This window comes from Chiloscyllium plagiosum, unplaced genomic scaffold, assembly GCF_037043375.1.
Source record: "Chiloscyllium plagiosum isolate Xiang-an unplaced genomic scaffold, Cpla_swu_hap1 HiC_scaffold_29, whole genome shotgun sequence".
Classification (NCBI taxonomy): Eukaryota; Metazoa; Chordata; class Chondrichthyes; order Orectolobiformes; family Hemiscylliidae; genus Chiloscyllium; species Chiloscyllium plagiosum.
The window spans coordinates 39,281,499-39,569,856 of NW_028270167.1; the positions used below are offsets into that span (position 1 = coordinate 39,281,499).

A 288,358-nucleotide genomic window follows, 5' to 3' on the forward strand; every position below is an offset into this window, starting at 1 on the left:
TTGGCAAGAAAAAACTTTGAAAAAATCCAGCACCTGAGAATGCTCCCTAGATATTTCACATTCAATGGATCACTGTTTAGAAAGTAACCACTAAACTTTACAAAAGAAACTCTCACAAACAGTAATGAAGCAGATCATTTGTTTTTGGTAGGGATACTTGAAGGAGGATTATTGCTCCAAAGAACTCTCCTGGTCTTCTTTGAATTGTAATGTTTGTATGAACAGAGAGAGAGAGAGAGAGAGAGAGAGAAAGGAAAGAGAGAGATGGAACCCTTAACATCACATCCAAAAAAGACATTGCCCCACCCCCAAACTGGATGGCCTGAATTTTCCATGTTTTCAGGGGCTGCCTGGAGTCAAGGTGGATATAGGTGTAAAATTCAGGTGAGCTGATCAGGAATATTGTACGTGTTACTTCTTGCTAACGTTGGCATTTACCATCAAAAAGGGGTAGGGGATGAGTACTCATCTACACAGGCTAATTGAGGCCATGCAATGTTAATTGCCAGTTAAGTGTCTCTTCCCACTGCCATTGATATTTTCCCTGCTATACCTGGGCACTTTGCCACCTGAGGAAGCAATCCAGTGAAACCTGGTGGCCTCCCTCTGGCCTCAGGAAGAAGGCGTTCCTCCAGATCGGGCATTTTGTTGACCACAGAGCTCGCAGCCCGTAGGTACCCATCAACTTCGCGATTAAACGATCACTGCCCCACCGGGCCAAACCCAGTCACCCAGGCGCTGTCATCTGATTGGTCCCAGCCAAAAACAGGCCTGCTCCCCCCTCACTTGCCATCTGTTTGTTCCTCCTTCATCACGACTGATCCAGGGACTGATGTAGTTCTGGACCTGTCCCCCATTCCTGGTGGTGCTGCTGGGACTAAGGAGCTGCTAATCCTCTGATTGACCAGCAGCTCTTAGAGATGGCTATGCATTACGTCATCACTTCTAGGGCTGTGGGAGTTTGGATTGCACCTGGCTTTCCACCTGGTGAACAAGACTTTTGTGTAAAATATTGGCCCTTAATGCAGTTACCAAAGCAATAACCCAGGTTTTATGTCTAAGTTTATGGTGGTATTTGAACCTGCAGCCATGTGACTCCAGTCTCCAAATAAGAACACCACAAATTGAAGCAAAACTGGTTAGTATAGCTATTTTCAAACACAATGACCAACCATTTTTCCACAAACTTCACATCATTCATTGAATCTGAAAGACTGTCCTGCAAAGAGAACCTTCTGTTCCAAAGGATAATGGTGCAAAAAGAAAATAATTATTTATTTTACATTTCGACATTATTATACAAGCTCACAATTCCTACTCCTCGAGAACTGATGTGATAGAGGGACAATCAAGTAAGTCCATGGGGCCAGCATGACTGTATATTTAAGGATCAGGCACCTGTGGTCAAATGATACATGAACTAGGTACGGCTGGAGCACTCTCGATACTTGTTCATAGTTGACTGATCAAGGCACCTTGCTAATAGACCAGAAAGGGTATACCTGTCACTGGTGTGATGATATGTGCCTTTACGAGGTATATGTTTTGTCCTGTTTCTCTTGAAGAGGGCATTGTAAACCTGGTGCTAAGGCATCTGCCCCATGGAAAGCTTTGTTTTTTTCTAAATTAAACAAAAGAAGCAGGAATAGGTAGAGTCATGCTCCTACTGACCTAGGGTTTTAGTTTTTGCTTTCTGTTATTGAAGTTGGGATTTTGAAATTGAAGATACAGTCCTCCCTCTGCTGCATGCTTTCCGATTTTCCTTTCTCCTGAACTGAAGGCAATCGCAAGTGAGGGAATCTGTTTTGGCAAATTTCCTTTGCCAATGATGTGTTTATGGGATCCTGCTGCATTGGAACAGTTGACAAGTAGTCGTTGAAATATATATCATTTTGTTAAGTCCTTTCACAGAGTTAAAGTTATGCCTTTTTTTTTGTTTTTTATTTTAACTCTGGTGTAAATATAAAATGTGTTTTGCCCAAAGACTACTAGTTTGACCAATCAAATCACATCCAGAAGCAACAGCTTCCATTTGCTGCTAAATAAGATAAATGTGAGGGTTGAAGGTACCTTGATATGTTTTGAGGGGGTTTGGTCTGGTCCATAACACTGGGGACTGGCATTTCTTTTACTCAACTCCAGACCAACCCTGAAGGTCAGCTGTTTAATTGATAGGCTGATGTTAGCAGGACAAGCAAAAATCACTGCTCTGTGATGTACAGAGATGAAATGTTCACATTAGCCTTTTCACTTTGATGAATTGATGGACATAATTGCCACAGTGAGTACAAGTGAGTGGGCGGCACGGTGGCACAGTGGTTAGCACTGCTGCCTCACAGCACCAGAGACCCGGGTTCAGTTCCCGCCTCAGGCGACTGACTGTGTGGAGTTTGCACATTCTCCCCGTGTCTGCGTGGGTTTCCTCCGGGTGCTCCGGTTTCCTCCCACAGTCCAAAGATGTGCAGGTCAGGTGAATTGGCCATGCTAAATTGCCCGTAGTGTTAGGTAAGGGGCAAATGTATGGGTGGGTTGCGCTTCGGCGGGTCAGTGTGGACTTGTTGGGCCGAAGGGCCTGTTTCCACACTGTAATGTTATCTAATCTACTGTTGACGAAACTGACTTGGGTCAGAGAATCATAGAGATATACAACATGGAAATAGACCCTTCAATCCATGCCGACCAGATATCCTAAATTAATTTAGTCCTATTTGTCAGCATTTGTCCCATATCCCTCTCAACCCTTCCTATTCTTAAACCCACCTAGATGCCTTTTAAATCTTGTAATTTTACCAGCCTCCACCATTTCCTCTGCTCATTCCAGACACGCACCATCCTTTGCGCGAAAAGAATTACCTCTTAGGTTTAAAAGGAACCTTTCTCCTCTCACCTTAAAGCTATGCCCTCTCATTTTGGACTCCCCTATTCTGGAAAAAATCTCTTGGCTATTCAGCCTACCTGTGCTTCTCATAATTTTACAAACCCTCAGCCTCCAATGCTCCAGAGAACATAGCCCTAGGCTGTTCAGCTCAAATCTTCCAACCCTGGCAACCTTGTAATAAATCTTTTCTGCACCCTTTCAAGTTTTACAATGTCTTTCCTGTAGCAGGGAGACCAGAATTGCATGCAGTATTCCAAAAGTGGCCTAACCAATGTCATGTACAACTGCAACATGACATCCCAAGTCCTATTGGCAAAAGTGAGGACTGCAGATGCTGGAGATCAGAGTCTAGATTAGAGTGGGGTTGAAAAAGCACAGCAGGTCAAGCAGCATCCAAAGAGCAGGAAAATCGATGTTTTGGGCAAAAGCCTTTCATCAGAAATTCCTGATGAAGGGCTTTTGCCTGAAAGGTTGATTTTCCTGCTCCTTGTATGCTGCCTGACCTGCTGTGCTTTTCCAGATCCCAAGTCCTATACTCAATCCAGCGACCAAAAATGGCGAGCATATCAAACACTTTCTTGACTACCCTGTCTACCTGCGAATCTTTCAAACAGACCATATTTCTTTACTAAAACGGTTGTTTTCCAAGAAGTGATCATGTGGAATAGGCCTATTTTCTGTGGAGTTGCAACATCTTAAATCCTTGAACAATTCAAGAGTAGATGATGAGAGGCTAATTCTCCATGGAGGTTGGGGGGTGGGGGGGGGTGGGGGAGTGTGGGGGGGCGGAGGAGTTGTGGAGAATTTTGGTCAAAGTGTTAGGATAAGGAGTTAACTATTTAGTACTGAGATGTGCAGAAATTTCTTCAATCAAATAGTTCTCCATCTATGGAATTCTCTTTCACAAAGGGCTATTGATCAATTAATTGGGTAATTCAAATTTGAGATTGAAACATTTTGGGTGCTAAGGAAAACCAGGATAGAACAGGAAAGTGGAGTTGGTGTAGGCCATATCTATCATCTTATTGAATGGTGAAGCAGACGTGAAATGCCCTATAATCTACTCCGTATCCTAATTTTTTACAGTTGACGGGTTTAAAGTTGATAAGAAGAAGGTTTGTGAAAGGTTTTCTGCACTTCAAGTTGATAAAGTATCAGAACCAAATGAGATGTATCCACGAATACCAAGGGAATTAGAATAGAAACTCCAGATGTAGTGGCCAGAATTTTCCAATCTTCCTTTGACTCAGGGGTAGTGCCAGAGGTGTGGAGAATTGCAACAAAAAGCCCCAAAACTACAAGCTTAACTTCAGTGGTGGGAAGTCATTGCAAACAATAATTCAAGACAGCATTAACAGTGGTATGCTGGTTATTTAAATAATTTCATTGTGGATTTGATCAAATGAAATTGCATTTATCTAAGTTGCTTGTGTCTTTTGATGAGGGCAATGCCTTTGATGTGGCATACACTGACTTCCAAAAGACATTGATAAAGTGCTACTCAACAGAGTTCTGAACAAAGTAAGTGTTCAAGAACTTTTAAAAAATAAACAATTGATGGTAAATTAACTGAGTGACCATTCTATCATTCTATGATCTGCAAGGCACAACTCAGGAATTTGACAGACCTGAGTAGGTGATTCAATCTCACAAACTCAAGTGTATTAAGTGCTGGCCTTACCAGGGAGATCCTCATATCCTATTCTTTCAAGCCTGTCAAAACCCTAATCTTCACCACACCATGATTCCAACCTAGCTAAACTGCTATCAGCAATGGACCAATTCCCCTAACATGCTGATTTTTCACCCTCTTCTTTATTATACAACCACAATTTACAAATCTAAAATAAATTCATTACTTGCCCAGAGCCTAAATGTATTACGTGCTATTCAGGTTGTGAACCCATTACGTTAGCTCTGATCACAGTACTAATGCCACCACCAAATAAGTACCTCCTCTGCTCACATTAACCCAAGAACAACCTACAGTGCAACTTCCTTCCCTCTCACACTAATCCTAATACTTAAATATTATTATCCTACTTGCTCTCATGCCCATTCTAACTCTGGCACTGTTTCTAATTTATCTCAGGTGGATGCTAAACATCACCACTTCAAAGAAGAGCAGGAAATACACCCCAGGTGTCTTGGCAGATATATTTATCCCTCAAAAATATGACCAAAAATAGATCATCTGGTCATGATCACATTACTGTTTGTGGTCATTTGTTGTGCACAGGTTGTCTGCTACGTTTCCTATATTTTATAAGCAATACATTTTCAAAAAGCCATGGATTAAGCATATCTTAAAGAACACTCTTCCATCTCCTCCACTACTGGCACCAACAAAAAGCACAAGGAGCTCAAGGAATTCAAAGATCAAGACCATTCAAATGGCTGCAAGTGCCGTCCCCTCTCTGACATCTACACTCTTGTAATGAAATCTAACATAGTTTATTAATCTAACTATATGCAAGACACCTGAGGCTGGAAGACTACACTGGTCTTCTATTCCCATGACATCATAAATCACAATATAACGTTAAAATGCTTTTCCCAGTTAACAAGAGGGCAATTTAAACACCATACCTTCATCAGTTTTTAAACAAGATCTACCAACTAAGTTTCTTAATAAATACAAAAATATATGTTTGTTTTTGAACCAAAATGTTTTCAAATCAAATGCAATGATTAGTTAAAGATGCAGTGATCAATATGGGAGTAAAAATACTTCCAAATGTCTGCAAAACATGCATACACTCACATGCATACACATACTCGGTTCTTAGGAAAAGTGCAAAACAAAACAGATTTCCTTACAGAGACTGGCTTTTGAAGGAAGAAGCATTTTTGCATTTTTGCCAATGAGAAAGCATCAAATGTTCTTAAGTGTGTTTCTCTGATATTCCAGCTGGTGTGGTCACGTCACTTATCATTCATGGTTATGTCTGAAGACTTGCAGGCACAGCTGGAACAGAGAATAAAAGATTGAGATGTTTCTTGTCTCACTCTTTCAGAAGAGCAAATAATTTTTACCTTGAACTCATGTCACTTTTTTTGAGAAATGAGAGAGTTCAACTAAACAGCCTGTTCTTCACAAGCATTCTTCAAACTCATTCATGGGATGTGGGTGTTGATGGCTCGGTCAGCATTAACGCCGGTGAGAAGATGGCAAGCTGCCCTCATGAATTAGTAGTGTTCTGGATCTACAGTGCTATTAGGAAGGAACTTCCAGAGTTTTAGCCCAGTGCCACTGACAGACTGGTTATATATTTGCAAGTCAACATGATGAGTGACCTTGTGGAGGGCAACCTGCAGTTAGTGGTGTTTCCAAGTATCATCAGCCCTTTGTCTACTTGATGGCAATGGTCTTGATTTTGAAAGATGCTGGTAAAGGAGCCTTCATGGCTTGCTGGTATACACTGCTGTGATTGTGAATCGGTGATGGAGGAAGTGAAAGTTTTTGGATGTGGTGCTAATCAATGGGCTGCTTTGCCATGAATGGTGGCAACTTCTTGAGTGTTGTTGGTGCTTTTGAATTCTTAGAACTTATTCAGGCAAATTATTTATTCACAGGATGAGTGCATCAGTGGCTAGACAAGCATTTAATGCCCATCTCAGAGACCATTTAAGAGTTCACCCCATTACTGTGGATCTTGAATCACATGTAGTCCAGAACAGGTAAGGATGGCAGCTACCCTCCCTAAAGGACATTAGTTTTTCTTTTAACTCCAACAAGTGATAATTAGACTTTTAATTTCAGATTTTTATTGAATTCAAATTCCACTATATGCCGTGGTGGGATTTGAACGCAGCCACCCAGAACATTACATGCATCTCTAGATTAACAACCCAATAATAATAACGCATCGTATTACACAATAATAATGCCATGACACCTCCCTTGAATATTCCCTCGTATTCCTGATATGAACCTTGTTGATGGTGAGCAGGCTTTGGGAAACCAGGAGGTGAATTACTCGCTACAGGATTCCCAGACTTTCACCTGCTGTTGCAGCCATAGTAGATGAATGGCCGAGCCTAGATCTGATTCTGATCAATGGTAACCTATAGCAGGCTTTCCTTCAACTCAGCTTGTTCTTAATAGACTTGCCTCTAAATGAACCAGATAAAACAAGCACCTTTCCAAGTTGGTCGACTAGAAGCGTGCTCCGAGGATTGAACCTGTCTGTTCCACAAGCTATCGCAAAACACGGAAATGCAATCACCAATATGATCAATTTGCCTGACTGACTGTTCCCAAGGATGAAAGTAAACCCAACCTGGTTGCTTGAGTCACAGAAAATGCCTCCATTTATTGTAAGGCACTTAATTTTAACAAGATTGGTAACAGATAGGGATTTCTAATTTATGCAACTTAAGCTGTACTCCTTCAAACGCCCAAACACAAACACTTAACCATGGTTACAACAGGCAAATGATAAACAATTTACCACATGCACTGTGGAAAATGGATACACCTTTCCCTTCTTATCTGCTGATTTGTTTTTTTAATGTGTCCATCCACATACTTGTGAGATCCTCTTAATAGGTTACAAGATCAGTCCCAAAGTGTAGAAGTGCAAAATTGCTCTCACAATGCCATTCAAAAGGTCTGGCAGCCTAGCATAGCAATCAAGTCAAAAGGGATATTTAAAGATGCTTTGGCTCCCTATGCAGAAACTTATAAGAAGTTAAAGAGAAAGATATCACAGCTCCCAGTAAGATTGCTCCTTACAAAAGCAACACAAGCTTCCAGTCACAGAGTCACTGAATTGCTATGACACACAAGTAGGCCATTTGGTCCCTCTTGCCTGCACCGTGCCTGAAGTGAATCACAATCTCTTACCTCTTCCTTGTTGCCATCTTCCTCTCAATCTCCTGTTTCATTGAGTGTGCACTGAATGTATCAAGTTAAAAATTACACAACACCAGGTTATAGTCCAGCAGGTTTATTTGATTTTTAACTTTGTTCCACCCCAGTCCAACACCAACATTTCCGCATCTTGAAGGTATCAGCTCAGGGCTTTGCATGTATCCATGTTATCTGTGTTTTTTCAATATCCATGGGATGTCTTTGCCTCTATCCCTCATGGAGAGTGAGGACTGACAAGTGAACAAAATTCTGAGCTTAAATTCCAAGCCATAAGATAGAAAGTTATTTTTCTCACAGTTCTTTTAATTTTCGCAATGAGGATCCACTGTTGGCTGGAGGGTGACGGTTATGTTTTGATTCAATGCTTGATCAGCCGAACCTAGATCATTTGTTGTATGAACTCTTTCTTTGAAATTTTGTCTTTTCCCCACAAAGAGAGAGAGAGAGAGAGAGAGATGGATACTTTCTGTTTCCAGGTTCTGGATGTTTTTCTCTCTCTGCTGCATTTTAATGTTCTGTATCGAAACCAACCAAAGGTCTGATGCCAGGCAAAATTTCCTTAAATTCAAAGATTCTTGATGCCATTCAATCTCTCATTCTTCCTTCTAATTCTTCAAAAAGCAACATTGTGTGGCACAGTTCAACACTTGATTTCTAAGTTGCAAAACTTTACCTGATATTCTAATGATAGCAATTATACTCCCATTTCAGTTTCCACAAAATATGCAGATTCTTGTACAGCAAAAACTTTGTTCTAACTGGAATCTTATGAACTGGCAACCTCCATAAACCGGCAAAAATTGTATACATGAAATGCCAGAACTTTACTGTATCATCACAACCTCTAGATTGTCCGGGGAGTCAGTTGAGAAGGCTCTCAGTCAGTAAGTTTTATTTAAGATGAAGTTGTATTATTATTTAAGTGATTTATGGTGTAAATAAAGTATAGCAGTGATTTGTATACACCCACATTACATTTCTTTTGTATAGTGTCTGGCTTAACATTGATGATGTGAATCTCTTCATTAACTGGAATATTTGATCAACTGGCGTAGTCCCAGTTCCATTGATGGTTGTTAATAAATGTTTGCTGTAATTCCTGAAATTAAACTTTTATTTCCTCTCTCCATCTCCTCCCCAGGAACTTTTACAGTACCCTTTAAAACTATTAACATTTAATCATGAAAATGTAACTCCTCACCTCCTGTGATTCTATGTTTTAAGCCTCAAGTATTTCTAAATCTTTAGTCAAAAGATCATTGTTATCTCTCAGGCTTACTTCTCTACGAGCATCTAAATTCAGCAATTGACTCACAGTGATCCTGCAGCCCTGGACTTTTCTATAAAAAGAAAAACCGTTTCCTCCATTTGCATTTGTCACTTGCATGAAAACATTGGTTATCTATACACAGGATAATTTGGAAACTTTCTGTAAACTTTTCTTTCCAGATTCTGAGGCCTTATTGCAAGGTCTGACTGCTAACACCTGGGCTAAAAACTGCCCCAATCCTTGTTTGATTTCAATCTGTTTGAAGTCCTTTTGATGCTTGACTTTAAGCTTCATTAAGGTGTGCTGTGTCCATGGAGGCTCTACAATGTGATTCTCTGTCCCTCTGCTAAAAAAAGACTTGAATGTTTCCCAGACTGCTGATGAGGCTCAGTTGCAGACATCAGTTGGCTTTATGCGGATATTTTCGAATCAACCTGTTCAAACATGTTATAGATTTTTAGATTATTTATAGTGTGGAAACAGGCCCTTCGGCCCAACAAGTCCACACCGACCCTCTGAAGAGCAACCCACCCAGACCCATTCCCCTACATTACCCCTTCACCTAACACTACGAGCAATTTAGCATGGCCAATTCACCTAACCTGCACATCTTTGGACTGTGGGAGGAAACCGGAGCACCTGGAGGAAATCTACGCAGACACGGGGAGAGTGTGCAAGCTCCACACAGACAGTTGCCCGAGGCGGGAATTGAACCCGGGTCCCTGGTGCTGTGCAGCAGTGCTAACCACTCACTGTGCCATCGTGCTGGCCAACACACCTCTGGAGCAAGTGGGACTTGAATCCAAGTATCCTAGCTCACAGGTAGGGACACTACCACTGCACCACAAGAATTTTTAAATGCTGAATATTAGCATCATCCCATTTGTTCTGAAGCAAATTTTTTCCCCGGATAGGTTTTCATTAGTTACTTGCCATTCTTCTGAAGTGATCTACTTTGAAACATTATTGTTGTTTCTTGGTGCTTCAATGAACCATTTGAAAATATGAGATCATAGCACCAAGCACTGCGGTGTGTGTAACTTTCCCAGCATAGCATAGACAATTAGCAATAGCAGGACTCAAACTATTTTCCCTTTATGGCTGCTGCTTGCAGCTCTAAGGTTAAAAATGTAGACCCTGACAAACCAAAGGGCTGGTCCCAGGAAAGCTGTCTGTTCCCTTGAATAAAAGATATTTTCTGATTTGAAATCCTGCCTATCTGGTGAACTACATTATTTGTGATAGTGTGTGGTCTTCTTTAGACTGTAAAGGTTCTGATCAGGTTTCATCCTGCACACCCACTACAATGTGGTGTCATTAGAATATTCTTTCAGAGCACCATATGGACAATTTTTCATGAGTCTGTAACAATTTTTTTTTATAAAGAATTGATGGTTTGGCTGGATCTCCTTTTCTCTAATTAGACTTTGCTCAATGTATAACAGGGATTTGTCTTCAACTGAAATAGGAGTTGAAAGCTTTAATACATTATCATGTATTGAGGTGTCTGTAGCTGTGGTTTATATGGTAAGCGTGGCATGGTCACAGCTATTGATCAAATACAACAATGGCCTGTGTCTGGCTTTGCATGAACACCTGAAGGAGTATGCTATCTGCTAAACCATCAATGTTATTATACGCAATATATGGCCTGGTCAAGGCCCCACACACCTTCTAGGTGAGCTAGTTCCTTTTCCATCTTCATTATAATTGCTATGTGTGCTATGGTAACTGGAATGCTGCTGTTGCTTTCCTATGGTTTTCCAATTGCTGTGTGGGCCTTCGGCTTTGTAGTCTATTATGTGGGTCACCTCTCATGTGCAGTTTCCTGTTCTGTTTCTGACATGCCCTACTATTTATTCACTGTTGCTGATGAGGTTTTCCTGTTGCTTTCTAAACACTTTGTTTTGGATTTTCTCCTATGCATTTTCAGCTTTTGCACTTCTCTCCATGGTTCAATGCCAAGGTGGTTATTGAGGGGCAGCATTCACAGGGTCCTGTCATCACTGAGCTTCTCTTCAGCTATTCTCCCCATTGTGTAATCAGAGCACTAGGTTGTGCTTATGTTCCATCCATAGCACCATGTTGTCTTTGGGCTTCACTTCAGATGCTCCTTGACACTTGCCTCCAATTCCAACGTCAACTACCATCATGTGGGTTAAAGTCTCTCCTCTTGTTAGTGAACACGAATGTTTTTTTTAACATAACTATGCACAATGGATATTTATATTAAATGTCTCTATAACATTTATTTATGAATGTGCACAATAAAAGAACTCCTCAGAGGCCATTATTTATCACCAAATCACCTTTACGTACACATAAACAGTTCTTGACTTTAGTACTGCCCCAGTTGGAGTCAGCTACCAGAATGACGACATCTCTGACACTCCCCTTTTTATATGTCAGCCAGGACTCCCTGACTCAATCAGATTAACACCCCAGTCAGGGAACTCACATTCTATGAAGTCCAGCGAGCTGATCTCATTACAATCATTACAACACTTCCCCTCTGAGTTCAAGGACATAGGCTAGTCCTTTTTCTTGGAGAGCCATCTGGGGTATTCTAGCATTGGGTCAGATTTATCCAATGTGGTGTCTGAAACGGGCAGTGTGTAATGCTTAGGAACATAGAACATAGAACATTACAGCACAGTACAGGCCCTTCGGTCCTCAATGTTAACTTGACCTGTAAAACTAATCTGAAGCCCATCTAACCTACACTATTCCATTTTCATTCATAAGTCTATCTAATGACTATTTAAATGTTCTTAAAATTGGCAAGTCTACTACTGTTGCAGGCAGGCCATTCCACCCCTCTACTACTCTGTGAGTAAACAAACCACCTCTGACATCTGTCCTATATCTATCATCCCTCAATTTAAAGCCACGTCCCTTCATGCTAGCCACCACCATCCGAGGAAAAAGGCTCTCACTGTCCAACCCCTCTAATTATCTTATATGTCTCAATTAAGTCACTTCTTAACCTTCTTCTAACGAAAACAGCCTCAAGCCCATCAGCCTTTCCTCGTAAGACCTTCCCTCCATACCAGGCAACATCCTAGTAAATCTCCTCTGAACCCTTTCCAAAGTTTCCACATCCTTCCTATAATATTATAACCAGAATTGAACACAAATATCCAAGTACAGCCGTGCCAGAATTTTGTACAGCTGCAGCATGACCTCATGGCTCTGAAACTTAACCCCTCTACCAATAAAAGCTAACACACTGTATGCCTTCTTAACAACCCTAAGAATCTGGGTGGCAACTTTCAGGGATCTATGTACATGGACACTGAGATCTCTCTGTCCATCTACACTACCAAGAATCTTACCATTAGCCCAGTACTCTTTATTCCTGTTGCTCCTTCCAAAATGAATCACCTCACACTTTTCCACATTTAATTCCATTTGCCATCTCTCTGCCCAGCTCAGCAGTTTATCTGTGTCCCTCTGTAACCCACAACATCCTTCAGCACTATCCACAACTCTACCAACCTGAAATTCATCCCCAGATGTACTAACCCATCCTTCTATGTCCTCAACTAGGTCATTTATAAAATTGACAAACAGCAGTAGCCCCAAAACAGACCCTTGTGGTACACCACTAGTAACTGAACTCCAAGATGAACATTTCCCCTCAACGACCACCCTCTGTCTTCTTTCAGCTAGCCAATTTCTGATCCAAACCACTAAATCACCCTCAATCCCATGTCTTCGGATTTTGTACAATAGCCTACCATGGGAAACCTGATCAAACGTCTTACTGAAATCCACATACATCACATCAACCACTTTACCTTCATCCACCTGTTCAGTCACCTTCTCAAAGAACTCAATAAGGTTGTGAGGTATGACCTACCCTTTACAAAGCCATGTTGACTATCCCTAATCAATTTATTCCTTCCTAGATGATTATAAATCCTATCTTTTATAACTTTTTCCAACACTTTGCCCACAACTGAAGTATGGCTCACTGGTCTATAATTACCAGGATTGTCTCTACTTATCTCTAGGTGCTTATCTTTTGTGCTAGGAATACCTTGGTAAACATTCACTCTCTTATTCCAGAGGCAAAGGCATTGAGACAGTAACATCCATCATGTCCATCATGTCTAATGAAGGGTCATCGGACTCGAACCATTTACTCTGATTTCTCTTCACATGCTGCTAGACCTGTTGAGCTTATCCAGTAACTTCTGTTTTTGATCCAAAATGTCCATCATGTAGACCACGTGCTTGTTCAGGACCGTCGCATCTACCTGAACTTTATACATCACTGGTCATGACTTGGCCCATTTCCATGAATCTTGCACCAAACCTTGTCCTTTGTACCAAACTGTCTCTCTTGATTGGAAGTTTTGTGTCAACATTGGCATCCTTGATGCCATTTTACCCTCCCCCACAGGTCCGGCAAGATCAGACTTAAGCTGGTGCGCAGTCTTCTACCTATTAGCAACTCTGTCAGCTCTATTCCTGTAGTTGCATGTGGGGTGATCCTATAATCAAATATGACAGCTTGGCATCTAATGAGGTCGTAGGCTGTTTCTTCAACCTCACTTTCAGAGTTTGGACTTTTCTTTCTGCCAGGCCATTGGATGATGTGTGATATGGAGCTGTCCTTAAATGTTGAATCCCATTTGACTTTAAGAAATAACCAAATTCTTTGCTGGTAAATGATGGCCTGTTACCTGTGACTAACACTTCCAGACTCCATTTACTGAAAAAGATACATGCTGTATTTCTATCATCATTCCTGTATTTGGCAAATGGATGTTATGCACATCCAGCCTCCTTGGATGGGCATCTACAATGATGAAGAACATTGAGGCGATGAAAGGACCTGTATTGTCCATGTGTAACCAAATCTAAGGTTTAGCCAGCCTTTTCCATGGATGTGGGGGAGTTGCTGGCAGTAATTGTTGTCTTTGTTGGCACTCTGGGCACTACCCCACCAATGTAGCTATGTCTGCATCCAAGCCAAGCCACCAGGCGTAACTCTGACCAATATCTTCATTTTGGAGACCTCTAGATGGCCCAAGTGCAATTCAGCCAGTAGTTGATAGTAATCTACACTCGGGACAATCACTCTGCTCCTTGCAATAATATGCTGTCATCTACTGTGACCAGATCTCTCCAGGTCCAAAAAGGTTTCAATTCTAGTTTTGATGGCTCTTTGCTTTCCCCCATCACCACCAGCTGTTTTAGTTTTGCCAGGACCGGATCTTTATGTATCAAAGTCTGTTATTGTCAGCAGTGACTCAGAGCATGTCCAGAAAGTTTAATATCATTACAGACTCTTCCATTGGGGTACCACCGGTGGTGTAGCTGCTAATGGGAGGCAGCTCAATGCACCTCCATGTGCTTCTTGGCGTTCCGCACGGTGTTCTAACATAATTACAAGCACTTTGTATGACAGCCCACTGAAGCACTGTCTTGTTGTCTTTTAACAGACCAAGTAGGGGGTTTATAGTCTGGGATTATAACAAATTTTCATCCATAAAATTTTCTGACTCCAAATATGACCACCAATCATTAATTTTTTATCTGAATGCACTTACACACTGCATTAGCCAAAGTTCTGGATGCATATGTTATTGAGAGTTACGCCGCATTGGGCCACCTATGACCCAATAACATCTTGATGCCATACAGGGAGGCATCACATGTCAATACCAGATCCTTCTTGGGATCATACTGTACCAACACCTCAGAGGATGAAGCTGTTTCTCTACTGACAACTAGGGCCTATGGTATGGTGGCTATCATTAGTGAGGGGATTGAGTTTAAGAGCCACGAGGTTTTGCTGCAGCTCTATAGAGCCCTGGTTAGACCACACTTGGAATATTGTGTTCAGTTCTGGTCACCTCATTACAGGAAAGATGTGGAAGCTTTAGAGAGGGTGCAGAAGAGATTTAACAGGATGCTGCCTGGAGGGTATGTCTTACGAGGAAAGGTTGAGGGAGCTAGGGCTTTTCTCATTGGAATGAAGGAGGATGAGAGGTGACTTGATAAAGGTGTACAAGATGTTGAGAATCATAGATAGAATAGATTACTTACAGTGTGGAAACAGGCCCTTCGGCCCAACAAGTCCACACCGATCCACCGAAGCGCACCCACCCAGACCCATTCCCCTACATTTACCCCTGCACGTAACACTCTGGGCAATTTAGCATGCCCAATTCACCTGACCTGCATATTTTTGGACTGTGGGAGGAAACCAGAGCACCCGGAGGAAACCCACGCAGACACAGGGAGAATGTGCAAACTCCACACAGTCAGTCGCCTGAGGCGGGAATTGAACCTGGGTCTCTGGCGCTGTGAGGCAGCAGTGCTAACCACTGTGCCACCGTGCCGCCCATGAATAGAGTGAATAGCCAGAGACGTTTTTCCAGGGCAGAAATGGCTATCACAAGGGGGCATAATTCTGAGGAATTGGAGGAAGTTTTAGGGGAGATGTCAGAGATAGGTTCTTTACACAGAGAGTGATGGGTGTGTGGAATGCACTGCCAGTGGTGGTCATCGAGTCAGATACATTAGGGACATTTAAGCGACTCTTGGATCAGAACATGGAAGGTAGTACAATGAAGGGCATGTAAGTTAGTCTGATCTTAGAGTAGGATAAAAGGGTGAACACAACATCAAGAGCAGATTGTCCTGTACAGCGCTGTATTGTTCTATGCTCTCTGTGTTCTATGTTCTGGGGCTTGTCTATGTGACCATTTCCAAGGCTGACCCTTTTTTAGGAGTTGATGCCAAGATGCCAGGATGGATGCCAGGTTATGTATGAACTTTCCAGAATAATTTACCAGTCTAGCTCCAGTATAGCCATGGGAGCTGGAGTTGCTTTGATCACCATCATTTTATTTTCCAACAAGTGTGACCAGTCTTGTTGACACAGTTGCCCAAGTAGGTCACCTGGGGGCCTGGAACACATTTCTTTCCTTCTCAGGTAAATGTCTGCCTTGGAAAAACACTTCAGTATATATCTACATTCGTTATAAGTGTTCTTTATTAGTTTTCCTTGATATTAGGACATCACATAGGTAAATGGCGATCTGAGGTAGTCCCTGCAAAATGGTCTCTATTATCCATTGAAAAATTGAACAAGTTGATGATACTCAAAATGGTTTCTTGTATATTGGCACAAATCCTTAAGGGTATTAATTGTTGCATACTTCTGGGAATCCTCGTCTAAACACAACTGCAAGTATGCACGGCTTATATCCAACTTTGCGAAGGACAACTCCCTGGCTTTTTCTGCAGATAAATCCTCTATGCAAGTAATGGCCATTTATCCACCATCAAAAAGTAGTTTGAAATCCCCCAAAGGTGAACCAACCAGTTCAAAATTGGTATGACCGATACTGCCCATTTCGAAAATTGGACTGATTTGATGATTCCTTCACTTCCAACCTTCTGATTTCTGCCTTTACCTTTGTCAAATCCTGGAATTGCTTTGTGGTCAACATGCAAGATGGCCTTGGCTCCTCTGACTGTCCTGGAAGACTTCTGGGTATCACTCAGGCAACCATTTTCTAATTGAAAAATGTTGAGCCAAACTAGGTAAATCTCTCACAACCAATTTCTCCCCATGAACTTTGGCCCAAGCCTTTTACCGGAATCACTGGTAATTGAAACAGCTGTTTTTCATAAGAGGTGGGCAGTACGGTGGCTCAGTGGTTAGCACTGCTGCCTCACAGTGCCAGGGACCCAGGTTCGATTCCAGCCTCAGTCCACAGTCTGTGTGGAGTTTGCACATTCTCCCCGTGTCTCTGTGGGTTTCCTCTGGGTGCTCTGGTTTCCTCCCACAGTCCAGTGCGGGTTAGGTAGATTGGCCATGCTAAATTGCCCATAGTGTCAGGTGCATTAGTCAGAGGGAAATGCGTTTGGGTGGGCTATTCTTCAGAGGGTTGGTATGGACATCTGAAAGGCCTGTTTCCACACTCTAAGGAATCTAAAGAGAATGGAACCTGAGTTGTACACCTAGTCTGCAAATGTTCCCCAGTATAGCTTCTCTGCCTTGCCAAGGTCTTACACAAAGTTAAGGGCTAGAGGTCTCAGCAAATTTTATTAAAAACTGGTTCTGTGATCACTGATATGACTGTGGCAATACCGAACTCCACTAGAACCGGATGACCATTTAACCAGATGTTTATCTTAATTGGTTCTGCTTTGATGTTGCTAAGCAACTTAAGTGTGCCAAACTTTCCTGGATACCCTCCTACATACTAGCCAATGAGTTATCTTACTCAGTTTAGGTCCAGACTTTTGCTGTCTCAAGTCTGCATTCTAGCAGCAACTACAGTGATTTACCAGCCTAGATCCTGAAGAATGGCCAAGGTTTGGCTTTGTTTTGGGATTTTGTTGTGGGCTGATATAGGATCCCTCTGTTCAGGTTATGTCCTGAATGGGGCTATGACATTATCTGCACTCAAGTGGTGTTCCCCAAGTTCAGTCAAATTGGTGAGGATGTCCACTTCCATTGGAATACTCTGCAACTCATATGCTCCACTTGCTGTATTTTCCAATGATAAAGACAGTTGTAGTGCCTGTTTGAAGTCCAGTTGGGCTTTTTATACACGGTTACATCATTAATTCCACAGACCAGACCGTATATAAGTGCCTCATTAAGGGTTAAAACAAGGTCACAGTTGTCATGAGCTAGACAAAAATCCCAGTTCAGATTCTCCTGGTTCTTGAATTGCTAAATAAAAATGTTAGCATCTCAGAATTAAAGGAGGCTTAGGGTCATAATATTCTTTAACTATGTCCATCAATTCTTGAAAGGTTTTAGTATCTGGAATCTCAGGGAAAGTTAGGCTCGAATAATAAAAAAAGCTGCAACTCCATGGGATGTCAGGAGAATTACTTGCGGCATTTCATCTGTCACAATATCATTGCCGATTCTTTCCACATACTGGGCCCAGTCCTCGCCATTAGTGTTGAATGAGTCAAGCTTCACAAACAAAGGCATGAAGTAGAAATGTTTACCCTAACTCAAATATGACTGTTGTGAGCGAATTACTTCAGTAATGTTCTTTCTTTCCATTGCCATTGAAATAACTCCACAGAGGTTGGAATCCCATCACCAAATCTCCCTCTGTTTACACATGAATATTCCTTGACATTAGTACTGCCTCAATCAGAATCAGTTACCAGAGTGACAGCATCTCTGAAACTCCTGTCCATGACGAGGGAGAAGATAGGACCACTCAAGGACAGAAGTTGTGCTTGGAGACAGAGGATGTGACCGAGATCCTAAATGGTTTACATTGGTATTCACCCAGGAGAAGGATATGGAGGAGAGTGAAATTTGTGTAGAGAACGCTAATATGCTAAGGCACTTTGAGATCAAGAAAGGAGTAGTGTCGGGTCTCATGAAAAGCATTAAGGTGGATAAGTCTCCAGGACCCGATGGTATCTACCTCAAATTAATGAGAGAAGCAAAAGAGAGGACATTGCTGTGGCCTTGACCAAGATCTTTCTCACTAGCCACTGGAGAGGTGCTAGAAGACCGGCAAGCAGCAAATGTTATTCCTCTGTTCAAGAAGGGAAATAGGGATAATCCAGGAAACTATAGACTAGTGAGTCTCACATCAGTGGTCGGGAAGCTATTGAAGGGAATTCTTAGGAATAGGATTTATGCATTTTGGAAAAGCATGGTCCAGTTAGGGGCAGTCAGCATGGCTTTGCATAGGGCAAATAGTGTATTACTAGTTTGATTGAACTTTTCAAGGAGGTGACAAAAATGATTAATGAGAATAGATCAGTGGATGTCGTCTACATGGATTTTAGTCAGGCTTTTGACAAGGTCCCTCATGGTAGTATTATCCAGCTGATTAAGGTGCATGGGAACCACAGTAACTTGGCCACGTGGATTCAGAATTGGCTTGCCCATAGATTACAGAGGGTAGTTGTGGAAGAGTGTTCTTCTGGCTGAAGATCTGTGACTGATGGCGTTATGCTGGGTTCCGTACTGGGTCCTTTGTTGTTTGTGATATACATGAAGAACAAAGAAAATTACCGCACAGGAACAGGCCCTTTGGATCTCCAAGCCTCCACCGATCTAGATCCTCTATCTAAACTTGTCTCCCTATTTTCTCAGGATCTATATCCTTCTGCTCCCTGCCCATTCATATTTCTGTCTAGATACATCTTAAATGATGCTATTGTTCCTGCCTCTACCACTTCACTGGCAACGCGTTCCAGGCACACACACCATCCTTTCCATGCATATTTCCTTTAAACTTTTCCCTTCGCACCTTGAACTTATGACCCCTAGTAATTGAGTCCCCCACGCTTAGAAAAAGCTTCTTACTATCTACCTCTCATGATTTTGTAGACCTCAATCAGGTCCCCCTCAACCTCCACATTTCTAATGAAAGTAATCCTAATCTACTCAACCTCTCTTCATATCTAGCACCCTCCATCCCAGGCAATGTCCTGGTGAAACACCTGTGCACCCTCTCCAAAGCATCTGCAACCTTCTTGTAATGTGGCGACCAGAACTATATGAAGTATTCCAAATGTGACCGAACCAAAGGCTTTTACAACTGTAACGTGAGCTGTCAACTCTTGTACTCAATACCCCGCCCTATGAAGGAAAGCATGCCATATGCCTCCTTGACCATTCTATCAACCTGCATTGTCACCTTCAGGGTATAATAGACCTGAACACCCAGATCTCTCTGTACATCAGTTTTCCCCAGGGCTTTTCCATTTACCACATAGTTCGCTTGAGAAATGGATCTTCCAAATTACATCACCTCACATTTGCCTGGATTGAACTCCATCTGCCTTTTCTTGGCCCAACAAGCCAGTCTATTTGTATTCTGCTACATTCTCTGAGAGTCCCCTTCATTATCTGCTACTTCACCAATCTTAGTGTCATCTGCAAACTTGCTAATCAGATCAGTTATACTTTCCTCCAGATCATTTATGTATATCACAAACAACAGTGGTCCCAGCACAGATCCCTTTGGAACACCACTGGTCACAGTTCTTTGTTTTGAGAAACTTCCTTCCACTTCTACTCTCTGTCTCCTGTTGCCCAGTCATCCACATATCTAGCTAGCATACCTTGGATCCCATGTGACTTCACATTCTCCATCAGCCTACCATGAGGAACCATATCAAACGCCTGACTAAAGTCAATATATATAATATCTACATCCCTTCCCTCATCAATCAGCTTTGTCACTTCTTATTCTATTCTATTAAGTTGACCTTCCCTGCACAACACCATGCTGCCTATCATTGATAAGTCCATTTTCTTCCAAATATAAATAGATCCTATCCCTCAGAAGCTTCTCTTCCACTGATGTCAGGCTCACTGGTCTATAATTATCTGGATTATCCTTGATGACTTGGATGAAAATGTAGATATCTGGGTTAGTAAGTTTGCAGATGGTACAATGATTGATGGAGTTGTAGATAAAGTTCAGAAGGTTGTCAAAGGATATAGCTGGATCTCAATCAGTTGCAGATATGGGTGCAGAAATGACAGATGGAGTTTAATCAGAGTAAGTGTGATGTGCAGCCCTTTAGAAAATCAAATGTCAAGGAAAATGGGAGGGTCCCAAACAGCATTGACGTATAGAGGGATCTTGATATTCAAGTCCATAGTTCCCTCAAAGTGGTCATTCAAGTGGATAGGGTGGTAAAATACAAGTGTCCGATTTCATGTTGTAGCTTTATAAGATTTTGGTTAGGCCACACTGACAGTATTATGAGGAAGGGTCACCAGACCTGAAACATTAACTTTGATTTCTATTCACAGATGCTGCCAGACCTGTTGAGCTTTTCTGGCAACTTATGCTTTTGCTATTGTTTGAGAGTATTGCATTCAATTCTGTTTGGCACATTACAGAAAGGAAGTGGAGGCTTTGGAGAGGGTGCAGAAGAGGTTTACCAGGATGCTGCTTGGATTAGAGGGTATGAGCTATAGGGAGATGCTAGAAAAACTCAAGTTGTTTTCTCTGGAACAGTGGAGGCTGAGGGAAGATTTTGTAGAAGTTTATCAAATTATGAAATGCATGGATAGGATTGATGGTCAGAATCTCTTTCCTAGAATAGGAATATCTCATACTAGGGAGCATGTTTTTTTAAACAGAGAGGGTGATGAGTATGAAAGACACTGCCAGGGGTAATGCTGGAGGCAGATACAATTGGGGTTTTTATGGAACTTTCAGATAAGGACATGAAGATAAAAGGAGTGGATGAATATGGATCAAGGGCAGGCAGAAGGGATTCGTTTAATTTGGAGTCATGTTCGCCACAACATTGTGAGCCGAAGGGCCTGTTCCTGTGCTGGCATCGTTGGGTAGGCCAGAATTTTATTACCCACCCTAACTGCCCAGAGACCTAACTACATTGGTGAGTCTGGGGTCATGTGTAGGTCAGACCAAACCAGATCATGACATTCGTGAACCAGACAGGTTTCATAGTCTTTGTAAAACTCTTAATTTCAGAATTGATACTGAATTCAAATTCTGCCATCCTGCCTGGGTCTCTGGTTTACTAGACTTGCAATAACAACACTAAGCCATCGCCTCCCCTTCCTGGACTGAAGGTTATAATTAATCGTTGGGTTCCACAACTCCGTTCCATTCTTCACTGGGTCAAACATTTCCTCAAATTGGCCCACCCAAACCTTGAAATGGTTCACTGGTTTCCCTTCTATGTCCTGTCTTCCCATGTCCTGTCAAAAAATACCTTGCCCTTGAGACCCACCTTCTGCTCCCTTAACCTTATTCTCATGAGCTTACTTATCAACTTTCCCTCCTGGTTCAGATGCTATTATTATTGGTTCAGTCTCTTTGGGATCGAATTTGCTCTCCTTCAGTTCTGATATCATATCTCTCTCCTCAAAAATAATCTAACTCTTAAATGCAAAGTCTTTGTAAACAAATTATACTTCACAATACTTCCAAAGTTTGTTTTATCTTGAAATATTGACTTTGTTGACTGTTCACCAAAGTTTATTTGTTTAATATAGACTTGAAAAGCATTGGTTGATCTTTCTGCAGTCTGAACTCAGACTATTGTTTAACAATTGTTTCCATCAAAATGCAATTCAATTATTAAGCACTATCTTGTGGCCAAAATTGTATCCATTCTCCCACTTTTTTCTTTTATTCCATGGGCTTTAACTTATTAAAAACATTCTGGAAGTCCATTACACCACATCAACCACATAATCCTGCTCAACACTTTCTGTTACCTCTTTTAAAAAATCTCCATCAAGATTAGTTAAACAAAATTTGCTTTTAACAGATCAATGTTGGCTTTCTCTAATTAAACTACATTTATCTGATTGACTTTTATCCAGAATCACTGCTACAGTTAAACTGTCTCTACTGTAATCATTGAATCCTTTTTGAAGAAAAGTATAATATTTGGAATTCTCCATTTGGCACCATTCTTAAAGGTAAGGAAAATTATTGTCAGTATCTCTACAATTTCCAATCTTATTTCCCTCAGTATCCTGGGAAGCAACTGATACAGCTATGATAACCTAAAAACTTTAAGTCTAACCAGTTTTAATTAATACTTCCTCCTAATTGTTGATGCACCCAGCATCTGACATGCTCCTTTGTAACAATGACATTGGGATTATAGTCAAAGACTTCCTTTTTGACAAAAAAGAATGCCAAATACTCGTTTAACACTTCGCGTCTGTCCTCTTCCTCCATGTGTAAGTTCTTATTTGCTGTACGCCTCCACTTACTAACCTTTTCCTATGTATATACCTAGAGACGAATTTTGGATTCCCTTTAATACCATCACTTGCTATGATTTTTCTTCCATCTCTGCAACTTACTACTGGTCCCCCAAGGATTTATCTTTGACACTTCCTATTTTTCATCAACATGCTGCCCCTTGGTGGTATCATCTGAAAGCACAGCCACATACAATAACCATCAACGAGATACCTATGTCCATCTCTGTAGCATTTTCTGCCTCTGTTCCTGGCTCAGCTCATCTCCATATTCATGCCTTTCTGACCTTTGGATTTGACTATTCCAGTGCACACTTGGCTGACTTCCCAAATTCTATTTTCTGTAAACTTGAGGTCAGCCAAAACCATGCTGTCTGCATCCTTACTTGCCCCAACTCATGTTTACCAACTGTTCATGTCTTGGCTTCCAGTCAAGCCACACACTGATTTAAAAATTCTCATCTCTTTTTGTTCATATTCTTCCAGGACTGGCCCCTTCCTATTTCTATAATCATTTCCAACCCCATAATGTTGTAGAATATTTGCACTCTTCAAATTCTGGCTTCTTGACCAACTCCAACTTTAATTGTTCCACTATTGATGGCCATGAGCTACTTCAGCCTTAAGTTCTGAAATTCATTCCCTAAGTCTCTCTGACTCTCCATTCCTTTAAGATGCTCCTTAAACCCTACTTTTTTGACTTTGCTTCTGACCTTCGTCCCTATTGATGTGCTCATGCGACTTGATTTCTAATTTTGGTTACAACACTCCTGTGAAACTCGTTGATACAGTTCATTGTGTGAACCATGTAAGTTGTTGTTAATTGACTCTAAATTTAGGACATCCTGAGGACCTTAAGGTACTATAAAAACTCAACCTTTCCTTTTATCTATTTCCTTAAATCTAAATTATCTGTTTTCCTTCCTTGTGCACATTCACTGCCAATTTTCTGTAAGCAGCCTTACCGAGAGTTGCAGAACCAGAAGAATTATATTCTGGATCTTTAAAAGGGAGTAGACATTTGTGTTTTCAGGAATACTGACTTCAGGGAGGTGAAGAGGCAGTAATCTTATCACAGTCCGAATAAGGTGAAAGATTGACTCAGCTTTGACAGTTGTTTACAAATGCTAACATATATATTGAAGAATTCTCCAAAAGCACCTGACTATAACGTGGAGATATTAAATGGACTCTGCATTCGGTATACCCTCTCAATGGCAGTTTGCCGATATTATCTCATTGCTATTTGTGGGAACTTGTGAGCAAATTGGCAGCTGAATTTCCTCCATTGCTATAGTAACCACACCTCAACGGCTGTACAGTGCTTTGGAATGTTGTGAAAGGTGCTGTATAAATGTAATTCTTTCTTTTCATCAATGTATCCTGGCTAATAGAGTCATCGAATTATAGAGTTTGACACCACAGAAAAAAGTCCTTCAGTCCATTGATTCTCTGCTGGTTAAATAAAAAGCCACCTAACTGCTCTAGTCTTATTTTCCAATACTTGGTTCAATGCTGTGTATGCCTTGGCATCATGAGTGCAAACCTAAATACTTCCTAAATGTTATGAGGGCTTCTGCCTCTCTTGCCCTCCATCTGGATAAAAACAAATTTCGAACATCTCCTCTAAACCACCTAATTTATCCCCACTAAACCTTAATTCAATGCCCCTGGTCACTGATCCCTCCTTCAAGGAGAAAACTTCTTCCTTTCCACAAAATCGATACCTGTCATAACTTTAACATTGTGTCTCTGATCAATGTCCCTGGTAACTCTTGCTCTGGTCACTGTATTTTGTTTTCCCAAGCATTGTATGATTCTTGTATCCCTGGTCACAGTCTCTCTGGTCACTGACTCTCTGGTTACTGTATCGAGACTCAATGTCTTTCTGGTTGGTGTGATCAGAGTGTCCTTGGCCACTGTTTCCTGGTCATTGTATCTGGATCACTATGTTCTGGTCAGTAGCCCTGGTCATTGTATCCGGATCACTGTGTCCTGGTCAGTATCCCTGGTCATTGTATCCGGATCACTGGGTCCTGGTCAGTATCCCTGGTCATTGAATCAGGATCACTGTATCCTGGTCAGTGCCCCTGGTCATTATCTCCTGGTCATTGTACCAGATCCTGGTCAATTCTCTGGTCATTATCTCATGGTCATTGTATCTGGATCACTGTGTCCTGGTCAGTATCCCTGGTCATTATCTCATGGTCATTGTATCTGGATCACTGTGCCCTGGTCAGTATCTCTGGTCATTATATCTTGGTCATTGTATCCGGATCACTGTATCCTGGTCAGTATCCCTGGTCATTGTATCCGGATCACTGTATCCTGGTCAGTGCTCCTGGTCATTATATCCCGGTCATTGTATCTGGATCACAGTGTCCCTGGTCATTGTATCAGGATCATTGCGTCCTTGTCAGTGCCCCTAGTCTTTATCTCCAGGTCATTGTATATGGATCACTGTGTTCTGGTCAGTGCCCCTGGTCATTATATCCTGGTCATTGTACCCAGATAACTGTGTCCTGGTAATTATCCCTGGTCACTGTGTCTGTGGTCACTGTATCCTGGTCTGTGTCCCTGGTTTCAATCTCCTGGTCATTGTCAATGGTCATTGTGTCATGGTCATTGTGTCCCTGGTCAGGGTCTCTGGTCACTGTATTCTGGTCACTGTTTCACTGGTCAGAGTCTCTGGTCACTGTATCCTGGTCACTATTTCGCTGGTCAGAGTCTCTGGTCAATGATTCCCTGGTCACTGAGTCCTGGTCACTTTGTCTCTGGTCAGAGTCTCTGGTCACTGTATCCTGGTCACTGTATCCTTGTCACTGTGTCTCTGGTCACTGTGTATCTGGTCACTATGTGTCTGGTCACTGTGTCCTGGTCACTGTGTCTCTGGTCAATGATTCCCTGGTCACTTGTCCCTGTTTGCTGTCCCGACACAGAGCCCAGTCGCTGGTGGGTAAGGGGCTCTTGTATGTCCTGAGTATCTCAAAGAGCAACGTTTCGAATTGTCCAAATGAAGGACAGCCATCCCAGTCTCTAAATCTCTCTTGAGCAGTGATTTTTGCGGCTGTGCGAGAATAAATTGTAACCGGACCAGCCCCGTGCGACCTCTCGCAATTCCTGTTTCAGGAAGGTTGGGATCCGGTAGGACGTGATGTAAATTATCCTGGTCTGTTAAATAGGTGGAGTCCACTCGCAGTCCCTGCCACTGCAGCCCTGAGGGATTGAGGATTGGCGTTTCAGTGGAGAGCACGCAGTGCTGGGAAGGTGTGAGAGTTGGACTGGGATCAGGACTCCAATAACCGCCGAGGAGCCGCTTCGCCCCTACACCGAGTTAGTGAGTAACTGTGTCCCGAACTTATCACTGACGGGTTTAACTTTCAAATGTCTGAAATCTCTCTCACTCCAGTTTGAAGGTTGTTGAGGGGGAAAGGTCACGAACCAGAACTCACAAGAATTCGTTTGTGGAAAAAAAAGACTCAGATGTAATCTTTCTTCCCTGAGTTGAGTGCAGAGGAGAATGTGTGGGATTCTGGGGTCTGTCGACTCCGTGTACACATGATTCAAGCAGTATGCTGTTAACATCGATCCCGGACTGGATCAATCAATGTCACAACCCTCAGCCAGCACAGAACACTTCCCAGGGAATGTGCACAGTCCCTCAATTCCCTGCACAACGTTCTTAATGAATCTGTGCCTCTCAATAGCCAGTGAAGTATCAATAACTGTTTTAAGAACGTGTGTCAGTAATCAGATACGAACTATCCAAGTCAATTGGAACAAATATCTCTTAATTTATTGCATCCGTGACTGCTCAACAGAAAATAATCAGTTTTCATTACCGTGCACAACAGCATGAGCCATTGTGTACAAAATTATGTAATATAACAGGGCAATCTGTCAATACTGAAAATGTGTTGCTGGAACAGCGCAGCAGGTCAGGCAGCATCCAGGGAACAGGAGAATCGACGTTTCGGGCATAAGCCCTTCTTCAGGACCTTCACCATTCACTTCACTGGGTCGATCCGTGAATCCACCTCATATTAACCCCTGCTTTTTATTATTGTGGTCACTTTGATGACATTTCTCCCCATTGTTTCACAGTATTCAATATTACTATCAGTAATGTTAGCAAAACTCTTCCAGAAAGCATTGTATAGATGACCTGTCTTACTTTATGTTTAATTTTGATAAAAATGTTCATGATATGTTCAATATTTATGTGTACGTTAATAAAAATCCATGTAAAGCATACAAACCATGGAATGGGAGTGAATGAGGTTGGTGTTTCTCTTCCCAGGGGACTGTCAGATGATCAAACATTTAACAGGCTTTTGTTTCTTGTGGTTCTAGGCAGATCTTGAGGATGAATTATTACCCTGAAGCAATGGCTGGAAGCTGCAGCTCCTACTCTCCACCTTATAGGGGCCTAATGGTAGGTTGTGCGGAAAGCCAAGCATCCTGATCATCGAGCCTTGAATGTGTCAGGAAATTGTAAAATCACACAACCTAGGCAGACGTATAAGAAAAATGCAGCATTATTCACCCTTTAAAAGGCCTGGCATTCCCCACCACCCTCACTCACCCGGTAACTATCCTTCTAATGAGAAGAGCTTAGAATTTGCCAACAAGATTATGAGACTGTGCTGGCAAAAGGGAAACACTGAAAATTAAAACACAGCAGAGAAGGAAACTTGATGTTTTCAGCTGTTATGCTGTGTTAAAGGAGAAAGAAAATGACTTATGTGTTGCCATTTTCAAAATATCTACTGAATTTGATTACTTAATAACCATCAGTATAAGAAAGAAACACAGATTTAGAAATTAAATTATTTTGCTCTTGTTCTACAAATGTTTTATTATTCTGTGACAGAATTGTGCTACTTGTCATATTGGGAAGAATCCCTCTTAAGTATCCAGTATATTCAAGCAGAGATCTAACTGCCTGTTTAAGTTGGTTTTGAATGGTCAGAGCATGTGTGGTCAGTTCTTTTTAGTTCTTTGGCACCCCATTACATTTCTTAAAGTGACTTTGAAGAGTTCCACATGAAATTAATATTTAAAATTTTACTCCCACTTCCTTAACCTCTCATACCATTCTGAACTGACTGACTTTAGTATCCCCTGCAATCATTGGCCTGTTTCTGGGCCACTGTGGACAGAGTCCCTGTCACTACTGGTCCTTCTTATGATACTGAGAAGAACTGTTGATTTATAATCACTCCCTCCTTTGCATCTTTGATCTTTTCCCCAATAAAACGTTTACTGCCTCTCATGCAGAGCAGTTCTGCTACCTCCAACTTCACTTTGGTCGGGTCAAAACGATACAGGTTTTGTGCACCAATGCACAAATGCTTGTCTGTGCATTACTTGAGCTGGATAGATGACATGGAACTATTCAAGGTGACAGTTCCTTCAAAAATATCATAAATTCATCTTGGAGATGAGATAAACCTCTAACCCTGTCTTTTGTTTTTAACAAAACATCTCTCTTCATTACTAAACTTCTTAAACATCTAAGTAAAAGCCGAAAGAACTGTGAATGCTGTAAATCAGAAATGAAAACAGAAATTGTTAGAAAAGCTCAGCAGATCTGGCAGCATCTGGGAAGAGAAATCAGAGTTAATGTTTCAGGTCTGGTGAGGCTTCCTCAGAACCTTTCCGAGAAACATCACTGGACCTGAAATGTTAACTCTGATTACTCTTCGCGGATGCTGCCAGATCTGCTGAGCTTTTTCAGCAATTTCTGTTCTTAAACATCTATCCTCATCAGTTCTACCCTCAACTTTAACAGTAAATATAGGAAGTTCAAAGATTTTTTTTCTTACTAAGATAGAGACTATTCAGTTACCTCTGCTGCTTCCTCCCCTTCACTTTGCAAACCAAATCAAACTTTTCATCCCTGGCGCATCTCTAATTTCCCTTGACATAATCCTATATGTTTGTCTCTGATTTTTCTCATCGCATCAGCTCTGAACCTATTGAGATTTATGCACTTAAGCACCAAAGCATATTTCCTTCACCACTGCTAATGCTTTAGCTCTTTATTCCCCTGAAGGCTGTTGGCATGTTCAGCAATTGACACACGTATAGAGCACTGTGTGTACTGAAGGTAAGGAGTATTCACCAATCTTGGGTGGCGATTTCTTTCAGAGTTCTGCATCAATTTGTGTAGTCAAACACCCCCTAAAGTTCCATTTCGCTTATGTCCGATCTTGGATGAGCCACAATTTCCTCCAGCTGAATATTGAGAAGACCAAAGCCATTGTCTTCAGCCAACTTTGTTCATCAGCTGCTGCATTAGAATTCCATGCTGAATCAGACTGTTCACAACTTTCTACATTAGAGATGTATAAATGCAAGCTCAGGGCTCTTATTGTGCAGTCGTAGTGTCTCCATTTCTGAGCCAGAAGGCCCAGATTCACGTCCTACCTACTCTGCCTGAACAGGTTGATGAAAAAGATCTAGAAAGGAGAATTGTTCCCACCCAGAGCTGTTTAACCTTTTATGGGTCTTGCAGCAAAGTTGTAGTGACCCCGCCTCTGAGCCAAGAAGGCCTTGGTTCAGGTCCCATTTGCTTCAGACATATGGCAAACCAAACATCTACTTCGTTGAAAATCACACAACACCAGGTTATAGTCCAACAGGTTTAATTGGAAGCACACTAGCTTTCGGAGTGACGCTCCTTCATCAGGTGATGCTCCGAAAGCTAGTGTGCTTCCAATTAAACCTGTTGGACTATAACCTGGTGTTGTGTGATTTTTGACTTTGCACACCCCAGTCCAACACCGTCATCTCCAAATCATGTCTGCTTAGTTGAACAGTTTGATTTTTAAAAAAATCTACAAATATGCATTGTTTGTTTCGTTGCACTCTGCGTTGTCTCTGCTGGTCTCAGAATGTCACCTGATAAAGAGTACGAGAAGTACAATTCTTTAGAAGTAAACGTGCGACTGTGTAAAACTATGGGCTGGAAGTTAAGGCTATGCCAAGGCTGGAAATAAAGGGTAATGTGGCTGGAAACATACAAAACTGGTCGAGTGTCCCAGTTCCCCAGCCAGGTGGATAGGCTAATTATATGCCCAGTTAAGAGTAAGTAATGAATGTAGATGAGATTTTCCAGTTGATCTCCAATTCCTCATTATGACAGGGACACTTGAACAATTAGTGGCGAGTCAGGCTGTCTACAGGGCCATATGTCTACAGTGGTGGGGTCTACAGCCAAACACTACTGTTCAGAGAGGCCTCTCCACACCTGCATCCTTCCCCCAACTACACCTAACCACCCACTTCTCAACCTGGATGTTTGCTGTGTTTCTTATTTATATCTTTAAAGTAATGGCTGAAATAGCCTCTTCCTATTGAAGCACCCTCTTAATCACCAACCTGTGGGTGGGGTGTGGAGTGAGGAGTTGGGGTGTCAGTTTGCTCAGTTGGCTGGACTGCTGGCTTGTGATGCAGAGTGACTCCAACAGCCTTCATTCAATTCCAGCACTGGCTGAAGATCCCACCTTCTCAACTTTACACCTTGCCTGGGGGGGTGATGACCTTCACGTTAAAGCACTACTAGTTGTCTTTCTCCAATGAAAGAACAGCCTATGGTCCAGCAGATCTGTGGCAAGTACCCTTTCCTTCAGACTGGTAATCCTCTTATGCAAGGTGAAAATGAGCACTGCAGATGCTGGAGATTAGAGCCAAGAGTGTGGTGCTGGAAAAGCACAGCTGGTCAGGCAGCATCCGTGGAGCAGGAGAATCGATGTTTCGGGCAAACGTTTCCTGAAGAAGGAATTTTGCCAAAATATCGATTTTCCTGCAGCTCAGATGCTGCCTGACCTGCTGTGCTTTTCCAGCACCGCTTTCTTGATCCTCTTATGTTGAAAGGCTCTCCAGCTGTGGGAGCTTTCCCACCATCCTCAACTGGGCAGGGAACCTGTCCCCAAGCCTATTAAGCCCTAATCAAAATTCCAGGTCAGTGTTTGATTCTCCATCAGGAGGAGTCAAAACCCAGAAACAGTCCTAGGTCCTGTTTCACACCCCTGAGGTGAAATTCTGCCTTGTGTATGTGACTGAGTGTATACGTATGTGTGTGCTTACTTGTGTACATGTGGATATTTGAGTGCATGAATATACAACTTAGTGAGCTGCTATTCTGTCCAAGTGTTTTTGTGACTGAGTGTGTGAGTATTAACAACTGTGGGTGAGAGACTACATGTACGCAGTTATATCTGTGACTGTGTACATGTGTGTATGGTTGCATCTGTACATTTGGAAGACTGTATGGACGGATTGGGCTACTGAAGGTGTAGGTTTCAATAAGAGAATTGCAGTACCAGAGTATAGACTTCAATGAGCATTGCAAGCTCCGCAGGCATGAGCTTTTGTACAAAAGATCTGAAGGGATGGTCTTCTACACGGCATTTTGAGTACTATAGGAATGACTTTGATGGGATGAGTAGGATCTGCTAAAGAATCACTTTATGTTTCATTATTTGAATTCCTTGTGTGATTAAAAGAGCACTGTCTGCAAAAAGACTTTTGCCAAACCTTATTTTGTTTGAGGTGGAGGAAACCTGAGAGTGTACTCACCATATTAACAGATTGTGGGCAGTCTTTTTACAGAATTACTGTTCTACACTTCAAACACTTTTGAGAACAAATGTCTCAAAGGCAACTGTAATTTTCCTTTTATTCACTAACAAGATGTGGGCATCACTGGCAATATCAGAATTTATTACATGTTCCCATTGTCATTGAGAAAGGATTGGTGAGCCACCTGCTTAAATACAGTGCAAGGCCATTTTAGAGGGAAAGTCAAAAGTCAGCCATATTGATCTAGATCTGGAGTCACACAAGTTAAGCTTGGGAAATTCCAAAGGCGGATAGGGATGGACAATAACACAAAACTCCCATGAAACAATAAATCTTGAGTGTAATCATGTAAGGATGTAGAAAGTTGCCATGCAGGTACAATACGCAATTCAGAAAGAAAATGGGTGTTGGCCTTTTTTTGCAAGGTGTTTGGGTGGCACGGTGGCACAGTGGTTAGCACTGCTGCCTCACAGCGCCGGAGACCCAGGTTCAATTCCCGCCTCAGGCGACTGACTGTGTGGAGTTTGCACATTCTCCCTATGTCTGCGTGGGTTTCCTCCGGGTGCTCCGGTTTCCTCCCACAGTCCAAAGATGTGCAGGTCAGGTGAATTGGCCATGCTAAATTGCCCGTAGTGTTAGGTGTAGGGGAATGGGTGGGTGGCGGGTCGGTGTGGACTTGTTGGGCCGAAGGGCCTGTTTCCACACTGTAATGTAATCTAATAAAGATGTTTTGCTAAAATTGTACAGAGTTTTGGTGAGTATTTGTGGAGATTTAGAATCACAGAATCATAGAATTTTATGGTACAGGAGCCCATTCAACCCATCGTCTCTGTATAGGCTCCTGAAAGAGCTACCCAACTCATCTCATTCTCCAGCCCTAACTCTCAAGGCCACTAAATTTTTCACTTTCAAACATATATCCAACTCTCTTTGAAAACTCCTATGGAATCTGCCTCCACCACGCTCCCAGGCAGTGCATTCCAAATGCTAACAACTCTCTGAATAAAGAGGTTTCTCCTCACCTCACACTTAGATCTCATGCTGACAATCTTGAAATTGTGACCCCGTTACTAACAGTAACTTGGAAACAGAATATTCTTCTTTACCCTGCCATCGTTTTTCATAATTTTGAACACCTCCATAAGGTCTTTCTTAATCTTCTTTGCTCCAAAGATAATAAGCTCAACTTCTCTAATTCTTCCTTGTGTCTATAATCCCTCACTGCTGGTATCATTCTGGTTAATCTCCTTTGAACTCACTCTAGGGCTTTCACACCCCTTCTTAAATAAGGAGCCCAGAATGGAACACAATACTCCAAATGTGAGCAGTCCAATGTTTTGTAGCGATGCCACGTCACTTCCTTACTTTTATACTCTATGCCGCTATTTATAAATCCAAGGATCCAATGAACTTTCTTAACAACTGTTTGAACTTGGAGAAAGTGAGGGCTGCAGATGCTGAGATCAGAGCTGAAAAATGTGTTGCTGGAAAAGCGCAGCAGGTCAGGCAGCATCCAAGGAACAGGAGAATCGATGTTTCGGGCATAAGCCTGAAGAAGGGCTTATGCCCGAAACGTCGATTCTCCTGCTCCTTGGATGCTGCCTGACTTGCTGCGCTTTTCCAACAACACATTTTTCAACTGTTTGAACTTGCCTGGTCACCTTCAGAGAATTCTGCACATGATCCCCTGAGGTCCCTCTGCTTCTATACTCCTGTCAAATTTGTATCATTAACTCTGTATTGTCTCTCCATGTTTCTTCTACCAGAATGCATTACCTCCCATTTCTCTGCATTGACATTCATCTGCAAGGTCAATCAATGTGGCAAACTTGTCAAGGTCCCTCTGTGTCAGCCTCACAATTCACTATTCTCCCTATCTTAGCATCATCTGCAAATTGCCCTCAACATCCATCTCCAAATTGTTTATATAAATCAGAAGAAGCAGTAGTCCCAACACCAATCCCTCAGGAACACCATTTTCAACTTGTCTAAGAAATGTTCAACTTTCCCTGTCTTCTGTTTCCTATCTTTTAACTAAAAGACAGCATCCAGAATCTTGGACCCTCAGATTTGAAGTCAGCTGTTCTATCAATTGAGTTACCCAGGCATTGGGTTGCATGATGTCTGGTTCTTCACCTCTGTAAAAGGATGTATTTGCATTAGAGGTGGCCCAGTAAAGGTCCAAAACATTGACCCTTGGGATGAGGCATGGCCCATGGTGTGGGACAGATTAAATTGGGTCCTTAGTCACTGATGTTTAAAAAAGAAGAGGAGATCTTACCGAGCTTTGCAAGATTCTAATGGAACGTTTTGGGCAAGATGCTGAGAGATTGTTTATGTTGATTGGGAATCTAAATAATCGGTATACAGTCTTCATTTAGGATTGAAATGAAGAGAAATTACTTCATTCAACATGTTGTAAATCTATGGAATTGCCCACCCCTGAGAATTGTGGATGCAACAATGTTGAATACATTTAGGATTGGATTTAGTCAGATTTTTCATCTCTCAAGGTATCAAAGGGATATGGGGAGCAGATAGAAATGTGACATTTAACCCCAAGATCAGCAGTTATGATGTTGAATGGTAGAGCAGGCTTGGAGAGCGAAATGGTCTACTCCTGATCCTATTTATTGTGCTCTTATACTATTTCATTCAGGCTATCCAATTGACTCTAATGATAGCACTAAGATAAGCAGATTAGAACTTTTGAAGTTGAATTCTAGGTCCCTGGTCAGATTTCGCAGGAGGAGAAGGGGAACTGAAATGAAAGACCTCTTCATCCCATCAATGAAAATATGGTGGATAGGTATTTTCAATAAGAGTTCATTAATTAGAAAATGTCTCTGGCCTTGGATAACTGAAATGATTTATTGATCTTGCTGGCGCACAGCGTTCTTCATTTAACGTCTCTGTGGTTAGAACTGAGATTGGTCAATACCACAGGCAAATAGGAAAGAAAAAAAGCAGATACCAGTCACTCTGTCTGGTGATCAGTGATAAACCTGTCAGTCTTAGGCCATCACTCACTTCTCTGTGCATTGAACAACTTCAGTTCTTCTTATACAATGCCATAACGAAAATTTTGAAATGAACTCGATATGAGGATTTCTTAATAGTTGAGGGCATCATGAATAACAGATACAGTAGGAAGCAATATTGCCAACTATATCTGTAACCCTGTTATAATTCTCTGATTCATGACACTCTCATTATACAATCAGTTTGTGCAGTTTGTTATTCAGTTATTTGACTGCAGTCAAGATTTTCAAATCTGGCTGTGAGGTGATAAATTAATACAAGAATGTAGTAAATGATTATTATCGTTGAAATTTAGTTTGCAGATCCTTAAAAGTATACAATGACTATTACAGAAAATAAAACATTTTATGTGTTTTTCAATATCTCCAAGTGCTTTCTCTGCAGTGAATTCCTTTGAAACATACTGATGCTATTAAGGAAAATGTAGCAAAAATTAGGCAAAGAGTAAGGTTTTGTAAATCAAATGAATGACCAGTTATTATGTGTGTGGAGTTTGATTAAAGGATAAGTGTCGGTTCAAACTCTGATAAATCACAAAGATATATTTGTATACTCAAATAATCAAGAATGGATTTAATGCCTCATTTTTACAGATTACTTCTGGCAAAGGTGATTCAAGATTTGACACAGTAGAAGCATCAGGAAAGATTTTGCAAAAAGGAAGGAAGACAGGAGACCTAATGGAGCTGTTTAAAATTATAGTAGGGCTTGGTAGGGTTTCTACTACAGGGATTCTAAAACTCAGTGCCATATATAGTCACTAATAAATCCAAGAAGGAGTTCAGAGAAACATCTTTTGGAAGAGAATGATTAGAATGTGGAACTCATTACCACATTCAGCAGTTAAGACAAATCGTACAAGCATGCTGAAGAGGAAGCTACCTGAATATTTGAGGGAGAAAAGGATACTAAGATATTCTGATTGAGTGAGTTGAGGTCAGAGGCATCTATGGAATATAAATAATGATATTGAAGAGTTGAGCTGAATTGCCTGTTCCTGTGCTGTAAATTATATGAACTGAATACCTTTAATACAATTTATAAGATGTTAATTTCTGTCCTTTTTCTGTTACATTATTTACATTATTAACACAGACTGAGAGTCATAGAGGCATAGAAACATAGAGGTGTACAGCATGGAAACAGAACCTTTGCTCCAACTTGTCTATGCTGACCAGATAACATAGAACATAGAACATAGAAGAATACAGCGCAGTACAGGCCCTTCGGCCCTCGATGTTGCACCGATCCAAGCCCACCTAACCTACACTAGCCCACTATCCTCCATATGCCTATCCAATGCCCGCTTAAATGCCCATAATGAGGGAGAGCCCACCACTGCTACTGGCATGGCATTCCATGAACTCACGACTCGCTGAGTAAAGAACCTACCCCTAACATCTGTCCTATACCTACTCCCCCTTAATTTAAAGCTATGCCCCCTTGTAATAGCTGACTCCATACGTGGAAAAAGATTCTCACTGTCGACCCTATCTAAACCCCTAATCATCTTGTACACCTCTATCAAGTCACCCCTAAACCTTCTTTTCTCCAATGAAAACAACCCCAAGTGCCTCAGCCTTTCCTCATACGATCTTTCTACCAGGCAACACCCTGGTAAACCTCCTCTGCACCCGTTCCAGTGCCTCCACATCCTTCCTATAGTATGGCGACCAAAACTGCACACAATACTCCAGATGCGGCCGCACCAGAGTCTTATACAACTGCAAAAGTTGAACTCTTTAACTATAGGAAACTACAGGATATGTTTAGATTATTTACAGTGTGGAAAGAGGCCCTTCGGCCCAACAAGTCCACATCGACCCGCCGAAGCGCAACCCACCCAGACCCATTCCCCTACATTTACCCCTGCACCTAACACTCCGGGCAATTTAGCATGGTCAATTCACCTGACCTGCACATTTTTGGACTGTGGGAGGAAACCGGAGCACCCGGAGGAAACCCACGCAGACACGGGGAGAATGTGTGAACTCCACACAGCCTGAGGCAAGAATTGAACCCGGGTCTCTGGCGCTGTGAGGCAGCAGTGCTAACCACTGTGCCACCGTGCCACCCACGGTTTGGTTCAGTGTTGTACAGGAAAATAATTTCTGAAGGCAGATTAGAAGAGTCTTTTGTTAATCGGGTGTGAATTATTGTATGTTAAAAACTAGCTACAGGTTTCATTGATATTATCAAAATAGAAACTTTGAGGAGGATGTTAGATGTCATTGCTTTGAGATCTGGTGCTGTTCTGCCCACAGTCCAAATGACAGTATCAAAGTGGGTGCTACTTGGTAACTCCTCGGTGTTAACCCTTTCAGCACTACAGTCAACAGCCAGAATTAATTGCCATTGAGTAACACAACTGGATTTACCCTGTTCCAGGGTTTACAAATGGGGCTTGCTCACATTTATCTGCCAGAGACTTAAACTCTACCCACTAGGATTGAGATAACCCTGCACTGGACCAATAGCTAGAACTAGATTATTCCAGTGTTAAATGCATAACTCCTTCTGCAACTATCTGCAGCCATGCAAAGCAGAAAAGTGGAAATCATGTTGTAATCATGGAAATACCATCTTGGGCTATGCATCAATTTTCTATTGCATTAAACTGTCTTAATGATGCATGTGTACAAATGTAATCAAAACTAAAAACAGCATATCTCTCCTACCAGCAGGATGTTGTGAAACTTGAAAGGGTTCAGAAAAAATTTATAAGGATGTTACCAGGGTTGGAGGATTTGAACTGTCAGGGGAGATTGTATAGCAGAGGCTCTTTTCCCTGGAGCATCGGAGGCTGAAGGGTGACCTTATAGTGGTTTATAAAATCATGAGAGATATGGATAGGACAAATAGACAAGGTCTTTTCCTTGGGGTGGGGGAGTCCAGAACTAGAGGGCATAAGTTTAGGGTGAGAGGGGAAAGATTTAAAAGGGATCTAAAGGGCAACTTTGTCATGCAGAGGGTGGTGCATGTATGGAATGAGCTGCCAGAGGAAGTGGTGGACGCTGGTACAATTATAACATTTAAAAGGCATTTGGATGTGTATATGAATAGGAAGGGTTTATGCTGGTAAATGGGACTAGATTAATATAGGTTATGTAGCTTTAGGGTGCAGGACCTGGAGTGTAGGGAGGTTAGGAACATGGCATCAATTTCAAAGGAGGGTGCCGGTAAACAGGAAAGTGGTTTGAAGTGTGTATACTTCAATGCAAGAAGTATACGAAATAAGGTAGGTGAACTTGCAGCGTGGGTTGGTACCTGGGACTTCGATGTTGTGGCTATTACGGAGACATGGGTAGAACAGGGACAGGATTGGCTGTTGCAGGTTCCAGGGTTTAAATGTTTTAGTAGGGTCAAAAGAGGGGAAGGTGTGGCATTGCTTGTCAAAGATAGTATTACAGCTGTGGAAAGGATGATTGATGAAGACTCGCCATCTGAGGTAGTTTGGGCTGAGGATAATACTGGCTTTGCCAGATATCCTCACATCCTAACAGCAAATAAAAAAGATGAGGTTAGAGATTAAAAAAACAGCAGAAGTGAGGATGGTGGAAATCAGAAAGAACAGAAGTTGCTGGAAAAGCTCAGCAGGTCTGACAACATCTGTGGAAAGAAATCAGAGTTTGGGGTCCAGTGACTCTTCCACAGAACTTCAGAACTAGGAGAAAGGGTGGGGGGAGGGGTTAAGGAGTAAACAATAGGTATATTCAGAGCCCAAAGAGACAGAACAGCCAGACAGGCAAAGGAGTGGATAATGGTAAGCCTGGGAGAATGAATAGCTACTAATTAGGACTATTAATGGATAACACTGGGTTTATGTAATGGCAGACATTGTGATAACAAGGCCTGATGTGTGAACTGTGGGCTAAGGAGAAGGTGCTTCAAGCCCTAAGATTGTTGGACTCGATATTGAGTCTCGAGTTCCAAAATGGAAAATGAGGTGCTGTTCTTTCAGCTTGTGCTAGGCTTGACTGGAGCAATTCAACTCACCATCTGTTCCCTGACCAATATCTCTGTCTCAGGCTTGCTGCAGTGCCCCAAGCTCAGTGCAAACTGGAAGAACAACACCTCATTTTCCACTTTGGGAACTCTACAACCTTCTGGACTCAATATCAAGCTCAATTTTAGGGTGTGAGGCACCTTCACCCATATCCTTACCCCAACCCCCACTGAACTTTATAGTGAACCTGTACTGTACTTGCTTTGGGAAAGCTTGATGCAGTAATGTAGAGGGGTATAATTTTCTATTCAACCCATGCTGCACCTGCACTTTTATCTGTACATAAGAATGATGGACAGTGTAAACAGGAAATAATCTAGGATCTAATCTACTCTGTACCCACCCTGCAAATGTTTGAAAGGGCAGTTTAGAGGATTCTTTACTCTAAAGTCAACTCATGTTGCACCTGATTTGGAATTTTTTGATGGGACTACATATAGACATTTATTCTGCATCAATCCATGTTGTAGTTGTAGCTGAATTGAAAGTACTGGGTGCCATAATATTGCGTGGACTTGCAGAGCAGGTTCAAAGCTCCCCCTCCTAATTCCCATGTTTGAGGGTTCGTAGTGATCACTGCAACTAATCTTTGTTGTACCTGATCCATGCCACTCCCACATAACAGCATTTTGTAACCTCTCAGAATCCAATCAAAAGCATAATGTCTGCAATAAAAAAAAATCAAGATGCTTTCATGCCTTTGTGTGTGGATCCATGCATTGAGGTGCTGTTTCTGTATTTCAGAGATACATCCCTGTTGACATGTGCGGGGAGCCATCCATGGGAGGATTTCCTGATAACTGCTACCAGCAAAGATTCTACAATGGACATCAAGAAGAGCTTGCAGCTCAGGAGGTACCTACCGGTCTTGAGTATTCCACTCCAGGTAAGAGGGTGCAATGCACTAATAACTTGATCCCTTTCCCATGCCACTTATTAAAAAGAAAACTTCAACCCTGTGGATAAACCTTTATTAGATCTTCAGTGACACAGTCCCTCATTAATAAAAATCTCCTGGCCTTGATTATTATATGTTCTCCTTTATCTTTGTCGGATGATCTCCTCTCTCTGATAAAGATCTCTTCTTTCTTTGATGGCCTCTTTAACAAGAATGTCCTTTCTTTGACGAAGTCTCACTGTGTCTCTAATAGCTATTGGTGAAGATGAAAGAAAGGAACTGAAATAATACCAAAAAAAGCTGAAAATATAGAGTAGGTCAACTGGCATTTTAAGGAGGAGAAATACAATGGCTATGAGGCTTTCATTAAGACTGATGTAAATGAGGTAAAATTAGTTTTCTTTTAACATTTCAATCCTTCCTTTCATAGTGTGAAATCCACAAATGTTACTGCCTGTGGCCCTTTGCGTGCATACATTGCTTCCCACCATGATCGTGACCCCATCAAATCAATTTCTACTTTGCTCTCCTAGATCCTTCTTTCATTATTTCTCTCCTCCCCGTCTTCCCAAATTACTATTGCATTTCTTCAGTTCTCCATATTTATCTGACTTATCTACCTTATCCTAGGCTTGAATCCCTTTTCCATAAGCTTCCAGATTCATTCGAGATCTCTGCTGAGATTCTTCAAAGAGACTTTTTTGGCCTCCTCTCTTGCAGCAATCACAATTTCCCAATCCAGTTCTCTTGTCTACCTTTTTCCCTGCCTAACTTACTCTTCTCAGTGATAGATCTAATAGACTCTGCCAGTAGTCCTGCTATCGTGGCCTCTTCCCATACAGGAGAAAGTGAGGACTGCAGATGCTGGAGATCAGAGTCAAGAGTGGAGTGCTGGAAAAACACAGCAGGTCAAGCAGCATCTGAGGAGCAGGAGAATCGACATTTCAGGCATAACCTGCCTGTCCCACTGTGCTTTTCCAGCGCCACATTCTCGACCCTTTCTATATATTCCTCCATAATGTCTGTTCAATCACAACCAATGAACTTGAAATCTATAAATATATTCTGGATGATTGCATCAAATTCCTTACCTTGGTGGAAATCTGGCTGAGAGGTGACATCCCTGTTCCACTAATTGGCTATTGCTTTCACCATTTAATTGATGCAGACATGTATGTCATGCCAATGTAGCCCTTTGAACCAAATTTCACTTTGACCTGAGCCACTAGTACTTTCCCCTTCTTTGAGCATTCCATCTTGTTCTAACAGTCTTGTCTCATTCAAAACCTTGTTCTGTACCAGCCATCCACATAGCATGACAGTTTCTTAAGTAGATATGCTCACTACTTTCCCCCTTAAGCTTTTACGTGAATAGCTTCCCATTTCAGGGAATTTTGACCTTCATATCAACTCATAATATTCTGTCGCTTTTCCCTGAATTCATCCCCTCCTTTGACCTCACATTTTATGTAAACATCCCAAATATACTCACAGTCACCCACGTGATCTTGCCATCTACTCCAAACCTCCAACTCATTGAGATATTGAGGTCTCTGCTGAGATTCAAATCTGGCCTATTGAAGACATCTAATGCTGCATCATTCTTACATCTTTCCACAAAACCTTTGTATCATGCAGTGGTAGTGCCTCTACCTCTGATCCAGGAGGGTGAGGTTCAAGTTCCACCTGTTCCAGTATTGTGTCATAACATGTTTGAGTTGATTGATTGGAAATAGCTACACCCCTGTACATTATGCATGTTTAACCGAGAGACCAGAAATAAAAAATATTCTCTTAGATAGGGTTCTGTTTGACAGCTGCAAAAAACTGTCAACTTTTCTCGATTGATACCTTTAAATGATTACAATAAATTCTTATTTCTGTGATCTCTTTTAGCAAAGTCTCAATGTTTATTTTCACAAGTTTGAGTGCTGTGAAGTTTTTGATGTCTCTGGTTATTAATGCTTTAACGTTCTGTTTGATTGACACTTTTAAAAGAGTTGCAAGAACTACAGTTTTTTCAAACCATATTTGTGAATCTTTTCTAAGCAGACCCTAATGTGTTATTATTACTATTTAGTTCCTTACATAGTGCATACTATGTAAATAGGCATGGATATGGGAGGGTGGGTCACGGGGTCATCAGTTACCATGGAAGACAACATAGGTAAGATCTTTTAAACATACTTTTCAGACATTTGCTGAATCAAGTCAATGGTTTCTGAATTCTTTGAGGAACTGTGAACCATGAGTCATTCAGAATCTGGCCTGATGACAATTGAAGGGAGCTATGAAAAAGCCTACCCGATGCAATGCAGCCAGCCAGGTCAAGAGCATCATTCACTACTCACATCCTTATCCTGTGTGAATGAAAACTGGGGCACTGGGAATGGGAGCAGGTGGCACCACAATCGGATCCCACTTGCCAACATCAAATGGCTCCAAAGTTCTTCTGACTCCAGGTTCATGTTGATATAATAATAAATCATTTTTCTTCTTGGTGGTAGTTATGAATGAAAGGAGCTGTAAATATGCCAGTGCAGAGTTTCTTCTTGATTTTAGTGGTAGGACCTAGGTATCTATCTGAACGGAGTAATTTCTAACTACTGGATGGAACATACCTTAGCATTTCCATCCTTGTTGCCCTGCCCACTGTTCTCAGCAATACAGCAACATTAAAGGACAATCAAACTGCATTTTCGATGCTGATTGAACTGCAAAGTGCAGACTGAGTCCTGTGAATCTGTCTGTGACTTAAAGTTGACAAGTAGCGAGATTGTGATTGGGCCTACATCTCACAGGTCTTGTGCAACTACATCTGTGGTGAGAAACCATGTGAGTATTTAATAAGGCTCATCCGTTGTTTTTATATGAATAAAGTGTTAACAGTACAGTTGTCACTCTATTTTCCACTAAAAGTTTCACTGACATTTCTGACATGGAAGCAGATGGTCCAGCTTCAATGCTGCTGGTTGGCATCCACTTGGAAAAAAACAGTTACTGTTTGGAAAAAAAATTGTGAAGCGTTTATTCTTGAGAAAAGAATAGTGCACCACAAACCAACACAATAGCAATATATGGTGATCAACAGAGAAGTATAAACAGGAAAGCCAGCCTATGCGCTTAGTGCAGAGTTACCACACATCTAATCTGAGCCTTATCATTGAACCACATTGAGTCATCACCTCTAAAACTGCAGCTCTGTTAGGACTTTTCTTGTGTATCTCTATTCTATCAAGAAGATTAGTGTTGTTTTTCATATTTTTATTCTTGTCACTTCAATAAGTTTGAATTAAATCGCCCTTAACACGCTTCCCTCTCCCTAATTTGACCAAGCTGAGACAAGCTATTTTTGAATGCTACCTTGCTCTAATTCACTCATTCCCAAACTCTCGAAATTTCCATTATGTTACCTCCTTCCTGAAATCCCTGAAAGGTTTTGGTACCTAATTATTATTTTAATCTCATTTTACTTTCCTATTCACGTGGTATGCTATGATGTGGACTTGGCTCTAAACATTTCAGCAAAACAACCTCTGAAAATCAATAATGTGCAGCTAATACAAAGGCCCTCAATCAGTATTGTTGCATTTCCAGAATCAAGCCTAAACTAACTCCGTATTCTGAGTCATTCTCAACTACTTCACTGGGCAGGGAATTCCACAGATTCACAACCCTTTGGGTGAAGAAGTCCTTTCTCAATTTGGTCCTAAATCTGCTCCCCATAATTTTGAAGCTATAGCCTCTTGTCCTAGCTTCACCCTACAGTAGAAACATCCTCTCTACTTCTATCTTATCTATTTCCTTCATAATTATATATGTTTCTATAAGATCCCCGCTCATTCTTCTAAATTCCAATGAATATAATCCCAGTCTACTCAGCCTGTCCTCATAAGCCAACTCCCTCAATTCTGGAATCAACCTAGTGAACCTCCTCTGCACACCCTCTAGTGCCAGTACATCCTTTCTTGAGTAAAGAGACCAAAACTGCACACGACTCCAGGCATGGTCACATCAGCACTTTGTACAGCTGCAACGTTACCTCTCTGTTTTTAAAACCAACCCCTCTCGCAATGAAGGACAACATTCCATTTGTCTTCCTAATTACTTGTTGTACCTGCAGACCATCCCTCTATGATTCCTGCACAAGGACACTCCAGTCCCTCTGGACAGCAACATGCTGCAAATTTTCACCATTCAAATAATAGTCCTTTTCACTCTTACTCCTACCAAAATGAATGGTTTCACATTTATTAACATTGTACTCCTTCTGCCTGACCTTTGCCTACTCACTTAAACTATGTTCCTCTGCAAAATTTCAGTCCTTTGCATACTTTGATCTGCCACGCATCTTAGTATCATCTGCAAACTTTGACAAACTATATGTGGTCTCCCCTACTCCAAATCATCTATGGAAATTGCGAATAATTGCGGTCCCAACACTGACTTCTGAGGCACACCTCTAGTCACTGATTGCCAACCAGAAAAACACTAATTTATCCCTTCTCTTTGCTTCCTGTTAGTTAATCAATCCTCTATCCATGCTAATACATTGCATGTAATGCCATGCATCTTTATCTTATGCAGAAGCCTTTTGTGTGGAGCCTTCACTCGTGTTTCTTCTTGCATTTTCCATCCTTCCCTTTTCTTGATTTGAATACTTTCGTTTCATCCATGAAAACTATTCTAAATCTGCATCTTTTCGTGTTTTTTTTGCTTGGTGAGTATTGTAGAAATGAGGAATTGTGAATTAGCCAGGAAGAAAAACTCTAAAATAAACCAGAGATAAAGCCTTTGAAATAAGGAAGGGGACTGGAAATATAAAATGCACAAGTAAGAAACAGACAGTTCAGATCTTTTTGCATTTTGGTTGGGCATTTCTTGAGAACACCAAGCAATAACTGCCTCACCCAACATCTAGGAATGTGTCCGTCCTTCAAGCTTGCTGGATAGACTTGAGCTACATCTGGTTAAGGGGTGATCTTAGATAGACAATAAGGGTACATGTAGCAATTAACTGAAGTAAGGTATTCAGACTCAGAATCAAGTGGGAAATAAATGGTAACATCTTGAAATATGTCTATATTGTGGAGGAGGAAGTACTGGATGTCTTGAAACACAAAGGTAGATAAATCCTCAGGACCTAATCAGGTGTACTCCCCACTCTGTGGGGAGCTAGGGAAGTGATCTCAACAAACAGCTCGTGAGCAGTCAGTTTAAAGAGGCACCATTACTTTTTCTAAAAATGTGATGAAGTGGCATCAAGTAATTATTTTCTTCCTCTATTTTTATAAAATAAATTTGGCAAATATATTTACGTATGAATACAGGAACAGAGAGAAAAACAGTCTAACAATGCTTACCTTTTGGTATCACATTCCCCATACATTCCCCCCATCTATAATTGTCAATATTGCTAAACTGTGGGTGGAGAGATGGCTAAACTATCTCTTTAACCTGATTGCTCACTTGCTGTTTGTTAAGATCGAAATTAATGTCAAGAAAATTCCATTGAAGCTGGTTTCTTTATCATTCTACTCTAATTTTCTCAGATGATCATCTCATAATCTTAACATCTTTGTCTTCGTAATCTGGATGAGCAGAGGAGACCAAGTATTTGCCATAAGTTGTCCAAATTCACTGCATTGGCTCTTGGATACTGAATAGTGTTTATTTTTAAACATAGGCAAGGTCATTAGTTAATGAGACAACACTCAACAAAAAATAAATAAGATGAATTGACACTTTGTTAAGGTCAAAACACCTGCCACAAACCACAAGTTGCTGTTTAAATGAAGTTAGTGAATATGTAGAACATTAGCTAACCAACACCTGAGCATTCAGTAGGCTTTCATAAAAACATGCTAATTTCTTTTTATTTAACTGATTTTCAAATCAACCTGTTCGGAGATGTTATTACATGCCTCTGGGGCAGGTGGGATTTGAGGCCCAGCCCTTCTTGGACCAGGGGAAGGGGCACTGTCACTCTGCCACAAGAGATTTCATGTCAAGGATTTATGACTTTCAGAAGTTTCAAGTTCCTTCACAGCCAATCCATACTTTTTTGAAGTGCCGTGTTTTAATATAGAAAAACTCAGTAGCTATTAGGACAAGACCCACAGCCACTAAATGAGATAATTGAGCAGTTAACAAATTTCAAATGTGTTGATTGAGGTCAAGAAATTGGGTTAACCTCACTACTCTTTTTTAAAAGAGTGCCTTAGGATGTGACAAGTCCGGTTATAGGCTTTCATTTCATCCAAAAGGCTGCATCTCCAACAGCACAACCGATCCTCAATGCTGCACTGAAACCTTGGTCTAGGGTCTGTAGATACACTTTCTAGACTGATACTTCAATCTATGCCTTTCTACGTTTACCTGATCCAAGGCTTCTATTATTTCCACAAATAACTGAAGTAAAACTGAGAGGGACCCCAAATTATAATAACTCAATTATAATAACTCATTTATGTAATGTCAATAAAACAAGATGATTGCAACTGTACTTAGAAACTGCTTCAAGTTTCTGAAAATAATTTATCGTGACAGGATCGGTTTCAAAACCAACTTGTGAATAAAGCTTCTCACATCCCACTGATAAATACGTGAAACAAGCTTGACTAAATGCTGCCTTAGCTGGCGCATAAATCATTCTCAATCTCTGGATGTACATATATGATAAGACATACCCGTTGACCCTTCAGAGCAGGCATACATTACCAGCATGTGCGTGAAAACCTCAGAAAACCATATTCACTGTTCAATGTGATTCTGCTGTAGGAAATCATTAACTAAATAATCCAGACTGTGCTTATAGTTATAGTAGAAACCAATCTAAGATCATCAGTCATATGCTGATGGTGTGATGCATTTGCATGTGCCAAAGCTACATATATAAGGACCAAGGACCTTGTTTTAAGTTAGCAAAAGGAATTTGGTAGACCCGTTCAAAAGAAAGAGCATGGAGACAGTCAATCTCTGCTGTATTCCCATTGTAATGCCAGGCGATTTAAGATCTACCTGCCTAGTCTGATCATTAAGATTGACAGTTAACCATACCTGCTGCATGTCATGCCATTGATGGCCTAACCATTCAGCACCTCTTCTCATTTTGAATACGTTGGTGCCCCTTTATTCAAGATGTTTCTTTGTGTTCTTGTTAAGATGAGTGCAAGACACAGAGCTTGAATTCTTGTCTCCTCATCAACTTCATTGAGTTTTTTTGAAGATGTAATGAAGAGGATTGGTAAGGGCAGAATGGCGAACATTATCTATATGGACTTCAGTAAGATGTTTGACAAACTTCCTCATGGTAGATTGTTTAGAAAAATCTGATCACATGAAATGTAGGGAGAACCCACCATTTGGGTACAGAACTGGCTCGAAGGTAGAAGACAGAAGGTGGTGGGTGGAGGGTTGCTTTTAAGACTGGAGGTCTGTGACTAGCTGTGTGCCACAAGGATCAGTGCTAGATCCACTACTTTTCATTATTTATATAAATGATTGGGATATGAACATAGAAAGTCTGGTTAGTAAGTTTGCAGATGACAAAAAATTTGGAGTTGTAGTGGACAACGATGAAGGTTACCTCAGAGTACAGAGGAGCTTGATTAGATGGGCCCATGGGCTGAGGAGTGGCAGATGGTACTCAATTTAGATAATTGTGAGGTGCTGCATTTTGGAGAGGCAAATCAGTGCATGACTTATACACTTAATGGTAAGATCCTGGGGAGTGTTGCTGAGGAAAGAGACTTTGGAGTGCAGGTTTATAGTTCTTTGAAATTGGAGATCCATGTAGACAGGGTATTGAAGAAGGCATTTGATATACTTGCCTTTATTGGTCAGTGCAGTGAGTATCATAGTTGGGAGGTCATGTTGCGGCTGAACAGGACATTGATCTGGCTACTTTTGGAATATTGTGTGCAATTTTGCTCTCCCTCCTATAGGAAGGATGTTGTGAAACTTGAAAGGATTCAGTAAAGATTTACAAGGATGTTGCCAGGGTTGGAGGATTTGAGCTATAGGGAGAGGCTGAATAGACTGAGGCTATTTTCCCTGGATTTTGGAAGTTGAGGGGTGACCTTATAGAGATTTATAAAATCATGAGGGAGGATGGATAGGGTGAATAGCCAAGTTTTTTTCCCTGGGGTGGGGAAGTGCAAAGCTAGAGGGCATTGGTTTACGGTGAGAGGGGCAAGATTTAAATGGGACCTAAGGGGTTGCATTCTCACGAAGAGGGTGGTGCCTGTCTGGAATGAGCTGCCAGAGGAAGTGGTGGAGGCTGGTACAATTACAACATTTAAAAGTCATCTGGATGGGTATATGAATAGGAAGGGTTTAGAGGGATATGGGCTGGGTGCTGGCAACTGGGACTAGATTAAGATAGGATATCTGATCAGCATGGATGAGTTGGACCGAAGGGTCTGTTTTGATGCTGTACATCTCTATGATTCTGTACTATCATGGAAATATATCGAAAGATCGATACATTTATAAAATGAATTTGTTCCTCAATGGGCAACCCAAAGAAATTGCCAAAGGTTTAAAGTTTTAAAAATTCTATTGTAGCAAACAAACTAAAAGCACCCAGCACTATTGTTTAGGCAATTTAGATTCAATAGTAAAAAAAACTTCTAAATCCTACAGTGTGACCAAAATTGACATGTTTTTATTTTACTTTGTCTCCAGTGACAGACTATTCTCATGGAACCAGTCTGACGTGATTCCTACTTCAGAAGGCTTGCTTTCCTTCTTTTTCTTTTATAATTATATCATTTCTAACACCCACACTGACTTTTACAGTGCACATTACCATGGCGATTTGTCCTACTAGCCAAAGTTAGGCAAATGTTCCAGTCTTGTTTAATTTCTTGCAATCTCAGTCTGCTTCATCTGAAACTGGGCTGGCATCTGCACTCTTACATGGAAAAGTGTAACCATATGATTTGTTTGTGTCTCAGTACAGTCTCAGATCTGTGAGTTTCAACAAACTGATCCTGCAGTGATTTCCTCTGGACTCCCCCCCACCTCACTCTAAGCCTATTTCCATGCTACTGTAAATCACACAGGCCTTATATCTGTGTGGAAGTGTTATTTAACAACTTTTGAACTCACAATCTCACTCTATATTGAAATTAAATGAACAGTTTAAAGATTCTGTGTAGAGGGTTGTATGGTAAGGTTTTTTAAATCCCTTTTGGAAATTTAGAGCAGAGGGGATGGCGGCTAGGGCAGGTGCATGCTCCTCTTGCAGGATGTGGGAGGTAAGGGTCACCACTAGTGTCCCTGCTGACGTCACCTGTGGGAAGTGCACCCAACTCCAGCTCCTCACAGAGTGCCTTAGGCAACTGGAGCTTGAGCTGGATGAACTTCAGATCATTCAGAAGGCTGAGGGTGGGTGACTAGAGAGGAGTTATGGGGAGGTAGTCACAGCTATGTTACTGGATAAAGATGGGTAACTGTCAGAAGAGGGAAAGGGAATAAGCAGTTAATGCAGGGATCCCTGTGGCCTTTCCCCTTAATAATAAGTGTACTGCTTTGGATACTGTTGGCGGGGTGAATGACCTAGCAGGAGAAAGCCTCAGCGGCCAGGTCTTTGGCACTGACCCTGACTCTATGGCTGAGAAGGGAATGGGGGGAAACAGTGAGTGATAGTGATAGGAGGTTCAATGGTGAGAGGAACAGAGAGGAGATTACGTGGTTGCGAATGAGACTCCCAGATGGTATGTTGCCTGCTGGGTTCCAGGGTCAGGGATGTCTTGGATTGAGTTGACAGGATTCCTAAAGGGAAGGGTGAGCAGCCAGAAGTCATGATACACTTGGTAGGAATGACATAGCTAGGAAAAGGGATGAGGACCTGAAAAGTGAATATAGGGAGTTAGGTTGGAAGCTAAAAGGCAGGACGAGCAGAGTAGTAATCTCAGGATTGCTACCAGTGCCACTGGCTAGTGAAGCGAGGAACAGAGAGCGAGTGAAGCTGAATATGTGGCTGCAGGGCTGGTCTAGCAGGGAGGGCTTCAGATATGTGGATCATTGGGATACCTTCTGGGGAAGGTTGGACCTGTATAAGATGGATGGGCAACACCTGAACTGGAGGGACACCAATATTCTGAGTGGGAGTTTTGCCAGAGCTCTTCAGGAGAGTTTAAACTAGTTGACAGGGGATTGGAACCAGATTTACAGAGCAGAGGATGGGTTGCTGGTGTACAGCATGCAGAGAGTCTGTGAGGAAGGATAGATAGTTGATAGGATAGAAAAATGCATCCAGTGTGGCTAGTTTAATGCAAGAAGAGTCAGGAATAAGGGTGATGAACTTAGAGCTGAAAATGTGTTGCTGGAAAAGCGCAGCAGGTCAGGCAGCATCCAAGGACCAGGAGAATCGACGTTTCGGGCATGAGCCCTTCTTCAGGAATCTCCTGCTCCTTGGATGCTGCCTGACCTGCTGCGCTTTTCCAGCAACACATTTTCAGCTCTGATCTCCAGCATCTGCAGTCCTCACTTTCTCCTCCGTGATGAACTTAGAGCATGGATCAGAACTTGGAGCTATGATGTTATGACCATTACGGAGACTTGGATATCACAGGGGCAGGAATGGATGTTCTGGGGTTGAGATATTTCAAAAGGACTAGGGAAGGAGGTAAAAGAGGTGGGGAGTGACATTGCTAATCAGGTTGTGGGCGGCACGGTGGCACAGTGGTTAGCACTGTTGCCTCACAGCGCTGGAGACCCGGGTTCAATTCCCGCCTCAGGCGACTGACTGTGTGGAGTTTGCACATTTTCCCCGTGTCTGCGTGGGTTTCCTCCGGGTGCTCCGGTTTCCTCCCACAGTCCAAAGATGTGCAGGTCAGGTGAATTGGCCATGCTAAATTGCCCGTAGTGTTAGGTAAGGGGTAAATGTAGGGGTATGGGTGGGTTGCGCTTCGGCGGGTTGGTGTGGACTTGTTGGGCTGAAGGGCCTGTTTCCACATTGTAAAGTAATCTAATCTAATCTAATCATAGTATCACAGCTGCAGAAGGGAGGTCATTGAATAGAGTTTGTCTATTGAGTTACAGTGGGTTGAATTCAGAAACAGGAATGGAACAGTCATATTATTGGGAATTTTGTATAGACACACACACACACACCCTCCACCCCCCCCACCCCCCCGCCTCCAGTAGTAACAGAGACATGGAGGAGCAGATTGGGAGACAGATTTTGGAAAGGTGCAGAGGTAACAGGATTGTTGTTATGGGTGACTTCAACTTCCCTAATATTAATTGGAACTTCCTTAGTGCAAATAGTTTGGATGGAACAGATTTTGACAGGTGTGTCCAGGAAGGATTCCTGACTCAAATGGAGATAGGCCAACTAGAGGGGAGACCATATTGGATTTGGTGCTTGGCAACAAACCAGGTCAGGTGTCAGATCTCTTGGTGGGAGCGCATAGTGATCACAACTCTCTGACCTTTACTATAGTCGTGGAGAAGGATAGGAACAGATGGTATGGGAAGTATTTAATTGGGGGAAGGGGAATTACAATGCTATTAGGCAGGAACTGTAGAGCATAAATTGGAAACAAACATTCTCAGGAAAATGCATGATAGAAATGTGGAGGTTGTTTAGGGAGCACTTGCAGTGAGTGCTCCCATTGAGACATGGAAGGGATGGTAGGGTGAAAGAACCTTGGGTAACAAGAGATGTGGAACATCCAGTCAAGAGGAAGAAGGAAGCTTACTTAACATTGAGGAAGCAAGGATCAGTCAGGGCTCTATAGGGTTACAAAGTAACCAGGAAGGAACTGAAAAATAGACTTAGGAGAGCTGGAAGGGGGCATGAAAAAGCATTGGTGGGTAGGATTAAGGAAAACCCTAAGGCATTCTACACTTATGTATGGAATAAGAGGATGGCCAAAATGAGGGCAGGACCAATAAGGGTAGTGGATAGAGATAGTGGAGGAAACTTGTACCTGGAGTCGGAGGAGGTAGGGAAGGGCTTAATGACTAATTTCCTTCAGTATTCACTACTGAGAGGAACCCTGTTGTTTCTGAGGATTGGTTGATGTTAAGAAGGAGCATGTGCTGAAAACTTTGAAAAACATGAGTATCGATAAGTCCCCTGGGCCAGATAGGATATACACTAGGTTACTACGAGAAGCGAGGGAAGACGTTGCTGAGTCTTGCGATGATCTTTTCATCTTCACTGTCCACTGGAGTAGTGCTAGATGATTGGAGGGTGGTGAATGTTATTTCCCTGTTCGAGAAAGGGAATAGAAATAACCCCAAGAAATACCGTCTTACATGATAGTGGACAAATTATTGGAGAGAATTCTGAGAGACAGAATTTATGATTATTAGGAAAAGTGTAGCTGATTAGAGATAGGGCAGGTCATGCCTCACAGGCCTTAGTGAATTGTTTGAGGATTGTAACAAAACACATTGATGAAGGTAGAACAATGTTTGGAGTGTACATGGATTTTATCAAGGCATCTGACAAGGTCCCACATGGTCAGCTAATTCATTAAGTAAGGAGGCATGGGATACAGGAAAATGTGGCTGTCTGGTTACGTAATTAGCTGGCCCATAGAAGACAAAGGGTGGTAGTAGATGGAAAGTATTCAGCCTGGAGCTCTGTGGTGTTCTGTGGAGACCTGTTCGAGGACCTGTGTTCTTTGTGGTTTTAATGAATGACTTGGATGAGGAAGTGGAAGGGTGGGTAAGCAAGTTTGCTGATGACACAAAGGTTGGTGGAGTTGTGAATAATGTGGAGGGCTGTTGTAATTTGCATCAGGACATTGACAGGGTGCTGGGCTGGGAAGTGACAGATGCAGTTCAACCTGAAAAACTGTGAAGTGATTCATTTTGGAAGGTTGAATTTAAATAAAGAATACGGGGATAAAGGCAGGATTCTTGGCAGTGTGGAGGAACAGATGAATCTTGGGGTCCACATCCATCATTCCCTCAAAGTTGCCACCCAAGTTGATAGGGTTGTTAAGAAGGCATATGGTGTGTTGGCTTTCGATAACAGGGGGATTAAGTTTAAGAGCTGTGAGGTTATGCTGCAGCTCTATAAAATCCTGGTCAGACCACACTTGGAATACTATGTTCAGTTCTAGTCACCACATTATAGGAAGGATGTGGAAGCTTTAGAGAGGGTACAGAGGAGATTTACCAGGATGCTGCCTGGACTGGAGGGCATATCTTATGAAGAACAGTTTAGATTAGATTTAGATTAGATTACATTACAGTGTGGAAACAGGCCCTTCGGCCCAACAAGTCCACACCAACCCGCCGAAGCGTAACCCACCAATACCCCTACATTTACCCCTTACCTAACACTACGGGCAATTTAGCATGGCCAATTCACCTGACCTGCACATCTTTGGACTGTGGGAGGAAACCGGAGCACCCGGAGGAAACCCACGCAGACACGGGGAGAATGTGCAAACTCCACACAGTCAGTTGCCTGAGGTGGGAATTGAACCCGGGTCTCTGGAGCTGTGAGGCAGCAGTGTTAACCACTGTGCCACCGTGGAGGTAGGGCTTTTCTCATTTGAGTGAAGGAGGATGAGCGGTGACTTGATAGAGGTGTACAAGATATTGGGAGGCATAGATAGTGTGGATAGCCAGAGACTTGTTTCCAGGGTGGAAATGGCTATCATGAAGGGTCATAATTTTAAGGTAATTGGAGGAAGGTTTAGGGGAAATGTCAGAGGTGGTGGGTGCATGGAGTGCACTTCCAGCAGTGATAGTAGAATCAGATACACTAAGGACATTTAAGAGACTTTTCAAGAGGCACGTGGATGATAGTAAAATGAAGGGTACATTGGTTAGTATGATCTTAGAGTAGGATAAAAGGTTGACACAACATCGAGGGCTGAAGGGCCTGTACTGTGCTATACTCTTCTGTGTTCTTGTTCTATGTTCTAGAATCATTTTCAATTATTTTCAAAATCTGACATTCTAACTTCCTTCCAAGGCCTTTGAGGACTAAATGCCTACTCATAATCCACACAGATGCTCTGGTAATTGTTCACAGCACCTTTTTCCAAACAAGACAATCTGTCCCTCACCTTTAATGTTTTATATCAAACACTTGACCCCTACATTCCTTCATTTTACCTTAACGTAAAGGCACATGTCTGAAACATAGTGTTCTTATAAACTCTTAGAACTATAACAGACCATAAAGCAATACACAGGACTTGACCTACAGCCAGTAATAAGTTTTCTGGCTCAAGATTTGTTTTTCTACCTCTACTCTTTATGAACCCTATTGATCTGCATACTTAGGGTGATACAAATATGAGATATGTTTTATTTTCTAGTCTGCAGTTGGTACTTGTATAATGCCAATTTATGACTTTTAAATACCTCAATGGGATTAACTCAAAGCTGTTTGTTTCCTGTAGATATTTTTAACCAACCCATTCAGACAAGTTATGACATACGCAAGGCCTGGTAGCATCTGTGAAGAGTGAAACAGAGTTAACGTTTCAGGTCTGGTATGACTTTTCAGAAGAATTGGACTCAAATGTTAACTGTGTTGCTCTCTGCACAGATGTTCCCAAACCTGCTGAGTTTCTCCAACATTTTCCAATTTTATTTCAGATTTCCACCATTTGCTTTTATTTATGTTATGACACATCTCTGGAGCAGATGGCATTTGAACCTGGGCCTTTTGCTTGAGGTGGAAATACTACCAATGTGGCAGAAGAACCTCATTATCCCCTGTGTACTGAAGTCAAGGATTTCTTTGAAGTTATTTTCTCTGAAGCAACTTTGCCAAAAACAAGGCAAAAACCTTGCTGATGTACAAAAATAGGGTTTCCAATGCACTTATGGCAAATTTATTGTGACAGAAAAGAAAAGAAAATCCCCAGCCCTGTTCCTTTATCATACCAGTGTGCCGGGTGCCATTGATTAGCTCAGTGCTGCTTTTTCTTAAAACATGGTTGCACTTGTTTCTCATCTCCATAAGGCCAACATGAAGCTTACTCAGGTTGTTGCACAATATTCATGCTGGAAGATGAATCAGTGTTTCCTATGAATTGATGATCACTGCTCAGGGCTTGTGCTCTCTCTCTCTCTTAATATTCCAATCAATACCTGGGAGATATTTCCCAAATTTTACAATTCTAGACAAGATACCTCAAATTGTTAAGCTCAATAAAAAGTCGATCTGGTTCCCCTTTTTGGGTGTTCACCCACCCAATAGTTGTTTCCCACAGGGTTAGTTTTAAAATAATGTCTTCCCTGTAGATACCTTTCTCACACATCCAAATGAACTTAAGTTTTAAAAGGACCCAATTTGACCAGGCTTTCTTGAATTAACAGAAAAAGTGTATTTATCAGTTATTATTATTTGGAAGAAAAAATGGTCACATGACACATACCTACATTTTAGAAATAAAAGGTGAATTCGAAAAGGTGCAGTTTATTAAAGTGATCAGTCTTTGAATTATCCATAAAGAATATTTTAGCCATCTCAATGGAGGCTACTGGTGATGTTGCAATTGGTAATTGAACAGATGATTTTAAATCTCTTGGTTTTGTAGGTTGATTGAAACTCTTTCATCCAGATTCCTTTCAACCCTGCTAACTGCCAGCACTCAGAGTGACTGTGTCATTCTCCCCTGCACATGCTCCAGTTTCCTGCCACAGTCCAAAGATGTGCAGGTTAGGTAGATTAGCAATGGAAAATACAGTATTGCAAGGGTAGGATATGTGGGGTGAGTCTGGGTGGGATGCTGTTCGGAGGGTCGGTGTGGATTTGATGGGCTGAATGACCTGTTTTCACACCGTAGGAAATCTCTGATTCTGTACGATTCTGTGATTTTACCTTTTCTTTTACCTGCAGTGCAGGACTGTTTAAATGCCTGTCCTCAGAGCCATGAGCCTCATGACCCTAGTCCATACACAATGATGCCAGGACACATTGGCGTTATAGCCAGTTTTAATATCTTTTCAAAAATATTTTTGGAGGGCCAAAACTCTCAAATTGTACAAGAGGTGAATTTCAACTGAGAGGATTTTCTGATTGAAGTAAAATATAAGCATATTTTGCTCACATTATAAGATTAACAAGATTTTCTTTTGATTGAAGTTTCTCTGACTCTCTACAGTTGTGACATTCCCTGCATGCCACACTGGAATTTGCCAGATAATGATTAAATGTACATTTGCAGTCAGTTTTGGATTGAGCTGGATGTTTTTTAAAAAAACTTTTCAGTGCAAATTTAACACTATCCTTGATACTTTGGATCCATTATTACAAGATTATACACCCTAAGATATTGTTTGCTATTTTGTCCACTGCTGTGCATTGTGCCATACATATATTGGGTGACCTGTGTGTTATGCTGTCAGTATATTGTGGTGTCAGTATACTTGTGATGTCTGTATATAGTGCTGTGGTTTAATAAAGTTTTTAGTGGATTTATCCTGTAACTTGTCCTCACTGGCATGAAGCCAAGGCCCTGTCAATGTGGTTAGTCTAAAAGGTTCTGAATTAAGTGTGGATTTGCTTTTGAGAGAAGTCAATTTTGCGCAATTATATATATTTATTTTTAATGCACATCAAACTGGGATTGCTAGTGAAAGGCAGCAAGCAGTGCAGACCAAACCAGGTTTTGCACCGTTTAGCAAGCTTACTCAGTAACCACAGAATGGCTGGTATGGGAAATGGAAAGATATTAAATTAGTGTAGTCAAGAGATAGTCTTCAGAGGTTAGAGCTAAATACACTGTTGAGACAAAGTAGCTTTATCCAAATCTTACTAACGTTTGTATGTTGAGACTTTGGGTGGTTGGATCATTCATTAATTTGGTAATAATGTCAACTTTAACGAGATGATATTTTTCAATGCATTGCTCTTTGCAAAACTAAATAAAACTAATGCGGTAGATTAGCCTGAACTATAACTTCCCATTGCAACACTGTCACTCATTGCATCAGAGCTAAGTTTATTATTGCTAAATTCATATTAGAAACCAATAGAATTGCAAAATGTTTTAATGGCTGATACAAGACTCCAAACACTGAAAAATCTAGACACTGACCACCCTCCATGTGAAAAAAGTTCCCCTTTGGACCTATATATCTCTTCCCTCTCACCTTAAACTGATGACATTTTGTTTTAGATTCTAATATGTTGGGAAAAGCTGTTGATAATCCACCTTATCTGTTATTTGTATATCGAGTCACTCATTAAGTAGCAATGGTTAGTCTTGATGTAAGCTCTACCTGGATTATTGTTTGCTTGGCATGAACGACTGATATATTTCATAAGTCACTCTTACTTTGAGTTTCTCTCTATTAATTACATGATAGCACATTAATGAAAACAGTCAACAGTTATTGAAATCACTGTTCGATGTTAAGAGGATTTATTTCTGATACCTGTAAATCAACTGAATATATTGAAATTAAGTTTAAGTTTAACTACAGATAATGAATATTTATTTCCTTTGCAAAATCATGAGCAGAAATAAATATTATAGTCCAAATGTAGCTGCTGTGCTAAGTCACTGAGTGCAGTTATCTGAACTTCTATCTTCTTAACATTGAGTGGATGAGGGGTATTTTCTTATTAATCTGACAGTCTTGATAACAACTTAACACATCATAGCTTTCTCTCCCACTGAGATTGCAAAAAATGTTTAATAAATTTCATCAGTGCCATAGAGTTTACACATAGTTCTAGATGTGTTAATTCTTTCTCTTATGAATATTTGTAAATATCTGACAAGAGTTAAGCAATTAAAGGAAGTGAATCTTGATGTGATATAAGCATTTCTGATGTCCTGGGGTTATAATCACCATACCTGTAGATTTTAAAACCTTTTTAAAAAGGCTGATCATATAATCCAATTATAATGTCAGGCCTGATAGTGTTTAATGCCAAGTATGAATGCCTGAAACGGAAAATGTTCCACTCCTCCGTATTAACCTTTCCTCGATGGACATAGGAAAGAGGGAATGAACACTTCCAGTGCCATATTCCTTTTAAAGATATATGCTGTGCCCCTCTGGTCTGCTAAACTAGTCAGCTGAGATACAGGCAGGAGGCTGGAAGAACACAGTAAGCCAGGCAGCACCAAGAGGTGAAGAAGTCTATGTTTCAGGCTTGTCCACCTTGGATTCTAGCATCTGTAGTTTTTTTGTCTCTAGCCTAGAAACAGGGGCTTTTCAAAACTAACAATGCATGATGACAACACCTTAATCACAGAAACAATTTCAATTGGTTCTCATTCACATCTTCCAGCAATGGGTTAGAATGATTCTGATGGTGTCTGATAGTTTCCCAGGTGACTACTCTTGGTACCTTGTGGTACTTTCCATCTCTACCAACATATGGTATTGGGTAAGGGTTATTTGAAGTCATTGACTGCTACCAGTTCTCTTTTGTTTTTGCTTTGTCTTGGGTCCTGGCTTTACACCTGGCAATGCTTATATGTCCCTGGCGTATTCTTTCTGATATATCTTCTCAAAGTTTAACTGAGAGAATGGCTCTTCAGTCATATATTATTAAATTGTCTATATTCATGAAGTGTGGTCAGTGCTCAAAGTATAACTGGCTTGATGCTTGGTCTGGCTAACCCTCAAGACAATATTGGTGAATGCAGTAGAATCATATTCTTGGTCAGTCTTTGAATTAGAAACTGGATGAGTGGTGCTGGAAGAGCACAGCAGTTCAGGCAGCATCCAACGAGCAGCAAAATCGACGTTTCGGGCAAAAGCCCTTCATCAGGAATAAAGGCAGAGAGCCTGAAGCATGGAGAGATAAGCTAGAGGAGGGTGGGGGTGGGGAGAAAGTAGCATAGAGTACAATAGGTGAGTGGGGGAGGAGATGAAGGTGATAGGTCAGGGAGGAGAGGGTGGAGTGGATAGGTGGAAAAGGAGCTAGGCAGGTCGGACAAGTCCGGACAGGTCAAGGGGACAGTGCAGGCTGGAAGTTTGAAACTAGGATGAGGTGGGGGAAGGGGAAATGAGGAAGCTGTTGAAGTCCACATTGATGCCCTGGGGTTGAAATGTTCCGAGGCAGAAGATGAGGCGTTCTTCCTCCAGGCGTCTGGTGGTGAGGGAGCGGCGGTGAAGGAGGCCCAGGACCTCCATGTCCTCGGCAGAGTGGGAGGGGGAGTTGAACTGTTGGGCCACGGGGCGGTTTGGTTGATTGGTGCGGGTGTCTCGGAGATGTTCCCTAAAGCGCTCTGCTAGGAGGCGTCCAGTCTCCCCAATGTAGAGGAGACCGCATCGGGAGCAATGGATACAATAAATGATATTAGTGGATGTGTAGGTAAAACTTTGATGGATGTGGAAGGCTCCTTTAGGGCCTTGGATAGAGGTGAGGAAACCTAGTGCATGGAAACAGGCCCTTCGGTCCACACCGACCCTCCGAAAGAGTATCCCAATCATTGCCTTACATTTGCCCCTGACTCAAGCACCTAACCTATACATTTCCTGAACACTATGGGCAATTTGGCACAGCCAGTTCACCTGACCTGCCCATCTTTGAATTGTGGGAGGAAACCGGAGCACCCAGAGGAAACTCACGCAGACACATGGAGAACGCGGAAAATCCACGCAGACAGTCAACTAAGGCTGGAATCAAACCTGGGTCCCTGGTGCTGCGAGGCAGCAATGATAACCGCTGTGCTGCCCCACTTGTTCTTGCTGAATTTGATTGAGCCTCCCTTGGTTGTTCACCACTGTTTCTTCTCACTCATATGTAACATCTATTTTATGTCATTGTAGATAATCTCAATGATTCTTACTTCTCTTGGTCTCCGCCATGAGTCTAGGAACCCCAATGAAACCATCCATTGGTTGTTACTTGACTAGTTGGTTGACAACGATTTGTTTCTGGACCAGTTGTTATTTTGGAACCAGTGGGATGCTTTCTGCCTCCTTACGGATGTCGAGATACAAACATCAATGCTAACTAAACAGTGAGGTGTGTGGACAGTGAAAGATGTAAGCATTTTCTTATGCTCCCTGCATTGCCATGCAACTTATGGCATTGCTATGCTCTTGACCATTATTCCCTCTATGCAACATAATGTCATCCTTGTAGGTTGTATCTTGTTTTTCAGGTAAGGTGTTTGGTCTGATAGGATAATCATCTTGGCAATGGCATTAAGCTTAAATTCAATAGAATGCCCACTGGCTGAAATAATTTCTATGAAGACACAGGGAGAATGTGCAAACTCCACACACACAGTCAACCGAAGCTGGAATCGAACCTCGAAGATGTTTTCACCATATTGAGCTATTTGCATTGTAACATTCTTATTTTATAAATCTTTATAATTCTTCTAATTCTGCACTTGGTGTTTAATTTTGAGGAAATACTGTATCATAAGAGCTGTCATCTCCACAGAATCCAGTTTTGTGTTTTGTACGGAAATATTGTGTGGAAATGTGAATTCTTTTTCAATGTTTTCTTCAACTTTTCCTCGTGGAGCCTATCATTGCTCTCTGAACAGCTTCCTTCACTGTATTTTTGAAATGTAGCTGATTCTTCTCTCTTTCTTCTTAGTCCACGTTTCTCTCTCAGTACTTGTTACCAGCTTCTGAATGAAGTTTTACCTTTGAAGTGCTTGTGTTTGCTGTTTCCATAGCTGTCTTTCTTTATCAAGAATCATGCTGCTGACTGATTGCCTGTGCTTTCTTAATGCAGTGATGCTCTTAAAGTGACAGCCTCATGATTGAATTCTTTTTCTGCCCTTGTGAGTCATCTGATTTTTTTCCCCTCATAGTCAGGAAACCTGCTGTTGCAACCATTTACCGAGCTGACCACTCCTAGCATCTTGTAGAATTTGTCACCTTTATCAGTGTGTGGTACTGAATAAATGTTTGAGGGTGTTCACCACCACCAGTTCTTCTTTTATGTTTGCGTTGTCTCATTGCCTATCTAATGACTGGTGATAGAGGATACATCACCACAGAGTATTTGTAGAAGAGACAATCTTCTTTGATTACAAGGCAGTTTTTGCACGATAGCAATAAGGACAACCATATTTGATTAGCTACAATGAATAGGGTGCTACAGATCTGTTAGAGATTCATCTGTACCATCTGAAACCTAGAATAGACCTCCTTGTTTCCACTCAGAAACTGTAAGGGACATTAACAGATGGGTGAAAAATGATGGAAGATGTTATCAACAATTCTATTATATAGAAACTTACTCAAAACTGTTCCACTAGGTCCACTCAGCTCTTGATTCTTATTACAATCTTGGTCCAAACATGGACAAAACAGCTGAACCTGAGGGGAGTTGAGAGTGCCTGACCTTGATTTCAAGGCAGTATTTGACAGAGCGTGGTATCAAGAAGCCCTAACAAAACTGGATTCAATGAAAATCAAGGAGAAATATCTCTTCTGGTTGGAGTCATATCTTGTACAATTGAAGATTTGTGATTAATGGAGATCAATCAACCCAGCCCCAGGACTTCAGGCATTCCTCAGGATTGTTTCCACGGCCTAACAATCTTACAGGGACTTATCAATGACCTTTCATTCATTATAAGGTCACAAATGGGGATGTTCAATGATGATTGCACAATGCTCAGCACCATCTGCGACTCCTCAGATTCTGAAGTAGTTGATGTCCTATTTTCAGCACAACCTGAGCAGTACCAAAGTTGAAGTTGTCAAGTAACGTTTATGTCTCATAATTCCCAACAATGACCATCTTCATTCACAGTTAAAATAACCATCTATCATTGACATCTAGTGGCATCACCTTTGTTGCTTACCCCAGGATCAGTATCATGGGGGTTACCTTTTACCAGAAACTGAACTGAACAAACTATATAAATACAGTGGCCACTTTCAACATGCTCTCTTTCCAACATTGATACATCGTGTAAGCAGAGTGTACCATCTACAAAATGCAATTCACAAAGGCTCCTTCAGCAGCACCTTCGAATGCCACAACTTTTAGTACTTGGAAGGATATTTTGATCAATGTTTATAAAACAAAATTATTATGTTATATGAATCTGCATTAAGGAATATGTTACTTTCTAATCTGTCAGCTTTAAACACAAATCGGGCTGAGTAGATCTCGTTCTAGTAGGAAATACTTCCCTGGCATTGAAAGCATGGGTTAGATATGGAGTGAATCTCTCAGTAGTGTACCCTATCATGTGTGCCCAACCCTATTTTGCAACTGTCATGTAACAAGTCAGTATGATTCTTTCTTCCATTACTTAGATCATTACCAATTAGTTCTGTTTGGGGTGAAGTTTTTCTCTATGAACCAAGGAGTTGAAAGAAGACGGTGGAAAACTTATTTCACACCAAATTCTCACAGGCAGAAGATGATCTAGAGTTTAATGCCAATAATTTCTTGAACTCTAATCCGAAGATAAGAAGTTCAGCAACAAATGTTCCGCTGCATTGAATCTGCCAGGATTGATTTTGACGACAGGAAACAGTTCTCAGCCAATCATGTCCAGAAGCTAATTTTGTTCTGTGGTCACTGTAATGGAATAAAATCCATGCTTTTGACACTCAATGCTGACTACACTCCCAATGATGAGTATAATACTGAAGAGCCTCAGTTGTCATAAAAATCTAAAATTCTAAAGGTTGAACTCAAAAGTCACTACGGTTAAAATGAGTACCTTCTGTGCAGCCTTGCTCCAGGACTTCAATGTGCAATCTCAACAATCCCTCCCCCCACTCTCATGGAGTCCTGCTTCAGGACTCTGCATCCTCAGGACTACTGTCATTTGGACAAGGTGTTGGAGTAGATTGTAATGAAATTGCGATGAATTCAATGGGCACAACTTAAAGCCGGGTATTGGTGAAGTGGTCAACCAATCTTGCTGGCTCAAGAGGAAATCCAGTGGAAGGATACCATTGATGTTCTGAAGTTCTGGAATGTAAAATTGGATAAATCAGTCATATGAATGCTCATCATCTGACTGCTTCAGCCAGTCAGAGCAGAATTAGACCACACTAACTACAGAATCACAGGGAAGCCATCATTTGACAAAGAGATCTTTCTGTGAAATGATATTCAAATAGTCCAACCATGGTTAAACCTGTGAAAACATTAAAAGTGGTTCAAAGTTTGTGAGAAGATTTGTAGCTCGGGTGCTCGTTGCTGTGGTTCTGTTCGCCGAGCTGGAAGTTTTTATTGCAAACATTTTGTCCCCTATCTAGGTGACATCCTCAGTGCTTGGGAGCCTCCTGTGAAGCTCTTCTGTGGTGTTTCCTCCGGCATTTATAGTGGCCTGTCCCTGCCGCTTCCGGTTGTCAGATTCAGCTGTCCGCTGTAGTGACCGGTATATTGGGTCCAGGTCTATGTGTTTGTTGATGGAGTTTGTGGATGAGTGCCATGCTTCTAGGAATTCCCTGGCTGTTCTTTGTTTCACTTGCCCTATAATGGTAGTGTTGTCCCAGTCAAATTCATGTTGCTTGTTGTCTGCGTGTGTGGCTACTAGGGATAGCTGGTCGTGTCGTTTCGTGGCTAGTTGATGTTCGTGGATGCGGATCGTTAGCTGTCTTCCTGTTTGTCCTATATAGTGTTTTGTGCAGTCCTTGCATGGGATTTTGTACACTACATTAGTTTTGCTCATGCTGGGTATCAGGTCCTTCGTTTTGGTGAGTTGTTGTCTGAGAGTGGCTGTTGGTTTGTGTGCTGTTATGAGTCCTAGTGGTCGCAGTAGTCTGGCTGTCATTTCAGAGGTGTTCTTGACGTATGGTAGTGTGACTAGTCCTTTGGGTTGCTGTATGTCCTCGTTCCGTTGTCTTTCCCTTAGGCATCTGTTGATGAAATTGCGAGGATATCCGTTTTTTGCGAATACCTTGTATAGGTGTTCCTCTTCCTCTTTTCGCAGTTCTGGTGTGCTGCAGTGTGTTGTGGCCCTTTTGAACAGTGTCTTGATGCAACTTCGTTTGTGTTTATTGAGGTGGTTGCTTTCATAGTTCAGGACTTGGTCTGTGTGTGTGGCTTTCCTGTGTACCTTAGTGGTGAATTCTCCGTTTGGTGTTCTCTGTACCCTCACGTCTAGCTTGGCACTCATCCACAAACTCCATCAACAAACACATAGACCTGGACCCAATATACCGGCCACTACAGCGGACAGCTGAAACTGACAACTGGAAGCGGCAGGGACAGGCCACTATAAATGCCGGAGGAAACACCACAGAAGAGCTTCACAGGAGGCTCCCAAGCACTGAGGATGTCACCTAGACAGGGGACGAAACGTTTGCAACAAAAACTTCCAGCTCGGTGAACAGAACCACAGCATTAAAAGTGCTGTTGATTGGAGACATAATAAAGTTATGTTGAGTGGTGCAAAGTGAAAAGTGCAAAAACTGGGAGATTCTGCCATTAAATTTTCTAACCATTCTAAAGTTCAAAGGAACATGTTGGATTAGTTTGGCAATGACTGCCTCCCCCATAATCAAAGGAGCTCTACTTCTGTGGTTCAAGGCAGCATAAGCAGAAAACTTTCTCACCTTCTCTGGTCCAATTCTGTGGGAAAGGGGAGTACTGAATAGAAGGTTATGCCATAAAGATTTCATTTACAGTACACTATGCAGTTAAAGATTGCTGCATCCTTCCAGAGCTAGCACCCAAGTCTTTTTCAAAGCCTTTTATTGTATAAGGTCAGGTCATTCGCACAAATTGAAGAACAAAGACATGATTTGCATATTTACTGCATCAGTGTGTTTTCATTTGTTTTTTTAACATTAAATATGTTTGTAGGCAAATCAGATGACAAAGTGGCCTTATCTGCTTAACTCAAGTTTGTGGGTGGCTCTTGATAGGATTAATTATAATTTTAAGGTTTGAAACTGACATTTCAAATGGCCACTTAATTTTCATTTAAGATGTTTTTCCAAGAAACCTGTTCAGTGATGTTATTATAGACTTGAACTTGAGTCACTTGGCTCAGAGGGAGGGACACTATCACTGACCCATCATCTAAACCTCACTCCTCACCTGAGGTGTGTCGACTTCAGGTTAAACCAGCACCCATTGTCTCTTTCTAATGAGAGATAGAGAGAGAACAGCCCTATGGTCCCCTGGGACAATGTCAAGCTGAAAACCAACTCTTGGAAGCTGAGGATGTGTCTTTTTATTCAGGTAGATATAAAAGATTCCACAGCATTACGCAGAACAGAGCAGGGTTTCTCTTAATGAAGACCACCAAAATTTGATACATCTGCTTTGCGCATTTTTGGCTAATAGCTTCAAAAACAATGATTGCACTTCAAAAGTCAAATAATGTTTGTAATTTTGGACTGTTCTGAGAGCGCAGTTATTTGTATCTAGATCCAACTCCTACTGATTTGGAGATATCAGTGAGCTTCTGCAAGCTTTGTGGTTTGAAATGTATCTGCTTTATTGGCAGTGTCACTATTCTGTACGGTCCACGTAGATTTTTGACCAAGTTGTGGCACCATCTGGCAGCTGATTACTGTCTGCTGCGAGTGTAAATATTGCATTTGGTCTTCCAACGCTTGTTGCCATTTCTGTTTCTGAAATGCATCTATTTCCCAAAATACCTTGAACATTTCTCTTCTAGGAAGTGGTTTATATTATACCAGTGGCTCTATAGAAAAAAAAACTTACAGTTGTATAACACATCACAGAATGATTTAAAGAATTTTATGTAAATGAAGTACTTCAGAAGTACACTCATTGCTGCAATATAGAAACCACGGCAGCCAATTTTCACACTCCCAGACCGAGCAATGTGATGAATATTAAGCCAGTATTTTAAATGCTGTTGGTTGATGGATAAATGTTAAACAGGACACCAAAGTGGAATCACCTCTCCTTCTTCAAACAATGTCTTAGGATTTCCTGCACCCATCTGAAAAGGAAAACAAGCCCTTGGTTGAACATTGAATCCAAGAGCTGCTATTTGGTCTGTCAAACAACTGGTGGGGAGCTTGAACTTGTAAATCTTGTGACTTGCATCAAATTGAAAGATTAGACATACAAAGTGGCAATGACCAGTGGGAAACTAGAAGATTGGAAAAACATTAAAGGTCAACGGAAAGCCACAAAAATAAACTCTAGGGAAAAGTAAGATAGATTATGAGAGTAAACTAGCTCAGAATATGAAGACAGATAGCAAAGGTTTCTACAAATAAATAAAATGAAAAAGACTGGCTAAGGTAAAGATTGGTCCTTTAGAGGATGAGAAGGGGGATTTAACAATGGGAAATGAGGAAATGGCCAAGGCATTGAAAGGGTATTTTGTATCGGTCTCACACTGGAGGACACAAATAACAGGTCAGTAATTGACAAGGAGACTAAGTAGATGAGGGCCTAGAAATGATCATTACCACAAAAGAGGCAGTGTTGGCAAGCTAATGGAGCTAAAGGTAGACAAGTCTCCTGGCCCTGGTGGAATGTGTCCTAGGGTACTAAAAGAGATGGCAGGAGAAACAGCAAATGCGCTTATTGTAATTTTCCAAAATTCGCTGAACTCTGGGGCAGTTTCAGCAGATTGGAAAACAGCAAATGCGATGCTACTGTTTAAAGAAGGAGGTGGACAAAAGATGGGGAATTTCAGGTGGGTTAGCTTAACCTTTGTAGTGGGGAAAATGCTTGAATCTATAATCAAGTGAGAAATAGCAAGACATCTAGATAAAAATTGTCCCATTGGGCAGATACAGTATAGATTCATGAAGGGCAGGTCATGTTTAACTAGAATTCTACGAAAACATTATGAACATGGTGGACAACAGGGACACAGTAGATGTGGTATATCTAGATTTCCAAAAGACATTCGACAAAGTGCCACACAAAAGGCTGCTGCATAAAATAAAGGTGCATGGCATTACGGGCAATGTATTAGCACGGATAGAAGATTGGTTGACTAACAGGAAGCAAACAGTGGGGATAAATAAATGCTTTTCTGTTTAGTGATCAGTGACTAATGGTGTGCCTCAGTGATCAGTGTTGGGAGTGCAATTATTCACAATTTGCATAGATGATTTGGAGTTGGGGACCACGTATAGTGTGTCAAAGTTTGCAGATGACAGTAAGGCGAATGGTAGAGCAAAGTGGACAGAGAACTCTGAAAGTTTATAGCGGGATATACATAATTAAGTGACTGGGCAAAGGTCTGGCAGATGGAGTACAATGTTAATAAATGTGAAGTCATTCATTTTGGTAGGAATAGCAGTAAAAATGATTATTACTTGAGTGTAAAAAATTGCAGCATGCTGCTGTGCAGAGACACCTTGTGTATGAATCACAGAAGATTGGTCAGGAATTGGTACAGGTAATTATAAAGGCAAATGGCATGTTGTCCTTCATTGCTAAAGAGATTGAGTTTAAAAGCAGGGAGATTATGTTACAGCTGTGCAGGGTGGTGGTGAGGCCACACATGGAGTACTGGGTACAGTTTTGATTTCCTTACTTGCGAAAGGATATACTGGCACTGGAGGGGGTACAGAGGAGGTTCACTAGGGTGATTCCAGGATTGAGAGGGTTGCCTTATGAGGAGAGTCTGAGTAGACTGGGATTATATTCATTGGAATTTAGAAAAATGAGGGGGTATCTTATAGAAACATGAAATTATGAAGAGAATTGATAAGGTAGAAGTAGAGAGGATGTTTCCATTGTTGGGTAAGACAAGGAATAGCCTCAAAATTAGGGGGAGCAGATTTAGGACTGAATTGATTGGGAACTTGTTCATCTAAAGGGTTGTGAATCTGTGGAATTCCACTCCCAGTGAAGTAGTTGTGGCTTCCTCATTGAATGTTTTTAAAGCTAAGATGGATAATTTTTTTGAACAGTAAAGGAACTAAGGGTTATGTTGAAAGGGCGGGTAAGTGGAGCTGAGACCACGAAAAGATCAGCCATAATCTTATTGAATGGCAGTGTGGGCTTGAAGGGTCAGATAGCCCACTCCTGCTCCTGGTTCTTATATTCTTATGTTCTTTGTTTGGCAAAGATTGCTACTGTCACTGAGTCATGACTGTCACCTCAACCATCCAATCTAAACCAACAGCACACAGCAAGCATTTTTGGATGTACAAGTGCAAGTTTTTACTCTTTTCCAAAACAATACTGAGAGGCATGATTAGCTATTATTAGTCCTTGTTATATATCTCACAAAGCATATTGTATATATTGTATACAGCATGTTGTGCACATTGGCCAGTTGGTTTTAAACCATATGAAGTGGGAACTTCCCGGATTGAATATTAATCTACCCTGTGCTCGCTGATTCAACTCTAGCTAGTTACTGAGGCGCACTGGGCTAGGAACAGCAAATCACAGGGTGACCTCTCCTGAATGTTCTTTTATGATCTCTGCAGGAATGTCCCTGTGATTGGGCTGTTTTCCTGAGAACGTATTCCCAGTGAGAGAGGCATCCTACAGCGCACAAATGCAAAATGTTCCAAATAAGCTCTGAGCTAACCCCAAACAAACCACAAATCAAATCTAGGACTTCCTGCTCTGTATCACACATTCCCAAAACTAACATGTCCTACCAATTAAAATGAAAAAAAGCAACTTTAATATCGGAAAACATTCCAAGGTACTCTACAGCAGTGAAATTAGACACATATTTGACACCAATCCAAAGGACCCATTGCAATCCAAAAACCTGGCCTGAAGCAGCTACAACAGCTCCTGGACCTCAGTCATCCACAAACAGCTCTAATCAACTGTATATTCTAGTTGCAGCAGTTGCCTGACAGTTGGAGGGTAGTCTAGAAACTGCATGTCAAAGCAATATGCACATGTGAAACTAACCATGAGCAAAGTATTAAAGGTAAATTATTAAGTAAAATAACCAGTTCTCATTCCCCTGGTGAGTTAGTTGGTAAGTCAATGAGCAAAATCTAGAAAATTCTGTTAATACTCAACAGAACTGACAATTCTTTTAGAATCCCCACAGTGTGGAAACAGGCCTTTCAGCCAAACAAATCCACACCAACCCTCAGTAGAGTAACCCACCCAGACTCATTCCCCTACCCTATATATTCATTCCTGACCACTATGGGCAATTTATCTAACCTGCACATCTTTGGATTGTGGGCTGAAACCCACACAAACACAGGGAGAATGTGTAAACTCCACACAGACAGTGTCCTGAGGCTGGAATCAAACCCAGGTCCCTAGCACTGTGAGGCAGCAGTGCTAACCACTGAACCATCGCGTTGTCACATGTGGAAAGAAAAACAAAGATATTATTTCACATTGTGACTCCTCTTTATTACCCTGAAACATTAACTCTGTTTCTCTTTGAACAAATTCTCCCAGACCTGCTTGTGTTTCTCCAGGATTTTCTTTCATTTCAGATTTTCAGCATTTTGCTTGAGGATTAGTTGCAATGGAGTCAACTCATTTCAGATTGACCCTGAATCAAAATATGTGCTGTTGCTGACCGAGCTGGCCTCAAGTCAACCATTACCATTAACACCAATACCACTGGGCGTTTGAGTACGAGGCAAACCACAGCTGCAATTCCTGATAATCCCCAATGAAAAGCTCACAAATTGGGTGCTGAATGAAGATAGCATTTGGACCAGGTGTGATGCCACCTCAAGGCAAATAGTAGGGTAAAGTCAAGTCACCCTAGACTGACCAGATCATAAAGCTTCTCTCTCATTCAAGAGGCAACTGGTGGTGGTTTTAACCTGAGGGTCAGCACACCACAGGGAAACAGAGAGGTTGAGAAGGAACCTCAGCCAGTGCAAGACCTGAACCTACTTTAGTGATATTACTCTGTTTGCAAGCCAGCTGAGCTAAACCATCTCTTAAGGAAAGCAGGATAGTAATGGAACATCTCTTTCTAGGTTCACATAGAATTCACAGCCTTCTGGGCAAAGTCGAAAATGGCACTCAATCCTTGGGAAACCTGGAGCAGTTCCAACCTCTAAGAAATACAGAGACAGAGATGTCATTGTGAGGGCTTCCCCCAACCTCTGGAGGGTTAACTGTCCAGGATAAGGAGATAATCTGGGAACTGATGTCAGAGGGCAAAACCAGAACTGGAAAGAGCTTCCAGTGACTGGAAAACTGGGGTACAGCTGGACTCCTGTTAAGAGCACAGGGTGGACAATCGTGTGAGAATAGCCAGGTTTCCAAAGATAGAGGCTGAAGTGGGAGTAGTGCAGGAATAAGCATGTGTACAGATGTGTGGTGTTTATAGAATACCGATAGCAGAATGGTGAGTTTTCTGTTTAACGTTCTGTTTGTGAGCTGCAGCCTCCCAGCTGTGGGGCTTACAGCTGGGAAGAGGTCCCAGATTGCAGTCTTTTTTTTCAAATATATTTCAATGTAAACACATGAGTCTCAAGGTCTAGGAGGTTGTGGGAAGAGAGGAAGCGGCGATTGTAATCTGTTAAAACGTACACTTCCCCAGAAGAGAGACGGAGAGAGAAAAGAGTAAAAAAAAGAAACAATCTGGCGTCATATCCGCCTGCTGCAGTCCAGAAAGGGGGAGATTTAATTATCAGACAGGGAGTGAAGAGCGTCCTCACTGCATGAGATCCTGACAAGTAAAAAAAAAGTGTAGTGTGTGAGAGCTGGGGGAGGCTGAACTGGCGTGTAACCCACCCCAACAGCAGCAACAAAACAGAGACGCCCTGAATCAGTGAGCAACTGAACGTGGCTCAGTGAGATTTCACTCAGCCCCACACAGATACCAGAGACAGATACCTCCAGAACAAGCAAGACGCCTCAGAGTTTCTGCTCCTCAGTTTTACCCCGTTGTGTTGGACTCTCCACTGCTGCTGTGAGCCGGGGAGACGATGAAGGGAGCTGGCGACCAGCCGACTTTGACCATCATTAAAACCGAGAAAACTGACGGTGAGTTTCAGCACGGATTTCGCCTCCTTCCCCCGGGCACCTTTCTCACCCCCAGCGTGTGTGTGTGTGTGTGTGTGAGAGAGAGAGACAGGATTTGTGAATGGCACACAGCCTGGGAGCTGTCACTCGGTGAGCGCCTCTACCTCTGTTTGGGATATTGGCTTCAGTGTAACTTTTCAAACTGGTGAAGGCAGCCTGGCTTGTCATTTCCAGCTTGTTTGCTTTTCTGTTTGAATATATCAATTCTGTTAACATTCTGCAGCGTGTTTTTGTTTTGTTTGTGAGGGCGGTGAGCTTTGTTGTGTGTGAATTTGCAGTTGGTAATGAGTTGGAAGTTGTCCCGACCTGAACTCTCTTGCCTTCTGGTCCAGGTACCGCGAAGCCTATACTTTATTGAGACTGACAGCGCCTCACTCTCTGAACTGGGGGTGATCGGAGACCGATTCTCCCCCGTTTTCAGCAGGGTTTAGAGTTACAGTTTTCTAACGCTCCGGCTGTTGGTGCTTTCACTGCTATCTGGCTGAACTCCGGCCCTAAGTATTGCATGTTTATTGAACTGTAGCTGTAGATGTAACTCTGGGATACGATATACTTCACTGAACTGAGTGCACACTGCTCTTAATCATTAATCTCATTTTGGCTTTCTCTGATTTGCTCCTGTGTATGTTTGGAGTGGGGGGGGGGGGGGGAATGTGGGGGTGTCGGGTGGGTGTGGAATGGTATCGATTTATCTTGAAGTCAGCAGCACACCGAGAGATTTTGGGTGGGGCTCCTGTAATCTTCCTGACGAGGTGGATCTCATCTTGCCAGCGGTTTCTGTCGGGTCACCATGGACCAACCTCCCGAGTGAATTCCCGGGATTTGATAGTAAAATTCCAGGCTCTCATATAAACTAGGCAAAACCCACAAGGAGCCACGCTGACAGAAATGAGTTGACGCCAAAGGCTGCTTTGATTAATGTGTTCATCCATTTCTTAATTCAGCGATAGCGATACAGCTGCATACTGGGTGATAACGCTTTGCTCAGTCAGGACTTGAACTGAATTAACAAAGTGCATTTATGTAACGCCGAGAACACGCTGTCGAAATGTCTTCTGTTTTTGAGAATTGCGACTTACTGTCGGAACAGGCTTTTTGGACAATGATTCTCAGCTGAGGAACACAGACAGCCAAGTGTCGTGATGTTCCAAGCAGTTTTTTTTTATTATTTGAGAGGGCTGTGGCTTCTATATCAGAACTCAATTCCATTCAGAACTGGCGCAGTTTTCGTGTATGATTTGCGAAACTCTGATTTTATACATTTTAAGAAAAAGCCATCCAATTAACAAGATTTCCAGGAACTCGTTCTCTCCACTCTGGCTGTGTTTTACAGTCTGCCCACCGCTTTGTGGGAGTAGACGTGTTTGTAAAACATGCATAGAGTCTCCTTTCTCTGAATCTGGTGTTTTAGTAAAACACCAACCCCAGGTCACAGCCATCAGCCGAAGTTTGGAGCGGGTTCAGAATTTCTGGGGAGAGTGAGATTAATTTGGACTCCAGTGACAGCTACAGACTTAATTTAAGACAAAAAAAACCAGATAGTTTACATTAACATTTAAGGTCCAGGCACCAAGGCTCTGGCTTTTAGTAAATTTACATATTGCACAGTTCTGCTCTGAAGGGAAGCAGCTGTGTGAGTGAATGCTTTTAGGAACACAGCAAGGCCACAGACTCTGACTGCTTACTAACATTTCTGACTGTTTTATTGCTGACATCACATCCGACCGCTGGCTTTAATACGCTGTCCAAATTCGGCCCAACCTCAGACTCATTAGCATACAATAGCACTGGACTCCATTCCGCCAAGCTGTCTCCACCCGTGAGGAAAACGGTACTGAGCTCTCATTAAAGGCACCTTACTCCAGTCCAAGAAACGCTGTTGCTCCTGCTCCCATCTCGTTTGCGGGTTGGTTGCTGTAGTCCGACGCGAAAACTCAAGTGCGCATACCTCCCAGTTTCACGAGCTCACTGTGAAACAAACCTCAGTCTGGTGTTCACAAGGTTGGTGTGCTCGCCTGGTACCCGCTGCCTGTGGCTTGTCAGTGGGTTCTCAGCCCTGATGTTGAATGGGTGCAGCACTTAACTGGGAGGTCAGACTGCAATACAGGCTACCACAGCAACATCACTGGTCACATATTGATCACAAGTGATTCTTTTTTGTGTTACTTTTAAAACTTTCTTCATGGGGTGTGGGCATCACTGGCAGGTCAGCATTTATTGCCCATCCCGAATTACCCTGGAGAAGGTGGTGGTGAGCTGCTTTCTTAAACTGCTGCAGTCCTCGGGGTATGGTGAAGTCGCTGGTCGGCAGGGAGTTCCAGGATTTTGTTCCAGCAACAATTAAGGAATAGCAATTATATTTCCAAGTCAGGATGATGGGTGCTTTTGGTGGAATTTGTAGTTCAGAGTATTCCCAATTATCTGCTGCCCTGTCCTTCTAGGGGATAGAGATCACAGGTTTGGAAGGTGCTGTCAAAGAACCCTTGGTGAGTTGCTGCAGTGCATTTGTGGATGGTACACACTCGCCACTGGTGTAAAAATGAACATTGAGAGTAGTGCTGCTTTGTCTGAGATGGTATCAGGCTTCTTAAGTATTGTTGGAGCTCAACCCATCCTCAGGCAATACTCCATTCCACTCTTGACTCGTATCTTGTAGGTGATGGACAGGCTTTGGGGAGTCAGGAGGTGACTGCAGGATTCCTATACTCTAATTCCCAGACTCCAATAGGTAGTTACTGACCGTCCCCAGATGGATGCCCATTTCTAGTTGCCCAGACAGTACTATTTAATTTGGGGATTCAGGAAGTGGAGGGAGGGCAGAGCATCATGGTTGACCCCCACCCTATTCTCTTTCACCATTCACAATTACAGAAAGGGGGTCAAGAGTTACAGGACAGGGATCAGGGAATGGGATCCCTACTGGCATATGTCTGTCACTCCTCCTTGTAGGTATATGGGACCAGTTCTAGTTAATGTACAGTGATCCTAGTTCATCGCAGTGAATATTAGACAGATCAGGGATCAAAGCTGACCCATTCCTCATCTGTCATTTATCCAGCACTCATAATATTTCTCAGAAGTGGTACATCAAACAATTGCTTTAATGTTCAGTGACTCTTCTGTCGATGATACAGATCAACATTCCAGAGCAAGATGAGGGGAATGGTCAGTTTCTCAGGGGATTGGTTTTTCTGTGGGTCAGTGCTACATTGAGTGGGTTAACCTTTTCAGTATTTGGCATCTTCTTGAGTTCATGAGGAAGTGGATGTGCTAAGTAAGGTTAATGAAACATACACTCGCAAGGTTTGTGAAGGTTTGTAGCTCAGGTTGAGGTTTAGGGTGTAAGTTTGCTCGCTGAGCTCAAACCTACAGCTCAGCGAGCAACCCTACACCCCGGAACATACACTAGTGTGATGCTTTACACATGAAATTTGATCCTTGAGTTCTTCATTCGTAAATTATAACTCTTCTCTTAGATTCCCAAGATTGGGGCCTCTAATGAGTAAGAGTGCAGGTGCTTTCTTATGCCTTACCCCTTACCAGCAGCTGGATGGATGGGTGTTATTGACTTTGAGGGGGCTGCACTCTAGAACCCCACCGGAATCTTTCACTTTTTAAAAAATGTTTCCAAGATATTACCACCAATAAAACATACCTAATCCATCTCTTCAATGGTTCAGGCCCCTTATCTTCTCTCCCACTTTATGTTCTCTCCTTTCTCTCTCATTTCCTATTCCATAGATGAATCATACTGGACTCCAATAATTAACTATTTTGTCTGTCCACTGATGCTGCCAGAGTTGCTGAGTTTCTCCAACACTTTCTGTTCTTGTTTGTGATCCCCTTGATCTGATGCTGTCCAAATGAACAACATTTGGATGATGAGACTTAGTTTGAGAAAAGCAAAAAAAAACCTTTATGCTCAACAAGCCTTTGAAAGCTTAAGAAAATTCTCTAGAAGATCTTTTATATTTTTCCCAGCTTGCCTACAAGGTAAAGCTCTCTGTACATGATCACAACAAATACTGTCAGGGCAGTGAGAGCACAGATTAGATGCAGGATAATGCTGTCTTTACATGGGTCAGGTATTGCCTTAAGGTATATTCTATGAAATCTTGTCCCCCTGCTCTGTAACCTGAATACTGAGTTATCTACTACACTATTGTGATATCTCTAGCAGCAGTAATAATTCTGATAAGGGAGCCAAGTGAGTGAAGGTTGAACCAAGTGAAAAGCTGGCTTGAGGCTGCCTGTGGTTTTAAGCATAACTCAAATTCAATATAGTTAAGTCACAGTTGTTGAGGGTTACTTCAATAAAAGAGTCCTGAATCTTTGGAACTCTTTTCCTCAGAGAGAGGTGGAAGCAGTGTCATTGAATGTGTTTTAAGATAGTGGAGATAGACCCTTGACTAACAAGGGAGTAAGGTGTTATGGGAGTTGACAGTGACATTGAGGCCAGTTCAAGCAGGATTTTATTGAATGGGAGAACATGCATACCCTGCTTCTAATTCATATATATGTTCTTCTGAAAGGGACCATTCTCAATGCTGTAGTATGGTAAAAGTTTCTGATAGGTTTTTCCCCATCCAATATTCCTTTCAGCAACTTTTCTCAAAGTCCCTGAATCTCATTTGTCAATGTGAGACTGTGTATTTCCTTCTTGAAACTTACTGATGTTTTTTGATCCTGTGCTCACGATCTGCTCCACATATCCTATTAGCACAAAAAAATGCACCTGTATTTTGTCCTTTCTTTCAATGCTTTAGGTTTGTGAATGTAACTCCTTGGGTTTGCATTCTATAAAAGGCTGAAAGTTTCCAATTTGTCCAAACTTTCAAACAGTCAAAAAATACCCCATCATATTTCCTCTCTTTTCAAGAGGAAGCAAACAGAGAATAGTTGATCTTTTCTCATGCATTTTTACCATAAGCTCAAGGTAGTCGTTCCCTATATATCACTGTTTGCATTCTGTATCTGCTGTTCATCATATTCTGGTAGCAAAGCAATTAGCTTGATTTTGTCATAATCTTACTTTGCAGTGTCTCATGGTGTGATCGAGGCTTTTTGGGTTAGATTTTATCCTTTGTTTAGTGGCTGTAGTGTTCTGGAGTGATATTGAATAAATTGACATAGCTTCAGAGGGCAGGGAAACCATATGCCAAGCAGCTTGATGGTATCCAGTAACTAGTTCAAAAAGACACAAGTATGTAGTGTGTTTAGTGACAAAGAATACCAATAATCAATCCACCAATAAAGCAGTGATCATTATGTGAATGATCAGTTTACCGGTATAACACTATTAATTAGTTTTGGGATGAATTCCCAGCTGAGTGTTCTGAGTTCTATTATTTTTCATAAATAATGGTGTAGTGTTTTATTGCAATTGCATTACTTTCTAACTCTAATCGCTTCATTCATTGTCTTAAACTTAATAAAGTTCCATTCAGTGAATGAGAGACTCATGTGATCCTGATTAGTTGACATAGCTGTGCTGGAATGTCACTGGCCATGCAGTCTGCCCAGGCAGATTCCATGAAACCACAAGAACGGCATTACTCATTTCAATCTCCTTTTCTTTAAGCAGAAAGAGAAATGAAATATTTGTACTCATTATCTTTGGGGGCAGTCTTCTCTGTTCACAGTCAGAGGGATTGAGGTCTGAGATCTGAAGCATGCCCTTTGAAGAATGGTGCAGAAGGACAGGCTGTTCACGCGAGGTTGAAGGGTCATCTTCCTAAAGTCTTGCTGCATTATTAGAGATGCAATGTTTCGAATGAGACATTAAACTAAGAGTAAACTGAGAGTAACAAGGGTCCTTATTGATGAGATGTTTTCAATTGAAACTTACAATTGGCACAATGTAATTCATGTTATAATCAATTGGAACTCCTCCCTTGCATGCTGGATGCAAGCAATCCAATGGTATTATTCAAAGCAAGGCAAGGGGTCTCCTTCATGGCATTGTGGCCATTATTTATCTCTAAACCAATATGAGAAAATCACATTCTTACACTGAGGTTAACGATCAATTCAATCCACGCCATCAATGTGAGGGTTTATCCTTGTTTTTTAACCTGACCCTATCAGCATAACATCTATTCATTTGCACGCTCATGTACCTACCTAGTTTTGAAGCTCTCATGAACAAGCATATAGTCTTATCACCTCACCTCGCTGCTGTGGTTATCTACCCGCTTATCACATTGCTGTTTGTGCGACCTTGTTATTTGCAAGTTTGCCATTGCATTTCAGTTCAAATCAAAAGCACTTTAACTGACTGTAAATTGCTTTGGAGAAATGCTGAGGTTGTGAAAAGTCTGATGCAGTGACAATTCCTTCATATTATTGATAAAGCCTTGAAAGCACCCATCTCATTCTGATTGAGGTCAAGGTTATCCGTAAGGTTATAATAGGATTTTCCTCAACAATGTTTACATTGATTGAGTGTACATAAATCTCCAAGCTATATTTGATAGCTGACAGGTTTTGGGAAGGCATTGTCACATTGACTGAAGTTAGCTGATTGGGATTGGGCCTTCCCTTTTCTCAGTTTCAGGACAGCTGCTTTTAAAATGCAGACAGCGCATTATTGTTTCTCTACGTAAACACATTCTCAAGTGGTGCTTGTTGCCTCCTGTTCTTCCTCCCTATCCACATAAGGTGGAACTCTGAGAGCATCACAACTCAACTGGTGCCTCTCAAATGTTCAGAAAGTTTCTTGGTTTATAAGTAGAGCTAGGAGGATGCTTAGTGTCTTCATCCTATTTCAAGGAGTTACTTCTTAATTATTTTTATTTATATCTAAATCTGCAACAGGCTAAATAACTTAAAGGATGAACATTTCAAAATGAGTTGAAATTATGAGCTGTAATTTTGAGTAAATAATGTAGAGAAACTGCAGCCACTGGTTCATAGGAAATGATTAGATTTCAGGTGGTATTTTAGTAAGTGGAATAGGGAGCAATGTTGTGCCACTTGATATGTAATGTATTACATTGCTTCTGAGATGTTCTCCTAAGGCCACAACGTCTAATTGTTGCTCAGTAAACATGTCAATTGGAGTTCAATTGTTAGTTGAGTTGCAGCTGGAAAATATTGTAACAATGTCCATGTCAGAGACATCTCGCATTAAATGACTGGCACTCTTTATTTTGAAGATAATATACACATTTAGTTGCTATCTTTCATGAACTAGGATTTCCCAAAGTGTTTTTGAAGTGTGGTTGCATTTTTAACAGAGGAAATACAACAGCCAATTCTGAACATAGATGGTTTTAAATTCTGATCAGTGCAACCTTCTGATGGGTATTATACAGAACACAGGAGGTGAGATTTTATCACATTCAAAACCCATTCATTTACAGAGTTAAAACCAAACCCAAATGGAAGATTTTGTGGATTGTGACAGTATCTATTTCAGACATTCAATATCCCATCAAATGCCTAGCACATATATATTACACATTAGATAGAGTAAAGCTTTGTTGTATTTTGTTGGGGAGAAAGTGAGGACTGCAGATGCTGGAGATCAGAGCTGAAAATGTGTTGCTGGAAAAGCGCAGCAGGTCAGGCAGCATCCAAGGAGCAGGAGAATCGACGTTTCGGGCATGAGCCCTTCTTCAGGAATTGTATTTCGTTGCCCATCCTACATTCCTGAGCACACATTAATTGTCAAGTAAAATTTCCTCTACATCGTTCCAACAAACATTGTGAGGGCAGATACAAGATGGGTTAGATACAAAGCAATGCTGTCTCAAGTGAGGTACAGCATGAGTCTTGTACATTTTAACATTCTTGTTGCAGTGTCTCATTGGAAGGAAACAATGATAAATCCAAAGTAAAGCTCTTTCTGCATGTAAAGCTGACTAGAAAATGCAAATGTACTAATATGACATTTTCTGTTTAGCAGGCCAGGTCCTGTCCTTCTGGAATGTAGTCACCAGACGAATAGAGTCTGAAAAACAAAATTCTAATATTGTAGTACAAAAGTAAAAATATAGGAAAAAAACAGAAAAAGGATACAGCTCTAAAGGGAGTGCAAGTTTAGTGTAAATGCAGAAAATGCTGACTGTGGCAGGGCAGGTTGAGAAAGTGTGAAATGAACCATGTGAGTTTTATAAGTAGAGGCAAAGTCTACTGATTTCAGAGTTTCAGTTGGAGTATTGTGTCCAGTTCAGGATGCTGCACTTTAGGAAGTGCATGAATCGACTAGTGTGCAGAAAAGACTGATGAGAATGTTTCCAGGGATAAAGGACTTCAGTTGGGTGAAGAGTTTGCGAAGCTGGGGCTATCTTCCTTAGAAAGAACAAGGCTGAGAGAAAGTTTCATAAAGTTACTCAAAATCATGAGGGATCTGCACACAGTGGGTAAGGAAGGACTGCTCCAATTGGTGGAAGAATCAAGGAACAGGACCTGCCAATTTTCAGTGATTAGTTACAGAAACAAAAACAACTTTAAAAACAACTCTGGAATGTGGTTACAATCTGGAATGCAGTGCCTAAGCATATGGTGGTGGCAGAATCATTTGTGGTTTTCAAAAGGTTATTGGATAATTATATGAAGAGAAATTGTAGGGATACAAGGAAAGCACAGGGTAGTGGGAGTAGCTGATTAGGTCTTGCAGAGCACCGGCACAGACATGGGCCAAACAGCTTCTAACCTGTGCTGTAATCATCCTGTGATAGAACATAGAACATAGAACAATACGGCACAGAATAGGCCCTTCGGTCCTCGATGTTGCGCCGACCTCTGAACTATTCTCAGCTCGTCCCCCTACACTATCCCAAAATCATGCATGTGCTTATCTAAGGATTGTTTAAATCCCCCTAATGTGGCTGAGTTAACTACATTAGCAGGTAGGGCATTCCACGCCATTACCACTCTCTGTGTAAAGAACCTACCTCTGACATCTGTCTTAAATCTATCACCCCTCAATTTGTAGTTATGCCCCCTCATACAAGCTGATGTAATGATCCTAGGAAAAAGTCTTTCACTGTCTACCCTACCTAATCCTCTGATCATCTTGTATGTCTCTATCAAATCCCCTCTTAGCCTTCTTCTTTCCGATGAGAACAGACCCAAGTCTCTCAGCCTTTCCTCATAAGTCCTTCCCTCTAGACCAGGCAACATCCTGGTAAATCTCCTCTGCACCTTTTCCAGTGCTTCCACATCCTTCCTGTAATGGGGTGACCAGAACTGTACACAATATTCCAAGTGTGGCCACATCAGCGATTATAAGTGTTATTCTAAGAAAGCTGTCCTCTGATGAGATATTTCATAAATTGGGGCCGTAACCTTTGAAGTTCAAAAGATTAAGAGATGACCCCACAGATATAGGCAAGTTATTGAAAGGACTTGACAAGCTTGATACTGAGGAGCTGTTTCCCCTGGGTGGGCCTGGAACAGGGCAGCATAAGCTCACTGTAATGGGCAATCATTTAGGACTCATATGTGGAGAAATTTCTTTGCTCAGAGAAGTGTGAATCTTTGTATTTGTCTGGCCCCTGAGAGTTATGGGGAAGTGATGATGTAATGGTATTATCATGAGACTATTGATTCTAACGACCCAGGTTCAATAACAATCAGAAATTAAGAGTCTAATAACAGAGTTCATAAATTCCTTATAGGAAAGGGAAATCTTTCATCCTTACCTGGACTGGCCTACGTGTGACTCCAGACCTACAGCAATGTGGTTGACTCTTATCTGACCTCTGAATAATTAGGAATGGGCAATAAAAGCTAGTCTAGCCAATGAATGAATATGTTAAAATTATGATGAGTTGAATTGCTAGGGGCATGCCCACAAATCTGTGCGAAGCAGATGTTTGAGATGTCCCCATTTGCTTACAAACCCATTCTATGTCAAAAAAAAATGTCAACACCGCAAAGCCGTGAAAACTGCCTTTATTTCTCAGCTTTTTGACACCTTACACCACCTGACCTTTTGCAGCACAAATCATTACAAAAAAGCTTTGGGATTAGTTCTGGGAAAGTTTAGTTTTTTTCTGCTAAGCATGCTGTCTTCAGAAAGATCCATCACATTGTCAATGTGGTCAACAAATGTGTTTTTTCATGTTTTCATGCTGCTGTGTAGCATCCCTGAGCAGCTATGTGGCTTTCACTGGGTGAACCAGGTGGGTAATGGGTGGACATTTGTTGGCTTCTTAGGGTCAGCAGGGCGATAGTCTTCCTTTTCTTCCACTGATACATTTTATGCACTTTCCTGATCCTCACCTGAAAATGCTGGAGGTCATCCAGATGGTTTCATTTGTCTCAAACAACATGAGTAATGCCTTGGCCTTCACAAAGCTACATGGTTTCTTTGACTTTCCTGTCCAAGAAGCAGCAGCTTTTCCGTGCTATTCATTTGCCCATAATAGAGACTCATTCCTTGCTCTACTTCAGGACATGGGTGAGAGCACTTTGCAGACATGGTTGCAGATTTGCCAGTGATTTTCACCTTAAGGCAGTCTAATACCATCCCATTTGGAGATATGCTTATATGACATAAGTACATGATTTCAGCCAATTCGGAATTACCAGTCTGGAATTTTGGATTGTCAGCAGTTAGCACTGCTGTCTCACAGCACCATGGACCCAGGTGGTATTCCAGTCTGGGGCGACTGCCTGTGTGGAATCTGCACATTCTCCCTATGTCTGTGTGTGTTTCCTTCAAGTCCTCTGGTTTCCTCCCACGATCCAAAGACGTGTGGGTTAGGTGAATTGGCAATGCTAAAGTGTCCATATTGTCCAGAGATGTCTGGCTTAGGTGCATTAATCAGGAAAAATGTAGAGTAATAGGTGAGGGGAATGGGTCTGGGTGTGTTACTCTTCGGAGGGTTGGTGTGGACCTGTTAGGTGAAATGGCCTGATTTGTCACTGTCAGGATTCTATGATTCTATGATAAGCATCCTTCTATTGCATTTCCCATTCTGCCTCTGGGAACGGCTGACAACATCACCACAACCAGAGTTTGGTTAACCAGTTTAACTCATCACAATTTCACTGTATACAAGGCTGAGCTGGAGAGAGTTTTAGTCTTTTAAAGGATCTCTGGAATGGTTTGGAAAGTGAAGTTAAGGCAGAACATCCACTATGATTGAGCTTAAAGGGCCATATAATCAAATCCTGCTCCTATCTCTTATGTTCTTAAGTTTTTGTCAGCAGTGGATGAGGTTGTGACTAAGGTATGTGGAGGGAGCTTTACTCTGTCTCACAATGTGTCTAACCAAGAAATGTGTGATGATAACAATGGAAACTGCAAGTCAGAATGCTAACATCCCATACCTTAGACATTATATCCACAATTTGTGGAGTGAAGGCAGGAACATTTCCACGCTATAGCAATCACATTAGCCTGGAATCATGATGCAGTCATCCCACACTTACAATTCAATGGGTGAGATTGGTTATGCTGTGTCTTCACACCATTTAATCTGAAGTTTTCCAGTCAGTGGGGGTCTTGGGGATTCTTCTAGATACTCTCTTAAACTAATACAGCATGGATCAGACTCCGCACCTTGCTGAACATATGTGGTAAGTGTACGCCTTGTTGTCTGTAATTGCAGTGTCATTTCTGATTGAAAGGCTACAATTGTGAGGCAGCTAGTGAGATGCTGTGATGTTTCGTCAGAGTGTTTCTTTTAGCGAGAAAGGACAATTTCAATGTGATTCCTTTTCTGTTGTTCTCCCATCTTCCTTGCTCAACCTTCAGAAGGCAAACAAAGGAACAGAAGCTGGCCGTTCAGTCCTTGAGTCTGTTCTATTATTCATTTAGCTCATATCTGGTCTGTTTGCAAAATGTAAATACTTTGGGAATTGATACCCTGACAAACCGAAAGACCAAATGTATCACATTGTGAATTAACAAGCCTCACAGGCCAGCAAAATCCATGTTTACTCCTGCAACAGCCAACTACAGTTAGGAGCTTACTGTTTGAATGCCTGAGGTCAGGGGAGATATCCAGCAAGATTTTCAGTTGCAGCAACAATTTGTACTTAAGAATCTGTACAATTCAATTCAATTCAGTCTTGTTGTAAATAGTGAGATAACTGTGGAAAATGTGTGTCAGTTTCTGGTCCCCCCCAAAAATGATAATGTCCAATAACCCTTGTGAAATCTAACCAAGGTAGAGGGGGAAATGATGAGAATCGAGGTCTGCTCCATAGTGAGGCACAATCCTCAGGCAGTAACCCAGAAAGGTAAATCAGGAAATGAACTGAGATAAGCATGGAATCCTGGTTCAATCCTGCTATAAACATCACCAAATGTGAAGCTACCACAGACGATAATTTGTATAAAGTTTAAGAACTGAAGTTTTTTACACATGCTGCAGAAGGGTTTATAGGGATTGAAGCAAAGTAAACAGTTTCTTGTGTGGGTGTGTGAGTGGGTCCCATTCCAGATGGTTCATAAGTTCATCAAAACTTCACGTAATAAGTTCCAAATAAAGCAACAAAGATGGGTTTAGTTTTGAAGCCAGTGAGAGATGAGACATTTCTGTAACAATTCCAACACAAAATCTTTCAAGAATTGACGATGAACTGCTTTTAAATTTGAGTTCAGTTACATTCTTTGATTGAGGTTTTCAATTTTCAAAGCTGTATGCAGAGATGTAACATACATTACACAAATCTGAAAGCACCAAAACCCTGGAATTTAATTAACACTGTGACTATTAAAACAAAATCAAGAAACTTGGTGAAGATGTCTCTGTTCATTTTGAAGGCTGCGGCATGATCACTATTCTGTGAGCAATATGATGTGAACATTTCAGTTAATTGAATATGACATCAAAAAGCCCTTGGAAAGTTAATATTAATCAGTAAAATTTTCCACTGACTGCTATCATACCTAGCTCAAAGGAAGATAGTTGTGGTTATTGCTAACCTAACATCCCAAGGCGAGACTTTGACCATTGCCAAGAATAGAGGGTCTAACCACCTCCTGTGGCAATATCATTGCTGATTGTCCACCCTGGTCTGCCCCATCAACATCCTAGGGGTTACTATTGACCAAACATACAACTGGGCCAGCCATATAAGCATGATCATTATCTGCACAAAGAACGGTTGTTCTGTTTGCTGGAGGTCAGTCACACCCAGGACATCTCTGTAGGTATCTAAGGAGACTATCCAAGACAAAAACATCTTTAGCTACCTCACCAATAAAGTCAGAATTAGGGATATATTCTGATGAATATACAATGGTCAGTGCCATTTGTGACTCCTTAAATACTGAAATCCATGTTTAAATGCAACAAGACCCTGGAAAATGTCCAAGCTTGAGCTGAAATATGGCAAGTAACATTGCCTGGCATTTGTGTGGCATGAATGACTATCACCAACAAAAGAGAGTCTAACTATTGCTCCTTAACATTCAGTGGACATACCATCACTGATTCCTACTATCAACACTCTGACGGTTACCTTTGAGCAGAAACTGAACTGGATTAGCCATGTAAATAAAACAAAGAACACTGGATTCTGGAAATCTGAAAACAAAACAGAAATTGCTGGTGAAACTCAGCAGGTCTGGCAGCACCTGTGGGGAGAAAGCAGAGTTAACATTTTGAGTCTGGTGATTTTCTTTATCAGAAGAGTCATATAAGTACTTTGGCGGCAAGAACATTTCAGGGGATAAGAATCTTATATTCCCCAATTTGCCTGGATGAGTGCAGCTCCAACAACACTGAAGAAGCTTGATATCATCCAGAAAAACAGCCCACTTGATCGGCAACACATCCACAAATATCCACTGCTGATGCTCAGTAGCAGTAGTCTGTGCCATCTGCAAGGTGCACTACATACAGCTATCAAGGCTCCTTAGGCAGCACCTTCCAAACCTACAAAACTACCATCCAGAAGGACATGGCCAGCAGATACATGGAACACCACCCCCTGCAAAGTCTCTTTCAAGTCACCCACCACCTTGAGTTGCAAATATATTGCCATTGCCTCATTGTCACTGAATCAAAGTCCTGAAAATTCCTAACTATGGGCATTGTGGGTCAACCTACAGCACATGGACTGCAACAGTTTAAGAACAGAGCTCGAAATCACTTTCTCAAAGGCAATTCAGAATGAGCAATAAACTCTGACTTCTCAAATCTCGGTATGCCATCAAAACTAGCCTTGGAAGCCACCCTGACCTTGTGTAAAGGATGCTCATCTCTTTTGTTAGGCACAGACTGCCTTGTAAAAACAGGTCAAAGTTCCACTTAAACAAAACTTATAGTAGATCAGTATTCAAAACAGGACATGACAGCTTGTTCGATATATCTGTTGATCTCTGATAACTCTTGACTTCTAATTAGTTCTGCACTTGTATTACTTGTAAAAAACTTTGTATATCCTCCATAACCTATCCTGTTGAAAGATATTCAAGGCTCTTCAGTGTTGTTGGGGTGGCAGAGTGGCTCAGTGGTTAGCACTGCTGCCTCACTGCGCCAGGGACCTGGATTTGATTCCAGCCTCGGGTAATTGTCTGTTTGGAGTTTGCATATTCTCCCAGTGTCCGTGTGGGTTTACTCTGGGTGCTCCGGTTTCCTCCCACGATCCAAAGGTGTGCAGGTTAGGTGGATTGGCCATGCTAAATTGTCCATAGTTTTCAGGAATGTGTAGGTTAGCTGCATTAATCAGGGTGAATATAGGGTAGGGGAATGGGTCTGTGTGGGTTAATCTTTGAAGGGTCGGTGTGGACTTGTTGGGCTGAAGGGCCTGTTTCCACTTTGTAGGGATTCTATATCTATAATCTACAAAAAGACATTATCTTATAAACCAAACAAAATCAGTGTTGGATTCTAGATTATAATGTATCACAACTCAGCTTTCTGAGGCCTTTTGAGTTGCTTTAACGAGGATTCAATAGTGAATGTAGACAATGTGTGATCCTCTGTTTTTGGAATCACAGTGTAGTTTTTGGTTCAAGATCAATAATGTAGAAGCCATTACAGTATGGTGTTTCTATCTATTGAGTGAGAAATTGAAGATCATAAAAAAGCTGGGAATTACTGTCTTTCATGTGAAAACTGACAGTCATATCTTGGCCCGATTGGGAGATATCAGAATCTATTTTACTTTCCCTCTGCCCATTCCTGTCATGAGCAGAAAAGAGGCAAGTTGGAAGCTTACTTGTAGTGACTGACCGCAGGTAAGAATGCAAGAAAGGCTGAGGTGTGAGTAATGTTGTGGCATATTGCAAAAATGGGATCTATGCAACTTTTGTAGGTCAGGGCATTCACACATGGGCCACATGAAAGCTTTGGTTAGCTGTAATGTCATATACATTCGAATCTGCAGAAAGCCATGGCCACTGACAGCCTCATCTTAACTGGGTTAAGTGCCGACACCAGCTTGTCATATCTCCAGGGAAGTCAGAACCTGTGCAAAGAGTTATACAATGCAGGAGAGACCTCAGACATTTTTATCCCCACATGAACATGTCCTCAGACTTCTTTAACCAAATGTCCTCAGATTTCTGTTACAAATTAATCTGCTGCAGGTTTCTATGCCTCTTTGTGTCGTTACCTTATCCACTCATTCATTGCAACTCTGCTATTCCTTTTCACACAGAGTTGGGAAGCTCTCTGGTGTTGCTGGGATTATGAAGGGTCTGCTTGAACATCTCATTGAATTGATGCACACGGGGTGATGCACAGTTGTCAGCCCATAATTAGAACCTTGTAGTTATTTAATCATTTTACACACATCTTCAGGGCAGAGAAATCCTTGGCTAACAGGTAAGGACACTCCCGCTGTGCCACAAAACCCTAGCCAACACTGTATCATTAAATACATTGAGCCTCTATTAGTTGAAAGGAATTCTAGATGAACAGTCTCCTTTGCCTAATACATTTTTCTTTGTTATACAGAATACCAGTAACTCCTATATAGAGCTAGGCCATTTTGCTGAAGTGGTCTAAACTGGAGTGTTTGTTCACACAATTGCTCTCATCAATGTTAGATGTCTTAGTGATAAATAGACAGTAAGGATCAGTGCATACTGTAGCTATTATAATTAAATGCCAATATTCAATCTGATGTATAACAGATTGATCTTGGCCATTGTTATTTTCTGAATTTCAGTTAAAGCTAAAATTTGTTACCACTGCAACAATTTCAAAATCAAAATGTTGAAAGTCTGGAAATAAAATTTTAAAAATGTTGGAAGTAGTCAGCAGGTACAGCAGCATCTTGATAGAAATTGAGTTTACGTTTCAGGTCAGGAGGCTGATGACAGATTGTTGACCGGTCTGAAGTGTTAACTCAGTTGTTGCTGTCATTTTTACAGACACTGTGAACAACACCCAAAAATGGAATTTGCGTGTCGAGGTGATTTTGGTTTCTCACTCATTTAAACAATAAAGTGACAGCATGGAAATAAGCCAATTGCCCTAACAGCTCTGTGTCAACCTGTGTACTACGTAGTTCCCTCCCACACTAATTACCTCTTCCCATTCTGCCTTCTGTGTTCCTTAGTTGCCTCTTCTACTTAAAGGAGAGAAGTTAAAGGTTAATATTAGGAAATAATATTTTGAAGAATTTCTCAAAGGTTATGAAGGATAGAATTAATTATAAATTAAAATTTGATGTATTTTGTTTGCCATCAGTGCTTGGATAGCTGGACAGCTGCTTTGTAATGCAAGGAGATGCCAACAGCGTGCCTTCAATTCCCGCACTGGCTGAAGGACTCTCTCAACCTCTCCCCTTACCTGAGGTGCACTGACCCTCAGGTTAAACCACCACCAGTCATGTCTCTCAATTGAGAGAACAGCCTTATAGTCTTGTAAGGCTGTGGTGACTTTGCCTTTTCACTTTTGAAGAATTGTTCTTGAATATGGAAGAATAACCCTAATGGGAAATGAAAATCATTCTGAACACAAATCTTTCAATGTGATAGGGAAAATCATTGGTTGATTTGGGAGGGGCAAGGTGTGATGCTGAATTGACAGTATTGTCAATAAATCACCCATTATCAGTTTGATGCATTGTCACTTGGTAAAGGCGTAGCATTGGTATTGGATCTGAATGCAACATTACCCAAAAGAAAGAATCAAAGATTTTCTGAACCCCAGACTGTTGCAATGTTGACACTGGGATATTCCTGCTACTTATTCCGTGAGAGACCTGAATGAGCATCTTATTGAAACTTAATGTTTCTTTTTTTGGCTGAAGCTACAGGGTCAAACAGTCAATCTTTAATTCCATAATGACTGATCTCCTCCAACTAGCTGGACAATGGTTTGATGCTGTCAGCTAGATTAACTCCTACATGAGATTCTGGACTTTAAAGTCCAGCAGCATAGCATCTACTCTGCCATCCTAATGCTCCAGGATATTGGCTGCACTATGTGTGCAACTTAAAGAGAATGAGCTGTGAAAATGCAGTGTACTTCAGATAAGACATGGGATGGGTATCCCTCAAAAGTCTGAAGAGTCAATTGACTGCCTAAAACCCAGTTACAGATGGATATAATAACATTAAATTGTCACTCCATCACTGCTTGGGAAATGGAGATCTCACAAGTTGCAATCCAATCAGAATCATCCCAGCTTTGACTTGCCTTGGTTTCCTTCTGAATATTTTCAATGGTCTCCTTCCTAAGAGTTGGTACGATACTGTCTGCATTTTGTGCTTGTGAACTTCTGGCTTTAACCAATGTAAGTAGAGCCCCCTGCAAAATGTAGTCTGAAATAAGGAGAACAAATAGTGACTCAGTCCCACGCTGACGGTTGTTAATGCTCCCCCATAACTTCATCAACTTGTTGTAGGTATAGCTGTATACCACAATGATCGAGAGAAACATCCCACATTTGTTAAGTAGTCTGTGTATTGGGTGTGCATTAGACATGGACAAGGAATGCTGCTCAGATGGTCTCACCTTGAGACAGATAAAGAGAGATGTCGACAGCACAGAAACAGAAATGCTGCAGATTTATTCTGCTTTGAGTAGTTTCATAGTAATTGGTATTTCCAAAAACAGCCTAGATATTGAGCGGCAGTAAGCTATTCAATCAGATGAACCATCGCATCAGAGTCCACCTATTTCCTCACTCTGAGGCTGCAGATATGTTCTTTCCTATAGAATAACTGAGGTGGCTACAAGTTCAGACACTGGAATCCTATTTAAGTTTTCCCTTGATCCTCCCCTCATCCCATAAACACATTGGCACAGATTATTACAGCCTGTTCCCAAATGCGATCACCTAATTCAGCATCAGTGGGGATCAGAAATGGAACTCCTGCCGACCAGCAGAGCTACTGTTGTTCAATCACACATAGTGCCAGCACTTACAAAGCATTTGTTGCAATATGAGTCACAATTATTTCATTTATTTTATTGTCTGGATAGTTCCCATTCTTTTATGTATAGGACATATAGCGTCTAGCTGAAGTTCTTCTGTAAGGTGCTTATTGTTTCTGGGGACAGATATTGCTAAACAGAAGTATGGAAAGACATACACGCACACACGCACACAGTTCTTGCAATATATGCATCAAAATTTCAATCTTGTGTGTCCAAGGGATTTTATACAACTCTCAAAGATGAAGCCCTTTGATCTCAATTCATTGAGGACAACCAGCAGCTCCCTACTGTCCGGGGGGATGGTACAGTGGTGCGTGTGGAAACAGAGCCTGCAATGTATCAGAGCATGACCTGCAGCCTGTCTCTGACTCAGTTACAAGGGCCAAGTCATCCTGGGTCAGCCACTGCAAGGGTTTTGCCCTCAATCACATTTGATTACACTGAAGCTACTGTTCTTTTTTTCGCTGAAGGGATGGTGTTAGTTTGGGGAGTGAGTTTGTCCCATGGGGTGAGTTTGTGCTTCATACTCTGAGACTGAACAAAGACTCTTTAAGCTGGAGACGGCAGACCAGGTCTTACTTATTATCAGAAAACAATAATCATTCTTTTTGAAAGGATTGAATTGCAAGGAAATATTTAGTGCTTAGCCTGCCTGCCTCCAGCCTCATCAGTCCCACGCCTACAGGCTCTGTTTAACTGTGCTGCTTTATGGTTGATGTGTCCTCTTTCCATTGTGGAACTTGGAGTTCCTGTGATTTGAGGGTTCAGAAATAACACTTGGGTTATTGAGAAACATGCTGAATGTTTGTTGCAAAGGTTGTGATCGTTTCAAGACTCAATCAGTGTAAAGTTCATGGGAGTCCGATCAGCCTGGGTGACGAGACTGATAACACTTGCCATATTGTTTGACATGTGTGAACTGGAACAGAACTGACTGCAAACTCTGTAAGAGGAAACAGTTGGGCATGTTGTTCCTGTCAGCTGGAGTCTTTGCAAAATATACTGTGAAGCTTCTTAAGTAATTTCTAGTGCACAGCAGGAAATCTGTGAGGGAAATAATTTCAAACATCTTTTGTATCAAATCCTTTAATCTAAAGTGCTGTAAATATTCAGGAAACAGATTGTTTGAATATGGCTGTCATTTCCAACCAACTTACCAAGCTTCAGATTGTTAACAGAAAGATCCCAACTCTGTTTACTTAGTTAACGTCACAAGTTCCAGCTCTGTTCACTCTCATTATCACATAGCGACATGACACTGTCCACTCACGGTAACATCTAACACACCACTCTGCCCACTCCTACCAATACCCGGATCTCCACCAGAGCTACTTCCAGTCAAATCAGAGATTGCGATCTGCCCAATCCTAGTGACAGTTCAAACTCCATTCAGTCCTGGACATTTTGTGAAAAAGGATTAGTTTTTTTCAGAGGGGAAGAATGAAATGAATTCTGCTTTTCATCCAACAGCCTCAGATAGAGAAAATGTAATTCATAGGGCTGTGTTTTGGGCCAAGATTCTGGTTTGTGTCTGAAATCGATTGCACTCTGCTGTGAAGATGTCCCTGTGTGGTATCTTACCTAGAAAATGTCAAAACCTTTGACCACAACACTGACATCTAGTACCTTTCTGGCCAAAAGGCTGCCAGCAAACTGAATTCTGTGGAACAGATCATCCAAATTTTCTGGTGACTGTTTGGTACTGATGTGTTACTACTGAAGGAGACTATTCCTTAATGACAGTATTTTGAGGACTCATTACAACTGTAATGGATATGGCTGTGACTCCTGATGTTCTTAGTCATGACAGTCCAGCTGATATGAAAAATGGACATGCCTGTAACTCCAGATGTTTCTCAGACAGGACTGGCCCTTCAGATGTTTACTGCAGTGGACAATGTGAACATTGCAATCAAACCAATTCTATTGTGTTGAAATGTTGTGACAAGAAACATGCATGAGCTTGTAATTTGAGTTTCTGTTGAGGTCATCATTAAGATCTTTGATCTGATGAGATTTTCCTAAGTACTCGGAACAAATGTTTTGTGTCCAGCTGTTGAACTGTCATAAAGGAAAGGGATCAGTGAAGGACCTCCTCTCTCTGATATAGCCTGAATGACTCCATTCCCAGGCACGACAGCAGAACTCATTATAGTCCAGAATATCTGTGTTCTTGATGTGTAATTATGTTGAAGTCAGTGATCTGCTTTGCTTCGAGGGTGGATGGTGACCAACAGCTGTACAATGTAGACTGACTCCATATCTGGATGTGTTCTTTGTGAGTGAGAAGATTGATCGATGTAAGTCTGGCTGACGTACACTCAAACTCAAGCTTGTAATACTGCTACACTAGGAAGCAGTATCCTTGCTGATGCTGATGGATTAGTGAGACGTTTAGGAGTGAGAGGAATTGCTCTATGTATCTTTAGTTCTCTGGTTTTAAAAAGAAATTGCTATTAAAAGCAAGTTTATTATGTAGACGTTGACCAGCTTTAGAGAGAGATCTTGTTTGAAGAAGTTTAAAATTAAGCATTCTTCTTGTCAGACAAATATTTTCATTTTCTTAATCCCCTCTCTCCCCTTCTCTCTTCTTGATCCCTTACTCTTCCCTCAGTCTCCCCTATCTCTCCCCCCTTCCTCCCTCTTCACCCTTTCTTTCCTCCTCCAACATCCAAATGGGCGGCACGGTGGCACAGTGGTTAGCACTGCTGCCTCGCAGCGCCAGAGACCCGGGTTCAATTCCCGCCTCAGGTGACTGACTGTGTGGAGTTTGCACGTTCTCCCCGTGTCTGCGTGGGTTTCCTCCGGGTGCTCCGGTTTCCTCCCACAGTCAAAAGATGTGCAGGTCAGGTGAATTGGCCATGCTAAATTGCCCGTAGTGTTAGGTAAGGGGTAAATGTAGGGGTATGGGTGGGTTACGCTTCGGCGGGTCGGTGTGGACTTGTTGGGCCGAAGGGCCTGTTTCCACACTGTAAAGTAATCTAATCTAATCTAATCTTTTCTCTATCTTCCTCCTCTATCCCCATCTAACTCTTTTTCTTCCCCCTCTCACCCTCTCGTCGGTCCTATATTATCCCTACCTGTCTGTCCTCTTCCTCCCTCTCCTGTCCCTCTTCTGCTACTTTCTCTCCCTCACCCCTTCAATTCTGTCCCCCAATTGTACTATATCTCCATAATTTCAAAAGTCATGATTCAATATGACAAGGCAATGAGTTGTTGTGGGATCGGGCACCCTTGATTCATGCCACCCAGATTACCTTTCTGTTGCTTCCATTGGATGAACAGGTTTCCAGACTCATTGCCCTGTCTTCTGCTGCATCACCCAAGTGTGCAATATCTTGGGGCTTCTCTCCTGACAATGAACAGGTTGTAAAACTCAACCTTGTTTCAACTAGGTCACCCAGTCTTAGTGTTAACCTTGAGCCTGGATCCTTGCTTCTAAATAATGTTGATGCATTGAAAGAAGAGAGACGGTATTCAGTGAATATTGCTCCTCAATTTCTGTCAATTAAATGACAAAGTCAAATTGCCATTCAGAAGGTACATTCCTTTCAATGATGCCAACAAGGTTGTATGTCGAATCATTTTCTTATCAGACTTGGGATGTGGGCGTCACTGGCAAGGAGCATTTGCTCATGATCCCACACAGATTCACAGTCTGCTGATAAAGTGAGCTATGTTTATTTTTTCAGTGACTGATTCCGGAGAGAATCTGCATTTTATGATCTCCTAGCACTTCTGGTCTTGTGGGTTTCTTTTGGTTTCATCTCCACCTCCTCCAATCTTTCACCCAGTGCAGCACCTCCTGGCCTTGTCTCCTGCTAATCATCTCTCTTCTTCCCCTTTGTCTGCTCTCCATCCATATCACTCTTCCTTTACTCTTCTGCCCTGTCCATTGTCCTCTAGCAAGCTGGCATCTAATTTGATCTCTTTCAGAACTGCTCCCTTTACAGTGGGCTTGAAACTCTTTGCTGGTTAATGTTTCTTTCCAGCTGTTAATACTTGCTAGCAGAAGAGGGGCTCAATATGGTCTGTCATTTCTATCCATAGCAACTCACTAAGTGAATATACCAACAGAGCAGTGTAATGGTGATTGGCAGTTCAAGTGCAAATCAATGCTAGGACTTTTATCTATTGAGGAAAGGATAGTGAAGTGGGAATTCTAATTAACAGTACATTGTTTTAGAATAATTAATTAGCAGAATTTAGAATTTATTGTGCCTCACCTATAGTGCTGCAACAGGCTGAAATACAGCTTTTGAAAGAAGAAATGTATTAACCATGAGCTTAAACTTGGCCCATCTGCTTATTTTGTCTCTGCCCCACATTGATAGTAATTCCCAGATGGGAAGCGCACAGGGAGTAGCAAATTATTTATCTGCAGTCTTGATTAGCTTCCAAGCATTATATAACTGACTACATCATATGTAAATTGATTAGATTAGATTCCCTACAGTGTGGAAACAGGCCCTTCGGCCCAACAAGTCCACACCGACCCTCAGAAGAGCAACCCATTCAGACCCATTCCACTAACACTATGGGCAATTTAGCATGGCCAATTCACCTAAACTTCACATCTTTGGACTGTGGGAGGAAACCCACACAGACACAGAGAGAACGTGCAAATCCACACAGACAGTTGCTTGAGGCGGGAATTGAACCTGCGTCTCTAGCACTGTGAGGCAGCTGTGCTAGCCACTGAGCCATTGTGCCGCCCAAGCAAGATCCCACTGGAACAGGTCAGCTGCATGAAAGCACAAAGTACTGGAAATGCTCAGCAGCTCTGACAGTACCTGTGCAGAGAGAAGCAGAGTTAATGTTTCAAGTTGATTGTGACTCTTTTTCAGAATCTGTGGAATTTTGCTTTTATTGAAGTGGTGGCTGCATTATAAGCGGCATTAGTGTGGGTGACTAAATCACCGGAGTTAATTCAGAGTGCCTCAGTTCTGACTTGCATTCTATTTTCACAGCCCTAGTTTCAGGCATTACTGGTGGGCGTTTTGTGTTCATGAAGGCTGGAGCATATTGTCTCTTGCCGAATTCTGCGAAGACCAAGGATTTGTCAGCTTCCATTAAATTACTATATCTTTCCACTCTTATCATTCCTGCGTAATACCTTGCTGCTTCTTTCTATTCCATGTTTCCGCGCTGCTCCTGATCCTGGTCTCCTCATCCATTTTTGAAAGGTCTGTGTACATAAATCAGCTTTTGTTAATTGAGCTGCCATGTATAATCTCTGGCGCTCCAGATCTGAGTACCAAAAGGTATGTATCACATCAGCATGAGTAATTCTATGACTTGCCACCAATGAATGTAAAACTAATCACAAGGAGAATGCTGCTTAGAAAAGGTATGAGAGGGCAAAGGACACTCACTGAATTCTTTCCGTTCACCACTCTGTGAGAGATTGGTTTAAGGTAGTGAAGGGATGCTGTTAACAGACATTGCAAAATGACAATGAAAACAAGAAATACTTATGATTTGGAGATGCTGGTGTTGGACTGGGGTGTACAAAGTTAAAAATCACACAACACCAGGTTATAGTCCAACAGGTTTAATTGGAAGCACACTAGCTTTCGGTACCACCTGATGAAGGAGCGTCGCTCCGAAAGCTAGTGTGCTTCCAATTAAACCTGGTGTTGTGTGATTTTTAAAGAAATACTTAGAAAGACTCAGCAGGTTAGAGAGAGAGAGGAAGAGTGCTCATGTCTCTCAAGAGCTTCTGCCTGACCTGTTGAGAGCTTTTATTTTACCTTTCTAGTACCTGTAGTGTTTCACTTTTGTTTCATTATTAGGTGAAAGGAGGACTTTGGAGTTAACACAGAAGTCTAGGCTGTCCAATGATTCCACAGTCACTTGTATTTAAAGGTGCTGTGTGTGTGAATTGGAGAATTGATGGACTGTTCACAGCCAATGATAACTCAGAATGCAGATGTTTGTTTTTAGTCCTTCCCACAATTGAAACCTCACGTCCAAAAAGGTGGTGTTGGCGATGGATTTTTCAGGCATGTCCTATATCCAAATAACATGTCACCCAACTATATGTTCATCCATTGAGAGATCCAGAAGTATGTGCGATGACTGCTGGATGTTGAGTTTTTGTATAACAGACATTCTTTTTTTTTTCTAAACTCCTTTTAGACCTGGAATGTGGAGATATACCATTACTGACACCCAGCAGCAACAAAATGATGTCTCAAGCCCTCAAGGACACATTTAGTGAATTCACAAGAGTACAGCAAAGACTGGGAATTCCAAAAGGTAAACACTACAATTTACTGCAACTGAGCTCCTTATCTACTGGTTTCATCTTGGATATCCTTCAGCCAAATGCTGGTGTGACCTGGAGGAATTGACGTTTCATTGTCAGAGAGGCTTATTTCCCTCTTTTTGTTTGTTAATATTCCATTTATTTGTACATTTGACCTCAAAAAATGGCATCCATCTCTTCCAAAATTGAACTGCATGAGGAACACCTCACTTTTCAAATTCATCAGGGGCATTTCTTAAATAATGCTCACACATTTCCAAAATAAATGTCAATGAAAATCATTTGAGTGTAGTAAATCATCCATGGATGCACCATTTGTTTAAATTCAGTCCTGTTTGGATTTGACAATGGCGTTTGTTAATTTTGGATTTGAATGAAAAGTTTGAGCAAACATTGGTTCTATATTTCGATTTAGCAAAGTGATTCAGTGGAAAGGGGTAAAGTTGCATGTGGGCTGATGGTAAATGATGAAACCAATTATGCTCTGATCTTCTACCGTTTCTGACTTTAGTGATGTCGGTGACGAAATGAACTCTAAGTATCGCATTTTGGAATTTTTATTTTTTGGTTTCCCTTTCATGCTGACGGTGACCAATTTTGATCAATTTTATATAAATGTCCTAGCTCCAAAATTAAAATAACAATCAATTGAACAAGCCAGTGTCTACTTTGAATTATATGAGCCACTTTCACCCTCATGTAGTCCAATCTTTGGCTAGAGAGTTAGTTTGGATGAATGTGAGCTAATAGTGACTACACACTCACCCTTTCCCCAATCACCCCATCCAGTCAGAGTCTGTCAATATTTTTATAAACTAAAGAATTTGATGAAAATGAAAAAAATGCACTTTAAAAAAAAACTGATAGTTTTTTTCTGACTCACACGTGGCAGTGTCCAAGAGGTTTTGCTTTAATTCTTGAAACTTCCAGGTCAGTCCTGGAAAGTCTGCACCTCTACCCTTAATAGAATCTTTCATGAAACCTTCTGCTATTGCGTGACTCAGTAGAGCTGCATTGTGGCCCTTCCTGTATTTTGAAAATCGCAGCAATTCTTATCAGATACAGAAATGCCACACATTTGTTATGTTTCCCTGCAGACCCACGAGAATGGATGGATGAGCATGTGACTCACTGGTTAGCCTGGGCTGTCAATGAATTCAGTTTGAAGAATGTAGATTTCCACCAGTTGCGAATGAATGGAGCCACTCTGTGTGCCCTGGGCAGGGACAGCTTTCTGGAGTTGGCCCCTGACTTTGTGGGTGACATCCTGTGGGAACATCTTGAGCAGCTTCAGAAAGGTAAGCCACAGGCTCATGGCATTAACCTTTCCCTCCTTAGTATTGGATCATGCCCATGGGATGTTTAACAGCTCTCTGAGTTAAATGTTAGAAAAGTGCAGCATTAGTTCTAATGAAGTGTATTGCATGTCAATTTGACACTGTGATGAAAACCCTTCACCAACTTACCTTGCAGTATCCCACTAAGATTTTTCGAGCTACAGTGACATAGTGCTGCAAGTCTGTGTGTTAGCTGGCCATAAAGCACGGGGGAGTGCATTGTATTGGTAATGGTCAAGAAAACCCATTGTCATTAAACGGTACTGTTGATGGTGAGGAGTGCATAATCTGTCATGATATTTTTCTCAGGTCCCATTTGACCAGTATCTTTCTTAAAAGACAAATCTATTATATTTAAGAGGGTGTTCGTATGTTAAGACTTTGCTGTATGTTTCTTGCATTTGATTTTTCAAAAACTTCTAATTTCCCTTTTCATACCTGACTGCTGCTTTGGTTGCAGGACAGTGGGAGTGTGGCCTATTCCAATGACAAACACTAAACTCACTTTTCCAGCAACTTCTGTTTTTATTTCTGATTTACAACATCCACAGTTCTTTTGGTTTTTACTACATTCACTCTACTGGTGATATCCAGCAGGACAGTGTATGTGAAAATGGTCTTTTTCAGGGAGCAGTAAAGGTTTTTAAAGGTTTGACAAAGAGAATGGATAATCAAGATTAATTTGTGTAACTGTAAACATGAAACACATGTGCAACATTGATACATATCAACTTGTATGCACACAAAATACATTCACTCAATATACACTTCTTGAACTGCTACATGCCAATTGATATGGCAGGTTCTATAAAGACCATGTGAAAGCAACTTTGGGATCTGGGCAGCAGTGTAACCTTATTCACACTTCTGTATTCTTCTACCACATTGTCTCAGGTTGTGATGTAGCTCACTTCAGTCTTTAGCCTTGCTGAACATCCAACACAAAGGGAGATTGGGGAATGTGAATTCAGCTCATAGCAGACTGTCTCACAGCTTGGAAGTGCCCCTGATTCAGTGTGAATACGTCAGAAGTGCAAAGTATGTCATGTAGTACATCACAGATACGCAAAGGGAAAACAATTGGCAACAAATTTAAATTGATAAATGTCACTCACAAAGTACAAGATGACTGATATGGCACTTGTATGCAAAGTGGTGCACTTGAAGTTTGCACATCAAAGATCAAGATTTACACTGTATCTAACCCCATGCTGTCCCGACCTAAGAATGTTTGATGAGTACAGTAAAGAGGGAATGTTACTCTGAGTCTGACCCCCATGCTGTACTTGCCCTGGAAGTATTGGATGAGGATGGTGTAGAGGAGGCTTTCCTTGTCATTAAGCCACATTGTATCTGACTGGGATTTGAATGTCTAAATTGCAAAGTGCCCCATTGTACATCTCGAGCATCTTCAAGATCGTCTCAACTTGATTAATATGTTAAGAGGCTGTGTTTTTTTTTAAAAGAACGTTGTTTGCTGATTGTTAAATTTCATTTCTGCCAGAATGCCAAGAAGACATCAAGCCCTACGTGGTAAATGGTGTGGTTTCCGGTTATTCTGAAAACAGTCTCTTCTCTGCCTATCCCATAGGTGAGTTAGAGCTTAACCTCAAGAAGAATTAGCCCAGAGTTATCAGCACTAGGAATGAGTGAACTGCCTTAAGAATACAAAGCTTCCTCCCATTTGTGTTCATTGTACTTGTGTCCAGATTTGGATGTGGGGTGAAGGTCAGATGTAGATGTGGGTGTGAGGTGCTTGCAATGTCATTCAGGAAGGGTGGGATTCAGGAGCGGTGTAATTCAGGAGCGATATAAATTGTGAGCAGTTTGCATAATTTGGTACAAATTTGAGCCGGTGTGAATCGAGAGGCTACTTTGAAGATACCAATTCTTCTCCCATTTAATGCTCGCAGCTTGCAATTGTGATTCTACTTCTCTGAGTCTGTTTGTCTGCTGTGCATTAATTTCAATCTTTCTCCCAACAGGGTACGGCAGTGAACACGCACAATGTGTCCCTCCATCTGAATACTCTGATCCAGGATTTATTACAGAGTCCTACCAAACCCTGCATCCTATTAGTTCGGAGGAGCTGCTGTCTCTAAAGTATGAACCGGATTATCAGGCTGTGATAACCCGTGATGCTCCCGTGGAGTCACTGCAGACCGAGTATTACCTCAAACAGGAAGTGGTGTCGCCTGACAATATGTGCGTGGGCCGTATTAGCCGAGGTATGTTGTGACTATGGGCCAGCGAAGTAAGGGTTCAGATGGCCAGGAGTGCAATGGCTAATTCTATGGAACTGTAGTTTCCTAGAGGAGTGGCTGGACTTCATCAGGTTTGCTGACTCTCAAAGATTATCTCAGAATCTTCAGGAATTGAAGTTTCATGTTTTCGCCACAGTTGAGAGCAAGGCCTATGAGAAAAAATAACTATAGAAGCAGAAAAAAAAAATTGTGATTTTCTTCTCTTTTACATTTCCAAATTTAAGCTTGAATTCAACTGTCTGCAACCTTCATATAACATTTGGTTCTGAGGTGATTTTCCAACCTTATATAAAAACAAAATAGAAAATCTGAAACTGAACAAGACATTAAATCTATTTCTCTCTCCAAAGATATACTGCCAGATCTGCCAATCTCCAACACTCTTTGTCGCTTTTCCAGCCTCATATTCCTGCTGCCATCTATACGAGTGTTACCACCTCTGTAACATTGCTTGACTTTACTTTTAGTTCATCTGCTGCTGAAATCCTCATCAATACTTCTGTAACATCCAGACCTGACTATTCCCATACACTGCTGTTTGGTCTTTCACCTTTCTACTCACTGTAACCTTAAAGTCATTCAATACTCTGCTGCCTTTGTCTCAACTCACAAGTTGCATTTCCTTATCTAACTCACTGCTTGCCCTTTATGACACTTTTATTCAAGCTTACCTCTTTGATCAAACTTTGGTTATAGAACATAGAACAGTACAGCACAGAACAGGCCCTTCAGCCCACCATGTTGTGCCGACCACTGATCCTCATGTATGCACCCTCAAATTTATGTGACCATGTGTATGTCCAGTAGTCTCTTAAATGTCCCCAATGACCTTGCTTCCACAACTGCTGCTGGCAACGCATTCCATGCTCTCACAACTCTCTGTGTAAAGAACTCACCTCTGACATCCCCTCTATACTTTCCACCAACCAGCTTAAAACTATGATCCCTCGTGTTAGTCATTTCTGCCCTTGGAAATAGTCTCTGGCTATCGACTCTATCTATGCCTCTCATTATCTTGTATACCTCAATTAGGTCCCCTCTCCCTCCTCTTTTTCTACAATGAATAAAGTCCGAGCTCAGTCAACCTCTCTTCATAAGATAAGCCCTCCAGTCCAGGCAGCATCCTGGTAAACCTCCTCTGAACCCTCTCCAAAGCATCCACATCTTTCCTATAATAGGGCGACCAGAACTGGATGCAGTATTCCAAGTACGATCTAACCAAAGTTTTATAGAGCTGCAACAAGATCTCACGACTCTTAAACTCAATCCCCCTGTTAATGAAAGCCAAAACACCATATGCTTTCTTAACAACCCTGTCCACTTGGGTGGCCATTTTAAGGGATCTATGTACCTGCACACCAAGATCCCTCTGTTCCTCCACACTGCCAAGAATCCTATCCTTAATCCTGTACTCAGCTTTCAAATTTGAACTTCCAAAATGCATCACCTTGCATTTATCCAGGTTGAACTTCATCTGCCACCTCTCAGCCCATCTCTGCATCCTGTCAATGTCCCGCTGCAGCCTACAACAGCCCTCTATACTGTCAACGACATCTCCAACCTTTGTGTCGTCTGCAAACATGCTGACCCATCCTTCAATCCCCTCATCCAAGTCATTAATAAAAATTACAAACAATGGAGGCCCAAGGACAGAGTCCTGTGGAACACCACTCACCACAGACTTCCAGGCAGAATATCTTACCTAATATCTCCTTTTATGGCCCAGTGTCACTCATTTTATAATGCTCATTTCATAAATGCTCTTTATGCTTAAATCACTATTTAAATCTAATGTTTTGTTGAATTATATTAATATTTAAAGAGTAAAGCTGTTTGTAGAGTCAGGATCACAGAATGAAAGGATTGTTATGGCGCAGAAGAATTTGGTCTCTAACTCATTAAATGAGCATCTTTATCAAACGCCAATCTCCTAGTCTTTCTCTCATACCCTTGGATGTTATTTTAGCCAAATAATCATCCAATGACCTTTTGAGTGCGTCGATTGAACTTGCCTCCATCACATTCCCAGGCAGTGCATTCCATACCCTCCTTATCACTGAGTAAATTAGACTTTCTTCACTATAGCCTTGCTTCTTTCGCAGATCAGTTTCAATTTATTTCCATTCTTGTTCCTTGTGCAAGCGAAAACAGTTTCTCCCAAACTATTCTGTCCAGCCCACTCATGATGTTGAAAGCCTCTATCAAATCTCCTCTTAGCCTTCTCTCTCCAAGGTTAATAGTCCAAAGTTCTTCAATCTATCCTCATAACTAAAGTTCCTCATTCCTGAAACCATTCTTGTAAATCACTTATATACTCTCACCAATGCAATCACATCCTTCTGACAATGTGGCACCTGCAACTCTACACAACACTCCAGCTGAGGTTTAACAAGTGTCTTGTACAAGTTCAACATCACCTCCTTGCTCTTGCACTCCCTTCCCCCAATTAATAAAACCAAGGATAATTGCTTACTATTCTACCTGCCTATCCTGCCTTTCCTGATGAAGGGCGCCTGCCTGAAACGTGGATTTTCCTGCTCCCTGGATGCTGCCTGACCTGCTGTGCATTTCTAGCACCACTGTGCACATATACATCCAGGCCCCTCTGCTCCTGTACCCTCTTCAGAATTGTGCCATCTATATTGTCTTCAATGTTATGATGAGTTCAGTTGGGTAAAGTGAACTTGTTCTTTCTAACTGGTCATGCTAGACCTAAAGTACAAGGTCAGGGCTGTTCTACATTGTTGGTCATGTGATGGATCCCCCAGAAAGATATCCAGCTGAAGCTGACATTTGCCACCTGTAGGATATCCCTAGATTCATGTATTGATTAAGAATGGAATTGATGTTTGCTGCTGAGATTCAGTAAACTCTGCGAATGATCTCTTGGGTTGAAAAGATGACCCAGATTAATGGATGTGGTAAAACAATGAGAGGCTGAGGCAGTAAGTACAGCTGGAGACTGGCTGTGGAAATTAGTGCCTCGATAACACTTGAGTGTGACACTGTGCTCTATGACTAATTCTTCCTTGCAACAGGATTGTTCCTGTGATACTAGAGAGTGATACCAATCTCGAAGGCCTTGTGCCAGGCTACATTTTTCATTCTTGCTGATCAGCATGTCTTTTACTTGCCACTTCAATGTTTTTTGCTTAAGTTGAAAGGTCGTGCTGACAACTGGGAAGAATTATAGCCGTAAGCAGACAGAGGCCACTATGAACTCAGTGAGAATAGTTGCTTGGTTCTGACTGGATACTTTGGAGTTCTTATCAGAGACTGTGAGGGAATGTGTCAACTGACTCTTGTGAAACAGCTAAGTTATGGAGCCTGAATATTAGATGAATAATCGCTGTGGTGACTATTTCTGCAGAACAAGTCACTACTGGAAACGTTGACTTCATGGTGCCTTGTCAAAAAAAATGGATGCCATTAAAATCATGATATATAGATATTATCTAGTACCTCCAGTGTCCTATGCATGCTTCACTGTGTTTTAAAAGGAACAGGAGTAAACCATTTAACCCTTGAATTAGTTACAACACTGTTGTTATCAATCAAACTGCCTTGCCTCTGTAACCCTGAATTCCCCATCTCTAACAATAATAGATCAACTCCAGCAAGAGATTCTCAATTCACCCTCTGCTCATCATTTTTGAGGGAAAACAGTTACAAATTTCCACAGTCCTTTCCGTGAAGAAAGTGCTTCCTGATACCCTGGACTCAATTCCCCAACACCAGTTGGACTTCCAAATTCAATAATTTTAAAACATTTTGGATCTTAAATTGCCTTTGAGTTACCAATTCACTGGCCAACGAAAAGTTTCCTTTTTCCGATTTATCATATCAACATTTCCAATAATATAAAGATTTCAAACAGATCTGTGAATCTCCTTAATTTCTCCTGAAAAGAGGCTCAATTTCTCAGGTTTCTTCTCATACAAAAGTCTTTCATTGTAATATCATTGTGGTGAACATCTTCCGTGCCATGACCATGATATTTGTCCAAATATAAATCACCGTAAGAACTGACAAGTTGAACCAAATAAATACTTAACATGTAGTCTCACAGGATGTGTTATCAACACAGTTGTGACCCGCACCAGTATAGTGCAGCTTTCAGTTTAAGCTCAAGATTTCCGACTCCAATGTGAAGCAGTGTGAAAACTGCCATCACAAGGGAAATCCCCTTCAATCTAAAATCTTTGTTTTTAGTTGGAAGAGGAGATTTGCACCTGCAGACACTCAAACTATCTGGTGACCACCCATTTTCTTATTTTTCCTTTAGGTAAACTCGGTGGCCAAGATTCCTTTGAGAGTGTTGATAGTTTTGACAGTTGTGACCGCTTGACACAGTCCTGGAGCAGCCAGTCCTCTTTCAACAGCCTCCAGCGAGTGCCCTCCTATGATGGTTTTGAGTCTGAGGAGTACTCCAGCAATTTGCCCAATCACAAGCCCAAAGGGACATTCAAAGATTACGTGCGAGAACGAACTGATCTAAATAAGGACAAGCCGGTAATTCCTGCTGCTGCTCTGGCTGGATATACAGGTAACCCCTGACCTCATCACCTCGGGTCTCTATACTGTAGGTTGTTAAGACAAACAAACAAAGATCTGGATAGTTTGATCAATTTACCAACAACTTGTTTGAGATGGTGGTTCAGGAAAATCTCCTGCTTTATGTGTGAAAGTGGAAGTCAATGTCTGTTTTTCGCAAATTCACAAATAAAGATTTGCATTCACCTAGCACATTTCACATCCTTAGGACACACCTAGGCACCATGTGAAATGTAATCACTTTTGAATGTAGGGTGTGCAGCAGTTGGTTTGTGTGCAACAATTTCCCATAATCAGCAATGAGGTCATGAACAGATCAGGGAATTTCAGTGTGATGGTTGGCCAGAATTCCCTTCCATTTCTTCCAATAATAATCATACTTTAAGGGAAGACAGGTTTAACGTTATCTTCAAATGATGGCACCTCCACTTGTGTTACGCTCTCTCGGAACTGCAATAACGGATTGGTTAGTCTTGACATTGAGCTCAAGCCTCTGGAATAGGACTTTAAATCTATGATTCAGAGGTGACAGTGCTACCGGTGAGTCAATGTTAACATTGGTAAAGTTGAGGAGCTGGTCGTGGAAACAGGGTGAAAAAGAATGATGCGGTTGGTTTCTTCAAGAAGTTAGATAGAATATTGGATAATCCAGACATGTGGCTCACAGATGGGCCTTTGGCGTCTCACCCTTTTTTTAAAAAAGACATGTGATGTGGTTGCCACTGGCTAGACCAGCATTTATTGCCTATCCCTATGTGCCCAGAGGCTGTGTGTCTGGAGTCTCATGTAGGCCAGACTAAGTAAGGGTGGCCGATTTTCTTCCCTGAAGGACATTACTGAACCAGCTAGGTTTTTATGACATTTTAGTAGTTCCATGGCTGTATCCACATATTAGATTGTCGATTTTATTGAATTCAAGATCAGAGTAAAGGCAAGATCAGCTGGGAAATGAAGTTTTCTAACCCTGTGTCCAACTCACCAGCCTGTCAACTTCTAAAAAAAACGTCACTGGACCCAATACGTTAACTCTGATTTCTGTCCACAGATGCTGCCAGACCTGCTGAGCTTTTCCAGCAATTTCTGTTTTTGAGCTTGTCTGCTTTGTGTGAGCAATAAGAACCTTCTCTCTTCCTGCTGTTATGATCTAACAGAACTATACTGGGGCTTGAAGAATGTATGTGTGGGGAAGGTGGGAGACAACTGACACACAGCTTTTGGCCCAGCTTGGAAAAACCAAGAATGAAAAAGCCTGTATCTGAGCTGAGTGCTCATTTGGGCTGAAGGTAAAAGTGGGAATAGCAAGTTAATTCACTGGCAAGGCTGATATTTATTTCCGTCCCTAGCTGCTCTGAGAAAGGGGTGCTGGTGGGTCTACTTGAATCACTTGTAAGAGGTTTGGCACAGTTGTGTGGCCTCTTCAAAGCCCAATTAGAGTCAACCACACTAGTGTGGGACAGGAGAAGTGTATAGGCTGGGTAAGAATGGCAGGCTTCCTTTCCAAAAGAATGTTAATTGACAAACTTTTACGTTCACTTTTACTTTCACTCGTATACTTTGAACCAATGTTTGAAACTGCCAATGGCAGGATTTGAGTTTCCCTTCTTAGGATAACTGATCTAATAATGTAACCTCTTTTTCATTGATATAAAGCACCCGCAAAATAGCATGCAACTGAAAACTAAACCATACATTTACAAATAATAGTGTCGGAATGTAATGTGTGGTTTATAATTGGTTCGTCCCTGCCTTGAAAAATTCTTGAACTGATTATTTTGAACAGAAAAATGGTTTCTCCTTTTACTCTCCTGATTTTATGATTTAACTTTTACCTTAGGCTCTGAAACATGCTGTGTAATTCTTTTGATGGTTTGAAATTAAACACATGTTGAAGATTTAATGTACATCTTGGCTCTTGGTGATAAGTGCTTGTTATTTGATCTTCTGTGGTTAGCGCCATGGTGAGGAGAGATGAGAGATTAGAGATGAGGAGAAAGCAGAGGTCTTGTTGTGACCCTGTGTATCTCCAAGTACCAAAGACTACAGTCACGTTTTGATTTGGATTTTCCTGGTCTAGTTTAGCACATCATATATTTTATTACTTTAGCAGATGTATTGCAAAGAAATAATTAAAGCAAAGTTTGTTATTGCTCCTCCTTTGGTTGCCATGGAAACCCCAATACTTTGGTAGAAGTAGGTCAGCTTGTGGGGACTGATAAAATCACTCGGTAAAGTGTTTTTTTAATAAGGAAGTCAAAGACACAGAATTGCAGTTTGCTTTGGAAATTGCATCAGGCTGAACCTTTACTCTTCATGAGGTGTTCACGAACTGTTAAATGCTACATTTACCTATTTTCGTACTTTTGTACTTTCCGTATTCACCGAACATGTCTGCAGGCTCCATCTCAGTTTACACACTTTCTGATTGAGTACGCAACTTATGTTCAAGGACATACACAGGATCAGTTATCAGCTTGTTCCTAATGTTGAGTGGACTATAATGAGGAGCAACATGATTATAATAGCTCTGGCTGTAAGAAGCTTGAGTTAAATAAAATTAGGACATTGTTAATCAATTTAGGATGGTCATAAATTAGCAATTACTCTCAAAAGAGACCAGAAAATGGTTGATGTGGAGCAAGGTGAGGTTACACCAGTACTATAGTGTGCTGCTGTTGGACTGTGGTTAAGCCACATTATTGGGTCCAAGTGTGGGTTTGGGTTGATACTGATGTGTTGAATCTGGAAGTAACTAGCAGTCAGAAGTGTAACAAGAGTTCCAGCTGATTCCCTTTGTTAGAAGAGCCATCTATTCCACTTGGAAAAATGTACAAAAATGATAGCCTGACTGCATGCACGACAAGCATTGAGACACTTTCACAATGAATGATACCAAAGGCAATTACATGCTTCACTTTGTTACAAACAGTCACAGATCTTATCTGTAATAAAACGGAGCCCAGTATTGTCACGGATGAGTCAGAGACCAAGAGCCTGGCTTCAGAGTTTGTAGTAATGTAACAGATATATTTTAGGTTTGGAGACTTTTACTTTTGACTGATTTCCTTTCTCATGATCAGAATTATGATGGGCAACCATTTGCTGGAGTTCAGGCTGAAGACTCTTTTTCACTTCATTTGTTAGCCCGTTTGGTGACTGCAGCACTTGACCCAGGATAGTTGCAGTCTTGAGCAGCCAGCTAATCTCAACAGCAATGAGAAAACTGCAATTGATTTTCAGCTGAAGAAGTGGGGAAAAGAAGTACAGAATTTTCACTTCTATCCAGTCAGCATGTGTGGATATAGTCCAATGCCAACGTTAAGCTCAAATGAAATTCATTCTACCAGTCTCAGTGTTATTACGAATATAGTTTGAATTGTATTATTGAATATGTCAAAAGCTATTGTTTGAGATGGGAGGGAAGCAAACAGGTGTAGGAAAGTTGCTGCCTTCAGGCCTTTGTTTGCCTGATTGGTTTTATTAAATGCTGGTTGGAGGATTAAGGGCGATCCCAGTGAGCAAGGGGCAAGGATGGGGATTGCATGACAGGGTATGTGCCACATTGCAACATTTTATTTGTTTTAATTGTTTTAGGCAGATGGGTGTTTGCCAGAATGAGTGAACAGGACCACATTGAATTGTGTTTATGTTGGAACTGGTCTTAAAAGGTGATTCTAGAAGAGACAGTGAAGATGGGCGATATGGTGGCTCAGTGGTTAGCACTAAAGCTTCACAGTACCAGGGACTTGGGTTCAGTTCCAGCCTCCGGCAACTGTCTGTGTGGAGTTTGTACATTCTCCCTGTGTCTGTGTGGGTTTCCTTTGGGTGCTCTGGTCTCCTCCCACAATCCAAAGATGTGCAGGTCAGGTGAATTGGTCATGCTCAATTGCCTGTTGTGTTAAGTTTATTAGTCGGGTAAATATAGGGTATGGGGATGGGTCTGGGTGGGTTACTTTTCAGAGGGTCGGTGTGGATTTGTTGGGCCTAAGGGCCTATTTCCATACTGTAGGAAATCACAGGCGGCACGGTGGCACAGTGGTTAGCAATGCTGCCTCACAGCGCCAGAGACCTGGGTTCAATTCCCACCTCAGGCGACTGACTGTGTGGAGTTTGCACATTCTCCCTGTGTCTGCGTGGGTTTCCTCTGGGTGCTCCGGTTTCCTCCCACAGTCCAAAGATGTGCAGGTCAGGTGACTTGGCCATGCTAAATTGCCCGTAGTGTTAGGTAAGGGGTAAATGTAGGGGTATGGGTGGGTTGCGCTTCAGCGGGTCGGTGTGGACTTGTTGGGCCGAAGGGCCTGTTTCCACACTGTAAGTAATATATTCTAATCTAATCTAATCAGACAAGTGGGAAACAGTAACATAGCAGAGTTTTATTATGAATGATTTTAACTTTAACAAGTGAATGGCAGAACTGATTAGCAGAAATAGAAGGGAGCCTCACATTCTGTATCCAAAATGGTGGCCAACTTGTCCTTTTACCCTCCCTCGATACTGGGATTTCATGCTTTCACTCTGACCACTAGAATCTGATGCGAAATACTCCCAGTCATGTGCCATATTGAATTGGATAACTCTCTCCTTCCTGATGGCTGCTCATAAGATTCTCAACTCCAGGAGAATTGATGCCCAGTATTATATTAGATAATCTGCCACCAGTAGCCCCATAGTGCTCCCTCAGCTCCCCTTCCAACCATTGGTCACCTAACACATTGATTCTTATGCAGCTCACCTTCCTACGCCAACTATAACACAAATAGACTCCTCATTGTCACTCTTGACTATTAAATAACACCTTTCCAACATTTTATGTTGGTTGAGCAAGAAAGTTTGAAGAATAATTTTACTTTGATTTTTCCTTCTAGTTGTTCTTCAAAGAGTCTTGTTGATTAATCTCCAGAAACTTTAGGCTCTGGTCAAGTCCTGGAGGCTGGGGAACCTGAGATCAAAGGTGTGCTGGACATACCGAAAGACAGAGGTGTCGTAGGGTTGTTGTGAAGAGGTTATTTTTCCTGGCTGAGGAATAAAGAACATGAGGAGAAAGTGAGGACTGCAGATGCTGGAGATCAGGGTTGAAAATGTGTTGCTGGAAACGTGTTTCTCCAGTTTCCTCATTTCCCCTCCCCCCACCTTGTCTCAGTCAAATCCCTTGAACTCAGCACCGCCTTCCTATCCTAACCTGCAATCTTCTTCCTGACCTCTCCGCCCCCACCCCCACTCCGGCCTATCACCCTCACCTTGACCTCCTTCCACCTATTGCATTTCCAACGCCCCTCCCCCAAGTCCCTCCTCCCTACCTTTTATCTTAGCCTGCTGGACACAGTTTCCTCATTCCTGAAGAAGGGCTCATGCCCGAAATGTCGATTCCCCTCCTCCTTGGATGCTGCCTGACCTGCTGCGCTTTTCCAGCAACACATTTTCAGCAATAAAGAACATGAGGTCACATTCTCTGATTAAAGGGTCATCCATTTCGGATGGAAGAAGAAGAAATTTCTTCACTCAAAGTGTTTTCAATTTTTGATATTCTGCATCCCAGAGAGCTGTCTATGCTCAGTTATTGAATATATGCAAGACTAAGGTAATAGATCTTTTGGGTTTTAAAAGGTAAGGATAACGTAGGAATGTCAACACATGAACCTACAAACAAGAAACAACAAGTCAGCAACTTAGCCCTTTGAGCCTGTTCTGTCATGCAATAAGATTTTGGCTGGCCTGATTTTAACCTCAACTTTCCTGCATATCCCTGATAATGTTTCATCCCATGGGAGTCAAGAGTCTCTCTAGCCTGGCCTTAAAAATATTTAAAGACTCTGTATCCTCTGTCTTCTGAGGAAGGAAATTCCAAAAACTCTCACTTTTCTGAGAGAAAAATGTTTACTCCTCTGTGTCGTAAATGGGTGACCCCTTTTTTTTAACCTATGACCTCTAGTTCTGTATTCTTATAGAAGAGGAAAGATCCTTTTGACACCCACCTGGTCAAGTCCCCTTAGGACCTCATATGTTTCAATTCAGTCACCTCTGACTTTTCTAAACTCCAGAAGATGCAGGTCTAGCCTGAATGGCCTTTCCTCTTAAGCTACTCCAATTGTTCCAGGTATTAGTCTAGTAAACCTAGTAAAATGTGGAGTTGAGGTAGATCAGCCATGATCTTATTGATAGCTGTCTCTCTCTCTCTTTCTCCCCAACAGTCATGAAATAGAAAAGTGAGTGCACTGCTCAAGGAGTAGTCACTCAATAAGATATTGCCAATTTTTAGATTAGATTTCCTCCAATGTGGAAACAGGCCATTTGGCCCAACAAGTCCACAGGAACCTACTTTCACCCTTTTCACTCTGACCTTACACTATTGATGCACCTTACACTATTGATAATTTAGCATGGCCAATTCACCTGACCTGCACATCTTCAGATTGTGGGAGGAAACCAAAGCACCCAGAGGAAACCCATGCAGAGAATGTGCAAGCTCCACATAACGTCACCCTAGGCTGGAATCAAGCCCAGGTCCCTGGCACTGTGAAGTAGCAGTGCTAACCACTGAACCACTGTGCTGCCTGAAAAGTTTAGTGGATGTTAAAGTTGAGTTTGGGGAATTGTACCACCTAGAAGGGAGCTGAGTTGAGACCAAGCGGAACATGTTTTCAGAAGTATTCCAACAGCCAGTGGAGAGTGTCAAAACTTTCATTCCATCAGTCTGTATTAGAGTCAGACCTGGGTCTGAAGGTGAGACCTCAGGATCTATTTTCTAAGAAATGTATTTTTGAGCTGGCACCAACCATCATTACCTGACAGATAGTCTCTTAGAATCCCTACAGTGTGGAAGCAAGCCACTCGACCCTCCAAAGAGCATCCCACTCTATCTTACATTTCCCATGGCTAATACACTTAGCCTACACATCCCTGAACATTATAGGCAATTTCCCATTGCTAATCCACCTAACCTGCACATCTTTGTGAAACTGGAGCACCTGAAGAAAACCCATGCAGAGACGGGTAGAATGTGCAAATTCCACACAGACAGGCATGCAAAGTTGGAATTGAACCAGGTCCCTGGTGATGTGAAGCAGCCACTGTGCTGAACCATGCAAGTTCATTCAAATTGAATTAAACTTGGATATGTATTCTTTATTTTGAACATTAGTTTCCAGTTTATTTTGCTGGATCTGTTAATGCATTCATGCATACCTATGTGTGCATTATGTATGCCTGTGTGTGTTCGTGTGCAAGTATTGAAAAGATAGCAAGCAGAGTTGTTCACATTTAAACTCCCTTCAGTCTTGTGAACAATCCTTATCTTAACTACATGCAGCACAGTGCTTCTCCACTTTGAATCATGGCTGGTGGAGAGGGTTTCCTTTCGCAGGAGGGTACTGTACTGGAGTATATCTCAAGTACAGGAGTGCAACTGGGAGCTTACATTCTGAGGCTTAGAGAGACAGAGAGCATTGACACTTGTGTAATATCTAAAGGTCAGCAATATAAGATTGATATTACCAAAAATAGACATCTCAGAAAAAAAGGTCATTATCCAGGGAATGGTGGGAGAGTGAAAGTTAATACCACCAAGTGTGTTTGCGGCAGATAGCATAGAAACATTTAAGGAGAAGCTAGATAAAAGAGTAATGTATAATAGTGATAGAATTAGATGAAGGAGGATGGGAGGAGAAGTGTAAATGTCAGTGGAATGGTAAAGGTGGATGCTTGTTTCTGTGCTACCTACTCTGTATCGTTCAACGTAACCTAATTTCAATTTGCTCAACTGCATTGGGGCTGTGACTAAAATGAGGGATTTGTGCTTGCTGAAGTGTAAATAGGCTACCCGCAAGAACTTCATGCAAAGGACTGTTTGGTCTTGCAGCATGGTGCACGCCCACACAGTCACGTGTATTAGCTGCCCACCATGTCTCAGATGTGGTGCTGCCCTTGTTCTAGCAAGGCCTATACAGGAGCTCAGAGTGCCCCTATGTATATTGTCAAACGTTTAACCACACCATCAGCATAGAGCGCAGTGTGTGCTGCTCAACTGCACTGATCCACTCTGCACCATTTGAATGTGAAAGTATTTCACAATGATGCTATCGTACCATATACAGTTTCTGTTTCAAATATATCACAGTGTCTGATTCTAGCTGTGTGTTGCACAGGTGGAGATCAGCACGCTGCTTGTTCATCCTTCCAACTGATCAATGAAACAGTGCTGTGAATATGTTGAAGTTCAACTGCCTCAGCCTTATCAGATTTGTGCTCATAGGATGTCTAAACACAACTTGTGCAATTTTTATCAGATGGGAGAAGATCTAAGGTCGATGCTATCCTTTGCAGAGGTAGATAACATTTTGGAAAGGCAAGATATCCTGTTGGATATGGTCCAGGGGTTGAAGAAGAAGGGCTTATGTCCAAAACATCAACTCTCCTGCTCCTTGGATGCTGCCTGAACTCCTGTGCTTTTCCAGCGCCACACTTTTCAACTATGGTCCCCATACTCCATTAGGACTAGTAAGATGTCCTTTGGGAAGCAATGTGATTTTTAGAAAAGGTAAAGTTTCTTTGAGAGTTCTTAAAAGTAGACATGAATATATGCAGTGTTCAAATGTAGAACCATACTGTACCAAGAGTGTTCTAGGTAGGGCTCTACATGACGGTGCGTATTTTGATGTAGCGCAGTACAGAACATTGATTGGTCTGAAAAGAGGTAGTAAGTGCAGTGACTATTCCTATATGGTGCTACACTGCACAGAATTTTCTTCACACCCATACAGTTTTGTGGATATTGGGCCTTATTACACTGTAATATGGCATCAAATAGCATCTGTTGTCAGTTAGACATGCACTGAAATGTTGAGGTGTTAAAAATGTTTCAGTGACAAATTGCATAAAGGGAGGTTAATAATGATGCAGTAAGTAAAGTGCTATGTAACTAATCACATTGAAGGGTTGTGATATTTAACAGCTTGAGTGTAAATTACAGTCGGTGAATTCAATATCAAATGAAGTATAGAAAGTAAACGAGGGAAAGAGCAATTAGAGCTATAAAACAGAGAAGATAAAGTTATTTCATATTTGAGATTTTAATAATAATAATCTCAGCAACTAAAACTCAAAAGAATGAATCTCTTCACATGTAAAAGTAATTTTCAGTGCCAGAAATGTTGTCCGGCAGATTTGAGGCTTATTGCATTATTAAAAGGGGATGTTGAGTGAATAAATTGAGAGTGAATTTTCTGCAGTGGATTTGGTTTTTACTGATTGTGGAAGCAATTATTTCAATGTGAAGTATAATTTTTCAAAAGTTAATGCTGGGGTACTGTAACTCAGACAGAAAATATGAATTTCATGTTTAATCATGCTTTTGCTATCATTAACGTTACTATCATTTGTCAATAACACAGGTTGTCACTAACTCCTTCCTTATTTCCACACATCACATGATATTTTGCCCTGCCTGTATACAAGTTTGCAACAAAGCACAGAAATGAAATATAAATTCAACCCTCATATCCTGCAGTGATTGACTGGTGAGCCATTACTTAAAGATTTAGCTGCTCACTCCCGGAATAAAGTTGTTTTCTGTTCAGCTCAGGAGTAAGAAGAGAAGAGAAAGTATCTTTCCACGGTCCTGAGTCTGAATATGAAGATTTCTCTCGCTGTATATACATGAGCTATGAAAGTGTTTGGGGAAATGTTTGTTTCTGGACAAACTTGGGGCAGTGTATGAAGGTGTGCTGGGTGTTAACTCCTGAAACATTCCGAATTGTTTAAACATGACATGATACTGTCACCCCGGCTTTCACATGGGGCTGCAAGAAACTCTCAGATTTCTCATTTAAATATGCTCAGAGGCAATTCATTCAGAATTTAAGCTTGTATTCTGGATTTAACACCCAGTGCATAGCCTTCCTAAACAATGTGAAATTTGCCAAGGTCAACAAGGTGCAAACATAGCAGAGATTCTGTGAAATTAAAGACTTTAAAGATTGAAGCAGCTATTGCTTGTGCTCACAGGATTTGTTTTGAAGAGTTGCTTTCACTTCTTTGTGGATGATTTCCAACATTTTGGAAGTCATTCAACTTTTTTGAACTTCTTTCACCTTGTTCTATGCCTCTCTGGTGCCAGTCTTCAGTACAGCATGGGAACAATTTATGAAGCCATACCATAGACCTCTGTTGAGGAGCTAGCAAAACCAGTAGCAGCTACCTTCTCCACAAATACATGCTGCTACACAGAACAGGATGGACTGTTACTTCAGTCTGGGGATGGACCCAGTGCATTAGTTTGTAGGAGACAACACGTTCAGTACAGCATGTGCTAATCTGGGGCAGCCACTAATAGATTGGCCCAGGGTGACCTACCCTTTATATCTTTCCTGAATGTAGGGTCATACCTCCAATCGATTGGAAGTCTTGTTTTTTGCTACCTTTTAGTTTCCTCCTCCTACATAAACTTTAAACACTTCCTGATTTTGCAACAGGCCCATAGTTTAACCAAAGAACAATTCAACCAAAGAATGATGCTTTCACTTTTTGGACTCTTTTTTGAACTTTCTATGTATTTTGGCTTCTTTATTTGAGACTATTCTTATGCCTAAATCTTAGCTTCATGCCACTTTTGACAACATACCACAGATATTAAATCGAACACTGTTCTGCAAATGAATTTTGCTCTTCCTCTGTGCTGTGGTATTTTGGGATAAGCCTGAAATTTTGAGTACGATTAATGACAGACTTTATTACAAGTTTTAGTTGACAAAATAATTTACAATAATTATGATGAAGTACAATGCAAATAATTTTAAAAACACCACAATAAATAATATCACAATACAGCAAACTTTTTATTAAGCAGCCCCTATGGGACCAAGGATGTACCAGTTGATCGAATCAAGTTGATTCCAGCTGATCAATAGGTCCACATAATCAATGTGAAAACGCGCACTCAGTAATAGAAATGTAACACATGGGTATTCACATTACTGTTATACTTTATTTACAGCATAAGTCACTTAAGTAATAATGCATCTTTGCCTTAAATAAAACTTTTAACTTGCACCCTCAGCTGACTATTCGGATATTGGAGAGATTGAGATAATGTAATAAACTTTGTGGAATTTGAGGTATATAATTTTTACTGATTTATCAAGAGCGCTGGTTGAAAGAAAGTTTGCTGTATATATTCTCCATTATCTGCAGGACTGTAATAGCTTCTTGGAGCAATGATATTATTAAAATGCTTAGCAATCTGTATGAATGGTTGAACAGAATTTCAATAGTCGCCAAACTTGAGAGGATTGGATTACAACCGAAATTGGATCTTGTTAGTTTGTTTTTACAAAAGCTTTCATAGCATCAACAATTAAGACAGATCCACTCACCACTTATAAAAGTCTTTTGAAGTGCATTGTTTTCCAAAGCAAGTCTGCTGTAGATACTTCAAAAGGGTGGTGATAATCTAACAACTCAGATTTTCAGTTTCTGAAATTGTGTTCTAATTTATTTCAAAAGAGTCAGATTTCTTCAAGAATGAATTATCTCTATTTTCTTGGATTTCTTGCATTAGGAGAAATGGGCAAAGAAATCAGCAATTGTTGACATATCACTTTCTGCACCCTAACTCTTGCGCTTGTTTCCATTGTTACCTATCATCCCTGAATGGAACATTCAGTTAGTTCATAGATCAATGCTTCATTTACTACTCTCTGTAATTTCTCTTTTTGCACCAATATAATGATATTTCTTTCTGTTGCTTATGTGAACAGACCTATTAAACTTTACTTTAAACCCAATTGGGATGTGGCTGCACCACCCCAGCTTGCCAAAGTAACATATTTCAACCCTTATGTGCAACCATACAGCAATAAGTGTGACTTAGTCAGAGCACCTGTTTCGAGTAAGTTGCCAACTATCAGCTAAACAGAACAAAATGCTTCCGTTGACATAACCTGTGTCCTTGCATTCCTCAAGAATACTGGAGAATCATTTAAGGTGTGCTTTCACAGGCAGACAGCATATCAAAATGTATTGTCCTCAAGAGGCGCCCAGAAAGTATGAAAGTAAAGAAAATAACAAACAGTGGACTGTTTCTCTTGTTTCCTTGCTTAAGCAACCTTTCTACTTTCAAGATTGGATTTTCTTCAAAGAAACAGAGGTGTGTTGGGAATTTTCCCTTCTCCACACAATTATCTCCATTAAGGGGGGCCCGCTTCCACCATATTTTCTTCTGGGGCAGTAAGAGTGGGATGGAATCAGTGTTGCCTCAGAAATTGGGGTCCAATTAGCAAGAGAGGTGACAGATAACATATCCAGGAGACTAAAAGGCTCACTTTAAATTACTGGCACACCAACAGAGATGTAATTATAAATGTTAGGTCCTCAAGTCCTCAAGTTGAAAGTGAAGTCACAGGTAGATAGGATAGTGAAGAAAGTGTTTGGTATGCTTTCCTTTATTTGTCAGAGTATTGAGTACAGGAGTTGGGAGGTCATGTTGTGGCTGTACAGGACATTAGTTAGACCAATGCTGGAATATTGCCAACAATTCTGGTCTCCTTCCTATCGGAAAGGTGTTGTGAAACTTGAAAGGGTTCAGAAAAGATTTACAAGTATGTTGCCAGGGTTGGAGGATTTAACTATACGGAGAGGTTGAATAGGCTGGGGCTATTTTCCCTGGACCATCAGAGGCTGATTGGTGACATTATTGTGGTTTATAAAATCATGAGGGGCATGGATAGGATAAATATGCAAAGTCTCTTCCCTGGGGTCGGGTGTCCAGAACTAGAGGGCATAGGTTTAGGGTGAGAGGGGAAAGATATAAAAGAAACCTAAGGGGCAATGTTTTCACTTAAAGGGTGGTACGTATATGGAATGAGCTGCCAGAGGAAGTGGTGGAGGCTAGTACAATTGCACCATTTAAAGGCATCTGGATGGGTATATGAATAGGAAGGGTTTGGAGGGATGTGGGCCAGGTGCTGGCAGGTGGGACTAGATTGTGTTGGGATATCTGGTTGGCATGGACAAGTTGGACTGAAGGGTCTGTTTCCATTCTATACACCTCTATGACTCTTATGACTCTAACTCTTCACCCCTCACTCCCTTCTCTCAAATTTACCATTCCCCTTTCATGCCCACTGTCACCTATGCCCCTTATACCTATATGTCCCTCTGCCCCCACGCATTCTTCATATCCACTCTCTGAGTAGCCACCCTGTGTAGAATGAATGAATTAATGGTGAGACTTTGAATTGCCCATGAAACTGGCACCTGAAGAAAACAGGGCTTTCAATATCCAATACTCAACCTTGTAAGACAAATCAACCAAGCTTTTATTGTCTCATCACCTCTTAATCTAATGTAAATAACACACAGGCATTGAAAAAGATCTTCAAAAACAAATTATTATATTGTAATGAGAATAGTAATCAAACAAAGCTCACACTCCCCTCTGCAGCTAACTCAAGGTAACCTGCCATGAGATAAATGCATGAAACCTTCTTGGAGCTCAGCCAAGCATTCATAATGTCCCCATCTGAAAAACATATCAACAGAAGCAGTACAAACAGATGACCAACCAACCATGTCTTCCGATTGTATCATTTAAGAATACCATAATAAAACACAATGGGACTATAAGCTGTCTAGCAAAATGTACATTTTGCCTGATTGGGTTGTTACAATCAGTTGTTTAATAAAATCCATACTCACATCAGCTGGTGAGAGAAAGAAAAGTCACCCCTACTTAATCCTTGTAATAACTGGTGGTCGTTGTTGGTCAATTTGCATGTCTAATGTCTCTTTCCATGTGCCTGTGTATTGGAGATGTGTGTGAGACTATGTCTGAGGGTCTACATGTGTCAGTATGTATTTGTTTATGTTTGCCCACTGGATCAGAATGGTCTTAAAAAGATAGCCCTTGAATTCCTGCAACAGTTTCCAAACTTTGGAAGCTGCTGATTGTCTCTTGTGGAAGCTGGGACTTTTCATCACTGAAAGAGCCAAATTGGAAAAATGTTAGAAAGAGCATCATCCCACCCTGATTGTGCATCCAATTAGCAAGTTAATACAGTATTATTTACACAGGAGTAGGGCATTGCAGCTCACCTTGCAATGTTGGAATTCATCTTCCACATGAGCAGTCTTGTCATGATAAGTGCCGACCTTATCCCATTTCTTTTTAACTTCCCTTTCCTTCAGTCATCTTTCTAATCTAAACTTAAATGGATCACAATCTCTGTTCAATCACCAACTCTGATAGTGCATTGTACAGTCTGTAAATGAAGTTATTCCCATTCTCTGATTGAAATGTCTCACATCTAACTGCACATTTTATAGCTCACATTCTGCATCTCCTCAATCACTGGAAACAGTTTAGCTCAATCCATCTGGAGCCATTCCTTCATATATTGCAACTGAGCTACAGGGAGAGGCTGAACAGGCTGGGGCTGTTTTCCCTGGAGTGTCGGAGGCTGAGGGGTGACCTTATAGAGGTTTACAAAATTATGAGGGGCATGGATAGGATAAATAGACAAAATCTTTTCCCTGGGGTCGGGGAGTCCAGAACTAGAGGGCATAGGTTTAGGGTGAGAGGGGAATGATATAAAAGAGACCTCAGGGGCAACTTTTTCACGCAGAGGGCAGTATGGGTATGGAATGAGCTACCAGAAGATGTGGTGGAGGCTGGTACAATTGCAACATTTAAGAGGCATTTGGATGGGTATATGAATAGGAAGGGTTTGGAGGGATATGAGCCGGGTGCTGGCAGTTGGGACTAGATTGGGTTTGGAATCTGGTTGGCATGGACGGGTTGGACCGAAGGGTCTGTTTCCATGCTGTACATCTCTATGACTCTATAACTGTGCAATTCCTTTTGAGCTACTGAAAATAACTCCAGTAGCTGGTGGTATAGTAAAATATGGCGTCATAAGGAAGTAGCATCCTTCAGACCAGAGTATGAATGACTGGGGTTGAGGAGTATGTTGCTGGACATTATAACCTGTGATCTAAGGATCTCAATGATGGTTTCTTGACTGAGAATTTTGGCAGCTCTTGCTTAAAGCTACTCCCGCTGCTTGCTCGCATTCTTAAAGAGTTGGATCATCACTGCCATAAAAGGGTTTCTTAATGAAATGAGCAGAAAAATAGAAAGACCTAAAGGGTCCAGTACTGTCACCTCATCTTAGATGGAAATACTGACAGAGTATCTGTGTGTGATTATCTGTCATACATTTTACAGTCCCATCAATGCTTTGCCTTGTTCCCAGTTGGGAGTAGAGACACACTAATGCTCAGTTTTCACATTCTAATGAACTGATGCCATCATACATCTGTGAGCTCTGCTTAAATTTTTCTGCATGAACTTTTTATTTTGAGCAAGGGAAGATTTTGCTCAGCAGACACTGCACTCATTGTGGGAAATGTTTAGCATGTGATCCCTACTGTAAGCTCTATTTTTAGGTTGCGTGCAAGAAAGAGCAGGGTTAATGCAGTATGAAGCCTGTGCACCTCCTGTGAGTCTTTCCTGTCGTTAGGTAACTGTCAGAGATGAGTGAGTGAGTGAATGAGTTTAAATTCATTGCTAATGTATCAACCTTGTTTCAGTGACAGCACTCTTAGCCCTGAGTGAGAGCTGTGGGTTCATCTCCTTCTCTGTAGACTAAGTATGTAATGTCAATAACACTCCATTGTAGTACTGAGGAAGTGCTTCACTGTCAGAAAAGTCATTTTTGGAATTGGATGAATTCAAGTTCCACTTGGTAAAAACAATGACTGCAGATGCTGGAAACCAGAATCTGGATTAGTGGTGCTGGAAGAGCACAGCAGTTCAGGCAGCATCCAAGGAGCAGCGAAATCGACGTTTCGGGCAAAAGCCTTTCATCAGGAATAAAGGCAGTGAGCCTGAAGCGTGGAGAGATAAGCTAGAGGAGGGTGGGGGTGGGGAGAAAGTAGCATAGAGTATAATGGGTGGATGGGGGAGCATCTCGTCCACATCCCGCACCTCTACCCTCAGACCCTACCCCTCCAACCGTAACAAGGATAGAACGCCCCTGGTGCTCACCTTCTACCCTACCAACCTTTGCATAAACCAAATCATCTGCCGACATTTCCGCAACCTCCAAAAAGACCCCACCACCAGGGATATATTTCCCTCCCCACCCCTTTCCACCTTCCGCAAAGACCGTTCCCTCCATGACTACCTGGTCAGGTCCACGCCCACCTACAACCCACCCTCCCATCCTGGCACTTTCCCCTGCCACCGCAGGAACTGTAAAACCTGCGCCCACACCTCCTCCCTCACCTCTATCCAAGGCCGCAAAGGACCCTTCCACATCCATCAAAGTTTTACTTGCACATCCACTAATATCATTTATTGTATCCGTTGCTCTCGATGCGGTCTCCTCCACATTGGGGAGACTGGGCACCTCCTAGCAGAGCGCTTTAGGGAACATCGCCGGGACACCCGCACCAATCAACCACACTGCCCCGTGGCCCAACATTTCAACTCCCCCTCCCACTCTGCCGAGGATATGGAGGTCCTGGGCCTCCTTTACTACCGCTCCCTCACCACCCAACGCCTGGAGGAAGAACACCTCATCTTCCGCCTCTGAACACTTCAACCCCAGGGCATCAATGTGGACTTCAACAGTTTCCTCATTTCCCCTTCCCCCACCTCACCCTAGTTCCAAACTTCCAGCTCAGCACTGTCCCCATGACTTGTCCGGACTTGTCCTACCTGCCTATCTCCTTTTCCACCTACCCACTCCCCCTCTCCTCCCTGACCTATCACCTTCATCCCCTCCCCCATTCACCCATTGTACTCTATGCTACTTTCTCCCCACCCCCACCCTCCTCTAGCTTATCTCTCCACGCTTCAGGCTCTCTGCCTTTATTCCTGTTGAAGGGCTTTTGCCCGAAACGTCGATTTTGCTGCTCCTTGGATGCTGCCTGAACTGCTGTGCTCTTCCAGCACCACTAATCCAGATTCAAGTTCCACTTGTCTTTTCTAAGGTAGAAAGTCTTATGACACTATTTTGATGAGGGGCAGGGGAATTGCTGTCTTGGCTAATATTTATCCTTCCTTATCTCATTGCCATCTAGGGAAACTTTCATTGTGTTACTGGTTGCCTGCTCATACATTATAACACTGACTACACTTCCAAAGGCATTTTTCACCACAAAACACTTTGGCAAGTTTACAGTGTCCTGAGATCATAAAGAGGAGCTGTATAAATGGAAACCTTATTTATTGTGCCATGCCAGATGCACAGTTATAGTTTATTAGATCTGACCCGTGATTGGGCTGTCTATTTGTCAGTTAGTGAGCACTGCTGGAGAAATGTGACATAGGTGGGGTGGTGAGACCAATGCCGTTAAGTCACAGATCATGACTTTGGTTTCGACAGGACTACAAAGTAACTGTTTTCTAATTATTTCAAACTGCACCCAACTCCTGAACAAAAAGCACCCTTTATAAAGTGGCAGCACAGTGGCTCAGTGGTTAGCACTGCTGCTTCACAGCACCAGGGACCTGGGTTCAATTCCCGCCTCGGGTAACTGTCTGTGCAGAGTTTGCACATTCTTCCTGTGTCTGTGTGGGTGTGCTCCAGTTTCCTCCCATAATCCAAAGATGCGCAGGTTAGGGTGGATTAGTCATGCTAAATTGCCAGCAGTGTTAGGTGCATTAGTCAGGGGGAATGGGTCTGGGTGGGTTGCTGTTCGGAGGGTCGGTGTGGACTTGTTGGGCCGAAGGGCCTGTTTCCACACTGTTGGGAATCTAATCCGATCAAGCTGCCTCATAATTACTAAAAGGAACTAGGTTGTATTTTGAAAGTTCAGATTTTGTAAACTTCCCCCTTTTCTCAAGGGTAGTATAATTTGATACAAAAACTGAAATTGCTGGAGAAATTAGTATCAGTGGAGAGAAAGCAGAGTTAATGTTTTGAGTCCGATGAACTTCATCAGAACTACTGCTGAGTTTCTCCAGCAATTTCAGTTTTGTTTAAGAAGTGCAGCATCTGCAGTTTTTTTTGGTTTATTTTAATATGGGTTGATGCTGGAAATGTTTGTGAGGTGTCAATGAGCAATTGCAGGTTCCAGATTGTTGGTGGTGCCCTAAAGTTGCTTAACCGAATGGGAAGTCCCCCTCTGGGGTCATTGTTCCTCTTGAACTGATCAGACTGCCTGGTGCCTTGGATTTAAAGTTTGCTTGCTAAGGGATGTGTGATTATAATCGTCACCTATTGTGCTGCCGTCACAGCTGCTTTCAGCTCAGATAATTTTGCTGATCTCTACATGGTATCAACCTCACCAGGCGAACGCCAGTGTTCTCAGAATCATCACAAATGTGCAAAGATTTAGTCATGATGTGGACGGGCTGTTGTTGGACTGGGGGTGGACAAAGTTAAAAATCACACAACACGGTGGCACAGTGGTTAGCACTGCTGCCTCACAGCGCCTGAGACCCGGGTTCAATTCCCGCCTCAGGCGACTGACTGTGTGGAGTTTGCACGTTCTCCCCGTGTCTGTGTGGGTTTCCTCCGGGTGCTCCGGTTTCCTCCCATAGTCCAAAGATGTGCAGGTCAGGTGAATTGGCCATGCTAAATTGCCCGTAGTGTTAGGTAAGGGGTAAAGGTAGGGGTATGGGTGGGTTGCGCTTCGGCTGGGCGGTGTGGACATGTAGGGCCGAAGGGCCTGTTTCCACACTGTAAGTAATCTAATCTAATCTAAAAAAAAACAGGTTATAGTCCAACAGGTTAATTTGGAAGCACTAGCTTGCGGAGCGCTGCTCCTTCACCAGGTAGCTGTAGAGCAGGATCATAAACCACAGAATTTATAGCAAAAGATTACAGTGTCATGCAACTGAAATTAAATATTAAACAAACCTAGATTGCTGTTAAGTCTCTCATCTTTTAGAACAGGTTTCAGGTTTTGGTTCATTAATTTGTAAATCCCAGAACTTCTTTTAAGTCACATTCTCGAGATAACTTAAGGTTTTATAATAAAGTTTTATAAAAAAAATTATAAAAATTTTATAGAACGATTTAGTCAAACTATCTAAAGTCCCTAATTTACCAAGCTGACCAAGTCAGGTTAAAAGAAAACATTCACCACATTCCTGTAAGGTGAATGCCAAGGGTCTTTTCCCTGGGTAGGGGAATTCAAACCAGGGGGCATATATTTAAGGTGAGAGCAGAAAGATTTGAAAAGAACATGAGGAGCAATGTTTTTAAACCAAGAATGATTTTTGTATGGAATGAACTGCCAGGGAAAGTGGTGGCTGCAGGTACAGTTACAATATTTAAAAAGACATTTTGATATGTTCATGAATAGGAAAAGTTTGAAGGGATATGGGCCAGGAGCAGGCAGCTGGGGCTAGTTTGGGAACATGGTCGGTATGAACTGTTTGGACTGAAGGGTCTGTTTCCATGCTGTGTGAGTCTGTATCTCTATTACTGTATAAGAAAATAACTGTTTATTCTGCATAAATGTTCTTTTAAAGCCAATGTCAATTTGAAAGTTTGAATTGCTGACTTATAACTCTACAACTTACACTCAATTTCTTCTTAAAATCCCCCCACTCCTCAAACCCCTCCCACACAACTCAGCCACCACTCTGACTCTCAAGCCCAAAAAAATATGGAATTCCTGAAGCTCTAAATAGGTTTCTCTAGATCTATTGCAAGAATTCATACTTTTTAAACATGTTTTTATGTGATGTTGATAGATCTTTAATCCTTTAGTTGGAGCATGTACTGTCTGTCAATCTCATCTTCCAGTGAGATTGCCCAGGATCCCTCAAACCCTTCCCCCTTTTGTCTGCTCTATGCCCTCCTCCCTAATGTTTTCTTGTATTCACTGCTCACAATAGGGTCTAATCTACCATTGTGAGACCAAATGTAACCACTTTATGATGTGACTGCAAAAACAGCGCAAACCTTCCAGCTGCTTGCCACTTCAATAAACTACCCTGCTGTCATGCCAACATTTCTGGCCTAAACTTATCCAGTGTTCCAATGAAAGTCACAGAAGCTGGCACAACTGCATCTCATTTTCCACTTAGTCACTTCATAGTCTTCAGGACTCAACAATGTGTTAATAACTTCAAATTGTGAATTCTGTTCTTAATTTTGTTTCATCCCCTTTTCCCAACTTCTCAGTATCTTGCTTGCATGGCTTTGCTGTCAGCAAGGCTGATCCATTATCTGTTGGTTACACCTACCATGAATACCTACTCTTGCTTTATATTTCTTCTCTTCCTCCATATTTCTTCTCTAATATCATTGACACATACTCAGCCTTTACCTCTGGGCAGCCTTACTATCTGTTCTGGTTGTCCATTTCATCCCCTATAGCATAAACCCCCCCTATTTTTCTAACTCCCTCTGAAAAGGAGTCATATCAGATTCAGAAAGTCATCTCTGTTTGTCTCTGCACAGATGCTGCCAGTTTCACTAGCACTTTCTGTTTTCATCATTCTCATTTGTCCCATTTCACATGCCCCCTTTTACCTCTCTTTCCCCTCCTACATTTCTTGCGCCTCCTAACCAGCTTTTCCCTCTCATCATTTTGCCCTGTACACTTCTGTTATAACATTCCTCCTTTTGCTCATCACCCAGCTCTTGCCAGACAGTGGTGATGTTTAAATATCCTCCTTTATGCAGGAATGCGGCAAGTGAATAGTATCTAAGCAATTTAATTTTACTAACAACACAGTAGTGGGATTATTGAAATGCTGATGTTTTACATCCAGTTCGTTTGTAAGGATTTGTGTGCAGATATATTCCTGTCAGCAGCACAGGATTTGAGCTTAAAGTTTGTGATCATTTTGGGATCTATATATTAACATTCTACTCACTCTCTCTCCATGACAGGGAGTGGGCCCATTCAGTTGTGGCAGTTTCTGCTGGAGCTCCTGACTGACAAATCTTGTCAGTCATTTATAAGTTGGACAGGTGATGGCTGGGAGTTCAAATTGGCGGATCCTGATGAGGTAAGGGCATACTGGCATTGTCATGAAACTTGGCCAATTGCTATCATTTTATAGTTTCATGGGTTTCACAGCATGTTCAAATTCCTACACAGAGTGCAGGTTCATATCATTGAACTCAAAAGGACAGAGGCCAGTCATTTTGAACTCTTTAAGAATCAATCTTTCTCTCTATTCTCTGCATTCACCTTCTCCGGCTCTTGAGCAGTTTGTATGTAATTTTTGAAATAAAATAATATTTCAGCCCAAGACTTTAATGATTTACTTTTTGTCAGTTCTGGTTAGAATTAAATTTAAATTTGGCTTGGCATGTTTCATTGGTATAAAACCATGGTTGAATCAGTTAATCTTTGTTCTGTTTTGCAGCCATTATGCTTGTAGTACTGGTGTTGCTGTCACTAAATGTCCCCAGCTTATGGATCTGTAATGGTTGCAAATTGAGATGTGAGCACTTGAAGTTATTGATTAGAGTTGTTTCGACACCTTATATTTGGAACTTTACATCCACAGGAGACCTCTGTTGTCCTTGAACTGTAAGGATCTCTCAGACTTGAAAATTGTATAAATATGATTTGGCAGTTAAAAATCTGAGTTTTACTGGATAAAAGAGATAAGAACATAACAACATGAGAACCAGGAGCAGGAGTAGGCCATCTGGCCCCTTAAGCCTGCGCCGCCATTCAATATGATCTTTTTGTAAACTCAGCTCCACTTATCCGCTGGCTCACCATAATCCTTAATTCCTTTATTCTTCAAAAACCTATCTATCTTTGCCTGAAAAGCATTCACCAAGGTAGCCTCAACAGCTTCATGGAGTTCATGGACCTAATTATTCATTTGTGTATTAGACAAGAAGACCCTATTTGACTTGATGGCAGTATCCTGTTTGTAGAAAGAATCAGATTCGAAGAGTGTGGTGCTGGAAAAGCACAGCCGGTCAGGCAGCATCCGAGGAGCAGGAGAGGCGATGTTTCAAGCATAAGCTCTTCAACAGGAATCTTCCTGAGCTTATGATCAAAATGTCGGCTCTCCTGCTCCTCAGATGCTGCCTGACTGGCTGTGCTTTTCACACCACACTCTTCGATTCTCATCTCCAGCATCTGCAGTCTTCTTTTTCTCCGAGTAGAAAGAATCACTTGTGTTGCTACTATACATAGTAGCATGTAATGGCTACTTCAGCTGTTACTCATTTGGTTGTGGTATTTTACCCTTCAAGAGAACTTTTCTGTGCACTCTCCAAGCCTGTAAGCAATGGGCTTAGTCCCATTTGTGAATTTGCATGGCACACAGCAAGCACTTAGAGCTGTAGAGCTCTACAGCACGGAAACAGACTCTTTGGTCCAACTCATCCATGCCCACCAGATATCCTAAATTAATCTAGTCGCATATGCCAGCATTGAGACTAGATCCCTCATATCCTTTCCAATTCATAAACCCATCCAGATTCTTTTTAAATGTTTAACTGTACCAGTCTCCATCACTTCCTTCATTCCATACACACACCACCATTTGCCCTTTAGGTTCCTTTTAAAAGTTTCCCCTCTCACTTTAAACCCTTCAGGTTTCGATTTCTCAACTCTATTCACTCTATCCATGCTCTGAATGAATTTATAAACCTCTATAAGGTTTAGTGTCTGATACTCCAGTGAAAATACCCCTAGCCTATTCAGCCTCTCACTTTAGCTCAAACCCTGCAAGCCTGGGAACATCCTTACAAATCCTTTTTGAACCCTTTCAAGTTTCACAACACCTTTCCTGTAGCAGGGAGACCAGAATTGCACCAAACGTGGCATCACAACTGCAACATGACCTCCCAACTCCTGTACTCAATGCACTGACCATTAAAGACAAGCCTACCAAAAATCTTCTTCACTATTCTGTCTACCCAGGGCTCCACTTTCAAGGAGCTATAAACCTGAACCCAAGGTCTCTTTGTTCAGCAACATTCCCCAGGATCTTACCATCAAATATTTACATCTTGCCCTGATTTGCCTTGTAAAAAGGCAAACCTATCATTTATCTAAACTAAACTCCATCTGCCACTCTTCAGCCCATTGACCCATCTGATCAAGATCCCATTGTACTCTGAGGTAACATTCTTAACTGTCCACTGCACCACCACTTGTCTGATTGGGACAGCCGTGAATCAGCAGGAGAGCTTTGATGTGAAGTATTTTGGTTTGAAGTTTATACAGTGAACAACAGGCTCAGACCCTGTTGACAACATCATGCTATGAAGTGCTTTGACAACCAATTTAAAATTGGCCCAGTGTATGACATATACCTTCACTCAGGGACCTTTCCTCTGCGGAAAAAGGGACATGTCCAGGACTGTCATGAGTAAAGCAAAAGTGTGAGACAAAATAGTTCACTGGCACATTCCTTATCACACCATCTCCACCAGTGATAGAATCATAGAGATGTACAGCATGGAAACACGCCCTTCGACCCAACCCATCCACACAACCAAGTTTCCTAAACTGAATTAGTCCCATTTGCCTGCATTTAGCCCATATCCCTCTTAACCTTTCCTATCCATATACCCATCAAAATGTTTGTTACATGTTGTAATTGTATCTACCTGTACTATTTCCTCTGACAGCTTGTTCCATACATGCACCACCCTCTGTGTGAAAAGGTTGCCCCTCAGGTCCCTTTTAAATCTTTTGCCTCTTAAACCTATACAGTCCAGTTTTGGACTCCCCTACCCTAGGGAAAAGACCTTTGCCATTCACCTTACCTATTGCCCCTTACGATTTTGTAAACATCTATTAAGTCACCCCTCAATGTCGTACACTTGAGTGAACGAAATCCCTTTATTCCTGATGAAGCTTTATTCCTGATGAAGGGCTTTTGCCCGAAATGTCGATTTTACTGAAGCTCCTCGGATGCTGCCTGAACTGCTGTGCTCTTCCAGCACCATTGATCCAGAATCTGGTTTCCAGCATCTGCAGTCATTGTTTTTACCTTGAACGAAATCCCAGCCTACCTAGCTTCTGTTTCACTCAAATCTTTCATTATATTGGGATGCAGGAAAAGATGCAACAAACACAATATTATAATTCTGCCACTGGAACTGAGAAGTTTTAACCTGCAGAAGATGCCTGAATAGATTGAGGCCTGCTCAAATAGTGACCCAATAGAAGTGTTTAACATCAACTTTAAGATGACTTTAATATTATGAAAAGGTAATATGTTTCCACTTGCAGAAAAATGAAAACTATAGGACATAAATAGAAGATAAAGCACTAATAAGTACACAAATGAAATCAGGAAGCTTTCTTTTACCTAGAGAGCTGTTAGAATGTTTAATTCATTACTTACTGAAACATTTTGACAGTTATATCAATGCATTTACGGTGAAGGAAGCTAAATACATAAGAGGCGCAAGAACAGAAGTGTTGTATTGATTGGTAATGGAGTGGGAGGAGCCCACCTGGAGTATAAACACCACTGGAGACCAGTTGGACTGAATGGCCTCTTTCTGTGCAATCCTCAAACACTGCATTCTTTTTCAGGTGGCCAGACGATGGGGAAAGCGGAAAAATAAACCAAAGATGAACTACGAGAAGCTGAGCCGAGGTCTGCGTTATTATTATGACAAGAACATCATTCACAAAACAGCAGGCAAGCGTTATGTGTACCGGTTTGTTTGTGACCTTCAGAGCCTGCTGGGCTACACACCAGAAGAACTACATGCCATGCTTGACGTTAAACCTGATGCTGACGAATAAGGAGTACCTGCTTGTGGGACTGGATTCCAAGCTGTGCTCACTTGTGGGACTTGTGTATGGTTTGTTTGCTTAAGCTTCATAGAGAAAGCCAAAAAAAATCATTGCATTGTAGATGGACATTTCAAAACAATGCACAGTTCTACAGGGCAAACCAAACCAGTTTCTTGTTAAAAAAAAACATTTTTATTTGTGTCTTTTGGTTTTGTAACCTCTCATTTTTCCTGCCTTACTAGTACAACAGACAGACTGTGTAAGGATTGTGATGACATTATGCATTGTAGGATATGGGAACTCTGCCCGAAAGGAAAACCATTACCATCAATGGGCAGCTGCATGACTGTCTCAGGCATCTTGTCTATTGACAGCTTTGGCCACATTGGTGAGTTAATAGAAGTTAATAGAACGAAGAACATTACCGCACAGTACAGGCCCTTTGGCCCTCGATGTTGCGCCAACCTGTGAAAATAATCTTAATGTATTAGATAGTCAGCATGTTACTTATTTGCCAGTATTTTTTTTGTTTTAAGCTCATATCTAATATGGTCTCAGTATTTGCAGTCTTGTGTAGAAACCGTACCAGCTCTGATTTGGTGAAGTGTTGAAGGTAGGTAGACCACATCAAAGATGACACATGAAGAACCTGAAAGGGGGCTTTGATAGGTTGAAAAATAGACCAAAAATATTCACATTACACCAAGCCTGTTGGAACTTATACATTGTTCTTTGTCCAGTCTGACAATCAGTGTGGTTCATTGTATTATTTGTTTTAAATATAGAACAGTGAACTTCAAAGTGACAGAAGATGAGATGCTTTGAAGCACTATGGTAGTTACCCATACTGTCTAACACAACTATACAAATATATCAATAGAGAGAGAGAGAGAATGTGTATTGCAATGTGTTGTGTACAACAAGACCACTTCTGGGAATGTGTTTTAGAAAGCTAAATGAATATGTAGATTGAACACTGACCCTAGTGGTATTCCAAAGAGGTCCAATGGGATGGATATGTTTCTTGATTAGATCTCCAGTTTGATCAAACACCCATAAGATGAAGGGTAGAGGTATACATAGGTCTAATCTGAGGCCTCACAACTCTGTAACCTCACAGGTGAATTGAGTTGAGACAGTTTTTGCCTAATCTGCAGGTAAGAAGAGTTCAAAGGAAATGTGTATCCTTGAATTAATGGCCATTTCAAATTTTAAACGATCCTGTGATGAGTGATTGGAAGGTTGCTTGAAGTTAAGGAGCAATTCCATTATTAAAGCTAAGCAAGGGAAGGCTAGGCTTACTGGTGCCTTTGTGTGACTACTGAATTAGAAAGGCTTTAAGTATGTCACTGGATATAAATTGAAGATTATTATTCTTTCCTATCTTCAATGAGCCAAAGACTATAGTATAATTTTATTCTAAAAATTTTGACCAGGGTGCATGTATATTGTCTGGACTGCACTGTGTAACTTCACTTTGTGTTTCTGCTCTCTTTTCCTGGCTGCATTACTAGAGGGATATTTCTGCCAACTATCATAGTCAGCCATCCATGAAATATTACAGGGACACTGTCTCAGATGCATGTAGCTCAGTCTGGCTGTGCTGAGCATGTGTCTGTGTAGAACTGAGCTGTACTGGGAGATATCAGCTAGTTGATTCATGGTTGAATATCCAGCAAGAGCATTATCTTTTCAATGAACACATGTGTCTCTATCAAAAATGATGAAACTGGAGTAATTGAGCAAAGGAATTTTGGCAGAATGGCAAGACCATGTGGGAATTTCAAATTCAAATGCTGAAGAGTTATATATAGCTGCGGTTTGTTACCAAATGTTTCTCAAAAGCACCATTCCAGAACAATTTATTAAGTAAAAGTCACTGTCAGAAATGTTGGGAAATGTAGTATTAGTATCTAAATAAAAGTAAGACTTGCATTTATATAGCCCCTTTCATGACCTCAACGTATCCAAAAACAATTTAGTGTCAGTGGAGTACTATGAAGGGTAGCCATTGCTTTAATGTAGAAAGCACTGGTAGCCAATTTGCACAGAGCAAAAGTCACACAAATAGCAATGTGACAAGGATTTGATAATCTGCTTTATCAGCATTGGCTGAATGCTGAATATCGACTAGGACATTGATCTGCATCTATGATTTCTCTCACACAGAGAACCCTAACTTTCGATGTTTCCATGAAAGACAATTACTAAATGAAAGGCCAGTTAATTTTCAGGAGGAGAGGAAAGCTGCAGGGCCAGTCATTCCATTTAGGAATGCTGCTTTTACTTGCTGTTTGGAAGCTGAAATGGACAGGCTTCCTAATGACTGCTTACTTTTGTTTTCCTTGAGATCAAGAATAGGAATGGCAACAGTACTGACTCCCAGCTTAGTCAGCACTACATAGATCGATTATGAATAATGCCCAGAGGCACATGGTATAGTCAATCTCCTGAGGATGAAAGGTGAAAGAGGGCAAGCTACAATTGGCCTCACAGATGTATAATGAGTGTGACTGCACTAGGGCAAAACAGATCGCAACTTGTCGACTTTCCATCGCCATTTCAAAGATGATGTCTGAATTACTGATTGAAACCCCTTGGGAATTCAGTAACAGTGAATATGAGCTGAAACCAAAAGTGTTGGCCTAGATTGACAAGTTACTTCATGTGCAGTTCATCATTCAGTTGATTAAGGAACAATCTGCTTCTAAACATATCTGTCTCTCACTGGTGATGTGAGCAAAGACGTGACATGTGGTTATATGTTGCAAGTATGTGGAGAATGAATTACAGGAAACCTTGAAATGTCTACATGTATTTTATATTGTATATGTGAATCCAGAAGCACAGATCATTGCTTCAGGGTTGCCGAGACCATTTATTGACCCATCATATGTTCCGTTGCCTCTGTGATCTTTAGATTTAATCCAAAATAATTGCCTGAACAGGATAGTTTCTTACTGTAGGTTTAAAGTCTAAAATAGTGGATATAAAAAAAGATATTTTATGTATTTGTTCAAGACTTATTTTTTAGCTTTTTTAAGAATAATTTATATTTTTTAAAAGGACAAAAAAGCAAAAAGAAAGCTGGTGCTTTGTAAACTGAGGTAGCTTAGAGATGTAGCGATCTCATTGGAGCAGAGTGAAGATTCCTGTAAGTTTAGTTGCTGATGCTGGCACATCATGTTGCTGGATATATTTTATATAACTTTCTGTGCTGTTACACATTGTAGAAATGCTTCATAAAAAGAAATGAGCTGTGAAATTTGGATTATTTTGACTCCAGTGTAATACCCCATGCCAATGTTGTTCAACGATTTTGACATCAAAGTTGTTAGAATCTACCTCCTGTAGCTCCAATTCAAGCTCTGTCCTCTGTGGACTGAATGTGAGACTCTTATTGCCTCCATATCCATTTGAGATGGAACTAAAGACTCTGTTTTTATGAAGATTATCAAGAATTATTTCAATAAAAGAAATTCTTATTCTTTTGAATTTGGTATGGTCTATTTGCTTCTTTTTTTATTGTGTACAAAGCGTAGAGCTGGCCAGGGTCTCGTCCTCTGCTCATTTCTCCATGCCTCATGGCTCATATTCAACTGCAGTGAACAAGTGTTTTATGGTTCAGAATAAGAATGCATGAGGTGGTTTCCGATGGCTTTCCTCACAACTTTTCTATAACCTTGCAGATGAACTGAGTTGAGACAGTTTTTGCATAACCTACACACAAGAGTTCAAAGAGTTCTTAATAAAATTAGAAATCCTTTTCCCAAAGAATTACCTACCTGTAAGCAAGTGTTGTCCCTTGAGGTTGTCCCTTAGGAGCTGAATACTCAAGGATATACATCCCGTTGAAAAGATAGGCAGGTGGGTAGAGCGGGTGGGGTTGCCTCATTAGTGAGAAGTGAAGTTAAATCAATAGTAAGAAATGAAGTAGGGCAAGATGGTGTAGTATTTGTGTGGGTTGAACCACAAAGGTAAATAGAACTTATTTGGGGACATATATTAGCCTCTAAACAGTAGTCAGGAGCTGGGGCATAAGATACACCAGGAGATAGAAACAGTGTGTAGGAAAGGCAAACCTACAGTGATCACGGAGAATTTCAATATGCAGGTGGATTGGGAAAATCAGGTTGGTAATGGTTTGCGAGAAAAGGAATTTGTGGAATATCTGAGATGGCTTTTTGGTGCAGCTTATGGTGGAGCCCACCAGGGAATAGGCAATACTGGATTTTATGTTGTACAATGAGGCAGGCTAGATAAGGGAGCTTAAGTGAAAGGACCCTGAGGAAGCAGTGATCATAATATGATCAAATTTACTCTGCAATTAGAGAGAATCAGAGGTAAAGTATTTCAACTGAATAAAAGGCAACTACAGAAGCATGAGGGAAAAGCTGGGTAAAATTGACTGGAAGAGGAGCCTATAGGAAAGACAGTGGAACAGCAATGACAGGAGTTTCTGGGAGTAACTCAGGAGACACAGCAGAGATTCATTCTGAGGAAAAAGAGCACGGTACAGGGAGGATGAGGCAACCATGGCTGACTTGGGAACTCAGGGAAAGCATAAAAGCAAAAGAGAAAGCATATAAACTAGTGAAGAAAAGTGGGAAACCATAGGATTGGGAAATTTGCAAAGACTAACAGAGGGCAAAAAAGAGGGAGAAGATTAAATGTGAGGGTAAGCTAAGAAAGACTGTAAGAGTTTCTTTACATATATAAAGGGCAAAAGAGAGGCAAAAGTAGACATTGGGGTGCTATAAAATGACACTGGAGAGATACTAGTGGGGAACAAGTCAATGGTTAAGGAAGTGAATAACTGCTTTGCATCAGTCTTCACAGTGGAAGACATGAATAAGTTCCCAAAAATTCAAGAGAGTGAGAGGGCAGAGCTCAGTATGGTGGCCATTACCAAGGAGAAGGTGCGAGAAAAACTGAATGGCCGAAGGTAGATAACCCAGCTGGACCAGGTGGACTATGCCCCAGAGTTCTAAGGGAGATAGCTGAAGAAATAGTGGAGGCGTTAGTGGTAATCTTTCAGGAATCATGAGAATCAGGGAGGGTTCCACAGGACTAGAAAATCACTAACGTAATGCATCTGTTTAAAAAGGGAATAAAGCAGAAGACTGAAAATTACAGACCAATTAGCTGAACCTCAGTCATGGGTAGGATCCTGGAATCTAATGTGAAGGATGAGATTTTTGAATACTTGGAAGTATATGATAAAATAGGGCAGAATCAACATGGTTTCATCAAGGGGAGGTCATGCCTGACAACTCTGCTAGAATTCTTTGAGGAAGTAACGAGCAGGTTAGACCAAGGAAAACCAATGGATTTTATCTACCTGGACTTCAAGAAAGCCTTTGACAAGGTACCATACTTGAGGCTACTGAGTAAAATAAGGGCCCATGGTGTTAGAGGTAAGGTGCTAGCATAGATAGAAACTTGGCTCTCTGGCAGAAGGCAGTGAGTAGGAATAAAAGGGACCTTCTCAGAGTGGCAGCCAGTGACATGTGGTGTTCTGCAAGACTCAGTGTTGGAACCACAACTTTTGACTTTATACATTAATGATCTAAATGAAGGAACTGAAGGGATTCTCGCTAAGTTTGCAGATGACCTTTAGCCCTCGATGTTGTGCCGACCTTTCATCCTACTCTAAGATCAGAGTAACTGACATACCCTACTTTTTGCTCTCATCCATGTGCCTATCCAAGAATCCCTTCAATGTCACTAATGTATCTAACTCTACTACCACTGCTGGCAGTACATTCACACATCCACCACTCTGTGTAAAGAATCTATCTCTGATATCTCCCCAAAGTCTTTCTCCAGTCACTTTAAAATTATGTCCCATTGTGATAGCCATTTGCAACCTGGGGAAAAGTCTCTGGCTATCCACTCTGTCTATACCGCTCAATATCTTGTACACCTCTATCATGTCACCTCTCATCCTTCTTCGCTGTAATGAGAAAAGCCTAGCTCCCTCAACCTTTCTTCATTAGACATCCAGTCCAGGCAGCATCCTGGTTAATCTCCTCTGCACCTTCTCTAAAGCTTCCATTTCTTTCCTATAATGAGGTGACCAGAACTGAGCACAATACTGCCAGTGTGGTCTAATCAGGCTCTATAGAACTGCAGCTCTTAAACTCAACCCCCCTAAACCGCCCCCCCCCCCCCCCCCCCATCCCCGCCCACCACTAATAAAAGCCAACACACCATATGCTTTCATAACAACCTTATCAATTTGGGTGAAAACTGTAAGAGAACTGTGGATGTAGACCCCTCTACACTGGCAAGAATCCTGCCTTTAACCCTGTAATCTGCATTGAAATTCAACCTTTCAAAGTGAATCACTTCACGCTTTTCCAGGTTGATCTCCACGGGTAGAAGGACAGGTAGCATTGAGGAGGCGGGGAGATAACAGAAGAATTTGGAAAGGTTTAGAGAATGGACAAAGTAGCGGATGAAGTACAATGTGGGCAAGTGTGAGGTCATGCAGTTTGGTAGGAATGGATTATTTTCTAAATGGGGAGAAAATTCAGAAGTCTGAAATACAAACTAGTCCAGGATTTTGGCTGGAAATGTGTTGCTGGAAAAGCGCAGCATCCAGGGAACAGGAGAATCGACGTTTCGGGCATAAGCCCTTCTTCAGGAATAGTCCAGGATTTTCTCAACTTGCAGGTTGAGTCAATAGTTCAGAAGGCAAATGCAATGATGGCATTTATTTTGAGATGACTTGAATATAAAAGTCTAGATGTACTTCTGAAGCGCTATAAGGCTTTGGTCAGGCCACATTTGAAGTATTGTGTACAGTTTTGGGCCCCATATTTCAGGGAAGAATGTACTGTCCCTGGAGCATGTTCAGAGGAGATTTATGAGAATGGTCCCAGGAATGAACCACTTAACATATGAGGAATGTTTATGGATTCTGGGTCTATACTTGATGAAGTTTAGAAAGATGGCGGTATCTAATTGAAACGTACAGAATACTGAATGGCCTGCATAGAATGGATGTTGGTAGGAGAGACTAGGACACGAGGGCACAGCCTTAGAGTAAAGAGAAGTTTTTAGAATGGAGAAAAGGAGAAACGTCTTCAGCCAGAGAGTGGGGAATCTATGGAATTTGCTGCCACAGAAAGCTGTGGAGGCCAGGTCACTGAGTATATTTAAGACTGAGATAGATCGGTTCTTGAGCATCAAGGGGATAAAGGGTTACGGGGAGAAAGTATGAGAACGGGGTTGAGAAACTTATCAGCCATGATTGAATGGCTGAGCAAACTCGATGTCTGAATAGCTTAATTTATGCTCCTATGTCTTATGGTGGTATGGTCTTAAGGTTTCAGCTTTTCTACTAAGAACACTGAGAGTTTCTTTGTTCAATTAGCACCTCTGGCTTGTAACTCTGAGTATGGGACTTTCACCTGGCACTGGGCTAATCTGCTAAGTAGCAGGCACAGTCACAGAGTGAAGGTTCAAATGATCCTGCTACTGTTGAATAAATAATTGCAATCTTCCCAACTGACAGGTCATGATGCCATGGATGAGGCAAAATCCTCATCGATCACGTCTGGAGGGAAATTGCGGTCTTTGAAGAAGGAGGCTATCTGGGTTGTACAGTATTGGAACTGGTCCTCCTGGGAGCAGATGCGGTGGAGACGAAGGAATTGGGAATATGGAATGGCGTTTTTACAGGGGGCAGGGAAAGAGGAGGTGTAATCTAGGTAGCTGTGAGAGTCGGTCGGTTTATAGTAAATGTCCGTGTTGATTTGGTCGCCCGAGATAGAAATGGAAAGGTCTAGGAAGGGGAGGGAGGAGTCTGAGACGGTCCAGGTAAATTTGAGGTCGGGGTGGAAGGTGTTGGTAAAGTGGATGAACTGTTCAACCTCCTCGTGGGAGCACGAGGCAGCGCCAATACAGTCATCGATGTAGCGGAGGAAAAGGTGGGGGGTGGTGCCAGTGTAGCTGCGGAAGATGGATTGTTCCACATATCCTACGAAGAAGCAGGCATAGCTGAGGCCCATGCGGGTGCCCATGGCTACTCCTTTGGTTTGGAGGAAGTGGGAGGATTGGAAAGAGAAGTTGTTCAGGATGATAACCAGTTCAGTCAGTCGAAATAGGGTGTCAGTGGAAGGGTACTGGTTGGTACGGCGGGAAAGGAAGAAGCGGAGGGCTTTGAGTCTTTCGTGATGGGGGATGGAGGTGTACAGGGACTGGATGTCCATGGTGAAGATAAGGCGATGGGGACCGGGGAAGCGAAAATCATGGAGGAGGTGGAGGGCGTGTGTGGTGTCCCGAACGTAGGTGGGGAGTTCTTGGACTAAGGGGGACAGGATCATGTCGAGGTATGCAGAGATGAGTTTGGTGGGGCAGGAGCAGGCTGAGACAATGGGTCGGCCGGGGCAGTCAGGTTTGTGGATTTTGGGCAGGACCACCCCGACCTCCAAATTTACCTGGACCGTCTCAGTCTCCTCCCTCCCCTTCCTAGACCTTTCCATTTCTATCTCGGGCGACCGAATCAACATGGACATTCACTATAAACCGACCAACTCCCACAGTTACCTAGACTACACCTCCTCCCACCCTGACCCCTGTAAAAACGCAATCCCATATTCCCAATTCATTCGTCTCCACTGCATCTGCTCCCAGGAGGACCAGTTCCAATACTGTACAACCCAGATAGCCTCCTTCTTCAAAGACCGCAATTTCCCCCCAGACATGATCGGCGATGCCCTCCACCGCATCTCTTCCACTTCCCGCTCCTCCGCCCTTGAGCCCTGCCCCTCCAATCGCCACCAAGACAGAACCCCACTGGTCCTCACCTACCACCCCACCAACCTCCATATACATTGTATCATCCGTCGTCATTTCCGCCACCTCCAAACGGACCCCACCACCAGGGATATATTTCCCTCCCCTCCCCTATCAGCATTCCGAAAAGACCACTCCCTCCGTGACTCCCTCGTCAGGCCCACACACCCCACCAACCCAACCTCCACTCCCGGCACCTTCCCCTGCAACCGCAAGAAATGCAAAACTTGCGCCCACACCTTCCCCCTTACTTCCCTCCAAGGCCCCAAGGGATCCTTCCATATCCGCCACAAATTCACCTGCACCTCCTCACACGTCATTTACTGCATCCGCTGCACCCGATGTGGCCTCCTCTATATTGGGGAGACAGGCCGCCTACATGCGGAACGTTTCAGAGAACACCTCTTGGACACCCACACCAACCAACCCAACCAACCCGTGGCTCAACACTTCAACTTCCCCCTCCCACTCCACCAAGGACATGCAGGTCCTTGGACTCCTCCATCGCCAGATCATAGCAACACGACGGCTGGAGGAAGAGCGCCTCATCTTCCACCGAGGAACCCTCCAACCACAAGGGATGAATTCAGATTTCTCCAGTTTCTCATTTCCCCTTCCCCCACCTCCCCTCGAACTCAGCACCACCTTCCTAACCTGCAATCTTCTTCCTGACCTCTCCACCCCCACCCTCACTCCGACCTATCACCCTCACCTTGACCTCCTTCCACCTATCGCATTTCCAACGCCCTTCCCCCAAGTCCCTCCTCCGTACCTTTTATCTTAGCCTGCTGGACACACTTTCCTCATTCCTGAAGAAGGGCTCATGCTCCTTGGGTGCTGCCTGACCTGCTGCGCTTTTCCAGCAACACATTATCAGCCATGATGCCATGGATATCAACTATTTCTCATTGATTTCATGTGAGGATCTGTCAAGCTGAACACAAAAACCAATAATCATCAGTTATTATTATTTACCACTTGAGTTCGGAAACAAGCCAATGCTGTTGTCTTGTGGAGAAGTCAGCCACCTGTGAGAAGGTAGTTCCAACGTCTCGCATTTGTTGTGGCAGGGTATGCACTCCCTGATTTTCAACGTTTTTAATTTAGCTGCAATTATTTTGCATAATTGCGCATTAAGTCAGAGAACAAAAAAGCAAGCAAAAACAAAGCAACAACACTTGAAAATAACTCTCTTGCCCTTAATTTTATAAAGTGAGATGGACCAGTAAAAATCACCATAGTCCTACCAAGGCATTGGGGCTGCTCTCTCATTAGAGAGAGATAATTAGCAGCTGTTTAAGCTGAAAGGCACCTTGCCTCAGGCAAAGGGAGGGGTTAACAAAAAAGAGTTCTTCATAGAAGTGTCAGTTGGTGTGGGAATTGAACCTATTCTCTACATCATGAACTAGCCATCCAGCCAACTCACTTGAACTAACTCACTTCCCCAGTGGCTTTTTGGCAGTTTTATGGGTTTCTCCTTCTGTGGTAGCGTTGTCTTGGTAACATTGCATCACCCTCAAAGCATACCAGATTAGAGTGGTGCTGGAAAAGCAAAGCAGTTCAGGCAGCATCTGAGGAGCAGGAAAATCGACGTTTCGGTCAAAAGCCTTCATCTGGAATAGAGGCAGAGTGCCTGCAGGGTGGAGAGATAAATGAGAGAAGGGTGGGGGTGGGGAAAAAGTAGCATAGAGTACAATAGGTGAATGGGGATAGGGATGGAGGTGATAGGTCAGAGAGGAGGGTGGAGTGGATAGGTGGAAAGGAAGATAGGCAGGTAGGACAGGTCATGGGGACAGAGGTGAGCTGGAAGTTTGGAACTGGGGTAAGGTGGAGGAAGGGGAAATGAGAAAACTGGTGAAGTCCACATTGATGCCCTGGGGTTGAAGTATTCTGAGGCAGAAGATGAGGCGTTCTTCCTCCAGGTGTCGGGTGGAGCATACAGCTTGTGCATCCCTGAATCTCCATGAATCCCGTGATTTCCTGAGTGAGAAGATGACTCAATAAGATTCTAGTCTATATTTCCTATATCATTGTGAATTTCTGTCTCCTTCATCTATCCAGAGATGTTGTGCTTCAGTAGCTCTAATTCTCGGTGGCTCACCCTGGGCTGGGGACAGCTTTGGCAAAGCTGCAATTGTTAAAAATCTCAAATGACGTCTGGCCGGTTGGGTGTCTTGTTTTCAAATGCATTGAAGCTCTCTTGTTGCTACTCTCACAGTCATCACAGGTTGTGAGTCTACAAATTTCCCATTCAGAGTCAAAGGTCCAAGAGCTTTATGAAGCTATTTCCTCATGGTAGTACCATGATGGAAGTCAATTGTTTCACCAAAATGTTAGACAGGAGAAGCTACCATGAAGTATCAACTGAACCTGATATTGTTACATCCATCCCAGTAATTCAGAGACTCTTTAAAGTGTTCAAGAATATCTCATAATCCCAACAATGTGGAAACAAGCCATTTGGCCCCACAAATCCACGCCAACCCATTCCTCTACCCTATTACTCTACATTTCCCTGACTAATGCAGCTAACCTACACATCCCTGAACACTGCAGACAACTTAGCATGACCAATTCACCTAACCTGCACATCTTTGGACTGTGGGAGGAAACCGGAGCACCCGGAGGAAACCCACACAGACACAGGGAGAATGTGCAAACTCCACACAGACAGTCGACTGAGGCTGGAATCAAATCTGGGTTCCTGGCGCTGAGAGGTGGCAGTGCTAACCACTGAGCCACCGTGCCACCCCTACAAATAATGTGTACCAATTAATATCCAAATACATTTTAGTTCTTTACAACTGATGTACTGTTAGAAATTATTTAAACCAATGTCATTGAATCATAGAGAGATACAGCACCAAAATACACCCTTTGATCCAACTCATCCATGCTGACCAGATATCCTAAATTAATCTAGTCCCATTTGCCAGCACTTGGCCCATATCCCTCTGAACCCTTCCTAATCATATACCCACCCAGATGCCTTTTAAAAGTTGAAATTGTAACTGGCCTGTTAATTCCAGATTTTTCAATTGCTTGGATTGTCTTCAACTGTTTGGAGCATATTTTGTTCATTTTGATTTGGAGTATAGATACCTCACTCAGAGGTTACATGTGTTTTCCAGTTCAATACAAAGTGAAATATCAGTGAATTCATCTCAATCAAATAGACAACAAACCGAGGCGACATGTGCATCAAAATCATGTTCCACTGCATCTGAGTTCTGTACCTACCAAAGATTATCTTTCCCTTTTTCATGGTATTGCCAGCATTTGCTGACTCCTCCCTTGATTGGCTTGCTAGGACAAGCTGGGTTTGAGTCTGGAGTCACATGTAGGCCAGATGAGGTAAGGACCACAGATTTCTTTCCCTGAAGGACATTAGTGAATTTGTACAACCATCCATAGTAGTTTCATGATCACCAATCCTGAAACAATCTTTCCATTCTAGATTTATTAATTGAATTTAAATTCCACCAGCTAAAATAGTGAAATCTAACCTCATTTGTCCAGAGCACAAGCCTAGACATCTCAGTTATTTGTGGAGTGACATGACCATCGTGGTATTGTATCTCCAAGTGTGGAGAGTGACATGGAGCAGTCAATCAGCCCAATGGAAATCTAGATAATTTAACTTTGACCCATAACTTAAGTTGACCTCGATGTGATGCTGTGATTGGCTTTTGGAAGCACTAGTTGTAAAATTCAATGTCATTTGGACTTCCAGGGCGATAGTGCAGAACCTGCTTATAGAAATTTGCAATGTCATTCATTAGAAGAGTGAATTCACACTTCATTCAGAGAAGAGCTTGCCGGAGTTTGATTTCCTTTTGGCCAAACTTTTAAATCTTTTTCTTGTCGATACTCGTGTTTTGTGTCATGTATTTGAACTTACTTATTTTTTACAAGTGTCCCAAATGCTGCTGCAAAGAGCAGCTCTATGGGGAGAATTTCAAATGATTGATCAAAGTGGTCATACTCTGGGTTAGCAGCATGCTCAGCTGTATTTACAATGCAATGGTCAGAGCATAGAGTCATAGAATCATAGAGTCATAGAGATATACATCTCAGAACAGACACTTCAGTCCAACTCGTCCATGCCGACCAGATATCCCAACCCAATCTAGTCCCATTTGCCAGCACTTGGCCCATATCCCTCTAAACCCTTCCTATTCATATCCCCATCCAGGTGCCCTTTATGTGCTGTAATTGTACTAGCCTCAACCACTTCCTCTGGTAGCTCATTTTATACATGCACCACCCTCTACTTGAAAAAGCTGCCCTTCGATCCCTTTTATATCTTTCCCCTCTAACCCTAAACTCGTGCCCTCTAGTTCTGGACTCCCCCACCCCAGGGAAAAGTCCTTGTCTGTTACACTATCTATGCCCCTCATGATTTTATAAACCTCTATAAGGTCACCCCTCAGCCTCTGACGTTTCAGGGAAAACAGCCCCAGACTATTCAGACTTTGCCTATAGCCCAAATCTTCCAACCCTGGCAACATCCTTGTAAATCTTTTCTGATCCCTTTCAAGTTTCACAACATCCTTCCAATTGGAAGGGGACCAGAATTGCATACAATATTCCAAAAGTGATCTAACCAATGCCTTGTACAGCCACAACATGTCCTCATACTCCTATACTCAATACTCTGACCATTAAAGGAAAGCATACCAAACACCTTCTTCACCAACGTATCTACCCAAGACTCTACTTTCAAGGAACTATGGACTTGCACTCCAAGGTCTCTTTGTTCCAACAGCACAGAAACAGACCCTTTGGCCCAGACTGGTCCATAACGATCAAAATGTCCACCCACAATAACCCCATTCCCCTGCACTTGGTCCATATCCTTCTAATCCTTTCTATCCATGTAATTGTCCAAATGCCTTTTAAATGTTGTTAATGTACCCACCTCAACCATTTCTGCTGGCAGCTCATTCCATATGCGTAACCCCCTCGATGTAAGAAGTTGTCCCTATGTTCCCTTTTATTCTTTCACTTCTAACCTTAAACTAATGCCCTCTAGTCCTCGATTCCCCAACCCTGGGAAAATGTCTGAGTACATTCACCTTACCTTATGTTCTTATACACCTCTATAAAGTACCTCCTCAATCTCCTACATGCGAAAGAAAAAAGTCCTAGCTTGTCCAACCTCTCCCTATAACTCAGACCATTGAGTTCAGGCAACATCCTTGTAAATTTCTGCTGCACTCTTTTCCAGTTTTATAACATCCTTCCTATAACAAGTGGACCAAAACAGAACACAAATACTCCAAGTGCAGCTACACCAATGCCGTGTATAACTGCAAAATAACTTCCCAACTTCTGTACTCAATGCTCTGACTGATGAAGGCCAGTGTCACTGCCCTGTCTATCTGTGACTCCATTTTCAGAGAACTGTGAACCTGTTCTGAGATCCCTGTGTTCCACTACACTCCTTAAGGCCCGACCATTCACCATGAAACTCCTACCTTTATTTGACTTTCCAAAATGCAAGACCTCACACTTATGGATGTTAAACTCTATTTGCCATTTCTTGGGCCACTTCCCCAGCTGATCAAGGTCCTGCTGCAATTTCTGATTAGCTTCTTCGCTGCCCACAATACTACCTATTTTAGTGTCATCTGCAAACTTACTAATCATGCGTTGTGCATTGTCATCCGAATCATTGATATTAATAACAAACAGCAATGGGCCCAACATCGACCCCTGAGGCAATCCACTAGTCACAGGCCTCCAGTCTGACAAGCATCCTTCCAATGTTACCCTCTGCTTCCTACCATCAAATCAATTGTGTATCCAATTTGCCACCTCACTCTGGATTCTATGCCATCTAACCTTCCAGAGCAGCCTATCATAAGGAACCTACTCAAAGGCCTTATTGAAATCTGTATATGCTACGTCTACCACCGTGCCCTCATCAACCTTCCTCATCACTTCATCAAAGAACTCGAACAAATTTGTGAGGCATGATCTCCCTCTCACAAAGCCATGCTGACTATTCCTAATCAAGCCCTGACATTCCAAATGCATGTACATTTTACCCCTCAGAATCTTCTCAAGTTACTTACAGATGTTAAGCTTATTGATCTCTAGTTCCCAGGCTTTTCTTGAATAATGCAACAACATTTGCTCCCCTCCTTTCTTCTGGGACCTCACCTGTGGCTAGCAATGATGCAAAAATATCAGCCAGGGCCTCCACAATTTCTTCTCTAGCTTCTTGCAGTGTCCTTAGATATATCTGGTCAGGTCCAGGTGATTTTTCCACCTTCATGCATTCTAATACATCTAACAACTCCTCTATTGTGATATGGACTGTCCCCAAGATATCACCACAAGGTTCCCCAAGTTTCTTTGTTTTCATGTCTTTCTCCATGGTAAACACAGAGAAGGAATATTTATTGAGAACCTTGCCCATCTCATGCGGTTCAATGCATACATGTCCACTTTGGTCCATGAGGGGCCCTCTTCTCTCTCTAATTATTGTTTTTCCTTGCCACAACTGCAAAATAGGCTGTACAATCTGCTGTAAGGATGGCTGTAGCTGCCCTGTAACACAGGGTGACTGTTGCCAGAGTAGTAAGTGATCTTCAACTTCTCTGCCCTTGTTGGCTTCCAGTCAACATGCAGTGTCTGCAGTGGAAGGCAAGACCACCCTCCTCAACAACTTATTTAGCACCATTTCCACTTCACCCCAGATATCAAAATGGAATTGTTCCACTTCATTTGATGTCAGGAAATAACTGGAGTCTGTAATTAACAATGAAACATGAACATTTTGAGCTGATCAGAGAAATCCTGCAGGATTTGGAAATGGTAAGTCATTTCCAGTGAAACTAATTGGATATTTTGAAGTGATGGCAGTAGTGAAGAGAATGAGAATGGATGATATTTATGCGGAACGCTGTAAAATTCTTCAAAATATAAAAAAAAACACAGCAAATTCTAAAAATATATAACAAGTTAACTAAAAGCTAAGGAGAGAAAAACTGAATATTTCAGGTCAGTGACCATTTAACAAAACTCGAAAAAGTTTGAACTGAAACAACTTTAAAAAGTTAAAGAGTCAGGGAAAGGAAAAGAACAAAAAACATAAAAGAACATAAAAGAGCAAAACTGAAAGCCTGTGATGGGGTGGAAGGCAGGAAAGATAAAATATTAAACGAATGATGATGATACAAAACAAATGGGAAATAAAGCCTAGCACATTGTTCCAAAAACAATGCTGAAAGTTTTGCAACTGTGTTGAATTAAAAATATGGAGTGGATGGTCCATCTCAATCCTCTTGTAAGGTTGCAGCTTCGCAGATATCACTCCTTAACAAAGTTGATCCCACTTCATGTGATATCAAGAAAGGTTTGAAGACATTGGATAAAGAAAACAGTGTATGCCCTGACAATTAAAATATGGCTGTTGTCGAGGAGATTTGTGCACCAGAACAAATCAGAACCTCCCCAAGAATGCCAGATAGAGCTACAAAACTGGCATCTACCTGCAAAATGGAAAATAGTCCTGTCTACAAAAGGCAGGACAAGTACTACCCCATCAGTCTACTATTAATCATCAATAACGAAATGAAAAATGTCATTGATAGTGTTAAAATGTGGCATTTACTCAGGAATAACCTGCTTACTGATGCTCAGTGTTGGATTCTGCAAGCCCCGACACCTTTGGTCCAAAATGGACAAAAGAGTGACTGCCTTTCTAAAGGCAAGACTGACTGCCTTTCTTAAGGGAAGAGTGACTGCCTTTCTAAAGGCAAGACTGACTGCCTTTCTGAAGGCAAGAGTGACTGCCTTTCTTAAGGGAAGAGTGACTGCCTTTCTAAAGGCACAACTGACTGCCTTTCTAAAGGCAAGAGTGACTGCCTTTCTTAAGGGAAGACTGACTGCCTTTCTAAAGGCAAGAGTGACTGCCTTTCTAAAGGCAAGACTGACTGCCTTTCTTAAGGGAAGAGTGACTGCCTTTCTAAAGGCAAGAGTGACTGCCTTTCTAAAGGCAAGACTGACTGCCTTTCTAAAGGCAAGAGGGACTGCCTTTCTAAAGGCAAGAGTGACTGCCTTTCTAAAGGCAAGACCGACTGCCTTTCTTAAGGGAAGAGTGACTGCCTTTCTAAAGACAAGACTGACTGCCTTTCTTAAGGGAAGACTGACTGCCTTTCTAAAGGCAAGAGTGACTGCCTTTCTAAAGGCAAGACTGACTGCCTTTCTAAAGGCAAGAGGGACTGCCTTTCTAAAGGCAAGAGTGACTGCCTTTCTAAAGGCAAGACCGACTGCCTTTCTAAAGGGAAGAGTGACTACCTTTCTTAAGGGAAGAGTGACTGCCTTTCTAAAGGCAAGACCGACTGCCTTTCTAAAGGGAAGAGTGACTGCCTTTCTAAAGGCAAGACTGACTGCCTTTCTAAAGGGAAGAGTGACTGCCTTTCTAAAGGCAAGACTGACTGCCTTTCTAAAGGCAAGAGTGACTGCCTTTCTAAAGGCAAGACTGACTGCCTTTCTAAAGGGAAGAGTGACTGCCTTTCTTAAGGGAAGACTGACTGCCTTTCTAAAGGCAAGAGTGACTGCCTTTCTAAAGGCAAGACTGACTGCCTTTCTTAAGGGAAGAGTGACTGCCTTTCTAAAGGCAAGACTGACTGCCTTTCTGAAAGGCAAGACTGACTGCCTTTCTTAAGGGAAGAGTGACTGCCTTTCTAAAGGCAAGACTGACTGCCTTTCTAAAGGCAAGAGTGACTGCCTTTCTTAAGGGAAGACTGACTGCCTTTCTAAAGGCAAGAATGACTGCCTTTCTAAAGGCAAGAGTGACTGCCTTTCTAAAGGCAAGAGTGACTGCCTTTCTAAAGGCAAGACTGACTGCCTTTCTAAAGGGAAGACTGACTGCCTTTCTAAAGGGAAGACTGACTGCCTTTCTAAAGGCAAGACTGACTGCCTTTCTAAAGGCAAGAGTGACTGCCTTTCTAAAGACAAGACTGACTGCCTTTCTTAAGGGAAGAGTGACTGCCTTTGACATCAATGCTGTTCCCCACCACATTTGCAAAGGTAATTAGGGATGGGAAATAAATCTCCATGCCAGCAGCATCCATATCCTACCATTGGCATGTGATAATGGAAGGTGTCCAAGGTGTCATGACTCACTGGGGTGGGCATCTGGAAATTAAGCCTCCCTATTTCTGGAATCATTTCAAACATGACATGAAATAATCAAACTATCCAAAGTCCCTAATTTGTCTGATTATGAGACTAGGTTAAAAGAAAACACTCATCAGATTTCTGCACTTCGCAAGAAAGCAAATATTTCTTGAAAACAACTTGTTTTAACCAATGGAAAGAATGCAACACAACTACAAACTTATAATTCTCTAGAACTTAAATCCTACTCACTGTAAAATATTCCCATACACAGAGACATACGAAGAAACAAGATATAAATTTTATCAGTGGGGAATGAGCAAAAATGTCAAAGAAGCACAGTTCTGGCACCAGTCCAGATTATAGGCATTGACGAAATGTTTTCCTTTAATTTCTTTTGACTCTTTGATAGGCACATAAGGTTGTGGGTACACTGATTCTCAACCTTTCATTCACTGATTGAGAATTTGCCCTTTGACTCTGGAGTTTTTTTTATCCCTTTGTCCTTTCAAGTAGTCCTCGCAGACAGAGCTGCTCAGGATTTTCTTTTACTCTTCCAAATAGAGATGGGAGAAAAATAGACAGATGTTTTCTTTTACATAGACCTAGACCTTCCAAAAGGCATCCATTCCTCCAGGAACCAAACAAGAAGCTGTTATGGTGCTGAGCATTCCAACCCAATGTAAAGTCTGTCACTAGGAAACACTGTCTGTGGACACAGCCTTGGAGCCAAGGTATCCATCATTTCCCTCCCCCCCCACCCCGCCACTTGAATAAGACAACATTAAACATTATTGATAGAATGTACAATAAGTTTCAGTTAAAAAAATTCTACTATTCCTCATTTTAAAATAGTATCTTTTTCCATTTTTAAGTCCACATTCCAAAGAGAAAATTATCTTTATTTACTTTCAGCATTAGGAGAGATGAAACATCATTTCAATAATAGATTTCATCATAACGTATATGACATAGACAGTGAAATATGAGCTTTACTTCCATTCATCTCTTATAGAAGTACTATGCAATGTTTGGCATCATTCTCCTAATTTCTTATGTTTTCCCTTCATCTTTACTTCTGGATAATGCATCTGCTTTCACATTCACTTTGCCAGTATTGTGAACAATCTTCACATTGTTGGTTGCATTAGTATATTCGATCTGAGCAGTCATATAGGCCTATGCTTCATTACAACTCTGCTACACATAGATTTCAAAATATTGAAACACTAATTGGAGACGTAAAGTCTTTTTTTCTACTGTGGAGTAGAATAATAGAATTCCTACCGTGTGGAAGCAGACCATTCAGCCCATCAGGTCCACACTGACCTTCCAAAAGGCATTCCACCCAGACCCAACCCTCACCCTATCCCTGTAACCCTGCATCTCCCATGGCTAATCTACCCACATCCGTGGACACTATGGGCAATCCATCTAACCTGCTCATCTTTGGACTGTGGGAAGAAATCCACACAGACACAGGGGGAATGTGCAAACTTCACACAGTCACCCAAGGGTGGAATCAAACCCAGCTCCCTGGCATTGTGAGACAAAAGTGCTAAGCTCTGAGTCATCATGCCACTCTGTACTTTGTAAATTTGTTTAATTTCTGAGAAAATATTCACTAAGTTTTCTATTCCCAATTCAATATCTTGCAATAAGACTGACTTTTGCCCAAGTCATTTGCATCACTTACCATTTTGAATAGCATGCTAAAGTCAAGGGCATCGAATACTGATTCATTTATTTGGACTTTGTTTTCTCCTCAAGGCTGCTTGGCACTCTGCTGCCCAGACTCTTTTTAGTTCTATAATACATGAGTCAATGGTATGGCTGCTGTACTGATTCTATGTAAAAAATTCTGATAAAACCCACACATTTCTAAAGATCTCATGATTTCATATATATAATTTTATGAATGGAGAATTCAATCAGCACCTTCATTTTTGCTGTTTTTGGCAACATTTGTCCTTGCTCTATGATATGTTTTAGATAAGTTAGCCTTGTTTTTAAAAATTCACTTTGGTTAAATTTAGCTTAATACATTTGCTTAAATACTCTGATTGGCTTCCATGGTCAGCTACAACTTAATTCATAAGTATTTGGAAGTTAGCTGGGTGTTTTGAAATTCAAATAGCATCATACAACATCATTACATCCCATTCGTTGTAACAAGGGTGGATATTTCTACAGTTTTGATGTTAATGATGCTTGCTAGTATCCCCTCAATGGATCAATTTTAAAAAGAATGAGGTTTGACCAACCCTGTTGATAAATCTTCTAAACAGGAACTGGATATGAATAAAAGCAAAGTAAAACAAAAGAATGCTGAAGAAATTCAGCAGATCTAATAGCATCCATGGAGAAAGAAACAGAGTTAATGTTTTCAGTCCAATATCTCTTCTTCAGAATTAGATAGCACCCTTGTTTACATTTACATTCTGTGGTCCATGCAGAATCTAGTTGACTCATTAAGCTTAAGATCTAACACCACTGGCAAACCCCAACTGTTTTGACTTAGTTTAATCAATTGGTTTCTAGCATATATTGAACTTCTCTTTCCATTTGTACCTGTTTCTTTGGGCTCAATAGATAAGGATCATGTTTTATGGTACTGAGACTTTGACTTCTACATAATGTTAAGCTAACATTTTACATCGAGGTATATTGTTACAAATTTGCCTGTTTTCCCAAACTGACATTATCAGATCTTCCCTTTGTCCTTGCTCCAAGTACACAGCATCTGACTGTACCATTTCCATATTGGTTAGGCAAATTGGATAATGTTCATTTGTAAACTGTCTACTTTTCCCTGTAACTCAGTCTTACTGTCTCTCCCGATCTCACTATTCTTTCCACATAACACACTCCTCTTTTCTTGTCTCTTTCCCGTGATATCATTTCAATGTGGTCACGTGACATAATTAAATTTTTGCCCTGAGTATTTATCAGATAAGTCACTTTACACACCCTCACAACTACTTTATAGGGACCGTGTATTTTGATCTCAAAAGCAATAATACCAATACTTTGTCTTCTGCTTGAAATGTTTGAGTCATAGAATGTTTGTCACTCCATTCTGTCATTTTTCAATCTCTTGTGTGGCTTTTCATGCTCACATGATCTCATGAACACATGATCAAACAAAGATGATTCATCTTTTCATCTTGAGAACATTTCCATAATCAATTTTAAAGGATCTATTAATTCACAATGCATTACTGTTATTTATTTTTAATTAATTAGTTCATGGATGAAGATCGATTTGATGGACCAAACCCAATAGTTTCATTTGGGAAATCTGTGCTTGAAATAATCTCTTTGGCTCAGTCCTGTGAAGTACTGTTGACAATAGGCTTCAATCATTGTTTGATGGCAAGATTGCTAATTATGGCTTGAAAAATTTTAGACATAAACTTAGACATTTTTGTCAAAATGTTATTAATCTGATATTAAAAGATTATATTATATTATATTATATTACCTATTACCTCAGTTGCAATTATCCTCAAATAAATAATGTCAGAAAATTGGCTGTCCCATCCAATGTTGTTAGGATATACCAGTGTCCTGCTTTAGTTTTGGGTAATGACCTTGCACAGACATACAAACATCATACATCCTCAAACATGACTTTGGGTATTCAAGGTGCTGGTTTAAATACTTGTTAAGATTTACTTACCTGATATGTATGACATGTTTTACAGAATTGCATCATATCTGTTTGAAGCATAAAATGGCTTTTTACCAGTGCTTGAGTTTCCTACATTCCTATATGATCTGCCACATAATTTTTACATACAACTCATAATATCTCCATTCAGTATTATGGAGGTGTTACTATCTGATGGACAACTATCCATTCTTCAGCTGTGGGTATATGAGGGTGTCTCCACTCTTCATCAGACCCCCACTCTTAATAAAATAGTACTACATAACTTCTGGAGCCTCAACATAAGCTACTTGTGTTAACTTATTTAGTTCTCAATTTGCATTCTGAACTTAAATTAAATAAAACATGAAAATACTTCCTCTGAATTATATCTCTCTTTAAACAAAGCTTCAGCTCTCTAATATCTGTTTGGGGTATTACCATGAGCTCTGGTGATGGACTTTATTTAGCCATTGATCTGGTCACCATACATGATGGAAACATATCTGTAACATGATCTTTTACCAGTTCCATCCTTTAACAGTTCTCAGGATTTCTATGACTTAGGTGAAACTACAAGCTTCACGCCAAATGATTGTGCAGGAGTATGTAAAATCTATTTATGAGCAATTTCTCATCAGGTCCTATCATCACTACTCCAGTTAACAAATCACACTAAAATTGCACTTTCTACAAAGGAACTGGGATATCCACTCCACCTATCCCATTTACTTATATTTCAGCTTACATTGCACTCTTGTCGAGGGAAAACTCGATCCTTCTCCAGCAAAAGTTTGGGTAGCTCCTGTATCCCTTCATATGGTTATGAATTCTGCAGGGAAAAAACAAAGACTGCAGATAGTGGAGATCAGAGTTGAAGAATGTGGTGCTGGAAAAGCACAGCAGGTCAGGCAGCACCCGAAGAGCAGGAGAATTGACGTTTCAGGCATAAGCCCTTCAACAGAATTATGGATTCTGGAACATTTTTATCTGCTCTATTCACCTCATCTGCAATAACAGGTTTTACCCTTTGTTCACCAGCTGCAGTTAAATATATAATTTGATCTATGGTATGTTCCTTCTAAGTTCCCTTTTTGGACTCACTCCCCTGAATTCCAGTAAGTCACAAAGGTTTCCCTTGCAAGTTCCATCAGTCTGAATGAAAGTGCCCCAATTTATTACAATGAAAACAGTTAGGCTTTTGATATTCCACTCCACCCTCAGGATCTTCCTTTCTGTTCTAAGGAGGAGATCTGGGGGCATTCCCAATTGTCCTTCCCTTAACCTAACTACTTTGCTTCCTTTCACTCTCCCACCCTCTATCCTTCTCAAATTTATGCAAGTGTTTAAAAAAGTTCATTATTATGGATCGGCTCACATTCATCGGTCTTTCTTGCAGTCTGTTTAGCAACTCCTTGTGATAAAAGGTAATGAGCTTTTTAATTATTTGAAGAGAATCATATTTTAAGAACATCATATGTGGTTTTATCTTGTAACGCTTGTATCTGACTACCTGTCAAAATTACTTTGTTTAAGTCTTCCAGATTCCATGTAACTTTGTCTAGGCTGTATCCTTTAATTTTCAAACTTTTGCCTGTATGCTTTCAGAACCAGTAAAGTTATTTTTATGACGTCATTATCCCAGGGAAAATCTCCGTGGACAGTGAAGATTATTTGCTTTCTTATTGCTTCCTTTACCTTCTTTTAATGTTAAGTTTTATAAATCAACCAGTCAGGGCATGTCATCAGGAGAAAATACTCAAAAACTGCCATTATATGAAGAATTCATTGGGATGTGAGTATTGTTGGCAATCTATTACCTCAAGTTATTTTATGTGTCGGTGCAGGACTGGAGTCACATATAGGATGGACTATATAAGGCTGATAGAGGAGCTTCGTAAATCAGTTTGCGTTTTGCGACAATCAGACAGCCACAAGATCACAGTCAGTGAAGCTAAATGTTTCTATATAACAGAATTCAAACACTCAATTTGTTCCATGTGCTGTCTGAATGATTAGCCCAGGACTACAGTTGACTGGTTCATGAGGTTGACATGACTCCTTGTAGCAAATGCAACATAGAAAACATCCAAAAGGCTCAGAAGGGAGTGAGGTGTAATCATCTTTGTCAATGTGACCAACTCCTATAAGGCCAGGTATTGCCTTGTTTCCAAATGAGGAGAAGAATGTTCTGTACAATGGATTGTTAAATTTTGAAACTTTTGGTTTTAGGTTCAAATCCAGTAAAGCTCAGCATTGGAATGACTCATGACCATTTTGTTGAGTCAAGGAGTGATTCCTCTCAGCTTGGTGAATCAAACACCATGTCCTATTGGGTATCTGGTAGCCAGAAGGTCAGGAGGCAGAAGGGTGAGGCGGTGAACAGAAACTCAATCCTGGCTACCAATTTCAAGGCCCTCCATTTTTTGTTACATTAGCCTACAGACAGTGCACAGATGAGATTTGATCACACGCAAATGCTGCCACCTTCAGCATCAGATGCCACATGGAGCCCTCGCCCTTTATTCTCATTTGCCCTTGTGTCACCACCTCACATCTGGAGTGAGTGAATCAGTTTAATTCCTGTCCCCCGAGTGAAACTGGTGTGGGCAATAAACATTTGCAGTCCATGAATCCAGTCATCTTTAACAAGCTCACATGGTGAATAGCATTTTTCAAACTAATGGGTTAGCTTTTGATTTCAGTGGCCCCTTTCCATCAGTCATATCCATGACTGGTGGGATGATGTTAGTTTCCTGATGTAATAGTCTCTCACCATATTTTAAGGGAGCGTAGAGTTAGAGATGGTGCTTAGGGAAGGGAGAAAGTGAGGACGGCAGACACTGGAGATCAGAGTTGAAAAGTGTGGCGCTGGAAAACCACAGCAGGTCAGGCAGCATCTGAGCAACAGATGAAGGGCTTATGTCTGAAACTTCGATTCTCCTGCTCCTCGAATGCTGCCTGACCTGCCGTGCTTTTCCAGCACCACACTTATCAACTGCTGAGGGAAGGGGCATTGTACCTTGTCTAATTTGTAGCCTTAGCATCCAGTCTCTTTCTCCAAATGGTGAGCAACATTAAATAAAAACATGATGTCAGGCCTCATAGTATAAAGAAATGTTCCATGCTCGATCCAGATTAGACTCTGTGACATGATCTGGTGAACACATCACTGACATATCAAAGACAGATGCAAAATATTCATTGAACCCTTCTGCCATGCTATCTACTTCCATATGCAACGCTACTTTTGGTTCCCATTTGGCCTTACTTCACCAAACGTTTACTGTTTATGTACCTATTGAAGCCTCTGGGATTTCCCTGTCTGTTAAATTCATCCTTTATCATAATCCCTCTTTGCTACTCTTATATGCTTTTCCAAATCCCTTCTGAACCTTCTACATTCCTTTTGGCTCTAAATTGTATTTTTCACCTGCCATTTACCATAAGCACACATTTCCTTCTTTAATTCCAATCTCCTTTGCCAACTCGGGAGACTTAGATTTGTCCCATCTTTTCCTTTCAAGCGATTATACCGTGACTCTACCTTTACTAGCACCTTGTTGGAGATACTCCATCGTTCTTTTATTATTTCTCTTGGCAATCTGACCCTGCTCCATTCTATGCCCCACTGAAGTCACCTCTCCACCAGTTGATCTTTGTGACTATGCATTGCACATTCTCATTTTGCACCATCATCCTAAAGCTCATGATACATTGATCATTGTCTGGTAAATGGATCCCCACTGATATCTGCTCTACTTAACCCACCTCATTCCCAAGAACTGTTCGAGGAGGGTCTCCTTTCTTGTTATAATTCGAGCTGGGTCTCCTTTCTTGTTCAACTGGACATAGACAGCTCGAGGAAATTCTCCCGAGTGCAGTCTAGGATTGCCTATTCTTCACTGTCCGGACTAGAGTGGTGCTGGAAAAGCACAGCAGTTCAGGCAGAATCCAAGGAGCAGAAATATCGACGTTTCGGGCAAAAGCCCTTCATCAGGAATACAGGCAGAGTGTCTGAAGGGTGGAGAGATAAATGAGAGGAGGGTGGGGATGGGGAGAAAGTAGCATAGAGTACAATGGGTGAGTGGGGGTGGGGATGAAGCTGATAGGTAAGGGAGGAGGGTGGGGAAGGTAGCAAAGAGTACAATGGGTAGATGGGGGTGGGATGATAGGTCAGAGAGGAGGGTGGAGTGGATAGGTGGAAAAGAAGATAGGCAGGTAGGACAAGTCATGGGGACAGTGCTGAGCTGGAAGCTTGGAATTGGGGTGAGGTGGGGAAGGGGAAATGAGGAAACTGGTGAAGTCCCCATGGAGGTTGATTGGAGGTCCGTGCCCCCCAACAACCCAACTTCCTGTCCTAGCACCTTCCCCTGCCACCGCAGGAATTGCAAAACCTGCGCCCACACCTCCTCCCTCACCTCCATCTCCAAAAGGAGCGTTCCACATCAATCAAAGTTTTACTTGCACATCCACCAATATCATTTATTGTATCCGTTGCTCCCGATGCGGTCTCCTCTACATTGGGGAGACTGGACGCCTCCTAGCAGAGCACTTTAGGGAACATCTCTAGGACACCCGCATCAATCAACCACACCACCCTGTGGCCCAACATTTCAACTCCCCCTCCCACTCTGCCGAGGACATGGAGATCCTGGGCCTCCTTCACCGCCAATCCCTCACCACCTGATGCCTGGAGGAAGAACGCCTCATCTTCCGCCTCGGAACACTTCAACCCCAGGGTATCAATGTGGACTTCAACAGTTTCCTCATTTCCCCTTCCCCCACCACACCCCAGTTCCAAACTTCCAGCTCAGCACTGTCCCCATGACTTGTCCTACTTGCCTATCTTCTTTTCCACCTATTCACTCCACCCTCCTCTCTGACCTATCACCTTCATCCCACCCCCATCCACTCTTTGCTACCTTCCCTACCCTCCTCCCTGACCTATCGCCTTCATCCACATCCCCACTCACCTATTGTACTCTATACTACTTTCTCCCCACCCCCACCATCCTTTCATTTATCTCTCCACCCTTCAGGCACCCTGCCCGTATTCCTGATGAAGGGCTTTTGCCCAAAACGTCGATTTTCCTGCTCCTCGGATGCTGCCTGAACTGCTGTGCTTTTCCAGCACCACTCTAGTCCGGAATCTGGTTTCCAGCATCTGCAGTCATTGTTTTTACCTTATTCTTCACTGTGACAATGCTATACTCCCAGTCAATGTACAGATAGTTCAAATCCCCCATTATAACTACTCCATGATGTTTGTAGCTGTGTGTAATTTCTTTGCAGATGTGCTCCCCTAAATCCTTCACAATTGTAGTTGTTTCTTGGAAACTGCTGACAATCACCCACTTCCTATCTTTATGATACTGTTAACTTACAGTGTGACGATCTTTCAAAATGTACTCTCCATATCAGACCATAAGATATAGGAGCAGTGGTAGGCCATTCAGTCCATCACGTTGCTCTACCCTTCAGGGAGTTCAAGGTGAATCGGATAATCATCAGATCCATTTTCCTGCTTTTTCCCCAAACCCGTTATTCCCCTATTGATTGAAAATATGTCTTCCTCAGCTTTGAATATACTTAATGACCTAGCCTCAAAAGTCCTTTGTGGTAAAAAATTAAACTGACTCACAACCCTCAGAAAGAAATAAATTCCTCCTTACCTGTGTTTTATGTGTGATTACCCTCTGGTCCTCGGCATTCTTTCAAGGATAAATATATTTTTTGTGTCTACCATGTCAAGTACCTGAAGAATCTCATATATTTCAGTATGGTCACCTCTCATTCTTCTGTCTTCCAATGAATACAGGCGCAATCTACTCAAACGCTCCTTATGAGACAGTCCCACCTACCTGGTTTAATGTAACCTTTTAGTATTCACTTCCCCCTATCTAGTTCAGTCAAACCCATTAACACCACTATTAATCTCCTCACTTTAAACTCAGGGCCCATGACATTGCAAATTTCTTTGCCCTTGTTGGCCATACACACGTAGAAGCCAGAGTTAGTGTGACCTGTTCGAACACACGCTGTTTCCAGAATTCTCAGCTCCCCCATATTCATTTTGAGACCCTGCCCTAATATTTTTAATTGCCCCCTATTAGAGCAACCATTCTTAGGCTGTGACCCCTAGTTCTGGACTTCCCCAACATTGGGAACATTCCTCCCTGAAGTCCCCAGTCTAGTCTCATCAGGATTTTATGTTTCTGTGAGATCCCCTCTCATTCTTCTAAATTCCAGCAAGTAAAAGCCCAGTCATTCAAGTCTTTCTTCATATGTAAGTCCTGCCATCCTGGGAATCAGTTTGGTGAACCTTCGCTGGACTCCCTCAGTAGCAAAAATATCCTTCCTCAGTCTAGGAGACCAAAACTGCACACAGTCGTCAAGGTATGGCTTCAGCAAGGCCCTGTATAACTGCAGCTAAACATCCTTACTCCTATATTAAATTTCCGCTCATTATGAAGCCCATAAGCTTTCCTCACTGCCTGCTGCGCCTGCATGCCAACCTTCAGTGACTGTTCCACCATGACATCCAGGTCTCGTTGCATGGCCAACACTCTGAACTGGAATATGATAAGCCCCTTGATTGAAGTGGTGGTATTTTCTTACCTTTGACCCAATTAAAGATTTCTCTACTTTGACATTCACTCATTGGCATTTGACTGAAGTATATGCAGTGTGTTATTCATGTAAACTATTGGTACCTGCTGCAGTTGTGATGTTAATATAGTCCAGTGTCATACAATAACATGCCCACCTTCTGCCTGCTTGATAGATTGATTGGTTGATGTTCCTTAATATCATAATCTCTCTGCCTCTTCTTGCGTGCTGAAAAACAGGCCAAGTCATAAAGGCTAGAAGCTTCTAACTCGACAATGAAGGCCTTATGTGTTGAGAAACCAGTGCAAGCCATATGAGCACAAAAAAGCTTGTGTGTCACCAAAGCAATGTAATCCAAACAGAGGCTTGCAATCTGTAAGCCAATGCCAATACAAGTGTGCCCTAATAAATCAAGGTGAAGCACACAGGGGCTGACAGTATCCAATTAGATGCTGAAGTGAGGGATTGCTAAGAAAGCAGGCAAAGAGCCCATGTCTATGCGATCAAGACAGATCAAAGGTATTATGTGTGGATGCATGAGATGCCTCCGCTCGCAAAGTGATCGGGCAAAAAAGAGTAGGTGTCTGTTAACTCAGAAGCAAAGCGTTAAAGGCCTGAATTGGTATGTGAGTTGGTCTGATAGATGGCTCAATGATGTGTTGAGGATGGTGGTTTGCTGATGTTGGGCTGTGTGAGTGAGCATCAAAGATGTTGGTGTCCATGGCGTATGCAGGGAAATTGTTCAGAAAGAGCAGTAGCATAAGGCAGGAGCATTCATCAAGCTTCAACCCCTCCAGTCCTGCTCTGTACTGGAATTTGCAAAATCTTGTTTCTGGATGGCAGCGAGAAGCATTGGAAATGGGTAGCTTTAATGAGATGCAAGTGCATGGAAATATTGTAGTTGGCACTCAAAGGCAAGATTCTGAATCTTCCATTTAACACTTAGAGAGAAACTCAGGAAGGATTTTCTCAAAGTTGAGAATTTTCCCTGGTACAACACCAGGGAAAGAAATATTCTGGCCTCGATTCCTATTTTGACCAAAATTCATCACAATTAAATGCAACAAATTCTGTGCTCTAACTTAATAATCTCACGGATCTTTACATCAAAGTGTTCCTTTTTCATTTCTTGATGAGCTATTGCTCATGTCAGAAACAAAGCTGCTTAATATCACAAACATAACCAGCTCAACTTGTTCAGTTAACCACACGCTCGTAAAGCTTTTCACACCTAGCCTAACTGCCAGTTAAACAACTGAAACTACAGTCAACATATGTATGAAGTGCACAAACTCATCCCCTTCCCCCTTCACACACATACCAGCAACAACACATTTGTAAATGTCTTTAATCATTATAATAATGTTTGCACTGAGAAAAAAAGTCCTTCATTGTCTGTAAAGTGCTTTCAAACTTGCTGATGCTGTAAATGGTACAGGAAAAACATACATACTTTTCTTTTTTACTTTTTATCGTGGGTACATATTACTTCACAGGCATGTGATCGGAATAATGTCAAAACATTGATGAAAGTTGTGGAGGAGTGGAGTAAGAGCCATAAAGTGGCATCAGGTGGTAGAGAGGTATAGAGATTTAGCAAGCGAATTTGAGAATTATGGAAGCAGTCCATCACATTGTGCCATCTTTCGCTGACAAAGTGCCATCCAGCACCAGCTGGGTGTTAATGGTTTCCTCAATCTCCTAAATTTCTTACTTGTTCCCCTAAACCTATGCCCATTGTTATAGACCCTTCAACTGAGGCAGCACCTTCCTATCCACTCTGCTGCATAGAGACACAGAGTCCTTGCGGTGTAGTGGTAGAATCCATAACTCAGAGCAAGAAGGTCTGGATTCAAGTCCCAGCTACTCCAGAATTGTGTATTAACATCTCTGAAAAGGTTGATTACAAACCATCGACATAGAGCTGGCTTAATTTCATTCAATTTAATTGTTCAGTCTCCTGTGTCAAAGAAAACAACCCCAGCCTATCTAACCTTCATAAAATAAATTCTTCAGCACATTTTTTTCTTCTTGACTTTCTCTAATGTAATCACATCTTTCCTATAGTGCAGTGATGAGAACCACCCACAGTTTTCCCAGTGGGGCATAGACGTCGGGTTATATTGTTCTAACTTTATTCTATGCCTCAGTTTAAAAAAGACAAATATCATGCATGACTTCTTGATCACATGATCCATCTGTCCAGTCACCTAACTGGATCTATGGGCATGCGCTCCAAGAAAACTCAGTCCATCTGCAATTCTCGGAACCTTTACATTTAATGCGTATTCCCCTTAGTCTTGTTAGCCTTCATCACATGCATGACTTCACACTTCCCCAGACTGAACTGCACTGACAACTGTTGCACATATCGGACTAGATTATTGATACCTTCCTGGAATCAAGAACTCTCTTTCTCATTATCATTCATGTGGCCAATTTATATGAGCTGCAAACTTACCAGTTCTCCCTCATCAAATCAAGTATAAATTATTATTTAAACCAAGAAAAGCCGGTATTGAGCCCTGTGTAGCCAGCCTTCCAGTCACAGAAGTGCCCATTGGCTGTAACACGTTGCTTCCTGCTTCTGAAGCAATTTTGTTCCAAAATACCATTGAACCTTGGATTTCATGAGTTTTTTATCCATCACTAGTCTGCCATGTGAGACCTGATCAAAACATTTTTTTAAAATACACAAAGACTATAACAAATGCCAGATCTGTTTTCTTTGATGCCTCCTCAAAAAATGCAATCTATTTGTCAGATGTGACCTCCCCTTAACAAATTTGTGCTGTCTTTGATTCTCCGTATTATTTTAAATGAAGGTTTATCCTGTTTTGCAGAATAGGTAAAAAGTTGATATTGGAAAGAAGGGTTCCTTTTCATGGTACACTGGTGCCTGTTCTGGAACAGGGAAGAGCTCAATTGATGGGATGGTTTCTGCTTGAATGATTAGATTCCCTACAGTATGGAAACAGGTCCTTCGGCCCAACAAGTCCACACTGACCCTCCAAAGAGTAACCCACCCAGACCCATTCCCCATATTTACCCCTGACTAACGCAATGGGCAATTTACCATGGCCAATTCACCTGACCTGCACATCTTTGGATTGTGGGAGGAAACCCAGGCAGACACGGGGAGAATGTGCAAACTCCATACAATCACCTGAGGTGGGAATTGAACCCGGGTCCCTGGTGCTATGAGGCAGCAGTGCTAACTGCTGAGCCACGATGCTGCCCCAATTGCAAGTTTCAAAGCAAAGCATAAATGGGGAGGTGGCAAAGGTTTTAATCTAGAAAAGTTAATAACTGCAATGGTAAAGGGTTGCTTCTGTGACTAAAGGTCTGTTTCAAAGGGTTTCGCCAGGGCTCAGTTTCGCCAGCCCTTACTGTTTCTGGTGTCCATTAACATGTGGACTTAAATGCAGGGTCACAATCAAGTAGTTTTGTGGATGGCACAAAAATTGACAGGGTGCTAAATGATGAGGAGGATAGCCAGAAATTGCAATAGGATATTAATGGGCTGGGTAGCCAAGCAAAGCAGTCGCAAATGGAATTCAACCCAGAAAAATGTGAAGTAACGCACTTTAGGAGGGCCAACCAGGCAAAGGATAAGACAATGAATAGTAGGCCCCGAGAAAATACTAAAGATCAGGAAGGCCTTGGTTTGCGTATCCACAGATCCTTGAAGGGCAGGTAGATAAGGTGGTTATGAAGGCACACAGGATACTTGCCTTTATTAGCCGAGATGTAAAACACAAAAGCAGGGATAATATGCTGGAACAGTATAAAATGTTCATTAAGTCACAGCTGGAGCAGTTCTGGTCACTACATTATGGGAAGGATGTGAGGGTGCAGAGGATGCTGCCTGGGCTGGATGGTCTGAGTTATAGGAAAGACTGGATAGGTTGGGGATGTTTTCTTTGGAACATGAAGGCTGACAAGAGATCGAATAGAGATGTGTAAGATTATTAGAGGCATAGGTAAAGTGGATAGGAAGGCACTCTTTCTATTAGTAGAGAGGTCAGTAAACAGAGGGCATAGATTTAAGATAAGAGGAGAGTTAGATTGAAATGTTTTCTCTCAGCAGATGGTGGGAGTCTGATACTTACTGACGGGAATGATGGGTCAGACCTCTCATAATATTAAAGCAGTATTTAAACGCTCATTTGCATTGCCATAGCCTCCAGGGTTATGGGTCAGAAGTTGGAAAATGGATAGAGCGGTCAGATCTTTGTTGACCAGCATGGACATATTTGCCGTAAGAATGTATGAGTTTAGAAATTTGTAAGGGAGGGGAGGGATCCAAAAAAGTATGTACACATACATTTTGTTGCCAAGGAAAGAAGGAACCAAGGGAGGCTATTAATGTTGAAAAGAATACATAGAGCTATAGAGTGGGAAAGTATAAATATGCTTACATGTAAAATGAAAGCATAGCCTAATAAAAATATTTAATATGTCTTTACAGCAATATACACAGTGTCTGTAAGAAAATTGGGGAACTAGAGGCAACCATGATTTGCAAGCATTCAGACATATTATAGACTACTGAGACTTGGCAACAGAAAAAAACAAATTAGGATTTAAACAAACCAGGGTAGGACATGTTAAAAAAAAGGCAAAATGGGGAGGTGAGATAGGGGTACTTTTGCAAGCGAACATAATAGCACTAGGAGAAAGGAACACAAATGTTAACGAAGCAAAAATGAAATCCATAAGGAAAGAAATAAAATAGAAGCAGACTACAGAGAACCTTACAATAGGAGGAGGTAGGAGGAAGAAATATACAGCAATTAAAAAACAGAATAATAATCGTAGGGATGTCAACTAGATTAGATTAGATTAGCTACAGTGTGGAAACAGGCCCTTCGGCCCAACAAGTCCACACCGACCCGCCGAAGCGCAACCCACCCATACCCCTACACCTAACACTACGGGCAATTTAGCATGGCCAATTCACCTGACCTGCACATCTTTGGACTGTGGGAGGAAACCGGAGCACCCGGAGAAAACCCACGCAGACACGGGGAGAATGTGCAAACTCCACACAGACAGTCACCTGAGGCAGGAAATGAACCCGGGTCTCTGGCGCTGTGAGGCAGCAGTGCTTACCATGTGCCACCGTGCCGCCCAACTACTCTGATATTAATTGGAAAGAAGAAGTAGGCAAAGGTGATAAGGCAATAGAGTTCCGAAAATGTGTATGGGACTTCTTTCTAAATTAATATACAAAAACAAGAGAAGATTTACTATTGAATTTAGCAATAGGGAGTATCACGGTAATAGTGACCATAATATGATGATAGAAAATGGCATAAACTTGATAAGAAGCAAGTTGAAAGTTTGAAGAAAAACTGATTTTGGAGGTTCAGCGAGTAAACTTGACAAAATATAATGGGCAAGAACTTTGGCAAGCCATAAGTTATTAACAACGAAAAGCATATCAAATCATATTCAACAAAATGCAAGAAAAGTGCATTACACAAAATGAGAAAGTGAACTAAAAACTAATGAGACTCCATGGTAGTGCGGCAAGCATGCATTAAAATGATTTTTTAATGGGGATTCACAGCAATTGACATGACTGACTGGTACTTCATACAGTTGGGGTATCTCCCCTGTTAACATTGAGTTCCCACCCAGGGCAATGTGTGGGCAGTCGAAAGCACCCAGAACCATCTCGAAGCTTTCCAGCCCGTCTATATATTTTCAATGCGCTTGCCCCTGGTCTTTCCATCTCAAAGAGAAGAGGTTGAATACTTCCAGTTTGTGCATAGTGTCTCTGCAATCTCCCTTCCATGCACAATCTTCTATATTGCCAAATCCCTCCAGGGAAAGGTGCGTCAGCAGAAAATGCAAAGGTGAGGGTGACTTCCAAGACCACTGTGAGCAGCATATTTAGTCTTGTTTGAGTTCCAAGATCATTGCAAGCACAGTCGATGATGACTGCTTTTGTGAATTGGAGCTCTCCTTTAACATTGCTTCTGAACCATGGGTGAAGGTGAGTTGGTGTTCCCAGAAAACCCTTTGAGGATAGAGCCTTCCTAGTAGACAGCCTCCTTTTCCATCCTCCTTGTAGAGTTTCACCATCACTGCCTCCTGATCCCCATGTCCTTAAACCCAGAAGATTATAAGATGTAAGCCATTCAGCCCATTAAGTCCGCTCTGCCATTGAATGAGATCATGACTGATCTGATTTTATCCTTTGCTTCACTTTTCCGCTTATCTCCATAACCCCCGATTCCCTCACGGATTTAAAATCTGTTTATCTCAGCCTTGAATATATTTAACAACCCAGCCTTGACAGTCTTCTGCAAGTAAGTCCCAGATTCTATGCTCTGAGAGAGAAAAAAGCAATCTTCATCACTTAAATCTGAGATTATGCTCTCTTGTCAGAGACTCTCCCACAAAGGGAAGCAATCTTTCTGCATCTATGATTCGGAGATGCCGGTGTTGGACTGGGGTGTACAAAGTTAAAAATCACACAACACCAGGTTATAGTCCAACAGATTTAATTGAAAGCACACTAGCTTTCGGAGCGACGCTCCGTCATCAGGTGATTGTCACCTGACAATCACCTGATGAAGGAGCGTCGCTCCGAAAGCTAGTGTGCTTCCAATTAAATCTGTTGGACTATAACCTGGTGTTGTGTGATTTTTAACTTTCTGCAATTAGCTTGTCAAACCCCTGAGAATCTTAAATGTTTGAATATGATTGCATTGCATTGTTTTAAACTTCAATGAGCACAAGCCCGACCTACTCAATGTCTTCTAGACCATAAGACCATAATGAATATGAACAGTATAAGGCCATTTGGCCCCTTGACCCTGCTCTGCCATTCAATAGGATCGTGGCTGATCTGACATTCCCCATATTCACTTTTCTACATTTTCCCACTCACCCTAAATTCCCCAACTTATGGAGAATCTATCTGTCTCAGCCTTAAATATACACAAGAACTGAGCCCCCAATGTTCTCTGGCAAAAGACTTCCAAAGACTCACAAAGAAGAAATTCCTCCTCATCCTCATAAAGAAATTCCTACATTCCCAGAAACATTGCCTTGTACTGCTCCTAATATCAGAGTATCGTTCTTTAGACACTGGGACCAAAACTGTTCACAGTATTCTAGGTGTGGTCTAACTAGTGCCTTGTATATTTTCACCAAGATGTCTTTTTTTTGACTCCGTTCCCTTTGAACTAAAGGCCAATATACCACTTGAAGAATTATTGTCGTCTACAGAACTTGGAGCAAGTTTTTGTGATTCCTGCAGAAGAAAGCCCTTGAAATGATAGCTTCTTACCAGGTCTGACAAGCAGACATTATTGGACTGTAAATTGGAATGACTAATCATATTTAATGCTCCAACAATATAATTAAGACAGACAATGATGTGATGATATTTTAGACTTCAACCATGCTTATGGCTTGTAAATCTGAGCAGAGATAATTTATAACTCAGATGAAAGGGATTTGCATTTATTTATTGCTTCTCAGAACCTTGGAATTTCCCAACGTATTTTACAGCCTGTTTAGAAATGTAGTCACTGTTGCACCTTACAACACTCAACAGCCAATGTGCACATAGTAAGAGCCCACAAACAGCAATGTGATAATGACCAATTAATTTATTTTTGAATGAGGAATACATGTTCCCCAGACCATCAGACAGAGATTTGTAAATCTGTCTCTCAACAGATTGATTTAGAAAATATCTGTTCAAAAGGTTTGTCAAGTTCAAAAGCATCTTTTTATTAATTTTTTTAAGCGCTCCACTCCCTGCGGTGCCCATCTTTCCCTGAAAATCTCAAGGGTTCATCTTGCCTAGTTTAAAAATTTTTTTTTTTGACTGCAGCACCAGCCAGCACAGTCAGTGCTCTAAAGTGAAAAAGCATCTTTTTATTCATTCACAGGTTGTGAGTATCACTGACAAGCAATTATTCCAAATCCAAATGAAATGAAATGTCCAGCTGGACTTCATTAAATATGAGTTCACTGATTGGGCCTGTTAATCTGGCCCAACCAGGAAACCTTGGTTGACAGGTGTAAAGAGGAGTGTCAGAGCTCCTGTCCCTCTGATAGCTGACTCTGAATAAAGCTGTACTAAAGTGAAGGACTGTTTATGTGAAAATAAAGAAGATTTGATGATGGGATACCAGCCTCTGTGGTGTTATTTCACTAAAAGTCCTGGAGACTCTGATGATGAGCTGACCTCCCCTTGAACAACTGCTGCCCATGGGTAGTTCAATCCACAATGCTGTTCGGAAGACAGTTCAACGATCTTTACCCAACCACAAAGAAGGAATGGTGATTTCAGCCTTGTCAGGGTGGTATGCCACTTGGAGAGAAACTTACAGGTGGTGATGTTTCAATGCAACTGCTGCCCTTGATCTTTCAGGCAGTAGAGTTCACAGCATTTAGAAGGTGCTGCTGAAGGGGATTTGGTGAGTTACTACAGTGTATCTTGCAGAAGGGTACACACTGCTGTAACTATACACTGGTGGGGAAGTGAGTGAATAGGATGGCAGATGCAGTGCCAAGGAAATATTGTTCATCTTTGAGTGTTGCTGCAGCTCTATTCTTCCAGACATGTGGGAAGTATTCCATCACACTTCTGACTTGTGCCTTGTAGATGGTGGACAGGCTTTGGGGATCAGGAGGTGCTTTACCTGCCAGAGAATTCCTAGCCTCTTGTAGCCACAATATTTAAAACCATAAGAAATAGGAGTGGAAGTAAGGCCATTCGGCCCATTGAGTCCACTCTGCCTTTCAATCATGGTTGATGGACATTTCAATGCCACTTATCCACATTCTCCCCGTTTCCCTTAATTCCTTGCAAGACTAAGAATTTATCAATCTCTGCCTTTAAGACATTTAATGCCCTGACCTCCATTGTGTTCCATTGCCTGATACTTCTGAATCCAAGGAGAAAGTGATGCTGGAGAGTCCAAGTGGAAAAGTGTGCTGCTGGACAAGCACAGCAGGTGAGGCAGCATCTGAGGAGCAGGTCAGTCAATGTTTCAGGCATAAGCCCATCACCAGGAATGAGCCCAACCCTAAATATTGTCCAGGGCCTTGCTTTTTATGGGTACTGGCTGCTTCAGCATAGGAGTTATGAATGGTGTTGAACTATCATCAGTGAACATACCCAGTTCTGACTTTGCAGAGATATCCTGGAGTTGAGATGACCGACCTCCAACAATCACAACCACCTTAACTTGTCCGAGGTCGAACTCTAGCTAGCAGCGAATTTTCCCCTAATTCTTAATCACCCCAATTTTGCTCAGGATCCTTGATACCACACTCTCTGGCTGAAGAAATGTCTCCTCATTTCCATTCTAAATTGAACCCCTCTAATTCTAAGACAGTGTCCACGAGTCCTAGTATCCCACCTGACGGAAACAAATTCCCACCATCCACCCTTTCTAAGCTATGCATTATCTTAAGTTTCTATTAATCTCCCCTCAAACTTCTAAACTCTAACAAATACAATCCCAGGATCCTTAGCCATTCATCGTATATTAGACCAGCCATTCATTGTATATTAGACCTACCATTCCAGAGATCATCCATGTGAATCTCCGCTGGACACGCTCCAGTGCCAGTATGTCCTTCCTGAAGTGTGGGGCCCAAAACTGGACATAATATTGGAAGTAGAGCCGAACCAAAGCTTTATAAAGTATCAGTAGCACATCACTGCTTTGACATTCTAACCCTCTTGAAATAAATGACATTACATTTGCTTTCTTAACCATGGACTCAACCTGCAAGTCAACCTTTAGAGAATCCGGGACTAGCACTCCCAGATCCCTTTGAACTTTGGCTTTATCAATTTTCTCACCGTATATATAGTCCATGCCTGTGTTCCTTTTTTTCCAAAGTTCAAGACCTCGCACTTGCTCACATTGAATTTCATCAGCCATTTCTTGGACCACTCTCCTAAACTGTCTAAATTTTTCCATAGCCTCCACAACTCCTCAGAACTACTTGCCTGTCCACCTAACTTCGTAACATCGGTAAACTTCGCCAGAATGCCCCCAGTCTCTTCATCCAGATCGTTAATGTATAAAGTGAACAGCTGTGGCCCCAACACTGAACCTTGCAGGACACCACTTGTTACTAGCTGCCATTCCGAAAAATAACCTTTTATCCCAACTCTCTGCCTTCGGTCAGACAGCCAATCGTCAATCCATGCCACTAGCTCACGTCAAACACCATGGGCCCTCACCTAACTCAGCAGCCTCCCGTGAGGCACCTTATCAAAGGCCTTTTGGAAGTCTAGATAGATAACATCCACTGTGTTTCCCTGGTCTAACCTACTTGTTACCTCTTCAAAGAATTCTAACAGGTTTGTCAGGCATGACCTCCCCTTAGTAAATCCATGCTGACTTGTTCTAATTCGACCCCGCACTTCCAAGAATTTAGAAATCTCATCCTTAATGATGGATTCTAAAATTTTATGTACAACCAAGGTTAGGCCAATCGGCCTATAATTTTCTATCTTTTGTCTTTATATGGTTGGTCCTGCTCAGTTTCTAGACATCAATGGTAAAGCCTCATCATATTTCAAGTGAAAGTCAAGGGGTGATGGCTTGATTCTTGCTTGTTGGAAATGGTCATTGCCTAGCACTTGTGTGGCATGAATGTTCCCTGGTACTTATGAGCCCAAGCAGAGGACTGCAGATGCTGGAGAGTCTGAGTGGAAAAGCGTGCTGTTAGAAAAACATAGCAGGTGAGGCAGCACTCGAGGAGCAGTTCAGTCAATGTTTCAGCCATACGCCCATCACCAGGAATGAGCCCAAGCCTAAATATTGTGCAGGGCCTTGTTTTTTATGGGCAGCAGCTGCTTCAGTAGTGTTGGAGTTATGAATGGTGTTGAGCTGCCATTCATGAGCATACCCACTTGGGATGAAGGGAAGGTTCGTTGATGCCACTGAAGATGCTTAGGTGAACCTGAGGAACTCCTGCAGAGATATCCTGGAGTTGAGATGATCGACCTCCAAAAATCACAACCTTAACTTTTCCAAGGTTGAACTCTAGGAATTTGGGGAAAATCCGCTGCTAGCCAATCACTCCAATTTTGCTCAGGATCCTTGATACCACACTTCATCCAATGTTGCCTTAATGGCATGTCAAAGACAGTCACCTTCACCTCATGCCTGAGGATCTTTTGTCCATATTTGGACTGAGACTACAATATGGTTAGAAGTGGAGTAGCCTTGGCAGAATCCAAACAGAGTGTCAGTGAGCACATTATTACTGAGCAGGTGCTGTTTGACAGTGTAGACTACTGGAGTGATTTGTCTTATTTTATAGAGACAAAACTCCCATCAGAAACTTGATATGTTTCTCTGAACTTCCTTCATTGGATGTGAGCCTTGCTGACTTGGCCAGCATTTATTTCCCATCCCTCACCTCCCTTGAGAAGGTAATGGTGAAGGTTCTCTTGACTTGCTGTAGTTTGTAAGATTTAGCTACACCCATAGTGCTACTAGGAAGGTAGTTCAAAGATTTTAACTCAGCATAGTAATTATAATGATACTTATATTGGCTATATAATAAGCATTACTATTATAAGTTGCTATTTAGTCTATCGTTAGTGGAGCTAATATTAACTGTGGCTCCAAAGTGTAACATAAGTCTATTCTCAATAAACAAAAATACAATTTGCGAATCGCTTCAAATGTAAATTACAATAAGAAAATAGAATGCTGCTTGTTTAACAATATTTTTTGTTTAAAAGTCAAATTAACAAATAATTGCTCTGTTTGCAGGTTCTGAATAGAGATGCATATCAAATATAAATCATTAATAATAAAGTCATGTCAACCCTTACTTGATGAAATATCCTGAAAGTGGTTGTTGATAATATCTGTCAGATGTTTCAATATGACTCAAACAAATTACTCAGAAATCTACTGGCTAAGAAAAGGATCAAAACCATCTCCAGCTTCTGATATCTGTGTCAGAAGGTAATTAGAGATCCAAGAGCTAATTTACTGGTGGTCACCACAAAGCTGGGGGCATCTCACTGCTGTGAACGGAAGGTCTAAGGACATTTGTCAGAGGTGATGAAGCAAAAATGATGGGTGGAACAGAGTTTTTGGAATGATATGAAGCTTACAGAGATGGAAAACTAGTTGAGAGATTTGGAATTATTGCCAAACTCAATGTTGAAGTCAAGGATGAAGTTTTCAGCAGCAAATGGCTCTTGAGGAATGAAAGATGTGGATGTTTCCACAGAAGTGGATATAGGCTAGGGGGTCAGAAACTCAGTTCTGCATCAAACAAGACACCGAGGTTGTAAAAAGTCTGATTCAGCCTCTGACAGTATCCAGGAAGTGATAGAATCAGTAGATGGGACCAACAGCAATGGCTTTCATCGGTCCCATTTGAAGCAGATAAAATTATATCTGAGCCATTGGCTGCAGCCCCATATTGGGGCTGACATATCAGCAGATGAAAGAGGTGCACTAGACTGGGATAGAGGAAGGGAGAAGGTATCTGGGACATTACTAGACTTGGTAGACAATGCATATTTCACTAGTATCTGGTTCCTTTAAAAAAAATCCCAGATTGCCAAGATTTCAAAATTCCCTTTTGTTGAGAGACTATCACAGTGATTTCTTGGCAAAGATCCTGGAAAATACTTTATAAACTAACAGTTCTCTATAGCCTTATTCAACAATGCTTCCAAGAGGACAGACAAAATTAAACTATTTACACTTGTGAATTCCTTTGGGCCTGTCCTAAAGAGACCTTTGCCTAGCCTGGGGCCTGGAGCTGGGGGAAGGGTCTACATCAGAATTGAATTGCTGAGTCCTGGAACACCAGCAGCCCTGCTGTGCTCGGGTCAGGGGTCAGGTCATTTTGCTTAGGTCGGGGGTCAGGTCGCTGTGCTCAGATCAGGAGCTAATGGTGTGGCAAACACCCCAGGCCAAGAGCAGCACCTTGCCCCATGATTTCATTTCTTGCCTCTGCTCTTACGCAGATGACACCAAGTGTTTGAGGGCATGCAATCATTGGACCGTAACATGGTTTCTCCACTGTCTGCTGTTATAGATTGTGTGTGTGAGAGAGAGGAATGCAGTGACTTTATGACAATGTGTTTGGAAGATGGGCCTGCTGTAAACCAAACAGCTGAAAGTAGGTGGAAGCTGTGAATTATGGGTGTGAGGCTAATGAGGTAGGTGTATGATGGTGTACTCAAGCATCTGAATGGATGGTTTTTGATTGCTTGAGGTTATAGACATGGGAGTGTTAGGGTGATTACAGTGAGGAATGACAGACTTTGAGATTGTGATTGGTTGGAGATCTCATTGTGAAGATGCATTCCCTGATTGCAACTTCCCATGCGAGTTCATCAAACTTCTTTCTAACACTGAATCCTGGACAAATTCCCGGTATTTATCTCCGTACAATTCGGTCCCTATTTTCCACACACCTGGTCTTTTACAGAAAGCGTTCTTCTCCTCCTTTTCACCTCTCACAGCGAGGTCTCTAGCACTGTGCCATGGTACGTGCAAGACCGCGCGCTCCCTCTCTAATAGTCTTAACCATCCACATCTAACATCTGCCGCAGTGAGATAACATGTGCCTTTTTGAAAGGTGCAGACTGACTCTGCAAAACCAGCATCAGCTTTCATTGGTCCTAGGTTTACAATGATTGGGCCCCTTGCTGTATGTGTTACTCAATGGTGGGTTCATGCTGGCTTGCACACCACAGTAATGATAATTAACCAGAGTCCACAAAGGGCGACAGGCATTTCTCTCCATGAGACAGAGATAATTAGTTAGATTAGAAGATAGGAGATAGAAATTGGAGAATAAATAATGCACTACAAATATGGGGTTGTGGCAGGGAGGAAAGTCTTTTGTGAGTCACCACAGATGCTGCAGCACTGGCATCATTCCATATCGCATGCCAGCTATCTCACCATCTGAATTAACCAACTCACTCTCCTTTGTTGGGCATTGCTTAAATACACAATGCAATCCTCGGGCTGACTAATGGCACTTATCCAGATTTTAACTGAGAGTTTAAATAATTCTGTGAGATTGAGTGCCAAGCAGGAATTCCTATTTATTGGACTTTCTATACAGCTTTCTGCATTTCCTTTGTTTAGTGAATAGCAACAGGGGGTGATGGATTGACCTTCTGATTCTCAGATTCCACACAGGCTTTGACTTTTCTTTGGTGAAGTTTTGGTAACCACTGGATCATAGCAGAATTGGAATTAAGTTCCATTGCTAACAAGAAGTCCATTTCCTAATGCATGAAAGTCCAACAGCACTTCATTGTTCATCTCTGAAGATAGATTGTGAATCAGAATCTGAAAGACTATAAGACCATTAAAATATAGGAAAAGGAGTAGGCTTACTCAGCCCTTTGAGTCTGCTCCAGCATGCAATGAGATCATGGTTGATCTGATAATCCTCAGCTCCACTTTCTTGCTTATTCCCCATAAACTTGGATTCCCTTACTGATTAAAAATCTGCCTATCTCAGCCTTGAATATAATTAATGACCCAGCTTCAAAAGCAATCTTCAGTAAGAAATTTCACACACTGACCACTTCTGAGAGAAAGAATTCCTCTTCCTTTAAATGGGTGACCCTTGATTGTGAGACTATGCTCTCTGGTCCTACACTCTCCCACAGGAAAACAGCCTTTCTGCATCTAAACTGCCAAGTTCCCTAAGAATTTAGTGTGTTTAAATGAAATCACCTTTCATTCTTCTAAATGCCAATAAATACAGGCTCAGTCTCCTCATAAGAAAGTACCTCCATACCTGCGATCCATCGAGTGAACATCCTCTGGAAGACTTTCAATGTTAGATAAGGGGACCAAAACTGCCTACAGAATTCTAGGTATAGTCTGACGAGTACCTCTTATAGTTTTAGCAAAGCCTCCTTATTTTTGTACACCAAGCCCTTTGAAATAAAGGCCAATGTTACAATTGCCTACCCCATTACCCGTATGGAACTTTTGTGATTCATATACAAGGACTCCCAAATCCTTCTGTGCTCGAGCTGTCTGTAGTCTTTTGCCATTTACCTAGCATCTGCTCCTCCATTCTTCTTGACAAGATGTAAACCTCATATTTTTCCATATTATATTTCATATGCCTTTTTTATTCCATGCACTTAACCTGTGTATGTTCCTCTGTACTTACCTTCTCACTTATTTTTATGTCATCCACAAGATTGGGGATAATGTATTCACTTCCTGAAAAATTACTGTCAGTGCGTCCAACGTCTCTTCAGTTACTTACTTTAAAACTCTCAGATACAATCCGTCAGGTCCAGGGAATCTATTAGCCGTTGGACCCATTCATTTTCCTGGTGCATTTTCTCTAGTGATATTATTGTATTTATTTCCTCCTCTCATCCCATGCTTTGATTGTTTTATATTTTTGGAATGTAATTAGTGTCCTCTACCATGCAGACTGATGCAGAGTATTTATGCAATTTATCTGCCATTTCCTGGTCCCTTGTTATTATTTCCCCAGCCTCATTCCCTAAAGAAATGAAAGATCAAGAAGCAGCGCTCTGAACAGCACAAGAAACATTTCCGCAAATCTTGTGAACAGGGACTACTGAACAGCTTTCCTACATTTACCTCCTTCCATAAATGTCATGTATGTTTTCAGATTTGTGTGTGTGTGTTTGGGAGTATATGTATGCGTCTGTGTGCATGAGCGTGAGTGTATGTGTGAATATGTGGGTGTGAGTATGTGTGTCTGTATTTATGAGTGCATGTGTGAGTACGTGCGAGTGTAGGTATGTCTGTGGGCGTAAGTGTGAGAGCATGTGTGAGTTTGTGTGACTGGAAGCATGTGTGTGAATGTGAGACAGCGTCTGTGTGCGTTTGCGTGAGTGTGTATGTTGTATATGCATGTTTGTGCATGAGAATGTGTGCGAATGGGAGTGTGAATGTGTGCATGTATATTTGGGTTTCAGGGGAAGTTTATAAAAAGGTTAGAGGTTTAACTAATAGAGTTAAATGTCGCTAGTTCACAATATTGTTTACTTGTAGTGTGAAGTATTTATTTGCAACAAATGTTAACTCTTGACAAAGACAGAAACCTGGTCCGTCTTTATCAATCTGAGTCTGGAAATTAAGTACATTTGGGAACTCATTTTAGAATCTTTAACTTTTGTGAAGACTTTGGCAATAGTGGGGTTTGATTTCTGGTGCATTACCCCAATGAGGAGTATTATCACTAGATCTAAAACAGTTTTATTGGATCACAACATAAAATTCTGGGAAGTTGTCATGAATATACTCAAGGAATTCTTCCTCATGACTGTCTTCACCAATTTGATTTTCCCAATGTTGGTGATTATTGAAGTCACCTATAATTAACATGTTGCCTTTTTTTCACATGCCCTCACTATCTCCTGATTTATTTTCTATCCTAAAGCAATGTCTTCTTGCCTCTGATATTTCTTGCCTATGTCATCTAATCCAAAACAATTTCTTGTTACAGTACTTATTCCATTTCATACTAACAATGTTACCCCACCACCAGGGATGGCAACAGTGTGTGGAACCAGAAGTCAATGTGTTGGTGGAACCTCTGAGTTGCTGAACAGCTGCATGGTTGCTTACCTCAGAGGGAAAATTGCCCGCTATCCTTGCCTTCCTTCCTGTTCTTTCAAAAGGTCATGTACCCCTGAATATTTAGTTCCCAGCTTTGATCTCCTTGTATTCTTGTGTCTGCAATGGCTATAAGATAGTGCAAACAGCGGTTAATGTGTTTGTACTCTTAGGTTTGACCTAATTCTCACGCGAATATCACATATCTGAGATGTGGTATAAGTAGCCATTAAGTCAAAAAGAACTAATCAATTCACTGTTCATGATTACAGACCCTATCCATCTGCTGCCTAGGACACTATGTAAGTATCCTTCTCAGCACTATATCAGCAGCCCATACCATCAAAAAGGATTGGTAGTGGCGAATTTACCCAAGTTATCCCAGATTATTTTCAATATTAAAACAGACACCACCAGCAAACACGCTGACAGGGGCATGGTAATATTCTGCCCTAGGTATGACTTCAATAAAGTATCACGAAGTACCGACAGAGAAAGAGGCCTGCATCAACCCTTCAAAGAGCATCCCACTTAGAACCCCCCCCCCTCCCCTCATGCAATCCCTGTAATCCAACATTATACCAAGGTTAATTTACATGGTTTGCACTCTGGGGAAGTTTAGAATGGCCAATCCATCTAACCTTTGGACTTTGGACTTTGGGAGAAAACTGGAACACTCAGAGAAAACCCCACAAAAACAGGGAGAATATGCAAGCTCGACATAGACAGTTGCCCGAAACTGGAATCAAATGTAAGGCATGTGCTAACCACTTATGTTCTTGATTGAGAATAAGTATTTCCTCTGGCAGGACGATCTATGACCAAAGGGCCAATATTTGAGCCTAGAAAAAACCAAGTTGGTGATGAGGAAGAAATCTTTTCATGAACTGGATTGATATGATTTGGAATACTGTATCTGAAAGTTGTTTCAATCCATCCAAATATTCCTGGAGGTATCAGTGATCCCTGAAGGTTGGGAAACTAGTCAATAACGTTGTTAATATTTCATCCAAATGGAACTTCAGCTGCTGCCGCTGTGAACGATTGATCGAGATTTCGAGTGTGGGAAATACATTCTTCACCTGTGCAAACTTTCAATCTGTTGACATCTTTGGGAGATCATTAGGCCCACGTGTGCTTGAGAGCAGAGCAGAAGAGGAAGTTTCACAGCATGCCAAGCAGTGATGGTTTTCAGTGGCAGGATTGTCATCTACACAGGAGGGAGAAGAACAGAAAAGGGACACAAACAGAGGGAAAATGACCTGATGACTTCGGAGTCATGGTAGACTGGTTAGTAAGGTTAGATGACATGGAACAGAGGGAGACCTAGCTATTTGGATGCAGAACTGGCTTGAAGGTAGAAGACAGAGGGTGGTGGAGAAGGGTTGCTTTTCAGACTGTAGGCATATGACCAGCAGTGTGCCACAAGGATCAGTGCTTGGTGCACTGTTTTTCATCATTTATATAAATGATTTAGATGTGAATATAGGAAGTATTGCTAGTAAGTTTGCAGATGGCACCAAAATTTTAGGTGTATTGGACAGTGAAGAAGGTTGACTCAGAGTATAAAGGGACCTTGATCAGATGGGCCAAGGAGTAGCAGATAGAGTTTAGATTAGATTACTTACAGTGTGGAAACAGGCCGTTCGGCCCAACAAGTCCACACCGACCCTCCGAAGAGCAACCCACCCAGACCCATTCACCTACATTTACCCCTTCACCTAACACTATGGGCAATTTAGCATGGCCAATTCACCTAACCAGCACATGTTTGAACTGTGGGAGGAAACCAGAGCACCCGGAGAAAACCCACCCAGACACGGGGAGAATGTGCAAACTCCAGACAGACAGTTGCCCGAGGCGGGAATTGAACCCGGGTCTCTGGCGCTGTGAGGCAGCAGTGCTAACCACTGTGCCACCGTGCCACCCACCATTTTTGAATCAATGTGGATTTCAGCAGTTTATTCATTGCCCCTCCCCCCATCTTCACAAACTCCACACAGCAGTCGCCCGATTTAGATAAATTAATTTAGATAAATATGAGGTGCTGCATTTTGGAAAGGCAATTCAGGACAGGTCTTACACACTTAGTAGTAAGGTCCTCGGGAGTTTTGCTGAACAAAGAGACCTTGAAGTGCAGGTCCATAATTGCTTGAATGTGGAGTCCCAGGAAAACAGGATAGTTAAGAAGGCATTTGGTATGCCTACCTTTATAGGTCAGCGTATTGAGTATAGGAGTTGGGAGGACATATTACAGCTGTACAAGACATTGATTCAGCCACTTTATTGTATGCAATTCTGATCCACCTGCTCTAGGAAGGATGTTGTGAAATGTGAATGGATTCAGAAAAGATTTACGAGGATGTTGCCAAGTTTGGAGGATTTGAGCTACAGGGGAGCATCTGAATAGTCTGTGGCTATTTTCCCTGGAATGTTGGAGGCTGAGGGGTGACCTTATAGAGGTTTATAAAATCATGAGGGGCATGGATAGGATAAATAGACAAGGTCTTTTCCCCAGAGTGGGAGAGTCCAAAGTTAGAGGGCATAGGTTTAAGATGAGAGGGGAAAGATTTAAAAGTGATCCACAGGGAAACCTTTTCATGCAGAGGGTGTTGAGTATATGGAATGAACTGCCAGAGGAATTGGAGAAGACTGGTACAATTACAGCATTTAAAAGACATCTGGATGAGTATATGAATGGGAAGGGTTTAGTGGGATATGGGCCAAGTGCTGGCAAATGGGACCAGATTAATTTAGGATACCTGGTCAGCATGTAAGAGTTGGACCAAAGGATTTTTTTTTATGCCGTACATCTCTATGACTCTGTGACTCTATTAATGACACTGTGCTCAGAGAGTGATGAAGACCTCAGAAAATCACTTGGCAACTAGTTCCTCACTCCTCAGCAGGTGTCTCATCTGTCCTCACGCTCGGCCTCTTGACCTAAAGCCTTGGCCTGACCCCTTGCACTAACACTTCACTCTCACTTAAGTCCATGCCTCTTGCCCAGCTCTATCAGAGCTCTTAACAATTGCGTAAGGCCACCCCAGGTCCTCGAGTTAAGACAACAGTCCGGAAACACTGTTAGACCTTCAGATAAAAAGAGGTGGTGTTGTTGGGGAGCTTATGGTTAGCCTAGAACACTTCCCCCTGTCCTAATCTCCTACCAGAAAGCCTCAGATATTGTCTTAGATTGGCTTTTTAATTATCTCATGACCTGTGGAAAGTCCATACTTGCTACTTTTGGGTAATAGGCACCCCCTGAGCTGGCATGGTTGGGAAGTGGGGTGATGGAGGAGGAGGAGCAATAAGAGGGATCAGCACACCATCTGGCAGTTTGAAATGACCTGCCAATCTGCATTCCTGTGTCCATGTTCAGGGAGAACATCCTACCCTGAGTAGTGGAACAATAGTGCAGGAGGAATTTTTGTACTGTATTTGAGCTGGGAGGTATATCACACGAGAGGACTCCCCAGAGTTAAAAGAATACTTTGCCTTAAGTCATAAATGCCATGGCAATTGCTTGACTGATTTCTTAATAGCACTGATCTGGATCAATCTCATTTGTCTGCAAAACTTCACAGCCCATCAGCTTTCTCCTTTGGTAATACTGAGTTTGAGGGAAAAATGAAGTACAGATCCAATGCATTGAATCAGCGCTGGGAATTTGCAAGTCAGAAAATGATGAACTAAACCAATTTATCGATTGCATCATGTGACTTGTGCAATCTGTCTCGTTAATGAAAGTGACACATGACCTCTCGTACTTCCTGAATGCACTCCACGTTTTTCAAACACTAATCATGAAGGCAGTTTCCTTATTAAACCTGGGATCAACTCTCCTGAGACGTTTAAAATGTTTTATTTTGAATGCTGCTCTTTGCGATCTTGCACCATGTCACAGGACAGAGAGAAAGATTGTTTCACTACACAAACGTCTACTAGGGTCATTGCAACCAGTTACAGCTTAAGAAGTAGCGAAAAGAAACTTTAATTCAACCAAAACGTTGAACTGCGTTCCCTTCTGAAGGTGCATCAGGGGACTTTCCAAGCATGCAAATACAGTCTGCCCCAGCTCCGATGGAGTGGTGAGATTACCAGAAAGTTTTCCAAATGAAAGCCACATTTTAAAAAAAAAATCAATTTACCTCAGCATCTGTACAGGACCAAAGAATTCATTAAAAATATCCCCTCTGGTCTGTTTTTCATTAAAGCTGCAATGGTAATGAGAATTTATGAACGACTCCCAGCCTAGCAGGTTACTGGATTGCTTACACAGCTGTTTCAGAGATGCAACCATTGAATGAAGGCCCAATACACACTGTGCTTTCATGTTGAAAGGGTTGTGTAAAAATAGCACAGGTTACATACTATATGTATAGCCAGTGAAATATTGAACATTAATTGGCAGCGTTGTTGCATTTTCTAGACCCCTTTTGGCAATATCCTTATATCTCAATGATATCACATGATCAGCACAATGCATTCCTCTGCATCCCGCTTGAATCACTCCATTCCATTGTCCAAATCTTTAGATGTTTGTGAATAAATTAATCTCTAATGCAATAATGATAATTATAGCAAGCCTTCAGTTAGCCCTGGCCCCTGCAGTTTCAGAGATGATAATTTAAAATACTTGCCTTGGCTTGTCTTGAAAATGTGTCCTTTATTACAGTGGCTAAACCAAATGTTAGTGTGACTTTGGCTTTCAAATTCTGCCGTTCATTGTGATTTTAAGATGCTTCTTTCACTCTTCCTTGGTTACAGGACCAAAAAAAGGCTAAGAGTCTGCACTGACTCTCTAACAACAATAATTTGCATTTATAAAGCACCCATATTGCTTTCAAATGTTTCAACGTTGCTTCACCAGAGCATTATCCAACACACTGAATTACATGAAGAGACATTTGGAAAAGTGACCAAAGCTTGGTTATGGAAACAAGTTTGAGTCTGGGATTTAAAGGAAAAGAGACAGGCTTAGAGAGAGAATTCCAGGGGGTCTGATCCTGTCAGTTTCTACAATGGTGTAAGTCTCCAGACACGTTGCAGAATTTTTACCGAAGTAGACATTACACTTTCACTAAATAAAAAAGGGAAAACATCCCCTTTAAAAGAAGAAAATCAACAAGTGAAAAAAAAAAGACTCCAGTATGACTTAGAGGGCCTGACATGGTGGCCATTAGAAATATGGCTAGCAAGCTGGTAATGACTGGAAACTAACAATTCCAGGTTCAAGGAGCTTTGGGAAGGTTAGGATAATTGGAAAATAAAGAGGAGAAATTTTATTGATTGTAGTATGTGGGGATATGAGGTGAAGGGAAGAGGAAGCAGTAGACTAGTAATCTAGAAACGTGGGTAATGTTCTGAGTATCTGGATACAGATTGTGCCAGGCCAGATGACAGAATTTGAATTCAAGAGGAGTTTAGAATTAAAGGTCAAATAACATCTAATGTTGACCATTGAACAACTGTGAAAACATATCTTTCGGGAAGGAAACTGCTGATCTTACCACGTATGGCCTACATGTCACTCCAGAACCTGGTGACATGGTTAAATTTAAATGCCTTCTTAACTGGCCTAGCCACTCACTGTGAGATTAATATGTACAATGTTTAATGTAAATTGTTTTAAGCTTGGAATTTTTACTTTGCATTAGGAATCATGGATTTTCTGTGTATTTAAACATAGTAATTAATTTGTAAGTATGTAGTGATTGGAACTAGAGCCAGGTGAATCTCATTAAGTATGCGATTCCTGATTGGAATTGTTAACCTGGGTCAATCAGGGAGCCCTGGCTCACAGGAGATTCAGAGAGTCTCGTCATTCTAGAGGCTGGCTCTAAACTCATTGGTCAGAACACAGCAAATATAATAAAGGGTGACATGGTGATGGGATACTGGCCACTGTGCAGTTATTTCACCCACATTGTTCAGACCCCTTTAAGAATCTGGCCATAGCTACTGAACACCCCATTTTTTTCATCAGTCTTTTTTTAGATTAGATTAGATTACATTACATTACAGTGTGGAAACAGGCCCTTCGGCCCAACAAGTCCACACCGACCCGCCGAAGCATAACCCACCCATACCCCTACATTTACCCCTTACCTAACACTACGGGCAATTTAGCATGGCCAATTCACCTGACCTGCACATCTTTGGACTGTGGGAGGAAACCGGAGCACCCGGAGGAAACCCATGCAGACACGGGGAGAATATGCAAACTCCACACAGTCAGTCGCCTGAGGCGGGAATTGAACCCGGGTCTCTGGCGCTGTGAGGCAGCAGTGCTAACCACTGTGCCACCATGCCGCCCACTTTTGTTGGAGGATTCTGCAGAAATCATAAAAAAGAGAAAAAAAACATCAACGAGAGATTCAGAAAATCTCCTCAGCCTGGAGATTGTATCTGAGGGGGATAGTCAGAGCCCACAAACTATGCAATTATAAATAAAGTGTGACTTGATGATGGGCTACCGACCTCTGTGCAGTTATTTCAAAGTATTTCGTCACCATTTGTTTAAAAAAAGAGAGTTTTTGAAGCCTGGCTGTAGAGTACATGGATTTTAAATGAAACAGGCCTCCTCCATATTCAGGATGGCAAGGTCATAGAATATACTCTGGGTGAGGGATTTCAATAACTATCGCTAAGTGTGACTTGGCAGCTGCCTTATTGAGCGAGCTGATCAAATCCCAAATTCACAACTGCAAGATTGGGTCTGAGGCAGATAGAGAGAACATCAACAAGGGGGAGAAACCTACTTGACTTTATCTTCAGCAATCAACCTGCTGTGATTCTGTCTGACCATGGCAGTATCTATAGGAGTGACCACTGCACTTCCTTGTGAAGTTGTCCAGTCTTTGCATTGAGAACATTTATGGTATTATCATCGTGCTAAATGGGATAGACTTCAAACAGATCTATTCACTTAAAACTGGATAACAATGAGACACTGTGGACCATCAGCAGCAAAAGAATTGTAATCCACCATAACTTGTAATCTCATAGTTAAAAATCACACAACACCAGGTTATAGTCCAACAGGTTTAATTGGAAGCACACTAGCTTTTGGAGCGACGCTCCTTCATCAGATGATAGTGGAGGGCTCAATCCTAACACAGAATTTATAGCAAAAATTTACAGTCTGATGTAACTGAAATTATATATTGAAAAATTGATTGTTTGTTAAGCCTTTTATCTTTTAGAATGCCGACAGATAAAAGGCTTAACAGACAATCAATTTTTCACTCCGAAAGCTAGTGTGCTTCCAATTAAACCTGTTGGACTATAACCTGGTGTTGTGTGATTTTTAACTTTGTACACCCCAGTCCAACACCGGCATCTCCAAATTGTAATCTCATAGCTGAGCATATTGCCTACTCTACCATTACCATCAAGCCAGGAGATCAAGCCTGGTTAAATGAAGAGTGCAGGAAGCCATGCGTGGAACAGCACCATCATACCTATCAAATTGGTGAAGCTACAAAACAGAACAAATTGCTAAACAACATCTGTGACAAGTGATAGTCCGAGCTAAGTGATTCCACGACCAAATGTTCATTTTTAAGCTGTGCAGTCCTGCCACATCTAGTCAAGAATGGTCATGGACAATTAAATAACTCAATGGAGAAAGCGGGTCCACAAATATCCCCTTCCTTAATGATAGTGGAGCGCAGCACATCAAAAGTTAAGGCTAAAGTATTTGCAATAATCTTCATCCAGAAGTGCCGAGTGGATGATACATCTCGACCTCCTATGGATGCCAGTTTTCAGCCAATTTGAGTCACTCACTGTAAAGGCCATAGGCCCAGACTCCACAAATTGTGATAACCCTAACCAGACTATTCCACGGCAGCTACAATACTGCCATTATTCCGAAATAAAACTTACTGGAGAAGGAGGCTTTACAACTATCCCCATCCTTAATAAGTGAAAAAATTGATAAATTTCCCAGGTATGACCTGTACACAAAAAGCAGGACACGTTGAAACCCACCAATTACCACTCCATCATTTTACTCTCGGTCATCGGCAAAGTGATGGAAGGTGTCATCAACAGTGTTATTAAGCAGCAACTGCTCAACAATAACCTGCTCAGTTTGGGTTCCACCAGGGCTGCTCAGCTCCTGACCTCAATATAGCCTTAGTTCAAATATGGATAAAAGAGGTGAATTCCACAGGTGAGGTGAGAGTGACAGCCCAAGACATGAAGCATTTGACTAATTATATTATCAAGGAACTCCAGCAAAACCATCAATGGGAATCACAGGGAAAGCTCTCTGTTGGTTTAGAGTCATACCTGGCACATAGGAAGATGGTTGTTGTTGTTGGAGGTCATTATCTCATCTCCTGGACATCTCTGCAGGAGTTTCTCAGAGAGGTGTCCTAGGTCTAACCATCTTCGGGTGCTTCATCAATGACCTTCCCTCCATCATAAGATCAGAAGTGGGAATGTTCACTAATGATTACACAACTTCAGCACCATTTGTGAATCCTCAGATACTGAAGCAATTCATGTCCAAATACAGCAAATCCAGAAGATATCCATATTTTGGCTGACAAGTGATAAATGACAGTAGTGCCACATAAATGTCAGGCAATGACCATTTCCAACAAGAGAGAACCTGACCGTTGCCCCATGACACTCAATAGTATTACTGAATTCCCCCTATCAGCATCCTGGGAGGTACTATTGACCGGAAGCTGGACCAGTTATAAAATAACTGCAGTTATAAGAGCAGGTCAGAGGTGAGGAACCCTGCAGTGAGTGACACACATCCTGTCTCCCCAAAGTCTGCCCACTACTTACAAGGCAAAACTCAGGACTATGATGGAATACTCCCCACTTGCCTGGATGGAGACAACACCAACACCATTCAAGAAGCTTAACTCTATCCAGGAAAAAGCATCCCACTTGATGGGAACTGCATCAGCAAACATTTACTCCTCCCACCAATGGCACACGGTAACAGCAGTGTGTACCATTTCCAAGATACACTATAGAAATTCACCAAGGCTCCTTCAACAGCACCTTCCAAACACAGGACCAATGCCACCTACAAGCACAAGAATAGCAGATAAATTGGAATATCACCATCTACAAATTCCCCTCCAAACCACATACCATCTTGACTTGGATATATATATTGCCATTTCTTCACTGTTGCTGGGTGAAAATTATGGAACTCCCTCCCTTAACAGCATTGTGTGTCCACCTGCAGCAGATAGACTTCCGCAGTTCAAGAAGACAGCTCACCACCACCTTCTTGAGGATAACTCGTGATGGGCAATAAGTCAGTGATGCGCACATCCCATGAATAAACAAAAAAAGGACAAAAAAATCACAAGAGACTATGCTTAACTTTGAAGATCAAGAGAAAACTTACGATATTGATAGATCTCTCAAAAAATTATAATAATATTGGGGAACATATTAATTTATAGATTGAAGAGGCTTAAAGTGCATATCTGTTTCAACGGGAAGTTTAATTTTCTTATGGATTGTGAAGAGTAAAATAGTTACAGTGAATGTCTTGAGTTTATCCAGTTTGGTTTTCTGGAGCACTGTGTTCTAAAGTGAACAAGAGACCAAGCTTTACTAGGTTTTGTAATAAGCAAGAGACAATCTTTGTTAATGATTTAACTTCTTTATTCTTCCAAGGAATGTGCCTGTCACTGGCAATGCCAGCATTTTTTGCCAATCACTAACCATCCCTGAATTGAGTAATTTGTTGGAACATTTCAGAAGGAGGCTAAGAGTCAACCGCTTTGTTTCTGGACTCACATGTCATCAGACCAGGTAAAGATGGCAGATCTTCCTTCTTTAAAGGTTATTAATGAAGCAGTTTTGTTTTATATAATTGCCAGTGGTTTTCTAATTGCCTTTCCACTTGATTTTATAATTTGAGACTTATTCATTGTAATAAAATTTCATCATCTTGGCATGGTGGGATTCAAACTCATGTCCCAGAACATTCACCTAGACCCCTGAATTACAAGCGGCAGTCAAATATTTGACTAAAAACGATGATGATATGCTAAAATTCAGAATTATATTTGAAAATATTTGTAAACTGTGGCCTGTAATAACTCCACAGAGGCCAGTATCCTGTCACCAAGTCATCCTTTATTGACATGTGGAGAATTCTTGACACTGATCCAGCTTCCTCCAAGCTAGCTCTCAGAGTGAACAAGATGTCTGACACTTCTATTCTTGTTTATCAGCCAAGGGCTTCCTCATTGGACCAGGTTAATAGCCTCAGTCAGGGAACTCATTCTATGAGGTCAACCTGACTGACCTCATTACAATCACTTCATGGTCAAGTCAGCAAAGAAGGAAACCGATGTGGCCTCCTCTATATTGGGGAGACAGGCCGCCTACTTGCGGAACGTTTCAGAGAACACCTCTGGGACACCCGGACCAACCAACCCAACCACCCCGTAGCCCAACACTTTAACTCCCCCTCCCACTTCACCAAGGACATGCAGGTCCTTGAACTCCTCCATTGCCAGACCATGGCAACACGACAGTTGGAGGAAGAGCGCCTCAACTTCTGCCTGGGAACCCTCCAACCACAAGAGATGAACTCAGATTTCTCCAGTTTCCTCATTTCCCCTCCCCCCACCTTGTCTCAGTCAAATCCCTCAAACTCAGCACCGCCTTCCTTACCTGCAATCTTCTTCCTGACCTCTCCGCCCCCACCCCACTCCGGCCTATCACCCTCACCTTGACCTCCCTCCACCTATCGCAATTCCAACGCCCCTCCCCCAAGTCCCTCCTCCCTACCTTTTATCTTAGCCTGCTGGACACACTTTCCTCATTCCTGAAGAAGGGCTTATGCCCGAAACGTCGATTCTCCTGTTCCTTGGATGCTGCCTGATCTGCTGCGCTTTTCCAGCAACACATTTTCAGCTCTGATCTCCAGCATCTGCAGTCCTCACTTTCTCAGCAAAGTAGGAAATGTCTACTGGTTTTATTTATTTCCAAATTTGAAAGGCATTTGATAAAGTTATCTTTAAGATACTGTTAGCTAACATTGACAAATGGTTGACTTGGTTGTGAAACTGCTAAATAATAGTTGACAAATGGGGAGGAAAACTAATTGGCAAAATATGACTTCTTGTGTCCCAAAATGGACCTGTGTCGAAGCCTCAACAATTCACTATATTTATGAGTGACTTAAATGTTGAAAGGAATAAAAGACATTTCTCAACTTGTCAATGACTTAAAGATGGATGACATTGTAAACATTGTAATTTTATGTCTCCATCCAAAATGAGTTATATTAAGAGACTTTGGCAGGAAAATAAAGGAGCTGAATGTTATTTAAATGATAGAAGAATGCGGAAAGCTATGGATATGAGGGATTTGGGAGGATGATTTTTTATGGGTTATGGAAGCACAAAATTTTGACACCCAAGTTCAGCAAGCAATAAGAGAGGTAAATGAAATGTTGGCTTTTATTTCAGAGGGAATGGAGCATGAAGCGGGGAAGTTTTGTTAAAACAATACAAGGCCACAGACCACAGCTGCAATGCTGTGAACTGCTCTGGGCCCCTTATCTAAAGAAAGATATAGTTGAGCTTTGAGGCAGTCCAGATAAGATTCACCAAGAATAGAGGGACCATATCCTGAACAGAGTTTGAGTAGATTGGGTCTGTATTAATTGGAATATAGGAGAAGGCAACCTTATTGAAACATGTAATTTTTTAAGGGACAACATTGTAGTTGCAGAAAGGTTGTTTACCCTGGAGCAAGAGTTTAGAACTTGAGGGTGCTATCTCAGAATAAGAGGTCACACATTTCAGTCAGATATGGGGAGGAATTTCTTCTCTCAGTGGGGTGCAAGTCAGATGAATTCTTTACCACAAAGAGCTGTTGAGACAAAGTGATGAAGCATATTCAAGATTGAGATATGATTCAGAGATGGCGATGTTGGACTGGGGTGTACAAAGTTAAAAATCACACAACACCAGGTTATAGTCCAACAGGTTTAATTGGAAGCACACTAGCTTTCGGAGCGATGCTCCTTCATCAGGTGATAGTGAAGGAGCGTCGCTCCAAAAGCTAGTGTGCTTCCAATTAAACCTGTTGGACTATAACCTGGTGTGTGATTTTCAAGATTGAGATAGACAGAGTTTTAATCAGTAAGGGAATTGAGGGTTATGGGGAAAAGGCAAGAAGCTAGAGTTGAAGTTATTAAATCAACCATGATCTCATTAAAAAGTACAGCAGATTTGATGGTCTGATTGGCCTACAGCTGCTCTTACATCTCATCAGACAGACTCTAAATAGTGACAAGATAGGAACTGTGGGAGTCATTACAAACTTGGGGATGCAGATACACAGAACTTAAAAAGGTTATGTACAGGTACACAAAAAGACTAATAGAATGAAATAAAACAAAGACTGTCCCCATTATCAGCATTTTCTGTCTCCCTGGCTTACCATTTTCTATCCCATTGTCCGTGTAACTGTCTTTCTTTCTCTGTCTGGGCTCCATCTCCATCAATATGTCTACCCCGTTACTCTCCTCTCCCGACCCTCAGTCTTCAGTATAAATACCTCCCTTTTCTCGCTACAGAGGAACCTCAATTATCCGAACATCAATTATCCGAATATCGGATTATCCGAAGGAGATCTCGAGGTTCCAATAGAAACATTACATCAAAGACGTTTCCAACACTGATCGCGTCTTTAAAAGTGAACTTGGCTCACTGAAATGCTGCTGAGAACAGTCCTGGACATCGATGGGAGCCCAAGCACCATCTCCAAATGTCTGACTTCCTGCCCTCTCTCTCTCTCTCTCCCCCCACACTGTATCCTAAACCCCCCCCCTTCCCCAGATAATCTCTCCAACATTGTCCTGTACAGGGCAAATTTGGAACTTGTCAAAAAGTTGCAGTAAAACATTGTGTGAGTAGCTGTGGCTGTGTGTGCACTATTTGGAGACGCACCCCCCAAAAGTCAGCAGCAGCAGAAGTCTCATTTTTGGTGTCCAGTCCTGCTGCCCTGGAGAGAGGGCGGGGGAGTGGTGTTGGATGGGGTTGGACGGCGGCGATGGGAGGGTGGGGGGGGGGGTTGCGGTGTTGGACAGGGTTGGGGCGGGTGGGGGCAGGCGGAGGGCAGGGTTGGATGGGGTTTGGGGGCGGGGGTCGATGTTTGACAGGGGTATGCCGGGGTGGGGGCAAATGGGGGTGCGGGGGCACGTTGTGCTTCTGCCTCGTCTCCTGAAAGGTGAGCGGACTTAACAGAAAACTCCAAGTCCCAGAGGAAAGGCATTGAATCAATTCACCAAATAATCAATTATCTGAACAAAATAGTGTCCACCTATCTCATTCAAATAATCGAGGTTCCTCTGTACTATCAATTCTGTAGAAGGGTCACTGGACTTAAAATATTGACTCTGCTTCCTCCCCACAGATGCTACAAGACCTACTGAGTTTCTTCAGAAATTTCTGTTGTTGAGATTAATGGAATGGTTATCTTGTATGAAGGTCACTAGAATATATGATGTTATTCCTACCCAAATCACCAGATTTACGAATTAACCTTAAACCAAGAAATTATGAACACAATTTAATTTTTTATAACTTTCACCTTAATGAAACCTATTATTTACCCAGTAACTAACAGGAAAATGATACTTCAGTTGTAGAGGGAAATATTTTAAATAGTTGATACAACAAAAATAAGTCTTAAATAGCACCAAGCATTCAGGTGACTTCCCACCTCCATGTGACATGAAATGACAGTGCAGTTCCATATATGCTGTTCTTTATTCACATTGGATAAATCAGTAACCTGATCCATCAAAAGTTTAATTAGTATGGCTATTATCAACAAGGCATACTTCTATCAACCCTCATACCATTGGACACAATTGTTCTTATAATGATGTGTTACAAAGTTACTATTCAACTGACCAACCATGGAATGAACATTTCAAGGAAAATCCTCAGCTCTATAGCTTTCTGAACTAATCACATAGATTTCCAGGTTTTAGACCTCTTTAGCCACCTCTCATATTGGCTCTAAAAGCTTTTTATCTCCTATCTCTTTTTATAGAATCTATCGAATTATTCCGTATTCCCCTCTCAGTTTCTTACAGTCTAAAGAAAACAGTCTGAACTTGTCCAACCTTTCCATGTAACTCAGTCCCTTGAGTCCTAGCAACACCCAAGTCATAGAGTCATAATGTCATAGACTCCTCAAGGATGAAGACAGGTCCTTTGGCCCAAACTAGTCCACGCCGACCAAAATGTCCAACCACTTTAACCCTGTTTCCCTGAACTTGGCCCATATCCTTCTAATCCTTTCTTATCCATGTATTTGCCCAAATGCCTTTTAATGTTGTTAATGTACCTACCTCAACCACTTTTGTTGGTAGCTCATTCCACATGCGTATTACACTCTGCGTAAAAAGTTGCATCTCAGATTCCTTTTTATTCTTTCCCCTCTAACTTTAAACTGATGTACTCTTGTTCTTGATTCCCCAACCCTGGGGAAAAAAAAAACGGAGTGCATTCACTCTATTCATACCTCTCGTGATCTTATACACTTCTTTAAGATCCCCCCTCAGTCTCCTACGTTTTAAAGAAAAAAAATCTACCTTGTCCAACCGCTCCCTATAACTCAGACCAGTAAGTCCTGGCAACATCCTTGTAAATTCCTTCCGCAATCTTCACAGCTTAATAACATCCTTCCTATAACAAGGTGACCAAAAATAAACACAATGCTACAAGTGCAGCCTCACCAACGGTTTACTCCAAGATCCTTCTGTTCCACTACACCCCTTAAGGCCCTACCATTCACCATGAAACTCCAACCTTGATTTGACTTTCAAAATTGTAAAACCTCATACTTATCTATGTTAAACTCCATTTGCCATTTCTCAGCCCAATTCCCCAGCTGATCAAGGTCCTGCTGCAATTTCTGATTACCTTCTTCAATGTTTATGATACCACTATTTTAGTGTAAGCTCCAAACTTAGTAATCATGCCTTGTACATTCTCATTCAAGTCATTGATATAGATAACAAATAGCAATGGACCCTGCACCAACGTCTAAGGCACTCCACTAGTCACAGGCCTCCATTCCGACAAGCATCCTTCTATTGCTATCCTCTGCTTCCCACCATCAAGTCAATTTTGTATTCAATTTGCCAGCTCACCCTGGATTCCATGAGATCTAATCTTCCAGAGAAGATTACCATTTGGAACCTTATCAAAGCCCTTACTGAAATCCATATAGACGATGTCTACCTTCCTGCCCTCCACAACCTTACTGGTCACTTCATCAAAGAACTTGCTTGCTCCTCCTGCAGAATGTGGCAGGTGGAAGACATGGCACGTGTCTCCACTGGCTACGTCTGTGGGAAGTGCACCCAACTCCAGCTCCTTGTAAACCGTGTTAGGGAATTGGAGCTGGAGCTGGATGAACTACGGATCATTCAGGAGGCTGAGGGGGTAATTGAGAGGAGTTACCGGGAGTTGGTCACTCCTAAGGCTCAGGACAAGGATAAATGGGTTACAGTTAGGGGAAGGAAAGGGGACAGACAGACAGTGCAGAGATCCCCTGTGGACATTCCCCTCAGCAGTAAGTATACCGTTTTGGATACTGCTGGGGGGGGATGACCTACCAGAGGAAAGCCATAGCAGTCTGATCTCTGGCACTGAGCCTGACACTGTGACAAAGAAGGGAAGGGGGCAGAGTAGAAAAGTACTTGTGGTAGGGGACTTGATAGTTAGGGGAATCGACAGGAGATTTTGTGGTCAGGATCGGGATTCCCGGAAGGTATGTTGCTTCCCTGGTGCCAGGGTCTGGGACGTCTCCGATCGGGTGTATAAGGTTCTAAAAGGGGAGGGCGAACAGCCAGAAATCGTGTTACATATTGGCACTAATGATATAACCAGGAAAAGGATTGAGGATATAAAAAGTGATTTCAGGGAGTTAGGATGGAAGCTGCAAAGCAGGACGAACAGAGTAATGTTCTCGAGTTTACTACCGGTGCCACGAGATAGCGAGGCGAGGAACAGGGAGTGGGCGGAGCTTAATACGTGGCTGCGCAGCTGGTGTAGGAGGGAGGGCTTCAGATATGTAGATAATTGGGATGCCTTCTGGGGAAGGTGGGACCTGTACATGAAGGATGGGCTGCATCTGAACTGGAAGGGGACCAATTTCCTGGGTGGAAGGTTTGCTCGAGTAGTTCGAGAGGGTTTAAACTAGTATGGCAGGGGGGTGGGAACCTGAGCTGTATACCGGAGGTGAGAGTTGATGCAGATGAGGTAATAGCAAGAGGTAAACCAGCTAGTGGGAAGGATTTTCCTGGGAAGGAACCAAGGGATCAGTTAAAGTGTGTTTGCTTTAATGCAAGGAGTATCAGGAATAAAAGTGACAAACTTAGAGCATGGATCAGTACCTGGTGCTATGATGTTGTGGCCATAACAGAGACATGGGTTTCTCAGGGGCAGGAATGGTTGCTGGATGTTCCAGGGTTTATAGCGTTTAAAAAGAATAGGGAGGGGGGAAAAAGAGGAGGGGGTGTAGCACTACTAATCAGAGGAGGGTATCACAGCTACAGAAGCTTCCATTGTCGAGGAAGATCTGCCTACCGAGTCAGTATGGGTGGAAATTAGGAACAGCAAGGGAGCAGTCACCTCTTTAGGGGTTTACTACAGGCCCCTCAATAGCAGCAGGGAGATGGAAGAAAGCATAGGTCGGCAGATTTTGGAAAAGTGTGGACTTAATAGGGTTGTTGTAATGGGTGACTTTAACTTTCCCAATATTGATTGGAACCTCCGAGCAGAAGATTTGAATGGAGCTATTTTTGTAAGGTGTATTCAGGAGGGTTTCCTAACTCAGTACATTGACAGGCCGACGAGGGGAGAGGCCATTCTAGACTTAGTGCTCGGAAACGAGCCGGGGCAGATATCAGATCTTGTGGTGGGAGAGCATTTTGGTGATAGTGACCACAACTGCCTCACATTCTACATAGCTATGGAGAAGGAGAGGATTAGGCAAAATGGGAGGATATTTAATTGGGGAAGAGGAAACTATGATGCGATTAGACATCAGTTAGGAAGCATGGATTGGGAGCAATTGTTCCATGGTAAAGGCACTATAGACATGTGAAGACTGTTTAAGGAACAGTTGTTGCAAGTGATGAATAAATATGTCCCTCTGAGACAGCAAGAAGTGGTAAGATAAAGGAACCTTGGATGACGAGAGCGGTGGAGCTTCTCGTCAAAAGGAAAAAGGCAGCTTACGTAAGGTGGAGGAAGCTAGGGTCAAGCTCAGCTCTAGAGGATTACAGGCAGGCGAGGAAGGAGCTTAAAAATGGTCTGAGGAGAGCCAGGAGGGGGCAGGAGAAAGGCTTGGCAGAACAGATTAGGGATAACATAAAGGCATTTTACACTTATGTGAGGAATAAGAGAATGGTCAAAGAAAGAGTAGGGCTGATCAGGGATAGCATAGGAAATTTGTGTGTGGAGTCTGAGGAGGCAGGGGAAGCTCTAAATGAGTTTTTTGCTTCTGTCTTTACAAAAGAAACAACTTTGTAGTGAATGAAACCTGTGAAGAGCAGGTGTGCATGCTGGAATGGACAGAGATAGACGAAGATGATGTGCAGAAAATTTTGTCAAACATTAAGATTGACAAGTCGCCAGGCCCAGACCAGATTTGTCCTCAGCTGCTTTGGGAAATGAGAAATGCAATTGCTTCGCCACTTGCAAAGATCTTTTCATCCTCGCTCTCCACTGGAGTCGTACCTGAGGACTGGAGAGAGGCAAATATAATTCCTCTCTTGAAGAAAGGAAATAGGGAAATCCCCAGCAATTACAGACCAGTGAGTCTCACGTCTGTCGTCTGCAAGGTGTTACAAAGGATTCTGAGGGATAGGATTTATGACCATCTGCAAGAGCATGGCCTGATTAAATGCAGTCAACACGGCTTTGTGAGGGGCAGGTCATGCCTCACAAACCTTATCGAGTTCTTTGAGGATGTGACTAGAAAAGTTGATGAGGGTCAAGCTGTGGATGTGGTGTATATGGACTTCAGCAAGGCATTTGATAAGGTTCCCCATGGTAGGCTCATTCAGAAGGTCAGGAGGAATGGGATTCAGGGGAACATAGCTGTCCGGATACAGAATTGGCTGGCCAACAGAAGACAGTGAGTGGTAGTAGAAGGAAAATATTCTGCCTGGAAGTCTGTGGTGAGTGGTGTTCCACAGGGCTCTGTCCTTGGGCTTCTATTGTTTGTAATTTTTATTAATGACTTGGATGAGAGGATTGGAGGATGGGTCAGCAAGTTTGCAGGTGACACAAAGGTTGGAGGTGTCGTTGACAGTATAGATGGCTGTTGTAGGCTGCAGCGGGACATTGACAGGATGCAGAGTTGGGCTGAGAGGTGGCAGATGGAGTTCAACCTGGATAAATGCGAGGTGATGCATTTTGGAAGGTCGAATTTGAAAGCTGAGTACAGGATTAAGGATAGGATTCTTGGCAGTGTGGAGGAACAGAGGGATCTTGGGGTGTGGGTACATAGATCCTTTAAAATGGCCACCCAAGTGGACAGGGTTGTTAAGAAAACATATGGTGTTTTGGCTTTCATTAACAGGGGGATTGAGTTTAAGAGTCGTGAGATCTTGTTGCAGCTCTATAAAACATTGGTTCGACCGCACTTGGAATACTGCGTCCAGTTCTGGTCGCCCTATTATAAGAAAGATGTGGATGCTTTGGAGCGGGTTCAGAGGAGGTTTACCAGGATGCTGCCTGGACTGGAAGGCTTATCTTATGAGGAGAGGTTGACTGAGCTTGGACTTTTTTCATTGGAGAAAAGGAGGAGAAGAGGGAACCTAATTGAGGTATACAAGGTAATGAGGGGCATAGATAGAGTCGATAGCCAGAGACTATTTCTCAGGGCTGAAATGACTAACATGAGGGGTCATAGTTTAAAGCTGGTTGGAGGAAAGTATAGACGAGATGTCAGAGGTGGGTTCTTTACACAGAGAGTTGTGAGAGCATGGAATGTGTTGCCAGCAGCAGTTGTGGAGGCAGGGTCATTGGGGACATTTAAGAGACTCCTGGACATGCATATGGTCACAGAGATTTGAGGGTGCGTACATGAGGATCAGTGGTCAGCACAACATCGTGGGCTGAAGGGCCTGTTCCGTGCTGTACTGTTCTATGTTCTATGTTCTATGTTCTAACTCAAACAAATTTGTGAGGCATGAAGACCCAAGCACAAAGCCATGCTGACCGCTCCTAATCAAACCCTGTCTTTCCAAATGCAAGTATATCTTATCCCTCAGAATCTTCTCAAGTAACTTACCTACCACAGATGTTAAACTTACTGGTCTATAGTTCCCAGGTTTTTCTTTGCAGCCTTTCGTGAACAAGGGCACAACATTCGCTCCCCTTCAATCTTCCAGGAGCTCACTCGTGGCTAACGAAGATGCAAATATATCCACCAGGGCCCCCACAATTTCTTCTCTCACTTCTCGCAGTGTTCTTGGATATAACTGGTGAGGTCCAGGAGATTTATCCACCTTCGTACATTCAAATATGTCCAAACACCTCCTGTACTGTGATAAGGACTATCCCAAGTTATCACCACTAATTTCCCCAAGTTCACAAGTCTTCATGTCTTTCTCCATGGTAAACACAGAGGAGAAATATTCAATGAGGACTTCGCCCATCTCCAGCAATTCCACACAGACATGTCCACTTTGGTCCTTGAGGGGCCCTGTTCTCTCTCTGTTTATCCTTTTTCCTTTAAAGAATCTCATTGGATTCACCCTAATCTTCTCAGCCAAGCCTATCGTGTGTCTTTCCAGCGTCCTGATTTCCTTCTTTAGTAAACTCTTGTATCCTCTATATACCTCCATGGATTCCCTTGATCCCAATTGCCTGTACCTGAGACATGCCTCTTTGTCTTTGCTGGCTACAGCCCTCAATATCTCTTGTCTTCCATGGTTCGATACTCCTGCAAAACTTGCCCTTCACCCTCACAGGAACATGTAGACCTTGAACTCTAGCTATCTAACTTTTAAAGGCCTCTCACTTGTCAGAGATCCCTTTGCCTGCAAACAAACTATTCCAATTGTGCGATATGATGAAATGGCCGAGGCATTGAACAGGAACTTTGTATCGGTCTTCACAGTGGAGGACACTAATAACATGCCAGGAAGTGATGAAGAGACGAAGGTAGGTGAGGACCTGGAAACAATCATGATATCGGAAGAGCTGGTGTTGGGTAAGCTAAGAAGAGCTGGTGTTGGGTAAGTTAAGAATAGATAAGTCTCCTGGCCCTGATGGAATGCATCCCAGTGTACTAAAACAGATGGCAGGAGAAATAGTAGGTGGACTGGCAGTAATTTTCCAAAATCCGCTGCACTCAGGGGTAGTCCCAGCAGATTGGAATGTGACGCCACTGTTTAAAAATGGAAGTAGACAAAAGATGGGGAGTTATAGACCAATGAGGCTAACCTCTGGAGTGGGGAAGAGGCTTGAGTGTAATATCAAGGAAGAAGTACCAGGGTATCTCGAAAGAAATTGTCCCATTGTACAGATGCAGCATGGGTTCATGAAGGGCAGGTCATGCTTCACAAATCTTTTGGAATTCTGTGAAGACATTGCAAGCAAGGTGGACAACAGGGACCCAGTGGATGTGGGGTACATAGATTTCCAAAAGACCTTTGACAAGGTGTCACAAATGAGGCTGCTGCATAAGATAAGGATGCATGGTGTTAGGGGTAGAGTATTAGCGTGGTTGACTGATAGAAAGGAAAGAGTAGGGATAAATGAGTGCTATTCTGAACCGTAATCAGTTACTCGTGGTGTGCCTCAAAGATCAGTGTTGGGGCTGCAATTTGGAGTTGAGGATCACGTATACATGTCAAGATTTGCTGATGACACCGATGAGTGGTGGAGCAAAGTGTTCAGAGGACTGTGAAACTTTGCAGAGGAACAAAGATATATTGAGTGAGTGGGCAAAGGTCTGGCAGCTGGAATACAATGTTAGTAAATGTGAAAATATACATTTTGTAGGAGTAACAGCAAAATAGATTATTACTTGAATGGTAAAAAGTTGCAGTATGCTGATTTGCAGAGGGTCCTGGATGTCCTTGTGCATGAATCACAGAAGATTGGTCTGCAGATACAACAGGTAATTAGGAAGTCCTTCATTACTAAAGGGGTTGATTTTAAAATCAAAGAGGTAATGTTACAGCTGTACAAGGTGCTGGTGAGGCCACACTTGGAGTACTGTGTGCAGATACTGGATTAGAGTGGTGCTGGAAAAGCACAGCTGAGGCAGCATCTGAGGAGCAGGAAGATCGACGTTTCGGGCAAAAGCCCTTCATCAGGAATAGAGGCAGAGTGCCTGCAGGGTGGAGAGATAAATGAGAGAAGGGTGGGGGTGGGGAAAAAGTAGCATAGAGTACAATAGGTGAATGGGGTTGGGATGGAGGTGATAGGTGAGAGAGGAGGTTGGGGGAGGGTAGCAAAGAGTACAATGGGTGAATGGGGGTGGGGATGAAGGTGATAGGCCTGAGAGGAGGGTGGAGTGGATAGGTGGAAAAGACGATAGGCAGGTAGGACAAGTCATGGGGACAATGCTGAGCTAGACGTTTGGAGCTGGAGTGAGGTGGGGGAAGGGGAAATGAGGAAACTGGTGAAGTCCACATTGATGTCCTGGGGTTGAGGTGTTCCGAGGCAGAAGCTCAGGCGTTCTTCCTCCGGGCGCCGGGTGGTGAGGTAGCGGTGGTGAAGGAGGCCCAGGACCTCCATGTCCTCGGCTGAGTGGGAGGGGGAGTTGAAGTGTTGGGCCACAGGACGGTGGGGTTGATTGGTGTGGGTGTCCCAGAGATGTTCCCTAAAGCGCTCTGCTAGGAGGCGTTCAGTCTCCCCAATGTAGAGGAAATCGCATTGGGAGCAATGGATGCAATAAATGACATTGGTGGAAGTGCAGGTAAAACGTTGATGGATGTGGAAGGCTCCTTTGGGGCCTTGGATGGAGGTGAGGGAGGACGTGTGGTGCAGGTTTTGCAATTCTTGCGGTGGCAGGGGAAGGTGCCAGGACAGGAGGGTGGGTTGTTAGGGAGCGTGGACCTGACCAGGTAGTCACGGAGGGAATGGTCTTTGCAGAAGGTGGAAAGGGGTGGGGAGGGAAATATATCCCTGGTGGTGGAGGTGGCGGAAATGTTGTCGGATGATTTGGTTTATGCGAAGGTTGGTATGGTGGAAGGTGAGCACCGGGGGGGTTCTGTCCTTGTTACGGTTGGAGGGGTGGGGTCTGAGGGCGGAGGTGCGGGATGTGGATGGGATGCGTTGGAGGGCATCTTTAACCACGTGGGAAGGGAAATTGTGGTCTCTAAAAAAGGAGGCCATTGGGTGTGTTCTGTGGTGGAACTGGTCCTCCTGGGAACAGATACGGCAGAGGCAGAGGAATTGGCAATACGGGATGGCATTTTAGCAGGATGTAGGGTGGGAAGAGGTGTAAACCAGGTAGCTGTGGGAGACGGTGGGTTTGTAAAAAATGTTGGTGTCAAGTCGGTCGTCATTAATGGAGATGGAGAGGTCCAGGAAGGGGAGGGAGGTGTCAGAGATGGTCCAGGTAAATTTAAGATCAGGGTATTGTGTTGGTGAAGTTGATGAATTGCTTAACCTCCTCGCAGGAGCACGAGGTGGCACCAATGCAGTCATCAATGTCGCGGAGGAAGAGGTGGGGAGTGGTGCCGGTGTAATTATGGAAGATCAACTGCTCTCCGTAGCCAAAAAGAGACAGGCATAGCTGGGGCCCATACGTGTGCCCATGGCTACCCCTTTGGTCTGGAGGAAGTGGGAGGATTCGAAGGAGAAATTCTTAAGGGTGAGGACCAGTTCAGCCAAACAAATGAGAGTGTCGGTGGAAGGGTACTGTTGGGTGCATCGGGGGAGGAAGAAACAGAGGGTTTGGAGGCCCTGGTTATGGCGGATGGAGGTGTAGAGGGATTGGATATCCATGGTGAAGATGAGGCGTTGGTGGCTGGGGAAACTGAGGTCTTGGAGGAGGTGGAGGGCATGGGTGGTGTCTCAAATGTATGTGGGGGTTCCTGGACTAGGGGGGATAGGACAGTGTCGAGGTCGTTAGAGATGAGTTCAGTATCCAGTTTTGGACTCCTTACTTAAGAAAGGATGTACTGGCACTAGAGGGAGTGTAGAGGAGGTTTACTAAGTTGATTTGGAGTTGAGGGGCTAGCTTATGAGGAGAGGCTGAGTAGATTGAGAATATATTCATTGGAATTTAGAAGAATGAGAGGAATCTTATAGAAACATATAAAATTATGAAGGGAATGGATAAGATAGAAATAGAGAGGATGCTTCCACTGGTGGGTGAGACTAGGACAAGAGCGCATGGCCTCAAGATTAGAGGAAGCAGGTTTAGAACTGAACTGAGAAGGAACTTCTTCACCCAGATGGTTGTTAATCTATGGAGTTCCTTGCCCAGTGAAGTATTGACGTTGCTTCAGTAATCGCTTCAAAGCTACTTGAAAAATAAAGTAATTAGGAAATGTGGTGAAAATGTGGGTAAGTGGAGATGAGTCCATGATCTTATTGAATGCCGGAGCAGGCTCGAAGGGCCGGACCTCCTACTCCTGCTCCTAGTTCTTATGTTCTAATCAACCCCTGCAAGCTCCTTCCTAATTCCATCAAAATTCACCTTCCTCCAATGTAGAACTTGTACCTGGGGGCCAGTTTTGACCCTCTCCATAACTATTTTAAAATTAATTGAACTGCAGTCACTGGTCCCAAAGTGCTCCCCTACTTTCACCTCAGTCACCTGCTCTGCCACATTTCCCAACAGTAGGTCAGGTTTTGCCTGTTCCTGAGTAGGATCCTCTATATACTATTTGAGGAAACATTCCTGAACACACTAATCAAATTCCACCCATCAAAGTCCTTAATGCTATGGCAGTCCCAGTCTATATTAGGAAAATTAAAATCCCTTACTATAGTAACTCTATTGCTCCTGGAAGTCTCCCCATATTTATTTCTCTAATTCCTTTTGACTATTTGGGGGCCCTTAGTACAATCACAATAACATCACCCTCACTGCCTTATTTCTTAGCTTCCACCCACAAAGCCTCACTGGATGATCCCTCAGTTATTTCCTCTCTGACTACTGCTGTGATACTCACATTAATCAAACAGAAAAATTAATCTCTTCCTAAAAGTGGTTTGTTTCCTCTTTGTCAGAATTCTCTTTCATGTTTGATTTATGTTTACAACGGTGATATACTGATCACCTACACCACCCATCCCCTCTATTTGTGGCTCTCCTAGTGCAAGCACTAGGAGAAGTTACGACAATGAGCTGGAGCCAGGGGTGAGTATAAATGAAGATTTGGCTGGCAACAAGTACCTGAATCATTTGTAAAGTGGTGATCAGAGTCCCGATCAACCACTATTGACTCCAGTATTGCTAAATGGCTTGTGGGTGGAGTGTTGTGGGTGTGGGTGTGAAATCCTGTTTATTTCCCCTGGTCAGTTGCCAAAATCTGTGACTTTTAACCAATAACTCAGAGACATTATATATGTTGTGGTGTATTGTGTTATAGTTTATCTTTATTAACTCACTCATCAGCTCACTATATCCATTAATATCGGGTTTCTGTTCATTCATTCAAACTCTGTAGGTTTCAGTCATTCATTCATAAAATCACGGGTCTCTAGTATATTTTACCATCCAAATTTAAAACAATCCTTTCTAATCAAGTCAACACTTTCAAACCCATTACTGCACTTTCATACCATATCAGTACAACCTCTGAATAAGTGCAGCATACAGAACAATACCATCACCATCAAGTCTCCACGAATCATTATAATATTAATCAGCCCTTACCAACTATCTCCTGGATCTGAATAGATTCCCCAATTGTTAAGTACAGTAGAACCCCCGTATCCACGGAGTCGGTTTCCACGGTTTTAGTTATCTGCGGTTTACCACAGCCTGAAAATATTACATGGAACATTCCAGAAATAATTCCAGGGGGCTGCCAGGAGAGTAAATTTCCCATTTAAATGATAGGGTTCGCTACTACCTGCAGTTTTGGGCATCTGTGGTAGATCTTGGAATGTATCACCCATGGATATGAGGATACAAACTGTGCCTGTTAAATACCTTTTTTAACTGGGCCATTATCCCTTTAAGAAACTAACTCACATAACAGTGCTGGCGTGAAATTGCATGATGAATGAAACACATACCTGCAAATAGTAAATAAATCTCACAACCCAGCTGTGGTTTAAATCAGTTTAAAAATGCTTTATTCTTTTATTGAGTATAGGTATAATTTTTAACTTATTTAGAGCATGTTGACCTAATATTTTACCTAACATTTACGAACTTAAAGGCAAAAGGATTAGTATCTCTTAATTAAGCAAGTAGACCGACAGACACTCTTCATCCTATCAGAGGTAGCAGTCAGCATTTAACATGTTTACACCCATCTCCTATCTCCCAGGACAGATGCCCTTCAAACCTTTGTGCACTAGAGATAAAAAATGTAACATCATAGTAATGGAATTTTAGTATGTGTAAGAACTGTGTATAAAGAAGCTCTTGTAAGAATTGTATTTCAGGATTCTATTGCCACCTCGAACTGTGCTGTGATCACTGAATAAAAGAGGCTATTTTTGCCACTCACCAATATTGGTCTTTATTTGAACACAGTGTGAACCAATCACTATGTGTCTCCTGGTAAAGTACCTTGAGAAGGGAGATGATGGAGCAACAAGTCCTAACAAGCGAAAGGGATCATCTCAGTAAGCCCTGAAGACAGAGACCATTGAACTACTGTCCCAGTGTTTCTCTCTGCCCACCCTTCCTTTTTGGTATCTGTCTGTCTGCCTGTCTGTATATATCATGTAGGGGGAATTTTATAAGGGATTTAAAATTCTAACCAGTTGAGCTATATTTTGATGGTTCATGATTATTTACCTGTCGCTAGAATCTACTTCTTTGTAATGAATTGTAATTTGTCTTAAGTCGGGAAACATAAGACATCCTTTCTGTCGTCCTGGGTCTAATGGCAGGTAAATTGTGGGATTTGTCATAGTTTTAGACAATCTGTAACTTGTATTCTGGGAATAGCAACTTTTGATTTCCAGTGCACTTTTCCAGTATGGCATAACAATTCAACATTCCCCGGCTATTGAAAGCCAGCACAAGGAAAGCCTTCTTAACAACCCTATCAATTTTGAGGAATCTTTGGACATGGATCCCAAGATCTCTATTTTTATTTACTTGAATGACTCCTGGACGCTTTGGGTTAAATTAACAATCAATTTCCTGCAAACAATGATTTTAATGCCTGCATTTGTGAGGCTTATGAATAATTTAATTAAGGTTTCAAAAGGATCAAGGGGAACAAAGAATAGATAGAAACAATTTGTGCTGGCTGGGGAGAGTTGACGATTAGGGATTTGCTACTTCAAGGCTTCTGGACAAACCAGTTTCTCTGAGACATGTGTACAGGATCAGACATTCTACATGGAATTGAGAGTGACTGAGACCATAAACTGAAGCCATTTGCACTTGGACAAGCTGTTAAAAGAATGGGATGAGATAGTAAAATGGGAACTTAAGATGTAAATTGTGATGCCATTCTGACGTCAGCAGAGCAGAGAGAAATATATGGTCGTGACTTGAAGATTGGCAAACAGAAAATCTGTATTAGAGAGCTGTATAATGCATGCCATAATGTAAATAAAGGGAATTAATTACTCTACATTAAGGTCAAGCTAGGGATGGAAGGAGGTAACAGCATCACAGCCTAACCAAATAGTGCAGCCTCTACGAAGGTATTACAGTTAAACAGAAGCAAGGAGAAATCCAGGAAGTATAGAATTCCTGAAGGAACAACAGTGCAGCCTTAAATTTATAGGAAAGCACAGCTGATAGATCCAGCTGCATCAGCACCAGGCCTGGTCAAAACAGAGTTCTCTGAAAATAGAAAAATGGTGCACTGAGAACAACCTAGCTCTCAATGCCGGCAAAACCAAGGGATTCATTATTGACTTTCGACAGGATGTTACACTGCCCCCCTACACATTAACAGCACAGAGGTGGAACGAGTGGAGAGTGTCAAGCTCCTGGGAGTGGTCATTCTTGGACTCTTCATTTGGACGCACTGGTTACAAAGGCCCAACAATGTCTCTTCTTCCTCAGGCAGCTGAGGAAATTTGGCATGACTGCGAATACCTTGCCAACTTTTATGGGTGCGCCATCGAGAGCATTCTTTCCGGATGTATCACTACCCGGAATGGCAACTGTACCATTCAAGTTCGGAGATGGTTACAGAGAGTGGTGAATTTGGCCCAGACAATCACAAAAGCTAACCTCCCATCTATAGAATCCATCTACCAGGCCCGGTGTCAAGGAAAGGCCGCCAACACTCTCAAAGATCCATCCCACCCTGGCAATGCTTTTCTACAACCTCTACCATTGGGAACAAGGTACAGAAACCTGAACACACGCACCGGCCATTTTTGAAACAGTTTCTACCCTACTGTTGTTAGAATACTGAATGGACTCACAAACTCTTAACATTCATCTGTTCCTGTGTTTTTGTTTTTTGCTGCTGTTTACCTATTATTTACTTATCTATGTTGCTTAACTCTGTGATCTGCCTGTATTGCTCACAAGTCAAAGCTTGTCACTGTGCCTCGGTGGATGTGACAATAAATTCAATTCAAAACAAAGAGAAGGCCTCTCAGCAGGAGGTCTTGCAAGAATTTCTGAAGTATGGACAGAAGATTGAATTGTGGAGAATTTGTGTGTTGCAGTGATCCAGTTGCATGATTCTGTTACTTGTATTTACATTTGAAGATGCAGGATGAACAATTTTTGGTTCAGAAGAATCATTATCCATTGCCCCTAGTAGGATGGTATTTGGTCAATTAACATGACCATTTTCTCTGCGAGAGTTGTCACGTCTTGTGGAGCTGTGAAACTAAGAATGTGGTAAAAAAGACCTTCACCGCCGCTCCCTCACCACCAGACGCCTGGAGGAAGATCGCCTCATCTTCCGCCTCGGAACACTTCAACCCCAGGGCTTCAATGTGGACTTCAACTGCTTCATCATTTCCCCTTACCCCACCTCATCCTAGTTTCAAACTTCCAGCCCGCACTGTCCCCTTGACCTGTCCGGACTTGTCCGACCTGCCTAGCTCCTTTTCCACCTATCCACTCCACCCTCTCCTCCCTGACCTATCACCTTCATCTCCTCCCCCACTCACCTATTGTACTCTATGCTACTTTCTCCCCACCCCCACCCTCCTCTAGCTTATCTCTCCACGCTTCAGGCTCTCTGCCTTTATTCCTGATGAAGAGCTTTTGCCCGAAACGTCGATTTTGCTGCTCGTCGGATGCTGCCTGAATTGCGGTGCTCTTCCAGCACCACTGATCCAGAAACTAAGAATGTGACTGAGTTTCATTTCTATGTGCACGCAGGGTGCAGCTTTCTCACCCAGTGGCTTGCTCCCATTCTTGCTCCGATTTTGTGATCATTAAGTATCTCCAAAGACCATAGAATTAGGTAGCTGACTGGCATCTTACTCCCACCATGTTCTCACCAATACACAAAACAAGATCTATCTCACAGATTAATTTCTAATCCTGTACCAGTCCAAGCAACAAGGAGACATCGATCCTGGGCAGCATTTCTGAGCATTACTGCTTTTCTCTATTGGACTGAATTACATGGTCTTTCTTATGAATTTCTGCTTTCTGCCAAATGCTTTTCTTCTGGTTGACTTGTGCCTGAGAAGTTAAATGGGCATGAAGTTACATTTAAATTACTTGTTAATGCTATACCACACAAACACAAGATGTTTATCCTGAAGTGAATCCCACACTTCTAACATGCTCCTCCGCTCATGATATTTTGATGTGCAGATGTGAGCCTGAGCATGTTTTGACAGTTTTAAAATTCCTGCATGGGATGTGGGTATCGCTGGCTAGACCAGCATTTGTTTTCCTTGAATGGATTGTTCTCCAGACCATTTCAAAGGCAGATAAATGTCAACCACATAGCTGTAGTTTAGAGTGACATGCAGACCAGACCAAGTAAGGATGGCATGTTTTCCCCTCTAATGGACAAGTTGGACCAAAGGGTCTGTTTCCATGCTGCACATGGTGGGGCAGCACGGTGGCTCAGTGGTTAGCACTGCTGCCTCACAGTACCAGGGTCCCAGGGTTGCTTCTAGCCTCGGGCGACTGTCTGTGTGGAGTTTGCACAATCTGCGTGGGTTTCCTCCAGGTGCTCCGGTTTCCTCCCACAGTCCAAAGATGAGCAGGTCAGGTGGATTGGCCATGCTAAATTGCCCATAGTGTTGGGTGCATTAGTCAGATGGAAGTAGGTCTGGGTGGGTTGCTCTTCGGAGGGTCAATGTGGACTTGTTGGGCCAAAGGGCCTGTTTCCACACTGTAGGTAATCTAATCTCTATGATTTTATGACATCAATGAACAAATGGGGTTTTAAGACAATTGACAGTAGTTACATGGTCACCAATGAGCGAGCTTTCTTTCAGCTCCAGACTGTTATTATATTCAATTCTGGTGCTGGTGAAATTCAAATATGCATCCACCACAACATTACCAGGTTACCACCTCCCCATCTTGGTTACTACGTAGCTGCAGGCAAGAGATGAGTAACCAGCTGGCCTGGGTTTTGAGATATCAGCATATGCTCTCATTTGGATAAATTTAGATCATGGAATAAAGAATAAGTGACCCTCAGCTGTTCTTCCTTTTCAGAGACAAATTCGGATTGTGTTGATCAGCAAAGGCTTGAGTTTCAGCTCTGGTTTGTGCTGTGTGAAGTAGGTAGTGCCCTTTCTGGAATATACTGATTGCTGAGCATGGAAAATCTGCCACAATAACACATAAAAGAACATAAACTAAAACTGTTCTTCTCCATTCCTTCTGCCCAGCCTCCAGTCCTTAAATTTTTGGCGTACTACTCCAAAAGCCCACACATTTTCCCAGTGCCTGAGAGACACAGCTGCTCTGGATACACATTTAAGTCATTGTTATGTTTGGTGCTTTGCCTCTGTAGCTTGTGTCATGGGAGCACAGAGCCTTTATGCTGATTCCTTTGGATTTATATTTCAAACTGGCTTCCTTATCCAAAATGCTAAGCATATCAAAAATCAGAGTATGGTTCTGCTATTATTATTCTGCATTGATATTGAATCATTGTAAGTTTTAGTTTATGTTCAAACTTCTTTTCCCTCCATCATTGATGTGGTGTGGCTGCAGGTGTGTATTATTGACAGGAAGCACTCTAGAAACTCACCAAGGTAATATCTGCAGCATCTCTCAAAACTGACAAGGACGGCAAACACATGGGGAGATCATCACGTCCAGGTTATCAAACATAGAACACAGAACAGTACAGCACAGGAATGGGCCCTTCAGCCCACAATGTTGTGTCGAACATGGTGCCAAATTAAACTAATCCATTCTTACTGCCCTTGGTCCTCCATTCCTTGCTTGTTCATGTGTTTATTCTAAAAGGCCTTAAACGCCCCTATCGTTTCTATCCCCACATTCATTCCGAGCAGTGTGTTGCAGACTCCTACCACTCTCTGTGTAAAAACCTTGCCCTCACACCTCCTTTGAACTCTCACCTTAATTGCATGTCCCCTTGTATTAGAAAGTTCAATTCTAGGATTCTGACTGTCAACCCTATCTATGCACTTCGTAACTTTATAGATTTCTCTGAAGTATCTCCTCAGCCTCCGCCACTCCAGAGAAAACAACCCCAGCTTTTCTAGCCTCTCCTTATAGCTCATACTCTCTAATCCAGGCACTATCTTCATAAACCTCTTGTGCACCTTCTCCAAAGCCTCCACATCCTTCCTGTAATGTGGTGACTAGAACTGAATGCTATATTCCAAGTGTGGCCTAACCAAAGCCTTATAAAGCTGCAACATGACATCCTGACTCTTACATGCCCTGACCAATAAAGGCAAGCATGCCATCTGCCTTCTTTACCACCCTACCTACTTGTGTGGTCACTTTCGGGCAGCTATGGACTTGAACCCCAAGATCCCTCTGTACATCAATGCTGTTTCGGGTCCTACCATTAACTGTATACGTTTCTTTAACATTTGATCTCCCAAAGTGTAGTACCTTACATTTGTCTGGATTAAACTCCATCTGCCATTTCTCCATGCACATCTGCAACTGATCTATACTCTGCTGTATGCTTTGACAACCTTCTACACTATCCACTGCTCCACTGATCTTTGTTACTACAATTTAACCTGAAATCAATAGTAAGGAAAATGTTAAACTGTATTGTTTTTGATATGGTGCCAGTGCATTTTGAGAATTATAGAATTAGGCAGAGTCTTCCAGCGGAAAAGGTATCTGACGAGAAATCAAACAATCTGAACTATTGAAGTAAAACTAAAGTACTATTTGTTGTGATGATGTGTACAAAAAGTAACAGCAAGTTTGGAAGCTCTGACAGCATTTGTGGAGAGAGAAACAGATTTTTTATGTCTAATATGACTTCTTTTGAATCTGAAATGATAACTTTGTTTCTCTCTCCCCTGCATTACACGCATTCTGTGTATTTTTTTCTGATTTCCAGCATACGCAGTATTCTTTTGTGTCATATTTGATACATCTGTTATATCTTTAAATTCATGATTACTAGTGTAGATAAGGGGGAAACCAAGAGATGAAATGTACTTAGAAACAAATTTCAATAAGATACTATACAGGAAGCTGGAACAGAAAATTTGGACTTCTGAGATTGAGGATAATAAATAAAATGAATGAGAATTGGCTAATGACAATAGAATAGTGAATGCAAATTAATGATTCTATTCAGATTGTCAGTTTGCAATGAATACAAAGAGCTTGGATCCCAGCCTATTTATAACCGATATTAATAAAAGGATTGATCCAAGTTTGTTGCAAAGATTGATGGGAAAGTAAGAATAAAGAACACAATGAAGCCACAAGTGGATTTCTGCTGGTTAAGTGAATCACCATGAACGTGACAAATGGACAGCAACATAGAAAAGTGGGAAGTTACTTCAAAAAGTAGAAAAACATCTTACTTTTAAAAAATTGTTTAAGTCTAAAAAATGTTTGCATTCAGAGGAATCTGGGTGTCCTTTTCTGTGAATTGTAGAAAGTTACCATCATGGCAAAGCAAGAATTAGGAGGGCAAATAGTATAGTAGTTTTCATCACAGATGGATTGGCGTCGAAGAGAAGATAAATTTAACTTGTGAGGGACCTTGATGAGAGCACACATGGAGCTTGGTTCACAGCTTTGATTTTCTTTCTGAAGAAACTAAATATCAACCAGGCAGGTCGTATAAAACAATGTCTGCTAGACAGTTTTTAAAGTTACCTCATGGGTTGTGAGCATCACTGGCAAGACCAGTATTTGTTGGTCATTTCTACTTGCCTTTGAGATGGTGGTAGTGAGCTGCAATGATTTAGAGTGGCTCAGTGGTTAGCATTGCTGCCTCACAGCGCGAGGGACTTGGATTCTGTTCCACTCACCGATGACCATCAGTATTGAGTCTGCACATTCTTCTTTAGATTAGATTACTTACAGCGTGGAAACAGGCCCTTCGGTCCAACAAGTCCACACCGACCCGCCGAAGCGCAACCCACCCAGACCCCTACATTTACCCCTTACCTAACACTACGGGCAATTTAGCATGGCCAATTCATCTGACCCTGCACATCTTTGGACTGTAGGAGGAAACCGGAGCACCCGAGGAAACCCACGCAGACACGGGGAGAATGTGCAAACTCCACACAGTCAGTCGCCTGAGTTGGGAATTGAACCCGGGTCTCTGGCGCTGTGAGGCAGCAGTGCTAACCACTATGCCACCGTGGGACCTTGATGAGAGCACACCTGGAGCTTGGTTCACAGCTTTGATTTTCTTTCTGAAGAAACTAAATATCAACCAGGCAGGTCATATAAAACAATGTCTGCTAGACAGTTTTTAAAGTTATTGTGCCTGTGTTTTCTCCGGGTGCTCCAGTTTCCTCCCACTGTCCAAACATGTGCAAGTTAGATGGTGGGGGAGTGGGTCTGGATAGGATGCTGTTGGAAGGTCAGTGTGAAGTTAATGGGCTGAGTGGCCTGCTTCCACACTGTAAGAATTCTATGATAAGAACATTTAATAATTTAGATGTCAGAAATATGAAATACAACAGAGAATTCTGTAAATGCTTAGCAGGTCACATGACATCTATGGAGAAAGAAACATAGAAGAAGAATACAGCGCAATACAGGCCCTTTGGCCCTCCATGAAACAGCATTCATATTTCAGGTTAATGTCCTTTCAGCTTTCCTGGAAAGACCAAACTAAACAAATGGGATACAGCTCAGTCAAAAAATAATTGAGGAAGGTTTCAGTTGGATTCAGTTCAGATTATAACTTCACCATTAAAAATGCCACTTTTGAAAATTGTAGATTATGACTGGAAGGTTTTACCATATTTGTGTTTCAAGGAAGAAAGCGAGAACTAATAAGATCCAAATGCTCACAGATAAGAATGCTGCCAATTTGTGGTAAGACACTCATCTCTGACCAACCCCTTCCCCAGTACCAACCACTATCTAAAAGCCAGGAGTGAGATTGAGTACATGCCACTTACCTGGTTACACACAACTCCAACAGCGCTCATGAAGCTCAACATCATCCTGTATATAACTTGATTGGCATCTCAACCACTACCTTAAAAATTTAATCTCCCCAGCACTGGCACACAGTAGCAGCAGTGTGTACTCCATTACAGGATTCACTGAAGCAGCTCATCAAGATTTCTGTGACACATCATCCAACCTTTAATCTCAACCAGCGTGTTTTTCTCCAGGCTGGACATTATCCTGATTTGATTGTATAATCACCATTTCTTCACTGTCACTGGGTCCAAAACTTTGAACTCCCTCCCTAACAGAACTATTGGGTGGCACGGTGAATCAGTGGTGAGCACTGCTGCAGCACGGGACCTGGGTTCAATTCCAGCCTGAGGTGACTGTGTGGGGATTTCTCCCTGTGTCTGCCTGGGTTTCTGACAGGTTCTCTGGTTTCCTCACACAGTCCAAAGATGTGCAGCTTAGGTGGTTTGGACATGGAACATGTAGGGTTGTGGGTATAGTGGGGATGAGTCAGTGTGGCTGAATGGCCTGTTTCCACACTGTCGGGATTCTATGATGAGCTGAAGCATTTCATGAAGGTGATTCATTGCTATTGGCTGTCCCTTGATTGATGGATGGTAGCCCCTCAGGATTGTAAGTTTTGCCAGGGTTTTGATGTGACCAAACAAGTTGATTCTTGGTCTACAGTTAATTGAGCACATGTCATAGGATGGCCAAAGAGGTAGTGAGATTTAGAATGCAGAATTTGTTCCTTCTCTTTCTCCCAACTCTGCTGCCACTCTGCATCATGATGGAGCCATTTGGACCTAAAGCTGGATGAACAATTGGCTGCAGGTTTCTCCCAGTATACATATCGATGTTGCAGTGTTTCAAAGAGAATTTCAGGGTGTTTTTATCGCTTTTCTTTGTTCTCTGCAGGACTGCTAAATAGATAGGCAGGAGGTTGTAAGAACACAGCAAGCCAGGCAGCATCAGGAGGTGGAAAAGTCAATGTTTCAGGTGTAATCCTTCTGAATTAGGGCTGAAGAAGGGTTACACCCAAAACATCGACTTCTCCACCTCCTAAAGCTGCCTGGCGTGCTGTGTTCTTCCAGCCTCCTGCCTGGTCTACTTTGGATTCCAGCATCTGCAGGGTTTTTTTTTGTCTCTGCTGGCCGTTTGAGGTGAGAAATCAGGACCTGCTGGAAGAGACTCCTTTAATCACATGGGCATAATTTTCAGTTCATGTGGCTCGCAGGGGTTTTGCCTAATGGTTGCAGAGCTGGCTTCAAGAAACAGTGGATCACCACCACCTTCCCTCAGAGGTTGGCATTAATGGTGACATTACCACCCTGGAAGCAAATAACATAGAACATAGAACGTTACAGCGCAGTACAGGCCCTTCGGCCCTTGATGTTATGCTGAAAATAATCTGATGCCCATCTAACCTACACCATTCCATATTGTCCATATGTATGTCAAATGCCCATTTAAATGCCCTTAATGTCGGCGAGTTTACTACTGTTGCAAGCGGGCCACTCCATGCCCCTACTACCCTCTGAGTGAAGAAACTACCCTGATATCTGTCCTAAATCTATCACCCCTCAATTTAAAGCTCTGTCCCCTTGTGTGAGCTTTCAACATTTGAGGAAAAAAGGCTCTCATTGTCCACTCTATCTAACTCTCTGATTATCTTATGAGTCTTGATTAAGTCACCTCTCAACCTTCTTCTCTCCAACAAAAACAGCCTCGGTTCCCTCAGCCTCGTAAGACCTTCCTTCCATACCAGGCAACATGCTAGTAAATTTCCTCTGAACCCTTTTCAAAGCTTCCATATCCTTCCTATAGTGTGGTGACCAGAACTGTACGCAATACTCTAGGTGCAGCCTTACCAGTGTCTTTACAGCTGAAGCATGACCACGTGACTCCGAAACTCAATCCTCCTACACCAACATACCATATGCATTCTTAACAACCCTATCAAACTGGGTGGCAACTTTCAGGGATTTATGCACCTGGACACCAAGATCCCTCTGTTCATCTACACTGCCGAGAATTTTACCATTAGCCCAGTACTCTGCACTCCTGTTAATTCTTCCAAAGTGATCTCCCTCACATTTTGCTGCATTAAACTCCATTTGCCACTTCTCAGCCCAGATTTGCTTCTTATTTATATCCCTCTGTAAACCACAACACTCTTCGGCACTATCCACAACTCTGACTACATTAGTGTCATTTGCAAATTTACTAAACCATCCTTCTCCGCCCAAATCCAGATCATTTATAAAAATGACAAACAGCAATGGCCCCAAAACAGATCCTTGCAGCACACCACTGGTATCTGAGCTCCAGGATGAACATTTCCCATCAACCACCACCCTCTGTCTTCTTTCAACAAGCCAATTCCTGATCCAAACCGCTAAATCACCCTCAATCCTGAAACTCTGTATTTTGTGCAATAGCCTACCATGTGGAACCTTGTCAAACATCTTACTGAAGTCCATGTACACCACATCAACCACTTTACCTTCATCCACCTGTTTTGTCACCTTCTCAAAGAACTCAATAAGGTTAGTAAGGCACAACCTAACCTTCACAAAACTGTGTTGACTATACCAAATCAAATTTATTCCTTTTCAGATGATTATTAATCCTATCTCTTATGACCTTTTCCAACACCTTACCCACAACCGAAGTAAGGCTCACTGGCCTATAATTACCAGGGTTATCCTGACTCCCTTTCTTAAAAAATGAAGTCAGCAGGGACACTAGAGGTGACCCTTACCTCCCACATACTGCAGGAGGAACATTCAACTGCCCTAACCTCCATTCCCACTACTCTAAATTCCCAAATAGGCTATTGAAAAAATGAAACACAAAAGAAAATGCTTGTAACCTTACCAAGTACAGAACGGTTTTTCTGGTTAGAGAAGGAGGGTGGGAGACACTACCCAAGTAGTGTTTCTATTTAGGCAACTGCCCAAATATGTAACCTCGCGACCTCTTTGACTGCCTCCAGGAACTGAAGAATGCCAGACCGGTAAGTAAGTAATTTATATGTATACTCTCGTATCCCAACAGGCTCTGCTGCTCCCTGGTGACCTCGTGACCTTTCCGACTGCCTCCAGGAACTGAAAAAGTAGTGGTTCAGGAATGGAAATCTTATTTTTGCCTTTTCGATCAAATTACCTTTTCAACAGAATCCACATCAGTGTCTAAGTTAGAGACAATAAAAATAGGTGGTCTGATCCAAAGTAGACAATGGGAGGCTGGAAGAACACAGCAAGCCAGGTAGCACCACGAGGTGCAGAAGTCAACATTTTGGGTATAACCCTTCTTCAGGACTAGATGTGGGGATAGGGGGAGCGACAGCCCCAGAAAACTTAATACTGAGTTCTCGAATTTCAAATAACTTTCCCACCCATCCCCTGACTCGCTTTGCAGCCCCGCCTCCTCCCTTCCATTCCACCTACTGACCCTCCCTTCCAGCCTCCAACGGATTCATCCCTCCCATTGACCAAATAGATCATACACACTACCTGTCTTCACCTATCACTGCCTTACCATTCTGCTACCCTCCCCACCCCACACCCCATTCTATCTATCTGTAACTCCCTCTACCCCCACATCTAGTCCTGAAGAAGGGTTATACCTGAAATGATGACTTTTCTACCGCCTGATGCTGATTGGCTTGCTGTGTTCTTCCAGCCTCCTGTTTGTCTATATCAGTGACTAAAGTTGTCTAAACCCTGCAACCAGATATTCCACAGCTAATCTTATTGGACAGCATAGCTTCGCAATGGTAGCAGGACAACAACCATCAGAGAGTAAATCCTAAGCAATAATAGTACAGAGAGCCCATTGTGCCTACTCTGAGTCTTTGAAAATTTGTCCAATTTCATACTGGATTATGGATTTCTTTCCATTACCCTGTAAAACCACCCTGGTTAAGAAAAGAAATGGTAGATGCAGGTACAATTACAATATTTAAATGATATTTGGATAAGTACACAAATAGGAAAGGTTTGGAGGGACATGGGCCCAACACAGGCAAGTGGAACTGATTTAATTTGGGAATATGGTTGGCGTGGACTAGTAAAACCTGCACCCACACCTCCTCCCTCACCTTTATCCAAGGCCCTAAAAGAGCCTTCCACATCCATCAAAGTTTTACCTGCACATCCACTAATATCATTTATTGTAGCCGTTGCTCCCGATGCGGTCTCCTCTACATTGGGAAGACTGGACGCCTCCTAGCAGAGCGCTTTAGGGAACATCTCCGGGACACCCGCACCAATCAACCACACCGCCCCGTGGCCCAACATTTCAACTCCCCCTCCCACTCTGCCGAGGACATGGAAGTCCTGGGCCTCCTTCACCGCCACTCCCTCACCACCAGACGCCTCGAGGAAGAACGCCTCATCTTCCGCCTCGGAACACTTCAACCCCAATGCATCAATGTGGACTTCAACAGTTTCCTCATTTCCCCTTCCCCCACCTCACCCTAGTTCCAAACTTCCAGCTCAGCACTGTCCCCATGACTTGTCCGGACTTGTCCTACCTGCCTATCTCCTTTTCCACCTATCCACTCCACCCTCTCCTCCCTGACCTATCACCTTCATCCCCTCCCCCACTGACCCATTGTACTCTATGCTACTTTCTCCCCACCCCCACCCTCCTCTAGCTTATCTCTCCACACTCCAGGCTCACTACCTTTATTCCTGATGAAGGGCTTTTGCCTGAAACGTCGAATTCGAAGCTCCTTGGATGCTGCCTGAACTGCTGTGCTGTTCCAGCACCACTAATCCAGAATCTGGTTTCCAGCACCTGCAGTCATTGTTTTTACCTAGTTAGAATGAAGGGTCTGTTTCTGTTCGTGTGACTCTATATTTCTACAGTAGAGAAGTTGAAGGTTCTGAGTAATACAAGGAGATTTGACATCATTGTTAACACAAAGACATGTTTTAGGGAAGGACAATATACAATCTTCAGGTGAGGAGGTGGTATGGCAATATCGACCAAAGGGTGAATTACTATACTGCAGAAGGATGATATCATGGAATGTTCTTCAAATGAAACCATATAGTTAGAAACCACAAACAAAAAGAGGGTAATGACATTGCTGTGAGTGTGTTATGGAGCCCAAAGTCATGGAGAGATAGAAGAACGAGTAAATCGACAAATCTCAGAAAAGTGTAAAAGGTAGTAGGGTAATAATAGCAGGGCATTTCAACTAGCCTAATATTAACTGGGAAAGACAAAATGGGAAGGGATTAGAGGGGGGAGACTTCTAAATAATGTATCCAGGGAGCTTTGTCAGTCAGCTCGTCGAAAATCCTAACAGAGACAAAGTGGTACAGGGAATGCAGTGGGCAAGAGGTAGAAGTTTTAGTGGAGGAAACATTTTCATGATAGCGACCATAACTCAAGAAGGTTTAAGGTAGTTAAGGAAAAGGATAAAGATGGAAAAATAAATTCTGAATTGGGCAATGTGAGTTTGATATGATAAGACAGGATCTGACAAAAGTGGACTGGGAGCTGCGACCTTCAGGAATATCTACATCAGAGTAGAGAGAATCTTTTATAAAGAAAATAGTGATAATATAGGACCATGTGTTCCCCTTAATGGTGAAGGCTGGGACCAACATGTCCAGAGAACTCTTGATATCAACTGATTCAAGGGTTTGATAAGGAGAAACACCAAAGTTTATGGCAGACTGCTAGTGCTCAAAAAGTGGAAGCAATAAAAGAGTCTAGAAAGTGCAGGTGGACACTTGAAAAAAGAAATTAGGAGTTTTATTTTAGATTAGATTCCCTACAGTATGGAAACAGGGCCTTTGGCCTATCAAGTCCACACCAACCCTCCAAAGAATAACCCACCCAGACCCATTCCCCTCCATTTATCCCTGACTAATGCCCCTAACACTACAGGCAATTTAGCATGGCCAATTCATCTGAACAGCACATTTTTGGACTGTGGGAGGAAACCAGAGCAGCCAGAGGAAACACAGTCACAGTGAGAATGTGCAATCGCCACACAGTCAATCGCCCAAGGCAGGAATAGAACCCAGGTCCCAGGTCTGTAAGGCAGCAATGCCACCACTGAGCCACCATGCCGACAGTGTGACAAAACACTGAAAATAAAGGAAAATCTAAAGGCACTTTAAAAGTTTATTCAAAGCAAGAGGATAACTGGAAAGAGTAGGGCCCTTTTGAGATGAAAGTTGCAATCTGTGTATTGAGCCAAAAATATGTAGGTGAGGTTTTAAATCAATACTTTGAAATTCAATAGCTAGGAATAACTTAAGAAAGGGACACACAAGGGAAAAGACATGAACTGCAATGTTCTATATCATTAAAACAGATGGTCCTGCTATCCTGGGGTTAGGCCGTTTTGAAGAGCTACAGATTATCTTAGTAAACCATGAGGTGAAAGATGCATAACTGATGGTTGAAGGTAGTAAATCTATTACAAAGCATTGTCTAATCAGAAACAAGGAAGGTTTTGTACGATGCACCTAGAGTATTTTGATGAGATGGTCGGATGCTTTGAAAGATTTTGAGTATCGCATTATTACTGATCCAGGAAAGAAACCAATGCTTTATCTCTCACGTATTTATTTTTTCATTTGTTCATGGGATGTGGGTATCACTGACTGGGCCAGCAGTTATTCCCACTTTCTAATTGCCCTGAAGAAGGTGGTGAGTTGCCTTCTTGAACCACTCCAGTTCTTGGAGTGTAGGAACACCCATAGTGCCATTAGGAAAGGAGCTCCAGAAGTTTTACCCAACAACAACATAAAAAGAACAATATATTTTCAAGTCAGACGGTGTGTGGCTTAGAGGGGAATGTCCAAAGGTGATGTTCACAGGCATCTCCTGTCCTTATCCTTAAAGATAGTAGAGGTCAAGGTTTGCTATCAAAAGAACATTGGTCAGTTGTCACAGTTCATCTTGTAGATGGTGCACACTGCGGCTGCTGTGTGTCAGTGGTGAAGCCACATAATGTTTAAGTGGTGCATAGGATGTCAGTAAGTGGGCTGCTTTGTCCTGGTTGCTGTCAAAGTTCTTCAGTGTTGCTGAAGCTGCATTTATCCATGCAACTATATTGTACTCCTGACTTGTGCCTTGAACAACCAACAAGAGTTGATGAAAGATGATGCTGAATATCAGTTCAGAGTCACAAGAGAGGAGTTTTAACAAATGCAAAGAAGTAGTGTGCAAGGAGACAATTCTGTCATATTGCAGATAGAAACCTTCCACTCTCCAAGCAGATGCTTCTACAAAAGGTCTGAGATCACTGTGGCACAGTGGTTAGCACTGCTGCCTCACAGCGCCAGAGACCCAGGTTCAATTTCTGCCTCAGGCAACTGTCTGTGTGGAGTTTGCACATTCTCCCCGTGTCTGCGTTGGTTTCCTCCGGGTGCTCCGGTTTCCTCCCACAGTCCAAAAATGTGCACATTAGATGAATTGGCCATGCTAAATTGTCCGTAGTGTTAGGTGAAGGGTAAATGTAGGGGAATGGGTTTGGGTGGGTTGCACTTCGGAGGGGTGGTGTCAACTTGTTGGGTCGAAAGGCCTGTTTCTACACTGTAAGTAATCCATTCTAATCAGCCTTGAGAATCAGAGCATTTGAATCCAAGCATTAGCATTAACTGAGACCAGATATCCAACATTGAAAGAGAGTTTTTGGGAGGCACATTTGGACATGAGAAATCTTATCCATCTTTCATAGCATCATTGCGTGCAGAACAGGCTATTCAGGCCATCAGATCTGTCCCAGCAAAGCTAAATGGCAATTCAACGAGCAGATCAACAAAAAATCAGTGTGCAGCTCCAGCAAAATCTCAAATGCTTTAATCCTTTGCAACAATGATTTTACCCAGAAATGCAAGCCAGGCAGAGGAATGGTACTAACAGATACCCTACTTCATTTGACACTAGAAAAAAATGTGATTAAGGATAGAGATTCATCACCTTTTCTCATTACACCACCAGTATAGTGTCTATTGTAAGGTGAGACCAGCAAATTTAAGGAGCTCTGAATGCCCTGCCAGTAAAGAATCTTGGAATGCCCCAATGAAATGCAATAATTATCGTCAGTACTACAGCAATATTGGTCTATCAGAGATGACATTTCTCTCAAAGATGGGGTTCTGGGAACCAGATGCAGAATAATAAACCCAAAATAATGCAGTAGGAACTTTTCTAAAGATACATGAAAACCACAGAGAAGTGTCAACTCTGAATCATTGACATTTACAAATACATTGGAAAAGTGGTCTGTAAATACATATTTGCCAGAAAAGCAAAAACGCATATTAGGAAGCAGAAATGATAGACCCAGATTTGTGGGAACTGATTTAAACACATATTGTTGGAGCCCTTCCTGAAGAAGGGCTCATGCCCGAAACGTCGATTCTCCTGTTCCCTGGATGCTGCCTGACCTGCTGCGCTTTTCCAGCAACACATTTTCAGCTCAATGCATGGTTAGGTTCTTGTTTTTGACTGGCATAGATCTGATGATGTACTTCTGCACTGTGGACCTTTATGACTCTAAGGCTAATGTGAAATCATCTGTTAATGGAAGAAAGTATAAGATGACTCTGCAGAGCAAGATACTTCCCCAAAGAGACTCAGTGTAAGTAAGACATCAACTCAGTGATAGGTAAATACACCGAGGTCCATCCATCATTGAGCCAACTCCCAGCCTGAACTGTTGAGAAGTCAAACTAATACACGTGCAGGATTTAATCGTGAAAACTTGGAACCTTTAAAAAACTTTGTTGCTGAAACTGAGATTCCAAGGTCACATGTCATTGAGACTGATTTGGAGATGCCGGTGTTGGACTGGGGTGTACAAAGTTAAAAATCACACTACACCAGGTTATAGTCCAACAGGTTTAATTGGAAGCACACTAGCTTTCGGAGCGACGCTCCTTCATCAGGTGATTGTGGAGGGCTCGATCCTAACACAGAATTTATAGCAAAAATTTGCAGTGTGATGTAACTGAAATTATACATTGAAAAATTGATTGTCTGCTAAGCCTTTCATCTGTTAGAATACAGTGATAGTTTCACTTCTTTCATGTGTAAATCACAAACCCCTTTTTTTTAAAGTTGCATTCTCGGGTTAGCTGTTAACAATGGTGATAGCTAGACAATATGTTGAAGTAGCTAGACAATATGTTGAAGTAGCTAGACAATATGTCATTGAGACTGACATTAATGTGAAACCAATAAGAAAGAACTGAGTCCATGTTTGACCTACAGATGAGCTGGAAAAGCACAACATATCATGAAGAACTCCATTAATATTACCAACCAGCAAGAAAACATCAACAGCATAATCAACAAGTGACAGTGCCAGTAACTTCAAGCATAACTGCAACATGGACAAATTTATTTGTGTGGTATGCCAACTCACCACAGAGAGTATTGAATGTCAAATCTACAAGATAGAGGCACAAACTCCTAATGCCCAAGTGGTACCATGAATAATGCTTCTCTTAGAAAAGATAACAAACTCGAACAGATTCTAAACCTTGTTTATAAAAGCTAATGGTTAACCTTCTTTCATTTAGAAAAAGGTGTTGGTGATTCGAGCAGTTATGCTGATGAAGTGGCCCGATATAAATACGATTTTAGCGGAAGAGGGATGTTGTGTAGCTCCTAAAATGCTGGGGAGTTATCTCTGATTTAGCACTCGAAGACGTCAGATTTGTAGCGGTAGGTGATGTGCACCCAGTAAAGATGCATCAGGTTATTGGTCACATGTGAGCTATAAGAACAACTCTCAGTCCTTGTCTGGTGCAGTGGTAGTGCCCCTAAGTCTGGACAAGGAGGCCTGGTTCATGTCTTGCCTGTCATAACATTATTGAACAGGTTGATTATAAATATGTTGATTAAAAAGAAAATAACACTTGACCAAGGCTCCAGCATTTTGTATCGAAGAGTGTGATAAATTTGAAACAGGAAATAGGAAATGGGCAGCACGGTGGCACAGTGGTTAGCACTGCTGCCTCACAGCGCCAGAGACCCGGGTTCAATTCCTCTCTGTGTGGAGTTTGCACATTCTCCCCGTGTCTGCATGGGTTTCCTCCAGTTGCTCCGGTTTCCTCCCACAATCCAAAAATGTGCAGGTTAGGTGAATTGGCCATGCTAAATTGCCTGTAGTGTTGGGTGAAGAGGTAAATGTACGGGAATGGGTCTGGGTGGGTTGCGCTTCGGCGGGTCGGTGTGCACTGTAAGTAATCTAATCAAGAGGAAGAAGAACAGGATGATTGTTTTAGTCATATCTATATAATGACAAACAATGCTTTGGATTCTAATCTCCCAGTGGTCAAATTAACATTGAGAATGAGCTGTAATGTAAAGCAACAAGGAAATCAGTTAACATTGACCTAAAGAAAGAGTCCGGTGCAGGGAAAGATTATTGTACTGGAATTGTGGATGTCCCAATGCACCTCCCTGTGAGTTGACATCAGGCAAGTCCTGGTTATGGGTCAGGATTTGGGTTGGAGGTGGTCTGGATAGGAGACGGAGATGGGCTCAGGGAAGATCGGAAAAAAGATGTGTATTGGGGAGGTATTTGAGTAAGGGCTAACAACAGTCTCAGGTATGGCAAGGAAGCAGCAGCCTAACATCTTCTGCCAAATTACACTTCGTTTGTCACATCTTTGCCCATTAACTTAACCTATCTATTTCTCTCTGTAATCTCTTGGAGTCATCTTCATTAGTTACTTTCTGATCTATCTTTGTGACATTAGCAAATTTGGCAAGCAAACTTTTGGTCCATTCAGTTAAGTAATTTCTATAAATTATGTACAGTTGAGGTCCCAATCCTGATCCCTGTGGCACACCACATCTGGTGAACCTGCAAAACAAGCAATTTATACCAACTTTTTTTTCTTGTTAGTCAGTCAATCTTCTATTCAAGCCAATATACTAACCCCTACACCGTGAGTTTCTATTTTCCATAATAATTTTTGATATGGCACCTTAACAAATGCCTTCTGGAAATCTAAACACCTTTGCCACAGAATGTCTTTTCAAAAATCTCCAATAAATTGATGAAACATAATTTACCTTTTCGGAAACCATGTTGACTTTGCTTGATTACTGGAATTTATCAAAATATCCTGTTATAACTTGCTTTAATATTAGCTTCTAAGATTTTCTCTATGATAACTATTAAGCTAACTGGCCTGTAGTTTTTGTTTTGTTTTCAGTTTTTTTCCATTTTGAATTAAGGAGTTACATTTCCTTGCTTCTAATCTAACTGGACCATTTCTGAGTCATGGGAATTTTGGAAAATTAAAATCAATATATCAGCTGTCTCAAAAGCCAATTCCTTTAAGATCTTGGGATGGCGACCAAGGGAAATGGGCAAATAAAAGCATAATACTGTAGATGTTGGCAATCTGAAGCAGTGAATGTTAGAGAAACTCAGCAGGCCTGGCAGCATATGTAGAGGTCAAAGTGAGTACTGTAGATGCTGGAGATTAGGGAGTCAAGATTAGAGTAATGCTGGAAAAACACAGCAGGTCAGGCAGCATCCGAGGAGTAGGAAAATCGACGTTTCGGGCAAAAGCCCTTCATCAGGAATCAGCATATTTAGAGAGAGAAACAGAGTTAACTTTTCAAGTCCAGTAAGACTCTTGCCATGTCAGACTCAAAATATTAACTTTACATTCTCTCCACAGGTGCTGCCAGACCTGCTGAGTTCCTTCATCATTTCCAGTATTTATATCAGGATCAGAAACTTGTCAGCCCCAAATTCCAAACATTTCCTTACTACCAATTCCTTGATGATTGAGATTTTCCCTCCCTCCCATTTCCTAATTTATTACTCCATCCTGGATGTTATTTATATCTTCTATTGTGAAAACCTATGAAAATACCTGTTTAATTCATCAGCCATTTCCTATTTTCTATTATTGTTTCTGCAGTCTCACTTATTTTATGGGACAAACTGTCACTTTGTTAACTCTTGTCTTCTATAAATGATTGTATAAATTTTCATTGTGTGTTTTTACATTTCTGGCTAGCTTTACTTGTCTTCTAATTTTTTGCTTTATTATTATATCTTTTTGGTCATGTTTACACTGTGTTTTTATATTCTATCCAGATTTCTGACCAGCCACCTTTCTTTTCACAGTTTGAAGAAGTTTTCCTCCTCTCTCTACAAGAACTCTATGTTACTTTCTCCCCACCCCCACCCTCCTCTTATTTATCTCTCCACCCTTCAGGCACTCTGCCTGTATTCCTGATGAAGGGCTTTTGCCCGAAACGTTGATTTTACTGCTCCTCGGATGTTGCCTGAACTGCTGTGTTTTTCCAGCACCATCTAATCTAGACTCTGCTTTTTAAGTTTGACACTATCTTGAACATTTCTAGTTAATCACAGACCATGAGTCCAGGAATTCATCCCTTTGAACTTTGCTCACTCCTGGGAATGAATCTATACTGTGTATTCTAAAATACCCTCTTAAATGTCTGCCAATGCATCTCTATTGATCTATTGCTGAATCTAATTTTCTAATTCTTCAGTTCTGATTTCTTGTCCTTATAATTGTCCTTGTTAAAAATTTTAAAATAGTCTCAAAGAAAGCTCCCATACCCGTCAAACTGAATGTAAAATTCAATCATATTATGGCTACTGATACACCAGGATCCTTTCAGATCTTTAATTAATCCTATTCCATTACACAAAACCAGGTCTTCTACAGTTTATTCTCTCTCCTGTGCTCCAGAGTATGCTGTTCCACACAGTTGTATTGAAAACATTCTATCCGCTCCTTAACTAGGTTACTTTTGCCCATCTGAATTTTCCAGCCGATATATAAACTAAAATGTTCTGGCATTATTGCTGTGTCTTTCTAACAAGCTATCATTGCTTCTTCCATTTTTCATTCCTGCATAAACTGTTCCTACATCTTGATTCCCTGAACTCATGTTATTCTTCACTGTCAATAATGTCACTAACTAACAAAGCCCACCCACCCCCCTCCACATTTCCGAGTTTCTTGTCATTTTATAATGTCCTGTACTTTAAAGATTCAGTTCCCAATCTATGTCATCCTGTGCCATGTCTCTGTAATGGTTTCCAGATTACATTTATTCATTTTGGTTTGTACTCTCAGTTCTTCTGTTTTGTTTCAACTATCATGTGCATTTGGATACACAGCCTTTACTTTCTGTCTAATTCTAGTCTTCTCTGTTGGTTGACACTTGGATTCATATACTCTCTTCCTTCCTGTTTATTGTATCTTGTAGTTAAATAACTTTCTCTGTGGCCTTAATTCTATCTTCAATTTATTACATCCTGCCCAACTTGATCTCTTTCCCTCATTATTCATTTTAAACTTCTCTACTTCCCTTATAATATGGTTGCCATGTACACAAACCTCAGTGTGGTTCAGGTGAAATTGATTCCATTGATATAGATCTCACTTTCTCCAGTACTTTCTATCAGTGCTTGGAATTTGCTTCCTCCACACCAGCCTTTGATTCATGTATTAATTTCTCTAGTCTGATACACTAATTTCCTATTGGACATGGTTTGAGTAAAAATATAGAAATTATAACCTTTGAAATTCTGCTTCTTAATTTGGCACATATCTCCTCATATCATAGAATCACTACAGCATGGAAGCAGTGGGTCCACACCTCCAAAGAGTATCCCAACCAGAAACATTCCCCTACCCTCTCCTTGTAACCCTGCATGCCCCATGGCCAATCCACCTAACCTGCACATCTTTGGATTGGGAGAATAAACCCACGCAGACACGAGGAGAATGTGTAAACTTCACATCGAATCCCCCTGCCAAGAGTGGATTCAAACCCAGGTCCCTAGTGCTGTAAGACATCAGTGCCAACCACTGAGCCACCATGCCAATCCAATAACCAAGAGGGATTGATGTTCATTATAGATTTACATTTCATAACTAATGAAGGTTCCCAGTTTGTTACGATTCTGAATGGAATATCCCAAATGGTCATGCTCCAGGTGAGAAGGGATGAATTGACTTCTCTTAATTTAACCCCTCTCTTGATCAGTTGCAACAAAATTAATTTATAAAGGATCACTTCCCTTATGGATTCATTTTCCCCATCCAAACGTATCAACATTTTAAAAGGAGCCAAACTAACCAGGCTTTGAGTGAAAGAAAGTTTGAAGTTTATTATTTACCAATGTGAGAAAATACAAAGCTCAATACACAGTCACACAGATTAGAAATGTGAATTGAGTTTAAACAAAAAAAAGTTAGAATCAGTGGCTGAGTTCTGTGCAGAGTAGATGGTGGAACGTGGTGGAACACATAGGTTAACACACAAGTTCAGCTGGGAAGATTAGGAAGACAAATGCAATGTTAGCATTCATTTCAAGAGGGTCAGAAAAAAAAGAGCAGAGATGGACTGTTGAGGCTGCATAAGGTCTGGTCAGATCTGTATTTGAAACATTGTGAGCAGATCTGGGCCCCATATCTAAGGGAAGATGTGCTGGCCTTGGAGGTATTCCAAAGGAGGTTCATCCCCCTTAGGGATGAAGGGCTTATCATACGAGAAGTGATTGAAGACTCTGGTCTGTACTTGATGGAGTTTAGATGGTTAAGGAGGGATCTCATTGAAAGTTACAGAATACTGAGAGGCCTGAAGAGAGTGGATGTGGAGAAGATGTTTCCAATAGTAGGAAGAATCAGATTGGCAAGGATGGCCTAGAGGCAGAGTTCATTGAATTGTATTAGAGATTGTTTCTTGGAGCTATATATTGTCGAACCAACCAGGGAGTAGGCGACTCTGGGTTTGGTATTGTGTAATGAGGACAGAGTAATTGATGACATCATAGTTACGGATCCTCTAGGGAGTAGTGACCATAGTATGATAGAATTCAAAAATTGGTTTCAGGGTGAGAAAGTGGAACCCAACAGCAGTTTTCTAGAATTAAACAAAGGAAATTATATAGACAGATTTGGCTTGAGTAGATTGGGCAGGAAGGCTAAAAGATAAGGCGGTGCATGTTCACTGGCAGATGTTTAAGGAGCTACTCAATTCCTCACAACAAAAATATATCCCAATGAGAAAGAAGGATGGTAAGGGGAGGTTGGGGGGGGGGGGGGGGGGGGGTTAAAAAATCCAGGGTTAAACAAGGAGGTCAAGGACAATATAAAGTTGAAACTAAGGTATACCATTTTGCATAGGACAGTGGCAGGCTGGAAGATTGGGAAACTTTCAAACATAAACAAAGGGATACTAAAAAAATTAATAAAAACAGCTAAGATAAATTACGAATGAAAACTAGCAGGAAATATCAAAAAAGGATAATAAAACCTTCTATAAATATATAAAAGGAAAGAGAGTCATTAAGGTGAATGTTGATTCCTTGGAAGATGAAACCAGACAGTTAATAGTGAGGAACATTGAAATGGCAGAGATGCTAAATCAATACTTTGCCTGAATTTTCATGATGGAGGACAATCCTACTATTCCTATTGGAACGGACAAGTCAGAGGCAATGGAAAGGGTAGAACTTAGAACGATCAACATCGATAGGGAAAAAGTATTCAGCAAACTATTAGGATTAAAGGCGGACAAGTCCCCCAGGCCTGATGGCCTACACCCTAGGGTATTAAAGGAAGTGGTGGTGGAGATAGTGGATCTATTGGTTACAATATTCCAAAATTCCCTGGACACAGGAAAGGTTCCAGTGGATTGGAAAAATGCCAATATAATGTCCTTATTCAAAAAGTGTGGAAGCAATATGTGGGAAATTACAGATGTTAGTTTAGTATCTGTTGGAAAGTATTAGAATCAATTATCAAGGAAGCAATATCAGGACATTTGGAAGATCAAAACATTATTCCTCAGAGTCAGCATGGTTTTAAGAAGGGCAAATCATGTTTGACTCATTTGCTGGAGTTCTTCGAAGATGTAACACATAAAGTGGATAATGGGGATCTTGTCGATACAATATATCTGGACTTCCAGAAGGCATTTCATAAGGTACTGCCTTAAAGGTTAATTCAAAAGGTTGGATTGCATGGGATTAGGGGTCATTTATTAGTTTGGATAGATGACTGGCTGATGGACAGAAGACACAGATTCGGTATAAATGGGTTTGTTTCTGCATTGCAAAATGTAGCTAGTAGGGTTCCTTGGACTTCAGCTATTTACCATCTACGTTAATAGCTTGGATACAGGGAAAGAAGGCTCTGTAGCTAAATTTGCGGATGACACAAAAATAGGTGGAACCATAAATTGTAATGAGGAAATAAGAGCTTTACAAATGGATATAGATACATCTGGAGAGTGGAGCAAAATTTGGCAGATGGAATTTGATGTGGATAAGTGTGGATTTTGGTCAGAAAAATGGGCAGGTGACCTATAATATAAACTGGGAGAGACTTCAGCGTGCTCTGGTGCAGAGGGATCTGTGTGTCCTGGTTCATGAGTCACAGAAAACTAACATGCAGGTAACAGCAGGTAATAAAGAAAGCAATTGGAACATTGGCTTATATACCTAAAGGAATAGAATATAGATATAAGGAAGTCTTGTTGGAAGTATTTAAGGAATTGGTGAGATTGCAATTGGAGTATTGTGCAGAGGTTTGGTCCCCTTATTTGAGGAAAGATGTAGTGGCATTGGAGGCAGTTGAGAGGAGGTTCACTAGATTGATCCCAGAGATAAGGGGTTTGTTGTATGAAGAGAGATTGAACTGCTTAGGCCTAAACTCTCTGAAATTTAGAAGAAAAAGGGGAGATCAAATTGAGGTATTGAAGATGATAAAAGGTGTGAATAAAATAGATGTGGAGTGGATGCTTCCTCTTGTGGGGCATTCTAGGTCACGAGATCATAGCTTTAGGATCAGGACTAGCACATTTAAAACAGAGTTAAGGAGAAATTACTTCACCCAAAGGATGTGAATTTGTGGAATTCGCATCTACTCAAAGTGTGGTAGATGCTGGGACAGTGAGTAAATTTAAGAAGAAGTTAGACAGATTTTTAGTTCATCATGAGGTGAAGGGATATGGGTAGAGGGCAGGAAAATGGGGGTGAGGAGCATTTCAGCTCCTTGTTAGGAGCTAACGTGTGAGAACTGTGTTAGGGAACTGGAGCTGGAGCTGGATGAACTTCGGATCATTCGGGAGGTGGTGGGGATTATTGAGAGGAGTTACAGGGAGATAGTTACTCCACAGCCACATTAAGAAGGTAGTTGGGTTACTGTCAGGGGTAGGAAAGGGAACTAGCAGGCAGTGCAGGTATCTCCTGTAGTTGTTCCCCTCAACAACAAGTATACCATTTTGGATACTGTTGGGGACGCCCTCCCAGGGGTAAGCCATTGGGTACAGGTCTCTGGCACAGAGTATGTCTCTGTTGCTCAGAGGGAAAGGGAGAATAGGAGCAGAGCTTTAGTCATTGCGGAATCCATGGTTAGCTAACCACTGAGCCACAATTCCGCCCTATACACCCTTGACTAAACTTGCACCCAAGATCTTTCACATGTTGCACTGTGACGTATTACCTATACTGTCATCTTTAATTGTGTTTTCAGGAAATATTCAATTGTTATATTCAATTTTATGTTTAGTTAGGTTTTACCATCAGATGAATTACTTTGAACCTTGTGAATAGAATAAACCCTCACCAAATAACTAACTTCTTCTGTAACAGAGTAAGAATTAATTCTTAGAGGTTAAAAACATTAATCCAATAGCAAAAGCAACAGATCATCACTATCCTTCATTCTGCTTAACTGCCTGATGTGCTTAACTCCAATACTCTATTGTAATTTTCACTTAAGTTGTATGTTGTACTAAGTTGGCTAATTTTATATGCTCTGAACCACAAAAGATCTAGCAGACTCAAATAATGAGAATCCACTTTCAGATGTTTCTTGATTAAATTGCTCTTTCACCCTTAAAAGAGAATTCTAATTAAATCTAGCAACTACAGATTTTAAATTATAGATTTAAATTTAATGTCAACAAAATACAAATTAAATTTAGTTTTGGACTAAATAAACATTTACCCAATAACTGCAAGCAGTCAGACCTGTGGAATGTTAAAACTAGTATCTTTTAGAGAAAGCATGTTGTCTTCTTGAGTTATATTTCTTTTGATGGAAATGTGTTGCTGGAAAAGCGCAGCAGGTCAGGCAGCATCTAGGGAACAGGAGAATCGACGTTTTGGGCATTAGCCCTTCTTCAGGAATGAGGAAAGTTGGTCCAGCAGGCTAAGATAAAAGATAGGGAGGAGGGACTTGGGGGAGGGGCGTCGGAAATGTGATAGGTGGAAAGAGGTCAAGGTGAGGGTGATAGGTCAGACTGGGGTGGGGGCGGAGAGGTCGGGAAGAAGATTGCAGGTTAGGAAGGCGGTGCTGAATTTGATGGATTTGACTGAGACAGGCTGGGGGGAGGGGAAATGAGGAAACTGGTGAAATCCGAGTTCATCCCTTGTGGTTGGAGGGTTCCTAGCCGGAAGATGAGGCGTTCTTCCTCCAACCGTCGTTTCGCTGTGGTCTGACGATGGAGGAGTCCAAAGACCTGCATATCCTTGGTGGAGTGGGAGGGGGAATTGAAATGTTGAGCTACAGGGTGGTTGGGTTGGTTGGTCTGGGTGTCCCAGAGGTGTTCCCTGAAACGCTCCGCAAGCAGGCGGCCCGTCTCCCCAATATAGAGGAGGCCACATCGGGTGCAAAGGATGCAATAGATGATATGTGTGGAGGTACAGGTGAATCTGTGGCGGATATGGAAGTTTCCTTTGGGGCCTTGAAGGGAGGTGAGGGGGGAGGTGTGGGCGCAAGTCTTGCACCTCCTGCGGTTGCAGGGGAAGGTGCCGGGAGTGGAGGTTGGGTTGGTGGGGGGTGTGGATCTAACGAGGGAGTCACGGAGGGAGTGGTCTTTACGGAATGCTGATAGGGGAGGGGAGGGAAATATATCCTTGGTGGTGGGGTCCGTTTGGAGGCGGCGGAAATGGCGGCCGATGATGCGCTGTACATGGAGGTTAGTGGAGTGGTAGGTGAGGACCAGTGGGGTTCTGTCCTGGTGGCGGTTGGAGGGGCGGGGTTCAAGGGCGGAGGATCGGGAAGTGGAAGAGATGCGGTGGAGGGCATCGTCGACCACGTCGGGGGGGAAATTGCGGTCCTTGAAGAAGGAGGCCATCTGGGATGTGCGTTTTTGGAACTGGTCCTCCTGGGAGCAGATGCGGCGGAGTCGAAGGAATTGGGAGAATGGGATGGCGTTTTTACAGGGGGCAGGATGGGAGGAGGTGTAGTTCAGGTAGCTGTGGGAGTGGGTTGGTTTGTAGTAGATGTCCGTGTTGATTCGGTCACCTGAGATAGAAATAGAAAGGTCGAGGAAGGGGAGGGAGGAATCTGAGACTGTCCAGGTGAATTTGAGGTCGGGGTGGAAGGTGTTGGTGAAGTGGATGAACTGTTCAACCTCCTCGTGGGAGCACGAGGCGGCGCCGATACAGTCATCGATGTAGCGGAGGAAAAGGTGGAGTGTGGGGCCAGTGTAGTTGCGGAAGATGGATTGTTCCACATATCCTACGAAGAGGCAGGCATAGCTGGGACCCATGCGGGTGCCCATGGCTACTCCTTTCGTTTGGAGGAAGTGGGAGGATTGGAAAGGGAAGTTGTTCAGGGTGAGGACCAGTTCAGTCAGTCAAAGGAGGGTGGCTGTGGAAGGGTACTGGTCGGTACAGCGGGAAAGAAAGAAGCGGAGGGCTTTGAGTCCTTCGTGATGGGGGATGGAGGTGTACAGGGACTGGATGTCCATGGTGAAAATAAGGCGTTGGGGACCGGGGAAGCAAAAATCATGGAGCAGGTGGAGGGCATGGGTGGTGTCCCGAACGTAGGTGGAGAGTTCTTGGACTAAGGGGGACAGGACGGTGTCAAGGTATGCGGAGATGAGTTCGGTGGGGCAGGAGCAGGCGGAGACAATGGGTCGGCCGGGGCAGTCAGGTTTGTGGATTTTGGGCAGGAGGTAGAAGCGGGAGGTGCGGGGTTGTGGGACTATGAGGTTGGAGGCGGTGGATGGGAGATCCCCCGAGGTGATGAGGTTATGGACGGTCTGGGAGATGATGGTTTGGTGGTGGGGGGTGGGGTCATGGTCAAGGGGGCAGTAGGAGGAGGTATCTGCGAGCTGGCGTTTGGCCTCAGCGGTATATTTCTTTTGGTTGATTAGAGATTTCCAGTCAGATATTAATGCACTAGTTGTCAGATGTTGAAATCTTGATTGAGGAACAGAATAACTCTAGTATGTAAATCTTTGTTCATATTTGGGGAAAAAAAAGATGTACCAATCCTCATTGAGCTTTATTGCTATTACCCCAGCCCCACCACCAAACCTCATCCCCCCACTCCCCTTATTCAATGAGATTTCAAGGATAAATGCCCTGAATGAAGCTGGTCAAATGTCTAGTTGAGATCCAATCCCTATGGTCAGGTTGGTGCTTCAAATCCACTGCAAGATCAATGCCATCTGATTGACAACTAACTCACATATCCTCAAATGGATAAAATGCAATTAATTGTCAAGGAAATTTGTTACATTTATGAAGAATTCTGAATAACTCACACTCCAAATACTTAGCACAGTTCTGATTTTCATATTACTAAAGGGGCACTGATGAAAATGAAGTAAAGACATACTGCAGATAACTGAGGGAATTTAAAAGGCACCTAAAGGGCAACATTTTCACGCAGAGCTTGGTGCATGTATGGAAGGATCTGTCAGAGGAAGTGGTGGAGACTAGTATAATTGCAACATTTTAATGACATCTGGATGGGTATATGGTTAGGAAGGGTTTAGATGGATATGGGCCAAATGCTGGCAAATGGGACTAGATTAGGGTAGGATATCTGGTTGGCATAAATGAGTTCGACTGAAGGGTGTCTTTCCGTGCTGTACATCTCTATGACTCTATGTACTATCCGGGAATATTGAATAGGATGAAAGCGGTGAGGTGATTTGAAAAGGTCTTTAAAATTATGGCTTTTGATAGGGCAGTTGTACTGAAGATGTTTCCACTTGAGGAGGAAACCAGAACTACTGACCATGATTCTAAGATAGTCACCAATAAGCTCAACAATGAATTCAGGAGAAAGGTTACTGTTCAGAGAATAGTTAAAATGTAGAATTTGCTCCTACAAGGAGGAGTTAAGAATAACATGGTTGCAGCTATATAAGGACATGAGGGAGAAAGGAATAGAAGGATATATTGGTAAAAGAAACAAATTGAAGTAATGTTTTATGGAACAAAAACACCAGTGCAATTCTGCTGAACTGAGAGACCCTATTTCAATATTGTAAATACGATAAAATGAAAGCTGAAATTCCCACTGAGACTCCAGCCTGGTCTTTGACCGATGACATTCTTGCCTTTCTGCCGAAGTGTTCTAAGTCTTTGATTACATCATGGAAAATTCCATCCCATCTAAGTTGTAACCTTCCTCGCCAGATGTCTTTGTGTGAGATTATAGTTAAAGTCCAACTGTCTACAGTTGAAGATTCCAAAGGACGATTCTGCTGACTGCTCCTCGACTAGAGGAATTAAACAACCTCTGATTTATTTTTGTTAGTTCCATGTGTTAAAAAATAATTTTCACTTCTGGACAGGGTTCATGAATGACATGGTCTCAACTATTGGAGAGACCTGTATCTGCTCATTTCTTCTAAGGAGGACATATCTACCTCAAGACATCCACTGTCATGGTTTTCAAGGATCCCTGAACATTATGAGGTTCTTTCATCTCAATTGCCACTCCATTCCTCCATTCTTTCATTTCCAACTCATCAAATATCAAATGTTGGTTGAGCCGGAGAAAAGGTTAGACTCATATTGAAAAAAAAGATAAAGTTGTAAATGTGATGAGCTCAATGACCATCCCTAGGAAAGTGTTAACATTGAAAATACTGTTTCATGAGCAGTCATCAGTTGTCATCCAGGCACTTATTCTACAATTGGAGCCAGATGGTTGATTTTTTTTTATAACTCCTTTAAAAGATTAAGCTCGAATATATGATTCTCAGTAACAGTGCCATGAAAACATCACTGCTTATGTTAAAAAACCCTTCTTGTCCACTGATATCCCTTATAGAAAGAAAAACTGCCATCCTTACCTGATCTAGCCTACATTTAATTCCAGACCCACAGAAGTGGGTCTGTGGGGTGGCACAGTGGCACAGTGGTTAGCACTGCTGCCTCACAGCGCCAGGGACCCGGGTTCAATTCCCGCCTCAGGCAAATGCCTGTGTGGAGTTTGCACATTCTCTCCGTGTCAGCGTGGGTTTCCTTCGGGTGCTCCAGTTTCCTCCCACAGTCACAAAGATGTGCAGGTTAGATGAATTGGCCATGTTAAATTACCCATAGTGTTAAGTGAAGGGGTAAATGTAGGGGAATGGGTCTGGGTGGGTTGCTCTTCGGAGGGTCGGTGTGGACTTGTTGGGCCGAAGGGCCTGTTTCCACACTGTATGTAATCTAATCTAAAAAAAAGTGTGGTTGACCCTTAACTGTTCTCAAAGATGACTGAGCAAGCCACTCAATTCAAGAGAAATTGGGGTTTGGCAATGAATACTGTGCTTGCCAATGGTGGCCACATTCCACAAAAAGCAATTTTAAGATAACCTTTAAGTGTTAGGTATGACTGAATAGGTAGCAAGTTGAGAGTGTGGCACTGGGAAAACACAGCAGGTCAGGCAACATCGGAGGAGAAGGAGAATTGAAGTTTCGGGCAAAAGCCCTGCATCAGGAATTGAAGCTTTCGGCTTCAGACTTCTACCCAAAACGTCGACTTTCCTGCTCCTCGGATGCTGCCTGACCTTCTGTGTTTTCCCAGCGCCACACTCTCAACTCTAATTTCCAGCATCTGTAGTCCGCACTTCACCTGTATAGGTAGCAATCTTTCCTCTGACCCAGAAGGTTGAATGTATAAATCCCACTCTAGACTCGAGCAGAAGAACAAAGGCTGTTGCTTCAGTACAAGACTCAGGGAGTTGCACTGTCAAAGGGGACTGGATACAATTTTAAACCAAGGGCTGAATTTTTTTTTTGACTAAGTGCCAGTTACATTGTGTTTTTTGGAGGGATTTTCACAATAAAGTCCAGTGAGTTTTCTCACCATACCTTAACAAACTCAACTCATTAAATCTCTAGCTTGCCCTAATGGCATCCTTCTCTTCTGGTTCCAACTTCATCTTATCGTCTGCCATTCCTGAACAATCCTTCCATATTGGGATATCCAGGAATGGATCAGTATTCTTTGAGCCCATGCATAACCTTTAAAAGGGGGTTGTGCACCTGGTTATAAGGTTACAGCTGCACAGGAGGTGTGCAAAGCAAGATCAACTCTATTTGAAGTTAGAGAGGTTCATTCAGCAGTCTGATAACCGCAGGGATCAAGCTGTTCTTGACCCTATAGATACATGAGTTCAAGCTTCTGTGTCTTCTGCCTGATGGGAGAGGTTGGAAGAGAGCATTATCGGGATGGGTAGGGGTCTTTGAAGATATCGGCAACCTTTCCGTGGCAACGAGAAGTGTAAATGGAGTCCATGGATGGGAAGTTCACTTCCATGATGATCTGGGCTGTGCACACAACCTTCTGTAGCTTCTTACAGTCCTGGGTAGAGCAGTTGCTATACCAGACTGTTATGCTCTTGGATTCTATGCTTTCTATGATGCATCTGTAAAAGTGGTGAGGGTCGGTATGGACATGCTGAATTTCCTAAGCTACCTGAGGAAAAAGAGGCGTTGCTGTGCATTCTTGACCATCATATCTACTTGAGTGGTCCAGGACAGATCATTGGTTGTTCTCACTCGAAGGAATGTGACCCTCTCAACCCTCTCCATCTCAGCTCTACTGATGTAGATGGGGTCATGCTCTCGTTCTTTCTTTCTGAAGTCAACAATCAGTTATTTGTTTTGCCAACATTTAAAGAGAGATTGCTATTATTGCACTGCAACACCAAGCACTCTATCTCCTTCCTGTATTCTGACTCACTGTGCCAGGGCTCTCTGTCCAAAGGCTATCTCACTTGACATGACTGAGAACTATTGACAAACATGAGCATCTTCCTGGCTTTCTGTCTGTGAAAAATGACATGGCACTACATGAGAACTGTGAGCCTGGTGACTCTGGTTGAGGGGTAAAATGGAAAAAAACAGAAGGCAAGGCAATGCAAGGCAGGAATGCTATGGCGTATAGGAAAGCTCAATTACTGTATGCTATAGGAATGAGTGACTAGACTGTAGATACACTAAGTAAGAAAACCAAAAGAAATGCAGGTGCTGGAAATCAGAGACAAAAATCTCAGCAGGTCTGGCAGCATCTGTGGTGTGAAATCTGAATTAATGCTTCAAATCCACTTCTAAGACTGGACTAGTCCAGTCCATGAACTGGGACTGTGTCTCACAGTGCTCAGTGTCCTTGCTGCAGCATTACAATGAGGGTTAGCAGGGCAGCCTGAGGAGAAAATCTGGAGTGCACAAGGAGATGAGACATAAGGATTCTTTGAGGCTGACAAATACATGGACAAGAAATGTTTAGAAGGGTATGGGCCAAGTACAGGGAAATTGGGTTCACATGAATGCACATTTTATTCCACATGGACATGGTGTGGCTCTGTGATGTATGACTGTATGACTCTATGAGAGGAGCAGATCGAGCTCAGTCAGTGTGGGAGAAAAAGAGAGAGAGGAAGAGGATTGAGTTCAGTTTGGAATGAGAGAGGGAGAGGGAAAGAAAGAGGATTGAGTTAAGTCGGAGTGAGAGAGGGAGACGGAGTGGAGTTGAATCTAGGGGAAGAATTCTGGAAATGACATCCTGATTCAAAAAGCAATGTTGGTCAATTGGATTGGCTGCTCAGTAACCAGTTTTAGAGACCGTGTGAGTAATACCAGCAGGGAGAGAGTATAAAGATCTTATTTGTAATTTGTTAGAAATAAAAAGACAGACAAAGAGAAATCTGATTTGGTGAATATTGGATAAGGTTGAGTAATATTTGTTCCTAGTTAATTGTCTGTAGTTGATAAAATTCACAATGGCAACAGAACTCAGCCCCATGGAATATTAATCCTGCAATATGTGGGAATTAGGCACACTTCCAGTCTCCATGGTGACCATGTATACAGGAAGTGTGTTCAGCTGCAGCTCCGGATTTATTATATGGAATGCCTGGAGTTGCAGATGGACTCACTATGGAACATGGATGAGGCTGCAAATGTCATGGATAGCAGGTTTAGTGAGCTGGTCATACCACCAGTAAGGGATACACAGGGAGAAACGAGTTGGGTGACCACCAGGCAGATGAGTAAGTGTGGGCAGATAGTCTCCTGTGGTCACTCCCCACTCAAAGAGATAGTCCATGTTGGTTATAGTTGGGGGGAGATGGACTGTCATGTGAAAGCAGCAACTGCCAAGCGAGTGGCACCATAGCTGGCTCTGCTGCACTGCAGGGGAGGGATAGGACTGGGAAAGTTTTAGTGATGGGGGACTCAATTGTAAAGGGAACTGACGCAGCTCTGTGGCAGCAAACAAGACCCCTGAATGGTATGGCGCCTCTTTGGTTCCAGGGTCAGGGATGGCACAGATCTACTGCAAGGCATTCTGAAGAGAAATGGTAAACAATCAGCAGTCATGTTACATATTGGTACCAACAACATGGGTAAAAAAGTATGAGGTCCTACAACAGGAAGTTAGAGAGTTAGGTAGCAGATTAAAGAGGAATACTGCTGAGGTTGTAATCCTTGAGTAACTTCCAGGGTCATGTGCTATCGAGTATAGGAATATGAAGATAGGTCAGATAGGCGCACGGCTAATGGGATGGTATGAGAGGGAGAGCTTGAGATTCTTGGATGATTGGGACACCTTCTGGGGTGGGTGGGACCTGGATAAGTTGGACGGGTCACACCTGATGTAGAATGGGTTCAATATCCTTGCTGGGAGTTTGGTGTGTAGATGGAGAGGTTTTAAATTAATTTGGCAGGGGGTGGAAGACAAAATCATGTTGAGAGGTATCCCAGGGAGACATAATGTCGGGAGCAAGGTCCAATCAGATATAGAAGGTATGCTAGGTCATCATAGTAAGCGGAGGTGGCATGAATTGGATAAGGAACATGGAAGTCAAGAAAGCTAAATTGTATCTATTTTAATACTAGGAGCTTGACTGGTAAGGCAAGTGAAGTTAGAGGATGGATCAGCACATAGGAATATGATATTGTTGCAATCACTGAGAAATGGTTGAAGGCAGGTCAGGACTGGTGGCTCAACACTCCAGGGTATGGAGATTTTAGGCAGGGTAGCTGGGGGAAATAAGAGAGGTGGGGTCATTGCATTATTGATAAAGGGAACTACCGCTTTGGCAATGATGGAGGATCTTGCAGAATGTTCTTCAAATGAGGCTGTCTGGGTAGAGCTTAGAAATGAAAAAGGGGCAATTACTTTGATGGGATTTTATTATAGGTCTCCCAATAGTCAGGGGGAGATACAGGAGTGGGTAGCTGTGAGAGAAACAGGGTTAAAGTTGTCAGAGACTGCAACTTCTCTGATATTAACTGGATCACTCAGTATGAAAGAATCAGGTGGAGTGGAATTTTTAAAGAGCATCCAGGGCAGCTTTTAGTGCCAGTACATAGATAGTTCTACTGGTAAGGGGGCAGTGATAGACCTAATTCTAAGGTCCAAAATCAGTCAAGTGGTTGAAGTTTCAGTGGGTGAGCGTTTTAGGGGTAGTGACCATAACTCTGCATGTTTCAAAGTCTTTTTGGAAAAGGATAAAGGTAGTGCATAAATTAAGTGTCTAAACTGGGGTAAGGCTGATTTCAATACCTTAGACAAAATCTGATAAATATGGACTGGGAGCAGCTTTGCAGGTAAATCTACATTTGGAAAGTAGAAGTCTTTTAAAAGGATTATTGTGAAAACGTAGGGCTAGTGAGTTCTTCTAAGAGTAAAGGAAAGAGAACGCTGGACGTCAAGGGATAGTGAGAGTTTGGTAAGGAAAAAGAAGGAAGCATATGTCATGTACAGTGCATTCAAAATAGGGGAGGCTGTTCAAAAGTATAGACAGTCCAGGGGAGTGCTTAAAAAAGAAATTAGGAGGGCAAAGAGGAGCCACAAAACATCTTTGACAGGTGGGATCAAGAAAAACCACAAGACTTTTTGTAAGTATATTAAAAATAAAAGGATTACCATAGATAGGGTGAGGCCTATTAGAGACCAAAAGGGCAATTTCTGTGTAGAGCAGTGGAAATTGGTGAGGTACGAAATTAATATTTTTCATCTTTATTCATAAAAGAACAAGCTTGGCTTGTAGCCAGGATTTCAGTTGGGATGGTGGGGTTCTAGATACCTTAAGATTAATGTAGAGAAGATATTAGATGTTTTAATGGGTATATAGGTGCATCAATCCTCAGGTCCTGATGAAACGTATCCCAGGTTGCTATTGGAGACAAGGGAGGAGATTTCTAGCACCCTGGGGGAGATATTTAATATTTTGCTGGCCATAGGTGAAGTGCAAGATGACTGATCGATAGCTAATGTGGTTCCTTTGTTCAAGAAGGGCTGCAGGGACAAGTCAGCAATGACAGATCAGATAATCTGACATCAGTGGGAGAGAAAGTATTGAAAAATATTCTGCGGGACAAGATTAATCAATACTTGGAAGGGCAGGATTGATCAGGAACAGTCAGCACAGGTTGATACTGGGAGATCCCAACTGACTACTACTTAACTGGCTGAGTTTTTTTGAAAAGATGACTAACTATATTGATGAGGGTACCACAGTTAATGTGTTTTACATAGACTTCAGTAAGGCTGCTGAAAATGTTCCACACGGAAGGCTGTTCGAAGAAGTAAGAACCCATGGGATCCAAGACATGTTGGCATATTCCACCTAAAATTGCCTTGTAAATGGGAGGCACAGGGTAATGGTGGAGAGTTATATTTGTGATTAGCAGGCTGTAACCAGTGGTGTAACACAGGGATTGGTTCTGGACCTTTGATGTTTGTTATGATGACTTAGATGTGAATTTAGAAGGAATAATTAGTAATTTTGCAAATGATATGAAAGTTGGTAGTGTTGTTGATAGTGAGGAGCATGATATCAGGCTGCAGTCTGATATTGATCAGCTTGTAAATTTGGCAGAATAATGGCAGATGGAATTTAACCCTGATAAATATACGGTGGTGCACTTTGGGGGGGGGACCTAATAAGGAAAGGACATATACAATAAATGATAGGTCCCGAGGGAGTATTGAGGAACAAAGAATAAACTCGTCCATAAATTATTGAGGGTGTCAGCACAGAAAGACAGGATGGTAAAGAAGGCATACAGATGCTTGCCTTCATTAGCTGGGGCATAGAATATAGAAGCAAGGAAGTTTTGTAACAGCTTTATAGGCTACAGACAGAATATTGTGTGCAGTTTTGGTTGCCACAATATTGAAAGGACAGAACTGCACTGGACAGGGTGCAGAGAAAATTCACCAGGATGTTGCCTACGACGAAAGGTCTCAGTTATGAGGAGATACTGGATAGGCTCAGTTTGTTTTCCCTCGAGCAGACGGTATTAATGGGGATCTAATTGAGGTATATAAAAATTGAGACGTATAGTTAGAGAAGGACTTAGGATTTCTTCCCAATAGCAGATGCATCTAAGATCAGAGGGCATAAATTTAAAGAACATAGAACAAACAACAATACAGCACAAGAACAGGCCCTTCGGCCCTCCAAGCCTGCACCAACACATTATGCCCTTTCGTACTAAAACTGTCTTCACTTACAGGATCCGTATCTCTCTATTCCCTTCCTAGAGGGATATTCATGTATTCATCCAGGTGTTTTTTGAATTCTACTAATGTGTCTGCTTCCAACATCTTTTCTGGTAGTGCATTCCAGGCACTTACCACCCTTCGTTTGAAACACATGCCTTGCTCATCTCTTTTAAACATTCCCCCTCATACCTTAAATCTTTGTCCCCATGTAATTGACTCCTCCAACCTAGGAAAGAGCCTCATACTTTCCACTCTATCCATGCCATTCACAATCTTACAAACTTCTATCAGGTCGCCACTCAACCTCCTGCATCCCAATGAAAACCAACCCAGTCTATCCAACCTTTCTTCATAGCTAAAATCCCCCATACCAGGCAGCATCCTGGTAAACCTTTTCTGTACCCTCTCCAAAGCATCTACATCCTTCTGGTAGTGTGGTGATCAGAACTGTACACAATATTGCAAATGTTACCTAACTAAAGTTCTATGGAGCTGCAGCATAACTTATCCATCCTTACACTCAATGCCCCTTCCAATGAAGACTCCTTTATCTACCTGTGCTGCCACCTTCAGTGATCTGTGGACCTGCACACCCAGATCCCTCTGCATATTGATGCTCCTTTGGGTTCTATCATTCACTGTGTAATTTCCAACTGCACTTGACCTTCCAAAATGCATCACCTCACATTCGTCCGGATTAAACTCCATCTGTCATTTTTCTGCCCATGCCTCCAACTGATCTATATCCTGCTTATCCTCTGACAATCTACCTCACTATCCGCAACTCCATCAATCATTGTATCATCCACAAACTTACTAATTGAACCAGCCACATTTTTCTTCCACATCATTTACGTAGACCATGAACAGCAGAAGTCCCAGCACTGATCCCTGTGGAACACCACTAGTCACAGCCTCCCATTTCAAAAAGAACTCTTCGACTGTGACCCTCTGACTGCTATAACTAATTCAGTTCTGTATCCATCTTACTAGCTCACCTCGATACCATTTGACGTCACCTTTTGTACCAATCTGCCTGAGAGACCTTGTCAAAGGCTTTACTGCAGTTCATATAGACAACATCAACTACTTTTCTCTCATTAATCATCTTTGTCACCTCCTCAAAGACTCAATCAATTCATGAGGCAGATTTGCTCCACTCAAAGCCATGCTGTCTATCACTAATATGTCCATTTGCTTTTAAATGTGTACAGCTCTTGTCCCTTAAGGTGAGGAGCAAGTGGTTTTAGAGAAACCACTGTTAAAACAAAATTCACACAGAAGGTGGTTGAAACATGGAACATGCTGCCTCAGGTGTTGATGGAGGCAGGTACTTTCACAACATTTAAGATACGTCGGAATGAGCACTTAAAATGTTAAGGCAAAATGGGTTATGGACCAGCTGCAGGTAAATGGGATTAGTGTATTTTGGTGTTGGTTGTTCGGCTTAGACATGGTAGGCTAAAGGAACTGCTTCTATGGTATATGACTCCATGAATATGAACAGAGGATTTATCCATGGTGTGCTGGATGATATTAATCCCTCAATCACTGCTCCAAACAAGATTTTCTGGTCAATATCACAGGGCTCTTTGTGGAAGTTTGCTGTTCAGAACCTGGCAGTTGCATTTCTTGTATTAGAAACATCACTACACTTTGAATGTCTTTCATTGACTGTGAGATGCTTTGGGATCTCCAGTGGTTGTGAAATTCATTGGTTATGATGTCCTTTCTATTCAGGATGCCCACTGTGGTGTGATTATGGCTTTCTATAGCTGCAATTCAGTGGCTGTGCATGGTGGGTTCCTGGGAGTCCCGCCATAGAAGTAGATTCCCCAAATTTGGGCAGAAATGCCAGCAATACAGCAGGAATGGTGCCAGAAACTTAGAGAGAGGTAAGAGATCCAGCTTGCTGTGGTTCGTGACATAAAGATCTGAAACTCAGTTGGAATTGAAAAGTGAACAATGCTGAGCCTGACCTGCAAAATGAACTTTTGAATCGTCCACTGATGTCCTATTTTTTCTCCCTGTTGGTAAGAGTTAGGGATGACACTAGGATTCACTCCATCATTGCAGGAGTGGCAGGAGGAATATAAAGGTGAGACAGTAGGATGTTGCTATGCTCAATACCTGATTTGAACTCATTCTCCAGTCTAAGATTAAGCAGGAAAACCTAAAACATCAGCAGGAAATTCAACCGAAGAGCAATTAAACCGTCTTTTTAAATTCAATGAGCATCCACATACATGTATTTATCAAGTGGGACACACAAGACAACAGTCAGCAATAACAGTCATGACTCATTGCCCCTCCATCCTCACAATGTGAGGCAGGAAATCCTACTGCTGCCCTGCATGAGGTTAACCAACTCAGTGCAGACTGGGAATCTAATCTGGGCCCTTCAGACTCAGCTGGGCTGTGCCATTATCAAGGAGTCCATCAGGAGTGGTGAATGTCTCACTATTATAGAATCTATAGTATAGTAAGCTTGTATTCAAAGCATTCAGTCGCTGATTAAAACTTAATGATTTGGATTTTGTGGTCAGTAGCACTTCTTGCTGGAACCAAAAAGCTGTTCACAAAGATCTTGTAATCTCTACAGTGATTTCTAATTTCCCAAAGCCACTTTGAATCTGGCATCAAGTCAAGTGCTTCTCTGGCCAGCAGTGAGACCAAACAGTGTGAAAGGGCAATTTCTCAGCAGTTTAGTGATTTTTATTTAATTAAAACAGAGTGGTTTGCAACAGTGAACCGACGGGGAAGTGTAGAATCATTGACAGAAACTTTTCAATTTCAGAATTTCTTAATTGCACGTGTACGGACTCCAGAATTTGTGTTCACTTCCAGAGAAGTAATGATGATAAACACTGACAGTTTCACTGTCATTACTACTGCAAGATCTGAGCCAATAAACCAGTAAGAACATTCATTAATATGTGGATAATAGTGAAAGGTGGATACTCATTCTTTCTCAATGAAACTTCAGTTTTAACTATGATTAGAGTCATAAAGTCATAGAGATGCTGAGTATGCAAACAGACCCTTCGATCCACCTCGTCCATGCTAACCAGATATCCTAAATTAATCGAGTCCCATTTGCTAGCACATGGCCCATATCTCTCTAAGCCCCTCCTATTCATTTACCCATCCAGATGCCTTTTAGATTAGATTAGATTAGATTACATTACAGTGTGGAAACAGGCCCTTCGGCCCAACAAGTTCACACCGACCTGCCGAAGCGCAACCCACCCATACCCCTACATTTACCCCTTACCTAACACTACGGGCAATTTAGCATGGCCAGTTCACCTGACCTGCACATCTTTGGACTGTGGGAGGAAACCGGAGCACCCGGAGGAAACCCACGCAGACACGGGGAGAATATGCAAACTCCACACAGTCAGCCTGAGGCAGGAATTGAACCCGGGTCTCCGGCACTGTGAGGCAGCAGTGCTAACCACTGTGCCACCGTGCCGCCCACTATTGCAATTGTACCAGCTCCATCACTTCCTCTGGCAGCTCATTCCATACGCACACCACCCTTTGCATGAAAAAGTTTCCCCTTAGGTCCCTTTTAAATTTTTCCCCTCTCACTCTAAGCCTATACCCTCTAGTTGTGAACTCCCTCAACCCAGAGAAAAGATCTTGTCTATTCACCCTATCCATGCCCCTCATGATTTTATAAACTTCTGTAAGGTCACCCCTCACCCTCTGACACAATTGGGAAAACAGCCCCAGCCTATTCACCTCTTCCTATAGCTCAAACCCTCCAAACCTGACAAAATTCATAGAGTGTGCACAAGAACACAACAGAGCCTTGTTGCTCTTAAGGAATATTTAGCTATCCCTGGATCTTGGCCACTCTCATTTCTCAGCAGAGAGGGCTTGTACTTGTCAGGAAGACATTCGTGCCTGTGAGGCCAATGACATGCTTATTTATAAAGGATACTGGGCCACAGTATTTGGACTTGGATTTGAGAGCAAGAAGAATGAGCTCAAGTGATTAGAGTACAAAATAATGAAGTTATACTAAACCTTTAAAATGCTTTACAAAATACTGAGGTGTCATCTGGAATATTGTGGTCAAAGTGGGTCAGTTTACGTGTGTCAGTTTAAGGAGTCTGTCTTGGAGACAAGATTGATTAGAATGGAAACAAGGATGATCGACATCAGTTGTGTGGTAAAATTAAGGGTTTTCACCTTAGAGCAGACAAAATTAGAAGATTTGTTAGGGGTGTTCAAACAGCTTTTCAAGAGTAAATCAGAAGCATTTGTAACTACCAGGACAAATATATAAGATGTTTGGCCATAAATCAGACGTGACATAATGAAACATTTTTTTACACAGCAAGTCGTTGTGAATTGGAATGGGGTTTTTGGAAGCTTTTTGACAGTGGATCCAATAATAATATTTAAAAGACAATTGGGAGAATACTTGAAGGGTGATTGTTGTTTGAGTGTGTCTTGCAGCAGATATAAGATATACCTTTAAGAGGCATGGTTACAGTTCTCAGTTTCCATCTTACTGAACTGTATATTCTTACAGCATGACATGTTGAGGATAGTATCCTATTGTATTTCTAAATTGCTCAATTGAAGCCCAGACACACATGCACCTGTGATTGCATTAATGTACATAGCTATCAGTGATGATGAAATATCAAGGCATTGAGAATAACTGGGTAGCTTTAGCAATGAGCTGGACCAGCCATGATGAACTGAATGGTTTCCTCCTGTGCTTCATTGTTCAATTTGGGCAAAAGAAAGCAAATTATAACATAGGTTTCAGAGATACTTAACTCTGAATTCCTAGACATCTCACATATTTAAGCTGTACATGATATAAACTGGTTCTTAAAAATAACTATGCAGTTCTACAGACCAAAACGGATTTGTGACTCTGTATTTACAGCTAATCTTTGAGGTAATCAATCCTTATGCTTTTCCTAGCACTTTGAGGATCCTAGGAGTTTGAGGAGGAACTAAGACTTGAAATCAGAGGCACATCCGGTCATAATATTCCAATTCCACTTGAAAACCAGTACAGTCTCAGAAGGCTGCAGGATTCAGTGTGTGGATGTACCTACTGGAGAAGGTGCAAAACTTGACCTACTCTTGGGAAATAAGGCAGGGCAGGTGACTGAGGTGTCTGTGGGGGAGCACTTTGGGGCCAGCGACCATAATTCTATTAGAGTTAAAATAGTGATGGAAAAAGATAGACCAGATCTAAAAGTTGAAGTTCTAGATTGGAGAAAGGCCAATTTTGATGGTATTAGGCAAGGACTTTTGAAAGCTGATTGGGGGCAGATGTTCGCAGGTAAAGGGACGGCTGGAAAATGGGAAGCCTTCAGAAATGAGATAACGAGAATCCAGAGAAAGTATGTTCCTGTCAGGGTGAAAGCTATAGGGTAGCTATAGGGAATGCTGGATGACTAAAGAAATTTAGGATTTGGTTAAAAAAAAGAAGGAAGCATATGAAAGGTATAGACAGAATAGATCGAGTGAATCCTTAGAAGAGTATAAAAGAAGTAGGAGTATACTTAAGTGGGAAATGAGGAGGGCAAAAAGGGGACATAAGGTAGCTTTGGCAAATAGAATTAAGGAGAATCCAAAGAGTGTTTACAAATACATTAAGTACAAAAGGGTAACTAGGGAGAGAATAGGGCACCTCAAGGATCAGCAAGGCGCCCTTTGTGTGGAGCCGCAGAAAATTGGGGAGATACTAAATGAGTATTTTGCATCAATATTTACAGTGGAAAAGAATATGGAAGATATAAACTGCAGGGAAATAGATGGTGACATCTTGCAAAATGTCCATGTTACAGAGGAGGAAGTGCTGGATGTCTTGAAACGCATAAAAGTGGATAAATCTCCAGAATCTGATCAGGTGTACCCTAGAACTCTAAGGGAAACTAGAGAAGTGTTTGCTGGGCCTATTGCTGAGATATTTGTATCATCGATAGTCACAGGTGAGGTGCCGGAAGACTGGAGGTTGGCTAATGTGGTGCCACTGTTTAAGAAGGACGGTAAAGACAAGCCAGGGAACTATAGACTGGTGAGCCTGACCTCGGTGGTGGCAAGTTATTGGAGGGAATCCTGAGGGACAGGATGTACATGTATTTGGAAAGGCAAGGACTGATTAGAGATAGTCAACGTGGTTTTGTGAGTGGGAAATCATGTCTCACAAACTTGATTGAGTTTTTTGAGGAAGTAACAAAGAGGTCAGCACAGTAGATGTGATTTATATGGACTTCAGTAAGGCGTTCGACAAGGTTCCCCTTGGGAGACTGATTAGCAAGGTTAAATCTCTCGGAATACAGGGAAAACTAGCCATTTGGATACAGAACTGGCTCAAAGGTAGAAGACAGAGTGTGGTGGTGGAGAGTTGTTTTTCAGACTGGAGGCCTGTGACCAGTGGAGTGCCACAAGGATCTGTGCTGGGTCCTCTAGTTTTTGTCATTTACATAAATGATTTGGATGCGGGAGTAAGAGGTACAGTTAGTAAGTTTGCAGATGACACCAAAATTGGAGGTGTAGTGGACAGCGAAGAGGGTTACCACAGATTGCAACAGGATCTTGACCAGATGGGCCAATGGGCTGAGAAGTGGCAGATGGAGCTTAATTCAGATAAATGCGAAGTGCTGCATTTTGGAAAGGCAAATCTTAACAGGACTTATAGATGTAATGGTAAGGTCCCAGGGAGTGTTGCTGAACAAAGAGACCTTGGAGTGCAGGTTCATAGCTCCTTGAAAGTGGAGTCGCAGGTAGATAGGATAGTGAAGAAGGCGTTTGGTATGCTTTCCTTTATTGGTCAGAATATTGAGTACAGGTGTTGGGAGGTCATGTTGTGGCTGTACAGGACATTGGTTAGGCCATTGTTGGACTATTGCGTGCAATTCTGGTCTCCTTCCTGTCGAATACATGTTGTGAAACTTGAAAGGTTCAGAAAAGCTTTACAAGGATGTTGCCAGGTTTGGAGGATTTGAGCTATGGGGAGAGGCTAAACAGGCTGGGGCTGTTTTCCCTGGAGTGTCGGAGGCTGAGGGGTGATCTGATAGAGGTTTACAAAATTATGAGGGGCTTGGATAGGGTAAATATGCAAAGTCTTTTCCCTGGGGTTGGTGAGTCCAGAACTAGAGGGCATAGGTTTAGGGTGAGAGGGAAAAGATATAAAAGACCTATGGGGCAACATTTTCATGCAGAGGGTGGTACGTGTATAGAATGAGCTGCCAGAGGAAGTGGTGGAAGCTGGTACAATTGCAATATTTAAAAGGCATTTGGATGGGTATACGAATAGGAAGTGTTTGGAGGGATATGGGCCGGGTGCTGGCAGGTGGGACTAGATTGTGTTGGGATATCTGGTCGGTATGGACAGGTTGGACTGAAGGGTCTGTTTCCGTGCTGTACATCTCTATGACTCTATGATTGAAAACACTACAGTCCATTTCAAAACAAAAAGGTAGGGGGTCAAAGTTAGAGTTTCCTCAGCACCTCACAACTGCAGTGCTATTGAGGCAATGGAAATGTAGCAACACAAATGTAAATTTCAACCCCAAGATGGCAATGAAGTGGTGAGGATGCTTATCATAGCATATTCCATGTAGGCTTTATTCCTACACTGACTTCAGAGTCACTAATATTGTGTTGCAATCAGTTTGGATGGTATAAATGCATGGTAATTTATATGCACCAGTTTATATCATGTAGAACTGAAATATGTGAGATGTCAGGGAATTAAAAGAGTTAATTATTTCTGAAATTTATATCATATTTAGTTTTTTTCCCCAAAATGCATACAGTTCCAACCGAAACTGTCAACACAATTTGGATGTCTTTTGCTAAAATTAGGGGATTAAGTTGAGTTTTGTGGAATATTGAAAGTTGAAGGATAATCATTCAGTAGATTTCTTAAATAGATGAGCAATAATAATAAAATTTTTAAAAAGTAGAGATATGATATGCAGTCAAAAGGGATGGGGAGAGGTTAGAGGGAAAGCGGGCCATTGCTGACTGGCTTGCGTGTTCTGAGTGTGAGAGAAAGGTTTCTCATTGACAATTTGGCTCTCACAGCATTGAAACATCTGGTTCCCATCAGTGCTGCCAGATGCAGGGTCACCCTCCTCCCTTTTTGCAGTCTGGTTATGAGGGATCTCACTGCAGTGAAGTTCCCAGTAAATCACCAGCAACAGAATGCTGCTGTCACTGCAGGAGGCTCATTTTTCACAGAAAGAAACATTTTTTCTTTAAGAAAAGAGCTGTTTGTGCTGCTTTTGATAAATGCTTCACTCAGCATTAACTACAGTTCTCCTCTTTTGAACAAAGTGATGAGGGTCAACTAGCAGGATTCCATTTTAATGTTGCTTTTATTCTTGCCGTATTCTACTTATCAAGAGTACATTCTTGAATGAGACACAATCCAGATCTAAACCACATGCAGGTTAAAATTGCTTCTTGTGTACTGAACATATATTTACAATGTTCAATTTGTTGGAATGGCAGGCCCTAGTTTGGCAAAGGAGGCTTGAATAAAAACTTGACTCAATTTGATGTCTTATCTTTGCTGATTGGGCACACGCAATATTCTGAGTAGGGTCTCACAGCTCCCTTTATAGATAAGGTAATATCTGAACACTTCCTTCTGCTGCTCTTCACTCACTGTCTCTTGCCCTCTTCAGAAATAAACTTGCTTCAGCATCCACTCCTGGACAATAACAGTCTCCAGAACTCTCCCAGTCAACCAATGATTTTTGAAAACAAAAAAATGCTGGAAATCCTAGCAGGTCAGACAGCATCCATGGAGAGAGCAAGCTATATGAGTCTAGATAACTCTTCAATGATTCTTTTATGCTATAATAAAGACAATAAAAAGAAAAAAAACTGGGAAAACATCAGGTCATGTAACGTCTATGGAGGGAGAAACAGAGGGAACATTTATAGCCTGTATTAATCTTCTTTGGAATTGTGAGTTATTCAAGCCAAACCATTAATTCTATCTCTCTGTCCACAGAGGCTGCCAGATCTACTGAATATTTCCTGCACTTTGTTTTCATTTAAGACCTCCAGAAGCCGCAAAACTTTGTTTTATTTTAGGTTTATTAAATTCCTAAATGTTTAGTCGCTATCACATTTCTACGGCTACTGATGTGTTCATTGATTCTCATTTCCACCTTTGCTGTCCCGAGTCCATATTAAAACCATATCTCTCAGCCTTGCAGCTTCCAATATGGCCCTTATCTCCATTCACTTAAGTCCTAGGGGTACAGATTTGACTGGGACAGGGCAGTTTAGCCATTCATCAACAAATCTGGTGGGACTATTTATCAGGTTCAACTCTCATGAACTAAAACTGCTCACTGTCCCACAGTCTCGGGATCATGGGCTCCTACGATCTTGTATGATCTTTGAATCATGCTCAAACCACTTCTTACCTCTACATCTGTCTCCTCCAACCTGTCCTTTAACAATGAAAGTAAGGAATTCTTGGCTACTCAAAGATTTTCTAGAGATATACACTAAAAAACTGGTAAGAGGAGGGGTGGACCATTAGAGACTCAAAAGGAAATTTACACATAAGGCAGAGTTATTGTTCAGGGACTAACTGAATATTTTGTATCTGTCTTTACCAAGAAAGGGGACAGTGCAAGCCATTGTGAAAGAGAACTTACTTGACACAGTGAATGAGCGTTTGCCAAAAACAAGAATCACTAAAGTTTCTTTCATAGGACACAGGCGTTGCTGCAAGGCCAACATTGGTTGTTCAATACAAATTGCCTTTGAGATGGTATTAGAAAGGCTGGCGGTACTTAATCATGACATTATTAGGATTGGATCAAATTCATCCAATAATTCTGAGGCAAGTAAGGTGTGGAGGATGGGGAATTGTAGAGGTACTGGCCATAATTTTTCGATCGTCTTTAGAAACGGCAATGGTGCCAGAGGATTGGAGATTTGCAACATTATTCCTCGTGTGTATTGTTATCCATATCTTTAAAGAGTATGTATTCCTTGGTGATTAAGGTGAGCATGTGTGAGTTACCCACTGAAATAACTCCACAGAACACAATATCCTGTCACCAAGTCATCGTTTTAGAGTCCTTGACGTTGATCTAGTTCCCTCAGAGCCAGCTCGCAGAACCTCAGACACTCCTGTTTGGAGACGCTGGTGTTGGACTGGGGTGTACAAAGTTAAAAAAATCACAGAACACCAGGTTATAATCCAACAGGTTTATTTGGAAGCACTAGCTTTTGGAGCACTGCTCCTTCATCAGGTGATTGTGGAGAATAAGATTATAAGACAGAATTTATAGCAAAAGTTTACAGTATGATGTAACTGAAATTACATATTGAAAAAGACCTGGATTGTTTGTTAAGTCTCTCAACTTTTAGAGTGACCATGTTGGTTTCAGTTTAGATTAGATTAGATTAGATTACTTACAGTGTGGAAACAGGCCCTTCGGCCCAACAAGTCCACACCGACCCGCCGAAGCGCAACCCACCCATGCCCCTACATTTACCCCTTTAACCCAACACTACGGGCAATTTAGCATGGCCAATTCACCTGACCTGCACATCTTTGGACTGTGGGAGGAAACCGGAGCACCCAGAGGAAACCCACACAGACACGGGGAGAATGTGCAAACTCCACACAGTCAGTCACCTGAGTCGGGAATTGAACCCGGGTCTCTGGCGCTGTGAGGCAGCAGTGCTAACCACTGTGCCACCATGCCGCCCGGTGTTCTTCTATATGTAAGTTGCAAAACTTTTTTAAAATATTATATTCTCAAGGAACTTTAACAATTGGTGTCATGTCGGCTCAGATAATGTATTGAAGGTGTTAGCTCCCTGTGTGAGGCTGTCTGTGCCACAATGGTCAGACTGAATCTAATCTAAAAAATGGATTTACAGAATCTTACATGGATTCATGGAGTTTTTGAACAAAGTAAAATGTAATTCTGCAAGTACAAATTCATCCCACAAACTTATATGTGTATGTGCATGTGAGTGTGTGCATGTGTGTGTGTGGTGGGGGGGAGCGGGGGTTTTGAGTGTCTGTGAGAGAGTGTCTGTATGTGTGAGTGTAAAGGGCTTTAAGTCTGTGAGAGGGAGTGTATGTGTAAATGCATGAGAGAGGGTCTGCATGAGTGTGTCTATGTCTTTAGGAGAGTGTGTATGTGTGTGTAGAAGTGTCTGTGTGCGTCCGTCTGTCTGTGTGTGTGTCTATAGAGTTCAGTGGTCCGGGACATTCGACCTCGGACCTTCGGGTGACTGTTCTCCAAGGCGGATTTCGGGACAGGCAACAATGAAAAGTGGCCGAGCAGAGGCTGATAGCCAAGTTCAGTATCCATGGGGATGGCCTCAACTGGGACCTTGGGTTCATGTCATACTACAGGTGACCCCATTGCACTACACATACAAACAGACAGACACACAGACAGACAGACACACATTCACGCAGACCCTCTCTCATACACTCACAAATACACTCCCACACACATCCTCTCAACAGACTTAAACCCCTTTACACTCACACTCACACACATACACACACTCTCTCACAGACACTCATAATCATCCCCCCCCCCCCACCCCGCCATACACACACACACCCACATGCAGATAGGGTGTGGGAAAATTTGTACTTGCAGAATTACATTTTACTTTGCTCAAAAACGCCATGAATCCATGTAAGATTCTGTAAATCCATTTTTTAGATTAGAATCAGTCTGACCATTGTAGCACAGACAGCCTCACTTAGGAAGCTAACACCTTCAATACATTATCTGGGCTGACATGACACCAATTGTGACAGTTCCTTGAGAATGTAACTTATAAAAAAAGTTTTGCGATTTACATATGAAAGAACTGAAACCAACACAGTCATTCTAAAAGGTGAGAGACTTAACAAAAAATCGAGGTCTTTTTCAATACTGTAAACTTTTGCTATAAATTCTGTGTCTTACGATCTTATTTTTCACAATCACCAGGAAGCGCTCTGAAAGCTAGTGCTTCCAAGTAAACTTGTTGGATTTTAACCTGGTGTTGTGTGATTTTTAACTGTGTTTGTATATGTCAGCCACGGCTCCCAGATTGGACCAGAGTATGAAGTCCACCTGGCGGACCTCATTACAATAATTATATCCCTCCAACGTTAGGTCCTGAGGACATAAGTCAGTTCTTTTTATTTGTAGCTCTTCCTCAGGCCCTTCTGCATCAGGTCAGGTTCCTCCAACTCTGCCTCTGATGCGGGTGGCGTATAACACACAGCAGCTTGCCTTTTGTGCTCCAAATGTCTTGGAAGAAATTCATTCTCCTCTTCAGGCAGCAAAGGTGCCGAGGTGGCATCTTCTGCCATGTCCACCTCAGGTTCCAAAGTATCTTCCATGCTTGATGGATAGGGAGAGCCCATGGGTTCCAGATCAGTCAGAAAGACAGTCAAGGAGCTAGGCACGTTTTGCTGTTGCACTGTTTGTAAGTTTGCAGCTTTCATATGGTCCATGTGCTTGTTCAGGACCATCACACCTACTGAACTTTGTGCTTCACTGGACCTGACATTATGCCTCTTACCTGTGCAGGGCTATTCCCATGGTTCCTAAGTAAACTTCATCCGCTGAAGTATACTGTCTCTCTTGTGTCTGGCATTGGCCTTCCTGATGCCACTGCACTCTCCTTCACATGTCCGGTAAGATCAGAGTTAACCTGGTGTAGAGTCTTCTCCCCGTTAAACTCTGCTGGAGCTATAGTTGTAGTTGCATAAGGTGTGGTCCTATGATCAAACGGGAACGGGGACATTTCAGCATCCAGTGAAGCTGCAGGCTGTTTCTTTAAGCCTGCCTTCAAAACTTGGACTGATCTTTCTGCCAGATTTGCATATAAATCCTCTTTGCAAGGGATTGGGTATTTATCCAGCTGTGAAAAGCATTTACCATTTATTTAAAATCCCCACAAAGACATATTGACCCATTGGACTGGTTTAATGATTCTTCGCTTTCCAACCTTCTGATTTCTGCCTCTACTTTTGCCAATAAGGTAAATGGCACTGGGTGGGCCTTGCAGAGTCATGGAACAGGTTCCTGGTCAATGTGCAAGTTGAAAATGTGTTGCTGGAAAAGCGCAGCAGGTCAGGCAGCATCCAAGGAGCAGGAGAATCGACATTTCGGGCATGAGCCCTTCTTCAGGAATCATTCCTGAAGAAGAGCTCATGCCCAAAACGTCGATTCTCCTGTTCCTTGGATGCTACCTGACCTGCTGCGCTTTTCCAGCAACACATTTTCAGCTCTGATCTCCAGCATCTGCAGTCCTCACTTCCTCCAATGTGCAACTTGGCCTTGGCTCCTTTGATAGTCATTGAAACATCATGAAAAACTTCCAGATATTTAATTAGGACTTCACTCAGGCAGCTGCTTTCCAATCTAAGAATGTTGAGGCAATCTAGGTGAATCTTTCTCAACCAATTTCACCCTATGAAGCTTGGGCCCAAGACTGTTACTACAATCAGCAGTAACTGAACCAGCTTCTTCTCATAAGAGACCAGAACCGAAGTTGTACCCATAATCTATAAAGATTCTCCAGTACAGGTTCTCAGTCTAGCTGAGGTTTTGCGCAAACATGAGTGTTGGAGTCTAGAGGAATTTTGGTAAAGACCAGTGATACTGATACTGAAGTGGTCACATTAGTATCAATGTCCATTAGAAATGGTTAACCATTTAACTAAACATTATTTTAATTGGTTCTGATTTGGATGTTTCATAAATAATTTAACTGTTCCAAAACCAGATGTAGCTGGCTATTCCAGTTTGTGAACTTTCCTGGATAATGGCCTATGAATTCTCTTCCTCAATTTACGACTAGTTGGACTCTTTTGCAGTCTCGATCTCACATTCTGGCAGCAACTACAATGGCTGGCTTGCTTGCTTGAATTCTGAAGATAATTCTAACTGTTTGGTTGAGGTTTGGTTTTGTTTAGCGGTTTTGGTGTGGGCTGACCAAGAGGCCCTTTGTTCAGGATATGTCCTGAATGTGGCTGTACAATTGCATGCACTCAAGTGATGTTTCACAAGCTCAGTCTGATTAGCGAGGATGCCTACTTCCATTGAAGTATCCGGCAACTCACATTCTCCACCTGCCGCATTTTTGAAGTCTAGCTGGGCTTCAGCCAGTGGGTGTTTCTGCATGGTTACATCATTAATCCCACATATCAAATGGTCTCTCAGCATCTCATTAAGGGACAAACCAAACTCACATGCCTCTGCCAATCATCTTAACCTAATCAAAATTCCAAATATGGATTCCCTGGTTCTCAAATTGCTGAATAAAACTAATAGCATTTCAGAATTAGATGAGGTTAGAGGTTGTAATAGTCCTTAACTAAATGCCTCTTGAGAGGTTTTCATATCTGGTGCCTCAGGGAAGGTTAGGCTCCTAATAACTGAAAAAAACTGCAGGTCCACAAGCTCTCGGGAGAATTAGTCTGATTTTAATCCGTCCCAAAATGGAAAACCTAACACATTCTTTCCATATACTGGGCCCAGTCTTTGATGGTAGGATTGAATGAGTCCAGTTTCCCAAGTAATGGCATGATGCCAGAAATGTTTATCCCAACTGAAAGATAACTGTTGTGAGTGAATTTCTTCAGGAACGTGCCTTTCTCTCAATGCCACTGAAATACTTGCCCAGAGACCGGAATCCCATCACCAAGTCACCCTTTATTTACACATGGAGAATCGACGCTGATCCAGCTCCCTCACAGCCAGCTCTCAGACTGAACAGAACCTTTGACCCTCCTGTTTTTTTTTGTTTTCTTTTTCCCACACTACCACCTAACTGCGAGAGTGCTTATCTTTTCCCCAGCATCCATGTCGTGTGTGTGCAGGTGTGAGACACAGTGAAAAACACAAGGTGTACAAATCTTTTTTTCAATTTCCACCACCAGGAAGCAAAAAAAAACACCCAAGTGGCCAGTGACAAGCAGCGCCCTTCACGTCAAAGGGGACACTCCTGTTTGTTTATTTATTTATTTATTTATTTATTTTTCTTCTCTTTCACTCATGTTTGTTTTTTTTCACCCCCACACTACCGCCTAACTGCGGTACTGCTTATTTTTTTCCTCAGCAGGTGTGAGACACAGTGAAAGACACAAGGTGCACAAATCTTTATTCAAATTTCCACCACCAGGAAGAAAAGAAACACCCAAGTGGCCAGTGACAAGCAGTGACAGTCCTGTTTATTATTTTTTTTAGGAGAGGGTAGGGATTAAATCAAAAGACACACCTGTTTTTTTTTTCTGTTTTTTTTCTACTGCCCTTACACTCCTCTTTTTTTTCCTTTATTTCTTTTTTAATAATTTAACCCCCACACTACCACCTAAGTGCGATAGTGCTTATTTTTTCCCCAGCGTGGTATGTGTGTGCAGGTGTGAGACACAGTGAAAGACACAAAGTGCACAAATCTTTATTCAATTTCCACCACCAGGAAGATAGGAAAACACCCGAGTGGCCAGTGACAAGCACTGCCCTTCACATCAAAGGGCAGTGCTGTGTGATCAAAACAGTGAAGGGGAGGGTAGGGATTAAATCAAAATAGAGTTGGAGGGAGAAATAATGCACTCCACTCCCAGGAGCGCCCACCTCTCCCTGAACAACTCCAGGGTGTTGGTCGACACCGCGTGCTCCTTCTCCAAGGACACCCAGGCTCTAACGTAACCGCGGAAGAGAGGCAGGCAGTCGGCCCTAACGACCCCCTCCACGGCCCGCTGCCTAGACCTGTTAATGGCCAGTTTGGCCAGGCCCAGGAGCAGACCCACAAGGAGGTCTTCAGACCTGCCCTCCCTTCCTCCGTACTGGGTGCCCAAAGATCAGGAGCGTGGGACTGAAGTGCAACCAAAAGCAGAGGAAGAGGTTTTTCAGAAAATCAAAAAGGGAGTGCAAACACCCACACCCAATATACACGTGGTCCACGGACTCCACAGAGCCACAGAACAAGCAGTTGGGCTGGGAGTCCGTGAACCACCGCAACCTGCGGTTGCAAGGGACTGCTGCGTGCAGCACCCTCCACCCCAGATCCCCGAGAGAAAGGGGGAGGACTCCCGCGTAGAGAGCCCTCCACTGGGGATGCCAGTCCTGTTTATTTTTTTTTATTATTTTTTTAAGACATCTGATGGATACATGAATAGGAAGGGCTTAAAGTGTTATGTGCCAAATGCTGGCAAGTGTGACTAAATTAATTTCGGATGTGTGGTTGGCATGGGCGAGTTGGACCAAAAGGTCTGTTTCCATGCTATACAGCTACATGACTCTAAGTTCTTAGGGTGAGCAGAACCCCTGACACTTCTGAGTTTTTTTTTCTTTTTTTAGTGCTTATTTTTTTCCCAAGCACCCATGTTGTGTGTGTGCAGGTGTGAGTCACAATGAAAGACACAAGGTGTATGAATCTTTATTCAAATTTCCACCACCAGGAAGAAAAGAAACACCCGAGTGCCCAGTGACAAGCAGTGTCCTTCACATCAAAGAGCAATGCTGCATGACACTTCTGATTATTTTATTTTTTTTCTTTCTATTTAACCCCCACACTACCACCTCAGTGCGGTAGTGCTTATTTTTTCCCCAGCACCCATTGTGTGTGTGCGCAGGTGTGAGACACAGTGAGAGACACAAGGTGCACAAATCTTTATTCAAATTCCACCACCAGGAAGATAGGAAAACACCCGGGTGGCCAGTAACAAACACTGCCCTTCACATCAAAGGGCAGTGCTGTGTGATCAAAACAGTGAAGGGGAGGATATGAGGTACACCATTTGGACTGAGAAGGGATTACGTGGATAGATTGAAGAAGCTGGGACTTTTCTCCCTAGAGAAGGCTGAGAGAAGACTAGACAGAGATATTGGAGATGAACTGGCATTTAGAGTAATTTGATAGGGTGAAATTGCTCACATTGGTGGAAAGGATGAGAACAAGAGAAAATCAGTAGAAAGTGAACATCAGGTAATACAGGGTCAAAAAAGAAAAATATTTTTGACAAACAATGGTCAGATCTGAGATGTGCTGCTTCAATAATATCTGAAGAGCCCAGTGTTATAGGGTTACTGATGAAATGGAGGGAATTGAGATTAACTGAGTTTTTTTTTGCAGAAACCTTCTGTAACCATTCTGTGATTCTATCGCTCCTTTCTCAATAAAACTGAGACCATTGTTCAGCTGAGTCTGGGGCTTCTTTTCCTCAGCTCATGAGGCTGAACTTCCTCCAATGTTCCCATCAGTCCTGGTGCTGACCTTGCTCATGTTTCAACGTTTTCTCCCATCAAATCCTTTCTGAGCTTATACTGCTCATGAGTCTCATCTCCTCTTCCTTTGAAACAATTTCTATTAAACCACCCACCACCCAACACTCTTGATTATCCCTCACATGAGTACTACTTGTAATTGTTTCCTTATCTCCGATGTTGATGCATCATGTTCAATAATATGAATTCTGACATTGACTGCGAAGCACAATCACCCTTCACCCTACTCACCCCTTCTGCAACCTTTAACACAATCATCCAAATGACAATCAGATAGTTCTACACTGTTGTCCATTCCAGCGTTGCTGCCCTTATATACTTCTACTCTTCACTATCCTAAACATTGCCGGGGCATCTCCAGCATTGTTTGCCCACATTCACACACTCTGTTACCCTAGCATTCCCCAAGGAACTTTCCTGGTTCCTTCCACCTGTTACCCAAGTGACACTTCTGTTGACTTAGAGATGACACCCCACTCTCCTTCTCCAACATGTCTCTCAGGCTTCCCATTACTTCAATCTCAGCATGCTACTTACCCAATATTCAATCTTGGTTGAGCCATCATTTACTCCAGTTAAATATGGAGCAAAATAAAGCCATTGCCTTCAACCCAGAAAGATGGTTGACCTAAGTTCAGGAAATCAGGGTGTTGAAGCACTTTGGATAGAAATAAGAAATGAAAAAGGCAAGAAGTCATTTGTGGGAGTGGTATAAGAGTAACCACATGGTAGCCTGGAGTGTAATGGAAAAAGTAATGGTGGCTTATCAGAAAGATATAGGTAAAAATCATGAGGGATTTCAAGCTATACATAAAGGAAAAAAATATATGGACAAATATAGCCTAGCTGAGGAATTCCTAGAATGTTTACCCGATAGTCTTTTAGAACAGCCAACGAGATAGTAAGCGAATATAAAAACAGAATACTGTGGATGCTGGAACTTTGAGATACAAACCTAAAGTGATGGAGAAACACAACAAATCTGATTGCATCTGTGGAAAGAGAAACAAAGTGAACATTTGAGTATGATATGATCCTTCTTCAGTCTCAAAGTATTAAATCTTTTAATCTCTGCATAGAAGCTGCCCGTCCTTCTTGTTTTTTTTTCCCAGCGCTTTCTTTTTTTATTATTAGAGAGCAGGCTATACCGAACCTGTGTTGTAAAACAAGATAGGACAAATTAATGACCTTATAGTGAAGGGGCAAATCGGTCACAGTGGCTATAGTATGATTGAATCTTACATGCTGTTTGAGGGAGAGAAGTTTGGGTTCAAGATTAGTACTTTAAATTTAAATAAGGACAAGTATGAGGACATGAAAACAGAGCTAGCTAAAAGGAGTAGCAAGGCAACTTAAAGGATAGGTTAACAGAGATGACATGGTAGATATGGAATGGGACATTTCAGAAAACACAGAATAAATGCATTCCAACAAAAAGAAAATTTCAAAGCCAACAGAAATGTAATTTCAAAGGAGAAGATCCATTATCCAGACTTAACTAAAAAGGTTAAAGCTAGTGCCAAACTTAAAGAGAAAAGATAAACAAAGGTAAGTGTAAGGTTAGAAGATAGGAAAGAATATAGAAAAGACAGCAAAGAATTACTGAAACCATAATGAGAGAAATATTAGAATTTGAGAGAAAATGAGCTAGAAATATAAAAACAAATCATAAGAGTTTCTAGAGATATCTATTGAAAGGATGGACTTAATCAAGTGAAGGTTGATCCTACAAAAAGTGCACCTGGGGAGTTAACAATGGAAAATAATCGTATGATAGATGAATGAAACAGATATTTTGTATCTGTGTGGTATGGAGGGTGTTAGTTATGAAGCGAGGCTGAGTAGATTAGGATTATTTTCATTAGAAAGAATGAGGTGGAGGGGGGACCTGATTGAGGCCTACAAAATCATGAGAGGTATAGAGAGGGTGGATAGCAAGAAATGTTTTTCCCAGAATGAGAGACTAAATTACTAGGGGTCACGAGTTCAAGGTGAGAAGGGAAAACTTTAAGGGAGATACATGGAAAGTTCTTTACGCAGAGGGTGGCGGATGCCTGGAACATGTTACCAGTGGAGGTGGTAGAGGTGGGCACGATAGCTTCTTCAAAGATGTATTTAGACAGATATATGAATGATCAGGGAGTAGAGGGATACTGATCTTTAGAAAATAGGCGACAGTGTGCAGGATGCAAGTAACATCTCAAAGATAGCTATAAATCAGGAAATGAAAGTATTGGGGGAACTCAAAAAAATTGTAATTGTCAGAGAAGTAGAACTAAGTAGTTTGTTGGAGCTGCAGGCTAATTGACTCTGATGGATTCTATCTTGGGGTCATTAAAGAAAAAGCTGATGAGGTTCATGATGTACTGTTTGCAATTCTCCACAATTCCCTAGATTTGGGAAAAATTCCATTTGTTTATAAAGTAACAAATATAACTCCTTCAATCAACAAGTATGGGGAGACATAAATCTATTGAAGTTCTTTGAGGTGGTAACATACGCAGTGGATAAGGATGAACCCATAGATGTATTGTACTTCAATTTCCAAAAGGCATTCGATAAGGTGCCACATCAAAAGTTATTGCAGTGCACGTAGTAACAGGCTGGTATGGATGAAGATTGGCTAGCTAATAGAAAGCATAGAGTAGTCATGAACAGGTGATTTTCTTGTTGCAAGATGTAATGAGTGGTGTACCACTGGGATTATTGCTGGAGCCTCAACTTTTGACAATGTATCTAAATGAAGGGACCAAATGAATAGTAGCTTTGGTTTAAGATGGGTTGGAAAGTAAGTTGTGAAAAAGGAGGCTACAAAACTAAATATAGATTAGTTAAGTATATCAGTAAATATATGGCAAAATGAGTTTGATGTGAAGAGATGTGAAGTTGGTAGAAAGAATTAAAAAAGCACCTTATTTAATTGCTGAGAGATTGCTGAGCTCTGAGTTGCAGAGCTGGGTGCAAGATTCACAATAGACTAGTGCGTGGATATAGAAAATAATTAGGAAAGCCAATGCAATATTATCATTTCTTGCAAGAGGAATTGAATACAAAAATAGGAAGGTTATGCTTCAGTTGCATTGGTGAGACAAGATTGTCAATTCTTTGTGAAGTATTTCTAAGGCAAAAGGAGACAGATTCTCCATGAACAAGGAGTGAAACATGATCAGGGATCAGTGGGAATTTGGAATAATCTGATTAACCATGATCCGATTGAAAGGTGGAGCAGGTTTGATGGTCTGAGTGGCTACTTCGGCATCTTATTCATATGGGGTTCATATGAGACAAAATTTGAACCTTTGCTATTGATTCTAGCTCCCTCCCCAGGCACTTCTGTCACCTTGATCCTGACTGTTCAGGATCGACATGTCCTATTTGAAATTCAACAATCCTCAATGATCCTAATGTTCTTCTGCATAGAATTGGAAATGTTGCAACTTTCAATTTATTAGCACCTATCAGGGAGGCAGGATCAGAAATAAATGGATGCTAAGGCAAAGAGGCTCTCCCAGGTGGCCTGCTGTCCTTTACCCCCTGTAAAGCTCAGCTCACCATGCACTCTATTACCTGGACCTAACATATACCGAAGTCAATACTTCTTCTTTCATCAGACATGGGCATTGCTGGCAAGGCCAGTACCTTTTTGTCCATTCCCTAATGGTCATTGAAATGAAAGCTTTGGAGGTCATTTCAGAGGGCAGTTATGATTGCTTTGGAATGGAGTCACATGTTGGATAGGTTGGCAAATTTGTTTCTGTAAAGGGCAAATGGGCTTTTCCATTAAACTGATAACATTGTGGTTCCCATCACTGAAACTATCTTTCAGTATTTTTAATGGTATTGAAGTTCCATCAGCTGCTGTGGTGCAGTTTGAACCTGTATCTCCAGAACGTTAGCCTGAGCCGAGTGGTATCACCACCAGGCCAGCATCACCTTCTAGCTGCCCATCATTCCCTTCAATGCTCACCTCTGTTAGCTCCCAAATTCATAATGGCCTCCCCAGTCTTGAACTCAGTAATTGGCTCACACCAACTCTTTGTTCCTACAATTCTGATCTTTTGTTAGCACCCTTCCAAGGCCCTGCACAGCAAAAACCGCCATTCAGTAGCTTCCTGATATCGCCTTCATTGGTTTAACATTCAGTATTTCTGGTCCAGGCTTTGGAAAGAGTGAGAAGATATTTCCTTTGTGGAAATGGCCAAAGGAAATGGTAGATGTTAAGCTGCCTACTCCCAACAGAGGCAAGTAAAGCAAGTTAAAAAGAGTCATTTTTCCTCTGTTCACCACTGGACATGGAAAGCTGACTGAGTTAAGGGAAGCTTGGACTATTTTAAATAATGATGCAGTCGCTGTGTTTTCACAGAAGTGGGAAACATTTGCTCAGTGTTGGTGTCCTTGATTTTGAAGATGCTGTTTTTTGGGGTTCATGTATCATCACTGTTTAATCTAGGAGTGTTAGCTCTGACACTGACTCCCCCTCCAGGCTCTTCGGCAACAGGTCACTGTAGGCTACAGCACTCCTTCCCTTCAGTCAAGTCCGCAAACTTTATCTTTGGTTTGGACCTCATACAGAGACCTGAACTGATGTAGATTTTTTACTGGCTGTCTATCTGTTCACACGCTTTGAGAGAGAGTTCTTCGGTTATTCCTGCCAGATTTCAAGTAGAACCTGCACTTTGGTTTTACAGTCAACAATGCAAACCTTAAGTAGGCCTTCACATCAGGTTGCACCATGTGATTGCATGACTTTAAGATTAGGACCTTTGAATTATGTGGTGTTTAAATGACAGATTCCCTAGTGTGGAAACAGGCTTTTCAGCCTAACAAGTCCACACCGACACGCCAAAGAGCAACCCACCCAGACCCATTCCCCTACATTTACCCCCGACATCTAACGCTATGGGCAATTTAGCATGACCAATTCATCAAACCTACACATCATTGGACTGTGGGAGGAAACCAGAGCACCCAGAGGAAACTCACGCAGACACGGGGAGAATGTGCAAACTCCACACAGACAGTTGCCCGGGGCAGGAATTGAACCCAGGTCCCTGGTGCTGTGAGGCAGCAGTGCTAACCACTGTGCCGCCCAATTACTTTGTCCTCCCTAACATTCAGGCAGAGTATTTGTCTTTGAGCTCAAGACTGCAGTTAGACAGTTTCTATAATTTTTCTAATGCCAGATTTCTCATCAATTTAATGGAGCTACAGACCAAGTAAAATTGAGCTACTGCTGACAAATTCAAACAAAATTGAACCCAGTCTCACTGAAGCTCACATTTCTCTGAGAATACTTGATAGGTTTGACCCTGTGCCCCTTGTTAAAGGGTGGAACAAATGGTCATTACCTCTTTAGCTTTAATTAGGCAGCATCTGTTTCCTGTTTTAATTTGCTAAACATGTAGTAAACACTTGATCATAAGCTTCTACTTTCTGAGGCATCTGCTTGGGGGGTGATAAGGAAACAGCTGATTTCAACTTCCTGTCCCAGCTCACTATAGACTGTCAGCACAGTTGTAACCCTGACACGAAGGCCTCTGTGTATAGGCTTTTCTCAATTGCAGGTATCTCTGTGGTGGAAAGGCTGAAGCATATGAATAGCTTTCACTTGTGTTTACCCTTAATTCTTGTACGGACAGTTTATCTTAAGCAAATAAGACATCTACAAATCAGTAAGGAACTGAAAAGCAGCTGTGACTGTGAATTGTTTTGCAAATGTGATTCAAACTCACAACTCAACGGTATCAATGTATTGTGATTATTCTTCTGGAATGTACTGGCACTTTTAGCTCACAGTTGTTAATGCACAACTGATACTTCAATTACCTTCAGTGAAAAGAGCTTATTGTATGTTGGTGACACTAGGGATGTCTCACACTGGAGACTGAAAGGATCAGCACTAGGGGAGTGCCGCAATGTCAGAGGCTCAGTGCTGTACTGTCTGAGGCTCTTTCACACTTAATCAGTAAGTTGTTGTCTACCAGCCCAGTTAAAGATCCTGTGGCACAATTTGAGGACAAACAGGTGAGCTTCCCCCTGCTACTCTGGTCTAATATGTAAACCAATTGATTTTTTTTTTTAACCAATTAATGTTAAGATATACCACTTGGATTTCAACCCAAGTGTCTAGCCTGGAATTAGGGGAAAGTACCATTTGGTCACAAGCCCTAGTTGGTTATTGTTTATTCCTAACTGCAAATTGATTATCAGTATATTTATCTCTTTCTTGGTTGTTGATATTGCACAAATGAATTGCTGTTGCCTTCCTATGTTTCAAGAGGATTTTATTAGCAGTTGTGTTTTGGAAGCTTGAGGTTGTGTTCAAAAATTATGAAGTTCAGGTCTGGCAGCATCTGTGGAGAGAAATCAGTTAATGTTTCTGGTTGTGACCTTCCTTCAGGTTTCTCTTTGTTTCCTCAGGATATGGGGTTCCAGATTCCAACCTATTCAAGTCAATGCCACTCTACTGCAGTATTGTACTGTGAGAGATTGTGTCCACTTAGTACATTTGAACAGGCTGATTAAAATAGCTGAGACACCTATCCATAGAGGTTGGTACCTGAATGTGGATCATCTTGGGTAGAAGTAGGGACACTTTCTTTGCACCACAAATGTCCAGCCCTCCTGGTATTTTGATCAATATTCTTTCAGGTCTTAATTTTGCCAATTTATGATCCTGCTCAATAACGATTGCTTAAACAACTGAAGGGATTATTAATTGCACAGTTGACTGTGAGGACCCATTAATGAGCAGTTACCTTTGCAAACATAACAAGTGATTTTCTTTTATATATCCATATAATGTTTTATTTTTGCATTACTAAATCACCTGTCTGTCTTACATCTATAAACCACCACCAATAAAACACCCATGTTTTCAATAGATTAACTTACATGTAAAGCCTGTTAAGGGATTGACAGTGATTGTATCTCCAATGTGATTAATTCACAGTGAAGACCAACATTGGGGAAATAAATGCACATTCTTTTCTGTTAAAGATAATTGACCCCTTCATTCAATAAAAGCTGACTTTCTTTGAAAGAGTCATTTGGACAAAGGAATATGTCTGACAAATTCTGTCTGAGTTTCTTGTCATGTTAAATTATCATCTAACTCTTTGCCTTTGTTGAAGTTCTTACTACACACATACTGACCAGTCATTATGGATTGTATAAGGTTTCTGTTGATGAAGTGCACAATGCAGTGTGTTTTAATAGGAAAAATGGCTGGGCTTCTTAATGATAACTGATCTATACCATCCAGAACAGTTAATCCAACATCAAATTCAACCTCCTTTTAATAGAGAAACTAATGTACAGTCACAACTGGAATGGGCAAATCCCCAATAGCTTCTGCACAAAGTACGCACCACCCAACAGGTCAACCACCAGACCTCTTGCATTCACCCTTCAACTTTGCGACAAGCACTTCAGCTGCAATGTTGACTGGCCTCACTAAACCATTAGCCTCTAATTCAAGTTCTATCGGCAAGTGATGGTGCAATGTAGTTGCAGCACTTGCTTTGAGAACTAAAGCTTTCAGCTCCACTTAATCAACTGCCAGCCACGTCAGGAAATCATCTCTGAAAATGCTTCAATCTAATACATTCAAAATGAACCTGAATCAAAATCAAAAATTAAAACCTTCAGGGTGAACCTGTACCACATTTTAATGTTCCAGCTTTTGCTTAGCTGCTCCAAAATGCTAACAAGCAAAAACATCTCAAAACTAGGAACCAAAGTAGACAGCCTGGTATGATAAAGAACTCCACAGATTCACTACCCTCTGAGAGAAGGAAGTTTTAAATGTGTGACTCCTTATTCTAAGATTATTCCCTTTGGTCCTTGATTCTCCCACAAGGAGAAACAACATTTCTGCATCTAATCTGCCAAGTCTCCTGAGAATCGTGTATGTTTCATTTTGTATTTATGTAGCACCTTCAATGTAGGAAATTGGTTCAAGGTGATTCACAACAGTGTATTCAGAATAGATTTGATACCAAGCCACAAAAAGACTCAAATGGAAATCTCTTCTCCTGAGCATGATGTCAGCTGTGGCTGTTTAATCCATTAGTTCCATACTTCGTAGGGGTCAGTGACTCTTCAGAGAGTGGAATATTCCCAGTCCTGTTGTTAATGAGGAGCCGGTGATGTGAATGTTGCTCATTCTGTACCTACGTGCAGATTCGGCAAAGAAACACTCTCAACCCTTTTGTTTCACAGCAAAGCTCATTGCATAGTCTGCCATTCTGTCATCACCTGCCTGCCCTTAATCGTCAAACATCTGTTTCCCATTGTGATTCACGCACACAAATAGCTGTCTGCACTCTGTACCTTTTTTTCGTTCTCTTGAGCTGTAACCTCTGTGTTATTTTAGCACCAGTAAGCTGGGTTCTACTGTTAATGTTTGTTCATCTTGGTACAATTTATAAAGTATCTATTTTCATTGAACGGGACAGTTCAGTGATTTCTCTGGCACTCCACGATGCAGTCGTATCCATCTCATTCTTGCTATGTTTGAATCTCTGAGCTAAAAATGCAGTTTTCCAACCCAGAACAAAAAGAGAGAGTTGTCCTGCTTTCAGATTGGTCTCTCCAGCGTTCCAAAGGCATATCTTTTGTGGCCCCATAATATGGCAGAGGCTACACAGGTGATTCGGGTCTTTAGGCGCTGGCTCTTCAGATAATTGAGAGCTCAGCCTTTCAAAGGCTCAATAATCTGTAATGAGGCTGATGGGAGCCAGTGTACAAGTGCCCAGTGTACTGATATTTGGTGACTAATAAGGCACTACAAAATGTGCCACCAGCTCCAGTTGGTTATTCTTCTATGTGCATGAATGCAAAGTGGCTTCCAAAATGAAACTGGATTATTTTATCTGAAGAGGAAACAAAATTTGTAAAGCTGTGGGGAAATGAGGAAGAGCGGGACAAGCTGAGACACTCTTGCAGAGGGCTGACACAGACATGATGGGCTGACTAGCTGTCTCCTTATTGTAACCATTCTGATTTGGAGTGCCTGAACAAGTGTTCCAGTGTTCCTCTCAGTAAGCACATTGTCAAACCCTTCTGACAGTTTTCTCAAAGTGTGGGAGAGTCTGTTTAGAATCCTTTCGATGAGCTGGTCCTGATTGAAAGTGACTGCCGCACAATGCTTTGGCCTAGACCATTCCAAAACATTTAAACCCCACCACTGGCAAAAAAAAACCCTGCCAAGTTATAGTTCCACAGGCAAAATTTTGTCTGAATAACACTGAGATAAGTATTAAAAGCTAATTTCTAACACGTATTAAAATGTTTTCTGTAGACGTCTTATTGTTTTAATGTTTTCACCATGAAAACGTGAGTACTTTTGCTTCTGACATTAATTATATTTTGTTAAACAAGTATGTACATTGATTGCAGTCAGCAGTGAAAAAGCAACAAAATTTCTATAAGCTATTTCTGATGCATTTTTTCTTGGGATGGTTAGTGAAAGCAGATGAGGCAACATCAATTGATGGTTTCACTCTTCACTAAAGGTCTGTGGCAAAAAGCCTGAACAAAATATTGCCCTACAGTGTGGGCGCTGTAACATAGGAAACTAGCCCAGACCGCAAATGAATGGAAAGATAATCAAGGTTTACAGGAATGAGATTGATTGAGGACGAATGTTGGTACAGGCTCTTGTTGAGCAATGGGATTTTTACCATTCAACTAACTTTTTTGCTTAGCTCCTCAACGGAAAGATGCCACATCATGTAGTGCAGAGGTCCTCTGTGTGGTAGTGACCATCAAGTTGGATTATGCCCTATTATGTGGCTTGAACTCCTAACCTTATCTAACTCGAAGGTGTTGCTAACTGAGCTAAGCTGTTTGTGATATGACAATAGTTTCATCGTTGCTAATCAATTGCGGGTAGACTGGCTGTGTGCAATGCAGCTGTAAATATGCTTTGTTTCTTGATGTGACTTACATTGTTTCTACATAGCTAAGGAAATTGGCTGAAATAATGGGAAATTAAATACCTCTGCTCTGTTGTGAATTTCACAGAGCACAAATTGTAAGTTACAATCAAAGTAAAAACAGCTGAATCTTGATAAGATTACAACCAGCTTGCCAAAAAAATGGTCTGCTTGATCAAGATATTCTTGGATCAGGATTTTTACAACCTCAGATAAAAATAACCTTAAATCCTGGTATCATGACCCATTCAATTGCCATTCAGAAACAGCCCATACAAAAAAAAAACACTTGGAAATGCTCAACAAAGTATTTATTTAATCCCATGTGTTGCTACATCTAAGCAACATTTGGCAATGAAACTGTTTGTTTAAATTTGGGCAATGGTAATATTTTACTCTCTGATCAACAGTTGTTGGCAATTGGTGTCAAAGGAAGTTTGGTTCACTGGAATTCTTTATGATGAGAGTGATTAAAGTAGCAGATATGGAATTCCAGGCAATGGGATTGAGTGGGATGAGGGTTAATTCTGTTCTTTTAGTCCCTCTTGGGATGTAGATATCACTGTTAAGGCTAACATTTTTTGGAATCCTGAATTGTCTTTTTGAATCACAAAACTCCATTTGGTACAGATAGATCCATCATGTTGCTGGGGATGGAATTCATGGGTTTTGATGAGATGACCATTGAGGGAGCAGTGATACATTTCCAAGTCAAGTCAAATATAGTGGCTTGGAAGGGAACTTGCAGGTCTTGGTGTTTCCATGATCTGCTGTCCTTGTCATTCTAGATAAGAGTGGTCATGAATTTGGGAGGTACTGTTTAAATAGCATTGGTGAGTTTCTGCATTGAAGGAGGTATACAGTGCTGCTACTGAGCATTGGCAGCGAAAGAACTGAATGTTTGAGAATGTGGTGGCAATCCAACAAACTGTTTTACCCTGGATAGTGTCAAGTTTCTTCTGTTGTTGGAGCTATATGGATCCAAATAAGTGGGGAGTATTCCATCACACTCCTGATTTGTGCCTTCTGAATGGTGGATCAAGTTGGGTGAGACAGGGGGTGAGTTACACATTGCAGAATTCCTAGCCTTTGACTTGCTCTTGTAGCCACACTACAATTAATTTAGATTAGATTACTTAGTGTGGAAACAGGCCCTTCGGCCCAACAAGTCCACACCGATCCGCCGAAGCGCAACCCACCCAGACCCATTCCCTTAATACTACGGGCAATTTAGCATGGCCAATTCACCTAACCTGCACATTTTTGGACTGTGGGAAGAAACCGGAGCACCTGGAGGAAACCCACGCAGACACTGGGAGAACATGCAAACCCCACACAGTCAGTTGCCTGAGGCAGGAATTGAACCCGGGTCTCTGGCGCTGTGAGGCAGCAGTGCTAACCACTGTGCCATCATTCCACCCACTAGCTCAATTCTTGTCAACGATGAACCCCAGGATGTTGATAAATGGAGATTCAGCAATGATAATACCAGCGATGGTAGTGTCAATGATGCCGATGTGAGAGTTTCTTTTGTTGGAGATTGTCATTGTCTGGCACTTGCATGGAATGAATGTTACTTGCTACTTATCAGATGAAGCCTGGATATTAATTGGGTCTTGCTGTGTTGGACATGGACTACTGTAGTATCTGAGGAGTCATGTGGTGCAGAACATTATAAAATTATTAGTGAATATCTGTAATTCCAACCTTATAATGAAGCAGTTGAGAATGGTAGGACTTAGGACACTACCTTGAGATATCCTGGAGCTCAATGACTGACCTCCAACAACTGCAACCATCTTCCTATTGTGCTAGGTTTAACACAACCAGTGAGAGCTTTTCCTTTGATTCCACTTTTGCTAGGGCTTCTTGATGCCACATTATGTCAATGCAACCTTGATGTCAAGGTCTGTCACTCTCACTTCATCTCTGGAATTGAGCTCTTTGTTATTTTTCCATGTTTGAACCAAGGCACCAATAAGGTCAGAAGCTAAATGGTTCTGGTGGATGCCAAACTGGGTATCAGTGAGCAGCTTATTTCTGAGCAAGTGCTGCTTGATAACACTATTGATAACACCTTCCATCACATTATTGGTGATTGAGCGTAGACTAATGCGGCAGTGATTGGCCAAATGGGATTTCTCCTGTTTTTTGTATGCAGAACATAGTTGGGCAATTTTCCACAATGGGTGGTTACTAGTGTTGTAGTTGTATTGGAATAGCTTGACTAGAGGTACAGCAAGTTCTAGGGCATACATCTTTAGTACTATTGCAGAAATGTAGGCCAAGCCCATTATCTTTGCAGTATCCAGTTCTTTTAGTTGCTTAAACCATTATTAAACCAAGGCATTCTCAAACATTGATCCATTGGCAGCTAGTAATGACCTTGTTCCCAGGGCAAGTGCCAATATACCTTTGGCTTGGATGCCATATTGTGCTCTGGAGCACTTTCTACATAAAAATATTGACCCAATATTTAATACAGGAAATCTATGTTCATCCAGCACTTAACGGCTGATAAGAAGGCTGAGAATTTAGCAATAATGTAGGAGTTGAGAGGCAGAGTAGAAGTGAGTTCGAGCTGATTTTGTCAGTTTGCTATCTAAAGGTATGGGGAGGTGAGGAAAAGGTGCAGATTAGTCATAATCTTGTTGTGTCGTGAAACAAGCTCGAGGGTTTTAATGGCCTCCCGTGGTACCCACCATCCTCTTCCTAAAGAGCAGTATAGTCAAATAGTCTGCAGTTCCGACTGCCTCAGTTCATATAAAGTACATAAGGTGAGAGGGACTGGTCAGTGTCTGGGGAAAGATCAAGATGGTATAAAATGGAAATAAACCTTATCAGCTAAGGAAGAAACTTGCCGTAGGCACTAGGTTTCACTCGCAGCATAAAGCGTTCCTCTAAGTGTAGCTTACAAAAGCTGATGGCTGACCCGACCTTTACATTTGGAAGAGTTGGACATATCCATATGACATATACAGGCATGTTTAGAGAAGTCTCTGGAGTTGTTCTTGGGCCCTGTTCCAATATGGGTTAGCATCTATTCAGTTAATGAAGTAAGGATTCTTATGAAGTCTTTACCAGCTCTGTGCGTAAAAGTAATCTTGATCATCCATATTTTTTCTATTAAATGGATAAAGTCATTAAGTGGAATGCGCCAATCTTCCCTACTACTTGTGCACAAACCTCCTTCCATCTCTCTTCATCAAGACATATTCAGATATTTTTATGATATATTGATATAAGAAGTAGGGGCTGAGGTAGATCAAATGACCTGTTGGATCTGGGTCACCAATCATTCCAATTATGGCTATTCTTCACATTCAGTTTTGGTTTCCTCATGGTCCCCACATCCCTCAAATTCCTGAGAGATGAAATATATGTCAGTTTCAGATCCAGTGACTTCCTCATTGATTTTGAGGTATAGTTGTCACTTTGGCTCATGGATTGGTGTTAGAGGTGCCATGTTCAGATCCTTTTTGAGACCTCATGATTTGCCTAGGGTGAAAGGTTATTCAAGGTGAGCAAGAATATGAAGTAATTAGATCAGCCATGTTCTTATTGAAGGGGGGAACAGGCTTGAGAGGCCAAGTGACTTCGTTCTGCTCCTAATTAATGTGTTAACTATATTAAACAGTAGGGAATTCATAAATATCTGGGATAGAGTCCTAAGAGCTCATAATACTTCAAGTGAAGAAATTACTTTGCCTCAGTTTTTAAAGGAACAGCCTCCAAAAACTCTGTCCTCTGTTCTAGAATCACTAGTCAGGACAAATAACCTCTGTGTCTAACCTGTTTAACTCTCTTTAGAATCTTTCATGTTTCAATATCACTCTTTTATTCTTGCAAATACTGGAGAATACCAGCACAGCCTTTCAGAAGACAATCCTTTCACTCCAGGGACCAGTCGAGCAAACCTTCACTATCCTGTCTCCCAGTCAATTGTATGCATCTTACATATGGAGATGGAAGTGTACACCAACCCATTGAACAATTGTAGCAAAACATTGTTACTTTTGCACTCCTCCTGTTCCTTTGAAATAAGGTAAAATGCCATTTCCCTTCTTAATTGCTTGTGATAACTGCATGTTAACTTGCAGTATTCCTTGTATGTTTATACCCAAGTGAGCCCTGAGGTGACAGTGGTAGGTAGGCCCAGCAATAAAAGATGGCACCTGAGGATCAGCAACTTTGTTGGCACTGGCGGCAGTGAGGCAGTATCAGAAGGGCATCAGGGCAACATCGATGGAGTGGGCCGAGGCTAAAGACTCTCTAATGATGGTGGATCCAGCAGAGTCTGTGACAGAGGTGAATCGGCCTAGCAACAAAGGATGACGCCTGAGGATTTAGTGACTTCGATGTTAATTGGGTTTGGCAAGGTGGTGGTGGCTCAGAACTCGAACGTAGATGGACTTCTCTCTTTAAACTATATCTTTTCAATTTTTCTCTTACTCTTAATCTCTCAAAATGGTGCAGAATTGTGGTGATGTATGCAAGTATTTCACTATATGTTGTTGTATTTCTCATTGATGTTTTTTAGGCACGTTTGTTTCCATTCATAAAAAACATTCATTCATATTCTTGTACCTAAGAAGGGTTAGCTGTGACAACTATTTACAATATATATTAAATACTTGGATGAGGGAAATGAATTTATTATTGCCAAGTTTGTGATGACTCAAAAAAAATGGAAAGGCATGACATAATGATGACACAATGAGCCTGCAGAGGGATATGGATAGATCAAGTGCATGCGCAAGACTTGGCTAATGCAAAATAACATGGGAAATATGAGGTTATACACTTCAGCAGGAAGAATAGGGAGGTCGAATGTTATTAATTGGGAATAATCTGCAGAAAGCTGCTACATTGAGGGTGTTGGATGTCAAAGTTCATACATCAGAAAAGGCTATCAGACAAGTTCGACAGGCAATAGGGAAGGCAAATGGAATGTGGCATTTATTTTGAAAGGAATGGAGCATAAAAATATAACCATTTTCCTGAAACTACACAAGGCACTATTTAGTCCACACCGGGAATGCCTTCATCCCTTACATAAAGAGAAGCATACTGACAGTGAACACAGTCGAGGGAAGGTTCACTACGTTGATTCTGAATGGAGGGATTTTCTTATGAGATGAGGTTCAGTAGGTTGGGCCTATACTCATTGGAGTTTGGAAGAATGAGACGTGACCTTGTTGCAGCATAAGAGATATTTATCTAGCTGATAGGGTAGACATGGAGAGGTTTGTTTTAATTGTCGGAGAGTCCAGGACCAGAGCCATAGTTTCAGAGTTAGGAGTTACCTGGTGAGGACAGAGATGAGGAGGATTTTTTTTTTTCTCTCTGAGCATAATGAATCTGTGGAATTCTTTACCACAAAAGGTTGTCAAGACTGGGTCATTAATCATGTTCAAAGTTAAGCTAGATAGATCACTAAGGGGCTCGAGGGTTGTGGGGGAAAGGCAGGGAAGTGAATGTTGAGAAGTATCAGATTAGCACTGATCTCACTGAATGATGGAGCAGACCCAATGAGCTGTATTATGATCTTACGGTATTTTGCACTGAGACAGAATGTACTGTGAGCTGGAGAGAAGGGTGGCCTCCAGCATTGCAGGAGAGCTAGCCAATCATCATGTGTACTCTTCCCCACTCCATCCCCTCATGTTCAGTCCTTCCTAAGCAGCATACCTTCTTAGCTGTGCTGTGATCTTTGAGTCCTTTTAGCAACTTCTTCTCCAGGGCTACCTCTCCATAATATGGACACCCCCAGACCTGTGCCAGTGCTTGACATTTAGTGTAACCAAGATTAAATGTAAGTTTCATGTAATTTCTCTGCTTTTCAATTCCAGCCTTTGAGAACTACATGTGCAGCCTCAATGCTTTTCTTATAATCTCATTAACCTGTGTTGCCATTCTGTGATATTTTTTTTTGTGTAGGTAGGTAGGTAGGCAGTTTGGTTTTTGCCTCTGTTTATGGATTTGTATAACACTTCTAGATGTTGGCTTGTTGTTTTGGCTCCGTTAACAGTAAAGGTCATCTCAGTCAAAGATGTATTTGAGAGTTGGTGTGATAAAAGAAGCAGTGTTATACTGCACTGCCTATCAGTTAACTCCCCACAATTCTTTCCATCGATCCTTATCAACGCCTGAGATCTCCAACCTTGAAAATACCGATGATATCAGCTGTGAGCAGTTGGAAGATGTGACATTTAACATTTATTGACTGAGGGAATTCATGCGCAGCAGTTACACTGGGAGATCTAAAGTGTTTGAACTCATTCTGAATATGAGTCTCAGAACAACCTCAAAAGCAATAGTTCAACAGATGCTTGAGGTACAAGACAATGTGTTTGCATACCATTGCAATGTCAAGCTAACATCATTCCAACCATTTTATGGGTCAATGATAGCCAATTAGCAGGATTACAGTGGTCAATGGGAAGACTGGCAAAAGCTTTCCCCTCAAAACCAAGGATCCCTCAGGCAAATCACATTGGCTCTTGTCTTCACGAGCTGAGACCAGCTTACTCTATGCATCCCAGGAGATAGATCTGAGGCATGGGTTTTCATGATGAATGCACCGATTGAGCTGCTGCTCCTTACAAATGTACTTTGATTTAGCACAGGTGGAAGAAGAGGATTAGTGTAAAGAGTAGCAAAGAAGGATACCAACCTGAAGCCAATGGAAATGCAAAGACCTGACCAGTAGGTACAACTGTGCCTGTTTCATTTGTTCCTCCTCACTCATACACTGATTTCTTCTGGGTGCTCTCTTGCAACATCTTAAATGTTTCAGTTGAAATTGATAGGAATGATTTTAACATCACCGATACATGATCTGTTATATTCAGCTGAAAGCCATACTTGCTGAGCTCCAGCTGCCTTCCTGTAGTCTGGAATATTAAGTAACCCTCTTCAACAAAGTAGTCATGATTCAGAGATGCCGGTGTTGGACTGGGGTGTACAAAGTTAAAAATCACACAACACCAGGTTATAGTCCAACAGGTTTAATTGGAAGCACACTAGCTTTCGGAGCGACACTCCTTCATCAGGTGATTGTGGAGGGCTCGATCGTAACACATAAATTCTGTGTTACGATCGAGCCCTCCACAATCACCTGATGAAGGAGCGTCACTCTGAAAGCTATTGCTTCCAATTAAACCTGTTGGACTATAACCTGGTGTTGTGTGATTTTTAACTCTTCAACCAAGGTTTGGTCACCTGCCGGAACATAACACTGTTTTTAAATATATAGCTCAGGTTTGAGAATGTTATTTATTTTGACCAGTGTGATTATATTTATGGACCAAGTGGAGAAATAGTTTTTCCATTAGCTTAACTGAGCAACAGGAACAGTTGAGTGCAAATGAGGTGAAATAGAAATATGTTTTGAACTATATTTTGCTTGCAATGTGGGATCAAGAGATGCAAAAGCAATTCCTTGTCATGTAATATTTCCAAATTCCACTCACTGTGACTCCTAGATGTCAGGAGTTCCTTTACCTTTCCCTCACTGACTGCCAGTGGCATCCTGTCATCCCAGATTCCATTCTCTCGGACTCCTACTGCACTTTTCCAGTGCTGGGCTGGCCATTAATTGGGGGCAGGCACATCATACCTAAAGCAAAATTGCCTTGTCCACCTCATGCTGCAGATATCATAGGTATTGAGGCCTTTGAATGAAAGGTGAGGGAATCACTCTGCACTTGATTGCTACACTAGGTTCAAATCTGGACAGATCCATCTGAGCTGGATTTAGTTTTAATGGTACTATGGCTTTAAGAGGTGTATTTTCTCTTTTTTTTTCTGAAGAGAGGTTGTAAGACAGAGATTGTGAGTAGTTTACCCGGACCTATTAGAGTAAACAGTTTGTGAGACCTTAGGTTTTTGTTTAAAATTGGAACAATAGAAACAGCATGAATGGGTGGGGTCAAGCTCCACAAAAACTGGGATTTTTAGTTTTTAGTTTTCAGTAACAGTTGTTGCTGGGTCTTGAAGCCGAGTGGAAGTTGAAGTCAATCTTTCCCTGCTACTCTCTGTCTCAGAGTTCTCTCCTGATATTTTTCTTTTTGGACTAGAGAATTGCCTGTGAGAAAATCTCCTCTTTTTTTCTGCATTTTCCTTTTGCCAATGGAATGCTTGGGGGATGTCACTATATTAGAACAGTTACTGTAAATAATCTATTTGTCTGTTACATTTTCCAGTAGAATTACGTTATTACAATTGCTTCTTTTGTTGTATATTAACTGTAATGCATTTTGCTTTTTTTTTACTAAAGTGTGTTTTGCGACAAAGGCTGATAGTTTGACTGATCAAATTGCATCTGGAACACAACACCCTAACTTGCCTTAAAAATAAGAAAATGTTAGGGTCTAGACAACCTTCTAGAACATAGAATGTTACAGTGCAGTACAGGCCCTTCAGCCCTCGATGTTGTGCTGACCTCTGAAAATAATCTGATGCCCATCTAACCTACACAGTTCCCATTATTATCCATATGTATGTCCAATGCCCATTTAAATGCCCTTAACATTGGCAAGTCTACTACTGTTGCTAGCAGGCTGGTCCACACCCCTACTATTCTCTGAGTGAAGAAACTACTGTCCTAAGTCTATCACCTGTCAATTTAAAGTTATGTTCCCTCTAAATAGTTTTAGGGGGTTTGGTCTGGGTCATAACAGGTTGCAGTGAGTGGGAAAGTGTAATGAGGTGCTGGGGAAGAGCACAACATTTACATTAGTTATCTCCTCCTTATAGTTAATTCTATGGTACAAATATTAAGATGCCCATTTGCCCTTCAACCCCCCTCCCCACCCCTCACCAGTATTTCAGACATGAGCTGATACTGAATTCTTTTCCTGTCATCTTCATCTCTTTGTCTATTGCCACGGGCAGGCATCTCCCCACCACCCCCACCATACAGACCGTTTTATCCATCTCCAATACTTTCCCTTCCCCAAACCCTTCCCTCTGGCCTTTACCTGTACTTGATCTCCTTATTGAGAACTGCTAATTTGTTATTGGCCGCCTTTAATGTCCCTGCTCCCTTTGTCAAATCTAACTTCTGATGAAAAAGGTGGTCTGAAGAAGAGTTATACTGGACTCAAAATATTAATTCTGTCTCTCTTTCCACAGGCACTGCTGGACCAGCTGAGCTTCTCCAACATTCTGTGTCTGAGGAGTATTAATGTGCTGTTAGTGAGCACCTCTGAACTTCCCAGATGATGTTCTTGCCAATGATGTTTCCAGTTGAGGTACAGTTGCTAGCACACTCATCTCTGAATCAGGAGCTCAAGCTGCAATCCAGGAATCTTGGAGAAATTACAGGGTGACCGTTCAGTGGGAGCTAATTTCTATTCATTCAAGAGCATGCGGGCTTCAGTCGCTGAGTCACCATTTCTTGTCCTAATTGCCTTTGAAAAAGGTGATGGTGAACTATCTGTTGAAATACTGCAGCCCTTGGGAGGGCAATGGTGTACGTGGGAGGTTGAGGTTAGTGCAGCACTGTTGGTCATCCTATCAGATGCCAACTTTCTAATGAAAGGCTAAGCCAAGCTTCATCTTGCTCTCACAGGTGGACATGAATGATTCCATGACCGTGAAGGCTAAGAGACTTTACTCTGGCTAACTCTCCCTCAACTAAAACAAATCAGAATATGGGATGATTTATATCTTTTTTTTTTGCAGTGTACAAATTGGCTGCTGTTTTTCGTACATTAGAACAACATCCATAATTCAAAAGTATCTATTGGTTGCCAAGATTTCTGGCATGCCCTGAGGTTGTGGAAGGTACTTTTAGAATGGACTGGAACTAAATGATGAGTATTAGACATTATGTTCTGGAACATAGTGTGCAGTTCTGTATCAGGATATGAGTGAGTGTTTTACTGTCTGTTTCCAATCTTGTTTTGGGCTTAGACAATACAGGGGTCTTTCACTATCTGAGTTAGTAGATGCAGTGCAATGGGTCTTGCTTTGCATGTTGCCTCTGTGAGGCTTCAGGAATTTACAGGAGACCTAATGAAAACCATTACAATAAGAATGTAAAAGAGAAGTTGGCAAGACATGAATGCAGCTCCCCAGGCACCATCTCTGAGCCCAGAAGGTGACTCCTGGCCTCTGCACAACAGAAACAGAGTGTTATGTTTCAGTCAGATACTACATGCATTCTATATCATCAGAGATTACCCAGTGGCTGTAAAGTGGACTGTCCAACAGTGAAGGAATCTCATGGAACAGCCAGTCTTTCAAAACCACTTGCTCCAAAGGAGCAAGCCTGTGCCTCACCACTGATCACAATGGTAACTTTCAATGTCAAAGATTTGAACACTGTTTATCAGACATGCACTGTCCTAATATTACTGTGTTGTTGGAATAAATGTCATTCCAGTGCATGGAACTCAAGTATATTAAATCAATCTTTAAAGTCCTGATGAGTTAAGATGATTCTCTTCATCAGTTCAGTTAATGCTTACATCTCATTATACTGCATTATGTTGAATTTATGAACCAGGTCTGACATTTCTCACAAAGGCATGATCCAAGTATAGTGTGGTCTGATTTTAATGTTTGGCTGCACCACGAAAAGTTAATTGGTGCCAAAATCCACCAAGAGACAGCTGTAGATTTTTGAAACCTGATCACTTTTTTTCTCTAGGGGTGTATACTTTTATGAAGTGCTGAGACTGAATGAGTTGCTGAATGAACTGGTTTATGGGAGAACAATGTAACTATTTCTATCTGCAATCCAAGTCTTGGATCTGCTTCCTAGCAAAGTAGCTGTACATCAAAAGCAATTCAACTGCTGCCTTAACTCTTTGCACCATCCATCATGCACGTACACACACTTTTCAGGGTTACACCTGTACTGAGCCACTTCCTGTAAGCCACACAGCTTATCAGAAAGTGGATCAAACATTATTGGAGATTGAACTATCAGAGGAAATCAATGAAGAATTCTACCCTGTGGTGTGCTGCTCAGACAAATCCACCAGTGAAGGTTCATGTTTGATTCCCATTCTGTGCCAAGTTAAAGCTCTGATGGAAATTGGTGCAATTCATCATTCCTGGCAAACATAACGCAACATCTTAGCTTCTACCATGTACACATAGTCAACTATCAAAATCACAAACGTTCACAGGAGATCTCGCATGTGAGAGTTCAGGCCTACTCCTTCTCAGGCCTACTCCTTCTCTGGGATAATTGCACAGGAGCCATTGCAACAGATGTAGTGCTATAACACTGACAATTGTGTAATAGATCATCATACTTTTTGTCAGATTTATACATACATTAAGACAAACTAAGTTTTGATTTTACAATTTGAGTCATGGTTATTTGTGGTTATATGGTTTTCTGTGTATTTGATAATAATTAGCATATAACTACTTCTGCAGCCAGAGTGAAGTCTTTAAAATAGTTTGTGAGGGCTCTTTTGGCAGCCTAATGGGTTCTTGTTTACTTGATGTTATGGCCTAGCAAGATAGACAACTGTACCTCAAGGCTTTTAAAAGAATAAAGTTCTGCACCTGAAGGGTTTCTTTTGTGTTTAATGGAAATGCTTATGGTAGAGAGAGAGGGTGAGACAGAGGCAGACTTTTGTTTCAATTTTACTTGTTGTGTGCAGTTGTGCAATGTTCTCGCTTAGATGTGCATGATTAAAGCTGCGCTCCTGAGAAGGGGAGAATATTGTAAACTAAATTACCTCCGAGTAAGGAGTTACTGATCATCCCAGACTGGAGTATTTGATTAACATACTGAAGAGGACGTAGACTCATCCAGCATGGTAACAGACCTTTTGGATAAACTAGCAGTTGAGTTTTGTTAAATTCAGGTGTATTATAATCCAGGAATAAGCTATTAATGTTTCCAGACTGGGAGTTAAAATCACAATTAATTTAAATCCTTTGAGGTGTTACAGAAAGAGATTCTGGTGTGAATACTGTACAAGCGTTGCTGTTGGATGCTGATTCTTTAGACAATGTTTTGCTGTCAGTCTAAATGAATTTTGTTAAATTTTTGTTTAACTATTCTGTGAAACACTTTGGGATGGTAACACAATGTTAAAGTTGCTGTGTATAAATGCATGATTTTATCGTCTATCTTTTTTGCAAATGTAGCAATATCACCTGAGAAAACACATTTGCCCCACACTGGGACCTGAGAATGAGTGTTTTGCCAAAATGGGGGTCTCTAACTAATTCTTGGGCAATCTGGCTGCTTTGAGAATGGCAGCTAGTGTGTTGTCAATTTCCATAGTGCAGTGTTATGAAACAAAGCACAATCAAGGTGTTCAAACTAATTGGCAGGCATTTTATTCTTCTCATGATCCAAAAGAATGCTCAGTATCTTTGTGCGCTCTTCTTTTCAGCCAAGTGGATGTCGCAGAATTTGGGGAGGGTTGAAACATTGATCTTGTGCCATTTAAATTAAAATCTGCAACTCTTATCCATTTCAGCTTTCCCATACCATTTCCAGATTTTCCTTAGAAATTGTGTGTGTCGAATAACTAAGCAATGACACAGTTTCGTGGGACTCTGCTTCCAACTCCTCTGGCCAATTCAGTGCCCGGCTTTCAGGAATATTTCCAATGGCATACATCACTCATCCTTCACTGTGCTGGATCAAAATCTTGGAATTGCCTCCCTAAAGGCATCGTAGGACACCAAAGAAGACAGCATCTTCTCATGGACAACTAGGGATGGGCAATAAGTGTTGACCCAGCTAGCAATGCCTACTACCAATAAATGAATGAAAATACCAAAAGAACTGCAGATGCTGGAAATCAGAATCAAAAATAAAGATTGCTGGAAAAGTTCAAACCCAGGTCTGGCAGCATCTGTGGAGTGTAAGCAGAGTTAACGTTTTGGGTCCAGTGACCCTTCCGATTGTACCAATTGTAGCTGGGAAAAGGTTGGATGTAGGTTTGCTTACTGAGCTAGAAGGTTCGTTTTCAGATGTTTTGTTACCATACTAGGTAACGTCATCAGTGAGTCTCTGGATGAAGCACTGGTGGTATGGCTTTTTATTTGTGTTTAAGTTTCCTTGGGTTGGAGATGTCATTTCCTGATCTTTTTCTCAGTGGGTGGTGACTGAGATCCAAGTAAATGTGTTTGTTGATAGAGTTCTGGTTGGAATACCATGCTTCTAAGAATTCTCATGTGTCTCTGTTTAGGCTTGTTGTACGCTGGATGTGTTGTCCCATTTGAAGTAGTGTCCTTCCTCATCTGCATGCAAAGATATTAGTGAGAGTGGGTCATGTCTGTTTGTGGTTAGTTGATGTCCATGTATCCTGGTGGCTAGTTTTCTACCTGTTTGTCTAACTTTGTGTTCTAGTTACTGTTCTTGCAAGGTATTTTATAAATAGCATCAATTTTGCTTGTTGTCTGTATAGGGTCTTTCAAAGTTCATTAGCTGCTGTTTTAGTGTGATAGTGGCATGATGCCAAGAGGTCTGAGTAGTCTGGCAGCCATTTCAGAAAAGTCTTCGATGTAGGGGAGAGTGGCTCTGGTTTCTGGCCGTGTTTTGTCTGCTTGTTTGGGTTTGTTGAGAAATTGGCGGGCTGTGTTCATTGGGTACCCATTTTTGTTGAATACACCTGTACTGGTGGGAAAGGAACCCAGAAAGAGAGAGGAAAAACTCAACTCCCTATTGAGTCCAGAAAGCTGCAGAGCCCAAGCACCTTCTCCCATGTTCTTACCGTAACCCTCATCAGGCCTTGACACCATATGGGGTTGTTACCACAAACAACTCCTTTTCAGTCCCTAAGGGTCTGCATTAGCAACTATTCATTCTCCCAGACTGACCTTTAACCACGCATTTGATGCCCAACTGATTTTCTCTCTCTCCAGACTCCATCTCCACCTATTGTTTAGTCCTCACCCCTCCCTCCACCCCAACTTCACCATATATACCAATCTTCTCCTGGCTGCCATCAGTTCTGAGGAAGGATCACTGGACCCAAAATATTAACTCTGCTTTCTCTCCACTGATGCTGCTAGACCTGCTACAGTTTTCCAGCAGTTCTGTTTTTGTTTCCAATAAATAAATAACATATTTTAGCATGTATTGACTCTAAGGAGGGTGTGATCCCTTTTAAGATCCTTGACAACCATTAATGTCCATGATTCACTGAGGAAGTTTATTGTGGGACATTGAAACAGGAGTGTTTCAAAGGTAAAATTAATCACATGTCAGGGACATGCCTGGACACATTGAGCATGTTTATGCCAATAGATATAAATTCAGCTGCGATCCATTGGCTGAACCATCACAAGTCCAACTCATTTTGTTTACATTTGCAATTAATTTACACAATATGTGAATCAATTTGTTTGTGTAAAAAATATATACACTTCAATCCAAAGGAGTTAACAACTAGAAGTAAAACCTCTAATGTCTGATCTTAATACTAATGTGGGTGACATTTATTAATTCACAGGACAAGGAAAATATGTCAACAATCCAGTGGCAATGATAATGAGTTTTTTTCCAGGGCCCATTGGATGGTTCTTTCACCCACTGAAGCTCATGGATTCAAATCTCCTCCAGAGTTGTTAGTGTATTGTTTTGCGTGAAATGTGAATGTAGTACTGAGAGTGTGCTGCACTGGCTGATTACACTCTTTTACCAGGCAAATGGTACCCTAAGATTCCTGCTTTCTTTGGTGGAAGTTGAAAGTCCAGTGCTATTGGCTTGACATGGCTGTTTTCAGTGTGGACTTCAGGAAGATTCCTGGCCTTGAGAGCCTTGAGGTGAAACCCGGCACTGTCTGGAGCCAAGGTCCGGCGTAGACTAAATGCTAGGTTTGAGCATGGACTAGGTTGGAAGGACTGTTATTCTGAGCTTTTATTTCTTAATTTTACAATTTACCCCTATGATCTGTAATACTGGACATTTTATTTCTTTATTTTTCTAATTTTTTTTCTCTAAGAATTTGTACTTAAAAATCTTAACCTAGGTATCTTTGTACCTAAGATGGTACCGTATGTGGCAACTTGTACTCAAATGAGTATAATGAAAAGTTACATGTGGCAATAAAGCTAATTCTGAAAAGAGGAAGGGAGTTCTGGTGTCACAGAGTCGTACAACATGGCAACAAATGCTTCAGTCTGACTCATCCATGCTGAACAAGTTTCCCAAACTAAACTAGTTCCACCTGCCTGCATTTTGCCCATATTGCTCTAAACGTTTCTTATTCATGTACCTCTTCACATGTCTTTTAAATAGTGAAACTGTACCGGCAATTACCACTTCCTCTGGCAGTTCATTCCACATGTGAACCACCCTCTGTGTGGAAAAGGTTGCCCCTCTAACCTTAAGAATATGCCCTCTAGTTTTGGACTCTCCTACCTTAAGGTGAGTACCAAAGTACTTTTCCCTAATCTATGCCCCTCATGATTGATAAGCCTCCATAAGGTCATTCTCAACCTCCTTGTACAAACATTACAGTAAACAAGTTTTGACATGGCTGCTTCTACAGAGCTTGCTGAGTGCAAATTGGCTTCTGTATCCTTCCTGTTCGGACAATGAATGTACAGCAATAACATGCATTGATGTAAAAATGTCCATATCATAGAACGATCTTGAAAGATGATTAGTGTAATATAGATAACTGGTTTTAACCATCCTACCTGCTTTCCTGTCTCTCAGGACATGTTAAGCTCCTGGGGTTTCCCTCAGAGCACAAAAATAAAAGAAATTTGGTTTCAATCTGTTTCTCCACATACAAGTTAAGATACATCAGTCAAAAGGCTTCTTAAAAAGCTAACTAACAATGACAGTCAAAACCAGCAAGGTGGCTCAGTGGTTAGCACTGCTGCCTCATAGCATCAGGGCCCTGGGTTTGATTCCAGCTTTGGACAACTGGGTGCGCAGAGTTTGCATATTCTTCCCATGCCTGTGTGGGTTTCCTCCCACAATCCAAAGATGTGCAAGTTAGGTGAATTGGCCATGCTAAATTGCCCATGGTGTTCAGGGATGTGTAGGTTCGGGACATTAGTCAGGGGAAATGTAGAATAGTATGGGAATGGGTCTGGGTGGGTTGCTCTTCAGAGGATCGGTGTGGACTTGTTGGCCCTAATGGTCTGTTTCTGAACAGTAGGGATTCGATGAAAAGAATACTGTCAGTTTAGTACAGTGCCTTCTTATTAGAAAAAAAGGTGATTTTTCTGACCCTCTGAAAAATAAGTAGTTGGCTTGTTCTTCCATTTTTTTTCCTTCTGTCAATTCAGTATCAAAGCTTATGTGATGTTATCAGTTTTTATTTGGTGCCAATTCCCTCCTAGTGGCTGAAAGCTGCTGCTACAGGGCTTTACCCCTCCAAGGCACAGACCAAACTCTTGTCCAAAACTGACAAGGCACAAGTCAGGAGTGTGATGGAATAGTTCCCACTTGCCTGATTGGGTGCAGCTCCAACAACACTCAAGAAGATTGACATCATACAGGACAAAGCAACCTCTTGATTGGCACTACATCCACGAACATCCACTCCCTCTACTACTGATGCTCAGTAGCAGAACTATCTGCAACATGTATTGCAGAAATTTACCAAATATCCTTAGAAGCACTTTCCAAAACCATGACCACTTTAATCCTGAAGGACAGAGGCAGCCGATACATGGGAACACCATTACCTGCAAGTTCCCCTACTTGGAAATATATTGCTATTCCTTCACTGTTGCTGGAATCCTGGAATTCCCTCCCTATGAGCATTGTGGGTCAATCCATAGCATGTAGACCACAGTACTTGAAGAAGGTGGCTCATCACCACCTCTTCCGTTGCAACCTGTTAATAAATGCTGGCCAGCCAGCAATACCCGCAACCCACAAGTGGGTAAAATAAAATGAACTCTCGGCAAAATTTCTTTAAGAGGCTGCAACCACAAAAAGTTAAGGAAAATAAAACCAAAAGAGGGGAAAAACAAAAAGCCAACACAGCAAATCAAGTAAAAAAAAATAAAGCAATGTTGCACTCTAGTTCACAATAAAGAAACCATCGGTCTTCAACAATAAACAATGAGCAATCTTTTGATTATTGACAAGTGACATAGAACATAGAACAGTGCAACACAGCACAGGCCCTTTGGTCCTCAATGTTGTGCTGACATTTTATCCTATTCTAAGATCAGACTAACCTACATACCCTTCATTTTCCAATCATCCATGTGTCTCTCCAAGCGTCATTTAAAATGTCCCTCATGTATCTGACTCTACTACCACGGCTGGTAGTGCATTCCATACACTCACCACTCTGAGTAAAGAACCTACCTCTGACATCTCCCCTGAAACTTCCTCCAATCATCTTAAAGTTATGCCTCCTCGTGATAGCCATTTCCACCCTGGGGCTAAGACTCTGTCATCTTTACCAAACTCCAGTTATTTAAGCAATATATGCAGCTTCATTTTGCTGATAAGATCGTAAATCTCTTTAGAGCGAGTCTCTTAAAGTATCATTATTTATTGATAACAAGTGACTTAGCAGAATAAATAAGTTTAGTCTTTCTAAGAGTGATTAATAAAAGATCCAGAGAAGATACAAATTGATCTCTGCTGAACAGATGGAAGGCCCAATAGATAGGTTAAGTGTATGGCAAGGGTATGGCAGATGGAGTACAATGTTGGTAAATGTGAGATCATCCATGTTGGTAGGAATGACAGCAAAAAGGACTATTGTTTAAATGGCAAAAAATTGCAGCACATTGCCATGCAGACACATCTGGGTAGCCTTGTGTGTGAGTCACAAAACGTTGGTTTGCTGGTAATTAAGAAGGCAAATAAAATATTGTCCTTCATGTTTAGAGAGGTTATGCTGTAGCTGTAAATGCTGCTGGTGAGGGCACACCTAGAGTACTGCATGACATTTTGGTCTCCTTACTTAAGAAAGGATGTACTGCCACTAGGGGTGCAGAAGAAGTTCATTAGGTTGATTCTGGAGTTGAGGGTGTTGGCTTATGAGGAGAGATTGAATAGACTGGGACTACACTCATTGGAATTTAGAAGAATGAGGGATGTCTTATGAAAACATACAAAACTATGAAGGAAATAGATTAGATTAGATTACTTCACAGTGTGGAAACAGGCCCTTCGGCCCAACAAGTCCACACCGACCCGCCGAAGCGCAAACCACCCATACCCCTACATTTACCCCTTACCTAACATTACGGACAATTTAACATGGCCAATTCACCTAACCTGCACATCTTTGTGACTGTGGGAGGAAACCGGAGCTCCCGGAGGAAACCCACGCAGACACGGGGAGAATGTGCAAACTCCACACAGTCAGTCGCCTGAGGCGGGAACTGAACCCGGGTCTCTGGCGCTGCGAGGCAACAGTGCTAGCCACCGTGCCGCCCACAAATAGATAAGACAGAAACCGAGTTCCGCTGGCAGGTGACACTAGAATTGGAACTTCTCCACCAAAAGGGTTGTGAATCCATGGAATTCCCTGCCCAGTGAAGCAGTTAAGGGTACCTCATTGAATGTTCTTAAGACAAAGATGGATAGATTTTTGAATAGTAAAGGAATTAAAGGTTATGGTGAGTGACCAGGTAAGTGGAGCTGAGTCCATGTAATGAATCAGCTATGATCTTATTGAATGGTGAAGCAGGCTCGAAGGGCCAGACAGCTGACTGCCTCTCCTATTTCTTATTTTCTTCTGTAAGAGGATATCAATGACCTTGTCATCAGATTCCGCAGCAAAGGTAATGGGTGTGATTCACTGAAGAAGAACTCACAGAGGGACTAATCAGTTTGTTAATCACCTCTACTCTGGTCAAAGCATTCAGGAAAGGTCTTCTGGGTAAAGAAAGAGCCCACATGATTAATGCCTTGCCTGATGATGTAAAGGCACAGTGACAGGCCAATATCAATTGCATGCTTTGGGCACAGATAGCACTGTTGCTATGATCAGCAAAGTCTAACAAATCAGCCAGCTCATTCACAACTGTTTTTGTCTCACGTCTACCCAACAGTTGTCTCGAGTTTCCTCATATAGAATAGAATTGGGGAATTTTACAGTACAGAAGAAGGCTATTCATCACATCATGTCTATACCAACTCCTGAAAGAACCATTCAGGTTTCCCATTATGTTGCCCTGACTCCATAGCCCTCTAAATTCATCACTTGCGAATGTGTGTATCCATAAAACCTGTGGCACCAGAGGACATAGGTGAGGAAAATCTAGTTTCAAAAGCCTAGTCAGCCTCCTGAATAAGATCCAGGTGACCAACAAGGGGGCACTACACCACAGAAACTCATCCGAATGACAATGAAGTGAACAATCACCAAACCAAAAGGCAACCTTTGGAAGGTGACCAAATCTTTCATATTGTCAATGTCTTACACCAGATCAATGGTAGAAGTTGATTAGAAGCTTTTATAACCATCAGCATTGTATGTTCCCTAAAGGCAGGTTAACACATCGCGAAACCAAAATTGATACTGAAGTTATTGCCAACATATTACCATGGCACATCCTAAAAGATGTGTAACCCAACAAGTGGTACTCAATGGGACAACCTACAGGAGTCCATCTCTCAGCTTTTCATGGATTATCAATTCTTGTAGTGAGACAATCACACTTCAGTTCCAATATGTAAGTTCAACTTGGATTCTCAGTATTCTATCTGTAGTCTAGCAGTGATGGAACTCACAGGGTGCACAGATCTCAGCATTGTAATTCTTCATGAGAGTCAAACCACATCCACAACATCAAAGATCAGAGGAGAATAAAACATGGCCAGCGAGCAGCTGAAAAACTATCACAGCTACCCACCAGACAGACAGGACAAGTCAGAAATCCAGTACCTGGATACCAGCAAAGACTAATGAGAAGTATGAAGCCATAACCAACCATGGTGCTGCAAAGAATAGGAACAGAAATCAGCTCAGACCAACGTACAACATGCCAACCACAAGCAAAAAGAGGGAGGGCGAAAACTGTGACAAATTTGATGCTGAGTGGAAGAATTCAGCAACATGCTAACCAAGTTGTTAGCCGAGAATGACAGAGAATAATACATACACTCTTTGATACAACATGACATCAGGAGAGGTATCGGAGTTTTATTCTTAAAGTATGGGATATAGTACAGAGTATTCTACTGACAGGTTTGGGGTATATGAGAGGGTATTATACTGAAGGGTTTAGGTATATGAGGGAGTATTATGTTGAAAGGTATGGGGTATATCAGAATGTTATACCCAGTGGGCGGCACGGTGGCACAGTGGTTAGCACTGCTGCCTCACAGCGCCAGAGACCCGGGTTCAATTCCCGCCTCAGGCGACTGACTGTGTGGAGTTTGCACGTTCTCCCCGTGTCTGTGTGGGTTTCCTCCGGGTGCTCCGGTTTCCTCCCACAGTCCAAAAAATGTGCAGGGTCAGGTGAATTGGCCATGCTAAAATTGCCCGTAATGTTAGGTGTAGGGGTATGGGTGGGTTGCGCTTCGGCGGGTCGGTGTGGACTTGTTGGGCCGAAGGGCCTGTTTCCACACTGTAATGTAATCTAATCTAATCTCTTTATATTGAGTATGTGATGGTATTTGATAAACAAGGGTATATTTGTTTTGCAATGTACATTTTGTGTTCTATAAAACGAAGATCTGTGGATGCTGGAGATCTAAAACAAAATTAGAAATTTCTGCTGAAACTCAGCAGGTCTGGCAGTATCTATGGGAAGAAAGCGGAGTTAACGTTTCAAGTTTAGTGACTTTTCAGCAGAACTAATGGCAGCTTGGAAAAAGTGCTGAATCCAAAATGGGGAAGGAAGGCAGCCCCTATGTTTTGTCTGTAAAAATTGATCCTAAGCTTCCAGTTCCCTGCTACTTTGACACACCACCCTGTTCTCATGCCAATGTTCCTATCGCAGGGCTGCTGCACTGTTCCAGCAAGCCTCAGCATAAGCTCAAAGAGCAACATCTTCTTTTCCATTTGGGGACTCTGCAGCCTCTAAGACATAACATCGTCCAATAACTTTAGAATTTGGATTTTATCATTCCCTGCTTTTCACCCACCACACACCCTGGTTCCCATGGGTTGCTTTCCTCACAGCCAACGTGTTCTTAGCCTAATATCACATTGCAGGGTTTGTTTTCATCATAGGCTACCCATTCTCTGCTACCCTCAGCTCTCATTATCACCCATTCAGCTTCTCTTTTGTCCTGGCTATTATCAATAATCCCTCGTTTACCTATCCCTTTCACACCTCTCTCTCTTTCTCTCTGGGCTCCATCTCCACCTATCCATTTACTGTCCCTTTCCCCCCACTCCACAACCTTGGCTTCATCGTTAATACCACTTTTTCCTCTCTTCTGTCAGTTCTGATGAAAAGGCACTGGACTCGAAACATTAACTCTGCTTTTTTCTCACGGATTCTGGATTAGTGGGACTGGAAGAGCACAGCAGTTCAGACAGCATCCGAGGAGCAGTAAAATCGACGTTTCAGGCAAAAGCCCTTCATCAGGAATAAAGGCAGAGCACTTAAAGCGTGGAGAGATAAGCTAGAGGAGGGTGGGGGTGGGGAGAAAGTAGCATAGAGTACAATGGGTGAGTAGGGGAGGGGATGAAGGTGATAGATCGGGGGCAAGGGGAGGGTGGAGTGGATAGGTGGAAAAGAAGATAGGCAGGTAGGACAAGTCATGGGGACAGTGCTGAGCTGGAAGTTTGGAACTAGGGTGAGGTGGGGGAAGGGGAAATGAGGGAACTGTTGAAGTCCACATTGATACCCTGGGGTTGAAGTGTTCCGAGGTGGAAGATGAGGCGTTCTTCCTCCAGGCGTCTGGTGGTGAGGGAGCGGCGGTGAAGGAAGCCCAGGACCTCCATGTCCTCGGCAGAGTGGGAGGGGGAGTTGAAATGTTGGGCCACAGGGTGGTGTGGTTTCTTCTCATGGATGCTGCCTGAGTTTTACCAGCAATTTCAGTTTGTATTTGCGATTGTTTCTTTCACATGTGTAATGGGGATTTGCAACAGCTCTAACGAATTGAGAGGGTGCAATTGGCTGTGGCCCAGGCTATATCTAGAATATTTCAAGAGCAGTCAGGTAATCATCTTCGAGGAGAAAGTGAGGTCTGCAGATGCTGGAGATCAAAGTTGAAACTTTATTGCTGGAACAGCACAGCAGGTCAGGCAGCATCCAGGGAACAGGAGATTCGACGTTTCGGGCACAGGCCCTTCTTCAGGAATGAGCAGAGAGTGTTCAGCAGGAGAAGATAAAAGGTAGGGAGGAGGGACTTGGAGGAGGGGAGTTGGAAATGTGATAGGTGGAAAGAGGTCAAGGTGAGGGTGATAGGTCGGAGTAGGATGGAGGCGGAGAGGTCAAGAAGAAACCGCTGCAGCCGGTGTGGCCTCCTCTATATTGGGGAGACAGGCCGCCTACTTGCGGAGTGATTCAGAGAGCACCTCTGGGCCACCCGGCCGAACCAACCCAACCAACCTGTGGCACAGCATTTCAACTCCCCCTCCCACTCCACCAAGGATATGCAGGTCATTGGACTCATCCACCGCCAAACCACAACAACCCGACGGTCGGAGGAGGAGCGTCTTATCTTCCGACTGGGAACCCTCCAACCGCAGGGGATGAACTTGGACTTCACCAGTTTCTTCATCCCCCCTCCCCCCACCTTGTCTCAGCCGGATCCTTCCAGCCCGGCACCGCCTTCCTGACCTGCAGTCTTCTTCTTGACCTCTCCGCCTCCATCCTACTCCGACCTATCACCCTCACCTTGACCTCTTTCCACCTATCACATTTCCAACTCCCCTCCTCCAAGTCCCTCCTCCCTACCTTTTATCTTCTCCTGCTGAACACTCTCTGCTCATTCCTGAAGAAGGGCCTGTGCCCGAAACGTCGAATCTCCTGTTCCCTGGATGCTGCCTGACCTGCTGTGCTGTTCCAGCAATAAAGTTTCAACAGTCAGGTAATCAGTTGATAGACCGTTGAGCATTGTGTGAAAACATCTGGTCCCTGGTCACCTTAAAGAAAACATTAATGACAAGTGTGTATTTCAAGATTGTTGCTTTTGCAGGAACTGCTGGTTCATGGGGCCTCTTGTATCTTGTAGAAACAGCTTTCCCTGGGCACTGCTGTCCTGTCTGCTGGTGGTTAAAAGGTTTTCCTTCAGTGTAATTTACAACTCGGTAGCTCTCACTCCCTTCAGGACATTTCATGACGGTGCCATAAATTAGCTGAAGCCACACTGTCTAACCAGCTGCACCGAACCCGATACCCACAGCATCAGCAACAGCCTGCACTCCTCACTAGAGTTGTATCTCATCATCCTTCTGATAATCAGTTCTGAGCTGGAATATTCCAGCCCCTGACTCACACAAATTCATTGTTTTCCTTAAGTTTCAGGGGAATGGAAGGCTCAAAACTTTGTTTTAATTTAAAATATCAACCTGAATGGGAATTGCAGCTGTGGGACACTCATTCACTCTTGTTCCAGAATGTTCTACACAGGCTCAAGCTTGTGTGTGCTCTTGAACCCAATCACCAAGTGCAGGGCAGAAGAAGAATTCCTGACACCAGCGTTTTCATGAGAAGGTGGGGTTACAATTGAGTGGTTTACTTTCAAGGGCTGTTACAAGTCAACTCCTGTGGAGATGGAGTGGAGATGATCTGCTGGATGGACCAAATGCAAGTTTCCTGACTGAACCTGGACTCAGAGTCATAAAGTAGAGAAACAGGCCCTTTGGCCCACTGTTGCAGACCAACAAACTACACTAATCCCATTTACCCACACTTTTTCTATTACCTACTATGTCCTGACATTTTAACTGTTCATCCTAATGTTTCTTAAATATTGTGAGAGTACCTACCTCCTCCAACCTCTCAGGCAGCATGTTCCATTCTTCTAACAGCCTTTGGGTGAAAACACTATTTCTGAGATCTCGCCTCCACTTACTCCTCACCTTTAAACTATACCTTCTGCTCTTAGGCATATCTGTTATGGGGAAAAGTATTATTATGATCTTCTCTGTCTAAACTTCTCATAGTTTTGTGTGCCTCAGTCAGATTCTTCCTGAGTCTCCTTTACTCTGAGTCAAGAAGTGTGATGCTGGAAAAGCACAGCCTGGTCAGGCAACATGTGAAGAGCAGGAGAGTCGATGTTTCGAGCATAAGTTCCTCATCAGAAATTCTCCTGTTTCTCGGATGCTGCCTGACTGGCTGTGCTTTTCTCGCATCACACTTAGAATCAAAGAGATTTTTTTTTAGATTAGATTACAGTGTGGAAACAGGCCCTTCGGCCCAACAAGTCCACACCGACCCGCCGAAGCGAAACACACCCCATACATTTACCCCTTACCTAACACTACGGGCAATTTAGTATGGCCAATTCACCTGACCCTGCACATCTTTGGACTGTGGGAGGAAACCGGAGCACCCGGAGGAAACCCACGCAGACACGGGGAGAACGTGCAAACTCCACACAGTCAGTCGCCTGAGGCGGGAACTGAACCCGGGTCTCTGGCGCTGTGAAGCAGCAGTGCTAACCACTGTGCCACCGTGCCACCCACAAATGTACTAGCCTCTTCCACATCCTCTGGCAACTCATTTCATAGTCGTACCACCCTCTGTGTGAAAAGATCATCCCGTCCGTCTCTTTTATATCGTTCCCCTCTCACCCTAAGCCTATGCCCTCTAGTTCTGGACTCCCTGACTCCAGGGAAAAGACCTTGCCTGTTTACCCTATCCATGCCCCTCATAATTTTGTCAACCTCTATAAGGTCACCCCCCCCCGCCGCCTCCGCTCCAGGGAAAAAAGCCCCAGCCTGTTCAGCCTCTCCCTATAGCTCAAATCCTCCAACCCTGGTACCATCCTTGAAAGGGTTCAGAAAAGATTTACAAGTTTCACAACATCTTTCCAATAGGAAGGAGACCAGAATTGCGTGCAATATTCCAACAGTGGCCTAACCAATGTCCTGTACAGCAGCAACATGACCTCCCTACTCCAGTACTCAATACTTTGACTAATAAAGGGAAGCATACCAAATGTCGTCTTCACTATCCTATCTACCTGCGACTCCACTTTCAAGGAGCTATGAACCTGCACTCCAAGGTCTCTTTGTTCAGCAACACTCCCTAGGACCTTACCGTTAAGTGTATAAGTCCTGCTAAGATTTGCGTTCCCAAAATGCAGCACCTCGCATTTATCTGAATTAAACTCCATCTGCCACTTCTCAGCCCATTGGCCCATCTGGTCCAGATCTTGTTGTAATCTGAGGTAACCCTCTTCGCTGTCCACTACACCTCCAATTTTGGTGGCATCTGCAAACTTACTAACTGTATCTCTTATGCTGGCATCCAAATCATTTATGTAAATGGCAAAAGCTAGAGGACCCAGCACCGATCCTTGTGGCACTCCATTGGTCACAGGCCTCCAGTCTGAAAAACAACCCTCTACCACCACCTCCTGTCTTCTACCTTTGAGCCAGTTCTGTATCCAAATGGCAAGTTCTCCCTTTATTTCGTGAGATCTAACCTTGCTAATGACTCTGATCTCCAGCATCCTCATTCATCTCTGCTCCAAGGAAAACAAACCCAGCCTTTCCAGTCTCCCCTCATAACTGAGAGTTTTCATCCTAGGTAACATGCTGGGGAATCTCCTCTACATCCTTTCCAGTGTAATTACATCCTTCTGATCGTGTGGCAATCAGAACTGCACACAATTTTCCATCTGTGGCCTAACCAATGTTTTATAAAGCTATAACAAGCCTTTCTTGTTCCTGTATTCTTTGTCCCAACCAATGAATGCAAGCTTCCCTTTTGCCTTCTTCAGCACCCTGTCTCTCTGTGGAACACGTTTGCAGATCTGTGGACTTGCATAATAAGATCCCTTTATTCCTCAGTATTCCCTCCGGACCTACCATTCATTGTGTACATCCTTCCCTTATTAGACCTCCCAAAATGCATCAGTGTGCACTTATCAGAATTAAATTTGATCCATCATTGCTCGACCCAATGTACCAGTTGATCAATACATTTTTCGAAGAATCAGAAAGCTATATGATTATTTCAAAACAAAAAGTTCTCAACTAGCCATATAGGATTTCAGCACATGATCTTTGGAGTGTTTAGTCCAGATAAAATTATTCGGAGTCCACTATCAAAACCATTAAGCGAGTGTTCCTTAATGAAAGATTAGTGTGGTGGTTATATTATTGACTAAGTACCCTTGGGGCCCGAGTTATTTCAGTGTACATGTGAAAGTTGCTGCTCAGTGAATCTACGCTAAGATGGCAGCCTGTTTGAAAGTTTTAGTCTTTGATTTGGGGACTCATTGATGATTATCATAAATTAAACATGCTTGGAGTTGTCAAAACAAGCTTCTACAGGGTTGGCACTCAAGTTCTGCT

At 42.0% G+C, this 288,358-nt stretch overlaps 1 protein-coding gene across 3 annotated transcripts; it reads left to right on the plus strand.

Moving 5' to 3' along the window:
• Positions 1 to 25,957: 25,957 nt before the first annotated feature.
• Positions 25,958 to 131,027, plus strand: ets1 (ETS proto-oncogene 1, transcription factor). Of its 3 annotated transcripts, XM_043676925.2 has the most exons (10): positions 25,958 to 26,084; positions 27,101 to 27,182; positions 39,129 to 39,270; positions 94,558 to 94,677; positions 95,785 to 95,985; positions 97,529 to 97,615; positions 98,010 to 98,252; positions 102,574 to 102,834; positions 123,692 to 123,810; positions 127,326 to 131,027. In XM_043676925.2, exons 2-10 carry the CDS (start codon positions 27,114 to 27,116, stop codon positions 127,539 to 127,541), a joined length of 1,458 nt encoding a protein of 485 aa, XP_043532860.1. In that variant the 5' UTR covers positions 25,958 to 26,084; positions 27,101 to 27,113; the 3' UTR covers positions 127,542 to 131,027. The 3 variants fall into 3 exon arrangements, with proteins under 3 accessions (XP_043532860.1, XP_043532862.1, XP_043532861.1); XM_043676927.2 differs by lacking the exon at positions 95,785 to 95,985; XM_043676926.2 differs by lacking the exons at positions 25,958 to 26,084; positions 27,101 to 27,182; positions 39,129 to 39,270 and adding an exon at positions 69,703 to 70,069.
• The last annotated feature ends 157,331 nt before the right edge of the window (positions 131,028 to 288,358 follow it).

Bases quoted from the DNA above. Each gene is read 5' to 3' on its own strand.
- ets1 (XM_043676925.2), top strand. From the start codon at position 27,114: ATGAATTATTACCCTGAAGCAATGGCTGGAAGCTGCAGCTCCTACTCT. The intron at 94,678-95,784 runs GTAAACACTACA...GTTTCCCTGCAG, and splicing joins AAGACTGGGAATTCCAAAAG to ACCCACGAGAATGGATGGAT. The intron at 123,811-127,325 runs GTAAGGGCATAC...ATTCTTTTTCAG, and splicing joins AATTGGCGGATCCTGATGAG to GTGGCCAGACGATGGGGAAA.